We start from the raw sequence: 211,595 nt of genomic DNA on the forward strand, positions 1-211,595 counted from the left end.
AGTGATTTCAGTACATTACTGACCTACTGCAGTGTAAGAGGTTTTTAGTAGCAGTCTTAGGCTACGTGCATACATTGTGTTTTTATCGTCTTTTGGTTTTTTTTTTTTTAAATGCAGTTTTGTCACAAAACTGAAAGCAAATCCATGTGCCAGTAAAGTCAATGAGAAGCCTGATGTTTTGTGAACGTTTAGTTTTTTTCCTTCCAGACTTGGTGCAAAAAAATAATATGTAGCATGTCAGTGCTTTCACTGTTGTTGACTGCGTTTTTCACCATTGAAAACAATGATAAACCCATGCAAAAAAGCATGCAAAATCACATGAAAAAAAATGCATGTTATGTGCTGCGTTTTTCCTATCAAAAGATGCAGAAATTTCTGCAACCAAATACTCAACATGTGCACATAGCCTTAAAGTGAACCTGTCAGGTCCCCTATGCACCCAGAAACACGAGCAGTCCTGGGTGCATATTGCTAATCCCTGCCTAACCGTCCCTGTATACACAAGCATTTCTGGGTGCATATTACTAATCGCTGCCTAACTGTCCCTGTATATACTAGCATAGATAAAGAGATCTTTAGAAAAAGTAGTTCTAAAGATCCTTTGAGATAGAAATGAGCGCAGGGACTAGTCACAAGGGCGATATTTCCCCCGATTAGTCTACCCTCTTAGCATGTTAGTACGCCCCTGTGGGTGTGCTAACAGGCTATTCAATCTCCAGCATCATCGGCATGGATGTGCGTACCTGTGTCCATTGTCACTGCCTCAGATGCCGGGTTTTGACTCCGTGCTCAGTATCAGAAGTCACCGTACTTCCGGTCATGTGCACTATGAAGCCAGGTGTACACATTCCGGCCTCAGAGAGGTCTAGTGCGCATGACCAGAATTGCAGTGACTTCTGATCATGCCATTGAGCCTAAACCCAACGTCTGAGGTGATGACAAAGGACAGGTACGCGCATCCATGCCAATGGTGCTGGGCATTGCATAGCATGTTAGCACGCCCCTGTGGGTGTGCTAAGAGAGCAGACTAGTTGGAGGAAATAATGCCCCTGTCACTAGTCCCTGTGCACATTTCCACCTCATAAAGGATCTTTAGAAATACTTTTTCTAAAGATCTCTTAATCTATGCTAGGGAGATCAACATCCACCACTGCGGAGACACCATCACGTGTTTCTCAACACAGTGATTCTAGAGCAATGCCCCCTGGCAAATATTCAAAGCAAGAAGGCCTGCGGAGACACCATCACATGTTTCTCAACGCTGGCAGGAAACTAGCCAGGTCTTTCACCGAGAAGGAACAACCACGGGAAGGGCAGTCTCCAGTCAAGGAGACCACCTATGCCAAACATGGTATCTATCCACAGACAGCCGTTTCGGGGTATTTGCCCCTCATCAGTGTGGAGTAGGAATCTGGCTAGTGGGACATTGCCTAGTAAAAGACTATGTGAGCAAGGATGGTTGACCTTAGGGAGATCAACATCCACCACTGCGGAGACACCATCACGTGTTTCTCAACACAGTGATTCTAGAGCAATGCCCCCTGGCAAATATTCAAAGCAAGAAGGCCTGCGGAGACACCATCACAGGCCTTCTTGCTTTGAATATTTGCCATATCACGGCAAACCTTCTTCTTGACACTCTTCCATGAAGACCAAATTTGTGTATTATACCTCTAAGGCAGGAGGAGTCACACAAGCATAAAAAAAAATAAATAAAAAAAATCTATGATTCTTATCCAGGAGAGTAGGACGAGTGAGATCCATTTGGTATTCCTTATGTCACGTAAGTGCCATGCGAGTATCTATTATAAGTCCATATCCAGAGACTTTGATTTTCCTTTGTCCACAGTACGTAATATAACCAAGTAGTTTACAACTCATGGCATTGTAGTTAATCTCCGTGGACACAGATGGCAGAGAAAATTTGATGAAAGTTTGCACCTCAGGATCGTATGGATGGTGGATAAGCATCCCCAATCAAGTTTCAAAGAAATTCAAACTTTCTTGCACACACAGGGAACATCAGAGTTAGTACAAAACTATCCATCCACATTTGAATGAAATGAAACACTATGGCAAAAGACCCAGGAGGACCCCACTGCTGACACAGACCTTAAAAAAAAAAAAAAAAAAAAAAAAAAAAAAGCCAGAAAGCAGTTTGCCAAAATCCTTATGTGAATTCATCTTGTGGACAGATGAGACTAAGATTTCGCTTTTTTTTTGTAAAGCACATCATTCAACTATTTACCATAAACAGAATGAGGCCTGCAAAGAAAATAACAGTATAGAACCTACAGTCAAATATAGTGGAAGTAAATTTTTTTTGCTGCCTCTGGCATTGGGTGCCTTGGCTGTTTGTGAGGCATCATCTGAAGATTATCAATGCAGTACCCAGCGTCAGAAAGCGGAGTTTGTGTCCTAGGTAATGGGTCTTCCAGCAGGACAATCACCCCAAACATACTTTAAGAAGCCTGAAATGGATGGAAACAAAGCTCTGGAGAGTACTAAAGTGGCCAGCGTCGAGTTCAGATCTAAATCCCACTGAACACCTGTGGAGAGACCTTAAAATTCCTGTTGGGAGAAGAAACCCTTCAAATATGAGAGACCGGGAGCAATTTGCAAAAGAAGAGTGGTCCAAAATTCCTGTTGAGATGTTTAAGAAGCTTGGTAATTGTTATAAGAAGCGATTGATTGCAGTTTCTTATTCCAAAGGGTGTGCAACCAAATATTAATTTGTGTCCCAACAATTTTGTCTGGCCCATTTTTGGATTTGTGAGTGAAATTATGTACAATTTGCCTTGTTTTCTCTATGTGTATTGGAACTAAACAAAACACAAAAAAACACCACCAAAAAGCAAATAAACGTGTATAACAAACCATGTGTGCTTACAATAATTTTCTGGCAGAAATACTACATTTTCTGGAACAATTTCAAGGGTGTCAACAATTTCAGCCATGACTATATAGGGTTTATCTGCAGGTTAAGTGCATTACAAAGCTGTCATGCCACCTTACTGAATGTGAGGCCACTGGGAGAAAATTAACTGTATTCCCCCAGAGAGGCTACAGCTTTCAGACATATACAGTTAGGTCCAGAAATATTTGGACAGTGACTCAATTTTCGCGAGTTGGGCTCTGCATGCCACCACATTTGATTTGAAATGAAACCTCTGCAACAGAATTCAAGTGCAGATTGTAACGTTTAATTTGAAGGTTTGAACAAAAATATCTGATAGAAATTGTAGGAATTGTACACATTTCTTTACAAACACTCCACATTTTAGGAGGTCAAAAGTAATTGGACAAATAAACCAAACCCAAACAAAATATTTTTATTTTCAATATTTTGTTGCGAATCCTTTGGAGGCAATCACTGCCTTAAGTCTGGAACCCATGGACATCACCAAACGCTGGGTTTCCTCCTTTTTAATGCTTTGCCAGGCCTTTACAGCCGCAGCCTTCAGGTCTTGCTTGCTTGTGGGTCTTTCCGTCTTAAGTCTGGATTTGAGCAAGTGAAATGCATGCTCAATTGGGTTAAGATCTGGTGATTGACTTGGCCATTGCAGAATGTTCCACTTTTTTGCACTCATGAACTCCTGGGTAGCTTTGGCTGTATGCTTGGGGTCATTGTCCATCTGTACTATGAAGCGCCGTCCGATCAACTTTGCGACATTTGGCTGAATCTGGGCTGAAAGTATATCCCGGTACACTTCAGAATTCATCCGGCTACTCTTGTCTGCTGTTAGGTCATCAATAAACACAAGTGACCCAGTGCCATTGAAAGCCATGCATGCCCATGCCATCACGTTGCCTCCACCATGTTTTACAGAGGATGTGGTGTGCCTTGGATCATGTGCCGTTCCCTTTCTTCTCCAAACTTTTTTCTTCCCATCATTCTGGTACAGGTTGATCTTTGTCTCATCTGTCCATAGAATACTTTTCCAGAACTGAGCTGGCTTCATGAGGTGTTTTTCAGCAAATTTAACTCTGGCCTGTCTATTTTTGGAATTGATGAATGGTTTGCATCTAGATGTGAACCCTTTGTATTTACTTTCATGGAGTCTTCTCTTTACTGTTGACTTAGAGACAGATACACCTACTTCCCTGAGAGTGTTCTGGACTTCAGTTGATGTTGTGAACGGGTTCTTCTTCACCAAAGAAAGTATGCGGCGATCATCCACCACTGTTGTAATCCGTGGACGCCCAGGCCTTTTTGAATTCCCAAGCTCACCAGTCAATTCCTTTTTTCTCAGAATGTACCCGACTGTTGATTTTGCTACTCCAAGCATGTCTGCTATCTCTCTGATGGATTTTTTCTTTTTTTTCAGCCTCAGGATGTTCTGCTTCACCTCAATTGAGAGTTCCTTAGACCGCATGTTGTCTGGTCACAGCAACAGCTTCCAAATGCAAAACCACACACCTGTAATCAACCCCAGACCTTTTAACTACTTCATTGATCACAGGTTAACGAGGGAGACGCCTTCAGAGTTAATTGCAGCCCTTAGAGTCCCTTGTCCAATTACTTTTGGTCCCTTGAAAAAGAGGAGGCTATGCATTACAGAGCTATGATTCCTAAACCCTTTCTCCGATTTGGATGTGAAAACTCTCATATTGCAGCTGGGAGTGTGCACTTTCAGCCCATATTATATATATAATTGTATTTCTGAACATGTTTTTGTAAACAGCTAAAATAACAAAACTTGTGTCACTGTCCAAATATTTCTGGCCCTGACTGTAGATGCGTGCCCAGAGCAGCTACATTCACACACTGGCACATTAATTGACAGCTCTTCACAGAAGAGTTACAACATGTACTGTTAAAATGCAGTGAACAGTGACGGAAGATGCTTCAGCTGCACCGATAGCACTGAATGAAAATGAAGAAAGTGGCTTCCGGGAGGAATAAAGTTCATTTTCTGCCGGTAACAGCACTTTCAGTAAGGCCTCTTTCACACGTCCATGCAAAACACACACGTTTTGCACAGTCCGTCGTGTAGGTGCGTATGTGTGTGCGTTTGCCGTCAGTGAGCTGTGTGACATTCGCATAGTACATAGCATGAATTTGTATACTTACCTGTACATGCTGTCCTCTGTGTGGTGCATATGCACTGAGCATGATGAGCGAGGGTTGGAAGCAAGTGACAGCAGCGGCAGAGATAGCAGCGCTGGAGAAGGTGAGTGTACAAATTAATTTTATTTCACAGACATGGTTTTCTCTGGTACATGTCACAGTGATGTTACACGGATCACAGTGTTCGTGCCGTGTGACACCCGTGCTGCTGGAGAAAAATGGACATGTCTACGTGTGGAGCACACAGACACATGGTCCATGTGGAAACACGCACGTGTGCGCAGACCGATTGATTGTAATGGGTCTACGTGTGTCGGTCTCTCCGGTACGTGGGAAAACGTTCGTCACACGCACCGGAGACACACATGTGTGAAAAAGGCCTAAGGTGGCTATTAACCTGCAGATTAACCCTGTATCTGCAAGTTAAAGGAAATCTGTCGCCAGGTTTTTGCTACCTCATCTGAGAGCAGCATAATGTAGAGACAGAGACCCTGATTCCAGCGATGTGTCACTTAGCGGTTTGCTGTCAATTTGATAAAATCAATGTTTTCTCTGATGCAGATCTAGCAGTTATACAGAGCTCATGAATATGCTGGACTACCTGGACACACACCAAGAAGTCCTCTAATGATAAAATCCCTGTTTAATCAGCAGTAGATTATCAAAACTACATCAAGCAGCCCAGTAAGTGAAACACCACTGAAATCACAATCTCTGTCCCTATGTTATGCTGCTCTCAGATTAGATGGCAAAAACCTGATGACAGATTCCCTTTAATAATGTTTTTGGACACATTGTTGCAATGGTTTAATATATTCACATAAAACATTTAGCTACTATAAAAATCACATTTGCATTTGCAGATTTCCTATTTCGTTTAACATAAAAATAGAATTATTCTTACCGTTAATTCGGTTTCTAAGAACCCTCCACGACAGCACACCAGGAGGATGACTCCCCGCCCTAACAGGGACAGGAAACACAAAGAGATTAAAAGGCCCCTCCCCGCCTCCTCTCCAGTGTTGTTTACAAGTACTACACCGGTATGATTGCTTAAGTGTTGTTTATTTACATTTGTCCAACAACAAGCATAAGTACGTGAAGTAGGGAGGGAAATCCATGCTGTCTTAGAGGGTTCTTAGAAACTGAATTAACGGTAAGAATAATTCTATTTTCTCCAATCGCCCTCCACGACAGCACAACAGGAGGAATACCAACAAAATCCTCAGGGGGTGGGGGGACAATAGCTTGCAAAACTTTCCGACCAAAAGCGAAGTCTTTGTTAGCGGTTAGATCAAGTCTATAATGTTTAATGAACGTATGAACAGATGACCAGGTGGCAGCCCTGCAGATCTGATCGATGGAAGCGTCTGCCCTTTCAGCCCAGGAGACAGATGGATCGGGTTGAGTGGGCCTTCAGATTCTCAAGTGGTAACCTGTCTTGGTTGTCATAAGTTGCGCAGATAGCCTTCTTGATCCAAGTGGCGATGGTACTTTTTGAAGTTTTTTTCCCCTTATTCCTTCCGGATATTTGTAAAAAAAAAAAAAAAAAAGATTGTGATCTTTCCGAAAGGACTCGGTATGTTGTAGGTACTGTTGTACAGTCCGGCATACATCCAGGGAATGGAACTCAGCTTCTTTGGAATTAGATGGATGCTGGCAGAAAGAAGGTAGAATGATGTCCTGAGAGACATGGAAGTCCAAAACCACCTTAGGCAGAAAGGTAGGGTCAAGGCGAAGAACCATTCTGTCATCCAGGATCTTCATGAATGGTTCCCTAATGGAGAGAGTCAGGATTTCACCAACCCGTCTCGCAGTAGTAATAGCTACTAGGAAGGCTGTTTTCCATGCCAGGTGTTCTGGACTGGTAGAAGCGAGAGGTTCAAATGGAGGCAAGGTAAGACCTTTGAGGACGATATTTAAGTCCCAGGGGGGAATCAGGATGGATCTCCGGGGCCGTAGTCTGGTGGTTGCTGTCATGAAGCGTTTGACCCAGCGATGACCTGCGAGATCGAAGTCAAAGAATGATCCCAGAGCAGAGATCTGAACCTTGAGGGTGTTAGGTTTCAGGCCCTTTTCGAGGCCACTTTCAAGGAAATCAAGAATCTGGGCCACATTGGGTTGGAGGGGATCCGGAGGTTGAGACCCACACCAAGCAGAGAAGACCCTCCAGATTTTGTTGTAGATGGTGTTGGTGACCGGCTTTCTGCTTTTCTAAAGCGTAGTAATTACAGCATCCGAGATACCTCTTTTTTTCAGAATCATGGTTTCAGCAGCCAGGCAGCCAGACTCAGCTTTTGCAGGTTGGGATGAGGAATAGGTCCCTGACGTAGAAGTTTGTGGATTTGCGGTAACAAGAGGGGACCGTCGTGGAGTAGGCTCGTTAGAGCACCGTACCAGCTCCTCTTGGGCCATAGGGAAGCAACCAGGATGGCGGTGACTCGTTCTACTCTGATCTTCTGCAGAGTTCTGGCCGGTAGTGGAAGTGGCGGGAATGCGTAGACGAGATTGAAGTCCCAAGGATGAGCAAGGGCATCCACCGCCAAGCATTGGTTTGTGGGATTCAAGGAAAAATAGAGAGGCACCTTCGCGTTGGCTCGACTTGCAAACAGATCCACATCTGGGAGACCCCATTGGGCGACTAAGCCCTGGAAGATTTCCTCGTTCAAGCTCCACTCGCCTGGCCGTATGATCTTCCGACTCAGGAAGTATGCCTGGATATTGTCTGACCCTTGCAAATGGAATGCCGAAAAGGAAGAGAAGATGCCAGGAGAATATTCTGGACGACACCATCTGCAGGGATGCATATCTCGTACCTCCTTGGTGGCGCAGGAAGGCAACGGTTGTCATATTGTCTGAGTAGACACTGACATGTTTGTTGTGGATGAGAGACACAGCTGCTTTCAGAGCCTCCTCCACTGTACTCAGTTACCTGTAATTAGAGGACCTGATGTTGAATTGCAGTGTCCAGGTGCCTTGGAAAGACATCTGACCCACCACTGCTAACCCACCCTTCTTGCTGGCATCTGTGGTGACCATGACCAGAGAATGGTTCCAGGGCACCCCCGTATTCAGGTGGTTCTGGATCAACCACCATGCAAGAGAAGCCTTCACATGGCTGGGTATAAAAATTCTTTTGTTTAATGCACTTGGAGACCCGTTCCAGGAAGAGAGGATGTGGGATGCAACACCCTTGTGTGGGATTGTGCCTATGCTACCGACTGAATACAGGACGTCAGCATTGAGGAGGGAGGAGGAAGGAGGATGTCTACCAGGATTTCTTGAGGTGGCTCTCCAGCTTACGGTCCATAGGGTCTCTGAGCTGGGATGAATCATCAAATGGCAGGGTGGTTTTCCTGGTCACCTTTGTAATTTGGACATCAACCTTGGGAATGTCAGTCCAAGGTTTGGAGATTTTTTTGCATCAAATGGGAATCGACCCTAAGGGGTACTTTGCACGTTGAGACATCACTACTGCGATATAGTCGGGGTCAAATCGAAAGTGACGCACATCCGGCGCCGGTAACGATGTCGCAACGTGTAAAGCCTAGGAGAGATGATGAACGAGCGTGAAAGTCAAAAATCGCTGATCTGTTTCACGTCGGTCATTTCCATAATGTCGGTGCTCCGCAGGTACGATGTTGTTTGTTGTTCCTGCAGCTTCACACATCGCTGTGTGTGAAGCCGCATGAGCGACAAACATCTTCTTACCAGCGCTCGCCGTCCAACGGCAATGCGGAAGGGAGAAGGTGGGCAGGATGTTTACATCCCGCTCATCTCCGCCCCTCCGCTTCTATTAGCCGGCCGATTAGTGACGCCGAACGCACCGCCTCCTTGAAGGAGGGATTCTTCAGCAGTCACAGCGACGTCACCGACCAGGTAAGTGCGTGTGAAGCTGCCGTAGCGATAATGTCCGCTACGGCAGCTATCACAAGATATCGCATGTGCGACGGGGGCGGGTACTATCGCGCTCGGCATCGCTATCATCGGCTAGCGATGTTGCAGTGTGCAAAGTACCCCTTAAGCTCTGAAGGGACCGACAGATGTTTGTCAGGCAATTCCCACTCCTGAAGGATCAGGTTCTGCATGGTCTCATGAATGGGAAAAACCTTTGACTTTTTTGCCCTGAGACCCCCAAACATTTTGTCCTGTATGGATATGGATTGTACAGTCTCTTCCTCCTCTACCCCCATAGTGTGCCTCACTGCCCCCAGCAATTCATCCATATCCTCGGAAGAGAAGTAATATTTCTTCCTTGCAGAGTGGGGCCCAAGCTTTGAGACCAACTCCTCCTCGTATAAAGTCCTTCTGATAGAGAAGCTGGATGGCCCAATGAATCTGAGTCTTCAGTGATAGGCCGCTTACGTTTTGTCAGTGCCGGTTTCGCAACCTGGGTCAGAGCTAGAGCAGGAGCTGGTGTAGGAGCGGGGGCGGGAGCTGGGGTGGGCAGGGATGGAGAGAGGGAGGCAATGGAAGCCTGGAGCTCCTGATAGACGAGGCCTTTAATCTCATCCAGGAATGATGGTCGTTTAGCCTTGAGAACTTTATCCGTGCAATATTGGCAAAGCTTTTTTGTATGTGAAGGGGGAAGCTTTATTGCACATATAGGACACTTTCGGATCTTGGGGTTCTCCTTCGGTGTGGGCAATTTGTCTCCCTCAGGCCCACTTCACACGTCAGTGATTCTGGCACGTATGTGCTTTTTTTTTTGTACGTACCAGAATCGCTGACATACACAGACACATTATTATTCAATGGGTCTGCTCACACATCAGTGATTTTTCACTGAACAGTAATTCCGTTCTGTCCGTGATTCTGCACGGAGACAAGTCCGTTTTTGTTTCTGGCATCACTGATGACCCACGGACCACGCTATGGTGTGATCCGTAAAACACGTACCAGAAAGACACTGACATATTAAATAAACATTTTCAACTCCCCTTTTCAGCGACGCTCTGTGCAGCCTCCGCTCTGTGCAGATCCTGCCCGGCTCATGCATATTCATGAATGCAGCCGAAGCCGACCCGAAGCCGACCCGGAAGTAGCTGCAGAGAGCGGTGGGTGGACGCTACAGAGCCGAGGAGTTCAGCACCATGGACAGCAGGAGCAAAGGCATGTGAGTAATGTCCATTTGCAATCACGGATTGCACATGGACAACCCATGTGTGCCGTGAATCACGGAACACGGAGGGACATGTGCGTGTTTTACACGTCAGTGAAGAACGTCAGTGTTTTTCACCGTGTGAAGGGGGCCTAAGGGGGGAGAAAAAAATAAGGTATTCAGATACCTGACCCAATGGAGGAGAACCACATACTGCTCAGACATACTGGATAGGGAATGTGGAGCAGACACACCGACCCTCCCCCCCACCCATTACAGAACTCACTGTGCTGGGAATGACGCTGGGCTCTGCAGATGCAGATGGGGGAAGACTGTTTACTCTCCATTAGTTGGGAAGGATTTGGCTCTTACCTGGAGAAGTCTTCTGGCCAGGTACTCTTATAGCAGTGCCGGGCTCTTAGCGTCACATAAAAAAAAAAAAAACACCAACAATCAGCCTAGGTAAGATATGAATAAACTGGGAATTATATGTAATAAGGTGGTCTCCAAACATAGGGAAAAAGTACCACCACCCACTTTCTCATAAATGAAGATGGATATTCTGATCTATATCAGTATACAAAACCAACTCACAAAAAGATCAGATAACAAGATTAATATAAGAAAATCTTTATTTATCAATGAATTTAAAAAGAACGAGAGGGGGTGCAATAACAGAGAGGATACACAAGGTGGCATACCAGAGCAGCTGGGCGGGCGGGGAGGGGCCTTTTAACCTCTGTGTTTCCTGTCCCTATTAGGGCGGGGAGTCATCCTCCTGTTGTGCTGTCGTGGAGGGTGATTGGAGAAAACTAATTTATTACATATGTAAATGATGGGTCCTCTTAGCTTGGCCAGTGCACTGTTCTACCCCCTCAATTGCAATCCTCCGCACTTCCCCTTGTGTTGACAGTGCTACCTTTGGAGCACTGCCTGATATGAATCCTCAGTCCTGCACACACCGACAGTGAAGGGACTGTGTATGCAGCTGCATAACTAATCATATGCTAAATAGTTGCAAATCAAATTTATGTATAAGATAGCCAAGATTATTGTCTATAAAATGAAGGTAGGCTCAGGTTCTAGGCTGTAGTGGATGGTGAGATATGGAGCCTCAGAGTCAAAAGTTCAAAACCTTGTAACCATTTTCCCCACAGTGTATATAGCCTATTCTACATAGATTCCTAACATGTGATCAGATTAAATGAAAACCTTGCAATCCAGACCATACAGTGACCGAACAACCATCTGGGTATATTATCCTGGACTATACTGTGTAAATTCACAATTGGAGAAAAAAAAAACACGTTAAACTTACAACGACCTCCATATCTATGAGTGGATTGCAAAAAAAAAAAAAAAAAACAGACCCCATACGGATCATCTATATAGCTTTTTTTTTTTGTTGGTTTTCTTCTACACATACATTTCCATTCTTAACAGAAAGAACTGTTCTTTAGTCTTGTAAACGTTAACTGGAGATCTAAAAAGGCTCATACCATATGGATTATATACCGACCACCATACGGATAACAAATTGCCCACATTTTCTGGAGGAAATTCATACAAAGTTTGCTTACGCTCATGTAAATAGTGGTGTGTCTTATAGTCTTAATGTACCTGGCTCGCTGTGTGGTGGAGGAAGAGGAGCGGGTCACAGGAGAAAGGAGCAGGTCTGCCACTGCAGGAAGCTGGTGGCAAATGGAGCAGTGAACATTCATTTCACCACTGCTCCCCACACCCATATATCGGCTATGAGGTCAGGGATAGTAAATGACTGAAGAATTTTACATATGCTTGATAAAGCCTAATCGTAGGGTGAAACGTTTCCTGACTTTAGATTAAATAAAAATTGAAAAAACCCTCAGGATGCTGTCTGTTTTTCTTCTGAAAAATTTTACTATCATTGATGCCAGCAGATGGGCAGGATTAAGGGGGGGGGGGGGGGAGTGAATATTAATTTAATGGGGTAATATTCACTGCTCTTGCCATCTCCAACTTTCTGCAGCAGCGACCCTGCTCCTACCTTCCGCGCACCTATGATTAGGGGCGCATGGCTGTGTAGTTATTCGCTACCAGTCACTTTCAAGCCGAAATCAGTTGCAGGTGTGGCGCTCTGGACGGGCCGGGACGTCACGGAACTACAACGGCACACCCCACACCCCGGCTGGGCACACCGAGGCCAAACACAAAATCCTTATTGCCTTCCTCCAGGGGCTGGTGTCCACACCGGGAGGTGGGCCGGGCGGTTGGTCCCGCCCACCGAGGAGCTCACAGTCCTGGAGGTGGGAAAAGGAAGGAGAACAGTTAGAGTTTTGAAGTGAAAGTGAGCGGACGTAAAAGTGGTAGAGGAGCAGTCTGAAGGTGGTCCGGGTGTGTGGCCCGGACGGAACAGCAAGGTTGGCAGACGGTGGTGACCGTCTGCAGGAGAGGCTTATTGGAGCAAACCGTAAGGACCGTGGACGGGCGGTGGCACGGCGGTACCGGATCGGCGAGCAAAGAGAAGCCAGCACCATCCGGCAGGGCTTACGGACCCCGACAAGGCTAGGAGTCGCCGTTGAATTTGTCAAATCCGTTAGCGAAGGGAACCTCCGGGGTTTCCCAGCACTCAAGTCCCGATTGAATGCAACCGCTCAAACCGTAAAGGGAAACACAGTCACCGCTAAGGCTACAGTTCCCAGGGCCAGAGCCTGCGGGCAAAAGGGGCTTCCTCAGCATCCATCCAAGCTGGGGAGCGGGTTACCGGTGGGAAGCCATTGGAACCATAACAACACTAGAGTCCTGTAAAAAACGTATACCCTCTGGTAATAAAATGTCCAGGAATAAAAAGAAACCACTATGGATAAATAAGACTGTACAAAGTATAATAAACAAAAACAAAGGGCATTTAAAATCTTAAAGGCTGAGAATACAGAAATAGCATTTCAGAAGTATAAAGATATCAATAGGAAATGTAAAAAAGAAATCAAACAAGCAAAATTAGCTACTGAAACAAAAATCGCCAATGACATTAAAATAAATCCCAAAATCTTTTATAAATACATTAATGCCAAAAGGAAAACAAAGGATAGTATCGGCCCCTTAAAATATAACAACAAGTTAGTTATAGAGGACAAACAAAAGACTGAGATATTAAATAGGCATTTCTCATCTGTATTCACCAAGGAACTGACTGTACCAGGGATCATTCAACAAGTGAAAAATCAAAGTTCACCACCCGATATAATTAATTTAACACAAGATGAAGTACGCCTACGTCTGAGTAAATTAAACATTGACAAATCCCCAGGGCCAGGTGGCATTCATCCACGAATATTGAGGGAATTGAGCTCCGTAATCGACAGACCGCTGTATCTCATCTTTTTAGACTCACTTGTAACAGGGTTGGTGCCTCAGGATTGGAGGATTGCTGATGTGGTACCGATATTTAAGAAAGGTAAGAGGGTAGATCCAGGCAACTACCGTCCAGTAAGCCTGACATCAGTAGTATGCAAAGTTTTTGAGGGCATTTTAAGGGAAGACATGCAAAAATATATTGCAGAAAATAATATGATAACTGACAAACAGCATGGATTCATGAAAGATAAGTCGTGTCTAACCAACCTGTTGGGGTTCTATGAGGGGGTAAGTTCAAACCTGGATATTGGTAATGCAGCTGATGTGATTTATTTGGACTTTGCAAAGGCATATGATACTGTACCACATAATAGCCTTATACTAAAGCTCCAGAAGCAAGGACTAGGGGACACAATATGCAACTGGGTAAGGAATTGGCTAAAAGATAGGAAACAAAGAGTAGTCATAAATGGTACATTCTCTAAATGGGCTATAGTCAGCAGTGGGGTGCCGCAGGGATCTGTGCTTGGACCGATTCTTTTTAATCTCTTTATTAATGACCTTGTGGATGGGATTGATAGTACAGTGTCAGTCTTTGCCGATGACACCAAACTATGTAGGATATTAAAAACTGACCTGGATAGTACAATATTACAATAAGATCTGGATAAGATGTCAGAATGGGCAGATACTTGGCAAATGAGATTTAATGTTGATAAATGTAAAGTAATGCACCTAGGACGGAGTAATCCTATAGCTGCGTATACATTAAATGGAAGTAAACTCGGAAAGACTACAGAACAGGAGAAGGACTTGGGTATTCTCATTACAAATAAGCTGAGCAGCAGCACTCAATGTCAAGCACCTGCTGCTAAAGCAAACAAGATTTTAGGGTGTATAAAAAGAGAGATTAGATCCCGTGATCCCAACGTATTGTTACCCCTCTATAAATCACTTGTAAGGCCACATGTGGAATACGGGATCCAGTTTTGGGCTCCACATTTTAAAAAGGACATTCAGAAGTTAGAGTCAGTTCAAAGGCGGGCAACTAGACTATTACAAGGAATGGAAGGCCTCCCATATGATGACAGGTTGAAAAAGTTAGATATGTTTAGCTTAGAAAAAAGACGTCTCAGAGGAGATCTCATTTATATGTATAAATACATGTGTGGTCAATATAAAGGACTGGCACATGACTTATTTCTTCCAAAGACAGTACTAAGGACCAGGGGGCACTCACTGCGAGTGGAAGAAAAGCGATTCCAACAGCTAAATAGGAAAGGGTTCTTTACAGTTAGAGCAGTCAGACTGTGGAATGCCCTACCACAAGAGGTAGTAATGGCAGATACTATAACAGCTTTTAAAAAAGGGCTGGATGATTTCCTCAGTACACAAAACATTGTTGGTTATAAATGACTTAGTGACTAAATGTAGAACTGGTGGAGGAAGGTTGAACTAGATGGACCTAGGTCTTTTTTCAACCTAAGTAACTATAACACAGGTGCAGGGAAAGGCAGTCACCATCAACCTGCTGGGAGGAGAAACACCGCAGCCGTCTGTGGGACCGGTCCATCCAGCCGTTTGTTTTACCTGAGACTTTGCATTCATCATTGGCTAAGTGAGTACCAGCGCTGCCCCCGCGACCCTGCACCTCACCAGGCCCCGTAACCGGCCTGCCATTCCTACCCAACCCCTCACCGGGCCCCGGGACAACCAAACCCTACCCACGGAGGGGAGAACCAACATCCAAGCTGCTCCCTGTCATCGCTCCCGGGATCCCCGTCCAGAGCAGCGGTGGTGTCACCAATCTCACCACAACCATGGGTGGCGTCACGGACAATATCCCTAAACCAAACCACCCCCCTTTCACTCACGGGCGAGGAACACTGCTCGAGTCCCCGGGATCCGGCCCACCGCTCGAGCCAGCACCGAGCAGCAGCAGCCGGACCCGAGCAGTGGGTGAGCGCAGCGTCCCCTCCTCCGCCCGCGACACAGGCATCAGATGAGGATGCTGAGTGCCTGGGGAGCGGAGGAAAAGTGAGTAGAAACCTTTATTTTGTGTATTTACTATTACAGGAGAAATATACCAGAATGGGCCCATGATAGGGGACATATTGCAGGAGGAGGGACATATAAACCAGAACGGAGGACATATAAACCAGGATACGCCACATATATACTAGGAAGGGGTCCAGGATGGGAGACATGAGTCCTGAATTGGAGGACATTACCCAAATAACAGTGTCAGCAGCAGATCCCCCATAACCGTGTGTCATGACCCCATTTTCTTATTTACATTTTTTTCCTCATTTCCTTACATCTTATGGTCTGGTGTGTATTATAGTCCGAAAAAAAAAAGCATTTTAAAAGGGGCCGAAAATTTTTGCTTCATAGACATAGGATTAAAATTAAAAGTGATTATCCACCTCAGCCCTTTATTTGTAATAGGGAGCGAAAAGGAGGAAGAAAAAAAAAAAAAAAAAAAACAAACACAACCCAACGCTGAACTCCAGCCATTAGTTCGACATCAACTTCCAAGCAAAAGTGTTATGTGAGTGTTGCAGCCAATCGTCAGCTTCTGATTGGCTGCAGTGTTCATATTTCGCACAAGCAGGCTTCATGTAATCCCTGAAGCTCCATGTTGATCAGGGGGTAGACCAGTGGGGAATGTAGCTTTGAATAAAAAGGAATGGTATAAATCCAGTAGGCAAGTATCTTTTTTTTCTCTTACCTCCCCAAGCCCATTCATAGGAGGCTGACCATTAACCACAACCCCTCTAAAGTTCACTCTTCTGGTTACATCCTTTCAAAATCCCTTTATTTGAGCATTTTATATCAACTGGGTATGTTGTTTTCAAAAATGCATCATAATACCAACAAAATTTCCAATGTATGCCATACGCATGTCAATACATATATATACATATATATATATATATATATATGAAGTGTTAAATAATAAAATGATCTTTATTTAAATAACATAATTATGCAAAACCAGGCACAAATATAAAAATAAAAAGTCTTTTGACAAACACACACGTATATACAAAAAAAGAATATAAAAAAGGCACAAAACTATACACGAGCCAAAAAATAAATAAATTGATTCAATCTGTAGCAACAATTTGCAGTCGTAAAGAAACGGACAAGAAGTAAAAGCCTTTTGAGTACTTTTCCTGGTCAGTTAAAACTAGTTAAGCAAAGGACTGTCAAAGCCGCTGTCTTGCTGTGGGGATACAAAATCCAGTAATAATTTCCGTGAAAGTAGCTGGCTGCCTCGACCTACATCGGAGTATGGCTTAGATTCAACAGCTGCAGAGGGGTGACCCCCAGCTTTACTAGGATGCTGTGTACCAGGAGTCTGATCTCTCTTCTTTGCAATGTGTGCAGAGTGATTCTGACCTTCATATCGGCTGCCAAAGCCATCATGACTTGCTTCCACAAAGGGAAATAAACCTGCTGCTGAAAAATTCCCAGGAATGTTCAGATTTTGAGACTGAGCCTTTAAATGGGTTATAGAGCTTTGTGTAGTCTGTGCTAAAAAAGTCCCTTTACTATTCATAGAGGTCCAGTCATTACTTCCATTCTCATCCCGAACTGGAGTTTCTTGGAGTTCAAACCTTTGTCTATCGAGTCTAGACTTTGGGTACCTGTGATCTTGTAGCCCTTGGAGAAGTGAGAGCTCGCTCTGTTTATGAACAGTCACCTGGAGAGACTCTGCAGGACCACTGAAAGTGAGCCCATCATCCAAAGGTGTGCTCATAGACCGTCCTGCAGCTTTATGCTCAATGTCGTCCTTTCCAAATTGCTTTGAACCATCAAGTCTAATAACGGTGGGATATTCTGTATTGGGGAATCTGCCCCCGTCCCGCTTCTCTTTCATATGCCGCCTGATGAGCTCATCCAGGGTCTTTTGTTCTGTGTTGTCACCAGTTGATCTATTACTTGGGCAGCTTAGAACATTCCTCATTGACTCAATTGCTTCAGGGCCAGTTTCATCTTGGCTCACTGCAATTCCTAAACATTGAGAAGATAGATAAAAGATACAGTGTTTAAGTCATTTTATTGTAATCTGCCATGTGATGTGAAGACTGGCAGTCACCTGTCAAATGAGGGTTACCGTGAAAGAAGGGACTGGAGCATTAGAGGGCTTGGTTACAGAAAAGGACCACCACCTCGTACCTCAATAGCAAGGTACCTCAGTCCGGCCAATAATGTGAGAGAATACAGACTGAAGGCACATGTACTCTCCACCACATTGGGGGTAAAACAGACAGCACAACTGTATATCCTGTTACACGAGGAACTCTGAAAACAAAAACTAAAACAAACGTCAGCCAGGTCTAAAACAGACCCGCCTCACGGGAAAAAAAAAAAAAAAAAAAAAAAAAAAGAAGGCCAGATGGCGGCAGGCGAGGTATGGTCTGCTGGGGTGAGGCCAATTTTTAGTTCTATGTAATATCTGCGTCAGTCTCCAGGTGGCAGCAGACAATCCCAGGGCTCTGTATCCCCAATGATGCAACAGAGAAATGACTGTTTAAACTAAGCACAGGTGCTTGGTGCACCCTTACAGTGGTCAATCAGCTCAGTGCACCGTCCCAACTATTTGTTTTCCATCAGTCTCCTTCATGCTTAACCCCTTCACGACCGATTATGTATATTCACGTCAATGGCCGTCTCTCTGCCTTTGATGGGCTCACACTGAGCATGCATCTGTCCCAGCACTTGACAGCGGATTTAATCAGCCATTAAGTGCCTCCGACATCCACGGGTGGAGCCTGTGAGCCGACATTCATAAGAGACCGTGATTTTTGTTATACAGAGCATTGCTAATGCACTGCTCTGCATAGCACAGGCAATCGGACGCTCGCATATTAAAATCCCCTAAGGGGACTATTAAATGTAAAAAAAAAAAAAAAACAACACATGCCAAGAAAGGTAAACTCTCATGGAAAAATAACATGTTCAAACAGTAAATATACCCCCAATGTTTACATACATACCTACACGCATGTTTCTACTTTGTGTTTTTTGGGGGAGCGGAGTCTCCAACACTTTGGCCATAGTTGCTAGTTTGCTTGCCGCAGTCATTATTTTCTTTTCAGCTCTAAGAAAGCAAATCCAAAACATTTATAAAGTAATGAAATATACAGACAGTAACTCATATACATGTGAATATCTACTGTACATTCATCAAATGGTTGATCAAAGCCAATGAAACTAGTTCCATAGCTTTGAACTATGTACTGGCAGGCAGATGGCTGTGCTGCACATAGGAAACACATATATATATATATATATATATATATATATATATATATATATATATATATATATATATATATATATATATATATATATATATATATATATATATATATATATATATATATATATATATATATATATATATATATATATATATATATATATATATATATATATTACATATAAAAGAAGGGAATTTTGTTTACTTACCGTAAATTCCTTTTCTTCTAGCTCCAATTGGGAGACCCAGACAATTGGGTGTATAGCTATTGCCTCCGGAGGCCGCACAAAGTACTACACTTAAAAGTGTAAGGCCCCTCCCCTTCTGGCTATACACCCTCCCGTAGGAGTACGGATTCCTCAGTTTTAGTACCAAAGCAAGAAGGAGGAAAGCCAATAACAGTTTCAAAAAACAAATTCAATCCGATAACAAGATCGGAGAACTTAAGAAACAACATGAACAACATGTGCACCCGAAAAACGAAACCCTAAGAACAATAGGGCGGGTGCTGGGTCTCCCAATTGGAGCTAGAAGAAAAGGAATTTACGGTAAGTAAACAAAATTCCCTTCTTTTTCGCTCCTAATTGGGAGACCCAGACAATTGGGACGTCCAAAAGCAGTCCCTGGGTGGGTAAAAAGATACCTCGTGATCGGGCTGTCAGGCAGCCCTTTCCTACAGGTGGGCCACCGCCGCCTGAAGGACCTGTCTACCTAGGCTGGCATCTGCCGAAGCGTAGGTATGCACTTGATAGTGTTTGGTAAACGTGTGCAGACTCGACCAGGTAGCCGCCTGGCACACCTGCTGAGCCGTAGCCTGATGCCGCAATGCCCAGGACGCACCCACGGCTCTGGTAGAATGGGCCTTCAGTCCAGATGGAATCAGAAGCCCAGCAGAACGGTATGTGTGAAGAATTGGTTCCTTGATCCACCGCGCCAGGGTGGATTTGGAAGCTTGCGATCCCTTATGCTGACCAGCGACTAGGACAAAGAGCGCATCAGAACGGCGCATAGGCGCCGTGCGAGAAATGTAAATCCTGAGTGCTCTCACCAGGTCCAACAGATGTAAACCTTTTTCAAATTGGTGAACTGGATGCGGACACAAAGATGGCAAAGTGATATCCTGATTGAGATGAAAGGAAGAAACCACCTTGGGAGAAAACTCTGGAATTGGACGCAGTACTACCTTGTCTTGGTGAAACACCAGGAAGGGAGATTTGCAAGATAACGCCGCTAGCTCGGACACTCTACGAAGAGACGTGACCGCCACAAGAAAAACCACTTTTTGTGAAAGCCGAGAAAGGGAAACCTCTTTCAAAGGCTCGAAAGGCGGCTTCTGGAGAGCAATGAGAACCTTGTTTAGATCCCAGGGTTCCAATGGCCGTCTGTAAGGAGGAACGATATGACAAACTCCTTGGAGAAACGTGCGTACTTTAGAAAGCCGTGCCAAGCGCTTCTGAAAGAATACGGATAGCGCGGAGACTTGACCCTTAAGAGAGCTAAGCGACAAACCTTTTTCCAACCCAGACTGCAGGAAGGAAAGAAAAATTGGCAATGCAAATGGCCAGGGAGAAACCCTCTGAGCCGAGCACCAAGCTAAGAATATCTTCCACGTCCTGTGATAGATCTTAGCTGAGGATGGTTTTCTAGCCTGTCTCATTGTGGCAACTACTTCATGAGATAAACCTGAGGCCGCTAGGATCCAGGACTCAATGGCCACACAGTCAGGTTCAGGGCCGCAGAATTCAGATGGAAAAACGGCCCTTGAGACAGCAAATCTGGACGGTCTGGTAGTGCCCATGGTTGGCCTACCGTGAGATGCCACAGATCCGGGTACCACGACCTTCTTGGCCAGTCTGGAGCGACGAGAATGGCTCGATGGCAGTCGGACCTGATTTTCCGGAGAACTCTGGGCAACAATGCTAGAGGTGGGAACACATAGGGTAGTCGGAATTGCGACCAATCCTGAACCAAGGCGTCTGCCGCCAGCGCTCGGTGATCGTGAGACCGTGCCATGAAAACTGGGACCTTGTTGTTGTGCCGTGACGCCATCAGATCGACGTCCGGCGTCCCCCAGCGGCAACAGATCTGCTGAAACACGTCCGGGTGAAGGGACCATTCCCCTGCGTCCATGCCCTGGCGACTGAGAAAGTCTGCTTCCCAGTTTTCCACGCCTGGGATGTGAACTGCGGATATGGTGGACGCTTTGCTTTCCACCCACGTCAAAATCCGCCGGACTTCTTGAAAGGCTTGGCGACTGCGTGTTCCCCCTTGGTGGTTGATGTACGCCACCGCCGTGGAATTGTCCGACTGAATCCGAATCTGCTTGCCTTCCAGCCATTGTTGGAAGGCTCGCAGAGCAAGATAGACTGCTCTGATTTCCAGAACATTGATCTGCAGGGTGGACTCTTCCTGAGTCCACGTCCCCTGAGCCCTGTGGTGGAGAAACACCGCTCCCCACCCTGATAGGCTCGCATCCGTCGTGACCACTGCCCAGGATGGGGGTAGGAACGACTTTCCCTGTGACAATGAGGTGGGGAGAAGCCACCAACGCAGAGAGTCCTTGGCAGTCTGAGAGAGGGAGACAGTCCTGTCGAGGGACGTCGACTTCCGATCCCATTGGCGTAGAATGTCCCATTGTAGAGGGCGCAGATGAAACTGCGCGAACGGGACCGCCTCCATTGCTGCTACCATCTTTCCTAGGAAATGCATGAGGCGCCTCAGTGAGTGTGACTGGCTCTGAAGGAGAGATTGCACTCCTGTCCGCAGCGAACACTGCTTGTCCAGTGGAAGCTTCACTATCGCTGAGAGAGTATGAAACTCCATGCCAAGATAAGTCAGTGATTGGGTCGGGGTTAGATGAGACTTTGGAAAGTTGATAATCCACCCGAAACTCTGGAGAGTGTCTAGTGCCACTTTCAGACTGTGTTGGCATGCCTCTTGAGAGGGTGCCTTTATAAGCAGGTCGTCTAGATACGGGATGACCGAGTGACCTTGCGAGTGCAGGACAGCTACTACTGCTGCCATGACCTTGGTGAAGACCCGGGGGGCTGTTGCCAGACCGAAAGGTAACGCTACGAACTGCAGGTGTTCGTCGTGTATGACGAAGCGTAGGAAACGCTGATGCTCTGGCGCAATCGGCACGTGGAGATACGCATCTTTGATGTCTATTGATGCTAGAAAATCTCCTTGAGACATTGAGGCTATGTCGGAGCGTAGGGATTCCATCCGGAACCTCCTGACTTTTACGTGTCTGTTGAGCAACTTTAGATCCAGGACGGGTCGATACGATCCGTCCTTTTTTGGGACCACAAACAGATTGGAGTAAAAACCGTGACCTTGTTCCTGAAGAGGGACGGAGGTCACCACTCCTTCCGCCTTTAGAGCGGCCACCGCCTGCAACAGAGCATCGGCTCGGTCTGGTGGTGGAGAAGTTCTGAAGAAACGAGTTGGCGGACGAGAACTGAACTCTATCCTGTACCCGTGAGACAGAATATCCCTCACCCAACGGTCTTTGACGCGTGACAGCCAAATGTCGCCAAAGTGGGAAAGCCTCCCACCAACCGAGGGTGTGGGAATCGGAGACTGCAAGTCATGAGGACGCCGTCTTGGCAACGGTTCCTCCGGCTGTCTTTTTTGGGCGTGACTGAGACCTCCAAGAATCTGAGCGTCTCTGATCTTTTTGAGTCTTTTTTGACGAGGAAAATTGGGACCTGCCCGGTCCTCGAAAGGACCGATAACCAGACTGACCCCTCCTCTGTTGGGGTTTGTTTTGTCTGTGTTGCGGTAAGGATGAGTCCTTACCCTTGGAGTGTTTGATGATTTCATCCAAACGCTCTCCAAACAATCGGTCACGAGAAAAAGGCAAATTGGTTAAGCACTTCTTGGAATGAGAATCTGCCTTCCAATGTCTCAACCACAGGGCCCTACGCAAAACAACGGAGTTGGCTGACGCCACTGCCGTACGGCTTGTAGCGTCAAGAACAGCATTAATCGCGTACGACGCGAATGCCGCCATTTGCGAGGTCAATGGTGCTACCTGCGGGGCAAATGCACGTGTGACTGAGTCGACTTGCACAAGCCCGGCTGAGATAGCTTGGAGTGCCCATACGGCAGCAAAAGATGGCGCTAACGACGCTCCAATAGCTTCATAGATGGATTTCAGCCAGAGCTCCATCTGCCTGTCAGTGGCATCTTTAAGTGCCGCTCCATCTTCAACTGCAACCAAGGATCTAGCTGCAAGCCTGGAAATTGGAGGATCCACTTTTGGACACTGGGTCCAACCCTTGACCACCTCAGGGGGAAAAGGATAGCGTGTATCTTTAAGCCGTTTAGAAAAACGCCTTTCCGGATAAGCGTGGGGTTTCTGGATTGCGTCTCTAAAGTCAGCGTGGTCCAGAAAAGTGCTTAATGTACGCTTGGGATATCTGAAATGGATTCTCTCGTGCTGCGAAGCTGACTCCTCTACAAGAGGAGCTGGTGGAGAAATATTTAACATCTTATTGATGGATGCTATAAGATCATTAACTATGGCGTCACCATCTGGTGTATCTAGATTGAGAGCGGTCCCAGGATCAGAATCCTGATCAGTTACGTCCGCCTCATCACCCATAGATTCATCTCGCTGGGATCCTGACCATTGAGATGAATGTGAAGGCCTCTCATAGCGAGCCCGCTTAGGTTGCCTGGGACCATCGTCCGAGTCAGAGTCTTCACCCTGAGGTGTATGTGCCCGTCCCGGAGCTTGGAAGTAATTCAGCTGAGGGGGACCAGGGGGCAATGATTGCACAGTGTCCGTGGCCTGAAGTACAGGCCTAGCCCGCAATGTGTCAAGAATTTGTGACATAGTGAGAGACATTCTGTCAGCAAAAGCTGTAAACTCAGTTCCTGTCACTTGGACAGCATTCACAGGTGGTACACCCTGGGTCACGTCCAGCGGAGGTCCCGGCTGTGCAAGTGCCACAGGGGCCGAGCACTGCACACAATGGGGGTCATTGGAGCCTGCCGGTAGAAAAGTCCCACATGCGGTACAGGAAGCATATAATGTCTGTGCCTTGGCACCCTTGCGTTTTGTGGACGACATGCTGTTGGCTCTCTGCAATGTGAGAGAGTCTATAGCCAAAAGGCGACCAGCGCTATGCAGTACAAAGTATTTGCAGGAACAAAATACTAAGATTACTACTGGCACAAGAGGGGGTGAGCCCGGAGGGCTGCTTACCGCCCGCTGAATAGCGGGTAAGAGGCGTAGAATTCCTTGTCTGGGTCTCCCCGGCTCCCCTCTGCAGCTCAGCGTGTCAGCAGGAATGGCTGCCGGCGTCTGTGGAGAGGGGCGGCCCGTGGGAGTTCCCAAACAAAAGTGCGGGAAACAGTGTCCCCTCTGTGCCTATTGTGAGGGCTGGAGTATGTAAAAACGACTCCAGCCCTCAGCGCTGATGCACTGACCAGCGTCCCGCCCCTCTCCTGACTGGCAGGTCTGGGGGCGGGAACGAACGGAACCAGGCCGCAAAAGCCGGGGACTCGAGTTATCAGCGCGGCCGCCGTAAAAGCGCGGCCCGCGCTGAAGTCCCCGGCGCACCACAAGTGCCAGCCGCGCCACAGTCCCAGCGGCCGGCGCGACCGTTCCCCAAAAGTGTGCCCGCTTCAGCGAAGCTGAAATGAGGCCATGGCACAAGCGCCGCAGCGCTGATGTCCCCGGCGCACTACAACACCCAGCATGCTGCGGTGTGAGCGCGAAATGCACGGGGACACAGAGTACCTTGAGGAAGCAGGGCCATGTCCCTGATGTACTCCGCTCCAATCCAGCATCTTCTCCAGGGGCTGTAGATGGAGCACGGTCTCAGTGCCTGGAGACCAGTAAATCCCACTTCACCCAGAGCCCTGTAAAAAGGGATGGGGAAGGAATCAGCATGTGGGCTCCAGCCTCCGTACCCGCAATGGGTACCTCAACCTTACAAACACCTCCGACATACAGTGGGGTGAGAAGGGAGCATGCTGGGGGCCCTGTATGGGCCCTCTTTTCTTCCATCCGACATAGTCAGCAGCTGCTGCTGACTAAAAACAATGGAGCTATGCGTGCGTGTGTGACCTCCTTCGCACAAAGCTAAAACTGAGGAATCCGTACTCCTACGGGAGGGTGTATAGCCAGAAGGGGAGGGGCCTTACACTTTTAAGTGTAGTACTTTGTGCGGCCTCCGGAGGCAATAGCTATACACCCAATTGTCTGGGTCTCCCAATTAGGAGCGAAAAAGAAAAATATATATATAAAAAACAGCCCCGAAAAACAGTGTTTGGAGTTAAGGTGCTTTGCATACGCGCTAACAACTCTCGCGAGCATCGCTGTGCTCGGGTACGCTCAGTGTTCGGTCCAGTGCGAGCCGCTTGCAGTATTTGAACGGCTCACACTTGGGGTAACAGCCTGATCGAATGTAGTGTATAAATGAAAAAACTCCGCCCTCCCTTTCACCCCAAGAAGTGCTCTGTCTATGGATGGCTGTATGTGGGCAGAGAGTAGAACTGCCCAATCAGTGAGTTCTAAAGTGGTTCAAATCAAGTATGTGACCCAAACAGAACTTTAGATAAAGTCCTGCTGAACCTGCCGAACCCGAACTTCAACCGGATCGCTCACCTCCATCCATGGGCAGCCCATTATTATCCCAGCATGATTTTCTAAAATGTTAATGCAGTGTAAAAACCTTTCACTAGACTAAAAAGCTGTGGGGAAAAAAGACTGCTGCCAGACACAGCCAGACTTCCCAGAGAGAAGACAAGCACATCTTATTACCACATGTACCTTCACGATCTGTGTATACATAAAACACTGAACCAGTGCTTATGTATATAGTTTAGGAAGCACTTACCCTGCTTTCTCACTAGGTGTAGGGAGGGAACACGAGCTGCTGGGTTCTAGGAAATCCAGACAGCCCTGCTTTGCAGCCATGAGGTGGAAATTTTCCCGTAGCTGGAGCTATTAGACCAGCCACAGCTACAGGAGTAAATCAGCAAATTAAATAAAATTATATGTGTGTGTGTGTGTGTGTACGTACACACACACATATACATACATATACACATATATATATATATATACACACACACACATATATATATATGTATGTGTATGTGTGTATATACGTCCATCAGACGGATAATATAATATAATATAATATAATATAATATAATATAATATAATATAATATAATATATATATATAAAAATATATATATATAAAAATATATATATATAAAAATATATATATATAAAAATATATATATATAAAAATATATATATATAAAAATATATATATATAAAAATATATATATATAAAAATATATATATATAAAAATATATATATATAAAAATATATATATATAAAAATATATATATATAAAAATATATATATATAAATATATATATATATAAATATATATATATATAAATATATATATATATAAATATATATATATATAAATATATATATATATAAATATATATATATATAAATATATATATATATAAATATATATATATATAAATATATATATATATAAATATATATATATATAAATATATATATATATAAATATATATATATATAAATATATATATATATAAATATATATATATATAAATATATATATATATAAATATATATATATATAAATATATATATATATAAATATATATATATATAAATATATATATATATAAATATATATATATATAAATATATATATATATAAATATATATATATATATATATATATAAATATATATATATATATATATAGTGCTGCTAGCTCCGAAACCCGTCTGATGGACGTAATTGCCACCAGGAATGTTACCTTCCAGGACAAAAGAGCAAGGGAGGATTCCTTGAGGGGTTCAAAGGGAGACCTCTGGAGACCGTCCAGAACGAGGTTGAGATCCCATGGTTCCAGCGGCCGTTTGTACGGGGGAACTAGATGGGAAACGCCCTGGAGGAAGGTCTTGACTTGCGGGTTTTGAGCCAGGCGGCATTGGTAGAAGATTGAGAGCGCTGAGACCTGCCCTTTAAGGGAACTGAGAGCCAACCATGCTTGCAAGCCAAACTGTAGAAAGTCGAGAATTCTGGGGATGGCCGTTAGTATCCCTGCACCATGAAAGGAAGATTTTCCACGTACGGTGGTAAATGCGGGATGAAGCAGACTTTCGGGTGCTGATCATGGTGGAAATAACCACGGGGGAGAATCCCGATCTTCTTAATACCCAGGTCTCAATGGCCATGCCGTCAGCTTCAGGGCTCTGGAGTTCTGATGGGAAATGGGCCCTTGGGTCAGCAAGTCTGGGAAGTCTGGAAGGCGCCATGGTGCGTCTGTGAGCATTTGTACTAATTCGGCGTACCAGGTGCGCCTGGGCCAGTCCGGTGCGATCAGTATCACCGGGACTCCCTCTGCCTTGATCTTCCTGATTAGCCGCGGCAGGGGTAGAGGTGGATATATGTAAGGCAGGCGGAAGTGGTGCCAGGAGCAGACTAGAGCATCCGCGCCGATTGACTGCGGGTCGCGTGACCTGGCTATGAACGCGGGTACCTTTGCATTCAACCTTGAAGCCATTAGGTCCACGTCTGGTGTGCCCCAGCGAGTGCAGATGTGTAGAAACAAATCTGGGTGGAGAGACCATTCTCCGGCGGCCAGGCCTTGGCGATTTAGAAAGTCTGCTGCCCAGTTCTCTACCCCCGGTATGTGTACCGCTGATATCACTGATCCCGACGATTCGGCCCAGCTGAGGATCTTGTGGGCCTCGAGATAAGCCGCTTTGCTGCGGGTGCCCCCCTGTTGATTGATATAGGCTACAGCTGTCGCATTGTCCGATTGGACTCGAATCTGACGACCCGCTAGCAGAGGGCAGAACGCTCTGAGCGCGAGGAAGATCGCGCGGAGTTCCAGAATGTTTATGGGTAGGAAAGACTCCTGGGGCGTCCAACGTCCTTGAGCATTGTGGTGCCGGTACACTGCTCCCCAGTCTAGGAGGTTGGCGTCCGTCCGTGGTCAGGACCAGCCAGTTCACTGGGAGAAAAGATCTCCCCTTCGATAGGGATGATGACCGAAGCCACCAGTGGAGTGCGTACCTGACTGAAGGCGTCAGGTGAAGAGGTCTGTCCAGGGAGAAGGGGCTCTTGTCCCAGGCCACTAGAAGGGCTAGCTGCAGTGGGCGGAGGTGCAGTTGAGCAAAGGGTACTGCTTCCATAGCTGCCACCATCCTGCCGAGCACCTTCATGCTGAATCGAATGTAGGGAGACGGAGGACGTAGAAGGCAGCGTACCGCTCGTTGAAGAGCGATCGCCTTGTCCTGAGGGAGAAGGATCAAGCCCCGACGGGTGTCCAGGGACATGCCCAGGAAGGTGATGGATCGTGATGGGATCGGGGATGATTTGTCCAGATTCACTAGCCACCCTAAGCGGGATAGGGTGTCCACAGTGATCTGTATGCTGGTTGAGCAGTCGCGGAAGGAGGGGGCCTTGATGAGGAGGTCGTCCAAGTAAGGGAGAACGATTACTCCCCTGGCATGAAGGACGCTCATAACGGCCGCCATGACTTTGGTGAAGACCCTTGGTGCGGTGGCAAGGCTGAAGGGTAGAGCTACGAATTGAAAGTGGGAGTCCTGAATTGCGAAGCGGAGGAACTTTTGGTGATCTGGGGCGAGTATTATCACTCCTGCTGTTTGGAGCAAGTGGATTGCTGAGAAAAAAAGCTTTGCGTCGTTTGAGTCTTTGGGGGGTTTGAGAGAAAAAAACGACTCGGGGGTCGGGTCCGAAATTCTATGTGGTAACCGGAAGACACAAGGTCTCGCACCAATTTGTCGTCTGAGGCGGCAGCCCAGATGTGATGAAAGAGCTGCAGTCGACCTCCTACAATGAGTGTGTCTTCCGGGGCGCCGAAGGAGTCATGGGGGGGGGGGGGGAAACGTCGTGGCCGAGTCTCCCTAGTCCTGGACTGTTTCAGTCTAGGCTGCCATGACGAAGTGGGTTTCGGGGAGCGCTGAGAAGGTCGGTCCCTGCGTAGTCCGCGGCTGGTGGCGGGGACAGCACGGGATGTCGACCAACCAAATGAGTTCCGAAAGGAGTGGAACGAGGACTGTGAAACTTCATGGAGGCAGAGTCCGCTCGCCACTGTCGGAGCCAGAGAGCTCTACGGATGGCTATGGTATTTGAGGCGGAAAACGCTGCGCAGGTAGCAGCGTCCATGGAGGCCTGCATGAGGTACTCCACCGCAGTGGCAATTTGAGCTGTTACCTCTGTGACGGTATGAGGGAACTGGGATTCCTCAAGCGAAGTGTTAAGGGATTCTGCCCAGACCGAGATCGCCTTTGCAACCCACACAGCGGCAAAGGAGGGGGAGAGGGAGGAACCCACAGCCTCAAAAGCAGAGCGGGCGAGGTGCTCCACCTGTCTGTCTGTCGGGTCCTTGATGGAGGAACCATCGGGTAAAGACAGGAGCGTCTTTGTGGTAAGGCGGTAGACCGGCCCAGCCCTTAGGGGCAGGTTAGGCAAAAGGGTACCGGGACTCCATGAGTTTTCGGTTATTGAAGCGCCTGTCAGGCTTCTCCCTTTGCTTTGTGAGGATATCCTGAAACTCTGGGTGGCCAGCGAAAACCTTTTGGGGTTTCCTTGCCCTCTTAAAGGAGACCGCATGGTCAGTGGTAGTGGATGGGGGATCCTCCACATGCAGAGTTTGGTTGATTGCTGCTATAAGGGAGTCTATTGCAGTTTGATCATCTGGGGAGGCTGAAACCAAGGAATCCTCTTGGTATAAAAAGCATTCTTTGTCTGGGAAACCAGTCAGGGGGGATCTCACCTTAAACACTGCTTCCGTCCAGGCACTCCACGTTCCTGCCCGTTGATGGTAGTGGGAGATCAGTCCCAAAAGGAAACCGTCGCCCTCAAAAAATAACCAACCTTGAAAGGAAGTGCCTCCTACAGACACTAAGCTAAAACTGAGGTTGCCTGGCCCGGCCAGGGGGTGTATACTGCAGAGGAGGAGCTATGCTTTTGCATCTAGTTAGTGTCTTCCTATGGATAGGCAGCATAACACCCATGGTCCAGTGTCCCCCAATGAGGCACCAGAGAAATATAAATATATATATATATTTTATAAATATATATATATATATATATATATTTTATAAATATATATATATATATATTTTATAAATATATATATATATATATATATATATATATTTTATAAATATATATATATATATATATTTTATAAATATATATATATATATATATATATTTTATAAATATATATATATATATATTTTATAAATATATATATATATATATATATATATATAAATATTTTATAAATATATATATATATATATATATATAAATATTTTATAAATATATATATATATATATATATATATATATAAATATTTTATAAATATATATATATATATATATATATATATATATATATATATAAATATTTTATAAATATATATATATATATATATATATATATATATATATATATAAATATTTTATAAATATATATATATATATATATATATATATATATTTTATAAATATATATATATATATATATTTTATAAATATATTTTATAAATATATATATATATATATATTTTATAAATATATATATATATATATATATTTTATAAATATATATATATATATAAAATATATATATATATATATATTTTATAAATATATATATATATATATATATATTTTATAAATATATATATATATATATATATTTTATAAATATATATATATATATATATATTTTATAAATATATATATATATATTTTATAAATATATATATATATATTTTATAAATATATATATATATTTTATAAATATATATATATATATTTTATAAATATATATATATATATTTTATAAATATATATATATATATTTTATAAATATATATATATATATATATTTTATAAATATATATATATATATATATATATTTTATATATCTATCTATATCTATCTATATCTATCTATATCTATCTATATCTATCTATATCTATCTATATCTATCTATATCTATCTATATCTATCTATATCTATCTCTATATATACATATATACACATACATATATATACACATACATATATATACACATACATATATATACACATACATATATACACACACACACACACACACACACACACACACACACACACACACACACACACAGACACAGACACACACACAGACACAGACACAGACACAGACACAGACACAGACACAGACACAGACACAGACACAGACACAGACACACAGACATCTATATACACACACATACATTTTTTTTCAGATTTACCGTTAGTCTATGTGCGCACACTGCGTTTTTTTGACGCGGTGTTTGTGCTTTTTTAGCGCTAAAATCTTTAAAAAAAACGCATGCGTTTTTACCGCGTTTTGGTGCGTTTTTGCTCACAGCGTTTTTCTGCGTTTTTTTTTTTATCAGTGAACATTGCCATTAAAGATTGTTGGAAAAAAAAAAAAAAAGGGTCTGGTGTCATTTCCTTCTTCCATATATTCTTCATTCTCCACTAGTGTATGCAGGAGAGCAGACAGCTGCAGAACTACAAGGCTCAGCATGCTCCATCCAGGACTGTATGCTGGAGGGAGAGTCAGGTTGAGCAAACCTACAAGGCTCAGCATCCTCCATCCAATAGTGTATGCAGGAGAGCAGACAGCAGCTGTCGAACTACAAGGCTCAGCATCCTCCTTCCAAGACTGTATGCAAGATTTCTTTGCCCCCTTAAACAAACAAAAAAAAGAAAAAAAAAAAAAAAAGACGTGGGCTTTGCCATATTTTTGTATGCTAGCCAGGTACAGCAGGCAGGTATGGGCTGCCCCCAACCCCCAGCTGCTTATTTGTACCCAGCTGGGAACCAAAAAAGAGAATTTTGTTTACTTACCGTAAATTCTTTTTCTTATAGTTCCGTATTGGGAGACCCAGACCATGGGTGTTTAGCTTCTGCCTCCGGAGGACACACAAAGTACTACACTAAAAAGTGTAGCTCCTCCCTCTGAGCTTATACACCCCCTGGTGAGCAGACCCAGCCAGTTTAGTGCAAAAGCTGAAGGAGAATAGCCACCCACAAGTAGAACAGAGCAAGAGCCGGAACAACCGGAGACTCTGTCCACGACAACAGCCGGTGATAACACGCGGAACAAGAAAAAATTGCCAACAGGCAACAGGGAGGGTGCTGGGTCTCCCAATACGGAACTATAAGAAAAAGAATTTACAGTAAGTAAACAAAATTCTCTTTTTCTTTATCGTTCCTTTGGGAGACCCAGACCATGGGATGTTCCAAAGCAGTCCATGGGTGGGAAATAAACAGAAAAAACTAAGAAGTAGGCAGAACCTAACTTCACAAATGGGCGACAGCCGCCTGAAGGATGCGTCTGCCCAAGCTCGCATCTGCCGAAGCATGAGCATGCACTTGGTAGTGCTTCGAAAAGGTATGCAGGCTAGTCCAAGTGGCAGCCTGACAGACTTGATGAGCCGTAGCCTGGTGCCTAGATCCCCGGCGGGGGAGGCACCCGAGTACTCTGGTAGGCGTCTGAAATGGTCGATCTAATCCAACGGGCTAAGGTCGGCTTAGAAGTAGAGAGACCCTTGCGCCGAACTGTGGTTAGCACAAAAAGAGAAGTGCACCGCCTAAGTGCAGCGGTGCGAGACACATAGATCTGGAGAGCACGCACCAGATCCAGAGTATGCAGCGCTTTTTCAAAGCGATGAACAGGAGCCAGACAAAAAGGAAGGTAGGGTAATGTCCTGGTTAAGGTGGAAAGGAGAGACCACCTTAGGAAGACAGTCCGGAGTCGGACGGAGAACCACCTTGTCTTGATGAAAAACCAAAAAAGGTGACTCCAAAGAGAGCGCAGCCAAATCAGAGACTCTCCTGATGGAAGTAATGGCCACCAGAAAGGCCACTTTCTGTGAAAGACGATACAAGGAAACTTCCGTAAGAGGCTCAAAGGGGGGTTTCTGCAAAACCGTGAGGACCAAATTAAGGTCCCAGGGATCCAAGGACCGCCGGTAAGGCGGAATGATGTGAGACGCGCCCTGCATGAAGGTGCGGACCTGAGCCAGCCGAGCGAGACGCCGCTGGAACAGAACAGACAGAGCTGAGACTTGTCCCTTGAGAGAGTTGAGGGACAGACCTAGCCGCAGACCGGACTGTAGAAAAGACAGAAGGGTCGGCAAGGAGAAAGGCCAAGGAGGATGGTCGGTAGAGCGACACCAGGATAGGAAAATTCTCCAAGTCCTGTGATAGATCTTAGCGGAGGAAGACTTACGGGCCCGAGTCATAGTGGAGATGACTTCAGGAGGAATACCAGAAGCCGTCAAAATCCAGGACTCAAGAGCCACGCCGTCAATTTGAGAGCCGCAGAATTCAGGCGGAAAAACGGACCTTGCGAGATGAGGTCTGGACGGTCCGGGAGATGCCACGGCATCTCTACGGACAGATGGAGCATGTCTGGATACCAAGCTCGCCTGGGCCAGTCCGGTGCAATGAGGATGACTCGACGGCCCTCCATTCTGATCTTGCGCAGGACTCTGGGCAAGAGAGCTAGAGGGGGACACACGTAGGACAGACGAAACTGGGACCAGTCTTGAAGCAGAGCGTCCAAGGCGAATGCCTGAGGCTCGTGGGAGCGAGCCACGTAAACAGGAACCTTGTTGTTGTGACGGGATGCCATTAGGTCCACGTCCGGAGTGCCCCATTTGCGGCAGATTGACTGAAACACTGCCGGGTGCAGGGACCACTCGCCGCCGTCCACGGTTTGACGGCTGAGATAATCTGCCTCCCAGTTTTCCACGCCTGGGATGTGGACTGCGGATATGGTGGACTTTGAGTCCTCCACCCATTGAAGGATGGCGTTGTACCTTCAACATTGCCAGGCGGCTGCGTGTCCCGCCTTGGTGATTGATGTAGGCAACTGCTGTCGCGTTGTCTGACTGGAATCGAATGTGCTTGCCCGCCAACAGGTGGTGAAAAGCTAGAAGAGCTAGAAGCACGGCTCTGGTTTCCAGCACATTGATTGAAAGGGCTGACTCGGACGGAGTCCAAGTGCCCTGCGCTCTGTGGTGGAGACATACCGCTCCCCAGCCGGATAGACTGGCATCCGTGGTGAGGATCACCCAGGACGGGGTCAGGAAGGAGCGCCCCTGGGACAGAGAGAGGGGCCGAAGCCACCACTGAAGAGAGCTCCTGGTCTGTGGCGACAGAGCCACCAGCCTGTGTAAGGAGGAAGGCCGCTTGTCCCAACGGCGGAGAATGTCCAGCTGCAGGGGACGCAGATGGAACTGGGCAAAGGGGACAGCTTCCATTGACGCCACCATTTGACCCAGCACCTGCATCAGACGCCTGAGGGTATAACGGCGGGGCCTCAGCAGAGAGCGCACTGCCAGTTGGAGGGATTGCTGTTTGACTAAGGGCAACTTCACAAGTGCCGGCAAAGTCTCGAACTGCATCCCTAGGTATGTGAGACTCTGGGTCGGAGTCAGGGTGGATTTGGGAAGATTGACCAGCCACCCGAATTGGGCTAGAGTGGCGAGAGTGAGCGAGACACTCCGCTGACAGTCTGCGCTGGATGAAGCCTTGACTAGAAGGTCGTCCAGGTAAGGGATCACTGCCAACCCCTGTAGGTGCAGAACCGCAATCACTGCAGCCATGACCTTGGTAAATACCCGAGGGGCTGTGGCCAACCCGAAGGGGAGAGCCACAAATTGGAAATTATCTTCTCCGATTGGAAAACGTAACCAACGCTGGTGTGAGACTGCAATTGGCACATGCAGATAGGCGTCTCTGATGTCGATGGACGCCAGGAAATCCCCTTGGGTCATTGAGGCAATGACTGATCGCAGGGACTCCATGCGAAAGTGCCGCACCTGAACATGCTTGTTGAGAAGCTTGAGATCCAGGATGGGCCGGAACGTACCGTCCTTTTTGGGGACTAGGAAGAGATTTGAGTAGAAACCTCTGAACCGTTCCCGGGCGGGCACCGGTACAATTACTCCGTTGGCCTGCAAGGATGCCACGGCCTGTGAGAAGGCGGCGGCCTTGGAGCAGGGGGGGGTTGAGAGAAAAAATCTGGTTGGCGGAATGGAAGAAAATTCTATCCTGTAGCCGTGGGAGATGATATCCCGCACCCACTGATCGGAGACGTGTTGAAACCAAGCGTCGCCAAAGTGGGAGAGACTGCCACAGACAAAGGACGTTGCTGGAGCGGGCAGATAGTCACGAGGAGGCTGCCTTAGTGGCAGCACCTTCTGCCGTATTCTGTGGACTCGCTTTTGGGCGCCAGTTGGATTTCTGGTCCTTGGCTGAGTTAGTGGACGAGGCCGAAGGCTTAGAGGACGACCAGTTGGAGGAACGAAAGGAGCGAAACCTTGACTGATTCCTACCCTGGGCAGGTTTCCTGGCTTTGGTTTGTGGCATGGAAGTACTCTTCCCGCCAGTAGCTTCCTTAATAATTTCATCCAGCTGTTCTCCGAACAGCCGGGACCCAGCAAAAGGGAGCCCAGCAAGGTACTTAGAAGAAGCATCTGCCTTCCACTCTCGAAGCCACAAGATCCTGCGGATAGCGAGGGAATTAGCCGAAGCCACCGCAGTGCGGTGAGAAGCCTCCAGCATGGCAGACATGGCATAGGATGAAAAAGCTGAAGCTTGGGAAGTCAAGGCAACCATTTCGGGCATAGATTCCCTGGAGAGGGAATGCATCTCCTCTAGAGAAGCAGATATGGCTTTGAGAGCCCACACTGCTGCAAAAGTCGGGGAAAACGAGGCCCCGCCGCTTCATATACGGATTTGGCCAGAAGGTCAATCTGGCGGTCAGTGGAATCCACGACACAACAGTCCGGGCTGAGAGCCTAGACATCGGGGGGTCTACCTTTGGGGACTAAGCCCACTCCTTGACCACCTCAGGTGGAAAGGGAAAACGGTCATCAGAACCACGCTTCGGGAAGCGTTTGTCAGGACAGGCCCTGGGCTTGGACACAGCGGCCTGAAAACTGGAGTGGTTAAAGAACACACTCTTTGCCCTCTTAGGCGAGGTAAACTGGTGCTTTTCTGCCAGAGAGGGTTGCTCCTCTGATACTGGCGGATTAAGATCCAGAACAGAATTAATGGAAGCAATCAAGTCACTAAGATCTGAGTCACTTTCGGACAGATCAATGGGGTACATGGAGTTAGCCTCCGAGCCCCCTGTAAAGGCATCCTCCTCATCCTGCGAGTCCGCTCTTGAATCAGAGCCGCGGGAGGAGGAGGGAGAGGGATCCCTACGTCTCTTCTTAGGACGACGGGGTCTGGGGCCTGATGATGAATCCTCTGTGAGCTCCGGACCTGAGAGAGCCCTAGCAGCAGAGGCACCCTGTGAGGGGGGCTGATGCATATTCAGCAAAGTCCTGGACAGAAGTCCCATGGACTCAGCAAAAGACTGGGAGATAGACCTATGAAAGGATTCTACCCAGGCCGGGGGTTCAGCCACAGGAGCAGCCTGAGAGACCACTGGGGGTGAGACTCCAGGCTGTGGCACCGCCAAGGTAGAGCAGGCATCCCAATGTGGATAGGTGCTCGGTTCAGGCAGCAGGAGCTTACATGCAGCGCATACAGAGTAAACCTTTGGAGCCTTGCTCCTCGTGTAAGACATGCTGCTGGAGTGGGGGCTCTGCCAGAGAATGAACCCCAGAGAGTATATCAGAGGTCCACAACCTAGATCCAGGACTCAAGAGCCAAGCCGTCAATCTGAGAGCCGCAGAATTCTGGCGGAAAAACGGACCTTGTGAGAGAAGGTCTGGACGGTCCGGAAGATGCCAAGGCACCTCTACGGACAGATGGAGCAGGTCTGGGTACCAAGCTCGCCTGGGCCAGTCCGGTGCAATGAGGATGACTCGACGGCACTCCATTCTGATCTTGCGCAGGACTCTGGGCAAGAGAGCTAGAGGGGGAAACACGTAGGACAGACGAAACTGGGACCAGTCTTGAACGAGAGCGTCCGCGGCGAATACCTGAGGATCGTGGGAGCGAGCCATGTAAACAGGAACTTTGTTGTTGTGACGGGATGCCATTAGGTCCACGTCCGGAGTGCCCTATTTGCAGCAGATTGACTGAAAAACTGCCGGATGCAGGGACCACTCGCCACTGTCCACGGTTTGACGGCTGAGATAATCTGCCTCCTAGTTTTCCACGCCTGGAATGTGGACTGCGGATATGGTGGACTTGGAGTCCTCCGCCCATTGAAGGATGCGTTGTACCTCCAACATTGCCAGGCGGCTGCGTGTCCCGCCTTGGTGATTGATGTAGGCAACCGCTGTCGCGTTGTCTGACTGTACTCTGATGTGCTTGCCCGCCAACAGGTGGTGAAAAGCTAGGAGAGCCAGAAGCACTGCTCTGGTTTCCAGCACATTGATCGAAAGGGCTGACTCGGACATAGTCCAAGTGCCTTGCGCTCGGTGGTGGAGACATACCGCTCCCCAGCCGGAAAGACTGGCATCCGTGGTGAGGATCACCCAGGACGGGGCTAGAAAAAAGCGCCCCTGAGACAGAGAGAGGGGCCGAAGCCACCACTGAAGAGAACTCCTGGTCTGTGGCGACAGAGCCACTAACCTGTGCAAGGAGGAAGGCCGCTTGTCCCAACAGCGGAGAATGTCCAGCTGCAGGAGACGCAGATGGAACTGGGCGAAGGGAACAGCCTCCATTGACGCCACCATCTGACCCAGCACCTGCATCAGGCGCCTGAGGGAATAACGGTGGGGCCTCAGCAAAGAGCGCACCGCCAGTTGGAGGGACTGCTGTTTGACCAAGGCCAACTTCACAAGTGCCGGCAGAGTCTCGAACTGCATCCCTAGGTACGTGAGACTCTGGGTCGGAGTCAGAGTGGATTTGGGAAGATTGACAAGCCACCAGAATTGGGCTAGAGTGGCAAGAGTGAGCGAGACACTCCGCTGACAGTCTGCGCTGGATGAAGCCTTGACTAGAATGTCGTCCAGGTAAGGAATCACTGCCAACCCCTGGAGGTGCAGAACCGCAATCACTGCAGCCATGACCTTGGTGAATACCCGAGGGGCCGTGGCTAACCCGAAGGGGAGAGCCACGAATTGGAAATGTTCCTCTCCGATTGCAAAACGTAGCCAACGCTGGTCTGAAACTGCAATTGGCACATGCAGATAGGCATCTCTGATGTCGATGGATGCCAGGAAATCCCCTTGGGTCATTGAGGCAATGACTGACCGCAGAGACTCCATGCGAAAATGCCGCACCTGAACATGCTTGTTGAGAAGCTTGAGATCCAGGATGGGCCGGAAGGAACCGTCCTTTTTGGGGACTAGGAAGAGATTTGAGTAGAAATCTCTGAACCGTTCCCGGGCGGGAACCGGCACAATTACTCCGTTGGCCTGCAAAAATGCCACGGCCTGAGAGAAGACGGCGGCCTTGGAGCAGGGGGCAGTTGACAGAAAAAATCTGTTTGGCGGGCTGGAAGAGAATTCTATCCTGTAGCCGTGGGAGATGATATCCCGCACCCACTGATCGGAGACGTGTTGAAACCACGCGTCGCCAAAGTGGGAGAGTCTGCCACCGACTAAGGATGTTGCTGGAGCGGGCAGATAGTCACGAGGACGCTGCCTTGGCGGCAGCACCTCCTGCGGTCTTTTGTGGACGCGCTTTTGGGCGCCAGTTGGATTTCTGGTCCTTGGCTGAGTTAGTGGACGAGGCCGAAGGATTAGAGGACGACCAGTTGGAGGAACGAAAGGAACGAAACCTCGACTGATTCCTGCCCTGGACAGGTTTCCTGGTTTTGGTTTGTGGCATGGAAGTACTCTTCCCGCCAGTAGCTTCCTTAATAATTTCATCCAGCTGTTCACCGAACAGCCGGGACCCAGCAAAAGGGAGTCCAGCAAGGTACTTCTTTGAAGAAGCATCTGCCTTCCATTCTCAAAGCCACAAGATCCTGTGTATAGCGAGGGAATTAGCCGAAGCCACCACAGTGCGGTGAGAAGCCTCCAGCATGGCAGACATGGCATAGGATGAAAAAGCTGAAGCTTGGGAAGTCAAGGCAACCATTTCGGGCATAGATTCCCTGGAGAGGGAATGCATCTCCTCTAGAGAAGCAGATATGGCTTTGAGAGCCCACACTGCTGCAAAAGTCGGGGAGAACGAGGCCCCTGCCGCTTCATATACAGATTTGGCCAGAAGGTCAATCTGGCGGTCAGTGGAATCCTTAAGAGAGGTGCCATCAGCCACCGATACAACGGTCCGGGCTGAGATTCTAGACACCGGGGGGTCTACCTTTGGGGAGTGAGCCCACTCCTTGACCACCTCAGGTGGAAAGGGAAAACGGTCATCAGAACCACGCTTTGGGAAGCGTTTGTCAGGACAGGCCCAGGGCTTGGTCACAGCGGCCTGAAAACTGGAGTGGTTAAAGAACACACTCTTTGCCCTTTTAGGTGAGGTAAACTGGTGCTTTTCTGCCAGAGAGGGTTGTTCCTCTGATACTGGCGGATTGAGATCCAGTAGGGAATTAATGGACACAATCAAATCACTATCAGAGTCACTTTCGGACAGATCAATGGGGTATATGGAGTTAGCCTCCAAGCACCCTGTAAAGGCATCCTCCTCGTCCTGCGAGTCAGCTCCTGAATCAGAGCCGCGGGACGAGGAAGGAGAGGGAACCCTGTGTCTCTTCTTAGGACGGGGTCTGGGCCCTGATGATGAAATCTCTGTGAGCTCCGGTCCTGAGAGACCCCTAGCAGCAGAGGCACCCTGTGAAGGGGGCTGATGCATATTCAGCAAAGTCTTGGACAGAAGTCCCATGGACTCAGCAAAGGACTGGGAGATAGACCTAGAAAAGGATTCTACCCAAGCCGGGGTTTCAGCCACAGGAGCAGGAGCAGCTTGACAGACCACTGGGAGTGAGACTCCAGGCTGAGGCCCCGTCAGGTTAGAGCAGGCATCACAATGTGGATAGGTGCTCGGTTCAGGCAGTAGGAGCTTACATGCAGTGCATACTGAATACAGCTTTGGAGCCTTGCTCCTCGTGTGAGACATGCTGCTGGAGTGGGGGCTCTGCCAGAGAATGACCCCCAGAGAGTATATACAGAGGTCCACAACCAGAGGTTGTGGCTTACCAGACCGCTGGAGCGGTGTGTGTGCCCTCCAGATCTCCAAGCCCGGACCCCAAGCACCTCAGCAGGGATGCTGCAAACCAGCGCTGCAATGACTGATCGCAGGGGGAACGCTGAGAAAATGGCCGCCGGAGCGAAGAGAGGGGGCGGGACTTGCTTAAGGAGCGGGATCTGGAGGGCCATAGAGACCTACAGGGGAGGGGACATACACTGCAGTGAGGAGTGTCCCTCCTCTGTGCAGAACGGCCGCCGGGCGGAGCCGAGCCTGTCCCTCTGCATGAATGACATGCGATGGCAGAGAAACCGAAACTAGGCCTCCGGCGAAGCCGGGGCCTAAATTTGAGCGATGCGGCCGGCGAGCAGGCACCATCGGCGCGGTTCTCAGGCGACAGCCAGAGAACCCGCCGGAAATGTCATAAAACACAATCAGCACACTCTCCCACAACAATAAAGTACAGGGACCCCCAATATATAACCGTCTCAGGTACTTAGCTTGCTGAGACGTAGGGTTCCAAGTCCCTGGGGATGAGTGCTCCGGTCCAGCAGGGTCCTGAAGGGCTGCGGATGGAGACCGGTCTCCTGCCAAGCATGGAGAACCGTGCTGGCTCCCACTTCAAGCCAGAGCCCAGGAGGGATGGTGAAGGAGCGCGGCATGTAAGGCTTCCGCCTTGGAATCAACCTTAACAACACCGCCGACACAGTGGGGTGAGAAGGGACATGCCGGGGGTCCACTTGGACCCGCTTTTCTTCAAACTCTTTCCAAAAATCAAAAATCAGATGAGAATGCATGTGTGGATGTATGCCTCCTGAACACAAAGCGATAAACTGGCTAGATCTGGTTCTCCAGGGGGTGTATAAGCTCAGAGGGAGGAGCTACACTTTTAGGTGTAGTACTTTGTGTGTCCTCCGGAGGCAGAAGCTAAACACCCATTGTCTGGGTCTCCCATAGGAACGATAAAGAAATAATTGACATGCTGCGTTTTTGTGGGCACCACAAAAACGCAGCTAAAAAAAAGGCTGTGTGCAGACAGCAAAAATGAAAACTCAGACTTTGCTGGGGAAGCAAAGTCATGCAGTTTCCTGAGCAAAAACGCACCCGAAAAATGCGCAAAAACGGCGCGAAAAACGCACTGTGTGAACTTACCCTAATATTAGAGAGAACTCAGCTGTAACATAATAGCAAGGCAGCCTACCCTTTAACATACTGGTCAAGCCAGCCAGTATAATTTGAATTATTGAAATAATTATCAATTGTCAAGACTGACATTAATAATATATTTATATTATATATACATACATATACAGCATGTATAATCTGAGTGAGAAAAAATTATTAAAAGTACTGAGCCATTAAAAGGGAAATGTGCAAAAAAAAAAATATATCAAAAAAAGGTATCTGGTCGGGAAGAAGAGTAAATGACTGGTTAATATACTTTTACTGTGCCGCAAAAATTGCATGCATCAAACAATCTAGGGGTGGTCATAGGGAAGCACTAATTTGTACACGTTTAGATAGCCCATGTAATTCCCTGGTAAAAATCTATATGAAAAATATAGAAACAAAAAACAATCACGGGCTCATTTGGAAACCATAAAACGAGCAGCGACAACTTCCCAAACCACTTGTTCTAATCTCAGATAAAATTCTAGACTGCATTTTTTTTCAATGTAAAAATCCATGACATTTTCTGAGCCTGGAATTGTCAAGCAGAACATCGTATGAGGTGCTCATTCACACTCACCCCTCATTCTTGCCATCGTCATTTAGTAATTGCTGCAGACAGGTCAAGTAATATTTGCGCATTTTCCTAGCTGTTTCTTGCCGCTCTCTTAGAACCTCATTTTTCAACATTTCAGCGGCTCTTCCCTTACTATCATGTATGTAACGAATCATGTCATCTGTTTCACAGGAGGGAAGAAAAAAAAACAAAAAAAAATGTTAGCACATGATCTAAACACAGCAAATATGGAGTAATGTTCCTTACCAAGACCAAAAGTAATCATTGTGCTTACAATTAGTGCTAACAAAGAAGGGAATTTTGTTTACTTACCGTAAATTCCTTTTCTTCTAGCTCCAATTGGGAGACCCAGACAATTGGGTGTATAGCTACTGCCTCCGGAGGCCACACAAAGTATTACACTTAAAAGTGTAAAGCCCCTCCCCTTCTGCCTATACACCCCCCGTGGGATCACGGGCTCCTCAGTTTTAGTGCCAAAGCAAGAAGGAGGAAAGCCAATAACTGGTTTAAAAACAAATTCAATCCGAAGGAATATCGGAGAACTGAAACCATTCAACATGAACAACATGTGCACCCGAAAAAACAAAAAGCCCGAAGGAAACAGGGCGGGTGCTGGGTCTCCCAATTGGAGCTAGAAGAAAAGGAATTTACGGTAAGTAAACAAAATTCCCTTCTTTGTCGCTCCATTGGGAGACCCAGACAATTGGGACGTCCAAAAGCAGTCCCTGGGTGGGTAAAATAATATCTCGTGATAGGGCCGTAAAACGGCCCTTTCCTACATGGGGGCAATCGCCGCCTGAAGGACTTGTCTACCTAGGCTGGCGTCCGCCGAAGCGTAGGTATGCACCTGATAATGCTTGGTAAAAGTGTGCAGACTCGACCAGGTAGCCGCCTGGCACACCTGCTGAGCCGTAGCCTGGTGCCGTAATGCCCAGGACGCACCCACGGCTCTGGTAGAATGGGCCTTCAGCCCTGAGGGAACCGGAAGCCCAGCAGAACGGTAGGCTTCAAGAATTGGTTCCTTGATCCACCGAGCCAGGGTGGATTTGGAAGCTTGCGACCCTTTACGCTGACCAGCGACAAGGACAAAGAGTGCATCCGAGTGGCGCAGGGGCGCCGTGCGGGAAATGTAGATTCTGCGTGCTCTCACCAGATCCAACAAATGCAAATCCTTTTCACATTGATGAACTGGATGAGGACACAAAGAAGGTAAGGAAATATCTTGATTGAGATGAAAGGGGGATACCACCTTAGGGAGAAACTCCGGAATCGGGCGCAGAACCACCTTGTCCTGGTGAAACACCAGGAAGGGAGATTTGCATGACAGCGCTGCTAGCTCGGACACTCTCCGAAGAGATGTGACCGCTACTAGAAAGGCCACTTTCTGTGAAAGGCGAGAAAGGGAAACATCCCTCATAGGCTCGAAAGGCGGCTTCTGGAGAGCAATTAGAACCCTGTTCAGATCCCAGGGCTCTAACGGCCGCTTGTAAGGAGGGACGATATGACAAACCCCTTGCAGGAACGTGCGTACCTGAGGAAGTCGTGCTAGGCGCTTCTGAAAAAATACAGATAGCGCTGAGACTTGTCCTTTAAGGGAGCCGAGCGACAAACCTTTTTCCAAACCGGATTGCAGGAAGGAAAGAAAAGTAGGCAATGCAAATGGCCAGTGAGAAACTCCCTGAGCAGAGCACCAAGAAAAGAATATCTTCCACGTCCTGTGGTAGATCTTGGCGGAGGTTGGTTTCCTAGCCTGTCTCATGGTGGCAATGACCTCTTGAGATAATCCTGAAGACGCTAGGATCCAGGACTCAATGGCCACACAGTCAGGTTCAGGGCCGCAGAATTCAGATGGAAAAACGGCCCTTGAGACAGCAAGTCTGGTCAGTCTGGTAGTGCCCACGGTTGGCCTACCGTGAGATGCCACAGATCCGGGTACCACGACCTCCTCGGCCAGTCTGGAGCGACGAGGATGGCGCGGCGGCAGTCGGACCTGATCTTGCGTAGCACTCTGGGCAACAGTGCCAGAGGTGGGAACACATAAGGTAGCCGGAACTGCGACCAATCTTGAACTAAGGCGTCCGCCGCCAGAGCTCGGTGATCGTGAGACCGTGCCATGAAAGCCGGGACCTTGTTGTTGTGCCGGGACGCCATTAGGTCGACGTCCGGCATCCCCCAGCGGCGACAGATCTCCTGAAACACGTCCGGGTGAAGAGACCATTCCCCTGCGTCCATACCCTGGCGACTGAGGAAGTCTGCTTCCCAGTTTTCCACGCCCGGGATGTGAACTGCGGATATGGTGGATGCCGTGTCTTCCACCCACGTCAGAATCCGCCGGACTTCCTGGAAGGCTTGCCGACTGCGTGTTCCTCCTTGGTGGTTGATGTATGCCACCGCTGTGGAGTTGTCCAACTGAATTCGGATCTGCTTGCCTTCCAGCCACTGCTGGAAGGCTTGTAGGGCAAGATACACTGCTCTGATTTCCAGAACATTGATCTGAAGGGTGGACTCTTGCTGAGTCCACGTACCTTGAGCCCTGTGGTGGAGAAAAACTGCTCCCCACCCTGATAGACTCGCGTCTGTCGTGACCACCGCCCAGGATGGGGGTAGGAAGGACTTTCCTTTTGACAATGAGGTGGGAAGAAGCCACCACCGAAGAGATTCCTTGGCCGCCTGAGAAAGGGAGACGTTCCTGTCGAGGGACGTCGACTTCCCGTCCCATTGGCGGAGAATGTCCCATTGTAGTGGACGCAGATGAAACTGCGCGAAAGGGACTGCCTCCATTGTTGCTACCATCTTCCCTAGGAAGTGCATGAGGCGCCTCAAGGGGTGCGACTGGCCTAGAAGGAGAGATTGCACCCCTGTCTGTAGTGAACGCTGTTTGTCCAGCGGAAGCTTCACTATCGCTGAGAGAGTATGAAACTCCATGCCAAGATATGTTAGCGATTGGGTCGGGGTCAGATTTGACTTTGAAAAGTTGATGATCCACCCGAAACTCTGGAGAGTCTCCAGCGCAACGTTCAGGCTGTGTTGGCATGCCTCTTGAGAGGGTGCCTTGACAAGTAGATCGTCCAAGTAAGGGATCACAGAGTGACCCTGAGAGTGCAGGACTGCTACTACTGCTGCCATGACCTTGGTGAAGACCCGTGGGGCTGTCGCCAGCCCGAAAGGCAGAGCTACGAACTGAAGGTGTTCGTCTCCTATAACGAAGCGTAGAAAACGCTGGTGCTCTGGAGCAATCGGCACGTGGAGATAAGCATCCTTGATGTCTATTGATGCTAGGAAATCTCCTTGAGACATTGAGGCGATGACGGAGCGGAGGGATTCCATCCGGAACCGCCTGGTTTTCACGTGCTTGTTGAGCAGTTTTAGGTCCAGAACGGGACGGAAAGACCCGTCCTTTTTTGGCACCACAAACAAATTGGAGTAAAAACCGTGACCTTGCTCCTGAAGAGGAACAGGGATCACCACTCCTTCTGCCTTTAGATTGCACACCGCTTGCAGAAGAGCATCGGCTCGGTCGGGAGGTGGAGAAGTTCTGAAGAATCGAGTTGGAGGACGAGAACTGAACTCTATCCTGTACCCGTGAGACAGAATGTCTCTCACCCAACGGTCTTTGACCTGTGGCAGCCAAATGTCGCCAAAGCGGGAGAGCCTGCCACCGACCGAGGATGCGGAGAGAGGAGGCCGAAAGTCATGAGGAAGCCGCTTTGGTAGCGGTTCTTCCGGCTGTCTTTTTTTGGGCGTGACTGAGCCCGCCAAGAATCTGAGCTCCTCTGATCCTTTTGAGTCCTTTTGGACGAGGAGAATTGGGACCTGCCCGAGCCTCGAAAGGACCGAAACCCCGACTGTCCCCTCCTCTGTTGGGGTTTGTTTGGTTTGGGCTGGGGTAAGGATGAATCCTTACCCTTGGACTGTTTAATGATTTCATCCAATCGCTCACCAAACAGTCGGTCACCAGAAAATGGCAAACTGGTTAAGCACTTTTTGGAAGCAGAATCTGCCTTCCATTCCCTTAACCACAAGGCTCTGCGTAAAACCACGGAGTTGGCGGACGCCACTGCCGTACGGCTCGTAGAGTCCAGGACAGCATTAATCGCGTAAGACGCCAATGCAGACATTTGAGAGGTTAAGGACGCCACCTGCGGAACAGATGTACGTGTGACCGTGTCAATCTGTGTAAGACCAGCTGAAATAGCTTGGAGTGCCCATACGGCTGCGAATGCTGGAGCAAACGACGCGCCGATAGCTTCATAGATGGATTTCAACCAGAGCTCCATCTGTCTGTCAGTGGCATCTTTAAGTGCAGCCCCATCTTCCACTGCAACTATGGATCTAGCCGCAAGCCTGGAGATTGGAGGATCCACCTTGGGACACTGGGTCCAGCCCTTGACCACGTCAGGGGGAAAGGGATAACGTGTATCCTTAAGTCGTTTGGAGAAACGCTTATCTGGATAAGCGTGGTGTTTCTGGACTGCCTCTCTAAAGTCAGAGTGGTCCAGAAAAGTACTCAATTTACGCTTGGGATACCTGAAATGGAATTTCTCCTGCTGTGAAGCTGACTCCTCCACTGGAGGAGCTGGGGGAGAAATATCCAACATTCTATTTATGGACGCTATAAGATCATTCACTATGGCGTCACCATCAGGTGTATCCAGATTGAGAGCGGTCTCAGGATCAGAATCCTGATCAGCTACCTCCGCCTCATCATACAGAGAGTCCTCCTGCTGGGACCCTGACCAGTGTGATGAAGTCGAGGGCCGCTCCCAGCGAGCTCGCTTAGGCTGTCTGGGACTGTCCGTCAGTGTCAGAGCCTTCACCCTGGGATGCATGGGACCCCCCCGGAGCCCGGAGTTGTTCCAACTGAGGGGGACCAGGGAGCAATGATTCAACAGTGCCCATGGTCTGAGTTACCGGTCTAGACTGCAAAGTTTCTAGAATTTTAGTCATAGTCACAGACAATCTATCAGCAAAAACTGCAAACTCCGTCCCCCGTCACCTGGACAGTATTCACAGGTGGTTCTCCCTGGGTCACCTCTAGCAGAGGCCCTGGCCGAGCAAGTGCCACAGGGGCGAGCACTGCACACAATGGGGGTCAGTGGAACCTGCCGGTAGAGTAGCCTCACATGCGGTACAAGCAGCATAGAAAGCCTGTGCCTTGGCACCCTTGCTTTTTGCGGACGACATGCTGTTGTCTCCTCTGAGCAATCTAGGAGGGTATATAGCCAAGAATCAACAGCGACCGTTCAGTGCAATGTATAGCATGCAAGCATAAAAATACAAATGTACACTTCGGCACTAGTGGGGTCAGCACCACAGGTGCTGCTTACCGCCCGCTCAAAAGCGGGTGTGTGGTCGCCAGAATCCCGTGTCTGGGTCTCCCAGAACTTGTCTCCCTTCTCCAGCTCAGACTGCACACAGGAATGGCTGCCGGCGTCCTGTGAAGAGGGGCGGACCGTGGGCGTGCCTCAGACAAAGTGCGGGAAACTGGCGTCCCACTGTGCCCAGTGTGAGGGCTGGAGTATGTAAAGTAGACTCCAGCCCTCGGCGCTGACGTTCTGTACAGCGTCCCGCCCTTCCCCTGACTGGCAGGCCTGGGGGCGGGAACGAAACGAAACTAGGCCGCAAAAGCCGGGGACTCGGGTAATAAGCGCGGCCGTCATATATGCACGGCCAGCGCGGAAGTCCCCGGCGCACCACAAGTCCCAGCCGCGCCGCAGTGTAAAACTGACAGCAGCGGCCGGCGCGGCAGTTCCCAATACATTGACTCACTCAGCAAAGCTGTAGTTAGTAATGGCACAAGCGCGCAGCGCTGTTGTCCCCGGCACACTAACACACCCAGCAATGCTGCAGTATGTCTGTTCGCGGTCTGTACGGGGACACAGAGTACCTTGAAGTAGCAGGGCCCTGTCCCTGACGATACTCAGCTCCATATCCAGCAGATTCCCCAGGGGCTGTGGACGGAGCACGGTCTCAGTGCCTGGAGACCGGTAAGATCCCACTTCACCCAGAGCCCCAAGGGGGATGGGGAAGGAAAGCAGCATGTGGGCTCCAGCCTCCGTACCCGCAATGGGTACCTCAACCTTAACAAACACCGCCGACAAGAGTGGGGTGAGAAGGGAGCATGCTGGGGGCCCTAGTATGGGCCCTCTTTTCTTCCATCCGACATAGTCAGCAGCTGCTGCTGACTAAACAGTGGAGCTATGCGTGGATGTCTGACCTCCTTCGCACAAAGCATGAAAACTGAGGAGCCCGTGATCCCACGGGGGGTGTATAGGCAGAAGGGGAGGGGCTTTACACTTTTAAGTGTAATACTTTGTGTGGCCTCCGGAGGCAGTAGCTATACACCCAATTGTCTGGGTCTCCCAATGGAGCGACAAAGAAAACCTAGGATAAAAACAAATGAGCAAATGCCCTGCAGTAAGTAAATATAGAGCAATAGTACATTGGGTACTTCGTGGACACTATTTTGATATAAAAAAAAAAAAAAGAAAACCTCATCAAAATAACCATTCCACCGCTGCAAGGTGTACCCAATCAGGATGGACCCGAAATCTTGCAGTTCACCTCTGTGACAGCAGATCTCAACATAAATGGGGCAGAACAGGACCTAGAACATACTTGTTCATGGAAAGCTATAGAGACAACATGCATAGCCCATATGGGGGAGGGGAGGTACAACTCAATACCCAATGTTATTTACATGCCTCATTGCTATCTATTTAATGCATTGTTTTATTCTAGGTCTTATCTGTTAATAGTCACAGTGTGAATGGTCACCTACGCATTCAATGTGTGCCATCCCAAAGATATTTCAACAAAAAAAAATGCTGAATTTTATAGGGTCTATAAAATAATTGACCTTTATTGGGGTTTGACCATAGTAAAGCCAAGTTGACTCTTCAAAACTATGTACATGGTTGCTTAATGGCGCCACCAAACTTCTGTTGTCTCCGACAGAGTCAGGTCTTCTGCTCAACTAAGTCAAATGGATCTGTTAGAGATCCTTTAAAAACAGATGTGGATGCCAGACAGACATTCTCTATTAGAGGCTTTTTTGTTGCCCCAAGAAAAAAAAAAAAAAAGAAGGGGGGAAGGGGGAATTGTCAACTCACTTTTTATTTTGTCCACAGCTTTCATATACTGAGCGCGCATCTCTTCTAGAGCATTTCCTCTACAAAGAGTGCAGCCCTTTTCTAAACCATCGTCTTGTTGGTTACTATAATAAAGAGTAAAAGTATAAATGTTAGGCAATGGATTTCATAATCTATTCATCTAAACACATCTACTTCATCCACAAGATTGGCCGAACCCACCGACACCAACGCATTTGGCCAACAGTCTAACGTGTACAGCGCCTGCGGACTCTCATCCAATTGGTAATGTTCAGAGCTGCAATTCCAACATGTCTGACTTCGGACTGGCGATCCTTTTGTTGTCACAGAGAAAAAGACCCCAGAGAAGTCTGGCAGCAGCTCTCTCATAAAGGACATAGGACATTGGGGGAGCAAGCGCTCACTCATGTGTATGGGAGGGTCAGGGGAGATACCTGCCAACCAAAAGATCGGCCAAAGCATCACCGGGCACACTAACTAAGAAGTAGACAGGAGGGCTTTAGATGAGGGAAGAAGTAGGGATAACTGTGATACTTCTAGATTCAGGTTCCATAAAGCATGGGATTCATCATATAATCTGACAAAGCTTGTGAAAACTAAGATAGAAAGATCCTATATGAACAAGCCTGCTAATAATGTAACAGAAATAAAATAGAAAAAGAACATAAAAGTAAAAGAATAAAAACTAAATAGCCACCTTTGTGATGCTCTGTTACCGTTCACTGCTTCAAGAGATTTCTGAAGTTCGGCATTTTGTTTCCTCAAATTTTGAGCAATAATTTCATTGTCTGAAATTAAACAAAAACTGGTCAAGAATTAATCATGTAGCGTTCGCCTGAGAACAGACCAGGGTAATTCTCAAATTAATTTTATCAATTCTATTAGCATTTGTAACATTATTCTGTGTTCCGAGAGAGTACAAAATTACTATTTTTGATGGATCCCTTTTAATAAAGAGCAGAGCATGGAGGGATTATAGAGGACAGATCTACAGTTAGGACACACGGACGTCACAGAGAAGAGCTGACTGCTTGAGGTCCTCCTCTATGAGCTAAAGCAGATTCCCAGAAACAGCAACAACCATCCTGGAGGATTTCATTACAATGGGTGGATATATGGTAAATGGTGACATAACACTATGCACAGTATTCATGCAGATGAGGGGAACGAATCCTCTAAGGCAGTTAGGAAATGCCGCATGAGGGGTGGGGGGGGGGGGTGGGGATCTAATTCTAGACACCTATAAGTTAAGGTACTGTCACACATAACGAGATCGCTAGCGAGATCGCAGCTGAGTCACGGTTTCTGTGACGCAGTAGTGATCCCGTTAGCGATCTCGTTATGTGTGACACCTACCAGCGATCAGGCCCCTGCTGTGAGATTGCTAGTCGTTGCTGAATGGTCCAGGCCATTTTCTTCAAAGGCGATGTCCTGCTGGGCAGGACACATCGCTGTGTTTGACGCTGTGTGACAGGGTCACAGTGACTGCTGATATCGTTATACAGGTCGCTACTGTGACCTGTATTGTTCCTGCATCGCTGGTAAGATCTGACTGTGTGACATCTCACCTGCGACCTCCCAGCAACTTACCTGCGAACCCCATCAGGTCGCATCGTTTTCGGGATCGCTAGTAAGTCGTTGTGTGTGACTGGGCCTTTAGAATAAATCCCAGATAAACCATCCATTTCTAACAATCACTACAGATAAGGCATCATAAACCGAATATATGCATGAAGGGCCTTTGTAAGATGTGCAGTGTAGAACTTAGATCCAATTGTGGAACACTCCTTTAAGGCTGCAGACACATTAGCGTATGGCATCCGATGCAAGAGCATAGGCTGCGATATGCCAATAACCCCTGAGTCAGGCTCTGCTGCCAGCGTGAGCCGAGTGTCATGCAACTGACTGGATCTTGCGATCAAGTCACAGCTGTGAAGCGGAGGGCGGGTGCTGCGGAGGAGAGGGAGGGGTTAATCCACCTATGTCCTCCATTGTCAGCCTGTGCGTATAACGCACTGCAGCGGGATAACATCAGAGTGCAGTCCGATGTTTCTCTTGCACCCATTCATTTGAATGGGTGCGAGTAATATGGCTCTCGCAGATGCTGCGATTTTTTTCCTCAGTCAGTTTAGGGCTCAAAGAAAACCCCAAAAAAACACAAAAACCGCTGATCTGAGTTGCAGCATTGTCTAACATGGGGCAGGGTGCAATGCAAGATTTTCTCGCATTGCACTCGTCCAATTTATACGCTCATGTGAGTGTACCCTAATCTTACACCTCATTGAAGTACTGCAATAAAGACTTTTAAAAGGGACAGCACATGGATAAAAGTTATTTAATCTAATGGAATGCACATAATCCATTTAATGGCCAGGATTTTTTTCTCTCCCATATTTGCCCTTTTGGCTTTTCCTCCCCTTGTTCTACGAGCCATAACTTTTCATTTTCTTTCTTTGATATAGCCGTATGAAGGCGCTTTCTGTGAGATGTTTCAAATGACACAGCCGGTGCGGGAGCTTCACAGAAGGACTAACATGGCAGTTAATGGCCTTCACCAAGCCCCAGGCTGCAGTGGTAACCTATCGTTTCCCAGCAACCAGGTCACGAGGCCAAGAAGAACCAGCGGACGCTCACACCAGGAATGATGTTATTTAAATGCGTCTGTCATTTAGCGCCATCTGCCTGGTATGGAGCGGCCTCAGCTCCTGAGCCAGCTGCATACTTTGCTTAGTTGCCTATAGTAAAAATGCAAATTATAGGTTGTTAAAGAAAAAAAAGCAAGTGAAAAACAAAAAAAAAACAAAAACAAAAAAACAAATATTAATCTATGTACGGAATATCTAATCCATCTCTGCCTCTCATTCATGTGTTCTCTCTCTAGGACTGTTATTACAATGCTATGAATGTCTACTGAAATGCATTACCACCATCTTCTGGATCTGTGTAATACTGGATCTGAATGAGTCAAATGCTTGAGGGTTATTGTGCAATTTTATAACTAAGTAAGAATAGTGTATATAAAAAAAAAAACCTTCGGAAGTAATACTTTTGTGTTAGGGAATATGCTGAGTGCAATCCGATAAAAAATAAAAATCAGATTGCACTTGCTCCAACGTTAATCAACGAGACAGCACTGATCTGTCATCTTTCCTCAGCTATATTCAGACGGAGAAGAAAATCTTAGCATGCTGCATATGGATATGTAAAATGACACACACACACTCTCCAATGCAAGTCTATAGGTGCAAGAGGAAAAAAAAACAGACATCACACAGACCATCCATATGCCATCTGATTTTTATGGATACATCATTCTGTAGCACAGACCACTGTAAATGCTCTTGTAAATGATTTCATAATATATTTTTATGCCAATAACATTTTATACAGGATGGAGACAGGCCCTTTAATGTAGGCCTTGTATATTGGAGTCCCCGTCCCTGAATGGCGCACTTAGATAGTACTGGGCAGTCCGCCTAATCGAATAGTATGGCCGTGACAAAGAAGGGAATTTTGTTACTTACCGTAAATTCCTTTTCTTCTAGCTCTTATTGGGAGACCCAGACGATTGGGGTATAGCTACTGCCCTCTGGAGGCCACACAAAGCACTACATTAAAAGTGCAAGGCCCCTCCCCCTCTGGCTATACCCCCCCGTGGTATCACGGGTTCTCCAGTTTTAGTGCCAAAGCAAGAAGGAGGAAGCCAATAACTGGTTTAAACAAATTAACTCCGAATAACATCGGAGAACTGAAAAACCGTTCAACATGAACAACATGTGTACCCGCAAACAACAAAAAAATATCCCGAAGGACAACAGGGCGGGTGCTGGGTCTCCCAATAAGAGCTAGAAGAAAAGGAATTTACGGTAAGTAACAAAATTCCCTTCTTCTTCAGCGCTCTATTGGGAGACCCAGACGATTGGGACGTCCAAAAGCTGTCCCTGGGTGGGTAAAGAAATACCTCATGTTAGAGCTGCAAAACAGCTCTCCCCTACGGGGGTGTCACTGCCGCCTGCAGGACTCTTCTACCTAAGCTGGCATCCGCCGAAGCATAGGTATGCACCTGATAATGCTTGGTGAAAGTGTGCAGACTGGACCAGGTAACTGCCTGGCACACCTGTTGAGCCGAAGCCTGGTGACGTAATGCCCAAGACGCACCCACGGCTCTGGTTGAGTGGGCTTTTAGCCCTGAAGAAACCGGAAGCCCCGCAGAACGGTAGGCCTCTAGAATTGGTTCTTTGATCCATCGAGCCAGGGTGGCTTTAGAAGCCTGCAACCCCTTGCGCGGACCAGCGACAAGGACAAAAAGTGCATCGGCACGGCGCATGGGCGCCGTGCGGGAAATGTAGATTCTGAGTGCTCTCACCAGATCTAGCAAACGTAAGTCCTTTTCATACCGGTGAACCGGATGAGGACAAAAAGAAGGCAAGGATATATCCTGATTAAGATGAAAAGAGGATACGACCTTAGGGAGAAACTCCGGAATAGGGCGCAGCACTACCTTGTCCTGGTGGAACACCAGGAAGGGAGCCTTGGATGACAGAGCTGCCAGCTCAGACACTCGCCGAAGCGATGTGATCGCAACAAGAAACGCCACTTTCTGTGACAGCCGAGAAAAGGAAACTTCCTTTAGAGGCTCGAAGGGCGGCTTCTGGAGAGTAACTAGTACCCTGTTCAGATCCCATGGATCTAACGGCCGCTTGTACGGGGGCACAATATGACAGACCCCCTGCAGGAACGTGCGCACCTTAGAAAGACGTGCTAGACGCTTCTGAAAAAAACACGGAGAGTGCCGAAACTTGCCCTTTAAGGGAGCTGAGCGACAAGCCCTTTTCTAACCCCGATTGCAGGAAGGAAAGAAACTTGGGCAATGCAAATGGCCAGGGAGACACTCCCTGAGCAGAGCACCAGGATAAGAAAATCTTCCACGTTCTGTGGTAGATCTTAGCCGAATTCGACTTTCTAGCTTGTCTCATTGTGGCAACGACTCCTTGAGACAATCCTGCAGATGCTAGGATCCAGGACTCAATGGCCACACAGTCAGGTTCAGGGCCGCAGAATTCTGATAGAAAAACGGCCCTTGGGACAGTAAGTCTAGTCGGTCTGGCAGTGACCACGGTCGACCGATCGAGAGATGCCACAGATCCGGATACCACGACCTCCTCGGCCAGTCTGGAACGAAGAGTATGACGCGGCTGCACTCGGATCTGATCTTGCGTAGCACTCTGGGCAAGAGCGCCAGAGGCGGAAACACGTATGGGAGCTGAAACTGCGACCAATATTGAACCAAGGCGTCTGCCGCCAGAGCTCTTTGATCGCGCGACCTCGCCATGAATGCCGGGACCTTGTTGTTGTGCCGGGATGCCATTAGGTCGACGTCCGGCACTCCCCAGCGGCGACAGATTTCCTGAAACACGTCCGGGTGAAGGGACCATTCCCCTGCGACCATGCCCTGGCGACTGAGGAAGTCTGCTTCCCAGTTTCTACGCCTGGGATGTGAACCGCGGAGATGGTGGATGCTCTGTCCTCCACCCACATTAGAATGCGCCGGACTTCTTGGAAGGCTTGCCGACTGCGCGTCCCTCCTTGGTGGTTGATGTATGCCACCACTGTGGAGTTGTCCGATTGGATTCGGATCTGCTTTCCTTCCAGCCACTGTTGGAAAGCCAGAAGAGCAAGATACACTGCCCTGATCTTCCAGAACATTGATCTGAAGGGTGGACTCCTGCGGAGTCCACGTCCCCTGAGCCCTGTGGTGGAGAAAAACTGCTCCCCACCCTGACAGACTCGCATCTGTCGTGACTACTGCCCAGGATGGGGGCAGGAAGGATCTTCCCTGAGACAATGAAGTGGGAAGGAGCCACCATTGCAGAGAGTCCTCGGCCGTCAGGGAAAGGGAGACTTCCCGTCCAGGGAGGTTGACTGCCCATCCCATTGGCGGAGAATGTCCCATTGCCGTTGGCGCAGATGAAACTGCGCAAAGAGAACTGCCTCGATGGCTGCCACCATCTTCCTTAGGAAGTGCATGAGGCGCCTTAAGGGGTGCGACTGGCCTTGAAGGAGAGACTGCACCTCTGTCTGCAGTGAACGCTGCTGGTTCAGCGGAAGCTTAACTATGGCTGATAGAGTATGAAACTCCATGCCGAGATACGTTAGTGATTGAGTCGGAGACAGATTTGACCTTGCCAAATTGATGATCCACCCGAAAGTCTGGAGAGTCTCCAGCGTAACATTCAGGCTGCGTTGGCATGCCTCGAGGGAGGGTGCTTTGACGAGTAGATCGTCCAAGTACGAGATCACCGGGTGTCCCTGAGAGTGCAAGACTGCTACCACTGCTGCCATGACCTTGGTGAACACCCGTGGGGGTGTCGCCAGACTGAATGGCAGAGCTACGAACTGAAGATGTTCGTCTCCTATCACAAAATGTAGAAGACGTTGGTGCTCCGTAGCAATTGGCACGTGGAGATAGGCATCTTTGCTGTCTGTTGAGGCAAGGAAGTTTCCTCAAAACATTGAGGCAATGACGGATCGGAGGGATCCCATCCGGAACAGCCTGGCGTTCGCATGCTCGTTGAGCAGTTTCAGAACCAGAACAGGACGGAGGGAACCGTCCATTTTTGGAGCCACAAAGAGATTGGAGTACAAACCCTCGCCCTCGTTCCTGAGGGGGGACAGGGATCACCACTCCTTCTGCTCTTAGAGCGTCCACCACCTGCAGCAGGGCATCTGCTCGGTGGAGAGGTGGGGCCATTCTGAAGAATGGAGTCGGAGGACGAGAACAGAACACTGTCCTGTGCACGTGAGCACAAAGTCCGTCACCCACCGGTCTGTGCCTGTGGCAGCTAAATGTCGCCAAAGGCGTGGGAGTCTGCCATCAACCGCGGATGCGGAGAGAGAGAGAGCTGAGAGTCCTGAGGAGACCGCCTTAGTAGCGGTTCCTCCGACTGCCTTCCTTGGGCGAGATTGAGCCCGGCCGGAATCTGCGCCCGTCTGAGGTTTTGTAGCCCTTTTGCACGAGGACAATTGGGACCTGCCGGAGCTTGGGAAGGACCGAAACCTCGACTGTACTTTTAGGACAGTATTAACAGAGTAAGCCGCAGTGCAGACATTGCGGGGTTACGGACGCTGCTCAAGGTCAGCTGCGCAAGAACAGCTGAAAAGGTTAGGTTGCCAATACGGCTGTGGATGCCGTAGCAACCGACACGCCGATAGCCTCCTAGACAGATTTCAACCAGAGTCCTCTGTCTGTGAATGGCATCTTTAAGTGATGCCCCATCTCCAGTGCAACTATGTCTCTAGATGCAAGCCTGGCGATTGGATAATCCACCTTTGGACCCTGGGTCCAGCGCTTGACCACGTCAGGGGGAAAGGGATAACGTGTATCCTAAAAACGTTTGGAGAAGACGCTTATCTGGTAAGCGTGGTATTCCTGGACTGCTTCTCTGAAGTCAGCGTGGCCAGAAAAATACTCAATATCTGCGTGAGATACTGAAAAGGAACTTCTCCTGTTCGTCTCCTATCTCCACTGGGGGAGCTGAGGGAGAAAGATCCAACCTTCCAGTGATGGACGGTATAGGATCCTTCCGTATGGCGTTACCACCCGGTGTATCCGGATTGAGAGCGATGTCAGTATCAAAGCCCTGAAGAGCTGCCTTTTGGTCAAGTAGATTGCCCATGGGTGCAAGTCTCTATATTATGACTACTCCGTCCCTGTCCATGGACAGGGTTGACAGGAGGTTTCTTTGGCCACAACTAGTAGAGCCCCGGCAGACGAAGTGCTAGAGACCCCTGCAGACGACGTGCTACAGGGGAGCATGCACACAATGGGACGGTGTCATGAACAGCATCCCATGTAGGAAAAACAGCACTGAAATCTGTGTTGCTTTTTTGCCGCTGCCGACTAGCTATCTAGAAGTATATAGCCAAGATTGGTGACCGTACATTGCAATGTATAGCATACAGGCATAAAGTACAAAAGACCACTGCAGCACAAGCAATACAAGCAGCATAGAAGCCTGTGCCCTGGCACCCCTGCTCTTCTGCTGCTGTATACTAGTCATCTAGGGGAATATAGCCCAGAAGAGTGACCCTACAGTGCAATGTATAGCATACAAGCACAAGTACACATGAACCCTGCAGGACATGCAATACAAGCAGCATAGAAGCCTGTGCCCTGGCACCTCTGCTCTTCTGCTGCTGTAGACTAGTCATCTAGGGGAATATAGCCCAGAAGAGTGACCATACAGTGCGATGTATAGCATACAAGCACAAGTACAAATGCCCACTGCAGCCCATGCAATACAAGCAGCCTGGAAAAAAACCTGTGCCCCAGCACCCTTGGTTTTCTGCTGCTGTAGTCTAGCCATTCCAGGAGAATATAGCTAAGACTAGCGACTGTACAGTGCAATGTATAGCATATCAGCATAAACACAAATGAACACCTCAGTCGTGCAAAACAAGCAGCCTAGAAAGCCTGTGCCTTAGCACACCTGCTTTCCTGCTGCTGATGTGTCGCTTGCAGTTAAAAAACAACACATGTATACACTGCAGTTATATTGTGTTCAGCACTATGTGTGCCTCTTACCGCCCGCCTATAAGCGGGTGTATGACCGCCACCGTCCTGCCTTGGTACTGAAAGTCCGATCTCGGTGCAGTAATGGCTGCCGGCTTCTTCCCCAGCTCGTGTGAGGAGGGGCGGGCCGTGGGCGTGCCCCCAAGGCAGAGCGGGAATCCGGCGTCCGACAGTGTGCAGTGAGAGGGCTGGAGCATGTAAATAAGGCTCCAGCCCTCGGCGCTGCTGATTGCTCAGCGCCTGTCCCCTTCCCTGAGTGACAGGGAGGGGGCGGGAACGAAGCGGCACTAGGCCGCAGAAGCCGGGGACCGGAGTTATAAGCGCCGCCGCCGTAAAAGCGCGGTCGGCGCCCAGTCCCCGGCGAACTACAAGTCCCAGCCGCGCCGCCGCTCCCGGAGCGTCCGGCGCGGTAGTTCCCCAAAAACACAAAGTCACTCAGCAAAGCTGCAGTGACTGTAACCCATTACTGTCCCCGGCGCACTAGCACACCCAGCAAGTCTGGAGTGTGCTGTGCCTGTGTGTACGGGGACACAGAGTACCTGTATGATGCAGGGCCATGTCCCTGAACGGTACTCCAGCTCCGTATCCAGCAGGTTCAAATGGGTCTGTGGATGGAGCCCGGCGTCAGAGCTTTGAGGCCGGCAGGATCCCACTTCCTCAGAGCCCCTCAGGGGGATGTGGAAGGAAAGCAGCATGTGGGCTCCAGCCTCCGTACCAGCAATAGGTACCTCAACCTTACAACACCATCCAGGGGTGAGAAGGGAGCATGCTGGGGACACTATATGTGTCCTCTTTTCTTCCATCCGAAATAGTCAGCAGCTACTGCTGACTAAAATCTGTGGAGCTATGCGTGGATGTCTGACCTCCTTCGCACACAAAGCTAAAACTGGAGAACCCGTGATACCACGGGGGGGTATAGCCAGAGGGGGAGGGGCCTTGCACTTTTAATGTAGTGCTTTGTGTGGCCTCCAGAGGGCAGTAGCTATACCCCAATCGTCTGGGTCTCCCAATAGAGCGCTGAAGAAAAGGCTGCTAGCCAGATACTGTGCACCTACATGTGTGAACGGTGCCCTATACAAGCCATTTATGTGTCATTTTATCATCCAGCAATCGCCCCCTCCATGGATTGGAAGTGTGTGAGTGATTTGCTCCTCTTAAGGGGGCTTTACACTGTAGCGATATCGGTACCGATATAGTTAGCGTGCGTACCCGTCCCCCATTGTTTGTGCGACACGGGCATATCGATGCCCGTCGCACACAAAATTGCGCTCCCCCGTCACACGGCTTACTGCCCTGCGCCGTCGCTCTGGCCGGCAATCCGCCTCCTTTCTAGGGAGGCTGGTTGTGAGGCGTCACAGCGACGTCACACGGCAGGCGTCCAATAAAAGCAGAGGGGCGGAGATGAGCGGGACGTAACATCCCGCCCACCTCCTTCCTTCCGCATAGCCGGTGGACACAGGTAAGGAGATGTTGCTCGCTCCTGCGGTGTCACACACAGCGATGTGTGCTGCCTGAGGAACAAGGAACAACATCGCTAATGAGAGGTATAACGATTTTTTGTTTTAGCACGACCTCTCCGCGGCAAACGATTTTGGCCGCTTTTGCGATAGTTTTAGGTCGCACATAAGTGTTACACGCTGCGATATCGTTAATGACGCCGGATGTGCGTCACTAACGACGTGACCCCCAACGATAAAACATTAACGATATCGTAGCGTGTAAAGCCCGCTTTACACCTGTGATGCCTCCACCTTATTGGGGGGTCTACCTGCATCCTGCTAGTGCATTATTTCCTTGGCTTGGGCAGGTTATTACTGCTGCCCTCCATTTGCTGTAAGTAATTGCTAAATTTTTGGAGGACATTTTTATCTCTGTTTTTGTTGCTTTTTTTTTATACATAATAACTGCTGAGAAAAAAAAAAAAAAAAACACGTCATACGCATGTCAAATTGATGCTAGATAAGGAGAAAAATAAAAAAATTAAAAAAAAATTGCACACTTGCATAGCACTCGCATGATGTACGGAATACCAAAGGGATTACACTTGTCCAACTTTTCTGGATGAAAATGGTGAGGAATTTTAAGTATAAAAGATTTGCATATATCCACTGCAATGACCTCAGTCTAAGGCAGAGGTTGGGAACCTTTTTGACAGCCATGAGCGCCACATTGTAAAATGTAATTCTGTGAGAGCCATACTCACCAGGGGAGAGCGGAGCACCAGGGGGAAGCGGAGGTGATGGAGCAGCTCAGAAGGCCCCAGGAGGCAGGCTAAAAGATGCTGCAGGCATGGAGGAGCAGGTGTTGCAGCTCAAGAGGGTCAATGATACTGCTGTGGGCTCCTGGAGTGTCACGGCGGTGGGTGCCATTGATCTGCCGACGGGCTGCTTTGAATTTGCTGCAGTTGACAAGATAGACTTCAGGAAATTGTGGGGGAAAATGGTAGTGCGTCTTGCAAAACGCATATGGCTTACTGGGGCGACAGTGGTGGTGCAGGGTCGGCAATACTGCGGGCTCATGGGTGGTTGTCGCGGTGGCGAGCTTGCAGTAGCTGCTGGACTGTGGGCTGCTTTGAAACTCCCGCAGTTGACGAGATAGACTTCAAGAAAATGGCGGCAGAGGTGGCGCGAGAGGCAGATAAGACTCCGCAGCCATATTCTTAAACTCCATTGTGTCGATCTGCTCACGCACCACGGTCATTTTCTTGAAGTCGATCTCATTAACTGCGGGAGATTCAAAGGAGCCCATAGGCAGATCAATGGCGCCCACCGCTGTGACACCCCACAGCAGTATCACAGACCCTCCGCACACTGACCCTCTTGAGCTGCGACTCCCCCTCCTCCATGCCCGCAGCATCGCCTACCCTGCCTCCTGGGGCCTTCTGAGTCGCTCCACTACCGCCACTCCCCGCTGGTGAGTATGGCTTTCACGGAATAACATTTTAAAATATGTGGCACTTATGGCACTCTCAGCCAAAAAGGTTCCCAACCTCTGCCTCAGACTGAGGTCATTGCAGTGTACATATGCAAATCTTCTATACTTGAAAAACAGGATGAGAAGAAAGTTTTTGAATGCAAAAATATTTTATTAAAGACTAAGGAGGGGTTTTGGCAAGGACATTAAAAAAAAGGTATAAAAGGCAGGAAAAACGGCACAAAGAAGGGAATTTTCTTTACTTACCATAAATTCCTTTTCTTCTAGGTCCTATTGGGAGACCCAGACAATTGGGTGTATAGCTTCTGCCTCCGGAGGCCACACAAAGTATTACACTTTAAAAAGTGTAACCCCTCCCCTCTGCCTATACACCCTCCCGTGGATCACGGGCTCCTCAGTTTTGGTTCAAAAGCAGGAAGGAGAAAACTTATAAATTGGTCTAGGGTAAATTCAATCCGAAGGATGTTCGGAGAACTGCAAACCATGAACCAAAAGAACAATTCAACATGAACAACATGTGTACACAAAAAAACAACCAGCCCGAAGGGTACAGGGGCGGGTGCTGGGTCTCCCAATAGGAGCTAGAAGAAAAGGAATTTACAGTAAACAAAATTCCCTTCTTCTTTGTCGCTCCATTGGGAGACCCAGACAATTGGGACGTCCAAGAGCAGTCCCTGGGTGGGTAAAAGAATACCTCAATAAAAAGAGACGAAAAACGGCCCCCTCTTACAGGTGGGCAACCGCCGCCTGAAGGACTCGCCTACCTAGACTGGCGTCTGCCGAAGCATAGGTATGCACCTGATAGTGTTTCGTGAAAGTGTGCAGACTAGACCACGTAGCTGCCTGACACACCTGCTGAGCCGTAGCCCGGTGTCGCAATGCCCAGGACGCACCCACGGCTCTGGTAGAATGGGCTTTCAGCCCCAAAGGAAGCGGAAGCCCAGAAGAACGGTAGGCTTCGAGAATCGGTTCCTTGATCCACCGAGCCAAGGTGGACTTGGAAGCCTGCGAGCCCTTACGCTGGCCAGCGACAAGGACAAAGAGCGCATCTGAACGACGCAGGGGCGCCGTGCGAGACACGTAGAGCCGGAGTGCTCTCACAAGATCCAAAGGGTGCAAATCCCTTTCACACTGGTGAATTGGATTAGGGCAAAATGAAGGTAAGGAGATATCCTGATTGAGATGAAAAGGGGATACCACCTTAGGGAGAAATTCCGGGACCGGACGCAGAACCACCTTATCCTGGTGAAACACCAGGAAGGGGGCTTTGCATGACAGCGCTGCTAGCTCAGACATTCTCCGAAGTGATGTGACTGCCACTAGGAAGGCCACCTTCTGCGAAAGACGTGATAGAGAAACATCCCACAGCGGCTCGAAAGGTGGTTTCTGAAGAGCCGTTAGCACCCTGTTAAGATCCCAGGGTTCCAGCGGACGCTTGTAAGGTGGGACTATGTGGCAAACTCCCTGCAGGAACGTGCGGACCTGCGGAAGCCTGGCTAGACGCTTTTGAAAAAACACGGAGAGCGTCGATACTTGGCCCTTGAGAGAGCCCAATGACAAACCCTTGTCCATTCCGGATTGAAGGAATGAAAGAAAGGTGGGTAAGGCAAACGGCCATGGAATAAAACCGTTATTAGCGCACCAGGATAAGAAGATTTGCCAAGACCTATGATAGATCTTGGCGGACGTAGGCTTCCTGGCCTGTCTCATGGTGGCAATGACATCCTGAGATAACCCTGAAGACGCTAGGAGCCAGGACTCAATGGCCACACAGTCAGGTTGAGGGCCACAGAATTCAGATGGAAAAACGGGCCTTGTGACAGCAAGTCTGGGCGGTCTGGAAGCGCCCACGGTTGACCCACCGTGAGATGCCACAGATCCGGGTACCACGACCGCCTCGGCCAGTCTGGAGCGACGAGAATGGCGCGACGGCAGTCGGACCTGATCTTGCGTAACACTCTGGGCAGCATCGCCAGAGGAGGAAACACATAAGGCAGTCGAAACTGCGACCAATCCTGAACTAATGCGTCCGCCGCCAGAGCTCTGTGATCCTGAGACCGTGCCATGAATGCCGGGACTTTGTTGTTGTGCCGTGACGCCATGAGATCGACGTCCGGCGTTCCCCAGCGGCGACAGATCTCTCGAAACACGTCTGGGTGAAGAGACCATTCCCCCGCGTCCATGCCCTGACGACTGAGAAAATCTGCTTCCCAGTTTTCTACGCCCGGGATGTGAACTGCGGAGATGGTGGAGGCTGTGGCTTCCACCCACTGCAGAATCCGTCGGACTTCCTGGAAGGCTTGACGACTGCGAGTGCCGCCTTGGTGGTTGAGGTATGCGACGGCAGTGGCGTTGTCCAACTGGATACGGATCTGCCTGCCCTCCAGCCACCGATGAAAAGCCAATAGGGCTAGATACACTGCCCTTATCTCCAGAATATTGATCTGAAGGGATGACTCTATCGGAGTCCAGGTTCCCTGAGCCCTGTGGTGGAGAAAAACCGCTCCCCACCCTGACAGGCTCGCGTCCGTGGTGACCACAGCAAACAAAACTGAGGAGCCCGTGATCCACGGGAGGGTGTATAGGCAGAGGGGAGGGGTTACACTTTTTAAAGTGTAATACTTTGTGTGGCCTCCGGAGGCAGAAGCTATACACCCAATTGTCTGGGTCTCCCAATGGAGCGACAAAGAAAATATGAATATCTTCACAAAAATGTATGTGTGGTGGCATCAAGCATGGTATTAAAATGCAGAGAACCAGTGGTCCCTCATGTCATTATGTAAGATGAAATAAACTATAAAGTGCTACAGTGCAAGTGAAGATCTAGTTATCAATACAAATTCATTAAATTACATACATAAGCAGTTTTCTGCATAGACTATCCCATGTACAAAAAGGCATAAAAACCTGTCCTAAAGGAGGTCAGAAGCATCACAAATAGTAAATACCTATTAGATGGAGATGGGATGGAATCACCAATGCCACGTTCGTGCCCAAGGTACAAACTCCTGTTTTTCAATGTTTAATAGGGAGTTTGTGCTGGCTCATAAAGGGACCTTGAGGTGGTACTCTTTCGCCAATTTTGGTCATACCACATCTCCTGGGTCGGGGAGGACGCAGAAGAGTTTAAAGACATTACAGCACAAGATCACAAATAATTTTTTGAGGTAAAATATTTTTTTTAAAAAACAGAGGTAAATGTTTTACCTCACAGAAAGAATCAGCTGTGATCTTGAGCTGTATTGTCTTTATACTCTTACTTCCTCCCTGCCCAGGAGATGTGATCAGACCATGTCCCTGTATGGTCAGACATGGCCATTAAACAGTACATAGCAGGGGCATATTTATAAGATTATCTCAGCACAGGAACATTTTTTTTTTGTTTAAACATATCCAGTTGTGGAACTTATTATTATTCCAGGATCTATTAATTAAAATGAATTTTGTTAGTGGGAAAATCCCTTGAAAAGGTCAATATACTGTGAGATTGACCATAGTTAGGTTAACCATAGTTAGGTTAACATTACTGACCTATTCCGGTCACAGAGGACTGAATAAAAGGGATACAGATGTAGCAAATTTTAAGAGAGAACAATAAGGTGTGTATGTCCCATGGTAGAACAGTATCCTGAGCTTGAAGCGCTACATGATACCAATCAAGGGATCCTTAGAGGCTAAAATACTCATGACCCCCAACCTTGGCTGCCAAAGACGACGCTAGAGGCCAAGAAATGTACCCAAGGTACAAGGGCGATTGAAGGAAATCTTACTCACTTTTGAACTGCTCTGCTTTCAATTTCTGGTCCTTCACGGCTTGCTGAAGATGGCGACACGCTTTATCCAGTTTGCTTCGAAGTTCTTGACAGTCTTTCTTGCATTTCTCAAGTTGCTGCAAGCAGTTTTCACAGCAGCAGAACGCAGGATTATCAGCTTTCCTTTTGAACTGCTCATCTACAGGAAGAAATAATACAAAGCAACAATATTCAGGCTATTATTAACTTTCACAGACGTCTCCATGCAAAGTATCGCGCCAATACACTTATGTTTTATTTATGTGTAATACAAGACACATCGCACGCTCCTCAAAGCAGAAAGGATCTTGACTATCTGCCATTGTCAGAGGCATTTCCTGCTCTAACATTCAAGCACACACAATTTTGGCAAGGATGGGATAAATACAATGTCATAAAAAGAGAGCTTGAAAATGAAGCCTTTGTGGATGAGAACACAGATTATCCTTACATTATAGGTAATTAAAAAGAGTACAAAAAAACAACCGTACATCAATGCAAGACATAAGGGCACGTCATAACTAGGCCACACACAGAGCAGAGCCTCTTAGGTCCCATATGGAAGGAGTCCGCTCCTTTATAAGCAAGGCATTTAGGAGAAAATACCTCTATATCCAAAGCATTGCATGCCACTACTGTCTATAAGATGTGTACATTATCCTACAGAAAAACACCAAATGAAGATCAGGTACAGTAGAGAGTTGTCCCCATCGTGGAAGAGTTCATGAAGCCCATGACCTCCTCTTCAATGGAGAGCCAGACAAGCGATGACAAACTGCAGAACGCAACAGTCACCACTGAGGAGCAGAAGGACCACACATGCTCATCCTGCCGGCCAGGCATGGTCCAGAGATCAGAACCCACAGGATCTTGATCATAGCCAATGTGGATTTAAGAATAAATAAATGAAAAGAAAAAAGTGGTTGGGTGTAGAAATATCACTTTAAATTGTTGTTTAGTAATTATATTTCTATTAATCAGTATCAATATTTCAGCTTGCTGCCAGGGAATGGACAAAATCCTGGTTTCACAGCCATAGAAAATCAGTTTGCTGCAATGTTTCAGTTTCGGCAATATTGGTCTGCAGTGCAGAGCTGTGTTGTCCTGTGCTCTATAGCAGTGTAAACTTATGTCTTTAGGAGATATTTGCACTTTCTGTACTTTTAGGCTATGTGCGCACGTTGCGTATTTGCATGCAGTTACGCTGCGATCTGCACCGCAGCGTAACTGCATGCGTCCTGCGTCCCCAGCATAATCTATGAAGATTATGCAGGAGACGTGCGCACGTGGCGTATTAGAGCGCAGCGCTTCGGCTGCTGCCCGAAGCGCGCGTTCTAAGAAGTGCCATGTCACTTCTTTCCTGCGCTCTGCATGCATCCCCCACTCTGTCTATGGGAGGGGCTGCACTCAGAGCGCATGGAATCGGCTTTTTCTTCATTACGGACTCTTTCTGCAGCGATTTGAAGCGCACGTGTGCTGTTCAAATCACTGCAGAAATTTCTGCAGGGACAGACGCTACGTGCGCACATAGCCTTACTAGGCAAGGCAGAGTATAATATTCATGTGGCACCCCTGCGGCTTCAGGAGCCACAGGGTACTGCAACTCAGAGATGCAGTATTCATCTCGGATACAGGAGGAGGTCGTCACCGGTAAACCACCACCAACACACTCAACCAACACAACACGGGAGCTCTTCCACTGGGATGGGGCTAGGGTAGGTGCTGGGGTGGCCATCATGAGGTATGGGACCTCTTGCCCACTAGTTCAGGAACCCGGGAGGCGAGGCACCAACAGGTGTCGTTAGGAGCTCTCTCACATGATAGTTTGTTCCGGATGCAGCAAGCGCCAGGTCGCACTCAGGAGGACATAAGCAGAGACACGGAAAGTTCGGATCCTGTGGTCTGGAGCTAGAGGCTCGACCAGGGTTTTTAGGAAAGAAGGGGGATCCCAGGGTTCGCGGGGAGTGCAAAAGGCACCTGTGACCTGTTCGATGGCCCATGAGCTGGGGGGTGGAGGGAAACTGACGAAAGGAGACGAACAGAAGGAAACACCGGCCTCGACCTCCGAAGTATCCGGGATCGGTTGAAGCCCATCAAAGCGTAGCCCGGTGCTCCAACGGCAGAGTGCTTCCATTGAGTAAAGAACTTGAACTGTACCCTCTGTGTCGTCCCATTACTGCCGGCGCTTCCAACAACACACCCCTTCGCCATAGGCAACTACCACTCCTATCATTCTCCCTGGGGGTCAAGCTCTGCCTGTGGATAGTTGTGACGCCCGAGCTGCGTTACAGTCTGCCCCAGAAGAGAGAAGTCCCGCAGCAGCGGCTAATAAATGGCCGCACACCACAGGTGGCGTCACGAACAACTACCCCCATCATCCCTATCTTAATTGACACCACCGGGGTTACAGAACCGGGCAAGGCCACTGCAGCGACCCAAGATAAGAACCGTGGCCCGGTGATCGCGTCATTAGCATTAGAAGCACTTTAAATTAGATTTTACGGGACACGGATTATTAAAACATAAAATAATGAAGCTTTATAAATTTACTTGCTTTTATAATTGTGCCCTACCCCTGAGCTGTCATATGTAGACATGTGATCACCAGTTCCTTACATCCAGGTACATTACAATCAAAGCAAAGCAAAGAGTAGAGATTTGTGCTATGTGCTTGAAAGAGAACATAGGCCTGTGGATGAACCACAGCTCTGCATGCAGGAGGCAGGGCTCCGCTAGCAGCTCTCACAGCTCTGCACTCCGGATGTGATGTCATAGGAGGTGTGGGCAGAGATCCACCAAAAGTTGTGAGTGACTGGGAATGTTTACAGGAAGGGAGGGCAGAAACCATAGAGGCAGTGCATGCTTTACAGAAAATAGTAAGCTTACCATCCATTGGTCAAAGGGGATGGTGTTGGGCGTTCCAGTGCAAGATTACATTATAATAAATTACTACATGCTTCACTGCTTCCCTACACTACACAGAGCTACTGTGGTGCTAGTTTCAGCAAGTGTAACTGTGTGGACTTCAGGGAATGGTCATTGTAGCACATACTATATGAAGTGGGAGGAATGTTAGTAAGACGTTACTATGCGGGCAGAAATGTATCCACCTTGAGACTCCATACAAGTCTCAGGACGGTTCTTTTTAGGTGCAGTTGGCAGGCACAGAGTGGGAGTGAGGGAACTAAGGGATGGATACATCTCTACCTATTGACTAATATCTAGTCCAGGGGTCCCCAATCTGTGGTTCAGGAGCCACATGTGGCTTACATGCCCATGGTGTGTGGCCCCCCAGCTGTCTGTCAGCTTGCTGTATTATTGTGCAAGGGGCTGGAAAAACAAAAAAAGTGCAATAAGGTCTTAACTGTGTACAAATGGGAGAATGAGTGATGGATATGCGCTCACTTGATGGAGTTGTGAGGCAAATCTCGGTAGAAGCATAAAATAAACGGTTGTAGCGGCTCCACAGTATGCAAAGATCAAGATAGGAGACAATGAATGTAGTCCACGCTGCTGGAAATTCAATGACGTTCAGACCAGGAAGTGAAGAACATGCGGTTTATTGAAGTATTCCCTTCAATGGTTTGTCCTGGCAGTACGGACTACATCCATTTTCTCCTATCTTTTGAGCTTGTTGCATTAGTACAAGGTCTAACAAACAGACATGAAAAGCAGGTCTCCAGATGGTGACTTTTGTGAGTAGCCGTCATAGAAGAGCAGATCTGGATGCACATACAGTGCCTTGCGAAAGTATTCGGAACCCTTTGAATTTTTTAACTTTTTCCCACATTTCAGGCTTCAAACAAAGATAAAAATTTTAATGTTATGGTGAAGAATCAACAACAAGTGGGACACAATTGTGAAGTTGAACGAAATGTATTGCTTATTTTAAACTTTTATAAAAAATAATAAACTGAAAAGTGGGCCGTGCAATATTATTCGTCCCCTTTACGTTAATACTTTGTAGCGCCACCTTTTGCTGTGCTTACAGCTGCAAGTCACTTGGGCTATGTCTCGATCAGTTTTGCACATCGAGAGACTAAAATTCTTGCCCATTCTTCATTTGCAAACAGCTGGAGCTGAGTGAGGTTGGATGGAGAGCATTTGTGAACAGCATTTTTTAGCTCTCTCCACAGATTCTCGATTGGATTCAGGTCTGGACTGTGACTTGGCCATTCTAACACCTGGATACGTTTATTTGTGAACCATTCCATTGTGGATTTTGCTTTAGGTTTGGAATCACTGTCTTGTTGAAAGAAATCTCCGTCCCAGTCTTATGTCTTTTGCAGACTCCAACAGGTTTTCCTCAAGAATGGTCCTGTATTTGGCTCCATCCATCTTCCCATCAATTTTAACCATCTTCCCTGTCTCGGCTGAAGAAAAGCAGGCCCAAATCATGATGCTGCCACCCTTTTTGACAGTGGGGATGGTGTGTGCAGGGTGATGAGCTGTGTTACTTTTACGCCATATTGTTTGGCATTGTGCCCAAACTGTTTGATTTTGGTTTCATCTGACCAGAGCACCTTCCTCCACATGTTTGCTGTGTCTCCCAGGTGGCTTGTGGCAAACGTTAAACAACACTTTTTATGGATATCTTTGAGAAATGGCTTTCTTCTTGCCGCTCTTCCATAAAGGCCAGATTTGTGCAGTGTACGACTGATTGTTGTCCTATCGACACTCTCCCACCTCAGCTGTAGATCTCTGCAGTTCATGCAGAGTGATCATGGGCCTCTTGGCTGCATCTCTGATCAGTCTTCTTGTTTGAGATGAAAGTTTTGAGGGACGGCCGGGTCTTGGTAGATTTGCAGTGGTATGACACTCCTTCCATTTCATTATGATTGCTTGCACAGTGCTTCTTGAAATGTTAAGTTTTGGAAATCTTTTTGTAAATTTCTCCACAACAGTATCACGGACCTGCCTGTTGTGTTCCTTGGTCTTCATGAAGCTATCTGTGCTTTAAACAGAACATTGAGACTATCACAGAGCAGGTGCATTTATACGGCGACTTGATTACACACAGGCGGATAAAATTTGTCATCAGTCATTTAGGACCACATTGTATCATTCAGAGATCCTCAATGAACTTCTGGAGTGAGTTTGCTGCACTGAAAGTAAAGGGGACGAGTAATATTGCACGCCCCAATTTTCAATTTATCCTTTATCTTTTTACAACAGTTTAAAATAAGCAATAAATTTCGTTCTCCTTCACAATTGTGTCCCACTTGTTGATTCTTCACCATAACATTAAAATTTTTATCTTTAGGTTTGAAGCCTGAAATCTGGGAAAAGGTTGAAAAATTCAAGGGGCCGAATACTTTCACAAGGCACTGTACACTGGCTTAAAGGGTTATTTCCATCTCAAAGATCCTATCCCACTATGTAGTAGGTGTAATAAAATAATAATAATAATAATCATAATAATTATTATTATTATTATTAATCATCATCCTCATCATCATCAACCTCCAATTACAAATGTAGTATAGCTCTCTTAATATAACCATGCCTCTTACCTCATGTATAGTACAATGAGGCTACTGCTGCACGTTAAAGGGTTGCTTGAAGCGGAATGCAATTGTGTGGTGGAAGTGCTTGCTGTGACTACACTAAATGGTGGTAAAGTCAGAACCCTTGTATTCAAGTATACTGCCTCAAAGGTTATTTCTATGGAGAAGATGTTGATGTTATTTTATTGGTAATGCAGACTCTGGGTTTTGCTACTGTGGGAGGAAATGGAGAAGCGGGATCTGGATGTCACTGCTTAGGGGGTTTTGGATGTGGCTCGAGACCCTATCTCAGAGCTGAATGTTGCGCTCAAGGTAAAAAAGAGAATTTTGTTACTTACCGTAAATTCTTTTTCTTATAGTTCCGTATTGGGAGACCCAGACCATGGGGTGTTTAGCTTCTGCCTCCGGAGGACACACAAAAGTACTACACTTTAAAGTGTAGCTCCTCCCTCTGAGCTTATACACCCCCTGGTAGCCAGTCCTAGCCAGTTTAGTGCAAAAGCTGAAGGAGAATAGCCACCCACAAGTAGAACCGAGTAAGAACCGGAACAACCGGAGACTCTGTCCACAACAACAGCCGGTGATAAAACACAGAAGAAGAAAATTGCCAACAGGCAACAGGGAGGGAGCTGGGTCTCCCAATACGGAACTATAAGAAAAAGAATTTACGGTAAGTAACAAAATTCTCTTTTTCTTTATCGTTCCTTTGGGAGACCCAGACCATGGGACGTTCCAAAGCTGTCCCTGGGTGGGAATAAACAGAAAAAACTAAGAAGTAGGCGGAGCCTAACTTCACAAGTGGGCGACAGCCGCCTGAAGGATGCGTCTGCCCAAGCTCGCATCTGTCGAAGCATGAGCATGCACTTGGTAGTGCTTCGAAAAGGTATGCAGGCTAGTCCAAGTGGCAGCCTGACAGACTTGTTGAGCCGTAGCCTGGTGCCTAAAAGCCCAAGAGGCACCAACAGCTCTGGTCGAGTGTGCTCTGATCCCCGGTGGGGGAGGCACCTGAGTACTCTGGTAGGCGTCCGAAATGGTCGATCTAATCCAACGGGCCAAGGTCGGCTTAGAAGCAGAGAGACCCTTGCGCCGCCCTGTGGTTAGCACAAAAAAAGAGAATTTTGTTTACTTACCGTAAATTCTTTTTCTTATAGTTCCGACATGGGAGACCCAAACCATGGGTGTATAGCTTCTGCCTCCGGAGGACACACAAAGTACTACACTAAAAAAGTGTAGCTCCTCCCTCCGGGCTATATACACCCCCTGGATGACAATCTAACCAGTTCAGTGCAAAAGCTGAAGGAGGACAGCCACCCATAAGTAGAGATAGAGTAAAACTCGGAAAGACCGGAACTCTGTCTACTAACAACAGCCGGTGAAACACACGGAACAAAAAACTGCCAACAGGCAACAGGGAGGGTGCTGGGTCTCCCATGTCGGAACTATAAGAAAAAGAATTTACGGTAAGTAAACAAAATTCTCTTTTTCTTCATCGTTCCTTATGGGAGACCCAAACCATGGGACGTTCCAAAGCAGTCCATGGGTGGGAAATAAACCAAACTGAGAAGTAGGCAAAACCTAACTTCACAAATGGGCGACAGCCGCCTGAAGAATGCATCTGCCCAAGCTCGCATCTGCCGAAGCATGAGCAAGCACTTGGTAGTGCTTCGAAAAAGTGTGCAGACTGGACCACGTAGCAGCCTGACAAACCTGCTGAGCCGTAGCCTGGTGCCTGAAAGCCCAGGAGGCACCGACAGCTCTGGTTGAGTGCGCCTTAATCCCTGGCGGAGGAGGCACCTGAGAACACTGGTAGGCATTGGTGATAGCCGACCTGATCCAACGAGCTAGGGTCGGTTTAGAAGCAGCGAGACCCTTGCGCTGACCAGTAGTTAGCACAAAAAGTGAGGTGCACCGCCTAAAAACGGCGGTGCGTGACACATAGATTCGGAGCGCCCGCACCAAATCTAAGGAATGCAACGCCTTCTCAAAGGGATGCACAGGGGCCGGACAAAGAGAAGGCAATGAAATGTCCTGGTTAAGGTGGAAAGGAGACACCACCTTAGGGAGAAAGTCCGGAGTCGGACGAAGAACCACCTTGTCTTGGTGAAACACCAAAAAGGGGGATTCCGAAGAGAGCGCAGCCAAATCAGAAACTCTCCTGAGAGAAGTTATGGCTACTAGAAAAACCACTTTCTGTGAAAGTCTAAACAAAGGAACCTCCCTGAGAGGCTCAAAGGGGGGTTTCTGTAAGGCCGTGAGGACCAGATTAAGGTCCCAGGGATCCAAGGGCCGCCGGTAAGGAGGAATGATGTGAGATGCGCCCTGCATGAAGGTGCGCACCTGAGCCAGTCGGGCGATACGCCGCTTGAACAATACCGACAGAGCCGACACCTGTCCCTTGAGGGAATTGAGGGACAGTCCTAGCTGTAGACCGGACTGTAGAAAAGACAGGATGGTCGGCAAGGAGAACGGCCAAGGAGCATGGTCGGAAGAGCGACACCAGGACAGGAAAATCCTCCAAGTCCTGTGGTAAATCTTGGCCGAGGAAGACTTCCGAGCCTGAGTCATAGTGGAGATGACCTCAGAGGGAATGCCTGAAGCCGTCAGGATCCAGGACTCAAGAGCCACGCCGTCAATCTGAGAGCCGCAGAATTCTGGCGGAAGAACGGACCTTGAGAGAGAAGGTCTGGGCGGTCCGGGAGGTGCCACGGCACCCCTACGGACAGACGGAGCAGGTCTGGGTACCAAGCTCGCCTGGGCCAGTCCGGAGCAATGATTATGACTCGACGGCCCTCCATTCCGATCTTGCGCAGAACCCTGGGCAAGAGAGCTAGAGGGGGAAACACATAGGCCAGACGGAACTGAGACCAATCTTGAACCAGTGCGTCCGCTGCGAAGGCCTGAGGATCGTGGGAGCGAGCCACGTAAACCGGAACCTTGTTGTTGTGCCGGGATGCCATTAGATCCACTTCCGGAGTGCCCCACTTGCGGCAGATTGATCTGAACACTGACGGATGCAGGGCCCACTCGCCGCTGTCCACGGTTTGACGGCTGAGATAATCGGCCTCCCAGTTTTCCACGCCTGGGATGTGGACTGCAGATATGGTGGACTTGGAGTTCTCCGTCCACTGGAGGATTCGTTGAACCTCCAACATCGCCAGACGGCTGTGAGTCCCGCCCTGGTGATTGATGTAGGCAACCGCTGTCGCGTTGTCCGACTGAACTCGAATGTGCCTGCCCGCCAACAGGTGGTGAAAGGCAAGGAGAGCTAGAAACACAGCTCTGATCTCCAGCACATTGATCGAGAGGGCTGATTCGGACGGAGTCCAAGTGCCCTGTGCTCGGTGATGGAGAAATACTGCTCCCCAACCGGAGAGGCTGGCATCCGTGGTGAGGATCACCCAGGACGGATTCAGGAAGGAGCGTCCCCGAGACAGAGAGAGGGGCCGAAGCCACCACTGAAGAGAGCTCCTGGTCTGTGGCGAGAGAGCCACCAGCCTGTGCAAGGAAGAGATCTGCTTGTCCCAACAGCGGAGAATGTCCAGCTGCAGGGGACGCAGATGGAACTTGGCAAAGGGAACCGCTTCCATTGACGCCACCATCTGACCTAGCACCTGCATGAGGTGTCTGATTGAATGACGGCGGTGCCTCAGCAGAGAGCGCACCGCCAGACGAAGGGACTGCTGTTTGACTAAGGGCAACTTGACAAGTGCCGGCAGAGTCTCGAATTGCATCCCTAGGTAAAGAAGCACCTGGGTCGGGGTCAGAGTGGACTTGGGCAGGTTGACAAGCCACCCGAACTGAACGAGCGTGGCGAGAGTGAGTGAGACACTCCGCTGGCAGTCTGCACTGGATGAGGCCTTGACTAGAAGGTCGTCCAGGTAAGGAATCACTGCCAACCCCTGGAGGTGCAGAACCGCAACCACTGCTGCCATGACCTTGGTGAATACTCGAGGGGCCGTGGCTAAGCCGAAGGGGAGAGCCACGAATTGGAAATGTTCCTCTCCGATTGCAAAGCGTAGCCAACGCTGGTGTGAAACCGCAATAGGCACATGCAGATAGGCATCTCTGATGTCGATGGATGCCAGAAAATCTCCTTGGGTCATTGAGGCAATGACCGATCTCAGAGATTCCATGCGAAAGTGCCGCACCTGAACATGCTTGTTGAGAAGCTTGAGATCCAGGATGGGCCGGAAGGAACCGTCCTTCTTAGGGACTAGAAAGAGGTTTGAGTAGAAACCGCTGAACCGTTCCCGGGTGGGAACCGGAACAATTACACCGTTGGCCTGCAGGGATGCCACGGCCTGAGAGAAGGCGGCGGCTTTGGAGCAGGGGGGGTGGACAGAAAAAATCTGTTTGGCGGGCTGGAAGAAAATTCTATCCTGTAGCCGTGGGAGATGATATCTCGCACCCACTGATCGGAGACGTGTTGAAACCACACGTCGCCAAAGTGGGAGAGCCTGCCACCGACCAAGGACGTTGCTGGCGCAGCCAGATAGTCAAGAGGAGGCTGCCTTAGTGGCAGCGGCTCCTCCGGTCTTTTGAGGACGCGGCTTCGCGCGCCAGTTGGGTTTACGATCCTTGGCTGCGGTAGTGGACGAGGTCGAGGGCTTAGAGGATGACCAGTTAGAGGAACGAAAGGAACGAAACCTCGATTGGTTCCTGCCCTGGACAGGTTTCCTGGTTTTAGTTTGTGGCAAGGAAGTACTCTTCCCGCCAGTAGCTTCCTTAATTATTTCATCCAGTTGTTCACCAAACAGCCGGGACCCAGCAAAAGGAAGACTCGCAAGGTACTTCTTAGAGGAAGCGTCTGCTTTCCACTCTCGAAGCCACAAGATCCTGCGGATCGCGAGGGAGTTAGCGGAGGCCACCGCCGTGCGGTGAGAAGCCTCCAGGATGGCAGACATGGCGTAGGATGAAAAAGCCGAAGCTTGAGAAGTTAAGGCATCCATCTCAGGCATAGAGTCCCTGGTGAGGGAATGTATCTCTGCCAGAGAGGCAGAGACTGCCTTAAGAGCCCACACTGCCGCAAAAGACGGGGAGAACGAGGCTCCTGCCGCCTCATATACAGACTTGGCCAGAAGGTCAACCTGGCGGTCAGTGGGATCCTTAAGAGAAGTGCCATCAGCCACAGCTACGACTGTGCGGGCTGAGATTCTGGACAAAAATAAAAATGAAAAAAATCAGAGAATGCATGTGTGTGTGTGACCTCCTGAACACAAAGCATTGAACTGGTTAGATTGTCATCCAGGGGGTGTATATAGCCCGGAGGGAGGAGCTACACGTTTGAGTGTAGTACTTTGTGTGTCCTCCGGAGGCAGAAGCTATACACCCATGGTTTGGGTCTCCCATAAGGAACGATGAAGAAAGAGAGGTGCACCGCCTAAGCGCAGCGGTGCGAGACACATAGATCCGGAGAGCACGCACCAGATCTAGAGTATGCAGCGCTTTCTCAAAGCGATGAACAGGGGCCGGACAGAAGGAAGGCAAGGAAATATCCTGGTTAAGGTGGAAGGGAGAGAACACCTTAGGAAGAAAGTCCGGGGTCGGACGGAGAACTACCTTGTCTTGGTGAAAAACCAAAAAAGGTGACTCCGAGGAGAGCGCAGCCAAATCAGAGACTCTCCTGAGAGACGTTATGGCAACTAGAAAGGCCACCTTTTGAGAAAGACGATACAAAGAAACCTCCCTAAGGGGCTCGAAAGGGGGTTTCTGCAATACCGTGAGGACCAAGTTAAGGTCCCAGGGATCCAAGGGCCGCCGATAAGGTGGAATGATGTGAGACGCACCTTGCATGAAGGTGCGGACCTGAGCCAGCCGGGCGAGACGCCGCTGGAACAGCACTGAGAGCTAAGACTTGTCCCTTGAGAAAGTTGAGGGACAGTCCTAGCTGCAGACTGGACTGTAAAAAAGACAGAAGGGTCGGCAACGAGAATGGCCAAGGAGAATGGCCGGAAGACCGACACCAGGACAGGAAAATTTTCCAAGTCCTGTGATAGATCTTGACGGAGGAAGACTTACGGGCCCGAGTCATAGTGGAGATGACTTCAGGAGGAATACCAGAAGCCGTCAAAATCCAGGACTCAAGAGCCACGCCGTCAATTTGAGTGCCGCAGAATTCGGGCGGAAAAACGGACCTTGCGAGAGCAGGTCTGGACGGTCCGGAAGATGCCACAGCATATCCACGGACAGTTGGAGCAGGTACGGATACCAAGCTCGCCTGGGCCGGTCCGGTGCAATGAGGATGACTCGACGGCCCTCCATTCTGATCTTGCGCAGGACTCTGGGCAAGAGAGCTAGAGGGGGACACACGTAGGCCAGACGAAACTGGGACCAGTCTTGAACCAGAGCGTCCGCGGCGAAGGCCTGAGGATCGTGGGAGCGAGCCACGTAAACCGGAACCTTGTTGTTGTGACGGGATGCCATTAGGTCCACGTCCGGAGTGCCCCATTTGCGGCAGATTGACTGAAACACTGCCGGGTGCAGGGACCACTCGCCACCGTCCACGGATTGACGGCTGAGATAATCTGCCTCCCAGTTTTCTACGCAGGGATGTGGACTGCGGATATGGTGGACTTGGAGTCCTCCGCCCATTGAAGAATGCGTTGGACCTCCAACATTGCCAGGCGGCTGCGTGTCCCGCCTTGGTGATTGATGTAGGCAACCGCTGTCGCGTTGTCTGACTGGACTCGAATGTGCCTGCCCGCCAACAGGTGGTGAAAGGCTAGGAGAGCTAGAAGCACAGCTCTGGTTTCCAGCACATTGATTGAAAGGGCTGACTCGGATGGAGTCCAAGTGCCCTGTGCTCTGTGGTGGAGATGTACCGCTCCCCAGCCGGATAGGCTGGCATCCGTGGTGAGAATCACCCAGGGCGGGGTCAGGAAGGAGCGCCCCTGGGACAGAGAGAGGGGCCGAAGCCACCACTGAAGAGAGCTCCTGGTCTGTGGCGACAGAGCCACCAGCCTGTGTAAGGAGGAAGGCCGCTTGTCCCAACGGCGGAGAATGTCCAGCTGCAGGGGACGCAGATGGAACTGGGCAAAGGGGACAGCTTCCATTGACGCCACCATTTGACCCAGCACCTGCATCAGACGCCTGAGGGTATAACGGCGGGGCCTCAGGAGAGAGCGCACTGCCAGTTGGAGGGACTGCTGTTTGATTAAGGGCAACTTCACAAGTGCCGGCAAAGTCTCGAACTGCATCCCTAGGTACGTGAGACTCTGGGTCGGAGTCAGGGTGGATTTGGGAAGATTGACCAGAAACCCGAATTGGGCTAGAGTGGCGAGAGTGAGCGAGACACTCCGCTGACAGTCTGCGCTGGAGGAAGCCTTGACTAGAAGGTCGTCCAGGTAAGGGATCACTGCCAACCCCTGTAGGTGCAGAACCGCAATCACTGCAGCCATGACCTTGGTGAATACCCGAGGGGCTGTGGCCAACCCGAAGGGGAGAGCCACAAATTGGAAATGATCTTCTCAGATTGCAAAACGTAACCAACGATGGTGTGAGACTGCAATTGGCACATGCAGATAGGCGTCTCTGATGTCGATGGATGCCAGGAAATCCCCTTGGGTCATTGAGGCAATGACTGATCGCAGAGACTCCATGCGAAAGTGCCGCACCTGAACATGCTTGTTGAGAAGCTTGAGATCCAGGATGGGCCGGAACGTACCGTCCTTTTTGGGGACTAGGAAGAGATTTGAGTAGAAACCTCTGAACCATTCCCGGGCGTGCACCAGTACAATTACTCCGTTGGCCTGCAAGGATGCCACGGCCTGTGAGAAGGCGGCGGCCTTGGAGCAGGGGGAAATTGAGAGAAAAAAAATCTGGTTGGCACAGGGACAGGGAGAGGGGTCGAAGCCACCACTGAAGAGAGCTCCTGGTCCGTGGCGACAGAGCCACTAACCTCTGTAAGGAGGAAGGCCGCTTGTCTCAACAGCGAAGAATGTCCAGCTGCAGAGGACGCAGATGGAACTGGGCAAAGGGAACCGCCTCCATGGAGGCCACCATTTGACCCAGCACCTGCATCAGACACCTGAGGGTATAACGGCGGGGCCTCAGGAGAGAGCGCACCGCCAAAACCAGAGTGACAGCTGTTTGTCTAAGGGCAACTTCACAAGAGCCGGCAAAGTCTCGAACTGCATCCCTAGGTACGTGAGACTCTGGGTCGGAGTCAGAGTGGATTTGGGAAGATTGACAATCCACCCGAATTGGGCTAGGGTGGCGAGAGTGAGCGAAACACTCCGCTGACAGTCTGCGCTGGATGTACCCTTGACCAGAAAGTCGTCCAGATAAGGAAGCACTGCTAACCCCTGGAGGTGCAGGACCGCAATCACTGCCGCCATGACCTTGGTGAATACCCGAGGGGCCGTGGCTAACCCGAAGGGGAGAGCCACGAATTGTAAATGATCCTCTCCTATCGCAAAACGTAACCAACGCTGATGTGACACTGCGATTGGCACATGTAGATAGGCATCTCTGATGTCGATGGACGCCAGGAACTCCCCTTGGGTCATAGAGGCAATGACTGATCGCAGAGACTCCATGCGAAAATGCCGCACTCGGACATGCTTGTTGAGAAGCTTGAGATCCAGGATGGGCCGGAAGGTACCGTCCTTTTTGGAACTAGGAAGAGATTTGAGTAAAAACCTCTGAACCGTTCCTGAGCGGGAACTGGGACAATCACTCCGTTTGCCTGCAAGGACGCCACGGCCTGCGAGAAGGCGGCGGCCTTGGAGCAGGGGGGAGTTGAGAGAAAAAATCTGTTTGGAGGGCTGGAAGAGAATTCTATCCTGTAGCCGTGAGATATGATGTCTCTCACCCACTGATCGGAGACTTGCTTTAACCAAGCGTCGCCAAAGTGGGAGAGCCTGCCACCGACTAAGGACGTGGCTGGAGCGGGCCGAGAGTCATGAGGAAGCTGCCTTAGTGGCAGAACCTCCTGCGATCTTCTGCGGACGCGCTTTTGGGCGCCAGTTGGATTTCTGATCCTTGGCTGAGTTAGCGGAGGAGGCGGAAGGCTTAGAGAATGACCAGTTGGAGGAACGAAAGGAACGAAACTTCGATTGATTCCTACCCTAGGCGGGTTTCCTGGTCTTGGTTTGTGGCATGGAAGTACTCTTCTCGCCAGTAGCTTCTTTAATGATTTCATCCAGCTGTTCACCAAACAGCCGTGAACCAGCAAAAGGGAGCCCAGCAAGAAACTTCTTGGAAGAAGCATCTGCCTTCCACTCTCGAAGCCACAAAATCCTGCGCATAACAAGAGAATTAGCTGAAGCCACCGCAGTGCGGTGAGCAGCCTCTAGCATGGCAGACATGGCATAGGATGAAAAAAAGAGAATTTTGTTTACTTACCGTAAATTCTTTTTCTTATAGTTCCGACATGGGAGACCCAGACCATGGGTGTATAGCTTCTGCCTCCGGAGGACACACAAAGTACTACACTCAAACGTGTAGCTCCTCCCTCCGGGCTATATACACCCCCTGGATGACAATCTAACCAGTTCAGTGCAAAAGCTGAAGGAGGACATCCACCCATAAGTAGAGATAGAGTAAAACTCGGAAAAACCGGAACCTCTGTCTACAACAACAGCCGGTGAAACACACGGAACAAGAACTGCCAACAGGCAACAGGGAGGGTGCTGGGTCTCCCATGTCGGAACTATAAGAAAAAGAATTTACGGTAAGTAAACAAAGAAGGGAATTTTGTTACTTACCGTAAATTCCTTTTCTTCTAGCTCCTATTGGGAGACCCAGACGATTGGGTGTATAGCACTGCCTCCGGAGGCCACACAAAGCAATTACACTAAAAAGTGTAAGGCCCCTCCCCTTCTGGCTATACACCCCCAGTGGGATCACTGGCTCACCAGTTTTAGTGCAAAAGCAAGAAGGAGGAAAGCCAATAACTGGTTTAAACAAATTCACTCCGAAGTAACCTCGGAGAACTGAAAACCATTCAACATGAACAACATGTGTACCCGAAAAACAACCAAAAATCCCGAAGGACAACAGGGCGGGTGCTGGGTCTCCCAATAGGAGCTAGAAGAAAAGGAATTTACGGTAAGTAACAAAATTCCCTTCTTCTTCGGCGCTCCATTGGGAGACCCAGACGATTGGGACGTCCAAAAGCTGTCCCTGGGTGGGTAAAGAAATACCTCATGTTAGAGCTGCAAAGACAGCCCTCCCCTACGGGGCGGCAACTGCCGCCTGCAGGACTCTTCTACCTAGGCTGGCGTCCGCCGAAGCATAGGTATGCACCTGATAATGTTTGGTGAAAGTGTGCAGACTCGACCAGGTAGCTGCCTGGCACACCTGTTGAGCCGTAGCCTGGTGACGCAATGCCCAGGACGCACCCACGGCTCTGGTAGAATGGGCCTTCAGCCCTGATGGAACCGGAAGCCCAGCAGAACGGTAGGCCTCAAGAATTGGTTCTTTGATCCATCGAGCCAGGGTGGCCTTAGAAGCCTGCGACCCCTTGCGCTTACCAGCGACAAGGACAAAGAGTGCATCAGAGCGGCGCAGGGGCGCCGTGCGGGAAATGTAGATTCTGAGTGCTCTCACCAGATCTAACAAATGTAAATCCTTTTCATACCGGTGAACCGGATGAGGACAAAAGGAAGGTAAGGAGATATCCTGATTAATATGAAACGAGGATACCACCTTCGGGAGAAACTCCTGAATGGGGCGCAGCACTACCTTGTCCTGGTGGAAGACCAGGAAGGGAGCCTTGGATGACAGCGCTGCTAGCTCAGCCACTCTCCGAAGAGACGTGATCGCTACCAGAAAGGCCACTTTCTGTGATAGTCGAGAGAGTGAAACATCCGTCAGAGACTCGAAAGGCGGCTTCTGGAGAGCAACTAGTACCCTGTTCAGATCCCATGGATCTAACGGCCGCTCGTACGGGGGGACGATATGACAAACCCCCTGCAGGAACGTGCGTACCTGCGGACGTCGTGCTAGACGCTTCTGAAAAAACACCAATAGCGCCGAGACTTGCCCTTTAAGGGAGCCGAGCGACAAGCCCTTTTCCAACCCAGATTGCAGGAAGGAAAGAAAAGTAGGCAATGCCAATGGCCAGGGGGACACTCCTTGTACAGAGCACCAGTAAAAGAAAATCTTCCACTTCCGTGGTAGATCTTAGCAGACGTGGGCTTCATAGCCTGTCTCATGGTGGCAACGACCCCTTGGGATAATCCTGAGGACACTAGGATCTAGGACGCAATGGCCACACAGTAGGTTCAGGGCCGTAGAATTCAGATGGAAAAACGGCCCTTGGGACAGTAAGTCTGGCCGGTCTGGTAGTGCCCACGGTTGACCGACCGTGAGATGCCTGTCGCCAGAGCTCTTTGATCGTCATGAAAACCGGGACCTTGCTGTTGTGCCGATTCGTGAAACCCGTCCGGGTGCAGAGACCATTCTCCTGCGTCCACGCCCTGGTGACTGAGGAAGTCTGCTTCCCAGTTTTCTACGCCCGGGATGTGAACTGCGGATATGGTGTATGCTCTGTCTTCCACCCCTAGCAGAATCCGGCGGACTTCCTGGGAGGCTCGCCGACTGCGTAGTCCGCCTTGGTGGTTGATGTATGCCACCGCTATGGATTGTCCGACTGAATTCGGATCTGTTTGCCTTCCAGCCACTGCAGGAAGTCTTGCAGGGCAATATACACTGCCAAGAGCTCCAGACAATTGATCTGAAGAGTGGACTCCTCTGAAGAGAGTCCTTGATCGTCTGAGAAAAGGGGGACGTTCCTGTGTAGGGACATCGACTTCCCCTCCCATTAGCGAAGAATGTTCTATTGAAGTGGACGCAGATGAAACTGCGTGAAAGGGACTGCCTCTGGATGAGGTGTCTCCTTGAAGGAGAGACTGCACCCCCGTCTGTAGTGACCGCTGTTTGTCCAGTGGAAGCTTCACCATCGCTGAGAGAGTGTGAAACCCCAAGCTAAGATATGCCAGCGATTGGGTTTAACTTTGAAAAGTTGAGGACCCACCCGAAACTCTGGGAAGTCTCCAGCGCCATGTTCAGGCTGTGTTGGCATGCCTCTTAAAAGAGTGCCCTGACAAGTAGATGGTCTAAGTAAGGGATCACAGGGTGACCCTGAGAGTGCGGGAGTGGTCCCACTGCTGCCATGAACTTGGTGAAAACCCGTGGGGCTGTCGCCAGACCGAAGGGTAGGGCTACGAACCGAAGATGCTCGTCTTCAATAACGAATCGTAGCAAACGCCGGTGCTCTGGAGCAATCGGCACGTGGAGATAAGCATCCTGATGTCTATTGATGCTAGGAAATCTCCTTGAGACATTGAGGCAATGACGGAGCGGAGGGATTCCATCCGGAACCGCCTGGTTTTCACGTGCTTGTTGAGCAGTTTAAGGTCCAGAACGGAACGGAAGGAGTCGTCCTATTTTGTCACCCCGACCAGATCGGAGTAAAAAGTGTCTCTTGTTCCTGAGGAGGAACCGGGATTACGACTCCTACTGCCTGCAGAAGAGCCTCGGCTCGGCCGGTGAGGAAGTTTTTGCGACAAACTGTCTCTCACCCACCGGCCATTGATCTGTGGCAGTTAAATGTCGCTAAAGCGGGGGAGTCTGCCACCGACCGCGGACGCGGAGAGAGAGGGCAGAAAGTCATGAGGAAACCGCCTTGGTAGCGGTTCCTCCGGCTGCCTTCTCCGGGCGTGATTGAGCCCGCCAGGAACCTGCGCCCCTCTGAGCCTTTTGAGTCCTGTTGGACGAGGGCAATTGGGACGTGCCCGAGCCTGGGAAGGACCGAAACCTCGACTGTCCCTTCTCCTGATGGGTCTTGTTTGATAGCTGGGGTAAGGAAGAATCCGTACCCTTGGACAGTGGAATGATTTAATCCAACCGCTCACGAAACAGTCTGTCACCAGATAAAGGCAATCTGGGTAAGCACTTTTGTGGAAGCAGCATCTGCTCCAATCCCTTAACACTAGGAGCGTAACAACACGGAGTTGGCGGACGCCACTGACGTACGGCTCGTAGAGTCCAGGACAGCATAAACAGCTTGAGTCGCAATGCCGACATTGCGAGGTGAAGGACGCTACTGCGGCCAAGATGTACATGTGACCGCGTCCCTCTGCGCAATACTAGCTGAAACAGCTTGGAGTGCCTCTATGGCTGCGAATGCCGGGGCAACCGACCCGCCGATAGCTTCATAGACAGATTGCAACCAGAGGGCTATCTGTCTGTCAATGGCATCTTTAAGTGAAGTCCCATCTTCCACTGCAACTATAGATCTAGCCGCAAGCCTGGAGATTGGGGGATCCACCCTTGGAGCGCTTGAGCACGTCAGGGGGGAAGAGACAACGCGTATCCTCAATACGGTTGAAGAAACGCTTATCGGGATAAGCGTGGTGTTCCTGGACTGCTTCTCTGGAGTCAGAGTGACCAGAAAAGTACTCAATATACGCTTGAGATACCGAAATAGGGATTTCTTCTGCTGTGAAGCTGACCCCTCCACTGGAGGAGTTGAGGGAGAAATACCCAACCTTCCATTGATGGACGCTATAAGATTATTCACTATAGCGTCACCATCCGGTGCATCCGGATTGAGAGCGGTCTCAGGATCAGAGTCCTGAACAGCTACGTCTGCATCATCATACAGAGAGTACTGTGATGAAGTCGAGGGCCGTTCTTAGGGAGCTCGCTTAGGCCGTCTGGGACTGTCGTCCGTGTCAGAGCATGCACTCTGGGATGCATGGGACCCTCCTGGAGCCATGATTTGTTTCGAAATCAGGGTGGCCAGGGGCATTGAATCAACATTGCCCAAGGTCTGTCTGGACTGCAAAGTCTGTAAGATGTTAGTCATAGTCACAGACAATATATATCAGCGGAAACTGCAACTCCGTCCCTGTCCCTGGACAGGGATCACAGGTGGTTCTTTTGGCCACCTGTAGCAGAGACCCCGTTGAGTAATTGCACACACTGGGGGTCCTGGAACAGTATCGCATGCAGTACAAGCAGCATAGAAAGCCTGTGCCTTGGCACCCATGCTTTTTTTTTTTTGCTGTTGCTGTCTAGCCATCTAGGAGCATTAGCCAAGAATAGCGACCGTACAGTGCAATGTATAGCATACAAGCATGAAGTACAATAAACACTTCAGCACATGCAGTACAAGGAGCATAGAAAGCCTGTGCCTTGGCACCTTTGCTTTTCTGCTGCCGTTGTCTAGTTATTCAGGAGCATTAGCCAAGAAAAGCGACATACAGTGAATGTATAGCATACAAGCATGAAAATAACCACTGCAGCACATGCAATCCAAGCAGCATTGAAAGCTTGTGCCTTAGCACCCTTGCTTTTCTGCTGCTGTTGTCTAGTCATCAAGGAGCATTAGCCAAGAATAGCGACATGCAGTGAATGTACAAGCATGAAAATAAACTCTGCAGTACATGCAATCCAAGCAGCATTGAAAGCCTGTGCCTTAGCACCATTGCTGTTTGCTGCCGCTGTCTAGCCATCTAGGCGGGTAGACAGCCAAGAATAGCCCTTACAGTGCAATGTAAAGCATACAAGTATAAAGGACACATGACACTGCAGCACATGCAAGACAAGCAGCATATAGAGTCTGTGCTTTAGCACCCCTGATCTTTTGCTGCTGTTTCTAGGTCTGCATCCTGAATAGCGACCGTACAAAAGTACAACAGGACACTTCGGCATTAGTGGGTCAGCACTTTAGTTGCCGCTTACCGCCCGCACAAAAGCGGGTGTGTGGCGCCGGAATCCTGTGCTGGTAGTCAGCGCGTGTCTCCGTTTTCCCGCTCTGCGTGCCGGAATGGCTGCCGGCGTCCAGAGGAGAGGGGCGGGCCGAGGGCGTGCCCGAGACAAGAGCGGGAACCCAGCGCCCACTGTGTCTAGTGAAGGGGGCTGGAGAATGCAAATAAGGCTCCAGCCCTCGGCGCTGCTATAGAACAGCGTCTCTCCCTTTCCCTGAGTGACAGGGTGGGGGCGGGAACGAAGCGGCGCTAGGCCGCAAAAGCCGGGGACTAAAGTTAGAGGCGCCGCCGCCGTAAAAGCGCGGTCGGCGCGTCCCCGGCGCACTACAAGTCGCAGCTGCGCCGCCGCTCCAGGGGCGGTCGGCGCGGCGGTCCCCACACGTAAAGTCCCCCAGTAATCTGCAGGGACTATAAGCCCAGCGCACAGCGCTACAGTCCCCGGCGCACTAGCACACCCAGCAAGCCTGGAGTGTGCGTGGCCTGCCATACGGGGACACAGAGTACCTGAAAGTTGCAGGGCCTTGTCCCTGAACGGCACCCCCGCTCCACATCCAGCAGGTTCTATGGGTCTGTGGATGGAGCCCGGCCTCAGGGCTTGGTGGCCGGAAAGATCCCACTTCCTCAGAGCCCCTCAGGGGGATGGGGAAGGAAAACAGCATGTGGGCTCCAGCCTCCGTACCAGCAATAGGTACCTCAACCTTACAAACCACAAGTGGGGTGAGAAGGGAGCATGCTGGGGGCCCTAGTATGGGCCCTCTTTTCTTCCATCCGACATAGTCAGCAGCTACTGCTGACTAAACAGTGGAGCTTATGCATGGATGTGTGCCTCCTTCGCACAAAGCTTGAAAACTGGTGAGCCAGTGATCCCACTGGGGGTGTATAGCCAGAAGGGGAGGGGCCTTACACTTTTTAGTGTAATTGCTTTGTGTGGCCTCCGGAGGCAGTGCTATACACCCAATCGTCTGGGTCTCCCAATGGAGCGCCGAAGAAATTCTCTTTTTCTTCATCGTTCCTTATGGGAGACCCAGACCATGGGACGTCTCAAAGCAGTCCATGGGTGGGAAATAAACCAAACTGAGAAGTAGGCAAAACCTAACTTCACAAGTGGGCGACAGCTGCCTGAAGGATGCGTCTGCCCAAGCTCGCATCTGCCGAAGCATGAGCATGCACTTGGTAGTGCTTCGAAAAGGTGTGCAGACTAGACCAAGTGGCAGCCTGACAAACCTGCTGAGCCGTAGCCTGGTGCCTGAAAGCCCAGGAGGCACCGACAGCTCTGGTCGAGTGCGCCTTAATCCCTGGCGGTGGGGGCACCTGAGAACACTGGTAGGCATCGGAGATGGCCGACCTAATCCAACGAGCTAGGGTCGGTTTAGAAGCCGAGAGACCCTTGCGCTGACCCGTGGTTAGCACAAAAAGTGAGGTGCACCGCCTAACAGCGGCGGTGCGTGACACATAGATTCGGAGCGCCCGCACCAAATCCAAGGTATGCAACGCCTTCTCAAAGTGATGCACAGGGGCCGGACAAAGGGAAGGCAATGAAATGTCCTGGTTAAGGTGGAAAGAAGACACCACCTTAGGGAGAAAATCCGGAGTCGGACGGAGAACCACCTTGTCTTGGTGAAACACTAAAAAAGGTGACTCCGAAGAGAGCGCAGCCAAATCAGAGACTCTCCTGAGAGAAGTTATGGCTACTAGAAAAACCACTTTCTCTGAAAGTCTAAACAAAGGAACCTCCCTAAGAGGCTCAAAGGGGGGTTTCTGTAAGGCCGTGAGGACCAGATTAAGATCCCAGGGATCCAAAGGCCGCCGGTAAGGAGGAATGATGTGAGATGTGCCCTGCATGAAGGTGCGCACCTGAGCCAGTCGGGCGATACGCCGCTGGAATAATACCGACAGAGCCGACACCTGTCCCTTGAGGGAATTGAGGGACAGTCCTAGCTGCAGACCGGACTGTAGAAAGGACAGGATGTTCGGCAAGGAGAACGGCCAAGGAGCATGGCCGGAAGAGCGACACCAGGACAGGAAAATCTTCCAAGTCCTGTGGTAAATCTTGGCCGAGGAAGACTTCCGAGCCTGAGTCATAGTGGAGATGACCTCAGAAGGAATGCCTGAAGCCGTCAGGATCCAGGACTCAAGAGCCACGCGGTCAATCTGAGAGCCACAGAATTCTGGCGGAAAAACGGACCTTGAGAGAGAAGGTCTGGGCGGTCCGGGAGATGCCACGGCATTTCTACGGACAGACGGAGCAGATCTGGGTACCAAGCTCGCCTGGGCCAGTCCGGAGCAATGATTATGACTCGACGGCCCTCCATTCCGATCTTGCGCAGAACCCTGGGCAAGAGAGCTAGAGGGGGAAACACATAGGCCAGACGGAACTGGGACCAATCTTGAACCAGTGCGTCCGCTGCGAAGGCCTGAGGATCGTGGGAGCGAGCCACGTAAACCGGAACCTTGTTGTTGTGCCGGGATGCCATTAGATCCACTTCCGGAGTGCCCCACTTGCGGCAGATTGATCTGAACACTGACGGATGCAGGGCCCACTCGCCGCTGTCCACGGTTTGACGGCTGAGATAATCGGCCTCCCAGTTTTCTACGCCTGGGATGTGGACCGCGGATATGGTGGACTTTGAGTCCTCCGTCCACTGAAGGATTCGTTGAACTTCCAACATTGCCAGGCGGCTGCGAGTCCCGCCCTGGTGATTGATGTAGGCAACCGCTGTCGCGTTGTCCGACTGGACTCGAATGTGCTTGCCCGCCAACAGGTGGTGAAAGGCTACAAGAGCTAGAAGAACAGCCCTGATTTCCAGCACATTGATCGAGAGGGCTGATTCGGACGGAGTCCAAGTGCCCTGTGCTCGGTGGTGGAGAAATACTACTCCCCAGCCGGAGAGGCTGGCATCCGTGGTGAGGATCACCCAGGACGGAGTCAGGAAGGAGCGTCCCTGTGACAGAGAGAGGGGCCGAAGCCACCACTGAAGAGAGCTCCTGGTCTGCGGCGACAGAGCCACTAGCCTGTGCAAGGAAGAGGTCCGCTTGTCCCAACAGCGGAGAATGTCCAGCTGCAGAGGACGCAGATGGAACTGGGCAAAGGGAACCGCTTCCATTGACGCCACCATCTGACCCAGCACCTGCATGAGGTGCCTGATGGAATGACGGCGGGGCTTCAACAGAGAGCGCACCGCCAGATGAAGGGACTGCTGTTTGACTAAGGGCAGCTTCACAAGTGCCGGCAGAGTCTCGAATTGCATCCCTAGGTACGTAAGTTCCTGGGTCGGGGTCAGAGTGGACTTGGGCAGATTGACAAGCCACCCGAATTGAACAAGCGTGGCGAGAGTGAGCGAGACACTCCGCTGGCAGTCTGCACTGGATGAGGCCTTGACAAGAAGGTCGTCCAGGTAGGGGATTACTGCCAACCCCTGGAGATGCAGGACTGCAACCACTGCTGCCATGACCTTGGTGAATACCCGAGGGGCCGTGGCTAACCCGAAGGGGAGAGCCACGAATTGGAAATGTTCCTCTCCGATTGCAAAGCGTAGCCAACGCTGGTGTGAAACCGCAATAGGCACATGCAGATAGGCATCTCTGATGTCTATGGATGCTAGAAAATCTCCTTGGGTCATTGAGGCAATGACCGATCTCAGAGATTCCATGCGAAAGCGCCGCACCTGAACATGCTTGTTGAGAAGCTTGAGATCCAGGATGGGCCGGAAGGAACCGTCCTTCTTGGGGACTAGGAAGAGGTTTGAGTAGAAACCTCTGAACCGTTCCCGGGTGGGAACCGGAACAATTACTCCATTGGCCTGCAAGGATGCCACGGCCTGTGAGAAGGCGGCGGCCTTGGAGCAGGGGGGAATGGACAGAAAAAATCTGTTTGGCGGGCTGGAAGAAAATTCTATCCTGTAGCCGTGGGAGATGATATCCCGCACCCACTGATCGGAGACGTGTTGAAACCACACGTCGCCAAAGTGGGAGAGCCTGCCACCGACCAAGGACGTTGCTGGCGCAGCCAGATAGTCAAGAGGAGGCTGCCTTAGTGGCAGCGGCTCCTCCGTTCTTCTGAGGACGCGGTTTCGCGCGCCAGTTGGGTTTACGATCCTTGGCTAAGGTAGTGGACGAAGCTGAGGGCTTAGAGGATGACCAGTTAGAGGAACGAAAGGAACGAAACCTCGACTGGTTCCTGCCCTGGACAGGTTTCCTGGTTTTAGTTTGTGGCAAGGAAGTACTCTTCCCGCCAGTAGCTTCCTTAATAATTTCATCCAGTTGTTCACCGAACAGCCGGGACCCAGCAAAGGGGAGCCCAGCAAGGAACTTCTTAGAAGAAGCGTCTGCTTTCCACTCTCGAAGCCACAAGATCCTGCGGATCGCGAGAGAATTAGCGGAAGCCACCGCCGTGCGGCGAGAAGCCTCCAGAATGGCAGACATGGCGTAGGATGAAAAAGCCGAAGCCTGGGAAGTTAAGGCAACCATCTCGGGTATAGAGTCCCTGGCGAGGGAATGTATCTCCGCCAGAGAGGCAGAGACTGCCTTAAGAGCCCACACTGCTGCAAAAGACGGGGAGAACGAGGCTCCTGCCGCCTCATACACAGATTTGGCCAGAAGGTCAACCTGGCGGTCAGTGGGATCCTTAAGAGAGGTGCCATCGGCCACAGATATGACTGTCCGGGCTGAGATTCTAGACACCGGAGGGTCAACCTTTGGTGACTGAGCCCACTCCTTAACCACCTCTGGTGGAAAGGGAAAACTGTCATCAGAACTACGCTTTGGAAAGCGTTTGTCAGGACAGGCCCTGGGCTTGGTAACAGTGGCCTGAAAACTGGAGTGGTGAAAAAACGTACTCCTAGCTCTCTTAGGAGAGGTAAACTGGTGTATTTCTACCAGAGAGGCTTGTTCCTCTGACACTGGTGGATTGAGGTTCAGTACGGAGTTAATGGATGCAATCAAGTCACTAACATCCGCATCACCCTCAGATAAGTCAATGGGGTACATAGAGGTAGCGTCTGAGCCCACAGTAAAAGTATCCTCCTTGCCTTGCACCTCAGCTCGTGAATCAGAGCCGTGGGACGAGGAAGGAGAAGGGTCCCTGCGTCTCCGTTTAGGAGGACGGGGTCCTAAAACATGCTCTGAGAGCTCTGCAGAGCTCGGAGCAGCAAAGGCGCCCTGAGAAGGGGGCTGATGCATGGTCAGCAGAGTCCGGGACAGCTGTCCCATGGAGTCGGCAAAAGACTGGGAAATAGCTCTGGAAAGAGATGCTACCCAAGCCGGGGGTTCAGCCACCGGGGCCGGAGCAGCCGGAGGGACCCCTAAGGAGGCTCCAGGCTGAGGCACCACCATGTTAGAGCAGGCATCACAATGTGGATATGTGCTCGGTTCTGGCAGAATGAGCTGCAGTGCATATAGCGTACAGCTTAGCAGCCTTCTTGCTCCTAGTGACAGATATGCTGCTGAGGTGGAGGCTCTGCAGTAAAGAATACACTCCTGTAGAATAACCCCCTGAGAGTGTATAATAAAGCCCACAACCAGAGGTTGTGGCTTACCAGACCGGTTTTTGTGTGCCCTCCGGATTCCACAGCTCGGACCCCCAGTGAAGCGTCTGCTTTCCAGGATGCAGCAGCTGCAGCAGCCAGCGCCGATCAGTGTGAGAACGCTGATAAAATGGCGCTGGAGTGAGGAAGGGGGGCGGGGATTAGCCCAAGAGCAGGAAACCGGAGGGCCAAGGAGAGATACAGGGGAGGGAAACATCTCCTCAGAGAGGAGTGTCCTCCCCTCTGCTGAACGGCCGGTGGGCGGGGCCACACTGTTCCCCTGCATGAATGACATGCAGGGGAAGCTGAAAACGAAACTAGGCCGCAACTGAAGCCGGGGCCTAGATTTTTACATGCGGCCGACAAGCAGGCACCGTCGGCGCGGTTCTCAGGAAAAACCCAGAGAACCGGCCAGAATTCACAGCAAAGTCAAAAGACACACTCTCCCCCTAATAAATGTACCCAGGACCCCTGAAAAACGTCTCAATACTTAGCTTTGAGACGCAGGGCCAAGTCCCTGGGGGGGGGGTTAAACGCTCCGTCCGGCAGGATCCTGATAGGGCTGCGGATGGAGACCGGTCTCCTGCAAGGCAGAGAGAACCGTGATGGCTCCCACTTCAAGCCAGAGCCCCAGGGGATGGTGAAGGAGCGCGGCATGTGAAGGCTCCAGCCTTGTAAAGTCAACCTTAACAACACCGCCGACACAGTGGGGTGAGAAGGGACATGCCGGGAGTTCAGACTGGACCCGCTTTTCTTCCATATCTTTGAAATCAAAAATCTTAAAATTTAAAAATCAGAGAATGCATGTGTGTGTGTGACCTCCTGAAACACAAAGCATTGAACTGGTTAGATTGTCATCCAGGGGGTGTATATAGCCCGGAGGGAGGAGCTACACGTTTGAGTGTAGTACTTTGTGTGTCCTCCGGAGGCAGAAGCTATACACCCATGGTCTGGGTCTCCCATAAGGAACGATGAAGAAAACTGAAGCCTGAGCAGTTAAGGTAACCATCTCAGGCATAGATTCCTTGGTGAGGGAATGCATCTCTTCTAGAGAAGCAGAGATGGCTTTGAGAGCCCACACTGCTGCAAAAGTCGGGGAAAATGCGGCCCCCGCAGCTTCATACACAGATTTGGCCAGAAGGTCAATCTGACGGTCAATGGAATTCTTAAGTGAGGTGCCGTCAGCCACCGACACAACGGTCTGGGCTGACAGCCTAGACACCGGAGGGTCTACCTTTGGGGAGTGAGACCACTCCTTGACCACCTCAGGTGGAAATGGAAACCGGTCATCAGAACCACGCTTTGGAAAGCGTTTGTCAGGGCAGGCCCTGGGTTTGGTCACAGCGGTCTGAAAACTGGAGTGGTTAAAGAACACACTCTTCACTCTCTTAGGCGAGGTAAACTGATGTTTTTCTGCCAAAGAGAGTTGCTCCTCTGACACTGGCGGATTGAGATCCAGCACAGAATTAATAGAAGCAATCAAATCACTAAGATCTGAGTCACCCTCAGAGAAATCGATGGGATACATAGCCTCCAAGCCCCCAGTGAGGGCATCCTCCTCATCTTGAGAGTCAGCTCTTGAGACAGAGTCGTGGGATGGGGAGGGGGAGGAAACCCTGCGCCTTCTCTTAGAAGGACGGGGTCTGGGATCAGATGATGAATCCTCCGTGAGCTCCGATGGACGGAGGTCAGAGGATAGGAGCCCTCTGTCAAGAGTATTAGGAGGCACCCTGTGAGGGGGGCTGATGCATATTCATCAAAGTCCTGGACAAAAGCCCCATGGACTCAGCAAATGACTGGGATATGGACCTAGAAAAGGACTCTACCCAGGCCGGGGGTTCAATCACAGGTGCAGCAGCAGCCTGAGAGACCACTGGGGGTGACACTCCAGGCTGTGGCACCGCAAAGTTAGATCAGACATCACAATGTGGATAGGTGCTCGGCTCAGGCAGCAGGAGCTTACATGCAGTGCATGCAGAATAAAGCTTTGGAGCCTTGCTCCTTGTGTGAGACATGCTGCTGGAGTGGGGGCTTTGCAGAGAATGAACCCCAGGGAGAATATACAGAGGTCCACAACCGGAGACCGGCTGTGGCTTACCAGACCGCTGAGCGCGGTGTTGTGTGCCCTCCAGATCCCGAAGCCCGGTCCCCCAGTCGCAGCACCTCAGCAGAGATGCAGAATGCAGGATGTCCCAGAGCAGAGTGAACTCTGCCTGAGAAGAGGGCGTTCCTATAAAAGAGCGGGAACTGGAGGGCTATAGAGACCTGCAGGGAAGGAGGGACGCCCCAGCAGTGGGGAGTGTCCCTCCCCTGTGTAGAACGGCCGCCGGGAGGAGCCGAACCTGTCCCTCTGCATGAGTGACATGCGAGGGCAGGAAAATGAAACTATGCCTCCGGCGAAGCCGGGGCCTAAATTTAAGCGGCGAGGCCGACAAGCAGGCACCATCGGAGCGGTTCTCAGGCAAAAGCTAGAGAACCCGGCGGAAAAGTTAAAACAATCACATACAGCATACTCTCCCCTTACAATAAAGAACCGGGACCCCCAACATAAACGTCTCAGGTACTTAGCTGCTGAGACGCAGGGCCATGTCCCTGGGGATGAGTGCTCCTCAAGGGGCTGTGGATGGAGACCGTGCTGGCTCCCACTTCAAGCCAGAGCCCAGAAGGGATGGTGAAGGAGCGCGGCATGTAAGGCTGCAGCCTTGTAAATCAACCTTAACAACACCGCCGACACAGTGGGGTGAGAAGGGACATGCCGGGAGTCCAGACCTGGACCCGCTTTTCTTCAAACTCTTTCCAAAAGTCAAACAAATCAGATGAGAATGCATGTGTGGATGTATGCCTCCTGACACAAAGCAATAAAACTGGCTAGGACTGGCTACCAGGGGGTGTATAAGCTCAGAGGGAGGAGCTACACTTTTAAGTGTAGTACTTTGTGTGTCCTCCGGAGGCAGAAGCTAAACACCCCATGGTCTGGGTCTCCCAAAGGAACGATAAAGAAAAAGGTTGTAGGTCAGTGAAAAGACACACAGAGGCAGAGATGGCAAGAAGTTCAGAACATAAAGAACAGGACAAGGATGGCTGCAGGGAAGCCAAGAAAGGAAAATAATAAGGTACCAGTGTTGTTGAGGTTTTTTTTCGCACCTGGAAAAACCCTTTAACAACAATATGTAGTACGTTTCAGCAGACATTATGTGGTTTAGGAACATTGAGAAAGACTGAACGGTTTTGCTAAATTCAGCAGACTGCTCTTCTACAAATTTCATTAATAGCATTATAAACAAATTTGGTAATTTAAGGTATGTGTCATATTGTAGAGTTAGAGGTCACCATAACATCATCTTTCTATTTCTTATTTATGTTGTGGTACATGCAGTTTATCCAAATGTACCCGATTTCAATGCTCAAGGTTCATATCAAATAGCAATATCAAACCTTGATTTAAAAAACAAAAAACAAAAGGAAAGTATGTAAAAATGCTTTATAAGAATCTTGATGATGAGAGTGTCAAGTTTTAAAAAGCTGAACAAATTTTTGAAAATCACCATTTATCTGCCTCTCGGAAAGGTGGTTCTTTCTTGCAAAATTCTCATCAAGGTTCTGAAATACATCAAGAAACAGCTTTATACCTACTCTAGAACACTGTATATTAATCACATGCAGATAGAAAGGTGCACAAATTGTTACCTGCTTCCACTCAGATTTTGCATTTGATATAGCCTTGTAAGCAATCTCCATGATAGACTTCTGTAAGGAAGATCGAAGCTTATCCAAAAACTGGGCATCTACACTGCTTGATGTATATGAGAAATGTTCTGGAAGACGTTTTCCAACCAGACTATCATGAATGTCAGCCATAAGTCGCTCTATTTCACATAAAATCTCTTTATTGTGGTCTTCGATTTTCCGAGTTTCTTCACACGTCCGTTGCTTGAGTTGGTGGTTAAAATGTTTTGTCAACTCTGCCTCCTTCTGAGACACCAGCTCTATTCTCTGCTTTTCAAAATCTGCTTTTGCTGTGGAAAGAACTTCGCTGATCTTAGTCCTGTGTTCATTCAAAAATGTGCGGTAATCCTTTTCATTTTGTGCCCGAATCTGCTGAATCTCCTCCTGCCGGTCTTTGTTCCACAGAGCACGCGCCTCCCCGAGTTCCACTTTCATCCGTGCCTCAAACTCATCATTCTTTTGCTCCAGCTCTCTTTTCAGCGAGGAGACTTGCTCCTCCAATTCTTTTTCTTTCTTGCTGTAGTCAACTTTTCCAGCTCCTAACTTCCAATTTGCTTCAGCTGCAGCAACAGCATCAGATATCTGCAAGACAAGAAGGGAATTTTGTTACTTACCGTAAATTCCTTTTCTTCTAGCTCTTATTGGGAGACCCAGACGATTGGGGTATAGCTACTGCCTCCGGAGGCCACACAAAGCACTACACTAAAAAGTGCAAGGCCCCTCCCCTTCTGGCTATACCCCCCCGTGGTATCACGGGTTCTCCAGTTTTAGTGCCAAAGCAAGAAGGAGGAAAGCCAATAACTGGTTTAAACAAATTAACTCCGAGTAACATCGGAGAACTGAAAAACCGTTCAACATGAACAACATGTGTACCCGCAAACAACAAAAACATCCCGAAGGACAACAGGGCGGGTGCTGGGTCTCCCAATAAGAGCTAGAAGAAAAGGAATTTACGGTAAGTAACAAAATTCCCTTCTTCTTCAGCGCTCTATTGGGAGACCCAGACGATTGGGACGTCCAAAAGCTGTCCCTGGGTGGGTAAAGAAATACCTCATGTTAGGGCTGCAAAACAGCCCTCCCCTACGGGGGTGTCACTGCCGCCTGCAGGACTCTTCTACCTAAGCTGGCATCCGCCGAAGCATAGGTATGCACCTGATAATGCTTGGTGAAAGTGTGCAGACTGGACCAGGTAGCTGCCTGGTACACTTGTTGAGCCGAAGCCTGGTGTCGTAATGCCCAGGACGCACCCACGGCTCTGGTTGAGTGGGCTTTTAGCCCTGAAGGAACCGGAAGCCCCGCAGAACGGTAGGCCTCTAGAATTGGTTCTTTGATCCATCGAGCCAGGGTGGCTTTAGAAGCCTGCAACCCCTTGCGCGGACCAGCGACAAGGACAAAAAGTGCATCGGAACGGCGCATGGGCGCCGTGCGGGAAATGTAGAGTCTGAGTGCTCTCACCAGATCTAACAAACGTAAGTCCTTTTCATACCGGTGAACCGGATGAGGACAAAAGGAAGGCAAGGATATATCCTGATTAAGATGAAATGAGGATACGACCTTAGGGAGAAACTCCGGAATGGGGCGCAGCACTACCTTGTCCTGGTGGAACACCAGGAAGGGAGCCTTGGATGACAGAGCTGCCAGCTCAGACACTCGCCGAAGCGATGTGATCGCAACGAGAAACGCCACCTTCTGTGACAGGCGAGAAAGGAAACTTCCTTCAGAGGCTCGAAAGGCGGCTTCTGGAGAGCAACTAATACCCTGTTGAGATCCCATGGATCTAACGGCCGCTTGTACGGGGGTACGATATGACAGACCCCCTGTAGGAACGTGCGCACCTTAGAAAGACGTGCTAGACGCTTCCGAAAAAACACGGATAGTGCCGAGACTTCCCCCTTAAGGAAGCCGAGCGACAAGCCCTTTTCTAACCCCGATTGCAGGAAGGAAAGAAAAGTAGGCAATGCAAATGGCCAGGGAGACACTCCCTGAGCCGAGCACCAGGTTAAGAAAATCTTCCACGTTCTGTGGTAGATCTTAGCAGAGGTGGACTTCCTAGCCTGTTTCATGGTGGCAACGACCCCTTGGGATAATCCTGAAGACGCTAGGATCCAGGACTCAATGGCCACACAGTCAGGTTCAGGGCCGCAGAATTCCGATGGAAAAACGGCCCTTGGGACAGTAAGTCTGGCCAGCCTGGTAGTGACCACGGTCGGCCGACCGTGAGATGCCACAGATCCGGGTACCACGATCTCCTCGGCCAGTCTGGGGCGACGAGTATGACGCGGCTGCAATCGGATCTGATTTTTTGCGCAGTACTCTGGGCAAGAGTGCCAGAGGTGGAAACACATATGTGAGCCGGAACTGCGACCAATCTTGCACTAAGGCGTCTGCCGCCAGAGCTCTGTGATCGCGCGATCGTGCCATAAATGCCGGGACCTTGTTGTTGTGCCGAGACGCCATTAGGTCGACGTCCGGCACCCCCCAGCGGCGACAGATTTCCTGAAACACGTCCGGGTGAAGGGACCATTCCCCTGCGTCCATACCCTGGCGACTGAGGAAGTCTGCTTCCCAGTTTTCTACGCCCGGGATGTGAACTGCGGATATGGTGGATGCTGTGTCCTCCACCCACATGAGGATTCGCCGGACTTCCTGGAAGGCTTGCCGACTGCGCGTCCCTCCTTGGTGGTTGATGTATGCCACCGCTGTGGAGTTGTCCGACTGGATTCGGATCTGCTCTCTTTCTAGCCACTGCTGGAAAGCTAGTAGGGTAAGATACCCTGCCCCGATTTCCAGAACATTGATCTGAAGGGTGGACTCCTGCTGAGTCCACGTCCCCTGAGCCCTGTGGCGGAGACAAACTGCTCCCCACCCTGACAGACTCGTATCTGTCGTGACCACTGCCCAGGATGGGGGTAGGAAGGATCTTCACTGTGACAATGAGGTGGGAATAAGCCACCATTGCAGAGAGTCCTTGGCCGTCTGGGAAAGGGAGACTTTCCTGTCCAGGGAGGTTGACTGCCCGTCCCATTGGCGGAGAATGTCCCCTTGCAGTTGGCGCAGATGAAACTGCGCAAAGGGAACTGCCTCCATGGCTGCCACCATCTTCCCTAGGAAGTGCATGAGGCGCCTTAAGGGGTGCGACTGGCCTTGAAGGAGAGATTGCACCTCTGTTTGCAGTGAACGCTGCTTGTTCAGCGGAAGCTTCACTATCGATCACCGGGTGTCCCTGAGAGTGCAAGACTGCTACCACTGCTGCCATGACCTTGGTGAACACCCGTGGGGCTGTCGCCAGACCGAATGGCAGAGCTACGAACTGAAGATGGTCGTCTCCTATCACAAAACGTAGAAAACGTTGGTGCTCCGTAGCAATTGGCACGTGGAGATAGGCATCTTTGATGTCTGTTGAGGCAAGGAAGTCTCCTCGAGACATTGAGGTAATGACGGATCGGAGGGATTCCATCCGGAACCGCCTGGCGTTCGCATGCTTATTGAGCAGTTTTAGGTCCAGAACAGGACGGAAGGAGCCGTCCTTTTTTGGAGCCACAAAGAGATTGGAGTACAAACCCTCGCCCTCGTTCCTGAGGGGGGACAGGGATCACCACTCCTTCTGCTCTTAGAGCGTCCACCGCCTGCAGCAGGGCATCTGCTCGGTGGGGAGGTGGGGCCGTTCTGAAGAATGGAGTCGGAGGACGAGAACAGAACACTGTCCTGTGCACGTGAGCACAATGTCCGTCACCCACCGGTCTGTGACCTGTGGCAGCTAAATGTCGCCAAAGGCGGGGGAGTCTGCCATCAACCGCGGATGCGGAGAGAGAGAGAGAGCTGAGAGTCATGAGGAGACCGCCTTGGTAGCGGTTCCTCCGGCTGCCTTCCTTGGGCGTGATTGAGCCCGGCCGGAATCTGAGCCCGTCTGAGGTTTTGTAGCCCTTTTGCACGAGGACAATTGGGACCTGCCCGAGCTTGGGAAGGACCGAAACCTCGACTGTACTTTTAGGACAGCATTAATAGGGTAAGTCGCAGTGCAGACATTGCGGAGTTACGGACGCCTCTGCGGTACAGATGTACATGTGCTCAAGGCCAGCTGCGCAAGAACAGCTGAAAAGGTTAGGTTGCCTATACGGCTGTGAATGCCGGAGCAACCGACACGCCGATAGCCTCCTAGACAGATTTCAACCAGAGTCCATCTGTCTGTGAATGGCATCTTTAAGTGAAGCCCCATCTCCAGTGCAACTATGGCTCTAGACGCAAGCCTGGAGATTGGAGAATCCACCTTTGGACCCTGGGTCCAGCGCTTGACCACGTCAGGGGAAAAGGGATAACGTGTATCTTAAAAACGTTTGGAGAAGACGCTTATCTGGTAAGCGTGGTGTTTCTGGACTGCTTCTCTGAAGTCAGCGTGGCCAGAAAAATACTCAATATCCGTTTGAGATACTGAAAAGGGACTTCTCCTGCTGTGAAGCTGACTCCTCCACTGGGGGAGCTGAGGGAGAAAGATCCAACCTTCCATTGATGGACGCTATAGGATCATTCCGTATGGCGTTACCATCCGGTGTATCCGGATTGATAGCGATGTCAGGATCAAAGTCCTGGAGAGCTGCCTTATCATACAGAGAGTCCTCCTGGGACCCCCCCGTTCCAAATGAGGTTGGTCAGGAAGATTGCCCATGGCCTGTCTGGACTGCAAGTCTCTATCTTATGACAATATATCTGTCGAAACTGCAACTCCGTCCCTGTCCTTGGACAGGGATGACAGGTGGTTTCTTTGGCCACGACTAGTAGAGACCCCGGCAGACGAAGTGCTAGAGACCCCGGCAGACGAAGTGCTACAGGGGAGCATGCACACAATGGGACGGTGTCATGAACAGCATCCCATGTAGTAAAAACAGCACTGAAAATCTGTGTTGCTTTTTTGCCGCTGCCGACTAGCCATCTAGAAGTATATAGCCAAGATTGGTGACCGTACAGTGCAATGTATAGCATACAAGCATAAAGTACAAATGAACACTGCAGCACAAGCAATACAAGCAGCATAGAAGCCTGTGCCCTGGCACCTCTGCTCTTCTGCTGCTGTAGACTAGTCATCTAGGGGAATATAGCCCAGAAGAGTGACCATACAGTGCAATGTATAGCATACAAGCACAAGTACAAATGCACACTGCAGCCCATGCAATACAAGCAGCATAGAAAAAAACCTGTGCCCCAGCACCCTTGGTTTTCTGCTGCTGTAGTCTAGCCATTCCAGGAGAATATAGCCAAGACTAGCGACTGTACAGTGCAGTGTATAGCATACAAGCATAAACACAAATGAACACTTCAGTACGTGCAATACAAGCAGCCTAGAAAGCCTGTGCCTTAGCACACCTGCTTTCCTGCTGCTGATGTGTCGCTCTCCAAGCGGGCATATAGCGACCTATGCAGTTAAAATACACATGTACACACTGCAGTATATATTGGGGTCAGCACTATGTGTGCCGCTTACCGCCCGCCTATAAGCGGGTGTATGGTCGCCACCGTCCTGCCTGGTTGCCGAAAGTCCGAGCTCGGACTGCAGTAATGGCTGCCGGCGTCTTCCCCAGCTCGTGTGAGGAGGGGCGGGCCGTGGGCGTGCCCCAAGTCAGAGCGGGAATCCGGCGTCCGACAGTGTGCAGTGAGAGGGCTGGAGCATGTAAATAAGGCTCCAGCCCTCGGCGCTGCTGATTGCTCAGCGTCTGTCCCCTTCCCTGAGTGACAGGGAGGGGGCGGGAACGAAGCGGCACTAGGCCGCAGAAGCCGGGGACTGGATTTATAAGCGCCGCCGCCGTAAAAGCGCGGTCGGCGCCCAGTCCCCGGCGAACTACAAGTCCCAGCCGCGCCGCCGCTCCCGGAGCGTCCGGCGCGGTAGTTCCCAATACACAAAGTCACTCAGCAAAGCTGCAGTGACTGTAACCCTTTACTGTCCCCGGCGCACTAGCACACCCAGCAAGTCTGGAGTGTGCTGTGCCTGTGTGTACGGGGACACAGAGTACCTGTAATGGTGCAGGGCCATGTCCCTGAACGGTACTCCAGCTCCGTATCCAGCAGGTTCAAATGGGTCTGTGGATGGAGCCCGGCGTCAGAGCTTTGAGGCCGGCAGGATCCCACTTCCTCAGAGCCCCCCAGGGGGATGTGGAAGGAAAGCAGCATGTGGGCTCCAGCCTCCGTACCAGCAATAGGTACCTCAACCTTACAACACCATCAACGGGTGAGAAGGGAGCATGCTGGGGGCCCTATATGGGCCCTCTTTTCTTCCATCCGATATAGTCAGCAGCTACTGCTGACTAAAATCTGTGGAGCTATGCATGGATGTCTGACCTCCTTCGCACAAAGCTTGAAAACTGGAGAACCCGTGATACCACGGGGGGGTATAGCCAGAAGGGGAGGGGCCTTGCACTTTTTAGTGTAGTGCTTTGTGTGGCCTCCGGAGGCAGTAGCTATACCCCAATCGTCTGGGTCTCCCAATAGAGCGCTGAAGAAATATTACCTTAAGTCTATAGATAAGTGACGGCTAAAGTCATCTAGCTGGAATGAGGCGCTGTTGGCTTCTGACACTGGCCAGTGCTTACAAGCTCACTAAGAAAAAGTACGTCAGCACTGTGTATGTTCGGCCTCCACAGACTGCAGCGGTGGACGGTCCGCTTGGCAACAAGAAGGAAACCGTAAAAAAATAATAGTGGTAGCTGGACAATGGGGACAAAACGTTAATAAACACAAAATTACTTATTTTATTTAGCACTATTTAAAATGCAGCCATCTCCGAATAACCCTTTTAAAGGAATCTGTCAAGTAAAAAAAAAAAACAAAAACCCCTATTATCCTTCAAATATGGAGTTAATCTGAAGGTCCATATCATTCTGAAGCTTCTATGCATTCGCGCACTGGGAGCCCCGCTGCCGTGAGAAAATTAATTTTAGGCTTCTTGGTAGGCTATGGGCTTCCAGTCGTAGCGGTGCACAGTCATGGCTTTAGTCACCGCTCTTGCCTACTGAGCAGCAGCTGTAACCACGGCCCCAGCACTGACTGACAGCCCGGTATCAAATCGGTGCCGGGTACACAGTTACAGCGGCCATTCACTATGTACAGAGCGGTGACTGAAGCCATGCTGGCGCCACCTCTACGACTGAAAGCCAGAAGCTACCAGGAAGCCTAAATTTAATTTCCTCACGGCAGTGGGGCTCCCAGTGCTTATGCTAGGAACCATAAGAATGATATTAACCTGCAGAGTAACCCCATATCTGAAAGTTAATAGGGGTTTTTACATGGCAGGTTCCCTTTAAAAACAAAAGTCACATGATTGACAAGAAGCTATCAGATGCTCTTTACTTACCTGCTCCTTCACATTAAGGTCATGTAGTCTCTCCCATTTTTGTTTTTCAAGCCTCAAGTTTGCTTTATATTCTGATAAACTAGTAAGTCCTTCCAACCACCTTTTGTGCGCATTTGTTAGTGCCACTTCTACCTGTCAAAACAAATACAACCTAATAAGAATTGTAAATATCGCAGCACCGATCCAGCACACTGGTTACTTCATCGTCAAAAATCAATCAATGTGAGGCACTATTAAAAGGTGTCCGTGAAAATCGAAATCAAAGATACATTGGAAAAGTAAATGTTTTAAGGTTGGAACAGAACTTCAATCCATCCAACCAAGCCCATTCACAATAGTGCACCCGGTGTTTTCAAAATCCACATGTCTGGTCAACTTCTCTGGATAATGGGTCAAGAAAGTAATTCTGGCAATAGATATTGGCTGGCAATATGAGTGCACTTCGGCCCAGACAAAAGTAAGTCTGCCTGCAAGTGTAAAAAGGAGCAAAATGAATTGGCTTGTGAATGTTCTGAATGCGACACACATCTTACCTGCTTTGCAATATCCTCCCGATGCTGTGCTCCTAGATCATTTCGGATGTCCCAGACAGCCCTCTGTTTGCCTTGCTGCTCAGTTTCGCACTCAGATGGTGTGATGAGAGTCTCATCTGTCTGCACGGCATGATCTTCCAAGGTCTGCAGTGACTTTGCTCTGGCGTCTTGCACTGCTTGGTCTAGTTTATGCCGCCACTGGTTCTCCAGATCCTGAACCCTTAGTTCAGCTTTCTAATAAATGATAAGATATCCAACAACTAATAACACTGGGTCCATATTTTTAAAACAAAAAGGGGAAGACGACATCTTTTATCTATATTTAAACTTGTGCCTGCCCAGGTAATGTGCACTCTGAGAAAAGTAGTCTTTACAACACTCACTATACGGTGAAATGTGTCTGTAAACAAGCCCCGGCACTTTGACAGCTTGCAGTGCATAGAAACGCTGCAAAGAGAACAGTCAATAAAAAGGGCTAAGGGCATGCCTACAGCCACTGCTCACAGTATAGCACTTTAAGGAGGCTGTTCAGCATTGTCAGGGCCGACATCAGCACACAGCGCACCAGGGCAAGTACCGGAGACCTGAACAGCCGGGGGAGTCCCACTCGCTGTCATCAGGGGCAGTGATTAGTTCTGTAGTCCTCGGGCTGAGTTCTGGGGACCAAAGGTCTCAGGCCAGCAGCCAAACTTTCCTGGCTTCCGAATCTTTAAACGCAGCACTTGCACCCAGCGTTCACTACTGAACACTGCATACACATGTATAAAGTTAATCTGTGGGCTGAGCTATCGTGTGATGTGCTGCACTCCCATCCCACAGATGAAAAGAGAGAGGAGGTGCAGCTCCAGGCAGCATCACCCAGGCCCAGAGCTGTATGTACCTATCCTTCCCCCCCCCCCCCCACCACCTGTATGGGTCCATATAAGCTGTATGCCCAAGCCCCTACTATGATGTATATGTGGTAGCCCCCAGCCCCTCCTGTGAGAATATACTGTAGCCTCCTGTCGCTCCTGTGATGTATATACAGAAATCACAGTGTGCGTTATGCGGCCGGGTCGGTTAGTGACGACCATCAAGCAGCGCGCCCTGAGCCACGGGCCTGTTAGGGGCTGGACAAGTGGCAAGCTGGGGCGGGAAGGGGGGGGGGGTGTTTGTGAAGCTTGTTTCCAACTTCCCCATATTAAAAACATCTCTAATATGTCTGTGTGTACATGTATTATGTGTATATCTATATGTCACTGTATATGACTGCATATATTTTTGTCTGTTACTATGTATTTTTGTGAATTTGTCTTAAAATCTGTGTGCATGTATGCATGCATGCCTGTATGGGTACGTATCTGTGTATGTGTGTGTCTGTGCGTGCACGGGGCCCACTGAGACACTTTCGCTTGGGGCCCACAAAAACCTAGAGCCAGCCCTGAACATTGTAACAATATTTATCTGCAGATTAACCCTCTCTCTGCAGGTAAATATTGTTTTCTGAAGTGACAAGTTCCGTTGAAAAGGGGTGGTCCACTACAAAACATAGTGGCAACATCAATGTAAAGCTCTGACAGAAGGCTTTTTCTAAATACCTTCTGTTGTCCATTCGGCCTTTGAGCGGAGCTATTGCTGTCCACTCATCCCCCATCATGAGACCCCCAGCTGCAGTGACCTCTGATGTCTAGTGATATGACGCCAACTTCCAAAATTAGAAGTTGACCTGGCATCACCTAGGTGGGACCCAGTCACAAGTGACTGGTCTGTGGGCGGGCGTTTCAGCGCACGTCACAGCCCAGCAATGCTCATGCTTGCGGCGCTCTGCGGTGAAGGAGAGAACGCGCAAGATGATGGGCTGTGACATGCAATGAAACTCTGCACATAGCCCACTTACTTACGGAGACTGGGTCCCGCCTCGGTGATGTCGGGTCAACTTCCAATTCCGGAAGTCAGATGATGGGCTATGAGCAGACAGCGATAGCGCCGCTCACAGTCAGAATGGACAACAGAAGGTATTTAGAAAAAGCTTGCTTTCCCTACTTTACATCGATGTGGCCACTTTGCTTTGTAGTGGAACAAAATTCCACTTCAAATTCCCCTGCGGTAGTGCAGCACGAAAACTTGTCACTGACTGACAAATTTCCCCACACTTTTCCAACTTGATCCATGGGGACAACATGAGGAAACAAGAAGCAGAGGACCCATGTGACATAGCTGATCTAACTATTTTATAGCTATATGTAAGATCATAATCCCAGTATCTACAGGGCTGAATGTGGTCTACAAACCTTCTGGTGCTCCTTTATCCAGCTGTCTTTTGCCAATGTTATCTGTGCATCAAGCTGTTGCGTCATCATGCATTCCTGTTCTTTTTCCCACCGAACCTTCGCCTCAGACAGGGATGACTGGTGCTTCGACTCTAGCTCTGTTTTTAGAGTTTGCAAAGTCATTTCTGTGTCTTGTTTCAGTTTTCCTCTCCACTTACAAAAATTAAAATACATGAATCAAAAACATTACTTTATCATAACACAATTTATATTAGAAAATCAAAATATTATATGTACTTTTTCCTCATTCAGCTGAAATTCTTTCTTCAGACTGTCTCGGACATTATCTTCTAGAGAATCTTTCTCCTTACAGACGGCTATATAACATTCCTGAACTGCCGTCATCTCACTGGTCAACTCAATGATCTGAGATCTGCAATGAATCATGAAAAAGCCATGTAATTATGGATACCTACATTCTGGGGTTAGTCCACATGCACACGTAGAAGGATGGCGAATAGCACCCTCTACTACAAAGGTGGTGTAAATATGTATTGTATGTATAACAGTAAAGATGAGATGTAGCAGAGCCGAACGGGCGCGTCGTTCGGCTCCACACACGGGTCACCGCTGGTATGGATTAAGTAGTGAGGAAAATGTATGTGTTTATATGTTGTAAATATTGTGTATAACGTACTGGTCCCTTGTGCGGTGTTCGGCAGAAGATGAAGTACAGGGCCAGGTAAAGAAGAGGTGATAAGATAGGAATAAGTCAACTAAAGAAAAAGCAGCAGGAGAAAGATGGGAGGAGTAGGTAGTTAACATAAGCGTTAGAATAGGGAACATAAAGTACAGTAGAGAGTTGTCAAAGAGACAGATAGGTGGGAGGAGTAAGCAGAGGGTTACAGCAGGTGTAGAGAAAATGTAGCGAGTCGAGCAGCAGGAATTGTGCTAGGCAGGACTCCATCTTAGGGTCTGCCTGAGGTGGGCTTCACATCAACGGTATTCTGCTGCAATGCCGGATCCGGCACAAATGCGTTTCACTTCAATGCATTTCCTATGGACTTGCGGCAAGTTCCGGTCACATGCGGTTGTGTATGACACACGCAAACAACCGCATGTGACCGGAACTTGCTGCGAGTCCATAGGAAATGCATTGACGTAAAAACGCATTTGTGCCAGATCCGGCATTGGGGCAGAATACCGCTGATGTGAAGCCTGCCTGAGCTGGAGGGAATGCCTCCATATGTGTCAAGACCTCACCCGGCTGACGGGTGGCAGATGGACCTCGGACTGGTGGGACACTGGTATTCTGAGACCCCAGTTGGACCTCATACTGGCCAGGAGAGGCTGCACGTTCTGGACACGAGTGAGTGAGACACAGCAGCCGCAAAGGAACGGATACCGGGGGAAGATAAAGTATATAGGACTTAGCTGCTGAGGGAAGGTGCCCAGGGCAAGTTAGCAGAGTTTTTCCCCCACGAGTACGAAGGACACAGCATGGGGGTCCTAGGGACCAGAAGTACGGATACTGAACGTGCCAGAATAAAGAAGTTCCAGTTCCTTTTATTAAGACTGTCATGTGTACATTGACGTCTCCACCCCATCTAATAAGAGGATTACAGCAGAGTGATGGGCACGACCTCGAAGGTAACGACTCACACCCGCTCAATCACCTATACAGAAGTCAGTGGAAGCAAGGTCAGCCATCACACGGCTCCCCTCTTCACACACACTCAGCATTTGGGGAGTTTTTTTTACCTCCGTATCTATAAGCCAACGCCAGTGGGACAATCAGAGGAAAAGTATAATATAAACACGGGCACCACTTCTGCACTTTCCCATTCTTTGTTTTGGCTACAAATACTGGACATAAAAAAACCACACCAAAATACTGACCGAGGCCTAATTAAACCAACAACTCATCACATATAGGCAAAGAAAGCCTTACTCTAAATTAGCTATTTTATTTTCATAGGCCTGACATAGCTGTCTCTTCTCAGCGTCACAATTCTCACTCAGTTCCATCCTTATGTGATTCTTAATGTCTTCGTGATGCTGTTCATACGTTCGCTCACACCTGGGAGTACAAGGATTTAACAGTCCATGTCAAATGTGAAAAATTGTACAATATTGACTTTGCTACATATAGATCATTTGGCATATATGTGTGCAAAATAGATGAATATACATTTTACTGCCTTTTTAATAAAAGGGAAAAAAAAAAAAAAACACCCCACACACCTCAGACCTTAAGTATAAAACGTGGCTTGTGCCATTTTCTATAGAAAAAGCTGTAAAAAGTCTTGATCCGAACCTTCCACTTCTGGCTCCAAGACTTCTCCCAAGCTGCACCAATACTCTGGAATGGGCTATCCCAAGAAATTAGGACGAGCCACAACTTACACAGTTTCAGATGCTCCTAAAAACACATCCTTTTAGGGTGGCCTATCACTCTCCCTTTATCAGTCAATTCATATATATTCCCCTCCAGTATTTCTCAGAACATAACTCTCCGTCAGACTCCACCGCTCCCAAAAGTATTACAAAGATTGGCTGGTGACTGGCTCATGCAGCCTTTATCTAACCTCCATTTTTTCTAGAGGGCTGGACAGTCGATTGAACCTTCTGTATCCCCCACCTCACCCCATTGTAGATTGTAAGCTCTTACGAGGAGGGTGGTCTTTATTTTGCTTTAATTATTGTATCTTCTATAACGGTTACTTATGATTGTCTGTACATGAAACCCTGAATTGTAATGAGCAGCGGAATATGTTTGCACCATATAAAAATGATAAAATAATAAATAATAAATAATTTTTAATTGTTTTTTTAGGGGAGGCAATATGACCATAAAATATCAAAATTCTGGAGAAAAGATTTTTTTTTCTCTCTACACAGTTCATTGTATTAGTTAAATATTTTTATAATTTTGAAAAGCTTGACTTTTACAGAAGCGGAGATACCAAATATACTTATTCTTCATTTTTCAAAAAGGTTCAGATATTTGAACGCTTTTTGCAAAAGGTTTAAACTTTTTTTTTTTCTTTTTTTTATTAGTCTCCCTAGGGTATTTGAACGGTGATCATTTTAATGGCTTGTACAAAACACTACAATACTTTAGTTTTACCGATCTCAGTGATCATTGTTAGAGAAGCATCCAACTTTTATGGCCACTTTAGTTGGTGCTCATTCAGGCTGTTAAACAATTGCCGGTCGGCTATATAAGAGCTGATCAGCGATCGATTACTAGTCTATTTAAACAGGCTGACAACTCTGCGTACAGAACAATTGTTAGTATTTTCGTTCTTTGCCCATATAATGTCCTGTTAACGGTAGCACATCACGTGATTACACAGGATGATGTGTTGCGGATATCAATGCATTTTAAATCTGACAAATGAACTTGTTTTCGCCAGTCCGCTGCAATGGGCCAAAAGTCAGGAATGAGCATTTCTATACATGCACACCCCCCAATTATTGCCAAGTCTAAATGGGCAATAACATTTTAATATATATTTAATCTCCTCAAAGTAGGACAGAAGCACTATACACCAATATTCTATTGGCACCTTTCAATAGATTCCTTCTTATCTTTATCAAAGTCTTCAAGCATTTGTCTCATTTCACTGCAGAGTTGCTGGTTCGCAGCCTTCAATTTCGCATCATTTGTGGTCAGTTCATTGATACACTGCAAATGTTTCTACAAAAAATAGGAGCAATATTAGACAATTAAAAAAAAAATAATAATTAGCTAGACAGTGTGCGTTGCATTAGTTATAGTCATTATAGACATTTTTAAAAGGGGTACTCTGGGGAGATTAAAATGTTTTGTGTTTTATTTTTTGTTTTTTTAAATCCATAATACATCAAAAACTATAAAAGGCTCATATTTCTGTTTTTATTTGCCACTTCACAAGCTTTCCAAATTTTTAGAACTACTCACTGTGACACGGATGCTGCTTCCAAGTGCTCTCCCTCCCTTCTGGGATACGTCGTCAAATATCAGGTAGTGTGATTTTCTTCCTGCTCTTTATAGAAGCTAGCCTCCTGACAAAGCTTCATTCTGGTAGGTGCCTGTTTCTTTGTATATTCGTGGCTTGTTCTGCTCTGTCACTCCACTATCCTTGTGCCCCGTGCCTGGTCCTTCACAGCTTAACATTTCAAATACTAGCTGTAAAGGTGTGGACAGGCAGCGCAAAACGAGTCATGACAGATTACATAATGTACTATCATGGATCGTCTGTTCTCCCTGGCAGCATCTTCACAGCTTGTATGTGATATGTAAAGGTGTGTGGAGGGAAGCTATGAAACGTTACATACAAGCTGTAAAAGAGAAGGCAGTAAACCCAGGGAGAATGGAAGAAGCCTTGACAGTACAAACAGAAATACACCAGAAATTAAGCTATCAGGGGGATGTCTTCCATGAAGAGCAAGAAGCAATTCAAGTTCCCTGATCTGTGACAATGGAAGTTGTGGAGAGCTCAAAAGCAGCATCAGTGTCACAGTTAGGGGGCATGCAGAAATCTGTACAAATCTGTCTGAGATCGGACCACAATGCACAAACTGGCTACAGGTCTCTAGACCTGTGTGACAGCTTCATAGAAATATATAAAGCTGTCACACTTGGGTCGGGAAACTGCAGCCAGTCCAATCTCAGACCATTGCACGGATGCCTGAATGCACCTTTCGCAGTTCTAAAAAAGATTATTTTGGGTACTCAACAAAATTTTTCTCTGAGCCTTCATTGGGAACAAAGGAAACCATGGGTGTATATGCTGCTGACACTAGGCAAGAAAAAAAAAAGTTATCTCCTCCTCAGTAGTTTAAACCCACCAACCAGAGGCAAGCCGATCAGTTAGTGTGAAAGCAGTAGGAGAATCAACATGAAATAAAATACAGACTGACCCAACAGAGGCATCTACAAAAGGAGAGTGTTGTGTCCCCCAACGAAGGCTCAGAGAAAGATTTTACGGTGAGTACCCAAAATCTTCTTTCCGCTATCATTTCATTGGAGGACACAGGAAACCATGGGGCATCCCAAAGCACTCCCCAAGAGTGGGAAGAAAAAGTTCAAGAAAAATAGGAGGAGTACAGGCGAAATTCTCATGTCAGAAACTGGCTACTGCAATTTGCAAGACCTTACTGCCAAGGCCTGAACGTGCCAAGTCAAATAAGGTAAGAAGGGGTGTACTCTGTAGAACTTGGAAAGGGTAATTACAGATAACTAGGCAGCTGCCAAATAGAGACCTGAAGAAGAATGATCTAGGCCCTAGACACAGGTGAAGCGGGCCGGAACCTCAGAGAGGACACACTGTTCCTTGCCCAATGTGCGTTCCAGACAACGAAGCGGATTAAAACCTGAAGGCCATTAAAATGACCCTCTGGATTTTGAAAAAGGAAACCAAGCGACTAAGTAAGCTGTCCAAGACAGACAGGCGTGACGAGACACGCTTTAACAGGCACAATAGATCTTACAGACCAGTCAGGAGGACAAGAAGAAGAATGGAACAAGAGGAGACGATCTCCCTCAGGGTGAGAAAAGAGCAACCCGCCTTGATGAAGAGAGGAAGACCAACTTATTCTGACAAAGAAGGTCAGGAAGGAGAGAAGATAAGACTGTCCCGAGACTTGCCCCTGGAAGAGATCATTGCCAGAAAAAGTTTTCTGAGAAGGAAAAAAAATAAAAAAAAAAAAAAGGCAAGGGGAGGGCACTATTGAGCATTCAATGCAGAAGAGGTTCTAGGGATCCACGGGAGGGCTGCTAGGGGTTTACCTGGTGTGTGTGCCTTATGGGAATGTTATACGAGAACGGACACTAGATTCCTTGTAGAAAATTTAAGGGCAAAAACCTGACCTAGAAAAAAAAAAATAACCTGATAAACAGACCCAACTCAAGGGCTGAGAGCAAGCAGCCCAGGAGGAGAGGAAGTGGACTTCCCCACTTTGATGAAGGCTATGACCAGATCGGAAAAAATGGAGGCTCTTCGAAAATAAAAATATGATATAGAGGTGCTGTTCACTTAAATAAAATCGCTATTTATTTTTTAAAATCTAGTCACCAAGAGGGAAAGACCAGAATACAACTAGAAATACTGAAAAAGAAGGGAATTTTGTTTACTTACCGTAAATTCCTTTTCTTCTAGCTCCTATTGGGAGACCCAGACAATTGGGTGTATAGCTTCTGCCTCCGGAGGCCACACAAAGTATTACACTTTAAAAAGTGTAACCCCTCCCCTCTGCCTATACACCCTCCCGTGGATCACGGGCTCCTCAGTTTTGGTGCAAAAGCAGGAAGGAGAAAACTTATAAATTGGTCTAGGGTAAATTCAATCCGAAGGATGTTCGGAGAACTGAAAACCATGAACCAAAAGAACAATTCAACATGAACAACATGTGTACACAAAAGAACAACCAGCCCGAAGGGAACAGGGGCAGGTGCTGGGTCTCCCAATAGGAGCTAGAAGAAAAGGAATTTACGGTAAGTAAACAAAATTCCCTTCTTCTTTGTCGCTCCATTGGGAGACCCACACAATTGGGACGTCCAAAAGCAGTCCCTGGGTGGGTAAAAGAATACCTCAATAAAAAGAGCCGAAAAACGGCCCCCTCTTACAGGTGGGCAACCGCCGCCTGAAGGACTCTCCTACCTAGATTGGAGTCTGCCGAAGCATAGGTATGCACTTGATAGTGTTTCGTGAAAGTGTGCAGACTAGACCACGTAGCTGCCTGACACACCTGCTGAGCCGTAGCCCGTTGCCGCAATGCCCAGGACGCACCCACGGCTCTGGTAGAATGGGCTTTCAGCCCTGAAGGAAGCGGAAGCCCAGAAGAATGGTAGGCTTCGAGAATCGGTTCCTTGATCCACCGAGCCAAGGTTGACTTGGAAGCCTGCAAACCCTTACGCTGGCCAGCGACAAGGACAAAGAGCGCATCTGAACGACGCAGGGGCGCCGTGCGAGACACGTAGAGCCGGAGTGCTCTCACCAGATCCAAAGAGTGCAAATCCTTTTCACATTGGTGAATTGGATTAGGGCAAAATGAAGGCAAGGAGATATCCTGATTGAGATGAAAAGGGGATACCACCTTAGGGAGAAAATCCGGGACCGGACGCAGAACCACCTTATCCTGGTGAAACACCAGGAAGGGGGCTTTGCATGACAGCGCTGCTAGCTCAGACACTCTCCGAAGTGATGTGACTGCCACTAGAAAGGCCACCTTCTGCGAAAGACGTGATAAAGAGACATCCCGCAGCGGCTCGAAAGGTGGTTTCTGAAGAGCCGTTAGCACCCTGTTAAGATCCCAGGGTTCCAGCGGACGCTTGTAAGGTGGGACTATGTGGCAAACTCCCTGCAGGAACGTGCGGACCTGCGGAAGCCTGGCTAGGCGCTTTTGAAAAAATACGGAGAGCGCCGATACTTGGCCCTTGAGAGAGACGAGTGACAAACCCTTGTCCATTCCGGATTGAAGGAATGAAAGAAAAGTGGGTAAGGCAAACGGCCATGGAGGAAAACCGTTATCAGAGCACCAGGATGAAGGGAATTTTGTTACTTACCGTAAATTCCTTTTCTTCTAGCTCCTATTGGGAGACCCAGACGATTGGGTGTATAGTACTGCCTCCGGAGGCCACACAAAGCATTACACTAAAAAGTGTAAGGCCCCTCCCCTTCTGGCTATACACCCCCCGTGGGATCACGGGCTGATCAGTTTTAGTGCTAAAGCAAGAAGGAGGAAAGCCAATAACTGGTTTAAACAAATTCACTCCGAAGTAACATCGGAGAACTGAAAACCATTCAACATGAACAACATGTGTACCCGAAAACAACCAAAAATCCCGAAGGACAACAGGGCGGGTGCTGGGTCTCCCAATAGGAGCTAGAAGAAAAGGAATTTACGGTAAGTAACAAAATTCCCTTCTTCTTCGGCGCTCCATTGGGAGACCCAGACGATTGGGACGTCCAAAAGCTGTCCCTGGGTGGGTAAAGAAATACCTCATGTTAGAGCTGCAAAGACAGCCCTCCCCTATGGGGAGGCAACTGCCGCCTGCAGGACTCTTCTACCTAGGCTGGCGTCCGCCGAAGCATAGGTATGCACCTGATAATGTTTGGTGAAAGTGTGCAGACTCGACCAGGTAGCTGCCTGGCACACCTGTTGAGCCGTAGCCTGGTGTCGTAATGCCCAGGACGCACCCACGGCTCTGGTAGAATGGGCCTTCAGCCCTGATGGAACCGGAAGCCCAGCAGAACGGTAGGCTTCAAGAATTGGTTCTTTGATCCATCGAGCCAGGGTGGCTTTGGAAGCCTGCGACCCTTTGCGCTTACCAGCGACAAGGACAAAGAGTGCATCCGAGCGGCGCAGGGGCGCCGTGCGGGAAATGTAGATTCTGAGTGCTCTCACCAGATCCAACAAATGTAAATCCTTTTCATACCGATGAACTGCATGCGGATAAAAGGAAGGCAAGGAGATATCCTGATTAAGATGAAAAGAGGATACCACCTTAGGGAGAAACTCCTGAATAGGGCGCAGCACTACCTTGTCCTGGTGGAACACCAGGAAAGGAGCTTTGGATGACAGCGCTGCTAGTTCAGACACTCTCCGAAGAGACGTGACCGCTACCAGAAAGGCCACTTTCTGTGAGAGTCGAGAAAGTGACACATCCCTCAGAGGCTCGAAGGGCGGCTTCTGGAGAGCAACAAGGACCTTGTTTAGATCCCACGGATCTAACGGCCGCCTGTACGGAGGGACGATATGACAAACCCCCTGCAGGAACGTGCGCACCTGAGAAAGTCGTGCTAGACGCTTCTGAAAAAACACGGATAGTGCCGAGACTTGCCCTTTAAGGGAGCCGAGCGACAAGCCCTTTTCCAACCCAGATTGCAGGAAGGAAAGAACAACAGGTAACGCGAATGGCCAGGGGGATACTCCTTGTGCAGAGCACCAGGATAAGAAAACCTTCCACGTTCTGTGGTAGATCTTAGCAGAAGTGGACTTCCTAGCCTGTCTCATGGTGGCCACGACCCCTTGGGGTAATCCTGAAGACGCTAGGATCCAGGACTCAATGGCCACACAGTCAGGTTCAGGGCCGCAGAATTCCGATGGAAAAACGGCCCTTGGGACAGTAAGGCTACTTTCACACTTGCGTTGAACGGTATCCGTTGCATTGCGTTGTGTAACGGATGCAACGGATGTGTTGCATATAGTGACACAACGGATGCAACGGATGCTGCAAAACAACGCAATTCGTTTTGATTTTTTTTTTTTTTTTTTTCCCGGTTTTACCAGCGGCAGACTATAGTGAACGATCAGCTGATCGTTCCCTGCAGCCGGCCGCTGGGTGATCAGCTGATCGCTGTCACTTGCCGGCGCCCGGGCATGCCGGCGGGCGGGCGCTCAGCTGAGCGCTGTGACTTGCCGGCGGCCGGGCATGCTGGTGGCCGGTCATTCAGCTGAGCGCTGTCGCTTGCCGACGGCCGGGCGCTCAGCTGAACGTTCGGCCACCGCGAGCCAAAATAAAGTTTGATTTAAAAAAAAAAAAAAAAAAAAAAAAAAAAAAAGAGCATGCGCAGTGAAATCCAGAGTATTCCGCTGCTCAAAATAACGTTACATGCTGCGTTCCTCCCGCTGGGCGGAAGCAACGGAGCGTCGCCCAGCGGAAGCAACGCAGCTCCTTTTGGTACAATCCGTCAACCATACAAGTCTATGGGAAACAGCGGAATCCGTTAACGGATTCCGCTGTTTCCCAAAAGGGCGGATTGTAACGGAAGGAAAATAACGCAAGTGTGAAAGTACCCTAAGTCTGGACGGTCTGGTAGTGCCCACGGTTGGCCGACCGTGAGATGCCACAGATCCGGGTACCACGACCTCCTCGGCCAGTCTGGGGCGACGAGTATGACGCGGCCGCAATCGGATCTGATCTTGCGTAACACTCTGGGCAAGAGTGCCAGAGGTGGAAACACATAAGGGAGCCGGAACTGCGACCAATCTTGCACTAAGGCGTCTGCCGCCAGAGCTCTTTGATCGCGAGACCGCGCTATGAAGGTCGGGACCTTGTTGTTGTGCCGAGACGCCATTAGGTCGACGTCCGGCACCCCCCAGCGGCGGCAGATTTCCTGAAACATGTCCGGGTGAAGGGACCATTCCCCTGCGTCCATGCCCTGGCGACTGAGGAAGTCTGCTTCCCAGTTTTCTACGCCCGGGATGTGAACTGCTGATATGGTGGATGCTCTTTCCTCCACCCACATCAGAATCCGCCTGACTTCCTGGAAGGCTTGCCGACTGCGTGTCCCTCCTTGGTGGTTGATGTATGCCACCGCTGTGGAGTTGTCCGACTGAATTCGGATCTGCTTTCCTTCCAGCCACTGCTGGAAGGCTAGTAGGGCAAGATACTCTGCCCTGATTTCCAGAACATTGATCTGAAGGGTGGACTCCTGCTGAGTCCACGTCCCTTGAGCCCTGTGGTGGAGAAAAACTGCTCCCCACCCTGACAGACTCGCGTCTGTCGTGACCACTGCCCAGGATGGGGGTAGGAAGGATCTTCCCTGTGATAATGAGGTGGGAAGAAGCCACCATTGCAGAGAGTCCTTGGCCGTCTGAGAAAGGGAGACTTTCCTGTCTAGGGAAGTTGTCTTCCCGTCCCATTGGCGGAGAATGTCCCATTGAAGTGGGCGCAGATGAAACTGCGCGAACGGGACTGCCTCCATTGCTGCCACCATCTTCCCTAGGAAGTGCATGAGGCGCCTTAAGGGGTGCGACTGACCCTGAAGGAGAGATTGTACCCCTGTCTGTAGTGACCGCTGCTTGTCCAGCGGAAGCTTCACTATCGCTGAGAGAGTATGAAACTCCATGCCAAGATACGTTAGTGATTGAGTCGGTGACAGATTTGACTTTGAAAAGTTGATGATCCACCCGAAAGTCTGGAGAGTCTCCAGCGCAACATTCAGGCTGAGTTGGCATGCCTCTTGAGAGGGTGCTTTGACAAGTAGATCGTCTAAGTAAGGGATCACCGAATGTCCCTGAGAATGCAAGACTGCTACCACTGCCGCCATGACCTTGGTGAAAACCCGTGGGGCTGTCGCCAGACCAAATGGCAGAGCTACGAACTGGAGATGGTCGTCTCCTATCACGAAACGTAGAAAACGTTGGTGCTCTGTAGCAATCGGCACGTGGAGATAAGCATCTTTGATGTCTATTGATGCAAGGAAATCTCCTTGAGACATTGAGGCAATGACTGAGCGGAGGGATTCCATCCGGAACCGTCTGGCGTTCACATGCTTGTTGAGCAGCTTTAGGTCCAGAACAGGACGAAACGAGCCGTCCTTTTTTGGAACCACAAAGAGATTGGAGTAAAAACCTTGCCCTTGTTCCTGCAGAGGAACAGGGATCACCACTCCTTCTGCTTTTAGTGAGCACACCGCCTGCAGAAGGGCATCTGCTCGGTCGGGATGTGGGGAGGTTCTGAAGAACCGAGGCGGAGGACGAGAACTGAACTCTATCCTGTACCCGTGAGACAAAATGTCTGTTACCCACCGGTCTTTGACCTGTGGCAGCCAAATGTCGCAAAAGCGGGAGAGCCTGCCACCGACCGAGGATGCGGAGGGAGGAGGCCGAAAGTCATGAGGCAGCCGCCTTGGAAGCGGTTCCTCCGGTTGCTTTCTTGGGGCGTGAGTGAGCCCGCCAGGAATCTGAGCTCCTTTGCTCCTTCTGAGTCCCTTTGGACGAGGAGAATTGGGTCTTGCCGGAGCCTCGAAAGGACCGAAACCTCGACTGCCACTTCCTCTGTTGAGGTTTGCTTGATCTGGGCTGGGGTAAGGAGGAGTCTTTACCCTTGGATTGTTTAATGATTTCAGCCAATTGTTCACCAAACAGTCTATCTACAGATAGTGGCAAGCTGGTTAAACATTTTTTGGAAGCAGAATCCGCTTTCCATTCCTTTAACCACAAGGCTCTGCGCAAAACCACAGAGTTGGAAGACGCCATTGAGGTACGGCTTGTAGAGTCCAGGACAGCGTTGATAGCGTAAGTCGCAAACGCAGACATTTGCGAGGTTAGGGACGCTACTCGCGGCACTGCTGGACGTATGATAGAGTCCACCTGTGCCAGACCAGCTGAAATAGCTTGGAGTGCCCACACGGCCGCGAATGCTGGAGCAAACGACGCGCCGATAGCTTCATAGACAGATTTCAACCAAAGGTCCATCTGTCTGTCATTGGCATCTTTAAGTGAAGCCCCATCCTCCACTGCAACTATGGATCTAGCCGCAAGCCTGGAGATTGGGGGGTCCACCTTTGGACACTGGGTCCAGCGTTTGACCACGTCAGGGGGAAAGGGATAACGTGTATCTTTAAGACGTTTGGAGAAACGCTTGTCTGGGTAAGCATGGTGTCTCTGGACTGATTCTCTGAAGTCAGCGTGGTCCAGAAAAGTACTCAGTTTACGCTTGGGATACCTGAAATGGAACTTCTCCTGCTGTGCAGCTGCCTCCTCTGCAGAAGGGGCAGGGGGAGAAATTTCCAATAGACTATTGATGGCCGCTATAAGGTCATTTACCATGGCGTCACCATCAGGAGTATCCAGATTGAGAGCGGTTTAAGGATTAGACTCCTGATCACCCTCCTCTGTCTCATCATGTAGAGACTCCTCTCGCTGAGACCCTGATCCGCGTGATGACGTGGAGGGTCTCTCCCAGCGAGCTCGCTTAGGCTGCCTGGGACTGTCATCTGAATCAGAGCCGTCAGGCTGAGATGCCTGGGACCCCCTTGAAGCACGGATTAACTCCAACTGAGGGGGACCGGGGAACGTTGCCGCAGCAGTGTCCATGGTCTGAGTAACTGGCCTGGCCTGCAAGGTTTCTAGGATCTTTGTCATAGTGACAGACATCTTGTCAGCAAAAACTGCAAACTCTGTCCCCGTCACCGGGACAGGGTTCACCGGCGACTCTGCCTGGGCCACTACCACCATAGACTCCGGCTGACGAAGTGGCACAGGGACCGAACATTGCACACAATGGGGGTCATTGTAACCGGCCGGTAGATCAGCCCCACAAGCGGCACAAGCAGCGCTTACAGCCTGTGTCTTGGCACCCTTGCGTTTTGCGGATGACATGTTGTCGTCTCCTCAGAGCAAGATAGGGTATACAGCCAAGAAGCGACCTTACAGTGCAATATATATTATATATATATATTATATATATATATATATATATATATATTATATATATATATATATATATATATATATATATATAATATATTATATATTATATATTATATATTATATATTATATATTATATATTATATATATATATATATATATATATATATATATATATATATATATATATATATATATATATATATATATATATATATATATATATATATATATATGGTATAGAGAAAAAAGGTACACCAAAATAACACTGTGGCACTAGTGGGGCCAGCACTAAAGTGCTGCTTACCGCCCGCTTAACGCGGGTGTGTGGTCGCCAGAAATCCCTTGTCTGGGTCTCCCAGAGCCTGTGTCCGTTCTCCAGCCAGACTGCATGTAGGAATGGCTGCCGGCGTCCTATGGAGGGGGGCGGGCCCTGGGCGTGTGCAGACAAAGAGCGGGAAACCTGCGTCCCACTGTGCTCAGTGAGAGGGCTGGAGCATGTAAATAAGACTCCAGCCCTCGGCGCTGATTAATCGTACAGCGTCTCTCCCTTGCCCTGATTGACAGGGTGGGGGCGGGAACGAAGCGGAGCTAGGCCGCAGAAGCCGGGGACTAAATTTATAAGCGACGCCGTCGTAAAAGCATGGTCGGCGCTAAGTCCCCGGCGCACTACAAGTCGCAGCCGCGCCGCCGCTCCAGGGGCGGCCGGCGCGGCAGTCCCCAATACATAAAGTCACTCAGAAAAACTGCAGTGACTGTAACCCCAGCGCGCAGCGCTACTGTCCCCGGCGCACTAGCACACCCAGCAAGTCTGGAATGTGCGCGGCCTGTTTGGGACACAGAGTACCTGAATGTCGCAGGGCCTTGTCCCTGAACGGTACCCAGCTCCGTATCCAGCAGGTTCCATGGGTCTGTGGATGGAGCCCGGCCTCAGGGCTTGGGGGCCGGTAAGATCCCACTTCCTCAGAGCCCCTCAGGGGGATGGGGAAGGAAAACAGCATGTGGGCTCCAGCCTCCGTACCCGCAATGGGTACCTCAACCTTAACAAACACCGCCGACATAAAGTGGGGTGAGAAGGGAGCATGCTGGGGGCCCTAGTATGGGCCCTCTTTTCTTCCATCCGACATAGTCAGCAGCTGCTGCTGACTAAACAGTGGAGCTATGCGTGGATGTCTGACCTCCTTCGCACAAAGCAGAAAACTGATCAGCCCGTGATCCCACGGGGGGTGTATAGCCAGAAGGGGAGGGGCCTTACACTTTTTAGTGTAATGCTTTGTGTGGCCTCCGGAGGCAGTACTATACACCCAATCGTCTGGGTCTCCCAATGGAGCGCCGAAGAAAAGAAGATTTGCCAAGACCTGTAATAGATCTTGGCGGACGTTGGCTTCCTGGCCTGTCTCATAGTGGCAATGACATCCTGAGATAACCCTGAAGACGCTAGGAGCCAGGACTCAATGGCCACATAGTCAGGTTGAGGGCCACAGAATTCAGATGGAAAAACGGGCCTTGTGACAGCAAGTCTGGGCGGTCTGGAAGCGCCCACGGTTGACCCACCGTGAGATGCCACAGATCCGGGTACCACGACCGCCTCGGCCAGTCTGGAGCGACGAGAATGGCGCGACGGCAGTCGGACCTGATCTTGCGTAACACTCTGGGCAGCATCGCCAGAGGAGGAAACACATAAGGCAGTCGAAACTGCGACCAATCCTGAACTAACGCGTCCGCCGCCAGAGCTCTGTGATCCTGAGACCGTGCCATGAATGCCGGGACTTTGTTGTTGTGCCGTGACGCCATGAGATCGACGTCCGGCATTCCCCAGCGGCGACAGATCTCTCGAAACACTTCTGGGTGCAGAGACCATTCCCCCGCATCCATGCCCTGACGACTGAGAAAATCTGCTTCCCAGTTTTCTACGCCTGGGATGTGAACTGCGGAGATGGTGGAGGCTGTGGCTTCCACCCACTGCAGAATCCGCCGGACTTCCTGGAAGGCTTGACGACTGCGAGTGCCGCCTTGGTGGTTGATGTATGCGACGGCAGTGGCGTTGTCCGACTGGATACGGATCTGCCTGCCCTGCAGCCACCGATGGAAAGCCAATAGGGCTAGATACACTGCCCTTATCTCCAGAATATTGATCTGAAGGGACGATTCTATTGGATTCCAGTTTCCCTGAGCCCTGTGGTGGAGAAAAATCGCTCCCCACCCTGACAGGCTCGCGTCCGTGGTGACCACAGCCCAGGTTGGGGGTAGGAAGGATTTTCCCTGCGATAGAGCATTGGGAAGGAGCCACCACTGAAGTGACGTCTTGGTTGCAAGGGAAAGAGAGACGTTCTTGTCGAGGGAAGCCGACCTCCTGTCCCATTTGCGGAGAATGTCCCATTGGAGTGGCCGCAGATGGAATTGCGCGAATGGCACTGCCTCCATCGCTGCCCCCATCTTCCCCAGGAAGTGCATGAGGCGCCTTAAGGGGTGTGACTGACTCCGAAGAAGTGATTGCACCCCTGCCTGCAGAGAAAGCTGTTTGTCCCGCGGTAGCTTGACTACCGCTGACTGTGTATGAAACTCCATCCCGAGGTAAGTCAGTGATTGGGTCGGTGTCAACTTGGATTTCGGGAAGTTGATGATCCACCCGAACTGCTGGAGAGTCGCCAGAGCGACGGTAAGGCTGTGCTGACACGCCACCCGAGAAGGGGCCCTGACTAGGAGATCGTCTAAGTAGGGAATCACCGAGTGGCCCTGAGAGTGTAGGACCGCCACAACGGATGCCATGACTTTGGTGAAAACCCGTGGGGCTGTCGCCAGGCCGAAAGGCAATGCCACGAACTGAAGGTGTTCGTCCCCGATGGCGAAACGCAAGAAGCGTTGATGTTCGGGTGCGATCGGCACGTGGAGATAAGCATCCTTGATGTCGATCGATGCTAGGAAGTCTCCTTGTGACATCGAGGAGATGACCGAGCGGAGAGATTCCATCCGAAACCGTCTGGTTCTCACATGTCTGTTGAGTAGCTTGAGGTCCAGAACGGGACGGAATGATCCGTCCTTTTTTGGCACCACAAACAAGTTGGAGTAAAAGCCGCGACCACGTTCCTGAAGGGGAACGGGGATCACAACTCCTTCTGTCTTCAGAGCGTCCAATGCCTGAAAAAGTGCGTCGGCCTGAGCGGGGGGCGGAGAGGTTCTGAAGAAACGAGCCGCAGGACAAGAGCTGAACTCTATCCTGTAACCGTGAGACAGAATGTCTCTCACCCATCGGTCTTGAACATGTGGCCACCAGGCGTCGCCAAAGCGGGAGAGCCTGCCACCGACCGAGGATGCGGTCAGGGGAGGCCGAGAGTCATCAGGAGGCCGCCTTGGAGGCAGTGCCTCCTGCGGCCTTTTGGGGGCGTGACTTGGACCGCCACGCATGGGAGTTCCTCTGGCCTTTCTCCGGCCTGCTGGACGAAGAGGATTGGGGCTTGGCGGAGGGACGAAAGGACCGAAACCTCGATTGTATTTTCCGCTGCTGAGGTCTCTTAGGTTTGGATTGGGGTAAGGAGGAGTCCTTTCCCTTGGATTCCTTAATAATCTCATCCAATCGTTCGCCAAACAAGCGGTCGCCAGAAAACGGCAAACCTGTTAAGAACCTCTTGGAGGCAGAGTCTGCCTTCCATTCGCGCAGCCACATGGCCCTGCGGACTGCCACAGAGTTAGCGGATGCCACAGCTGTACGGCTAGCAGAGTCTAGGACTGCGTACATGGCGTAGGAAGAAAAAGCTGACGCTTGAAAAGTCAAAGACGCAACTTGCGGAGCAGAATTACGTGTGACAGCATTAATCTCAGCCAGACAAGCTGAGATAGCTTGGAGTGCCCACACGGCTGCAAAGGCCGGGGCAAAAGACGCGCCCGTGGCCTCATAGATGGACTTCACCAGGAGCTCTGTCTGCCTGTCAGTGGCATCCTTTAGCGATGAGCCATCTGCAACCGATACCACAGATCTAGCCGCCAATCTAGAGACTGGAGGATCCACCTTGGGACATTGAGCCCAACCCTTAACGACATCAGAGGGGAAGGGGTAACGCGTGTCAGTGAGGCGCTTAGTAAAGCGCTTGTCCGGAACTGCTCTGGGCTTCTGGACAGCGTCTCTGAAGTTAGAGTGATCGAAAAACGCACTACGTGTACGTTTGGGGAACCGAAACTGGTGTTTCTCCTGCTGAGACGCCGACTCCTCTACAGGAGGAGGCAGGGGAGAGAGATCCAACACCTGGGTGATGGACGAGATAAGATCATTCACTAAGGCGTCCCCTTCAGGTGTATCAAGGTTAAGGGCGACGTCAGGGTCAGAGCCCTGAGCTGCGACGTCCGCCTCGTCCTCCAGAGAGTCCTCAAGCTGGGAACCCGAGCAGCGTGAAGAAGTCGGGGAAGATTCTCAGCGAGCCCGCTTAGCCTGTCTAGGACTGTGGTCCGGGCAGGAGTCCTCCACGTGAGACCTAGGGCGCAACCTGGGAGCGCGCTGCAGCGCGGACCGAGAGGGGCCTGGAGGCGACGATCCAACAGGGGCCGGGGCCTGTGTAAGGACCGGTCTGGAGTGCAAAGCTTCTAGCAGCTTGGCAGACCATTTGTCCATAGACTGAGCCATGGATTGTGAAAGTGACTCAGAGTTTCTCAGCAAAAGAGGCGAACTCTGTCCTTGCCGCCTGGACAGGGGGAGCAGGGGAGTCTACATGAGCCGAGGGACCCACTAGTGACCGAGGCTCCGGCTGAGCAAGCGAAACAGGGGTCGAGCATTGCTCACAGTGAGGGTAGGTGGAACCCGCAGGTAACATAGCCCCACAAGAGGTACAGGCCGCAAAAAAACCCTGTGCCTTAACAGCTTTGCTCCTTGTGGACGACATGCTGTTGTCTCCTAGGAGAATGATCACTGAGGGTATATGGGCAAAGAAGGGAATTTTGTTTACTTACCGTAAATTCCTTTTCTTCTAGCTCCTATTGGGAGACCCAGACAATTGGGGTGTATAGCTTCTGCCTCCGGAGGCCACACAAAGTATTACACTGAAAAGTGTAACCCCTCCCCTCTGCCTATACACCCTCCCGTGCATCACGGGCTCCTCAGTTTTGGTGCAAAAGCAGGAAGGAGGAAACTTATAAATTGGTCTAAGGTAAATTCAATCCGAAGGATGTTCGGAGAACTGAAAACCATGAACCAAAAGAACAATTCAACATGAACAACATGTGTACACAAAAGAACAACTAGCCCGAAGGGAACAGGGGCGGGTGCTGGGTCTCCCAATAGGAGCTAGAAGAAAAGGAATTTACGGTAAGTAAACAAAATTCCCTTCTTTGTCGCTCCATTGGGAGACCCAGACAATTGGGACGTCCAAAAGCAGTCCCTGGGTGGGTAAAAGAATACCTCGATAAAAAGAGCCGAAAAACGACCCCCTCTTACAGGTGGGCAACCGCCGCCTGAAGGACTCTCCTACCTAGACTGGCGTCTGCCGAAGCATAGGTATGCACCTGATAGTGTTTCGTGAAAGTGTGCAGACTAGACCAGGTAGCTGCCTGACACACCTGCTGAGCCGTCGCCTGGTGCCGCAATGCCCAGGACGCACCCACGGCTCTGGTAGAATGGGCTTTCAGCCCCAAAGGAAGCGGAAGCCCAGAAGAACGGTAGGCTTCAAGAATCGGTTCCTTGATCCACCGAGCCAAGGTTGACTTGGAAGCCTGCAAACCCTTACGCTGGCCAGCGACAAGGACAAAGAGCGCATCTGAACGGCGCAGGGGCGCCGTGCGAGACACGTAGATCCGGAGTGCTCTCACCAGATCTAATGAGTGCAAATCCTTTTCACATTGTTGAATTGGATTGGGGCAAAATGAAGGTAAGGAGATATCCTGATTGAGATGAAAAGGAGATACCACCTTAGGGAGAAATTCCGGAACAGGACGCAGAACCACCTTATCCTGGTGAAAAACCAGGAAGGGGGCTTTGCATGACAGCGCTGCCAGCTCCGACACTCTACGGAGCGATGTAACTGCCACTAGAAATGCCACCTTCTGCGAAAGACGTGATAAAGAGACATCCCGCAGCGGCTCGAAAGGTGGTTTCTGAAGAGCCGTTAGCACCCTGTTAAGGTCCCAGGGTTCCAGCGGATGCTTATAAGGTGGGACTATGTGGCAAACTCCCTGCAGGAACGTGCGGACCTGCGGAAGCCTGGCTAGACGTTTTTGAAAAAATACGGATAGCGCCGATACTTGTCCCTTGAGAGAGCCGAGTGACAAACCCTTGTCCATTCCGGATTGAAGGAATGAAAGAAAAGTGGGTAAGGCAAAGGGCCAGGAAGTAAAACCATTATCATAGCACCAGGATAAGAAGATCCTCCAAGACCTGTGATAGATCTTGGCGGACGTTGGTTTCCTGGCCTGTCTCATGGTGGCAATGACATCTTGAGATAACCCTGAGGACGCTAGGAGCCAGGACTCAATGGCCACACAGTCAGGTTGAGGGCCACAGAATTCAGATGGAAAAACGGCCCTTGTGACAGCAAGTCTGGGTGGTCTGGGAGCGCCCACGGTTGACCCACCGTGAGATGCCACAGATCCGGGTACCACGACCGCCTCGGCCAATCTGGGGCGACGAGAATGGCGCGACGACAGTCGGACCTGATTTTGCGCAGCACTCTGGGCAGCATCGCCAGAGGAGGAAATACATAAGGCAGTCGAAACTGCGACCAATCCTGAACTAATGCGTCCGCCGCCAGAGCTCTGTGATCTTGAGACCGGGCCATGAATGCCGGGACTTTGTTGTTGAGCCGTGACGCCATGAGATCGACGTCCGGCGTTCCCCAGCGGCGACAGATCTCTCGAAACACGTCTTGGTGAAGAGACCATTCCCCCGCGTCCATGCCCTGACGAGTGAGAAAATCTGCTTCCCAGTTTTCTACGCCCGGGATGTGAACTGCGGAGATGGTGGAAGCTGTGGCTTCCACACACTGCAGAATCCGTCGGACCTCCTGGAAGGCTTGACGACTGCGAGTGCCGCCTTGGTGGTTGATGTATGCGACGGCAGTGGCGTTGTCCGACTGGATACGGATCTGCCTGCCCTCCAGCCACCGATGAAAAGCCAATAGGGCTAGATACACTGCCCTTATCTCCAGAATATTGATCTGAAGGGATGACTATCGGAGTCCAGGTTCCCTGAGCCCTGTGGTGGAGAAAAACCACCCCCCACCCTGACAGGCTCACGTCCGTGGTGACCACAGCCCAGGTTGGGGGTAGGAAGGATTTTCCCCGCGACAGAGAGTTGGGAAGGACCCACCACTGAAGTGACGTCTTGGTTGCAAGGGAAAGAGACGTTCCTGTCGAGGGAAGTCGACCTCTTGTCCCATTTGCGGAGAATGTCCCACTGGAGTGGCCGCAGATAGAATTGCGCGAAGGGCACTGCCTCCATCGCTGCCACCATCTTCCCCAGGAAGTGCATGAGACACCTCAAGGGGTGTGACTGACCCCGAAGAAGAGATTGCACCCCTGCCTGCAGAGAAAGCTGTTTGTCCAGCGGTAGCATGACTACCGCTGACTGTGTATGAAACTCCATCCCGAGGTAAGTCAGTGATTGGGTCGGTGTCAACTTGGATTTTGGGAAGTTGATGATCCACCCGAACTGCTGGAGAGTCGCCAGAGCGACGGAAAGGCTGTTTTGACACGCCATCTGAGAGGGTGCCCTGACCAGAAGATCGTCTAAGTAGGGAATCACCGAGTGGCCCTGAGAGTGTAGGACCGCCAAAACAGATGCCATGACCTTGGTGAACACCCGTGGGGCTGACGCCAGGCCGAAAGGCAATGCCACGAACTGAAGGTGTTCGTCCCCGATGGCGAAACGCAAAAAGCGTTGATGTTCGGGTGCGATCGGCACATGGAGATAAGCATCCTTGATGTCGATCGATGCTAGGAAGTCTCCTTGTGACATCGATGCGATGACCGAGCGGAGAGATTCCATCCGAAACCGTCTGGTGCTCACATGTCTGTTGAGTAGTTTGAGGTCCAGAACGGGACGGAACGAACCGTCCTTCTTTGGCACCACGAACAAGTTGGAGTAAAAGCCGCGACCATGTTCCTGGGGGGGGAACAGGGATCACAACTCCTTCTGACTTCAGAGCGTCCACCGCCTGAAAAAGTGCATCGGCCCGCACGGGGGGCAGAGAGGTTCTGAAGAAACGAGTCGGGGGACGAGAGCTGAACTCTATCCTGTAACCGTAAGACAGAATGTCTCTCACCCATCGGTCTTGAACATGTGGCCACCAGGCGTCGCAAAAGCGGGAGAGCCTGCCACCGACCGAGGATGCGGTTCGGGGATGCCGAGAGTCATGAAGAGGCCGCCTTGGAGGCATTGCCTCCGGCGAGTTTTTGGGGGCGTGGCTTAGCCCGCCACGCATAGGAGTTTCTCTGGCCTTTCTCCGGCCTGCTGGACGAAGAGGATTGGGGCTTGGCGGAGGGACGAAAGGACCGAAACCTCGATTGTATTTTCCGTTGCTGAGGTCTCTTAGGTTTGGATTGGGGTAAGGAGGAGTCCTTTCCCTTGGATTCCTTAATAATCTCATCCAATCGTTCGCCAAACAATCGGTCGCCAGAAAACGGCAAACCGGTTAAGAACCTCTTGGAAGCCGAGTCTGCCTTCCATTCGCGCAGCCACATGGCCCTGCGGACTGCCACAGAATTAGCGGATGCCACCGCTGTACGGCTAGCAGAGTCTAGAAATGCGTTCATGGCGTAGGAAGAAAAAGCTGACGCCTGAGAAGTCAAAGACGCAACCTGCGGAGCAGAATTACGTGTGACCGCATTAATCTCAGCCAGACAAGCTGAGATAGCTTGGAGTGCCCACACGGCTGCAAAAGCCGGGGCAAAAGACGCGCCCGTGGCTTCATAGATGGATTTCACCAGGAGCTCTATCTGCCTGTCAGTGGCATCTTTTAGCGATGAGCCATCTGCAACCAATACCACAGATCTAGCCGCCAATCTAGAGACTGGAGGATCCACCTTGGGACATTGAGCCCAACCCTTAACTACGCCAGAGGGGAAGGGGTAACGTGTGTCAGTAAGGCGCTTAGTAAAGCGCTTGTCCGGAACCGCTCTGGGCTTCTGGACAGCATCTCTGAAGTTAGAGTGATCGAAAAACGCACTCCGTGTAAGTTTAGGGAACCGAAACTGGTGTTTCTCCTGCTGAGAAGTCGACTCCTCTACAGGTGGCGGCGGGGGAGATAGATCTAACACCTGGTTGATGGACGAGATAAGGTCATTTACTATGGCGTCCCCTTCAGGTGTATCAAGATTGAGAGCAACGTCAGGGTCAGAGCCCTGAGCTGCGACGTCCGCCTCGTCCTCCAGAGAGTCCTCAAGCTGGGAACCCGAGCAGCGTGAAGAAGTCGGGGAAGATTCCCAGCGAGCCCGCTTAGCCGGTCTGGGACTGTGGTCCGGGCAGGAGTCCTCCACGTGAGACCTAGGGCCCCCCCTGGGAGCGCGCTGCGGCGCGGACAGAGAGGGGCCTGGAGGCGACGATCCAACAGGGCCCGGGGCCTGTGTAAGGACCGGTCTGGACTGCAAAGCTTCAAGCAGCTTGGCAGACCATTTGTCCATAGACTGAGCCATGGATTGTGAAAGTGACTCAGAGTTTCTCAGCAAAAACGGCAAACTCTGTCCCTGCCGCCTGGACAGGGGGAGCAGGGGGGGTCTACCTGAGCCGAGGGGCCCACTAGTGACCGAGGCTCCGGCTGAGCAGGCAAAACAGGGGTCGAGCATTGCTCACAGTGAGGGTAGGTGGAACCCGCAGGTAACATAGCCGCACAAGAGGTACAGGTCGCAAAATAACCCTGTGCCTTGGCACCCTTGCTCCTTGTGGACGACATGCTGTTGTCTCCTAGGAGAGTGATCACTGAGGGTATATGGGAAAAGGTATATAGCCAGACCGAACAGAAATTATATATATATATATATATATCTATTCCGGCACCCTAAGGGGACCAGCACCGGGTGACCGGTGTGGCTTACCGACCGCTAAAAAGCGGAGCGTGTGTCCTCCAGATTCCCTGCCTTAGGTCTCCCAGAGTTGCAGTGCTCTTTCCTGGAAATCCTCCACCGGCAGAATGCCAAAAAAATGTCTGCCGGAGCTCTCTGGGGAGGAGTGGAGCCGTGGGCGGGGCTAGAAAAGTGCGGGAATCTGGGGTCCCCACAGTGATCAGTGAGGGGGGAAGAAACATACAGGATGCTCCGGCCCTCACATCCGACGTCAGGTCGGCAGTCCCGCCCTTACCCCTGACAGACAGGCCCGGGGGCGGGAGTTTTGCTACTAGGCCGCAATGAAGCCGGGGACTAAATTTAAGACCGCGGCCGACAAGCAGGCGCGGTCGGCGCGGAAGTCCGCCGGCCTTCACAAATCAGCAGCTGCTGCAGCGTCCGGGATGAAGGCGCTCCATGCACAGCCCCCATGGGGACACAGAGTACCTTAGAGATGCAGGGCCCGGTCCCTGAGGATGAATAGACTCCTGTCCAGCAGATTCCCACAGGGGCTGCGGAGGGAGCACGGTCCCAGTAAATGGATGACCGCTCAGGATCCCACTTCTCCCAGAGCCGCTAAGGGATGGTGAAGGAAAAACGGCATGAGGCTCCGGCCTTTGTACCCGCAATGGGTACCTCAACCTTAACAGCACCGCCGACGTAGTGAGGTGAGAAGGGAACATGCCGGGGGCCCACTTTTCTTCCAACCGATATAACTAAAATGAGAATGCATGAGTGGATGTGTGCCTCCTTCCACACAAAGCATAAAACTGAGGAGCCCGTGATGCACGGGAGGGTGTATAGGCAGAGGGGAGGGGTTACACTTTTTAAAGTGTAATACTTTGTGTGGCCTCCGGAGGCAGAAGCTATACACCCCAATTGTCTGGGTCTCCCAATGGAGCGACAAAGAAAAAGGGTATACAGCCCGACCGAACAGAAATATATATATAAATACGTATCTATTCCGGCACCCTAGGGGGACCAGCACCGGGTGACCGGTGTGGCTTACCGACCGCTAACAAGTGGAGTGTGTGTCCTCCAGATTCCCTGCCTTAGGTCCCCCGGAGCTGCAGAGCTGTTCACTGAGAATCCTCCACCGGCAGAATGCCAAAAAATGGCTGCCGGAGCTCTCAGGGGAGGAGTGGAGCCGTGGGCGGCGCCAGGAAAGTGCGGGAATCTGGGGTCCCCACAGTGATCAGTGAGGGGGGAGGAAACATACAGGATGCTCCGGCCCTCACATCCGACGTCAGGTCGGCAGTCCCGCCCTTACCCCTGACAGACAGGCCCGGGAGTTTTGCTACTAGGCCGCAATGAAGCCGGGGACTAAATTTGAGACCGCGCCCGACAAGCAGGCACGGTCGGCGCGGAAGTCCGCCGGCCTTCTCAATTCAGCAGCTGCCGCAGCGTCCGGGAAGAAGGTGCGCTCCCTGCACAGTCCCCAATGGGGACACAGAGTACCTTTGAGTTGCAGGGCCCGGTCCCTGAGGTTGAATAGACTCCGGTCCGGCAGATTCCCACAGGGGCTGCGGAGGGAGCACGGTCCCAGTAAATGGATGACCGCTCAGGATCCCACTTCTCCCAGAGCCGCTAAGGGATGGTGAAGGAGACGGCATGAGGCTCCGGCCTTTGTACCCGCAATGGGTACCTCAACCTTAACAACACCGCCGACGTAGTGGGGTGAGAAGGGAACATGCCGGGGGCCCTGTTATAGGCCCTCTTTTCTTCCATCCGACATAACTAATATGAGAATGCATGAGTGGATGTGTGCCTCCTTCCACACAAAGCATAAAACTGAGGAGCCCGTGATCCACGGGAAAGTGTATAGGCAGAGGGGAGGGGTTACACTTTTTAAAGTGTAATACTTTGTGTGGCCTCCGGAGGCAGAAGCTATACACCCAATTGTCTGGGTCTCCCAATGGAGCGACAAAGAAAAGGATACAGATTCTTGCACGAGAAATAAACTTGCTTCAATGAAGTTCAGGAACTTGTTACTGTGCTGAAGAGACTCTTGTACTTTTATGTAGCTGGCCAAGGACACGCTGTGCTCCTATCTCTGTAAGAAAGAAGCGGTGAGTGCTGACTAAAAGGCAATGTCATTACCTCAGTATTCATGTCTGAGGTCACTGGGACAGTGATGCGATCAGCCATATGGACCAAGGTAGATAGTGGGTCTAACTCACTGCATAGTGGACAGATAACTTGGACCGCTGTTGCAGTCGGTCATATGGATAGTGGTAGATGGTGGTTCTGACTCACTGGATACTAGACAGAGCCCTTGGACTGCTGCTACGATCAGTCATGAGGATCATGGTAGATGGTGGTTCTGACTTACTGGATAGTGAACAGAACAGGTGGACCGCTGCTGTGAAAAGTCATGTAATTTGAGGAGGATAGTGAGCCTGACTGATAAGATGGTGGACAGAGCCCCTGTACTGCTGATAAAGTCATTTATGTGGTTCATGGTAGATGGAGAGTGACTCAATGGATTGTAGACAGAGCACTGGAACCCTGCTGCTGTGATTAACTATTTGGAACATAGTAGCTATGTGGTCGCTATTGGGCCTAACTGACTGGATAGAGGACAGAACCCTTTGATCGCTGCTGAGATCAGGTATGAGGTACTTGTCAGATGGAGGGTCTGACTCACTGGATAGTGAGCAGAGCTCAAAAACCACTGCTTCTGTCATCTAAGTGGTAGCAGATAGATGATGAGTCTGACACACTAAATAGTGGACAGGGCACCAGGCAATTGTCTGCATAGGTACATGCGTCAGCTGTACTCTAGGTCTGGGCGCCATGAATGGATTGACACAAATCTGAGCAAAGTAGCGGCCCGAGAGGGAAGGTAAGTAGTCCTGAACCAGCTGCAGGGATTCCCCCAAGTTAGATGCGAGAGAACAGCAGTAAATAATCTGAAGGTATTATACTCACGTGAAATATGAGTTGAATAGAGTGACCGAACACATTATTTGCGGGTAGTTTGGGGCTGTATGGAAAACTGTGAAAACAGAGGGGCAATGGCCTGGGGAAGAGAGAGAACTGGGGATAGGCTTGCCTCCCCGTACAGAGTCCTTGGTTGCGGGCTGTGGTTCTAAGGGAGCCATGAGAGGGAAGACCCAGCATGTAGGAAAATGGAGCCGGAGGAAGGAAGAAAGATGAAACTATGCTAGAAGCGTGAGCAGGGTTCCCACACAGGTGACAGACAGTTCCTGCACAGCGAGCAGCCCGATAAGTTGAGGATAGCCGGCAGGGTGGTTTGGGAGAGCCACCGTGTGCGATTGGCCAGGTTGCCGAGGACTACATTTGGGAGTGTGGCCGATGAAGAGAACCAGGGCAGTGTGGAAGCAGAGGCAAAGGCCCTAAAACAGTGAAAATAAAGCAATAAAAGGCCAAGAGATGGGTGGAATCGAGGGAGCACTGCTAAGACCTTACTCTCTTCAAGGTTTCTTTTTTAGATTGGAAGCCCCCTAACTACCTGGGACCTAGGGAAAGAGTGGTACCAGCCCTAAAGATCCTGAATCCTTCTTTGCAGCTTGAGTATGGAAGACTGTCATCCAACATCCTGAGTGCTGTCTACTGGCTAGTACTTGTCAGTCTTCCCTCCCTGCACATCAGGCTCTGGAAGGCGAGAGGGCAGGGGATGGTGCAAGGACCGACCACTGGGGAGCCACAAAGCACTCTTGATGTGTTGGGGAGGGGGGGCATGATTAAGGTCCTGCCCAACCAGAGTGTCAACAGTAGTGATGCAATTCTAAATTGCCAAACGGCAAATATACCCCCAAACTAAAGAGTAACTAAAATAGAACTTTTAGTATTAGATGAAATAAGTATTGAGGTAAAACTTAAGCACACTAAATGGTTAAAAAACACTTAATGCAGTGACATATCACAAGAAAATCATGCACTAGCATATTAAACGATTCAAACGCCTCTCCAACACGTTTCACCACATCGGCGTCATCAGGGATAAGTCTTTAGTTAGGGGGTCTATTTGCCGTTCGCCAAATTGGTGTTGTAGTTATTACTCCCACACTGACTTCTCAACAATCTCTTAACAGTAGTGATCCAACCCAAAACAGTTCTCTCGGTCTCTAGGCGGGATGACAGAGTGACAACTCCACTCTGTTGCCCAATCACAAGCTGTATCTGAAAGAAAAAAGGGAAATTTATATAAACCAACAAACTATTAACTTATGGTAGAAATGGGGCTGAATGCAGCCCAGTGTGACGCTAAACTAAAACCGATCACCCTGGCTCCAGTTTGTGGGTGTGTATACTGAGGAGGAACTAACTTTTTTCTTTCCTACTGTCAGCCTCCTTGTGGCAGCAGCATACACCCATGGTTTCCCGTGTCCTCCAATCTAGAGATCGAGAAAGCACATTAAGTGGCAATTATGTCATAGTATTTTATGTAAAGTTAATGCAAATACATTATAATCTCCCAGGGCCCCTTTAAACTACACAAATCTACATCTGCTCCATGATATTCAACCTCGATTTCTTGATGCATCTGTTGCTTTTCCACTTGAAGTCTTTGAATCTCCTGATCTGTTTCAGCTCCTCGACTACATAAAGATGAAGATTCCAAACGACTAACACAATTACTTGAATTGGACTAGCAATCAAAAAAAAAAAAAAAAAGTGCGATCAAAAGAAGGTCCTGCACTGCTGTCAACATAATAGTGTACAGTGCAGTGTAACATACAAAGTACTCATCTGGAGATGCATCATACACTATGAAGAGACAGTCACCTTGCATTCCTTGGCCTCTTTTTCAGCACTTTCGAGTAGCTTTTTCAGTTCCTCAGTTTTTGCTTGATATCCTTTCAGATCTGATTGCAGCTGAACAATCTGCTGCCGTTTTGTTTTATTACTGTTCAAGCAGCGTTCAAGCTCGGTCTTCAGTTCTGTAACAATCTGATCGGATGAAAGGTCTTTCTTAACACCAGTATGCATTCCCCTGTATGTGTATAATATAAAAATTAATGAAAAAAAAACAAAACTGGAAAACATAATATAAGCACTGCTGGAAAACACACAAATCATGTGTAGAATAGGAGATTCATTTCTAAATATGTGCACCAAAAGTGGAAGCAGCCCTGACCAGTAGGACCAAAAACTATTTTCAGTCCCATCAAAGTCTAAATTATGGCTTGTCCATGGTATGCATCAACAATCGTGAAAGAAATGTTATATTCCAATCTTGTTCAATTTCCAGTAACCAGGACGTAAATATCTATCCTTACACCCTAACCACTTTTGTCATTTGCTTTATTACACAATACCTTACACTACTCCCTATCTAGCTAATATCTAAATGTGGTGTTCTTTTTTTGCTGCACTTTTTGCGATGTTTCATTTGAGAGGTGTCTCAACATGACGTCACAGGAGGCTGTGGCTGCACTCACTCCCCGCAGTGTTTATCACCCATCCTACAACAGGACATCACCAGAGATAGGTGCTGAAGTTACTTAGTAGAGTTTACTGCATCACCACCCTCTGAAGACATTTTGATAGATACTGGCTAATGACACCAGCACTGTCACTAACGTCTTCAATCTCTGCCCACTCACTATGTTTTCTTTCAGTTAGAAACTATGCTGGCAGCAGAGATAAAGCAGAGTGCCGGCACTGCACTTACATCTCACACAGCGTCTATCAGTATGGATTCAAGATGTTTTCAGAGAGCAGCAATGCAAGAAACTGTAGTAACTAACTGCAGCGCCACCCACTGGTGATGTCCTGTTCCAGGAGGAGCAATAGACGTTGCGGGGATAAAGTGCATCCTCAGCCTCCTGTGACATTCACATTTGAGACACCTCTCAAAAGAAATGTTACAGTAAGTGCTATATATAAAAAAAAACAAACAAAAAAAAAACGGATTTTTGTGTACTCACCATAAAATCGTTTTCTCTTAGCCATCATTGGGGGACACAGGACCATGGGTGTTAGTGTCCTCCTATGGATAAGCAGCCTAAGTAGATGCAAAGATGTTAGCTCCTCCCCTGCAGTATACACCCCTTGGCCCAGCCAGGCTACTTCAGTTTTAGTACACAAGCAGTAGGAGAACAAGTAACAAAAAACGAGTGAATACTCATAACAAAAAAGTACCGAGAGAGAAAAAAAAAAAAGCTAAGGCCCAAGAGGGCAACAGGAAGGGTGCTGTGTCCCCCAATGATGGCTAAGAGAAAACGATTTTACGGTGAGTACACAAAAATCCGTTTTTCTCTGACGCCTCATTGGGGGACACAGGACCATGGGACGTCCTAAAGCAGTCCCTGGGTGGGTAAACAAACAACGCAACCCAAGGACTAGGAACCAGTCTCAGATAGAGGAGCACCTATCTCAGTAGGCGCTCCTGGCTATCGTTTGCAGAATTTTCCTACCTAGGTTCGCCTCAGCCTGGGTATGGACTTGGTAATGCTTTGAAACAGTATTAGGCAAGACCAGGTCGCAGCCTTACACCCCTGTTCCACTGAAGCCTGATGCCCAAGAGGCGCCAACTGCTCGCGTGGAATAAGTCCGCAGCCCACTAGGAATGGGCTTGAGTTTCAAGTGGTAGACCTCCTGGATCGCAGAGCGAATCCAGCGAGCCAGCGTTGCCTATGAAGCTGCCTCTCCTTTCTTAGGCATTTCAGGAATGACGAACAAGGAGTCCATGTTCCTAAAGGGGCTGTCCTGGGTACGTAATATCTGAGAGCCCTCAAGGTCTAGCGAATATAGGAACCTTTACACCCTATGGACTGGGTGTGAACAAAAAGAAAGGCAGAACAATGTCCTCATTCATATGAAACGGGGAAGTAACCTTAGGAAGAAAATCCGGAACAGGGCATAGAACCACCTTGTCCTGATGAAAGATCAGAAAGGGTTCGCGGCAAGAGAGTGCTGCCAGTTCTGAAACTTGTCTGATGGAAGTAATCGCCACTAAAAATGTTAGCTTCCAGGATAGAAGAGCAAGAGAAGATTCCTTAAGAGGTTCAAAGGGGGACCTCTGGATAGCGTCCAAAACGAGATTGAGGTCCCATGGGTCCAGCGACCGTTTGTACGGGGGAACTAGATGGGAAAAGCGCTTGAGGAAAGTCTGACTTGCGGATTGCAAGCTAGGCGGTATTGATAGAATATTGAGAGAGATGAAACCTGCCCCTTAAGGGAGCTGAGGGCCAACCCCTTTTGCAACCAGACTGCAAAAAAAAAAACAAAAAAAAAAAAAAAAAAACACCAAGAATTCTCGGGATCGCCAGAGGCATAGGTTGGACATTAGATTCCCTGCACTGGGAAAGGAAAGTTTTCCACGTATGGTGGTAAATACGGGATGAAGGCCGGCTTTCGGGCACTGTACATGGTGGAGATGACCACGGGAGAGAATCTCGCTCTTGTTAAAGTCCAGGTCTCAATGGCCAGGCCATCAGCTTCAGGGCTCTGGAGTTCTGATGGGAAATGGGCCCTTGGGTCAGTAGGTCTGGGATGCTTACGAGGCGCCATGAGCAATTGTACTAATTCGGCATACCAGGCGCATCTGGGCTAGTCCGGTGCTATTAGTATCACCGGGACTCCTTCTGCCTTGATCTTCCTGATTACTCGGGGCAGCAGGGGCAGAGGCGAAAAACATGTAAGGTAGACGGAAGCGACTTCAGGGGACTAGAGCATCCGCGCTGATGGACTGTGGATAACGTGACCTGGCTAAGAAGGCAGGTACCTTTGCGTTCAACCTTGAGGCCATTAGATCCACGTCTGGTGTACCCCAGCGAGTGCAGATGTGTGGGAACACTTCTGGGTGGAGAAACCACTCTCCGGCGGCCAGGCCTTGGCGACTTAGAAGGTCCGACGCCCAGTTCTCTACTCCCGGTATGTGTAACGCTGAAAACACAGACCCCCGTCGATTCGGCCCAGGTGAGGATCCTGAGGAGCTCGAGATAAGCTGTCTTGCTGCTGGTACCTCCCTACCGATTGACCTAGGCCACATCTGCATTGTCCAATTGGATCCGAATCAAACGACCTGCTAGCAGAAGAGGGGAATGACCTGAGCGCGAGAAAGATCGCACTGATTTTCAGGATGATTTCTGGGAAGGGAAGACTCCTGGGGCGTCCAACGTCCCCAAGCAGTGTGGAGCCAGTGCGCTGCTCCCCAGACTAACAGGCTAGCGTCCGTGGTCAGGAGTAGCCAGTCCACTTGGGGGAGAAAAACTCCCTCTCAATATGGAAGAGGACTGAAGCCACCAGCAAAGCGCATACCTGACTGAAGGTGTCAGGTGAAAAGTTCGTCCAAGGAAAAGGGGCTCTTGTCCCAGGCAGCTAGAAGTGCAAGCTGCAGTGGGCGGTGGTGTGGCTAAGCGAGCAGCACTGCCTCTATAGCCGCCGCTATCCTACCTAGCACTCATACTGAAATCGTATGGAGCGAGAGGAGCATGTAGAAGGCAGTGTACCGCTTGTTGTAGAGCGGTCGCCTTGTCTTGAGGGAGAAATATTAAGCCCCGAAGGGTGTCCAGGGACACGCCCAGGGAGGTGACGGATTTGACAGGACCGGGGATGATTTGACTGGAGTCAGAAGCCGCCCTAAGTGGGATAGGGTGCCCACAGAGATCTGCACGCTGGTTGAGCCCTTGAAGAGGAGGTCATCCAAGCAAGGCACTGTGCCCATTCCGGGGGACTGGTAGCCGTAGTCTCTGGGCTGGCAGCGGTTGCGGGGGCAAGCTGCAGGGGAACCGGACTCACAGAAGGAAGAGGTGCTATCATCCCCTAGTAGCTCAGCGTGGCAGGATACATTAAAAAAAGTCTTATAGTTGTTGTTGTAGTTGTGCAGGGCATAAAACATGTGACTGCAACCCCTGGCTGATGAGTCACAAACTCTGATTGTAATGAGGGAGCAATGCTCTGCAGAGCTAATGTGCAAGTGAGGATATAACTCACCCAGAACGCTGATGCCCCCCCCCTCCTGTGTCCCAGTTTCTGTGGGAAGGAGGAAGCCAGCTCTGAGAGACGGCCACAGGCTGTGATCACAACAAGAGGGAGCAATGCTCTGCAGGGCTACTATGTGAGGAGAGGTACACGCACTTTCGTGAGGGGGCGTGGCTTAGAGTGTCGGAGGGGACGAGGCTTAGCTCTGACAAGAAGGCATGAGAAAATATAATATAAAGAAAATGGTGGGAAGGGTCTTCCCTTCCCCCCTCCAGCCCCGCACAACAATGGTGGACAGAAAAAAAAAAAACTATCAGTGAACCGCAGCTGCGGGTGCACTGAGTCCTGGGAGCTGTCACCTCCCCCCGCCACAGGTGTAATGCTGTGCAGGAGTCTGCAATCAGCCCATCTGCATCCAGTCAGTGTGACCTATCAGGGAGCCAGTGTGGAGATTCTGACGCCTGCTGTCCCGGTCACAAAGTGTGTATCAACTGAGAGCCTGCCAGAGGGACTGAGGAAGTTTTTCATCTGCTCTGGAAAATCGGTGCCTGTGAGACCCGTCGTCCAGTGAATAACAGCCCAGGATCCAGCGTCGCAGGAGGGGGTACGGGGAGGCGACACTCCAAGTTCCCGCCTGTTGATGGTTTTGGGAAATCGGTCCCCGGAGGAAACAGTCGCCCTCTAAAAATAAGAATTATTCTTACCGTTAATTCGGTTTCTAGGATCTTCCACAACAGCATAGGAGGTTGTCTCTCCACGCCCCAATTGGGACAGGAAGCACAAGAGAGGTTAAAAGGACCCTCCCACCTCCCATAGCCAGTGTCTTACAAAGAACCCATACCATATGAGTAGTGCAACAGATCCAGGAACATCGAGGATATGGGAGGGAATTACGTGCTGTCGTGGAAGGTCCTAGAAACCGAATTAACGGTAAGAATAATTCTTATTTCTCCAGTCCCTTCCACGACAGCATAGGAGGAATACCAACAAATTGATACCTAGGGGGGGGGGGGGGGGCACAGCCTGCAGGACTTTCCTGCCAAACGCCAAATCCTTGTTGGAATCCAGATCCAAATGATAATGCTTCGTGAAAGTATGGAGGGAAGACCACGTAGCTGCCTTGCAGATCTGCTCAGGAGAAGCCCCTGCCCGTTCAGCCTAGGAGACAGAGGTAGCCCTGGTGGAGTGCGCCGTAAATCCGGTAGGCGGAGACAGATGCTGAGCGAGGTAGGCTTCTCCAATGGCCCGCACAATCCAGTTAGCAACAATACTCTTAGCCACCTTCCTGCCCTTATTTTGACCAAAGGGCTGTATAAATAAGTTATGATCAATACGCCAAGGTGCAGTAATATCTAGGTAGCGCAACACCGTCCGACGAACGTCCAAAGAATGGAACACTTCCTTCGCCGGAGTCCGAGAATGCTGACAGAAGGAAGGCAGGACGATGGACTGAGAACGGTGAAAATCTGAAACCACCTTGGGAAGGAAGGAAGGGTCCAGCTGAAAGACAATGCTGTCATCTCTGACGGTCAGGTAAGGCTCCCGGATGGATAATGCCTGAAGTTCCCAGACTCTCCGAGCGGACGTAATAGCCATGAGAAAAGCAGTCTTGTGAGAGAGAGAACGGATGCTACAGGAGGACAGAGGCGCAAAGGGCGACAGAGTCCGGTAAGGACCACATTGAGATCCCAGCAAGGTGTCAGGATCCTCTGCCGTGGACAGAGCCTACTAGCGGACACCATGAAAAGGCGGATCCAGCGACGATCTGCCAGAGCCGTGTCAAAGACTACACTGAGTGCCGAGATCTGCACCTTCAGGGTGCTGGGCCGAAGGCCTAAGTCCAATCCACTCTGGAGGAAGTCGAGAATCTGTGCAATGTTAGGCCGGAGCGGGTCAGGAGGCAGAGAACCACACCAGAAGGAAAATCTCATCTAGATTTTATTGTAAATACTATTAGTCACTGGTTTACGGTTCTTCTGTAGAGTAGCCACGACCTTGTCAGAAAGTCCTTGGGCCTTCAGTGCCCGGGCCTCAGAAGCCAGGCAGCCAACTTGAGTTTCTGGGGGTCCGGATGGAATATCGGATCCTGAGACCGTAAAATGGGGTCTGAACCCAGGAGGACCGGTCCGTCGATTCTGAGAGTCAGGATCAGGCTGTACCAACTCCGCCTTGGCCACAGAGGAGCTACCAGGATAGTCGTGGCTCCGTCGTCCCTGATCTTCCTCAGGGTTCGTGCGAGAAGAGGAATAGGCGGTAACGCGTAGGCGAGGCAAAAGGACCAATTGTGGCAGAAGGCGTTCACCGCCAACGCGTTGTCCCAAGGGTTCAGGGAGAAAAATGTTGCGACCTTGCGATTTCCTGCTGAAGCAAAGAGGTCTACCTCTGGAGTACCCCACCTTGCCACCAGAGAGCAGAACACCGCTTGGTCCAGACTCCACTCCCCTGGGTGAACATCCTGATGACTCAGGAAGTCTGCTTGAAGGTTTAGGGATCCCTTTAGATGGAATGCAGAAAGGGATAGCAGGGACTGTTCTGCCCAGTGGAAGATCCGGGAGGACACGGACTTCAGGGGGCCTGAGCTTGTACTGCCCTGATGGCGGAGATGTGCCACTGTGGCGACATTGTCCGAGTAGACTAGGACGTGAGTGTCCTGGACGAGATCCTGAGCAGCGAGGAGGGCTTCTCTGACCGCCCTGAGTTCCCGGTAGTTGGAGGACTGGGTGCTGACATAAGGGCTCCAGACCCCCGAAACGGAGAGTTTGCCACCATAGCCCCCCAGCCTCTCTGGCTGGCATCGGATGTCAGTGTAACCAGGGGTGACCGGGTCCAGGCAACCCCTACCATCAGGTTGTTGGGACACAGCCACCAGAGAAGGGACGAGGAGACGGTTGCCGAGAGGCGAAACCGGGTGTTCAGGGAGGAAGGGAGTCTGACCCAATGAACCAGGATACGATCCTGTAGACAACGAGAGTGGGCCGGAGCCCACAAGACTGAGGGAATGCAGGACGTCCTAGAACCCAGGGCCGACATAGCGCCTCGAAGGGTCGGGCGCGCTTGTCTGTGAAGCGTCGAGATTTTGGCCAGTAGCGTCAACCTGTGATCCTCTGGGGAAAGGATGCTTGTCTGTCGGAGTCCAACCTTGCAATCGTAGGAAGGCGACCACCTCAGCCATGATCTTTGAAAAGATTCTTGGAGCCGAGGAGAACCCGAAGGGAAGTACGTGTAATTGGAAATGAAGCATGTTCCCTCCGTGCAGAACCGCAAATTTGAGGTACTGCCTGTGACAAGGATGGAAGGGCACATGGAACTAGGCGTCCCTCAGGTCTATTGAGGCCATCTGGTGGTGCAGACCGATTAGTGGAACAACAGATTTCACAGACTCCATTCTCGAAACGTCGGTATCTGACCCGCTGGTTTGAGACGCTTCAGATTGATGATAATCCGGACGTCTCCAGATGGTGTTTTGACAAGGAAGAGACGGAGTAGTGACCTACCCCTACTTCCTGACTCGGGACTGAGGAAACGACCCCCGAATGTATTAACTCCCGAATCATCGAGCACAGGAGATCCTGAGAACCCTGTGATGACAGGGCTGTGACTCGGAGGCCTGGTGGAGGGAGGGGGGATGAATTCTACCAATAGACCCTCTGAGACGAGCTTGTAGGACCCATGGGCAGGCGGTGAAGGTCCGCCACTGGGGAAGAAAGGCAGAGAGCCGTCCCCCCACCCGAGCCGACTCACTGTTTGTCATGCTGAGGACGTTGTGGATGGGAAGGGATGAGAATATTACTCCCCCTACCCTAAGGGTAGCTCCAACGGCCAGACTCTCCTTTCCCCTTGGGCTGGGAGGCCCGAGGCATCGAGGGACGAAAGGACCGTTGCCTGGAGGGTGTCGGATCCGGCAGGCCTGACGATCAGTCGCCTTGTCCAGAATGTCATCCAAGGCAGGCCCAACACTAAGTCCCCCTTAAACGGAAGGGAGCAAGCCTCAGTGTGGAAGTAGAGTCCCCACTCCAAGCCTTAAGCCTAGAGCTCGTCTGTCCGAGTTAGAACAAGACTGAGGTCCTGGCGGACCGACTTCACAGAGGTATCCGCCAAAACTAGTAGCCTTCCTAAGTAAGGGAAGGGATTCCAGTAACTCATCCCTAGGAGTACCAAAGGAATATGAGCCTCAACTGGTCGCGCCTCCGAAGGAGGGACAGGGAGACATAAGCGGAGGCAATATGGGCCCGAATGGGAGAAGACGAAGCCTCCCAGGACTTCTTCATGAGGCTCTCGACCTTCCAATCTATCAGATCCCTAAGCTGGGAAACGGCCGCAAAGGGGAGCGCTATTTGCTTAGCGACCTTGGCCACCTGTACACCGAGAACTCTCCAGGGGAATCTGTGTCAGGGGACACTCCGGAATTGCTTCTCAGGGAAATCCCATTCCTGAGAGAAAATCCAGAACATTAGCATGGACAGGTCGCGAACATTTCACCCTGAACGGAGGGGAGGACCTACTCATCCTCCAACCCCATAGTGCTCCTAACTGCTCCATTAAGATTCCCCAATCGTCTGAGGGAAAAAGGAAAGACCGGTCAGGCCTCCCGGAGGAAAAACCTTTATCGGGACCATCCGAGGCGGAATCAGGGCATCCTCATGATCAGATGACTGGAGTTCTCTTTTTTGTGGCAGAAGGGTCAGCAGCAGGGAGGGACGCTAGTGAGGCCTGAATCTCCTGTATCATCATGGACCGCAGCTCGCTACAAGGGACGGTTGTTCAGCCCTAACAATCTATACACACGATGCCTGCCCTCTCCATTCAATGGAAACAGAGAGGCATCATCAGAGACCAGGCAGCTAGCCCATGGGACCATGACACAGCAAATATCCAGGAGCGTCCACTGGGATTCAAACTCCCAAGCTCACACACCCAAGGTCATCAGCTTACCACTAGACCATGGAAGGGACATACGTACACTGCTGGCAAAGTTTCTCTCAGTCTTGCCAACACACTTGTCAGACTTGACACATATTCCAGCAGGCTCATCCTCCTGGAAACCACAGACCCGAAGGAGCCAACAATATCAGCCTGAAAACAGGCATAAGGGACCGCCCCTCAGCCACTTACTGTAGCAGGGGGAACGCTGGGCTCTGCAGAAGCAGAGGAAGACATGGCAGTGCACACCGAAGAATCCTTACCGTGGTTCTGATGCCTTCAGGGCAGCCTTCCTGTGGAAAAGGCCTGCCCCCCCAGCGACTGGTGACGTTCCCCGCCTCCCGCATCTGGTCCATGACAGGCAGTGGAAGCGACGGCGTGTCTCTCACGCTGCCTCCGCGACCGGAAGTGCCCACACAGGTAGCGCGAGAACCGGAAGTCCCGCCCGCGGTAGCACCTCCGGGTCGCATCGGCAGCGTGCATACGGAAGGCGGCCGGTGGCTCAGGGAGGACGCCGGCCGGGGAGCTACACAGCCCACATCGCCCCAGAGGAGCTCCGGAAGACTGGTGCGGCGGTCCCCCACAAGGTGAGGGAACAGTATGGGAGGAGCGGCGAAGGCCCGACCGACACTGCCCGGCTAAGGTAGGGGAAAAAAAAAAAAAAATGCATACTGCAGTTCGCCGGCCACCACAGTATAGGAGAAAAACAAAAACCTCTCCATGCCCCATGGGGACAGGAAAGACACTGGCTATGGGAGGTGGGAGGGTCCTTTTAACCTCTCTTGTGCTTCCTGTCCCAATTAGGGCGTGGAGAGACAACCTCCTATGCTGTCGTGGAAGGGACTGGAGAAACAAAAAGTTCTTGCTGCAGTAGTCTGCAGAGATGTGCCTCCTATAGACACTAAGCTAAAACTGAAGTAGCCTGGCTGGGCCAGGGGGTGTATACTGCAGGGGAGGAGCTAACATCTTTGCATCTACTTAGTGTCCTCCTTTGGATAAGCAGCATAACACCCATGGTCCTGTGTCCCCCAATGAGGCGTCAGAGAAAAACACATTTTAGGGATTAGCTAAGTGAAGTGATTTTATAATAAATTACCAAAGTGGTTAGGGTGCAAAGGTAGACATTTAGAAAGGATATTTTAAGTGATGGACCAACCCTTTAGTGAAAAGGCTTTCAGCTATACCATTCTGTTCAGGCATATAACTTTTAAAAGTTATACAGTGAGAATGAACATTTAAAGAGTTCTTTTAAAAGATTTTAAAGATTTGTTTTTCACGTATCCCACAACGTGACTTTAGACAGTCATCTGCAGAGAGCATTCTCAGTAGGAAGAATACATAAAAACTAAACAGTTGTAAACGTAGTAAAGTACCTGCTGATTTGGGATTTCTGCCAATTAACCTTCCTAATGCCCAGATCCATGTAAGAGTCAGATAGTTCTTGTTCCTCTTCACGATTGATGAAAACTCCCATTTTGGCAGCAGACTCGTACATGTTGATTTGCTCTTTTAATTCATTTATTTCTGCCTAAATAATTATAAAAACAAAAAAAAAAAGAGAATTTTGTTTACTTACCGTAAATTCTTTTTCTTATAGTTCCGTATTGGGAGACCCAGACATTGGGTGTATGGCTTCTGCCTCCGGAGGACACACAAAGTACTACACTAAAAAGTGTAGCTCCTCCCTCTGAGCATATACACCCCCTGGAGAACTAGATCTAGCCAGTTTAGTGCAAAAGCTGAAGGAGAATAGCCACCCACAAGTAAAGACAGAGCAAGAACCGGAACAACCGGAGACTCTGTCCACGACAACAGCCGGTGATAACACGCGGAACAAGAAACTGCCAACAGGCAACAGGGAGGGTGCTGGGTCTCCCAATACGGAACTATAAGAAAAAGAATTTACGGTAAGTAAACAAAATTCTCTTTTTCTTTATCGTTCCTATGGGAGACCCAGACATTGGGACGTCTCAAAGCAGTCCATGGGTGGGAATAAACAGAAAAACTGAGAAGTAGGCAGAGCCTAACTTCACAAATGGGCGACAGCCGCCTGAAGGATGCGTCTGCCCAAGCTCGCATCTGCCGAAGCATGAGCATGCACTTGGTAGTGCTTTGAAAAGGTATGCAGGCTAGTCCAAGTGGCAGCCTGACAGACTTGCTGAGCCGTAGCCTGGTGCCTGAAAGCCCAAGAAGCACCGACAGCTCTGGTCGAGTGTGCCTTGATCCCCGGCGGGGGAGGCACCTGAGTACACTGGTAGGCATCGGAAATGGCCGACCTAATCCAACGAGCTAAGGTCGGCTTAGAAGCCGAGAGGCCCTTACGCCGACCTGTGGTTAGCACAAAAAGAGAGGTGCACCGCCTAAGAACAGCGGTGCGAGACACATATATCCGGAGCGCCCGCACCAGATCCAGAGTATGCAACGCTTTTTCAAAGCGATGAACAGGAGCCGGACAAAAGGAAGGCAGGGAAATGTCCTGGTTAAGGTGGAAAGGAGAAACCACCTTAGGGAGAAAGTCCGGAGTCGGACGGAGAACCACCTTGTCTTGATGAAAAACCAAAAAAGGTGACTCCGAAGAGAGGGCAGCCAAATCAGAGACTCTCCTGAGGGAAGTTATGGCCACTAGAAAGACCACTTTCTGTGAAAGACGAAACAAAGAAACCTCCCCAAGAGGCTCAAAGGGGGGTTTCTGCAAGGCCGTGAGGACCAAATTGAGGTCCCAGGGATCCAAGGCCCGCCGGTAAGGCGGAATGATGTGAGACGCGCCCTGCATGAAGGTGCGGACCTGAGCCAGCCGGGCGATACGCCGCTGGAACAGCACTGACAGAGCCGAGACTTGTCCCTTGAGGGAACTAAGGGATAGTCCTAGCTGCAGACCGGACTGTAGAAAGGACAGAAGGATCGGCAAGGAAAAAGGCCAAGGAGCATGGCCGGAAGAGCGACACCAGGACAGGAAAATTCTCCAGGTCCTGTGATAGATTTTGGCCGAGGAAGACTTTCGAGCCCGAGTCATAGTGGAGATGACTTCAGGAGGGATACCAGAAGTCGTCACGATCCAGGACTCAAGAGCCACGCCGTCAATCTGAGAGCCGCAGAATTCTGGCGGAAAAACGGACCTTGTGAGAGAAGGTCTGGACGGTCCGGAAGATGCCACGGCACCTCTACAGACAGATGGAGCAGGTCTGGGTACCAAGCTCGCCTGGGCTAGTCCGGAGCAATGAGGATGACCCGACGGCCCTCCATTCTGATCTTGCGCAGAACTCTGGGCAAGAGAGCTAGAGGGGGAAACGCGTAGGACAGACGAAACTGGGACCAATCTTGAACCAGAGCGTCCGCTGCAAAGGCCTGAGGATCGTGGGAGCGAGCCACGTAAACCGGAACCTTGTTGTTGTGACGGGATGCCATTAGGTCCACTTCCGGAGTGCCCCACTTGCGGCAGATTGACTGAAACACTGCCGGATGCAGTGACCACTCGCCACCGTCCACGGTTTGACGGCTGAGATAATCTGCTTCCCAGTTTTCCACGCCTGGGATGTGGACTGCGGATATGGTGGACTTGGAGACCTCCGCCCATTGAAGGATGCGTTGAACCTCCAACATTGCCAGGCGGCTGCGTGTCCCGCCTTGGTGAGTGATGTAGGCAACCGCTGTCGCGTTGTCTGACTTGACTCGGATGTGCTTGCCCGCCAACAGGTGGTGAAAGGCTAGGAGAGCTAGAAGCACAGCTCTGGTTTCCAGCACATTGATTGAAAGGGCTGACTCGGACGGAGTCCAAGTGCCCTGCGCTCGGTGGTGGAGACATACCGCTCCCCAGCCGGATAGACTGGCATCCGCAGTGAGAATCACCCAGGACGGGGCCAGGAAGGAGCGCCCCTGAGACAGAGAGAGGGGCCGAAGCCACCACTGAAGAGAGCTCCTGGTCTGTGGCGACAGAGCAACTAGCCTGTGCAAGGAGGAAGTTCGCTTGTCCCAACAGTGGAGCATGTCCAGCTGCAGAGGACGCAGATGGAACTGGGCAAAGGGAACAGCCTCCATTGACGCCACCATCTGACCCAGCACCTGCATTAGGTGCCTGATGGAATGACGGCGGGGCCTCAGCAGAGAGCGCACCGCCAGATGGAGGGACTGCTGTTTGAATAAGGGCAGCTTCACAAGTGCCGGCAGAGTCTCGAACTGCATCCCTAGGTACGTGAGCCTCTGGGTCGGAGTCCGAGTGGATTTGGGCAGATTGACAAGCCACCCGAATTGGGCTAGACTGGCGAGAGTGAGCGAGACACTCCGCTGACAGTCTGCGCTGGATGAAGCCTTGACTAGAAGGTCGTCCAGGTAAGGAATCACTGCCAACCCCTGGAGGTGCAGAACCGCAATCACTGCTGCCATGACCTTGGTGAATACTCGAGGGGCCGTGGCTAACCCGAAGGGGAGAGCCACGAATTGGAAATGTTCCTCTCAGATTGCAAAACGTAGCCAACGCTGGTGTGAAACTGCAATTGGCACATGCAGATAGGCATCTCTGATGTCGATGGATGCCAGGAAATCTCCTTGGGTCATTGAGACTCCATGCGAAAATGCCGCACCTGAATATGCTTGTTGAGAAGCTTGAGATCCAGGATGGGCCAGAAGGAACCGTCCTTTTTGGGGACTAGGAAGAGATTTGAGTAGAAACCTCTGAACCGTTCCCGGGCGGGAACCGGTACAATTACTCCGTTGGCCTGCAAGGATGCCACGGCCGGCCTGAGAGAAGGCGGCGGCCTTGGAGCAGGGGGGAGTTGACAGAAAAAATCTGTTTGGCGGGCTGGAAGAGAATTCTATCCTGTAGCCGTGGGAGATGATATCCCGCACCCACTGTGTTGAAACCACACGTCGCCAAAGTGGGAGAGCCTGCCACCGACTAAGGACGTTGCTGGCGCGGCCAGATAGTCAAGAGGAGGCTGCCTTAGTGGCAGCAGCTCCTGCGGTCTTCTGTGGACACGCCTTTGTGCGCCAGTTGGATTTTTGGTCCTTGGCTGAGTTAGTGGACGAGGCCGAGGGCTTAGAGGATGACCAGTTGGAGGAACGAAAGGAACGAAACCTCGACTGGTTCCTACCCTGGACAGGTTTCCTGGTTTTAGTTTGTGGCATGGAAGTACTCTTCCCGCCAGTAGCTTCCTTAATAATTTCATCCAGTTGTTCACCGAATAGCCTGGACCCAGCAAAAGGGAGCCCAGCAAGGTACTTCTTTGAAGAAGCATCTGCCTTCCACTCTCGAAGCCACAAGATCCTGCGGATACCGAGGGAATTAGCCGAAGCCACCGCAGTGCGGTGAGAAGCCTCTAGCATGGCAGACATGGCATAGGATGAAAAAGCTGAAGCTTGGGAAGTTAAGGCAACCATTTCGGGCATAGAATCCCTGGTGAGGGAACGCATCTCCTCTAGAGAAGCAGAGATGGCTTTGAGAGCCCACACTGCTGCAAAAGATGGGGAGAACGAGGCCCCTGCCGCCTCATATACAGATTTGGCCAGAAGGTCGACCTGGCGGTCAGTGGAATCCTTAAGAGCGGTGCCATCAGCCACTGATACAACGGTCCGGGCTGAGAGTCTAGACACCAGGGGGTCTACCTTTGGTGAATGAGCCCACTCCTTGACCACCTCAGGTGGAAAGGGAAAACGGTCATCAGAACCACGCTTTGGGAAGCGTTTGTCAGGACAGGCCCTAGGCTTGGTCACAGTGGCCTGAAAACTGGAGTGGTTAAAGAACACACTCCTTGTCCTCTTAGGCAAGGTAAACTGGTGCTTTTCTGTCAGAGAGGGTTGCTCCTCTGATACTGGCGGATTGAGGTCCAGTACAGAATTAATGGACGCAATCAAATCACTAACATCTGAGTCACTTTCGGACAGATCAATGGGGCACATGGAGGTAGCCTCCGAGCCCCCAGTAAAGGCATCTTCCTCGTCCGGCGAGTCAGCTTCTGAAACAGAGCCGCGGGACGAAGAAGGAGAGGGAGCCCTGCGTCTCCTTTTAGGAGGACGGGGTCTGGGACCAGATGATGAATCCTCTGTGAGCTCCGCTGAGAGAGCCCTAGCAGCAGAGGCACCCTGTGAAGGGGGCTGATGCATGTTCAGCAAAGTCCGGGACAGCTGTCCCATGGAGTCGGCAAAAGACTGGGAGATTGACCTAGAGAAGGATTCTACCCAAGCCGGGGGTTCAGCCACAGGAGCCGGAGCAGCCGGAGAGACCACTGTGGGTGCGATTCCAGGCTGAGGCATTGTCTGGTTAGAGCAGGCATCACAATGTGGATATGTGCTCGGTTCAGGCAGCACGAGCTTACATGCAGTGCATACTGAATATAGCTTTGGAGCCTTGCTCCTCGTGTGAGACATGCTGCTGAAGTGGGGGCTCTTGCCAGAGTGACCCCCAGAGAGTATATACAGAGGCCCACAACCAGAGGTTGTGGCTTACCAGACCGCTGGAGCGGTGTTGTGTGCCCTCCAGATCCCAAAGCCCGGACCCCCAAGCACCTCAGCAGGGATGCTGCAGCCAGTGCCGATTGCAGAGAAAACTCTGATAAAATGGCGCCGGAGCGAGGAGAGGGGGCGGGGCCAACCCTGAGAGCGGGATCTGGAGGGCCAAAGAGACTTACAGGGGAGGAGACATGTACTCAGTGAGGAGTGTCTCTCCCCTGTGCAGAACGGCCGCTGGGTGGAGCCACACTGTCCCTCTGCATGAATGACATGCGAGGGCAGTGAAACCGAAAGTAGGCCTCCGGCGAAGCCGGGGCCTAAATTTGAGCGGTGCGGCCGGCGCGCAGGCACCATCGGCGCAGTTCTCAGGCGACAGCCAGAGAACCCGCCGGAAAGGTCACAAAAAACACTCAGCACACTCTCCCCACATAATAAAGTACAGGGACCCCCAGAACATAAACGTCTCAGGTACTTAGCTTGCTGAGACGCAGGGCCATGTCCCTGGGGATGAGTGCTCCGTCCAGCAGGATCCTGAAGGGCTGCGGATGGAGACCGGTCTCCTGCAAAGCATGGAGAACCGTGCTGGCTCCCACTTCAAGCCAGAGCCCGAGGGATGGTGAAGGAGCGCGGCATGTAAGGCTCCAGCCTTGGAATCAACCTTAACAACACCGCCGACACAGTGTGGTGAGAAGGGACATGCCGGGGGTCCAGACCTGGACCCGCTTTTCTTCAAAATCTTTCCAAAAATGAAAAATCAGAGGAGAATGCATGTCTGGATGTATGCCTCCTGAACACAAAGCAATGAACTGGCTAGATCTAGTTCTCCAGGGGGTGTATGCTCAGAGGGAGGAGCTACACTTTTTACTGTAGTACTTTGTGTGTCCTCCGGAGGCAGAAGCTATACACCCAATGTCTGGGTCTCCCAATGGAACGATAAAGAAAAAAAAGCTTTCACTTTGTATAAGTCTTTAAAATGTGAAAAAAAAACCCCAACTAAACGGAATATTGAGAAAAAATGGAATTTTGTTTACTTACCGTAAATTCCTTTTCTTCTAGCTCCTATTGGGAGACCCAGCCAATTGGGTGTATAGCTTTTGCCTCCGGAGGCCACACAAAGTATTACACTGAAAAGTGTAACGCCTCCCCTCTGCCTATACACCCTCCCGTGGACCACGGGCTCCTCAGTTTTGGTGCAAAAGCAGGAAGGAGAAAACGTATAAATTGGTCTAGGGTAAATTCAAGCCGAAGGATGTTCGGAGAACTGAAGACCATGAACCAAAAGAACAATTCAACATGAACAACATGTGTACACAAAAGAACAACTAGCCCAAAGGGCACAGGGGCGGGTGCTGGGTCTCCCAATAGGAGCTAGAAGAAAAGGAATTTACGGTAAGTAAACAAAATTCCCTTTTTCTTTGTCGCTCCATTGGGAGACCCAGACAATTGGGACGTCCAAGAGCAGTCCCTGGGTGGGTAAAAGAATACCTCAATAATGAGAGCCGAAAACGGCCCCCTCTTACAGGTGGGCAACCGCCGCCTGAAGGACTCGCCTACCTAGACTGGCGTCTGCCGAAGCATAGGTATGCACCTGATAGTGTTTCGTGAAAGTGTGCAGACTAGACCACGTAGCTGCCTGACACACCTGCTGAGCCGTAGCCCGGTGCCGCAATGCCCAGGACGCACCTACGGCTCTGGTAGAATGGGCTTTCAACCCTGAAGGGAGCGGAAGCCCGGAAGAACGGTAAGCCTCGAGAATCGGTTCCTTGATCCACCGAGCAAAGGTTGACTTGGAGGCCTGAGAGCCCTTACGCTGGCCAGCGACAAGGACAAAGAGCGCATCTGAACGGCGCAGAGGCGCCGTGTGAGACACGTAGAACCGGAGCGCTCTCACTAGATCCAAAGAGTGCAAATCCTTTTCACACTGGTGAATTGGATTAGGGCAAAAGGAAGGCAAGGAGATATCCTGATTGAGTTGAAAAGGGGATACCACCTTAGGGAGAAATTCCGGGACAGGACGCAGAACCACCTTATCCTGGTGAAAAACCAGGAAGGGGGCTTTGCATGACAGCGCTGCAAACTCAGACACTCTCCGAAGTGATGTGACTGCCACCAGGAAGGCCACCTTCTGCGAAAGACGTGAGAGAGAGAGACCTCCCGCAGCGGTTCGAAAGGTGGTTTTTGAAGAGCCGTCAGGACCCTGTTAAGATCCCAGGGTTCCAACGGACGTTTGTAAGGTGGGACTATGTGGCAGACCCCCTGCAGGAACGTGCGGACCTGCGGAAGCCTGGCTAGACGCTTTTGAAAAAACACGGAGAGCGCCGATACTTGGCCCTTGAGAGAGCCGAGGGACAGACCCTTGTCCATTCCAGATTGTAGGAATGAAAGAAATGTGGGTAATGCAAACGGCCATGGAGAAAAACCGTTATCAGCGCACCAGGATAGGAAGATTTGCCAAGACCTGTAATAGATCTTGGCGGACGTTGGCTTCCTGGCTTGTCTCATGGTGGCAATGACATCCTGAGATAACCCTGAAGACGCTAGGAGCCAGGACTCAATGGCCACACAGTCAGGTTGAGGGCCACAGAATTCAGATGGAAAAACGGGCCTTGTGACAGCAAGTCTGGGCGGTCTGGAAGTGCCCACGGTTGACCCACCGTGAGATGCCACAGATCCGGATACCACGACCGCCTCGGCCAGTCTGGGGCGACGAGAATGGCGCGACGGCAGTCGGACCTGATCTTGCGTAGTACTCTGGGCAGCATCGCCAGAGGGGGAAACACATAAGGCAGTCAAAACTGCGACCAATCCTGGACTAACGCGTCCGCCGCCAGAGCTCTGTGATCCTGAGACCGTGCCATGAAGGCCGGGACCTTGTTGTGCCGCGACGCCATGAGATCGACGTCCGGCGTTCCCCAGCGGCGGAAGATCTCTCGAAACACCTCTGGGTGCAGAGACCATTCCCCCGCGTCCATGCCCTGACGACTGAGAAAATCTGCTTCCCAGTTTTCTACGCCCGGGATGTGAACAGCGGAGATGGTGAAGCCTGTGGCTTCCACCCACTGCAGAATCCGCCGGACTTCCTGGAAGGCTTGACGACTGCGAGTGCCACCTTGGTGGTTAATGTAGGCGACGGCAGTGGCGTTGTCCGACTGGATACGGATCTGCCTGCCCTCCAGCCACCGATGGAAAGCCAATAGAGCTAGATATACTGCCCTTATTTCCAGGATATTGATCTGAAGGGACGATTCTATCGGAGTCCAGGTTCCTTGAGCCCTGTGGTGGAGAAAAACCGCTCCCCAACCTGACAGGCTCGCGTCCGTGGTGACCACAGCCCAGGTTGGGGGTAGGAAGGATTTTCCCCGAGACAGAGATGTGGGTAGGAGCCACCACTGAAGTGATGTTTTGGTTGCAAGGGAAAGAGAGATGTTCTTGTCGAGGGAAGCCGAACTCTTGTCCCATTGGAGTGGCCGTAGATGGAATTGCGCGAACGGCACTGCCTCCATAGCTGCCACCATCTTCCCCAGGAAGTGCATGAGGCGCCTTAAGGGGTGTGACTGACTCCGAAGAAGTGACTGCACCCCTGCCTGCAGAGAAAGCTGTTTGTCCCGCGGTAGCTTGACTAACGCTGGCTGGGTATGAAACTCCATCCCGAGGTAAGTCAGTGATTGGGTCGGTGTCAACTTGGATTTCGGGAAATTGATGATCCACCCGAACTGCTGGAGAGTCGCCAGAGCGACGGTAAGGCTTTGTTGACACGCCACCCGAGAAGGGGCCCTGACTAGGAGATCGTCTAAGTAGGGGATCACCGAGTGGCCCTGAGAGAGTGTAGGACCGCCACGACGGATGCCATGACTTTGGTGAAAACCCGTGGGGCTGTCGCCAGGCCGAAAGGTAATGCCACGAACTGGAGGTGTTCGTCTTCGATGGCGAAACGCAGGAAACGTTGATGTTCGGGTGCGATCGGCACATGGAGATAAGCATCCTTGATGTCGATCGATGCTAGGAAGTCTCCTTGTGACATCGAGGCGATGACCGAGCGGAGAGATTCCATCCGAAACCGTCTGGTTCTCACATGTCTGTTGAGTAGCTTGAGGTCCAGAACGGGACGGAATGACCCGTCCTTTTTTGGCACCACGAACAAGTTGGAGTAAAATCCGCGACCACGTTCCTGAAGGGGAACGGGAATCACAACTCCTTCGCTCTTTAGAGCGTCCAGCGCCTGAAAAAGTGCGTCGGCCTGTGCAGGGGGCGGAGAGGTTCTGAAGAAACGAGTCGCAGGACGAGCGCTGAACTCTATCCTGTAACCGTAAGACAGAATGTCTCTCACCCATCGGTCTTGAACATGTGGCCACCAGGCGTCGCCAAAGCGGGAGAGCCTGCCACCGACCAAGGATGCGGCTAGGGGAGGCCGAGAGTCATGAGGAGGCCGTCTTGGAGGCAGTGCCTCCTGCGGCCTTTTGGGGGCGTGACTTGGACCGCCATGCATAGGAGTTCCTCTGGCCTTTCTCCGGCCTGTTGGACGAAGAGGATTGGGGCTTGGCGGAGGGACGAAAGGACAGAAACCTCGATTGGATTTTTCTCTGCTGAGGTCTCTTAGGTTTGGACTGGGGTAAGGAGGAGTCCTTTCCCTTGGATTCCTTAATCTCATCCAATCATTTGCCAAATAAACGGTCGCAAGAAAAGGGCAAACCAGTTAAGAACCTTTTGGAAGCCGAGTCTGCTTTCCATTCGCGCAGCCACATGGCCCTGCGGACTGCCACGGAGTTAGCAGATGCTACAGCCATACGGCTAGTGGAGTCCAGGACGGCGTTCATGGCGTAGGACGAAAAAGCTGATGCCTGAGAGGTCAAAGACGAAACATGCGGAGCAGAATTCCGTGTGACAGCATTAATCTCAGTCAGACAAGCCGAGATTGCTTGGAGAGCCCACACAGCTGCAAAGGCCGGGGCGAAAGACGCGCCCGTGGCCTCATAGATAGACTTCACCAAGAGCTCTGTCTGTCAGTGGCATCCTTCAGGGATGAGCCATCGGCAACAGACACAACGGACCTAGCAGCCAATCTGGAGACTGGAGGATCCACCTTGGGAGAGTGAGCCCAGCCCTTAACGACTTCAGGTGGAAAGGGATAACGCGTGTCAGTGTGCCGTTTAGCAAAGCGTGTGTCCGGAACCGCTCTGGGCTTCTGGACAGCATCCCTGAAGTTAGAGTGATCAAAAAACGTATTGCGCGTACGTTTGGGGAACCGAAATTGGTGTTTCTCCTGCTGAGAAGCCGACTCTTCTACAGGAGGAGGCGGTGGTGAGAGATCCAACACCTGGTTGATGGACGAGATAAGATCATTTACTAAGGCGTCCCCCTCAGGTGTATCAAGGTTAAGGGCGAAGTCAGGGTCAGAGCCCTGAGCTCCCCCGTCCGCCTCGTCTTCCTGAGAGTCCTCAAGCTGGGATCCCGAGCAGCGTGAGGAAGTCAGGGAAGAGTCCCAGCGAGACCGCTTAGCCGGTCTGGGACTGCGGTCCGGGCAGGAGTCCTCCGCCTGAGACCTAGGGGCTAACCTGGGAGCGCGCTGCGGCGCGGACCGAGAGGGCCCTGGAGGAGGCAAGCTAACAGGGGCCGGGGCCTGTGAAGGGTCCGCTCTGGACTGCAATGCCTCAAGGAGCTTAGAAGACCACTTGTCCATAGACTGTGCAATGGATTGAGAAAGTGACAGAGTTTCTCAGCGAAAGAGGCCAACACCGGTGACTCTGTCCCTGCAGCCTGCTCAGGGGGAGCAGGGGGGTCTACATGAGCCGAGGGGCCCACCAGTGCCCGAGGCTCCGTCTGAGCAAGCGAGGCAGGAGTCGAGCATTGCTCACAGTGAGGGTAGGTGGATCCCGCAGGCAACATAGCCCCACAAGAGGTACAGGCCGCGAAAAACACCTGTGCCTTAGTAGCTTTGCTCCTTGTGGACGACATGCTGTTGTCTCCTAGGAGAGTGACCACTGAGGGTATATGGGAAAAGGGTATACAGCCTGACCGAACAGATATTATATTATATTATATTATATTATATTATATTATATTATATTATATTATATTATATTTATATTATATTATATTTATATTATAATATATATATATATATATATATATATATATATATATATATATATATATATATATATATATATATATATATATATATATATATATATATATATATATATATATATATATATATATATATATAGATATCTATTATAATTATATATATCTATATATCTATATCTATTCATCTATATCTATTCCGGCACCCTGGGGGGACCAGCACCGGGTGACCGGTGTGGCTTACCGACCGCTAACGAGCGGAGTGTGTCCTCCAGATTCCCTGTCGTGGATCCCCCGGAGCTGCAGAGCTGTGTTCACCGAGAAGCGTCCACCGGCAGAATGCCAGAAAATGGCCGCCGGAGCTCTCAGGAGAGGAGTGGGGCCGAGGGCGGCGCCAGCAAAGAGCGGGAATCTGGGGTCCCCACAGTGGTCAGTGAGGGGGGAGGGAGACATGCAGGATGCTCCAGCCCTCACATCCGACGTCATGTCGGTAATCCCGCCCTTACCCCTGACAGGCAGGCCCGGGGGTGGGATTTTCGCGACTAGGCCGCGCCCGACGAGCAGGCATGGTCGGCGCGGAAGTCCGCCGGGCTCCTCAGTTTTTCAACTACCGCGGCTTCTGGGAAGAAGGTGCACTCCTGTACAGTCCCCCATGGGGACACAGAGTACCTTTAGGTTGCAGGGCCCGGTCCCCGAGGATGAAGAGGCTCCGGTCCGGCAGGTTCCACCAGGAGCTGCGGATGGAGCACGGTCCCAGCAAATGGATGACCGCTCAGGATCCCACTTCTCCCAGAGCCGCATAAGGGATGGTGAAGGAGACGTCATGTGGCTCCAGCCTGCGTACCCGCAATGGGTACCTCAACCTTAACAACACCGCAGACATAGTGGGGTGAGAAGGGAACATGCCGGGGGCCCCATCGGGGTCCTCTTTTCTTCCATCCGACATAACCAAGTATGAGAATGCATGAGTGGATGTGTGCCTCCTTCCACACAAAGCATAAAACTGAGGAGCCCGTGGTCCACGGGAGGGTGTATAGGCAGAGGGGAGGGGTTACACTTTTTTAAAAGTGTAATACTTTGTGTGGCCTCCGGAGGCAGAAGCTATACACCCAATTGTCTGGGTCTCCCAATGGAGCGACAAAGAAAAAAAAAATTCTAAGAAACACACACTAACCTGCAAAGCCTTGTTCATACCATCGCCCAATAATTTGGAAGACTGCAGTTGCTGAAGCTGTATCTGTAACTTCGTGTTCTCCTGAATCGAGCCTAAAAAATGTGAACAAGAAATTCTACTAAATCACTTAATAGTAAGATGTAGTTCTCAATAAGATGCATTATTTAGCCGTCAGTTACAAGTACCTTCATGGTAAAGTGTAAAGGGTGCTTTACACGCTGCGACATCGCTAGCGATGTCGTGCGCGATAGCACCCGCCACCGTCGTTCGTGTGACATTTGGTGATCACTGCCGTAGCGAACATTATCGCTACGGCAGCGTCACACGCACATACCTTTTCAGCGATGTCACTGTGAACGCCGAACAATCCCTCCTTCAAGGAGGAGGTGCGTTCGGCGTCATAGCGACGTCACTGCGGCGTCACTAAGCGGCCGCCCAATAGAAGCGGAGGGGCGGAGATGAGCGGGACGTAAATAACCCGCCCACCTCCTTCCTTCCGCATTGCTGGTGGACGCAGGTAAGGAGATGTTCGTCATTCCTGCGGTGTGTCACATAGCGATGTGTGGTGCCGCAGGAACCACGAACATCGAACCTGTGGCAGCAGCGATATTTTGAAAAGGAGCAACGTGTCAACAATCATCGATTTTGAACGATTTTGCGATCGTTGATCGTCGCTCCTTGGTGTCACACGCTGCGATGTCGCTAACGGCGCCGGATGTGCGTCACTAACGAAGTGACCCCGACGATATATCGTTAGCGAGATTGCAGCGTGTAAAGCACCCTTTAGCCTCTCACTGCTCTCGAGTACTTAAAAACAGCACCTATACAAAGCCTCTTACAGTAGGAAGTTGCTTTGGTCCATGTGCTTCAGACATGGCGGAGCTGCAGCAGTTTCACCAGTCATGAATCCTGCAACCTCCCCAGCTCACATATAGCTTCAATTAGTGTTAGAGCTGCTGTAATCACAGGGCAGCAGAAATCTACAAGTTCCGTCTATAGACGAATCAAATTGTGATTGGTATCAAAGTTAGATATTCAACAATCTCTCAATTTCTTTGGCACTGTCAGCTGATAATAAAATAAATGGCTGTTCTACAACAAGATGCATTTTCAAACATAGCTTTATTTGGATCGGTGAAGGCACAAAACAGCTATTCAGTTCAGGTCCTCTGAAACAAAGATCCATTAGACCTACATCTCCAATACATGTTCTCACCTTTGACTGATTCATTTTACACAAAAAAAGCCAAACTAATATAAATTTGTACATAATCCAATATTATAGGCCATTCCTACCTGTATGCAAGAGATTAGCACATTGCTTTTGACTTTCTTCTAAGCTCCTCGTCAGGCGGTTTATAATTTCCGTTTTCTCCATCTTGATTTCTTCTTGGTTTCTCTCGGATAGTTTTACTTGTTGCTCAAGGCGAAAACAGATTTCTTTCTATTCGTTAAATAAGTATTATGCAAAAACATGAAGAATACAGATAGGAGAATTCCAGAAGTCAAAACATAACTACAGAAATATGGCCCCATTATCATGGCCTCAGTCAAGAGATAAAGCACCACTGGATAACATTAGCATGGTGTGTGTCTCCATAATATACAAATATTCTGCATGGTTGTCATTGAACACATGACTTGCGGCATACCTGCTCGGTAAACGCGGCATTAACCTCATCCAGCTTCTGCTGCAGGGAAAGCAATTGCTCCTCGTTCTTCTTTTTCAGCATGGTTACAACAGCCTCGTGTTGTTCTCTAGCTCTGTGGATGGAGTCAGAACGCCGCAGATCTATGACCTGTTGCTGCATACTGTCCATTGCAAGTTTGGCAACTTTCAGCTCCTTCCTTAACTACAGAAAATTAATGAAGAATTCAACACATTAAGGTTGGAATTAACTATGTTTTGGGGGGTTTTATCGAGCGCCACAACACTAGTAATAATTCTAAGATATCACATCCTAAAAGAATTTGGAATGTTAAGGAGGACGTGTCTTACAAGCCATTACAATTCTGTACTGAAACAGGGCGCTCTGCTCAACTGACTAGTAGTCAGACTCCATTCATATATTAAAGGGGTTGTCCACTACTAGGACAACCCCTCTGACTCCATATGTATCCCCCAGGTAAAATAAAGCCTATACTCCACCCCCATATTGGCACCGTTCCAGCAGTGCCGTGGTTTGTGTTCCCGGGGATCACGTGACTGTGTGACGTCACTTGAGCTCCACGTCCAATCAGCACCAGCTTATGTCGGACCAAATGAGCAATCAAAAGGAAGTGAGCTGCAGCCGCAGTCCTCACTTCCTGTTGATTAACTAATTTGGTCAGAAGGCAGGGAGAGAAAAGAACGTGGTGATTGGATGCAGGCCTCGCGTGATGTTACATGAGCCCCGAGAACGCGAATCGTGGCACTGCTGGAACGGTACCAATATGGGTGGGAAGTATACGCTTTATTATTTTACCTAGGGGAAACCTGTGGAATCAGAAGGGGTTGTCCTAGTAGTGGACAACCACTTTAAAGTTTCACACAGGAGACTTTCCTAGGGCAAACAACAAAATAAGGCTGAAATCAACAAGGCCTTACCCTTACTCAAAAACATTAACAGATCAATGACAGACACAATGCTGCACACTATTCTATGTAGCCTCACACTGGAGAGTAGAGATGAATGAACTTTTGGAATTTCAGTTCAGAGGGCACAGTCAAACCTTAGATAAAGGTTTAGTTTGTGACCCTGACTTGTTCCAAACCTCAATGGAAGTCAATAATTAGGCAGTTTGTGTCTCAACTGCAGCCAGCCATGAGCAGAACACTTCTAGGGGAGGGTGGCAGAGTTTTTCAAATTTTTTTTTGTGTGTGTGCGCTCACATTACATCTGATCATTGTGAGTTTACCCCCAGTGGGAGCCGTTCAGCACCACTCACACCCAAGCACAGCACTCCTCGCTTCAGTGGTTTGCACTCACAACTCACTCAAATGACGAACCCGAAGTTCGTTTTCTTGAAAGTCTGTTTCCGAACCCGAACCTCTCTACTTGAGAGCTCCAAAAAATAAAAGCAACAGAGTCCAAATAAAACAGTTATAACAGGAATTAAAAATTTGCTGCAAGAGAGAGTGGGGAAAAAAGGGAAATTTTGTTTACTTACCGTAAATTCCTTTTCTTCTAGCTCCTATTGGGAGACCCAGACAATTGGGTGTATAGCTTCTGCCTCTGGAGGCCACAGAAAGTATTACACTTTAAAAAGTGTAACCCCTCCCCTCTGCCTATACACCCTCCCGTGGACCACGGGCTCCTCAGTTTTGGTGCAAAAGCAGGAAGGAGAAAACTTATAAATTGGTCTAGGGTAAATTCAATCCGAAGGATGTTCGGAGAACTGAAGACCATGAACCATAAGAACAATTCAACATGAACAACATGTGTACACAAAAGAACAACTAGCCCAAAGGGCACAGGGGCGGGTGCTGGGTCTCCCAATAGGAGCTAGAAGAAAAGGAATTTACGGTAAGTAAACAAAATTCCCTTTTTCTTTGTCGCTCCATTGGGAGACCCAGACAATTGGGACGTCCAAGAGCAGTCCCTGGGTGGGTAAAAGAATACCTCAATCGAAAGAGCCGAAAAACGGCCCCCTCTTACAGGTGGGCAACCGCCGCCTGAAGGACTCGCCTACCTAGACTGGCGTCAGCCGACGCATAGGTATGCACTTGATAGTGCTTCGTGAAAGTGTGCAGACTAGACCACGTAGCTGCCTGACACACCTGCTGAGCCGTCGCCCGGTGCCGCAAAGCCCAGGACGCACCTACCGCTCTGGTAGAATGGGCTTTCAACCCTGAAGGAAGTGGAAGCCCAGAAGAACGGTAGGCCTCGAGAATCGGTTCCTTGATCCACCGAGCCAAGGTTGACTTGGAGGCCTGAGAGCCCTTACGCTGGCCAGCGACAAGGACAAAGAGCGCATCTGAACGGCGCAGGGGCGCCGTGCGAGACACGTAGAACCGGAGTGCTCTCACTAGATCCAAAGAGTGCAAATCCTTTTCACACTGGTGAATTGGATTAGGGCAAAAGGAAGGCAAGGAGATATCCTGATTTAGATGAAAAGGGGATACCACCTTAGGGAGAAATTCCGGGACCGGACGGAGAACCACCTTATCCTGGTGAATAACCAGGAAGGGAGCTTTGCATGACAGCGCTGCAAGCTCAGACACTCTCCGAAGAGACGTGACTGCCACTAGGAAGGCCACCTTCTGTGAAAGACGGGAGAGAGAGACATCCCGCAGTGGCTCAAAAGGCGGCTTTTGAAGAGCCGTCAGGACCCTGTTAAGGTCCCAAGGTTCCAACGGACGTTTGTAAGGTGGGACTATGTGGCAGACCCCCTGCAGGAACGTGCGGACCTGCGGAAGCCTGGCTAGACGCTTTTGAAAAAACATGGAGAGCGCCGACACTTGGCCCTTGAGAGAGCCGAGGGACAAACCCTTGTCCACTCCAGATTGAAGGAATGAAAGGAATGTGGGTAAGGCAAACGGCCATGGAGAAAAACCGTTAGCAGTGCACCAGGATAGGAAGATTTGCCAAGACCTATAATAGATCTTGGCGGACGTTGGCTTCCTGGCCTGTCTCATGGTGGCAATGACATCCTGAGATAACCCTGAAGACGCTAGGAGCCAGGACTCAATGGCCACACAGTCAGGTTGAGGACCACAGAATTCAGATGGAAAAACGGACCTTGTGACAGCAAGTCTGGGCGGTCTGGAAGTGCCCACGGTTGACCCACCGTGAGATGCCACAGATCCGGATACCACGACCGCCTCGGCCAGTCTGGAGCGACGAGAATGGCGCGACGGCAGTCGGACCTGATCTTGCGTAGTACTCTGGGCAGCATTGCCAGAGGGGGAAACACATACGGCAGTCGGAACTGCGACCAATCCTGCACTAACGCGTCCGCCGCCAGAGCTCTGTGATCCTGAGACCGTGCCATGAAGGCCGGGACCTTGTTGTTGTGCCGTGACGCCATGAGATCAACGTCCGGCGTTCCCCAGCGGCGACAGATCTCCCGAAACACGTCTGGGTGAAGAGACCATTCCCCCGCGTCCATGCCCTGACGACTGAGAAAATCTGCTTCCCAGTTTTCTACGCCCGGGATGTGAACTGCGGAGATGGTGGAGCCTGTGTCTTCCACCCACTGCAGAATCCGCCGGACTTCCTGGAAGGCCAGACGACTGCGAGTGCCGCCTTGGTGATTGATGTAGGCGACGGCAGTGGCGTTGTCCGACTGGATTCGGATCTGCCTGCCCTCCAGCCACCGATGGAAAGCCAATAGGGCTAGATATACTGCCCTTATCTGCAGAATATTGATCTGAAGGGACGATTCTATCGGAGTCCAGGTTCCTTGAGCCCTGTGGTGGAGAAAAACCGCTCCCCAACCTGACAGGCTCGCGTCCGTGGTGACCACAGCCCAGGTTGGGGGTAGGAATGATCTTCCTCCCAACAGAGATGTGGGTAGGAGCCACCACTGAAGTGATGTTTTGGTCGCGAGGGAAAGAGACGTTCTTGTCGAGGGAAGCCGCACTCTTGTCCCATTTGCGGAGAATATCCCATTGGAGTGGCCGTAGATGAAATTGTGCAAACGGCACTGCCTCCATAGCTGCCACCATCTTCCCCAGGAAGTGCATGAGGCGCCTTAAGGGGTGTGATTGACTCCGAAGAAGTGATTGCACCCCTGCCTGCAGAGAAAGCTGTTTGTCCCGCGGTAGCTTGACTAACGCTGGCTGTGTGTGAAACTCCATCCCAAGGTAAGTCAGTGATTGGGTTGGTGTCAACTTGGATTTCGGGAAGTTGATGATCCACCCGAACTGCTGGCGAGTCGCCAGAGCAACGGTAAGGCTTTGTTGACACGCCACCCAAGAAGGGGCCCTGACTAGGAGATCGTCCAAGTAGGGGATCACCGAGTGGCCCTGAGAGTGTAGGACCGCCACGACGGATGCCATGACTTTGGTGAAAACCCGTGGGGCTGTCGCCAGGCCGAAGGGCAATGCGACGAACTGGAGGTGTTCGTCCCCGATGGCGAAACGCAGGCCTCCGAGCAGCGTGAGGAAGAGGGGGAAGAGTCCCAGTGAGACCGCTTTGCCGGTCTGGGACTGCGGTCCGGGCAGGAGTCCTCCACCTGAGACCTAGGGGCCAACCTGGGAGCGCGCTGCGGCGCGGACCGAGAGGGGCCTGGAGGAGACAAGCAAACCGGAACCGGGGCCTGTGAAGGGTCCGGTCTGGATTGCAATGCCTCCAGGAGCCTAGAAGACCATTTGTCCAAAGACTGTGCCATGGATTGAGAAAGGGACAGAGTTTCTCAGCAAAAGAGGCCAACCCCTGTGACTCTGTCCCTGCATGTTCAGGGGGAGCAGGGGGGGTCTACCTGAGCCGAGGGGCCCACCAGTGCCCGAGGCTCCGGCTGAGCAAGCGTGGCAGGAGTCGAACACTGCTCACAGTGAGGGTACGTGGATCCCGCAGGCAACATAGCCCCACAAGAGGTACAGGCCGCGAAAAGAAGGGAATTTTGTTTACGTACCGTAAATTCCTTTTCTTCTAGCTCCTATTGGGAGACCCAGACAATTGGGGTGTATAGCTTCTGCCTCCGGAGGCCACACAAAGTATTACACTTTAAAAAGTGTAACCCCTCCCCTCTGCCTATACACCCCCCCGTGCATCACGGGCTCCTCAGTTTTGGTGCAAAAGCAGGAAGGAGGAAACTTAGAAATTGGTCTAAGGTAAATTCAATCCGAAGGATGTTCGGAGAACTGAAAACCATGAACCAAAAGAACAATTCAACATGAACAACATGTGTACACAAAAGAACAACAGCCCGAAGGGAACAGGGGCGGGTGCTGGGTCTCCCAATAGGAGCTAGAAGAAAAGGAATTTACGGTAAGTAAACAAAATTCCCTTCTTTGTCGCTCAATTGGGAGACCCAGACAATTGGGACGTCCAAAAGCAGTCCCTGGGTGGGTAAAAGAATACTTTGATAAAAAGAGCCAACAACGGCCCTCCTCTTACAGGTGGGCAACCGCCGCCTGAAGGACTAGCCTACCTAGACTGGCATCCGCCGAAGCATAGGTATGCACCTGATAGTGTTTCGTGAAAGTGTGCAGACTAGACCAGGTAGCTGCCTGACACACCTGCTGAGCCGTCGCCCGGTGCCGCAATGCCCAGGACGCACCCACGGCTCTGGTAGAATGGGCTTTCAGCCCTGAAGGAATCGGAAGCCCAGAAGAACGGTAGGCTTCAAAAATCGGTTCCTTGATCCACCGAGCCAAGGTTGACTTGGAAGCCTGCGACCCCTTACGCTGGCCAGCGACAAGGACAAAGAGCGCATCAGAACGGCGCAGTGGCGCCGTGCGAGACACGTAGATCCGGAGTGCTCTCACTAGATCTAACAAATGCAAATCCTTTTCACATTGGTGAATTGGATGAGGGCAAAATGAAGGTAAGGAGATATCCTGATTGAGATGAAAAGGGGACACCACTTTGGGGAGAAAGTCCGGGACCGGACGCAGAACCACCTTATCCTGGTGAAATACCAGGAAGGGGGCTTTGCATGACAGCGCTGCTAGCTCAGACACTCTTCGGAGTGATGTGACTGCCACTAGAAATGCCACCTTCTGCGAAAGACGTGATAGAGAGACATCGCGCAGCGGCTCAAAAGGCGGTTTCTGAAGAGCCCGTAGAACCCTGTTGAGATCCCAGGGTTCCAGCGGACGCTTGTAAGGTGGAACTATGTGGCAAGCTCCCTGCAGGAACGTGCGGACCTGCGGAAGCCTGGCTAGACGCTTTTGAAAAAACACGGAGAGCGCCGAGACTTGTCCCTTGAGAGAGCCGAGAGACAAACCCTTGTCCATTCCGGATTGAAGGAAGGAAAGAAACGTGGGTAAGGCAAACGGCCAGGGGGTAAACCCCTTATCAGAGCACCAGGCTAAGAAGATCCTCCAAGCCCTGTGATAGATCTTGGCTGACGTTGGTTTCCTGGCCTGTCTCATAGTGGCAATGACCTCTTGAGATAACCCTGAGGACGCTAGGAGCCAGGACTCAATGGCCACACAGTCAGGTTGAGGGCCGCAGAATTCAGATGGAAAAATGGCCCTTGCGACAGCAAGTCTGGTCGGTCTGGGAGCGCCCACGGTTGACCCACCGTGAGGTGCCACAGGTCCGGGTACCACGACCTCCTCGGCCAGTCTGGAGCGACGAGGATGGCGCGGCGGCAGTCGGACCTGATCTTGCGCAACACTCTGGGCAGCATTGCCAGAGGAGGGAATACATAAGGCAGTCGAAACTGCGACCAATCCTGAACTAAGGCGTCCGCCGCCAGAGCTCTGTGATCCTGAGACCGTGCCATGAATGCCGGGACTTTGTTGTTGTGCCGAGACGCCATGAGATCGACGTCCGGCGTTCCCCAGCGGCAACAGATCTCTTGAAACACGTCCGGGTGAAGAGACCATTCCCCTGCGTCCCTGCCCTGGCGACTGAGAAAGTCTGCTTCCCAGTTTTCTACGCCTGGGATGTGAACCGCGGAGATGGTGGAGGCTGTGGCCTCCGCCCACAGCAGAATCCGCCGAACTTCTTGGAAGGCTTGACGACTGCGAGTGCCGCCCTGGTGGTTGATGTACGCGACCGCCGTGGCGTTGTCCGACTGTATGCGGATCTGCCTGCCCTCCAGCCACCGATGGAACGCTTTTAGGGCTAGATACACTGCTCTTATCTCCAGAACATTGATCTGAAGGGAGGACTCTGTCGGAGACCAGGTTCCCTGAGCCTTGTGGTGGAGAAAAACCGCTCCCCACCCTGACAGACTCGCGTCCGTCGTGACCACAGCCCAGGATGGGGGCAGGAAAGATTTTCCCTTCGACAGGGAAGTGGGAAGAAGCCACCACTGAAGAGAGGTCTTGGCTGCCAGAGAAAGAGAGACGTTCCTGTCTAAGGACGTCGACCTCTTGTCCCATTTGCGGAGAATGTCCCATTGGAGTGGACGCAGATGAAACTGCGCAAAGGGAACTGCCTCCATTGCTGCCACCATCTTCCCCAGGAAGTGCATGAGGCGCCTCAAGGGGTGTGACTGGGCCCGAAGGAGAGATTGTACCCCTGTTTGCAGCGAACGCTGTTCGTCTAAGTAAGGGATCACCGAGTGGCCCTGAGAGTGTAGGACCGCCACCACGGATGCCATGACCTTGGCTCGCTCGGGGGGGCGGAGATGTTCTGAAAAAACGAGTCGGAGGACGAGAGCTGAACTCTATCCTGTAACCGTGAGACAGAATGTCCCTCACCCATCGGTCTTGGACATGTGGCCACCAGTCGTCGCAAAAGCGGGAGAGCCTGCCACCGACCGAGGATGCGGTTTGGGGAGGCCGAAAGTCATGAGGAGGCCGCCTTGGAGACGGTGCCTCCGGCGGTCTTTGGAGGACGTGACTTAGACCGCCATGCAGAAGAGTTTCTCTGGCTCTTCTGTGGCCTGTTGGACGATGAGGATTGGGACCTGGCTGAGGGCCGAAAGGACCGAAACCTCGCTTGAATTTTTCGTTGCTGAGGTCTCTTTGGTTTGGGCTGGGGTAAGGACGAGTCCTTTCCCTTGGATTGCTTAATAATTTCATCCAATTGTTCGCCAAACAATCGGTCGCCAGAAAAGGGCAAACCGGTCAAGAACTTCTTGGAAGCAGAGTCTGCCTTCCATTCGCGTAGCCACATGGCCCTGCGGACTGCCACCGAATTGGCGGATGCTACCGCTGTACGGCTAGCCGAGTCCAGGACAGCATTCATGGCGTAGGATGAAAATACCGACGCCTGAGACGTCAAAGACGCTACTTGCGGAGCAGAGGTACGGGTGACCGCATTAATCTCAGACAGACAAGCTGAAATAGCCTGGAGTGCCCACACTGCTGCAAAGGCTGGGGCAAAGGACGCGCCTATGGCTTCATAGATGGATTTCATTAGGAGCTCTATCTGCCTGTCCGTGGCATCCTTGAGCGTTGAACAGTCAGCCACTGCTACTACGGATCTAGCCGCCAGTCTAGAGACTGGAGGATCCACCTTGGGACACTGAGCCCAACCCTTAACTACGTCAGAGGGGAAGGGGTAACGTGTGTCATTAAGGCGTTTAGTAAAGCGCTTGTCCGGGAAAGCCCTGTGCTTCTGGACAGCATCTCTGAAGTTCGAGTGATCGAAGAAAACACTCCGAGTACGTTTGGGAAACCTAAATTGGTGCTTCTCCTGCTGTGCTGCCGACTCCTCTATAGGTAGAGTTGGGGGAGAAAGATCTAGCACCTGGTTGATGGACGCTATAAGGTCATTTACTATGGCGTCCCCTTCAGGTGTATCAAGATTGAGAGCAACGTCAGGGTCAGAGTCCTGGGCTGCGACCTCCGCCTCATCCTCTAGAGAGTCCTCAAGCTGAGACCCCGAACAGCGTGATGAAGTCGGGGAAGATTCTAAGCGAGCCCGCTTAGCCGGTCTGGGACTGCGGTCCGTGCCGGAGTCCTCCACGTAATAACTAGAGGCCACCCCAGGAGCACGCTTCGTCGCAGACCGAGAGGGGCCTGGGGGCGATCCTGCAGTGCCCGGGGCCTGTGTAAGGGCCGGTCTGGGCTGCAAAGCTTCTAGTATCTTAGCAGACCATTTGTCCATAGACTGAGCCATGGATTGTGAAAGTGACTCGGAGAGTTTCTCAGCAAAAGCTGCAAACTCTGTCCCTGCCGCCTGGACAGGGGAAGCCGGCGCTTCTACCTGGGCCGAGGGTCCCACCAGTGCCCCAGGCTCCGGCTGAGCGAGTGCCACATGGCCCGAGCATTGCTCACAGTGAGGGTAGGTGGAACCTGCAGGTAGCATAGCCGCACAAGAGGTACAGGTTGCAAAATAACCCTGTGTCTTGGCACCCTTGCTCCTTGTGAACGACATGCTGTAGTCTCCCAGGAGAGTGATCACTGAGGGATATATAGCCACAAGCTAACAGTACAGCCGAACCGAGAAAATGTATACAAATATAATATATATATATACAGTTCAGCACTCTAAGGGGCCCAGCACCGGTGGGAAGAAGCCACCTGGCTTACCGACCGCTCAAGCAGTGTGTGGCCACCAGATTCCCTGCCTCGGGTCTCCCAGTCCTCCACCGGCAGAATGTGCTTAAAACATGGCTGTCGGCGTTCACAGGGGAGGAGGGAGCCGTGGGCGTAACTACAAAAGTGCGGGAATCTGGTGCCCCAGAGTGAATAGTGAGGGGGGCGGAGGACAGCCAAGTGTGCTCCAGCCCTCACTGTCGGCGTCAGACCGACCGTCCCGCCCTTCCCCCTGACTGGCAGGCCCGGGGGCGGGAGTTTTAAGGCACTAGGCCGCAAAAGCCGGGGACTAAAGTTAAAACCGCGGCCGGCAAGCAGGCGCGGTCGGCGCGGTAGTCCCGGTCTCATACTAACACCGCAGTCGCTGCAGCGTCTGAGGCCAAGGTGCTCCATGCACCATCCCCAAGGGGACACAGAGTACCTGCGCGGGAATCTGGTGCCCTAGAGTGATTAGTGAGGGGGGCGGAGGACAGCCCAGTGTGCTCCAGCCCTCACTGTCGGCGTCAGACCGACAGTCCCGCCCTTCCCCCTGACTGGCAGGCCCGGGGGCGGGAGTTTAAGGCGCTAGGCCGCAAAAGCCGGGGACTAAAGTTAAAACCGCGGCCGGCAAGCAGGCGCGGTCGGCGCAGTAGGCGCGGTAGTCCCGGTCTCATACCAACACCGCAGTCGCTGCAGCGTCTGAGATCAAGGTGCTCCATGCACCGTCCCCAAGGGGACACAGAGTACCTGTAGATGCAGGGCCCTGTCCCTGATGATACTCAGTCTCCTGTCCGTCAGAATCCCACAGGGGCTGCGGAGGGAGCCCGGTCCCAGTGCCTGGATGACCGGATAGGATCCCACTTCTCCCAGAGCCCCTAAGGGATGGGGAAGGAAAACGGCATGTGGCTCCGGCCTGTGTACCCTCAATGGGTACCTCAACCTTAACAACACCGCCGACTTAGTGGGGTGAGAAGGGAGCATGCCGGGGGCCCTGTTAGGGCCCTCTTTTCTTCCATCCGATATAATCAGCAGCTGCTGCTGACTAAGATGGGAGCATGAGTGCATGTGTGCCTCCTTCAACACAAAGCATAAAACTGAGGAGCCCGTGATGCACGGGGGGGGTGTATAGGCAGAGGGGAGGGGTTACACTTTTTAAAGTGTAATACTTTGTGTGGCCTCCGGAGGCAGAAGCTATACACCCCAATTGTCTGGGTCTCCCAATGGAGCGACAAAGAAAAACCTGTGCCTTAGCAGTTTTGCTCCTTGTGGACGACATGCTGTTGTCTCCTAGGAGAGTGACCAACTGAGGGTATATAGGGACCAAGGTATACGGACTGACCGAACAGATATATATATATATATTTATACAATAGATATATATATGTATCAATACCGGCACCCCAGGGGGGCCAGCACCGGGTGACCGGTGTGGCTTACCGACCGCTAACGAGCGGAGTGTGTCCTCCAGATTCCCTGCCTTGGATCCCCCGGAGCTGCTGAGCTGTTCACTGAGAAGCATCCACCGGCAGAATGCCAGAAAATGGCCGCCGAAGCTCTCAGGGGAGGAGTGGAGCCGAGGGCGGCGCCAGCCAAGAGCGGGAATCTGGGGTCCCCACAGTGGTCAGTGAGGGGGGAGGAAGACATGCAGGATGCTCCAGCCCTCACATCCGACGTCATGCCGGAGAACCCGCCCTTACCCCTGACAGGCAGGCCCGGGGGCGGGATTTTTGCGACTAGGCTGCGGTGAAGCCGGGGACTAAATTTGAGGCCGCGCCCGACAAGCAGGCACGGTCGGCGCGGAAGTCCACCGGCCTCCTCAGTTTTAAAACTACCGCGGCTCCCGGGAAGAAGGTGCGCTCTCTGTATGATCCCCGACAGGGATACAGAGTACCTTTAAGTTGCAGGGCCCGGTCCCTGGGGTTGAAGAGGCTCCGGTCCGGCAGGTTCCCTCAGGGGCTGCGGATGGAGCACGGTCCCAGCAAATGGAAGACCGCTCAGGATCCCACTTCTCCCAGAGCCGCTAAGGGATGGTGAAGGAGACGGCATGTGGCTCCAGCCTCTGTACCCGCAATGGGTACCTCAACAACACCGCCGACATAGTGGGGTGAGAAGGGAACATGCCGGGGACCCCGTGGGGGTCCTCTTTTCTTCCAACCGACATAAATAAGTCTGAGAATTCATGAGTGGATGTGTGCCTCCTTCCACACAAAGCATAAAACTGAGGAGCCCGTGGTCCACGGGAGGGTGTATAGGCAGAGGGAAGGGGTTACACTTTTTAAAGTGTAATACTTTGTGTGGCCTCCAGAGGCAGAAGCTATACACCCAATTGTCTGGGTCTCCCAATGGAGCGACAAAGAAATACAAAACAAAACCACAGCCCCTTTAGAGAAGGTCCACAGAGTTACGCTCTCTGCCGATCATTCCGTCCAGGAGTTACATTTGGATACCAGAATATGGTATTTAAACTTGCCCCTGATTAAAAAGGTGCATCTAAGATAATTATGGAAATAAAAATTACTAATATGTTCTTCAGGAAACAGAACTTACCGAGCCTAGCTTTTCATCTCTAATGCATAGACAGCAATTTCCCCAGAGGGAGAGCAACTCCGTGGAGTAGAAAAAAAAGGAACCAAGCATGCATATGTTATAAAAATTAGAAAGGCTTTTTATATGCCAGTATAAAATCTGACAGACACTCTCTTATGCACTTCAGGTCTTCATTGACCCATTATCATAGCATACTCTTCGTATACTCCTCTTACATATTATGCCCTAATAGAGCACATGTAAATAAATTGGCCAAAACAGTCCCATCATAGAATTTACTTCTCAGCTCAGATAAGAAGTGGACAGAGCCTTAGTGCTTCTTACCTGCTCATCATTTGTGGTCAAACCACTAACAGTCTTCTCCAGAGCAGCAATCTTGCCTAGTAACTGAAGCTCTACTTCTTTCGTATTCTGAAGCAAACTCTGGCATTCTTGAAGACTCATTGCCATTCCGTCCTTTTCATCTTAACATTACAAAATTGAAAGAAGCATTTAAAACAGCAATAAAAAATAGATTAAATGTAAACTTTGCTATAACTTTTCCCATCCCCAAGATATTATTAGCGTATGTCACCTTTCACTATGGAGAGCTGATGATTGAGGTATCTCAGTTGTCGCTCACTTTCTTCCAACTTCGCACTTAATTCTTCTAGTTGTCTCCCTCTTGCTTTGTAAAGAACTTGTAATTGCACAAATTGCATATTATTTGATGTACCTAAAATGATATAAGATGCCATTCTCACTGTCCGGAAATACAGAGGGATCTTTACTAGAGAGCTCGAAGTCTTACATTCTCCAGTATCCAGGAACTCTCTCTGGAGATCCCCATACTTGTCATCTCTCCTTCCAGGCTCCTGGTTGGTGGCATCTTTCCGAGTCACATTCACTTGGTATGGATTGTATTTAACCTGAATGGTCTCTGACGTGTGAGGGCCATTTCCTTCTGAAGCAGGGAACATCTATAGAAATGCAAAAAAAAAAAAATACTAAATACAAGCTAATGTTTGGAATTTCATTAAAATATTAAAACAATTTAGCACTGTCATAAATACAAGATACTTAAAGGGGTATTCCCATCTCCAAGATCCTATCCTAATATATAGTAGATGTAATATTATTATTAATACAATAGCAAATACCTCCAATTAGAAATGTAGTATAGTTCTCCTGATTCACAATGTCACTTACCTCATGTTCAAGGCATTGCAGGACCTTAGGTATCCATGGTTACGACCACACATATAGTGATAGATATCCATGGTTACGACCTGTAATGCCCTGAACATGAGATAAGCAACATCGTGAATCAAAAGAACTATACATTTCTAATTGGAGGTACTTGTACTACCACTACTACTATGAATAGGATCTTTGAGATGGGAATACCCCTTTAAGTCACAGATTTTCAATTTTTGAGGGATATCTGCAGACACTTTTTTTCTTACTAGTAGCACTACAGAATATAACCTTATTTATTATACTGTATATGCTCATTTTGTGTCTTTCTCTTGGGATTTCTCTGTGAAATGGCCACGGTGTGAACGGGCTATTATTGTATGTACACAGACTTGTTCTCTGGGTCATACTGTTTTTTCTGTACTCAGAATATGACTCTGTAGAATGACTTATGACACATTATGAAAAGAAAATGTAACAATTGTGATGAAAGTGATTTATAGAATTAAAAAAAAAAATTATACTATATTATATATATACTATTATACTATATTATATGTGTAATTTTATTTCTTAGCAGCGACATTACATTTGTATGGAGTCTTCTAAAGTTGGCCGTCATGGGCTATAAGAAATGCTGCTGAGTTTCTAAAGGAAATATCTCCTGACAACTCATACTTATTGGCGGGAAGATCAGTGCAATCATTGGGTTCTGTCCACCAATATCCATGACAAAGATTGCACTGCTATATACACAGCATTTATAGCCAGATGTAATAACTGGACATCTGTCTAAAGTGTAAGCAAGATACTACTTATTAGACCATTAGGCCTCACTTATAAATATTAAAGGAGTTGGACGGTCTTATAAGAATCTGCAGTCACTCTCCATGACACCATGCTTCTGAATCCTGACAGCATGTGGTGTGCACACTGTCATGAGTCGTGGTATTGCCAGTGAAAGAGAGCTGTTTGCTAATTAGATGTACCAAGCCTCCCTCAAGTCACTTGTATTGAGAGAAACCAGGCACGAATAGCCATAATGTGCCGAAAATATACAAATCACATACTTGGGGTCATAAGATTGCCTACGCTCACCGATTATATTGGTGAATCTTAACAGCGCGCATACTGCAAGCTGTCAGGATTCAGTAGTCTGCAATCTCAGAGCGACGACATACTTATCAGAACACCGAACAACCCCTTTAAGTAATAGAAAAAGCTGCTGCCCTCACTAATGAATCTGTGCTTGGCTTTGATTTCTTGAAGATAATTTGGCCGCTTGCAAATTCTGTACAGCAGGATAAACTGAACACATTGATATATACAGTAGGGTTCAGTGTAAGGCCTCATTCAGGAATCAGTGATTTTTCCGGTATGCAAAAATAAATAAAATTGCATGCATTCTGTGATTTTCACGGACCCATAGCCTTGTATAGACAATGGTTATCCGCGAGTCCAATGAGAGCAAATTTTTATTTGGAGTCACACTGTCTGAAAAAAACCCACACATGTGAATAGCAACAAAGACAATTATGGGTACAAGTTCTATTTGTGAATAACAGATAGAACATGTACATGAAAAACGGATGTCTGAATGAGGCTCTAGCTTTATGTAGTTACATCTCTGGTCATTCTCTGCTTAGGAGTCAAAGAGGTTGTCCCAGCGTGTGATTGACAGCCTTCCATGCACAGTTAGCTGTCAGTCAACACAAAGCCAAGAATGAGCACGTATTTCAATGAGTAAAGTATAAGTTACACTGAACCCTATCCAACGTAACTATATCTGCTCTATAAAATGATGCTTGTGCAATGTGATTTAGCCTCTAAAACTGCTCTAGAATAGAGTGCTGCACTGCAAGTGGTTACTACAAGCAACAAGCAGTAGGGAATCAACCCCTTGGCGTAGGGTAGCGTTCACACAGGCTCGAGGTATCTTTATTCAAACTGGCAGAGTAATTAAAAGATCATATATCTTCACCATAAACAAAATGTACAGCCTTGCAGCATAAAGAAACAGAAAATATTTCATACAGCAATTTAGCTCAGCTGTACAGATAACACAGGGTTTAGTCTGACTATGATCAGGACTACCCAACACAACAGGTCATCCACCTGTCTGCATAGACCTTCTGCATTAGCTGTAAAACCTGGACAGGGGGTTATGGAACAACCAGTCCCACCCGGCTCTTCTGCTCGTTCCTACAACCCAGACCCAAAATCCAGATCCATAAAAACTACTATTGCGATTGCCAGAAGCATTTTCTGTCAGTTTCTAAATTGGTAGGGTTACTGGAAGTTACAGTGTCTCAGATGTTAATATTGCTCACACAACCAGTTGAAAAAGCAATCCCATCAAAATTTGTATCCTCCTAATATATTGCAGGCATCCTATTATAAAGCATTGTGTACTTACAATTACTCATTTTGCCACTCTACCCAGTTAATCCTTCTCCTTTCTACTAGGTCTATGACATTACATTATTAAAAAGAGACTGGCTGAATCCTTCTAAGCTCTATTTAGAGACAGGATGTCTTTTTTTACTAGTCATCACTACAAAAGTCCCTGGCAGAGGGAAAAAGAAGTAGTTGGGTCAGGAGTAGATAATGGGGATAACTTATGCATGGAAAAAAAACATCCTGTTTCTACAAAGAGCAGAGAAAAGAGAATTAACTGGGTAGAAAGGTAAAATGAGCAATTTTGTAAGTACACAGTGCTATATAATATGATTGCAATATAAAGAAAAAAAACACTTTGTTTTATGCGACTTAGTGAGAAAGGTTAGTGTTTCAGAACTCCCTCAAACTAAAAGGAAGATTGCCACCCACATGCATGAGCATGTCACAAGAATATATGAGGTTCCTAGAAATGGCCACACAGTGCATCATTAGTACTTGCTAGTTCTGAAATGTGCTAGAGCAATGATACAGACAAGTAGCAAAAGGGTTTGGGTGCTGTTCTAGCTGGAAAATCAGCAAATGACTGAGCTCTTTATTTTCCACCAGTGTCACCCTCACAGAGACATGACGACTTTAAAGGACTCACCTGAAACTGCTCATGCTTATCCTGTGGCAAGCCTTCATCCACCTGATGTGCATTATTGGTATATGGCTGAAAGTCCTCTGGAAGATGATACAACTCACTTGTTGAACAATGGTCAGGTCCATCATAATGATTGTCACTGTGAAAGGTTCCTACATTGGATTCATCATCCGCTGATTCTTTGGTGTAGATGTAATTTTTAGGTGTGACAGTTTCATCTTTGCCTCTGCCAAGAGCTCTCCACCCACTGGACATTATTTCTTCCACATCTTGGCTTCTAGGAGGTCCACTTTGCAGGCCCACATACGGAGCAGAATTAGTTCTGTCACTATAACCATTTTGATGCTGCTAAGCAAGAACACAAAATCCATAAGAACAAGATATCTGTAGGGTGGGAAAACAAAAGTATTGGTGGTACCTACATTTTGATGATCAGATCTTTCTCCATCATTGTCCCAGTGATTGTCTGGATTCCAGTGTGGATGCCTTGAAATAGTAAATGTAACTGGTCAGAAAGCAACAGTGAAAATAAGACCGTATGAAACAAAAAAGATGTAACTTACTGTTCAGAAAGCTCATGGTCACTACAGTCACTGAAGTTTGGCTCTGAAGATGAGCAGAGGCTGTCATCAAGCATATCATGGGGAAGGTCTGTTAATAGCTGCTGGAGCTGTGTGGAGAAAGGAGCAATGTAAGAAGTAACTTCACTCAGAGCACAGATACTAAAAGATTCCTCACACCAATAATATATGGTCAATAAACCTTACAACTACGGTCAATAAACTCCACCTTCACAACGCTATATGAAACTGTGTGCTGCATACTGAACATTACCTGTGGAAAGCAAATGCACACAATATAGTACCCAAAAATGTGAGATGTCCCATCTGAATAGAATGGTGGCCAGATATGTGCACCAGTCCTCTATTAATTCTCAATAGGACATCGGTGGTACAGTACTCGGCTTTTCCGGCAATCCCATAAGGGTGGGGCGTAAGCGTGATTTGTGCTCCAGACAGGGCTCTACCCAGCGGTCAGGCCCCCATTAATCAGCACATTATCCCCTATGCTATGGACAGGTAACTTCTAAAGATGTGAATAACCCTTTAAGTACGGATGGTGCAGGCATCTCTTGTACATTTTCATAGTCATTAGGCTCCCCAGAACTAGAGGTAAAACGTTATCGTAATTTATGGGAAAACCTTAACTGTAAGGCCAGAGTCACACTTGCGTGTAACTCGCGCGAGTCTCTCATTGAATCTCCCGGCATGGATTCTCACTCTCCGGACAGGAGCATCTCAGCTGCATAGACATACATGCAACCAACCCGCTCCTGTCAGGAGAGTGCGAGTCTGTGCCGGATGATTCAATGAGAGACTCACGCGAGGCACTCGCAAGTGTGACTCTGGCCTAACCTATACTCTTATATGGACATAGCTGTAATAGCTGTAGAAGAAGCTTACCACAAGCCAGTAAAACAGTTACGTTCCAATGATGGAATGGGCACAAGAGTTGTGCCCATGCTATTCACAATAGGAGTTGGCTATTAGACACAGCTGAGCTCTGGCTGCGAGTGATGGGATCCAGCACTTTCACCCCCTCAGATAGTAACAGCAGCACGTGAGGAGATTGGCCGAATAATATCACCCCCTCAATGAACCCATTAGCACCCCTACAGTGTAATCAAAATGTGCCAATGGTTATTATTGCAACAAAAATCCCTAACAATAGCCTCCATGTCTGCCATATACCTCAACCTGTCAGATCCCACCAGAGGCTGTCACTATAAACACGGACGGGCTAGGTAATGCACTGTATCTACACATGTTCAAGTCCCCATGTGGGGAAATATTGCACGAAAAAAACAAAACCAAGTGTTCCGGTATATACAAAATATACAGTAAATAAATAAAATAAAATCCAATCCTTGGTATTGCCGCATCTATAATGACCAGTCCTATGACTATTTAGCCCATCTGAGATAATGCCATGAAAGAAGGGAATTTTGTTTACTTACCGTAAATTCCTTTTCTTCTAGCTCCAATTGGGAGACCCAGACAATTGGGGTGTATAGCTATGCCTCCGGAGGCCACACAAAGTATTACACTAAAAGTGTAAAGCCCCTCCCCTTCAGCCTATACACCCCCCGTGCTGCCACGGGCTCATCAGTTTTGGTGCAAAAGCCCGAAGGAGGAAAAAATTATAAACTGGTTTAAAGTAAATTCAATCCGAAGGAATATCGGAGAACTGAAACCATTTAACATGAACAACATGTGTATACAAAAAACAGGGGCGGGTGCTGGGTCTCCCAATTGGAGCTAGAAGAAAAGGAATTTACGGTAAGTAAACAAAATTCCCCTCTTCTTTGTCGCTCCTTATTGGGAGACCCAGACAATTGGGACGTCCAAAAGCAGTCCCTGGGTGGGTAAATAATACCTCATAATAGAGCCGTAACGGCTCCGTCCTACAGGTGGGCAACTGCCGCCTGAAGGACTCGCCTACCTAGGCTGGCATCTGCCGAAGCATAGGTATGCACCTGATAGTGTTTCGTGAAAGTGTGCAGGCTCGACCAGGTAGCTGCCTGACACACCTGCTGAGCCGTAGCCTGGTGTCGCAAGGCCCAGGACGCTCCCACGGCCCTGGTAGAATGGGCCTTCAGTCCTGAGGGAACCGGAAGCCCCGAGGAACGGTAAGCTTCGAGAATTGGTTCCTTGATCCACCGAGCCAGGGTTGACTTGGAAGCTTGTGTCCCTTTACGCTGGCCAGCGACAAGGACAAAGAGTGCATCCGAGCGGCGCAGGGGCGCCGTACGAGAAATGTAGAGTCTGAGTGCTCTCACCAGATCTAACAAGTGCAAATCCTTTTCACATTGGTGAACTGGATGAGGACAAAACGAGGGTAAGGAGATGTCCTGATTGAGATGAAAAGTGGGCAAGGCAAATGGCCAGGGAGAAAATCCCTGAGCAGAGCACCACGACAGGAATATTTTCCACGTCCTGTGGTAGATCTTGGCGGACGTTGGTTTCCTAGCCTGTCTCATAGTGGCAATGACCTCTTGAGATAATCCTGAAGACGCTAGGATCCAGGACTCAATGGCCACACAGTCAGGTTGAGGGCCGCAGAATTCAGATGGAAAAACGGCCCTTGAGACAGCAAATCTGGTCGGTCTGGCAGTGCCCACGGTTCGCCGACCGTGAGATGCCACAGATCCGGGTACCACGACCTCCTCGGCCAGTCTGGAGTGACGAGGATGACGTGGCGGCAGTCGGCCCTGATCTTGCGTAACACTCTGGGCAACAGTGCCAGAGGAGGAAACACATAAGGAAGCCGAAACTGCGACCAATCCTGAACTAAGGCGTCTGCCGCCAGAGCTCTGTGATCTTGAGATCGAGCCATGAATGTTGGGACCTTGTTGTTGTGCCGTGACGCCATTAGGTCGACGTCCGGCATCCCCCAGCGGCAACAGATCTCCTGAAACACGTCCGGGTGAAGGGACCATTCCCCTGCGTCCATGCCCTGGCGACTGAGAAAGTCTGCTTCCCAGTTTTCTACGCCCGGGATGTGAACTGCGGATATGGTGGATGATGTGGCTTCCACCCACAGCAGAATCCGCCGGACTTCCTGGAAGGCTTGCCGACTGCGTGTCCCACCTTGGTGGTTGATGTAAGCCACCGCTGTGGAGTTGTCCGACTGAATTCGGATCTGCTTGCCTTCCAGCCACTGCTGGAACGCTTTTAGGGCAAGATACACTGCCCTGATCTCCAGAACATTGATCTGAAGTGAGGACTGTTGCCGAGTCCACGTACCCTGAGCCCTGTGGTGGAGAAAAACTGCTCCCCACCCTGACAGACTCGCGTCCGTCGTGACCACCGCCCAGGATGGGGGTAGGAAGGATTTCCCCTTCGATAATGAGGTGGGAAGAAGCCACCACCGAAGGGAAGCTTTGGTTGCCTGAGAGGGGGAGATGTTCCTGTCTAGGGACGTCGGCATCCTGTCCCACTTGCGTAGGATGTCCCATTGAAGTGGACGCAGGTGAAACTGCGCGAAAGGGACTGCTTCCATTGCTGCCACCATCTTCCCCAGGAAGTGCATGAGGCGCCTCAAGGGGTGTGACCGACCTTGAAGGAGAGATTGCACCCCTGTCTGTAGTGAACGCTGTTTGTCCAGCGGAAGCTTCACTATCGCTGGAAGAGTATGAAACTCCATGCCAAGATATATCAGCGATTGGACCGGTGTCAGATTTGACTTTGGAAAATTGATGATCCACCCGAAACTCTGGAGAATCTCCAGAGTAACGTTGATGCTGTGTTGGCATGCCTCTTGAGAGGGTGCCTTGACCAGCAGATCGTCTAAGTAAGGTATCACTGAGTGACCCTGAGAGTGGAGGACCGCAACTACTGTAGCCATGACCTTGGTGAAAACCCTTGGGGCTGTCGCCAGGCCGAACGGCAGTGCCGCGAACTGAAGGTGTTCGTCTCCTATGGCGAAGCGCAAGAAGCGCTGATGCTCTGGAGCAATTGGTACGTGGAGATAAGCATCCTTGATATCGATCGATGCTAGGAAATCTCCTTGGGACATTGAGGCGATGACGGAGCGGAGGGATTCCATCCGGAACCGCCTGGTCCTTACGTGTTTGTTGAGCAGTTTTAGGTCCAAACCAGGACGGAAGGACCCGTCCTTCTTTGGAACCACAAACAGGTTGGAGTAGAAACCGTGACCCTGTTGCTGAAGAGGAACCGGGACCACCACTCCTTCTGCCTTCAGAATGCCCACCGCCTGCAGAAGAGCCTTGGCTCGCTCGGGAGGCGGAGATGTTCTGAAGAATCGAGTCGGAGGACGAGAGCTGAACTCTATCCTGTAACCGTGAGACAAAATGTCTCTCACCCAACGGTCTTTTACTTGTGGCAGCCAGGTGTCGCAAAAGCGGGAGAGCCTGCCACCGACCGAGGATGCGGTGTGAGGAGGCCGTAAGTCATGAGGAAGCCGCCTTAGTAGCGGCACCTCCGGCGGTCTTTTTAGGGCGTGATTTAGACCGCCATGCGTCGGAGTTCCTCTGATCCTTCTGCGGCCTTTTGGACGAGGAGAATTGGGACCTGCCCGCACCCCGAAAGGACCGAAACCTCGACTGTCCCCTCCTCTGTTGGGGTGTTTTTGGTTTGGCCTGGGGTAAGGATGTTTCCTTTCCCTTGGATTGTTTGATGATTTCATCCAATCTCTCACCAAACAAACGGTCGCCAGAAAATGGCAATCCAGTTAAGCACTTTTTGGAAGCCGAATCTGCCTTCCATTCCCGCAGCCACAAGGCCCTGCGTATTGCCACCGAATTGTCGGCTGCAACCGCCGTACGGCTCGCAGAGTCCAGGACAGCATTAATAGCGTAGGACGCAAATGCCGACGTTTGAGAGGTTATGGACGCCACCTGCGGCGCAGACGTACGTGTGAGTGCGTCAATTTGCGCCTGACCAGCTGAGATAGCTTGGAGTGCCCATACGGCTGCGAATGCTGGAGCAAAAGACGCGCCGATAGCTTCATAGATGGATTTCAACCAGAGCTCCATCTGTCTGTCAGTGGCATCCTTGAGTGAAGCTCCATCTTCCACTGCAACTATGGATCTAGCCGCAAGTCTGGAGATTGGAGGATCCACCTTGGGACACTGAGTCCAGCCCTTGACCACGTCAGGGGGGAAAGGGTAACGTGTATCCTTAAGGCGCTTGGAAAAACGCTTATCTGGACAAGCTCGGTGTTTCTGGACTGCCTCTCTGAAGTCAGAGTGGTCCAGAAACATACTCTTTGTACGCTTGGGAAACCTGAAACGGAATTTCTCCTGCTGAGAGGCTGACTCCTCCACTGGAGGAGCTGAGGGAGAAATATCCAACATTTCATTGATGGACGCAATAAGATCATTCACTATGGCGTCCCCATCAGGAGTATCAAGGTTGAGAGCGGCTTCAGGATCAGAATCCTGATCAGCTACCTCCGCTTCATCATACAGAGAGTTCTCTCGCTGAGACCCTGAACATTGTGATGATGTCGAGGGGATATCATAGCGAGCTCGCTTAATCGGTCTGGGGCTGCGGTCCGTGTCAGAGACCTCACCCTGGGATCCATGAGACACCCCGGGAGGACATTGCTGTTCCAACTGAGGGGGACCAGGGGGCAATGATTCCACAGTGCCCCTGGCTTGAGATGCCGGCGTGGACTGCAAGGCTTCTAATATCTTAGCCATAGTCTCAGAAAGTCTTTCAGTAAAAACTGCAAACTCCGTCCCTGTCACCTGGACAGTGTTAACAGGTGGTTCTCCCTGGGCCACCCTTAGCAGAGGCTCCGGCTGAGAAAGTGTCACAGGGGCTGAGCATTGCACACAATGAGGGTCAATGGAACCTGCCGGCAGTATAGCCGTACATGCTGCACAGGCAGCATAGTAAGTCTGTGCTTTGGCACCCTTGCTATTTGTGGACGACATGCTGTTGTCTCCTCTGAGCAATACAGGAGGGTATATAGACAAAAATCAACAGTGCACCATACAGTGTTATATCTATAAGTACACTTCTGCACTAGTGGGGCCAGCACCACAGGTGCTGCTTACCGCCTGCGCAAAGCGGTTGTGTGGGCACCAGAAATCCTGCCTGGGTCTCCCTGAGCTTGTCTCTCCTCTCCAGCGTTAGCAGAGCTGAGAGGAATGGCTGCCGGCGTCCTGAGGAGAGGAGGGAGCCGTGGGCGTGACCCAGAAAAGTGCGGGAACTGGTGCCCCACTGTGCAGAGTGAGGGGGTGGAGTATGCAAAGCATGCTCCAGCCCTCAGTGCTGCCGTCCTGTACAGCGTCCCGCCCTTCCCCTGATTGGCAGGGCTGGGGGCGGGAAGAAAACGAGACTAGGCCGCAAAAGCCGGGGACTCGAGTTATAAGCGCGGCCGCCGTATAAGCGCGGTCGGCGCGGAAGTCCCCGGCGCACTAACAGTCCCAGCCGCGCCGCAGTGATAACCATGGCAGCGGCGGTCAGCACGGCAGTCCCCCTACACGAACACACTCAGTGACGCTGAAGTGTGTAATGGCACAAACGCAGTCAGCGCTGCTGTCCCCGGTGCACTAGCACACCCAGCAATGCTGGAGTGTTGCTGTGCGCGGTCCCCACGGGGACACAGAGTACCTCAAAGTAGCAGGGCCATGTGCCTGAACGATACTCGGCTCCTATCCAGCATGGTCCTCAGGAGCTGTGGATGGAGCACGGTCTCCTGTGCCTGGAGACCGAAAGGATCCCACTTCACCCAGAGCCCTAATTGAGGGATGGGGAAGGAAAGCAGCATGTGGGCTCCAGCCTCCGTACCCGCAATGGATACCTCAACCTTAACAACACCGCCGACAAGAGTGAGGTGAGAAGGGAGCATGCTGGGGGCCCTGTTATAGGCCCTCTTTTCTTCCATCCGACATAGTCAGCAGCTGCTGCTGACTAAGCTGTGGAGCTATGCGTGCATGTCTGACCTCCTTCGCACAAAGCATAAAAACTGATGAGCCCGTGGCAGCACGGGGAGTGTATAGGCTGAAGGGGAGGGGCTTTACACTTTTAGTGTAATACTTTGTGTGGCCTCCGGAGGCATAGCTATACACCCAATTGTCTGGGTCTCCCAATAAGGAGCGACAAAGAAATATCAAAACTATGCCAGCATTGCTGCCTATGGCCATCTTTCCTCACAAAAATGAAAGAAAAGAAGTGATTAAAAAGTCATAACTCCAAAAATAATAAAAACTAGAGTTTGTTACACAAAAAAAACAATATCCCTCATATAGCTCTGTGCCTGGAAAAATGAAACCAGGGCTCTCACAAGGACATCCAAAAAGTGATTTTCTAGTGTAAAAATAGTAAAACACTGATCATATCGATATGCAGAACAAAGTAAGCTTGTCAATTATACGGTCAGGGAACGTCATAAAAATACTTTCAGATTAATTGTTTGCTTCTCCAGCCAAAGAATGATATCAAGTCATCAGAACCCAAAGAAGGTCCTAATACACTACAGCTCGTCCTGCAAAAAACACACACACACAAGCCCTCACCCAACACCATCTAGAAAAAAAAGAGAATTTTGTTACTTACCGTAAATTCTTTTTCTTATAGTTCCGTCATGGGAGACCCAGACCATGGGTGTATAGCTACTGCCTCCGGAGGACACACAAAGTTACTACACTCAAAACGTGTAGCTCCTCCCTCCTAGCATATACACCCCCTGCTAGCCAGACCTAGCCAGTTTAGTGCAAAAGCTGAAGGAGGACATCCACCCACAAGAAGACACAGAGGAAAATCCGGAAGAACCGGGATCTCTGTCTACAACAATAACAGCCGGTGAAGACACACGGAACAAGAAACCTGCCAACAGGCAATAGGGAGGGTGCTGGGTCTCCCATGACGGAACTATAAGAAAAAGAATTTACGGTAAGTAACAAAATTCTCTTTTTCTTTATCGTTCCTATGGGAGACCCAGACCATGGGACGTCCTAAAGCAGTCCATGGGTGGGAATAAACAGACAACTGAGAAGCAGGAAAACCCAACTTCACAAATGGGCGACAGACGCCTGAAAGATGCGTCAGCCCAAGCCCGCGTCTGCCAAAGCAAGAGCATGCCTTGGATAGAGCTTCGAAAAAGTACGCAGACTAATTCGAGCTGCAGTCTGACAGACCTACTGAGCCGTAGCCTGGTGCCTGAAAGCCCAAAAGGCACGGACCGGTCTGATCAAATGTGCTCTGATCCCCGGCGGGGAAGGCACTTGAGTACCTTGTAGGCCTCGGAAATGGCCGACCTAAGCCAACGAACCAGGGTCGGCTTAGATACAGAGACCGCTACGTTGACTAGCAGTCAGTACCAGAGAGAGAGGTGCACCGCCTAATAACGGCGGTGCGAGACACATAGATCCGGGGCGCCCGCACCAGATCCAGGAGATGCAACGCTTCCTCAAAGCGATGAACAGGAGCCGGACAAAAGGAAGGCAGGAAAATTGCCCCGGATAAGGTGGAAGCAGTAACCACCTTAGGGAAAAAAGTCCGGAGTCGGACGGAGACCACCTTGTCTTGATGCAAAAGACCAAAGAAGGGGGTGACTCAGAGAGTGCAGCCAGAACTCCCTGGCGGGAAATTATAGCCACTAGAAAGACTACTTTCTGTGAAAGATGAAACAAAGAAACCTCCCTAAGAGGCGCAAAGGGGGGTTTCCGGGAACCGGGAGGACCGGATGAAGGTCCCAGGGTTCCATAGGCCGCCGGAAAGGCGGAATAATGTGAGACGCGCCCTTAAAGGAGCGCACCGGAGACAGCCGGACGATACGCCGCTGGCACATACTGACAGGGCCGAGACCTGTCCGTTATTGAGGGATAGTCCTAGCTGTAGACCGGACTGTGGAAGGGACAGGAGGGTCGGCAAGGCTAAAAAGGTCCAAGGACACCTTGGAGCTTGAGTCATAGCGGAGATGACTTCAGGAAGGATACCAGAAGTCGCTAAGATCCAGGACTCAATAGCTACGCCGTCAATCTGAGAATGCAGAATTCTGACGGAAAAAAAAAAACGGACCTTTGAGAAAAGGTCTGGACGGTCCGGAAGATGCCATGGCAACCCAACGGACAGAAGGAGCAGGTCAGGATACCAAGCCTGCCTGGGGCAGTCTGGAGTAAGAGAATGACCCGACGTCCCCTTTTTTTTTTTTTTTTTTTTTTTTTTTACTGATCTTGCGCAGGCCTCTGGGCAAGAGATAGAGGCGAAGCTGGATCAAACATGAACCAGTGTGTCTACTGCAAAACCTGAGGATTGTGGACCACGGTTGGACAGCTGAAATAGTCTGCCTCGCAGTTTTGACATCTAGGATGTTTTGACATCTAGGATGTGGGCTGCGGATACGGTGGACTAGGAGTCCCTTGTCCACTGAAGAATGTTGAGGCGCCAAGATTGCCAGGCGGCTGAATGTCCCGCCCTGGAAGTTGACGTAGGAAAACGCTGTCACGTTATCCGACTGAACTCGAATGTGCCTAGCCGCCAACAGATGGTGAAGGCTTAGAGAGCTAGAATACAGCTCTGATTTCCAGCCCATTGATCTAGAGGGCTGATTCGGACAGAGTCCAAGCGCCCTGCGCTCCGCGGTGGAGATATACTGCTCCCAAGGCGGAAAGACCAGCACCCTGGTGAGGATCACCCGGGACGGGGCCAGGAAGGAGCGTCCCTGAGACAGAGTGGCCGAAACCACCACTGCAAACAGGCCCCCGGTCAGTGGCAAAGCCACCACATCGTGGAAGGAGGGAGTTCGCGTGTACAGCGGAAAACATCCAGTCTCAGAGGACGCAGGCGGGCAAGGAATCGCTTCCATTGACGCCACCGTCTGACCAGCACCTGTATTTGGTGTCTGATAGAACGACGTCGACCGCCAGCGGAGGGACTACTTATCGACTAAGAGCGGCTTCACAAGAGCCGACAGAGTCTCGAATTGTGAGAACCTCTGGTTCGAAGTCAGAGTGGACTTGAACAGAATGACAAGCCACCCGAATAGGTTAGAGTGGCGAGAGTAAGCGAAGTACTCTGCTAAGAGTCTGCACTGGATGAAGCCCTGAGAAGAAGGCCGTCCAGGGCAAACGATCACTGCCAATCCTTAGGGGTGCAGGACCCTAATCACAGCAGCCCCATGAGAATACTCGATGGGCCGTGGCTAACCGCAAGGAAAGAGCCACGAATTGGACCACTCTGATGGCAAAACGTAGTCAACGCTGGTGTGCACCTGCGATTGACCCCTGCAGAAAGGCATCTCTGATGCCGATGGCTGCTAGGGAATCTCCTTGGGTTCTTGATTGGTCCGGTGGAAAAAAAAACACACGGAACAAGACTGAGACTCCATGTGAAAACGCCACACCTGACCATGCTTGAAAAGCTAAAGATCCAGGCCGGAAGGCACCGCCCTGTTCGGGGACTGGAAATAGATTTAAACAAAAATCTCAGAACCGTTCCCAGTCGGGAACCGGTACAATTACTCCATTGGCCTGCAAGAAATGCACGGCCTGTGAGAAGCCTTGGAGCCGGGAGGAGGGGACAGAAAAAATCTATTTGGCGGGCGGACAGAATTCTATCCTGTAGCCATGGGAGATATAATCCCGCCCCCACTGAACGGAGACGTGTTAGAACCATACGTTGCCAAGTGGAGAGAGCCTGCCACCAACCAGGAGGAGGTTGGCGGCTAGATAGCTCGGAGGAAGCTGACTAAGTGGCAGCATCTCCTGCGGTCTTCTAAAGACGCAGCTTCAAGCCAATTGGTTCTATGAACCTAGGCCGAGCTAGAGGACGATCAGATGGAGGAACGGAAACCACCGAAACCTCAACTGATTCCTGCCCTGGACAGGTTCCCTGGTTTAGGTTTGTGGCAAGGAAGAACTCTCCTCGCCGAGAGCTTCCTAAATTTCATCTAGTTGGTTCCGAAGAGACTGGTCCCACCAAAGGGGAGCCCAGTAAGGACCCTCTATAGAGGCCTCTGCCTTCCATTTCCGAAGCCACAGGAGCCTGCGGATAGCGAGGAAAGTAGCCAAGACCACCGCCGTGCGGTGTCCAGCATGGCAGACTTGGCAGAGGATGAAAAGACTGAAGTCTGGAAGTTCAGGCAACCGTCTTGGGCATAGAGTCCCTGTGAGGGAATGCATCTCCTCTGAGGAGCCATCAGCCACTGACATAACGGTCCGGGCTGAGCCACCTGAGGTGAATGAGCCCACCTCTTGACCACCATTGGTGGACAGGGGAAACACAGTCCTCAGAATCACGCTTCATGGGAAGCGACTGTCAGAGCAGACCCTGGGCTGGTCACAGGGGCCTGAAAACTGGAGTGGTTTAAGGAACACACGTTGTGTTCACCTAGATAAGGTAACTCCGGCGGATTGAGGTACAGTACAAAATTAATGTACCGTGGGATCCTTATAGAAGTGCCGTCAGCCACTGATACAACTATCCGGGCTGAAAGTCTAGACACCGGAGTGGCCACCCTTGGCGAATGAGTACACTCCTTGACCACCTCTGATGGAAGGGGGAGACAGGCAGCAGAACCCCACTGTGGGATCTGCAGGACAGGCTGCGGGCTTGGACGCAGCGGCCTGAAAACTGGAGTGGTTAAGGAACACACTCCTTAAAGGTATACTGATGCCTTTTGCCAGCGGGGAATACTCCCCTGATACAGGCGGATGGAGGTCCAATACAAGTATAATGGACGCAATCCAATCATTCGCATCCGCGTCACCTACGGACGGATTAAAGTACCTAAAGCAGCGTCCGAGCCCCTGATAGAGATATCCTCCTCGTCCAGTGAGTCAGCTCGTATCGGAGCTGCGGGACGGGGAGGACAGGGGACCCTGCGTCTCCCTGTCAGGAGGACGGGGTCTGTGAGCTTTGCTGAGCAAGCAGAAAACGCCCTGAGAAGGGGGCTGCATGCTCAGCAGATGCCGGGACAGCCGACCCCTGGAAAAAAGATTCCCCCAGGGGTCAGCCACCGAACCCGGAGCAGCTGGAGGGACCATGAATGAGCCTCCAAGCTGAGGGGCCACAGTGGTTATGAGCTCGCCGTACGAGCCCACCAGAAGTGAATAATAAAAACAGCCTGCAGCCTCGCTCTGTGAGACCTGCTGCAGAGGTGGGGTTCAGCCTGGGGCGACTCCAGGCTGAGGCACCACCACATAAGAACCATTACAGTATGGGCCGGTTCAGGCAATATAAGCTTACATGCAGAGCATGTAGTGTACAGCCTTGGAGCTTTGCTCCTAGTGAGACATGCTGCTGAGGAGGAGGTTCTAAAATAAAGAATTAACTCCTTCAGAATGCCCTGATAGTGTATAAAAAGTGCACAACCAGAGGTTGTGACTTATCAGGCCGCTATTGTGAGTGCCCCCCCAGGTTCCAAGCCTGGACCCCCAGCCAGATATCCACTCCCTCTGCACTGCAGAGCAGCCAGCGCCGATCAGCGTACTAAGAACGCTGAGAAAATGGCGCTAGAGTGAGGGGGGAGGGCGGGGGTTAACCCAGGAGCGGGAATCGGAGGGCTAAGAAGATGTACAGGGGAGGGAATCATCTCCCAACAAGGAGTGTCCTCCCCTGTGCAGAGCGGCGGTTGGGCGGCGCTGCAGCGTCCCCCTGCATGACTGACATGCAGGAGAACGAAACGAAAACTAGGCCGCGGCTGAAGCCGGGGCCTAGAGTTATGCATGCGGCCGAAAATCAGGCATCATCGGCGCGGTACACAGTAAAAACCGTGGAACCGGCCGGAAACACAGTAAAAGCAGCATTATCAAAGTCAATCACTGTCCCCCCAATAAAGTGCCCCACATTGCAGAAGGACCCTCTGAATAACGTCTCTATACTTAGCTTTGAGACGCAGGGTCCAGTCCCTGGTGGGGTGGGGGTACAGTGCTCCGTCCAGCAGGGTCCTGCCAAAGGGCTGCGGATGGAGGCCGGTCTCCTGCAAGGCAGTGAGAACCGTGTTGGCTCTAACTTCAAGCCAGAGCCCCTAAGGGATGGTGAAGGAGCGCGGCATGAAGGGCTCTTGCCCTGAATCAACCTTAACAGCACCGCCGCCAGGGGGGTGTGAAGGGACATGCCGGGGGTCCAGTGGACCCGCTTTTCTTCCAAATCTGTAGAAAAAATGAAAAATCAAAAAAGGATGCATGTGTGTGTGTGATCCTCCTGACACAAAGCATGAAACTGGCTAGGTCTGGCTAGCAGGGGGTGTATATGCTAGGAGGGAGGAGCTACACGTTTTGAGTGTAGTAACTTTGTGTGTCCTCCGGAGGCAGTAGCTATACACCCATGGTCTGGGTCTCCCATAGGAACGATAAAGAAAAAATAGTGATGGGTATCAAAATGTACTGCCCAACACCTGCACAACAGATACGATTATGGCAGAACACACGCTCTCTGCATAAAGCTCTTGGCACTGGCTCCACTGGGTTTATTACTTTAACCAGGTAAGAAATAAAAAGAAAGAGACATCACAAATAGTAATTACAGCTGAGAGCAGATGGTGCCAGGAAATTAATCCCCGGGGTCACTGTACAGAATAGGTGTGCGATACAGGAAATCATGGGTTAAATGTCTCCCTCTATTCACATTTTACCACTAATCCACCTCATTATGTAAGATCAGAAGGGACAGAAGTTGGGGTCACACAAAGATCCGGCTTCTCACCTCCTGCTCTCTAGCGTAATCCTCCTTATCATACTCATCGTCATCATGCTGGGTCTGTAAGGCTCCACTGTCAAAGTCTATAGACATGGTGGTTGTGAATGGTCAGATACTGAAACCCTATAGGAGAAAAGCCAAAGGAAGAACCATAAATGATGAGTTATATTACTGGCAGTGATGAGTTATATTACTGGCAGTGAGGAAAGCCAAAATCAACATTCATACAAGGAATCGGCTACATATATTAAAGGGAAACCTCGATTGCCCAAACCCCAGGAGCATAATGAGCCGGGCTGTGCCAGGTATATCAGGCTTCGAAATCCCCCGGAGTTTCACATCACATATGGTTGGTAGATCCAGCCGGAAACAGAGCGTGACCTGACCAGACCAGCGCTACCCCTGCCAGCCTCTCCTTGTCCCGCTCCAGCTGATTGACAGGTTGCGTTGTGGAGGAAACCGGTCAATCACCTCCAGCATCTACAGCACAGATATCAAACTCTGGCCTGCGGGCTTATTTTATTTGGCCCATCCTGGATGCTGATACAGTTGAAAGCAATGATGAAAGAGTGAACCTGTCTACACCCTCCCCCATTATTCTGCGCCAGATATCACAGTGCAGCAGGTGCAATAACACTATTTTGCGCCTGCTGGACTGAGCAGTGAGGAGCCTCAGAGCACTCACTGCGGGGCCCCATCAATCGGCATGGAGGGCCAAGGGGGGCCCCATCAATCGGCATGGAGGGCCAAGGGGGGGGCCCCATCAATCGGCATGGAGGGCCAAGGGGGGGGGCCCCATCAATCGGCGGGGGGGCCCCATCAATCGGCGGGGGGGGGGCCCCATCAATCGGCGGGGGGGGGGGCCCCATCAATCGGCGGGGGGGGGGCCCATCAATCGGCGGGGGGGGGGGGGCCCCATCAATCGGCGGGGGGGGGGGGGCCCCATCAATCGGCGGGGGGGGGGGCCCCATCAATCGGCGGGGGGGGGGGCCCCATCAATCGGCGGGGGGGGGGCCCCATCAATCGGCGGGGGGGGGGGCCCCATCAATCGGCGGGGGGGGGCCCCATCAATCGGCGGGGGGGGGCCCCATCAATCGGCGGGGGGGGGGCCCCATCAATCGGCATGGCGGGCCCCATCAATCGGCATGGCGGGCCCCATCAATCGGCATGGCGGGCCCCATCAATCGGCATGGCGGGCCCCATCAATCGGCATGGCGGGCCCATCAATCGGCATGGCGGGCCCATCAATCGGCATGGCGGGCCCATCAATCGGCATGGCGGGCCCATCAATCGGCATGGCGGGCCCATCAATCGGCATGGCGGGCTAAGGGGGGGGCATTATTCTGTATGAAGGGCTAAGGGGGGGGCATTATTCTGTATGAAGGGCTAAGGGGGGGGGCATTATTCTGTATGAAGGGCTAAGGGGGGGGGCATTATTCTGTATGAAGGGCTAAGGGGGGGGGCATTATTCTGTATGAAGGGCTAAGGGGGGGCCCATTATTCTGTATGAAGGGCTAAGGGGGGGGCATTATTCTGTATGAAGGGCTAAGGGGGGGGGCATTATTCTGTATGAAGGGCTAAGGGGGGGGCCCATTATTCTGTATGGAGGGCTAAGGGGGGGCCCATTATTCTGTATGGAGGGCTCAGGGGGGGCCCATTATTCTGTATGGAGGGCTCAGGGGGGGCCCATTATTCTGTATGGAGGGCTCAGGGGGGGGGCCCATTATTCTGTATGGAGGGCTCAGGGGGGGGGCCCATTATTCTGTATGGAGGGCTCAGGGGGGGCCCATTATTCTGTATGGAGGGCTCAGGGGGGGCCCATTATTCTGTATGGAGGGCTCAGGGGGGGCCCATTATTCTGTATGGAGGGCTCAGGGGGGGGGCCCATTATTCTGTATGGAGGGCTCAGGGGGGGGCCCATTATTCTGTATGGAGGGCTCAGGGGGGGGGGCCCATTATTCTGTATGGAGGGCTCAGGGGGGGCCCATTATTCTGTATGGAGGGCTCAGGGGGGGCCCATTATTCTGTATGGAGGGCTCAGGGGGGGCCCATTATTCTGTATGGAGGGCTCAGGGGGGGGGCCCATTATTCTGTATGGAGGGCTCAGGGGGGGCCCATTATTCTGTATGGAGGGCTCAGGGGGGGCCCATTATTCTGTATGGAGGGCTCAGGGGGGGCCCATTATTCTGTATGGAGGGCTCAGGGGGGGCCCATTATTCTGTATGGAGGGCTCAGGGGGGGCCCATTATTCTGTATGGAGGGCTCAGGGGGGGCCATTATTCTGTATGGAGGGCTCAGGGGGGGCCCATTATTCTGTATGGAGGGCTCAGGGGGGGGGCCCATTATTCTGTATGGAGGGCTCAGGGGGGGGGCCCATTATTCTGTATGGAGGGCTCAGGGGGGGCCCATTATTCTGTATGGAGGGCTCAGGGGGGGCCCATTATTCTGTATGGAGGGCTCAGGGGGGGCCCATTATTCTGTATGGAGGGCTCAGGGGGGGCCCATTATTCTGTATGGAGGGCTCAGGGGGGGGGCATTATTCTGTATGGAGGGCTCAGGGGGGGCCCATTATTCTGTATGGAGGGCTCAGGGGGGGCCCATTATTCTGTATGGAGGGCTCAGGGGGGGCCCATTATTCTGTATGGAGGGCTCAGGGGGGGCCCATTATTCTGTATGGAGGGCTCAGGGGGGGCCCATTATTCTGTATGGAGGGCTCAGGGGGGCCCATTCTGTATGGAGGGCTCAGGGGGGCCCATTATTCTGTATGGAGGGCTCAGGGGGGGCCCATTATTCTGTATGGAGGGCTCAGGGGGCCCATTATTCTGTATGGAGGGCTCAGGGGGGGGGGGCATGACTAGGTTGGCGGCCAACTTTGTCCAAGTTTTTATTTTTGACTCTCCGTGCATTGGAGTATGACATCCCTGATGTAGAGAAATGCAGGATCTACCATTTCCCAGGCTGCGGTTTGTTCAGCATGGCTCAGTGATAGGTGCCTTTAATACAATATATTTTGATACAAACTGACTCTCCAATGTGCAGTAAGCGGGGGCGCCTCTGAATAAAATTGCTGCAGACTAAGAAATCAGCCCCAGGGTCTCCATCTCCAGCCACATTACAGTCTACAGCGGCCCCTCCGGAGACCCCACGGTCCTCAGCGGCCCACGGATGACATTCAGGGTGAAATCACCCACGAATAGCGTAACTATTCTGGGAGAGAAGCCTGCGGAGGTCACATAATAATAATAATAATAATAATAATAATAATTTTATTCATTTATATAGCGCTATTAATTCCATAGCACTTTACATACATTGGCAACACTGTCCCCATTGGGGCTCACAATCTAGAGTCCCTATCTGTATGTCTTTGGAGTGTGTACTGAGGACCGAGCACTGTGAGGTGGATGGGGCTCACACCCGACACCTGCACTGTGGAGTTCAGCTCTGGCGGTTGTCGGACGTGTTCAGTACAGAGCAGAACCCCGCAGCTGCACAATGGTTAGTCCTCGCTGCACTAGATCTCATTCACCTGGATGGATCTACCCCAGAGGTCCAACACTGGGACCTCCACCAGTCCTGACAGCGGGGGCCACAGCTCTCAGTGTGACCGCTCCATCTACTACTATGGGACTGGTGACAAGGACTACAGTAACCAGCTGTCATCCTCCATGTACAGAATGACAGGACACCAATGGATGTCACAGCTCCACTCACTGCACAACTCTCAGCAACAGACTTCCTGCTACTTGTAGTCCTTCACCTGTCTACAAACCTAAGCCTCCACACAGGACAGCGCACCATATCACACTTACTCCACCGAGCGCCTCCTTCATGGGCTCCTGCACCGAGCGCCTCCTTCATGGGCTCCTGCACCGTAACCACAGCAGCGACAACAGCTGCAGCTACCACTTCCCTCTCAACAGTCAAAATGGGAGCCAAGTCACTGATTCGCCAAGTGTGGCTCTGAGTGACAGACCCAGCACCCAATGCAGAATCAGCATCTGAACAGTGTCACAGTATCGGGGCGTGGCAAACAGACTGAGCTTCCTGGTTAGGTAGAGCTAATTAGGTTAGGCTGAACGGCACAGTCAACAGACTCGAGCGAAAATTCTGGTGGGCGTTCCTGTGGCGCGAGAGGCAGCGGGAAGGTTGTGTGATCACGTGGTTGGCTGGCAGGCTGAGCAGCAGAGCAGGCGTCCCAGCCGCAGGCGGGCTGCACAGTATAGCGCTCAGGTGCGGGGCTTCCTACACTCCCCTTTTTTTTCTACAAAACCAGCCAAAGCTATGCAGTTTCACAAATATCATGCAGACAATTGCTTCTTTTTTTCCTGACTGAAAACCACTGCGTTTTTGTTTTTTTTTTAAAAAAAAGCAGCACAGCATGTCAATGTTTTCAGCTTTCTTTGTCGTTTTTTTTCACCATAAAAAGCAATAAGAAAGAGCAAAAATGTAACGGCTCTGTTTTTGCTGCTTTTTTTCATGACTTAAACTAGCTTTATCAGGGCCGCCATCAGGGCATGACAACGATGAATGGTGTATTGGGCCCGGTGAAGAGGGGGCCCTTGGTAATTACTTAGCTTTATTAAGCCCCGCTCCTACTCTATACGGCCCCTGTCACAGCCGGAGAACGGGCCTGGCTGTGTAGCTTCAGCCACTATACATGGCTAATTTGCATGCGAAGGGGCAGCGCATGCAAATTAGCCATATGCTGGAGGCAAGGCACGGTGCGTCATCCTGCGGCCCAGTGTGCAGTAGCATGATGAGGTCATCACTCTGCAACCTCATCACACTGCTGTAGGCAACAGAGTCGGAGAGGTGGCGAAGATGCGGCAGCTGGCAGGGACAGCTAAGCACTAGGTGAGCTAAAGACAGGAGCTGGATGAACGTTGGGGGTGATGGGGGCTCGGTGACCCTTCTCTTGCTTCAGCTGGATGTGCGTCAGTGGGCGTACATCCTGCTGAAATGCATCGTGGCTGAGAGAGGACGCCGTGTGACGTGGTAGCCGGGAAAGGTGAGTAAAATTATTTTTTTCTCTTTTTTACGGCAGACAAATATGCCAAGAGGGGCCCAGGACAGAGACATATATACCAGGAGGAGGACATATATACCAGGAAGGGGATAGAAACCAGGATGGGGACTTATATACCAGAATGTGCCCAGGAGGGGGATATGCCAGGAGGTCCCCAGGATTGGACATATAGCCAGATGGGGACAAATAAATCAGGATGGGGGCATATATACCAACAGTGGCCCAGGAAAGGGACATATATACCAGGAGGGGGACATAAATACCAGGAAGGGTCCAGGGTATGGACACATATACAGTGCCTTGCGGAAGTATTCGGCCCCTTTGAATTTTTTAACCTTTCCCCACATTTCAAGCTTCAAACAAAGATAAAAAAATTTAATGTTGTGGTGACGAATCAACAACAAGTGGGACACAATTGTGAAGTTGAACAAAATTTATTGCTTATTTTAAACTTTTGTTAAAATTAAAAAACTGAAAATTGGGGCGTGCAATATTATTCATCCCCTTTAAGTTAATACTTTGTAGCGCCACATTTTGCTGCGATTACAGCTGCAGTCACTTGGGGTATGTGTCTATCAGTTTTGCACATCGAGAGACTGAAATTCTTGCCCATTCTTCCTTTGCAAATGGCTCGAGCTGAGTGAGGTTGTGTTACGGGGGGACCGGCAGATTAGGACCAGGGGGTATATATCCTAATCGCCAGTCGGGGCCCACCGTGCTCCAGATGACAAAGGAGCTGCTGGCACTTGAGGGTTAGACGGAGACTATAGAGCTGGATGGCTCTGAGATAACCCAGGAACTCTGGGAACCGGTCACGTGTGTTGGGACACGTCAGACCGGACGACAACCCAATTAGCGTTTTGGTGCACCTAGCGCTACACCAACCACGTGTGCAGGAAACACGTCAGGCCGGGTGGTAACCAGGTAGCGTTGACCGGAAGACCGCCACGAAAGCGCCCTGTCGGCCACGTGTGTAGGACATGTCAGGCCGAGCGGTCCTCCGATTAGCGTTTCTGGCCACCTCTCGACTGGCCACGTGTGTGTAGGACACATCAGGCCAGATGGGTACACCAGTAGCGTTGACCGGGAAGCCGAGGAAAATAAGGAACACCCTGTTAACTCCACAGGGGTCCTGGAGTACGCTGTCCGTGCGCGTAGGGGGCACAACCGGACAGGTGGCGCAGCAGGTGCGTTGTCCGTGTGCGTAGGGGGCACAATCGGACAGGTGGCGCAGCAGGTGCGTTGTCCGTGTGCGTAGGGGGCACAATCAGACAGGTGGCGCAGCAGGTGCGTTGTCCGTGTGCGTAGGGGGCACAATCGGACAGGAAGCACAGCAGCCGCAGCCCAGTTAACGCCACTGGGCTGCTATAGCAAGACTGGAACGGCAGGAGGGAAGCACGGCGCCTGACCCTGATGTGCCGAGCCACGAATCTTGGCGTGACAGGCACCGTTCGCCTAACCCTACCTACCGCTTCCCAACATAGGCTTATGCCGCAATGAGGCTCTAACATGGAGGTGTGCTCTGACTGAGCAAAAGTGAAGACTGCGCACCTCCATGTTGTCTCCAGCCCCTTTTATAACCTGGGTCCGCCCCAAATCCAGGGTGGAACCACCAAGGTCCAATAGCAGAGTGCCATGTCATTAGTGACGTCACATGCGACCTATCCGGAACCGCCACGTCATTGATGACCTCATGGCAGCCACGTCCCAAACACTTCACCAGTCATCGTCTGACGACCAATACTGAGGTGCCAGATCATAGGGGCGGGCCTCTGCGAGCCAGTCCGGGGTTGCCACGTCATCAGGACACCTGACACCCTCTGCCCTATCAGGGCCTGCCACCTCACGGACATGCTCAGTGAGGTCCTTACCGGACCTAGCCTCTGATGCACTAAGTGCCTGAGCATGCTCAGTAGCCTGAGCCACAGGCTTAGAAAGCAGACTATCAGTTTGAGCATGCTCAGTAGGCAAATCCCAGAACTTAGACACAGCACGAAGTCCAAGTACCTGTGCAAAGAGGCTGTTAGGGTTAATTGTGGGAGCATGCTCAGTAGCCTGAACTGAGGACTTAGTCTCAGACATAACACAAACAGGCTGAGCATGCTCACTAGGCAAAACACCGGGCTTAGACTCTGGCTGGGGTAAATCGACGCACGCATGCGCACTAGCCGCCTCTCCACACTTAGACGTGGTGGAAGGAACAGCCAACTGGACGACCCGAGGCACGGCCAAGAACGGCAGCCGGCGCCTGGGCGCAACAGGAACCGCAGCAGGCTGCTTGCGGCTATGGCGGCGCCAGTTCGTAACAGGTTGGATGGAGAGCGTTTGTGAACAGCAGTTTTCAGCTCTCTCCACAGATTCTCGATTGGATTCAGGTCTGGACTGTGACTTGGCCATTCTAACACCTGGATATGTTTATTTGTGAACCATTCCATTGTGGATTTTGCTTTATGTTTTGGATCTTTTTCTTGTTGAAAGATAAATCTCTGTCCCAGTCTCAGTCTTTTGCAGACTCCAACAGGTTTTCTTCAAGAATGGTCCTGTATTTGGCTCCACCCATCTTTCCATTAATTTTAACCATCTTCCCTTTCCCTGCTGAAGAAAAGCAGGCCCAAACCATGATGCTGCCACCACCATGTTTGACAATGGGGATGGTGTGTTCAGGGTGATGAGCTGTGTTGCTTTTACGCCAGACATATCATTTGGCTTTGTGCCCAAATAGTTCGATTTTGGTTTTATCTGACCAGATCACCTTCCTCCACATGTTTGGTGTGTCTCCCAGGTGGCTTGTGACAAACTTTAAACAACACTTTTTATGGATATCTTTGAGAAATGGCTTTCTCTTTGCCACTCTTCAATAAAGGCCAGATTTGTGCAGTGAACGACTTAGGCCCTGTGCGCACTGGAAAACGGGTCTGAAAGATTACCGCACGCGCGGTAAAAAACCGCGGCAAACCACACCCGAAAACCTCATGTGGTTTGCCGCGGTTTTACCGCGGTATTCGCGGTATTGCCGCGTGCGGGTTGGTACATGTGTTTTATTGCATTCAATGCAATAAAGCACATTGAAGAAAAAAAAATAAAATAATTTCCTTCTGCGATAGATAGTAGATAGATAGATAAATAGACAAATAGAAGAATAGATAGAGGGATAGATAGAGGGATAGACAGATAGGGGACAGATTGCTGCATTTCTCCAGAGCGGTAGTGAGATCACATTACCGGCCGTGGGAAATGCCCTGTGGTTACCTCTGCTGTCTCGCTGCGAGGCTGCATTCAGCACCGTGTCAGTGTCAGTAGCGGCTGGATGCAAGCATCGCAGGACGTGGATTACGCCGGAGCTGTGTGTTTCGGGGGGGTTAATAAAAGGGTGAACGAGGAGGCTTATTTGTGTTTTATTTAAAATAAAGGATTTTTCGGTGTGTGTGTTTTTTCACTTTACTTACGGGTTAATCATGTCAGCTGTCACATAGACGCTGCCATGATCAAGCCTGGACTTAGTGGCGGCGATCCACCGCCATTAACTCCTTATCCTGTATGCCACCGCATCACGGCAACAGGAAGAGCCGGGGACACTCCGGTACTGCCGCATAATGGATGCGGCAGTCCTGGGGCAGCTGCGGGCTGATATTCTCGGCTGCGGGAGGGGGGGCATTAACCCTGACCCTCACCCTCCCCAGCCTGAGAATACCGGGCCGCCGCTATGTGCTTACCTCGGCTGAAAGGTAAAAATACAGCGGAGCCCACGTGTTTTTTTTTTTTTCTATATTTCTGTTTGATTTCTATGTGTATTCTATATGTCTGTGTGTGAGCGCGATGTGTGTGTTCTACTGTATGTCTGTGATGTGTGTGTTTACTCTCTGCTCCGCTTCCTCTTCCTGTCATAATGACATCACTTCCCTGCAAACCGCAGGGCAGTGCTGAACATTACCGCAGGTAAACCGCAAAATACCAAAGGGAATAACGCAGGAAAACGCAATGAACTGCACAGAATTTGCTGCCTGCGTTATTCCCTGTGGGATTTCAGGATTACATTGCAGTCAATGGAGTGAAATCCCGCAGCGACGTGCGGAAAATAATTGACATGCAATTGTTTTTGCTGCGGGAATCCCACAGCAAAACATGCAGCTGTCAAAATCCGCATAGTGCGCACAGCATTTTTTTTCCCCATAGGTTTTGCTGGTGATTCACTGCAGAGATGTTATGAACATTTTCTGCAGCGAAACATGTAGCAAAACCGCAGGAAATCCGCGGGAAAAAACGGTAAGTGCGCACAGGGCCTTATTGTTGTCCTATGGACAGACTCTCCCACCTCAGCTGTAGATCTCTGCAGTTCATCCAGAGTGATCATGGGCCTCTTGGCTGCATCTCTGATCAGTCTCCTTGTTTGAGATGAAAGTTTGGATGGACGGCCGGGTGTTGGTAGATTTGCAGTGTCAAAAAACAAGAGCACTAGGAGTTTTAGTGCAAAAGTAGAAATTTATTATAAATATCAATAGATAACAACAACTTGTATAGAGGACATAGCGAGCAAGACAGAGGGATTAAATACCTGGATCCCAAAAACCACACTGAAAATAACTTTTATAGAGTCAGGGTATCAGAGCTGAAGCAGGCCAGCCTGCAGGCAATCAGAATGAGTATAAAGTGCTGAATCACAGCGATTCCAATAGTCAGCAAAATTCAACAGATCCTGCAAACCGAGCCTGACTCGCAAAAAGCACTTGTACTGATGCATATACTGTTGCTGGATCAAGAATTGTATATACAATATTCATGGAGTCACAAGAACCATGGTGGAGGACCCATGTATACAAATTAGAACCCATACATCAGCCTTTGTATGTCCATAAAAGGAGGGTGGAGAGGTGCTTACCTAAGTACAGTGGTGGTTAGGGGGATCCAGGCCAAGCCAGAGGGGACCTAGATTTGCAGTGGTATGATACTCCTTCCATTTTAATATGATCGCTTGCACAGTGCTTCTTGGGATGTTTAAAGTTTTGGAAATCTTTTTGTAACCAAATCCGGCTTTATACTTTCTCCACAGCAGTATCACGGACCTGCCTGTTGTGTTCCTTGGTCTTCATGAAGCTATCTGTGTTTTAAACAGAACACTGAGACTATCACAGAGCAGGTGCATTTATACGGAGACTTGATTACACACAGGTGGATTATATTTATCATCATCAGTCATTTAGGACAACATTGGACCGTTCAGAGATCCTCAATGATCTTCTGGAATGAGTTTGCTGCACTGAAAGTAAAGAGGCCGAATAATATTGCACGCCCCGATTTTCAGTTTATTACTTTTAACAAAAGTTTAGAATAAGCAATACATTTCGTTCAACTTCACAACTGTGCCCCCCTTGTTGTTGATTCTTTACCATAAAATTTAAATTTTTTATCTTTATGCTTGAAGCCTGAAATGTGGAAATGTGGTCACTACCGGGACCACCAAAGAAGTAAACTTAGTGCCAGGAGGCAGGTCACGGATCACCAGGCAGCACCATTTGGGACAGGACCCAAACTAGCTCCCCTCAGCGGCAGCGGTGTCCAGAGACTTGATTTACCAGTTGTCGGTGTCTGCTTAATGGACTGAGTGAATACCAACGTGACCCCCTGCACCCAACGGCATTCCCCTACCATCACCGAGTCCTGGGGTTTTCCCCCTACCCGTGGAGGGTTCTAACACCTGGCTGCCCCATCCCATCACCCCCGGGTACTCCCAACTGCAGCAGTGGTACTCCTAATTACCACAAACCACGGCTGGTGTCACAAACTCTATAAAATCCTTTGTAAATAACCCCTTCATTTGAGTGGCCGCACGACCCCCGGGCTGGCATAGAGGCGGCACACCTCCCAGGAGACGAACATACATACCAGTAGGGGGCCCGGGATGGAGATATATGCCAGGAGACACACACACACACACACACACACACACACACACACACACACACACACACACACATGCTTTGCTTTTATTGATACAAAACATATAAGGCTGAAACACATGGTTTCTCAAAGCCACCTGGCCACCACATCCCTGGCCCTGACTGACAGCTGGCCCTAATGCTGAGCAGCTGCCAGTCAATGTGGGGGGAGCGGTTGCAGCTGTTGATCTCCATATACAGAGTGGTGACTAAACCCAAGCCTGCGCCACCCCCATGACTGAAGGCCAAACGCTGCCGGGAGGAAGGTTAATAGCATTTTATGAAGTGACAGTGAATGGCTCAATGCAGTTCTCCGTACTAGAGCTAGGAATAAGGTCTCGGCTCTACTTGCGCGCGATGCGATAGCATGGGATGTGATAAGATAATGACTCTCAGCTCAGGTTCTGCTGTGAGTGTGAGCCGAGTGTCATGTGACTGTGATCCAATCGGATCACAGCTGAGGAGAAGAGGGATGAGAGCAAATTCTCCCTCTTTGCTGCCTGTCTCTGCATACATCGCATGACATGCGAGTGCAGTGCGATGTTCCAAATGCACACATAGACTTGTATGGGTGCATGTAAGTCAAGTCATGCACCAATATTGGTTGCAGTTAGACTGCCAGCGTGGCCGGCTTCTTTGATTGGTTGTGGAGTGTAAAAATAAATAAATAATTGAAAAAATAGCATAGGGTGACCCGTATATTGATACCCAGCGCAGATAAAGCAGACAGCCACAGCTGTGTGCATTATCTTGGCTGTGTATCAAAATATAAGGGACTCCGTGTGTCTTTTTAATTTTAAGTATTTAAATAAATAATTTTTAAAAAACAGAGTACGGTTCCCTCCAATTTTGATATCCAGCGGACAGCTGGAGGCTGGTATTCTGAGGCAGGGGAGCCTAAAAATAGCAGTCCGCAGCTGCCCTAGAATTGCTACATTCATTAGATGAGACAATTTTGGCGCTTTACCCAGCTCATTCGGATTGCCTTGGAGCAGTGGCAATGAAGGTAATATAAGGGGCTAACAACAGCTGTGATTAGTCAAAAAATAACAGCTATCATCAAGCCAGCTCTTAGTAATGTGAAGAGGTCTATGCCAGGAGACGCCCCTTTAACTAGTCAAGGCCCTAATTTGCATACAAAAAACAGATACATTTTTTTTTTTTACATAAGGATTTTCGAGAATGGTTATACAGGGCTGGTTATGAAGGAAATGTTGATGTTCCAATATGAATGCTGCAGGCTTGGATGGCATAAGGGACCTGACAGTTTCCCTTTAAAGCATATGAATAACTTGGCTGCCCAATGTTATTGAAAATTAATTTCTTACATTCCCATCTTGTCTTTTTTCTCCCAATTCGGGGACACGTAAGTGACCAACATGGAGAGAGGTTCCACGGAGATATTTCTACACTGGAGAACATGACGGAGGCTACTGCTAGTTTTTTGCAACTGGCAAATACAACCGCTCACAAGTGTGAAAGCAGATGCCTGAAGCAATTGTAACAGTACTAGGACTGGCTCAAGTAAAGGCTACTTTACACACTGCGATATCGGTCCCGATATCGCTAGTGTGGGCACCCGCCCCCATCTGTTGCGCGACACGGGCAAATCGCTGCCCGTGCCGCACAACATCGCCCAGACCGGTCACACATACATACCTGTCCGGCGACGTCGCTGTGACGGGCGTGCGGCGTCACAGCGACGTCACTGAACCGCCGCCCAATAGCAGCGGAGGGGCGGAGATGAGCGGGACGTAACATCCCGCCCACCTCCTTCCTTCCTCATAGCGGCCGGGAGGCAGGTAAGGGGAGCTTCCTCGTTCCTGCGGCGTCACACGCAGCGATGTGTGCTGCCGCAGGAACGAGGAACAACCTCGTTACTGCTGCAGTAACGAGATTTGAGAATGGACCCCCGTGTCGCCGATTAGCGATTTTGCACGTTTTTGCAACGATGCAAAATCGCTTATCGGTGTTACACGCAACGGCATCGCTAATGCGGCCGGATGTGCGTCACGAATTCCGTGACCCCAACGAGTTCGCATTAGCGATGTCGCAGCGTGTAAAGCCCACTTTTGACTTGTAAACTGGATTATAAAACTTTTTGAAATGTTATGATTCCATGTACAGCTTCATATACTATTTACTACAATAATTTTGATGTAGATCAGGTAATTGTTGGTGTAAAACTCGTTCTGTACAAAATTATCCAATGGACAAATTTATACATAAAAAAAATCTGACTTCAGATTTGGAATAAGTAGACTTGATTTAGTATGCGATACATGGTTTTGCCGAGTAGCAGATGACATTTTTTGTTGTGCTGTCTAATCCACTGCAGCGTCCTGCAGGCACTTGGGTTTTCATATCTATGTGTATTGCTAGATACAATATTGATGCTGTTACAGCACAAGTCCTAATGACACAAACACATATGTAAATGGATGTTATTAGATCCCTATGTCCCTCTCATTTCTAATCCTAATCAGCTCTATGATTGAATTAAATGCATGAAATATAAGTTTTATTACTGATTGGGCACAGTATGTATGACAGTGGTTTAGGAAATAAGATCAGTTTGTTTTATGGCAAAGTAGTTAATGATATTTGGAGAAACAATCCCACTTTTTTGAGTCACTTAGGTGATTAGTGTTCTACATCTACTGTATGTTCTCATGCTTATGTGCCGCCCCCAAGCCAGCAGCCGCCGCTGCTCGGGCCCGGTCCTTCCGGTGGGTGGCTCGAGGGTCTCCGGACCTGGGGGTCTCGCGGACATGCCAAATAAAATAGGGGGACGTAGATGTACGGGCTAGGCCGTATTAAGTTCGTGACGCCACCCACGGTATGTGGTAATAATGGGAGTACCACCGCTGCTGTTATGGGGCACCCGGGGGAGATGTAGTGGCAGCTGGATGTTAACCCCTCCGTGGGTAGGGATGGTTGCCCCGGGACCCAGTGTCTTTGTGCAGGGTGTAGCGATGGTAAGGGCCAGTGCGCCCGGGCATGCAGGGGGATATTTGGTTACTCATAGTAAATGAACCACACAAGTCTTTTAGTAAAGCAAGGTGCTGGTGGCCGGCCGCCGTGGCCGGTTGCATTCGGGTCCCCCACCCAGGCTGGTGGTCACTGTCCTTTTCCTCTGCACTGGTTTGTGTTTTGTGTATGGTGGACTTCCTAGTCTGAAACTCAGGAGTCCACTCCCGGTTGGATGTGGCCAAAGGAGCCGTGCCCGCAGACGCTGGCCCGTGGGATCTATGGGCCTTGGCGGTGACCTCCTATTCCTATCGGTAGGCTGTTGTCTTCTATGAGGGACTTTGGGTGGGACAGGACCTCTAGTCCTGGCCTCAATCGTGAATTAACCAGGCCACTGGTTTCCGGCCCTGGCTTCAGGGTCCGAGTACCCCCTCTGTGCTCCGGTTTCCGGGTCGGTTCCCCGTGTCGGTACCGGCGATTCCAACCCTTCTCCGGTCCTGCTCGGTTCTGCCGAGCCGTCTTCCCGTCTCCTGCTGACGGAGACCACCGTCTGCCTCCTAGCCCAAGGCACCAGGGCACCAACCCTGGTATCGTTCAACTTGAACCTCCTCTGCTGGAGCTACACCTAGCTCCAGCCCACACTCCACTCAACTTGAACTACAAACTCTTTCTGCTCAACTGTCTGTTTTCCTGCCCTGGGCTGTCTAGACCCCTGGGTAGGCGTGTCCAACTGCCTGGTCCCGCCCACTGGTTTGCCTATCTTTCCCTAAGGGGGGTTGACTAGGGTTTCAGGTTGGCTGTGTGTTTCCTAAGTGAGGGAAGGGTGTTATGCGGGGGCCTATCTGTGACTGGTTTTTGCCATGGCGTCACACTTAAGATGTGCAATAGGTATATCTGAAGTAAAATCTGAATATAATCCATGGTTGAATGTTTGATTTGAGCCACAAATTGGCTTGTGACTTTGCCTGCAGATTAGCCTAACTGAATTTCAATGGAGCCAATCTGTGGTTTTCAGAACAGTGTCCAGGCAAGCCATAAAATTGTCCATTCACATGCATTGCCAGTGTGCCGCCACCGTGCCAGCAGTCGGCGCTGCTCGGATCTGGGGCCTATGGTACGGCTCGAGGGGTTCCCCGGACCCGGGGGTCGCGCGGACACTCCGAATAAAAGGGGGACATATTTGTACAGGATTGATTGTAAAATGTCTGTGACGCCATCCACGGTGTGTGGTGAAGTGGGACACCACCGCTGCTGTTGTGGGATACCCGGGGGAGATGTAATGGCAGCCGGTTGTTAACCCCTCCGTGGGTAGGGTGGTTGCCCCTGGGCCCAGTATCTCTGTGCAGGGTACGGTAAAGGCAGGGCCTTGCACGCCCAGATGGACCAGGGATAGTTGGTTACTCACAATTGAATGAATCACACGAGTCTTTTGGTAAACCAAGGTGCTGGTGGCCGGCCGCCGTGGGTGGGTGTACTCTGGTCAGCCCACCCGGGCTGGTGGTCTCTGTTCTTTCCTCTGCACTGTTTTTGTGTATTGTGGGCTGCCTGGTTTGGAACTCAGGAGTCCGCTCCTGGCTTTCTGTGTGCCTAAGGAGCCGTGCGCGCTGACGCTGACCCGTGGGATCTATGGGCCCTGGCGGTTGCCCTATCCCTCTCTGTGGGTGGTTGTCTGTTTTTGGGACTTTGGATGGGACAGGACCTGTAATTCTGCCCTCAATCGGTTAATTAGCTAGGCCGCTGGTTTCGGTCCTGGCTTCAGGGTCCGAGTACCCCCTCTGTGCACGGTTTCCGGTCGAGTCTCCGGTGTCGGTACCGGTGGGCTCCAACCCTTCTCCAGTCCTCCTTGGATCTGCCGAGCCGTCTTCCCGTCTCCTGCTGACGAAGACCACCGTCTGCCACCTAACCAAGGTACCAGGGCTCCGATCCTGGCACTGTTCAACTTGAACTTCCTCTGCTGGAGCTACACCTAGCTCCAGCCCACACTCCTCTCCACTTGAACTCCAAGCTAATCTAAAGCTGGCGTGCCTGTCTTTCCCTAAGGGGGGGTGACTAGGGTTTCAGGTCGGCTGTATATAACCTAGGTGAGGGAAGGTGTTATGCGGAGGCCTATGTGTGACTACCTGGTTTTGCCAGGGCGTCACACCAGCATAATGCTTGTGCCGTGGGCAGGGGGGGTGACTGACCACGTCAGGGAAGGCTGCCCGAGGCGCTCGGATCCGGGATCGTGGCTGGGGCTCGAGTGGCAGCCGGATCCGGGGCTCGTGCAGCAGCCCGTCGCCCACAACAAATAAAAGGGGGTTATTTACAGGGGAAGAGTTTGTCAGTGACGCCACCCGTGGGTTGCGGTGAGGGTTGGTGACACCGCCGCTGCCTTGGTATGGGACGCCCAGGGCTGATGGAGCTGGGCAGCAAGGTGGAATCCCCTCCACGGGTAGATGACGTGTAGTCCCGGGGCCCAGAGGTTGGTGCAGGATTGCAGGGAGCAGTCTTTACAAATGGACCGGATGGTACCGGTGTACTCACTGTGGTAATAAATCACACAAATTCCATGTGGTAAACCAAGGCCAGATGCCGGGAGCCTCTGGAGGGGTGTGCTGGTCTCGCACACGGGTTGACAGGGCAGGGGCCCTTCCTCCTGCACTTGTAGTTTCTTGTGTGTTGACTTGACCCGCATAAAATGGGAGAAATACGCTCAACAGTGTTTTGTGTACTGTGGGAGCCGTTGCCCGCAAAATCTGACCCTTGGGATCTCTGTGGGTTCTGGCGGACACCCTATCCCCCGCGTTGGGCTCCCGTTTCGCTCTCTGGGCTACTCGTGGGACAAAGTCTGGAACCTTGTCCCCTGCTAATTAACAAGGGGCTTGCAACCTTCCTCGTCCAAGGGTCCAGGTATCCCGACTGTGCACGGCCTCCGGACCGGATTCCCGCTGTCGGCATCGGCGAGCTACAACCCTGCCCCGGTCCACTTTAGGTCTCCCACGACCGGATCTCCATCGCCTGTGGCCCTGTTCTGCCGTCTGCCACCTAGTCAGCTCAGGTAGTCCGGTAGTCCAGGGGCTCCAACCTCTGACCACCACTTCACACTCCTCTCCACTCCACTGTCAGCACTGAACTACTGTGTTCCCTCCCCTGACACCTCAGGACCCCTAGGTAGGCGTTCCTATCCGCCTGGTCCCGCCCACAGGTGTGTCCCTATTGTCCCGGGGGGGGTGACTAGGCCTTTGTGGCTGGTGTTACCTATGTGTGGGGTGTTGGTGGAATTCCAAGGAGGAGGTGATTCCTGCACCCAGGAGGGGGTACAGTCATCTGTGACTACCTGGTTTTGCCAGGACGTCACACTTGTGGATTCAGCCAGCTCCAAAATTACAGCCAGAAGCAGATTTTAACTTGGCCTATGCTTCATATTCTCACGTTTCTTTTTTGACATCTATATTGGTTGTGCTTCCTACTGTCTTTTGATAGCAGAGCAATGATTAAAACATGGCTAAGTGATCTGTGTTATCATGCACTAATCTTATGCCAAAGTATATTCATTAGGGTACTTGCACATGATCCGGATGGCAGGGCGTTCTGGACGTAGCCACGTAGCATGTTTTCTCTAGCACAGAGACGCTAGTGTCCTGTGCAGTAGAATGCGCTGTCCATACACACAATCAGGATTCTGGATGCAGCAAATTTTTGCTATTTTCTCCCACTGACAACACTAGCGTCTCCGCAAGAATAAGTTGACATGCTGTGACTCAGAAAGCCACGCCACAGGTCGGTTTACGGAGCATCTAAAAAGAGCACACAGGGCAGGAGATTTCTATAAATCTCATCCATTGTGCTTGTACTGTACAACGCAGCGTTTTGGACTCAGCGAAGACACTGCTAACACTGATCGTGGGCACTCACCCCTATTCTGCTTGTGCTTATGTCTTTTGTACTGAATTAATTAAAAAAAAGAAATAACACAAATTTTCTAAATATAAATGTAATATTCATTGAAAATAATCATGTTTCATAATAAAAAAGAAGCAACAAAGATGGGTACATATTTTTTCACAGTTTTCTATTCTAAGTTATATATGAAAATGTATTAGATCACATAGTCAAAAATATCATTCTAAAAATAACGAAAAAAACATTCCTATGGGAAGAAAAAATATGAGGATTCTACCGTATAAAATATTTCTTTATTTAAACATGGCTTAAAAAAGCCTTTTTGGCTTGTGAAAGTCATTCCTCTGACTCGTTTCCGGCACCTCCTGCGCCCTTAATCATGCATCATCTATGAATTTTGTCAATTTTGTCCAGGAAAGTGTTTGTTTTTTATTCCTATGCCACTAAGCACTTGTCAGCGGGTAGTTGATAACTTCCTTTCTGTTCTGCCCGGCACTGATATCTGCCGGCTCAGAACCGTCATGGACTGCTCCTGTAGTTTCCAGTGAGGTCACTTTGATAGAGCAACTGCTTGTGTTCCACTCTGCTCTGTTGATGAGGCAGGACTGCCGATGTCATGCTGACTGACAGCTCCACGCTGCATAACTGTGGGGACCCGGCTGTCAGTCAGCGTGACAACAGCAGTCACACCCCATCGACAGAGCAGCCTAGAAGAGCTGCTGTGCCGCCCCCGCATCAGCAGCCAGGCTGCTTGGATCCAGATCCGTAGTGGCTCGAGGGATCTTCGGACCCGGGGGCCAGGGTCGCGCGGTCAATCGGAATAAAGGGGGGTATTTACACCGGGTATTATGTTCGAAGTTCGTGACACCACCCATGGTGTGTGGTAAGGTGGAGAACCACTGCTGCGGTTGGAAGTACCCAGTGGCGATGGTGTGGGCAGCCAGGTGTTTCACCCCTCCACGGGTAGGGGGGATGCCCCGGGACTCGATGAGGGCAACGGGGAGGTGCTGTTGGGACGGTAAGGGTCACTTGTGTACTCAGTCTAATAATGCTGACACCGACAACTGTGGTAAACCAATGTTCTTGACACCGCTGCCGCTGGGAGGGAGCATGCTTCGATCCTGTGCCCGTTGGTGTTGCCTGTTAGTCTGTGACCTTTACCTTGGCACCTAGTCTTTCTGGTTGATCCCTTGAGTATAAAACTGGTCGGGTCCCGCTCACCAGTGTGGTTAACTGGGTGAGCTTGCTCTCAGGGTTCACGCTTGGGATTTTCTGGACCATGTAGTGGGAAAGTCCTATCCCCCTCGTTGAGCTAGTACCCTTATTTTGGAGCGGGTGGAGAACGGATCTTGAAGGCTCCGTTCTCGTCAGGAAAATTGTCAGGACGCCTGAAGCTACTTCCTGACCTAGGGTTCACGTACCCCGTCGTGCCCTGCCTGGTGATGGCACAAGGCCCCCAGCTGTCCTCCTCGACAGTCCGTGTCCCTTGTCACGATCCCCTGCAACCGGGGTCCAGCTTCTACCAGGCTCAGACCAACGTCTGCCACCTAGTAGTTCCAAGGAGCCCAGCTTCTGACCTCCTCTCACTTTCACCTCCAACACTACACTTTTCTGCTCCTGACACTCCTGACCTCCCCTTAACCAAACCCCCAATTGGGTGACCCTATTCCACTCAGGCCGTCCACTGGTGTGTCTGGTGGGTGTGGTGCTAAGTGTTCCTAGGATTTTGATTAGCTTGTTCTTGGCAACACCAAAGGTCAGGGACCCATAACCAAGGATTAGGTGGATATTGTACAGCAGGGCAGATTGCACAATACCCTGTGACGACCTGATAGGCCAGGGCATCACACTGCTCTGTTGATGTGAAGCAGCAGAATGGCCAGCAGGAGCAGTCTATGATCACTAGTAATTACCTGCCTGTCGGTTCTTAGTCCCATGAATAAAAATTAAATAGTCCGGATATAACCCCTTTAAATTCTCCCACTTAGTTTTTTGAATTTTGTATTACCGTGTTTTTCCAAAAATAAGACACTGTCTTATATTTTTTTTGCCCACCAAAAAAACACTAGGGCTTATTTTTGGAGGAGGTCTTATTCTTGGAGAAACACAGTTGGGGGTAAGTTTACCCCCCAAAAAAGCAGACCCCCCACTTCCCAGGAGACTCATACTCACCAGACCAGGACGTCTGCGTGGTTCCCAGGTCCTCCTGTGATCTCCGGTCGGTGCTGCACGCCGTCCTACCCTGCTGCTAGCTGACACGCTGACACACACAGAAGATCCCAGACACACACAGCAGATCTCACACACACAGCAGATCTCACACACACAGCAGATCTCACACACACAGCAGATCTCACACACACACACACACACACACACACACAGCAGATCACAGATATACACAGCAGATCACACACAGCAGATCGCAGGCACACACAGCCGATCGCAGATACACACAGACGATCGCAGGCACACACACACAGCAGATCGCAGATATACACAGCAGATCACACACAGCAGATCGCAGGCACACACATCCGATCGCAGGCACACACAGCCGATCACAGATACATCCTATCACAGGCACACACAGCCGATCACAGATACACACATCCTATCACAGGCACACACAGCCGATCGCAGATACACACATCCGATCGCAGGCACACACAGCCGATCACAGATACACACATCCGATCACAGGCACACACAGCCGATCGCAGACACACACATCCGAACGCAGACACACACAGTCGATCGCAGACACACACACAGCCGATTGCACACACACACATCACATCACATCCAGCACTTACGGCAGCAGGGAATGAGAGCAAGTCACGTGTCCGGCCGCAGGTCCTGTTCGTCGCGCTGCACCGCACTTCCTCTCAGGATTCTCCTGGCGAGAAGAGATCGGTGTCGCTGCATGAGGTGAGTGTGTATGCGATCCGATGTTTGTGTGTGTGTGTGAGCTTTGATGTTTGCGTGTGATCCGATGTTTGTGTGTGCGATCTGATTATTTGTGCAATCTGACTGTGTATGCGATCCGATGTTTGTGTGTGAGATCTGGTGTGTGTGTGAGATCTTATTTTGTGTGTGTGTGTGTGTGTGTGTGTGTGTGTGAGAGCTGATGTGTGCGGGTGTGCGACCACTGCAAGTCCTGCTGCTGGGCGTCTAGTGAGTGTGATTGCCGGGTGCCGCTGTGTATAATGAAGTGTCCTGCAGTATCTGTAACTTTTTTAGCTGCAGGGACACTTCATTATTGATCCGGGACTAGGGCTTATTTTCGGGGGAGGGCTTATATTTAAGCCTTTCTCCAAAAATGCTGAAAATCCCTGCTAGGGCTTATTTTTGGGGGAGGTCTTATTTTTGGAAATACACGGTATCATCTGTGAAATGTTTCTGGATATTAAATAATGTAAATGTCATAGAGTATGTAGGGTATTTGCATTTAAAGCAAACCTATGACAAGGTTTTCCCTATATAAATTATATCAATCAGCCATCTATAAAAGCATTCCTGCAACCTGTTTATAGGATCACAGCTCACCACAAGAAAAATCCTTTTATAACTGTCCAATGCCAGATGCTAATCCTCACAGTCCTGTCCAGTGGGTCTCATTGGTCTGTGCTCGGCACCTCCTCTGCCTCCACAGTCACTGGCCTTCCGCTTTAATTTACATGGCTGAAGTCTCCTACGTCTCAAAGAGTCTATTCACCTCTCGCACCTGCACAGTAGGTAACAAGCTGCGCAGGTGCATCAGGCTGTGGGGATGATGTCTGCCATGTCAGTCGAACCTGAAGAGATAGTGATTGCAGAGACAGAAGAGGAATTGAGCTGAACACGCATTGGACCAGTTGCCCTTGATTAACATATGGTGTGGGACAATAATTAAAGGCATTTTCTTAAGTATACAGGGCTGCTAGGCTCTTATGAAGAGATGGCAGGAGTGCTTTTAAAGATGACTGAAAGTTGGTGGATTTATTTTCTATATATAAAAACCTGGTGACAGGTTCTCTTTAAAGATGAGACCCATAGTGCTCTTCCACACTCTCACACAACCTGTAATTCAGTGTGACGATTGAGCTGCTCTTTGCTGCTCCCCCTCCTTTCTGGGATGTTACATCACACATAAGGGAGCGTGGCTTGCTTCCTGGTGCCTAGTAACAGCCATCCCCCTGATATGGTATCAGCCTTTTGTGAACAGCAGTACAGTTTTTAACTCTCTCATCTCCACTGTCTGCACTTCTACAAGCAATTGCTGGGGTCATATTGTACTGTCTTCACAAATAAGATCCTATTTATGCTTGTCTCCCCTATCTCATTTTATTATAATAATTCTTATTATTGTGCATGAAATTAAATTATTCATTAGCAGTGATACTATGACTTAAAGTGAACCTGTCAGGTCCAATATGCACCCAGAAGTACGAGCAGTTCTGGGTGGATATTGTTAATCCCTGCCTAACTGTCTCTGTATCTAGTAGTATACATAAAGAGATATTTAGAAAAAGTATTTCTAAAGATCCTTTATAATGTGCTAATGAGGCTTCATAGGCATTGTCGGGCTCACCTCTGCTGCCACTGCTGGTTTTCAGCTCAGTGCATCCCTGGACTTACGGTCATGCTCACTACACCAGCTTGAAGCCGGAACGCGTACACCTGGCTTCATAGTACACATGACTGGAAGTCCGGAACTTCTGATCATGTGCACTGATCCGAAATCCTGCGTGGGAGGCGGTGGCAACAGAGAGCGGTGAGATCGACCATTCCTCTGACACTACATATTCATTTGCATATTAGCAAGCCCACAGGGGCATGCTTATATGCTAAGGAGGCCGACTTAGCCAAGAGAAGTAAAGCCCTTGCAACTAGTCACAGGCCTCTTTAGCATATCATAAAGGATCTTTAGAAATACTCTTTCTAAAGATCTCTTTGTCTATATTACTAGATACAGGGACAGTTAGGCAGGGATTAGCAATATCCACCAGAACTGCTCGTGGTTCTGGGTGCATATTGGACCTGACAGGTTCCCTTTAAGGCTACTTTCACACTTGCGTTGAACGGTATCCGTTGCATTGCGTTGTGTAACGGATGCAACGGATGTGTTGCATATAGTGACACAACGGATGCAACGGATGCTGCAAAACAACGCAATTCGTTTTGATTTTTTTTTTTTTTTTTCCCGGTTTTACCAGCGGCAGACTATAGTGAACGATCAGCTGATCGTTCCCTGCAGCCGGCCGCTGGGTGATCAGCTGATTGCTCCCAGTAGCCGGCCGCCGGGTGATCAGCTGATCGCTCCCGCCCGCCGGGTGATCAGCTGATCGCTCCCGGCTGCCGGGTGATCAGCTGATCGCTCCCTGCAGCCGGCTGCCGGGTGATCAGCTGATCGCTCCCTGCAGCCGGCTGCCGGGTGATCAGCTGATCGCTCCCTGCAGCCGGCTGCCGGGTGATCAGCTGATCGCTCCCGCCCGCCGGGTGATCAGCTGATCGCTCCCGGCTGCCGGGTGATCAGCTGATCGCTCCCGGCTGCCGGGTGATCAGCTGATCGCTCCCTGCAGCCGGCTGCCGGGTGATCAGCTGATCGCTCCCGGCCGCCGGGTGATCAGCTGATCGCTCCCTGCAGCCGGCCGCCGGGTGATCAGCTGATCGCTGTCACTTGCCGGCGCCCGGGCATGCCGGCGGGCGGGCGCTCAGCTGAGCGCTGTGACTTGCCGGCGGCCGGGCATGCTGGTGGCCGGTCATTCAGCTGAGCGCTGTCGCTTGCCGACGGCCGGGCGCTCAGCTGAACGTTCGGCCACCGCGAGCCAAAATAAAGTTTGATTTAAAAAAAAAAAAAAAAAAAAAAAAAAGAGCATGCGCAGTGAAATCCAGAGGATTCCGCTGCTCAAAATAACGTTACATGCTGCGTTCCTCCCGCTGGGCGGAAGCAACGGAGCGTCGCCCAGCGGAAGCAACGCAGCTCCTTTTGGTACAATCCGTCAACCATACAAGTCTATGGGAAACAGCGGAATCCGTTAACGGATTCCGCTGTTTCCCAAAAGGGCGGATTGTAACGGAAGGAAAATAACGCAAGTGTGAAAGTACCCTAAGATTACACTTAGGTTAAGTTACCACATTAAGTATTTGGTGCATTTTTCCGCTATTTAAAAATGCAAAACATGCAGCATATTACAGCAGTGGATGTGGTTTATATGAATCTCATGCCCACTGTATTTTTTCTTTTTCTGCAGAAACTCTCACCATGGTGAAATTTTAAAGTGTGCCGTTTGTCAATTTCTCTTCTACATAGACATGAATGAGATTAAAAAAACACAGATACAAGAAAAACGTTTTGTTTTTTTTATTTCAACAATGGGAACACAACAAATACATATGAAATCTGCACATGGCTTTACCAATAAAGTTTTATCAAAGCTGAATAACAGGAGTTTTCCAAAATAAAGTAGATTTATTTAAGCACAACCTACCAAAAGGAGACAAAAATAACGTCTTCAAAAAATCATGTAAATAAAAAACTGACTGCAAAACGCAATGAAAACAGCAAGTAACCTAATTTAGCTCATGGTGCTAAAAAATTAAAAAAGTACCTATTGTGGAAACCAAGTTCTCCACACCACCAATGTTAAAGGGGTTTACGGTCTTTTGTTGAAAGCCTGCAATCACCGTGACTGTAGTCTTCTGAATCCTTACGACTTGCTTACCGCAAGCTAGCAGAATTCTCCATTGTCAGTGAGGGCAGGCGGTCACTTCGCAGCAAATATGTGGTTTGCATACTCCTGGCCACATTCCAACTAGACCTGGTTAGTCTCACTCAATTTTCTTGTATTAAGTGAGGCTGATCACGTCTAGTCGGCATGTGACTGCGTGTATGCAAATCTCAGGAGTGCCCACTACTCTCACTGGCAACACCAGTGAATACAGTAGACTTCAATCAGAACACCAGACAACTCCTTTAATGTGCTTGGCACCATCAATCTATGGCTATTTTCCTATAAACCTAGTCGGCCTGTAGCCTTTTTTCACACTTCATATTTAGCTCAGTATGTTATATTAGGATTTGTATACTAAATCTAGGAGTTGGTCCAAAGCACAGAAGATGTAGAAATCTTTCAAATATATTTTCCTATGTTTAGCCTCTTTTCCTTGTTTTAGCTTACAAAGGATGGTGAAAAATGCGCAAGTGTAAATGAGGCATATGTTTACGTTTTCTGAGCCTAGGTCTAAAGTACAGTACCCAGAAGAATTCTACTTAGACATATAAAATGCTCATTTTATTTAATTCAAACACCTCTGCCTGATATAAAAATATGTGATATTAGTTATTGAAATTATTTTTTCATGCAGCCAGAAATTTTTTATATTTTTTTAATTTATTTATAAATACATGAAAAAA

At 50.2% G+C, this 211,595-nt stretch overlaps 1 protein-coding gene across 1 annotated transcript; it reads right to left on the minus strand.

Annotated features, from left to right (window-relative positions):
• Window positions 1-16,328: 16,328 nt before the first annotated feature.
• On the minus strand, window positions 16,329-190,299 carry CEP152 (centrosomal protein 152). The gene is made up of 28 exons (XM_075345805.1): window positions 190,195-190,299; window positions 186,389-186,505; window positions 172,772-172,878; window positions 172,631-172,694; window positions 172,212-172,553; window positions 168,780-168,948; window positions 168,564-168,704; window positions 168,314-168,453; window positions 156,027-156,227; window positions 155,671-155,818; window positions 154,375-154,466; window positions 142,049-142,203; window positions 131,613-131,820; window positions 131,353-131,475; window positions 107,269-107,399; window positions 105,648-105,776; window positions 103,994-104,129; window positions 103,718-103,909; window positions 101,448-101,681; window positions 100,915-101,046; window positions 93,537-94,157; window positions 93,395-93,449; window positions 64,084-64,260; window positions 49,501-49,591; window positions 48,804-48,907; window positions 41,695-41,851; window positions 18,515-18,618; window positions 16,329-17,528 (listed from the first exon to the last, which is right to left on the minus strand). The coding sequence occupies exons 2-28, from the start codon at window positions 186,473-186,475 to the stop codon at window positions 16,702-16,704; spliced, it is 5,067 nt and encodes a 1,688-aa protein (XP_075201920.1). The 5' UTR covers window positions 186,476-186,505; window positions 190,195-190,299; the 3' UTR covers window positions 16,329-16,701.
• Between the last annotated feature and the right edge of the window lie 21,296 nt (window positions 190,300-211,595).

This window comes from Anomaloglossus baeobatrachus, chromosome 4 (genome assembly GCF_048569485.1).
Source record: "Anomaloglossus baeobatrachus isolate aAnoBae1 chromosome 4, aAnoBae1.hap1, whole genome shotgun sequence".
NCBI classification, from domain to species: Eukaryota; Metazoa; Chordata; class Amphibia; order Anura; family Aromobatidae; genus Anomaloglossus; species Anomaloglossus baeobatrachus.

What these genes read in the sequence shown, in the direction of transcription:
- CEP152 (XM_075345805.1), bottom strand. Translation starts at nt 186,475, where the DNA reads ATGTCTATAGACTTTGACAGTGGAGCCTTACAGACCCAGCATGATGAC. An exon ending in GTATGAACAAGGCTTTGCAG is followed by an intron (nt 142,204 to 154,374) that starts GTTAGTGTGTGT and finishes ATAATTATTTAG; the next exon opens with GCAGAAATAAATGAATTAAA. An exon ending in GAAAGCAGAGCAGTTCAAAA is followed by an intron (nt 49,592 to 64,083) that starts GTGAGTAAGATT and finishes GTTTAATTTCAG; the next exon opens with ACAATGAAATTATTGCTCAA.